Here is a 285,902-nt window from a genome sequence, read left to right as displayed (position 1 = left end):
AAGAAAAGCCCATTTCTTGTGACTCAAACATTTGCAGATCTTGTGGTTGGAGCATTCTCCCTACCACAATATACTTTTTGAATAGAATCTCTTCTAACCAATGTCCAAATTTGTTCTTTGACAGTAGTAAACATTTTCATTGTTCCGTCTGTGTTCGAATATGTACATCCTCTTTTTTTTGTGACACAGGCTATAATATATACTCAAGAGATGAAAGTACTTCCTGGATGGGCTAAGTGGCTCATGCCTGTAATCCTGGCATTTTGGCAGGCTGAGGCGGGAGGATCACTTGAGACCAGGAGTTTGAGACTGGCCTGGGCAACATGGCAAAATCCTGTCTTTACAAAAAATACAAAAATTAGCCAGGCATGATGGTACATGCCTGTAGTCCCAGCTACCAGGAGGCTGAGGTGGGAGGATCACCTGAGCATGGGGAGGTTGAGGCTGCAATGAGCCATGATCATGCTACTGCACTCCAGTCTGGGTGACAGAATGAGATTCTGACACACACACACACACACACACACACACACACAGAGAGAGAGAGAGAAAGTAGTTCCTACTTTAAGTTATTTGAAAAAAATCCATATTAATTTGCATTTCTCTGATAATGATATTACAAGGAGGTGTAATAGGGAAATAAATCTCGGACCCCAAAATCACTTGGCCAAGGGAAAAGTCAAGCTGGGAACTCTGTCAGGCAAATATGCCTCCCATTTTATTCCTTATTCCTAAATAAGATAGCTACAAAGATTTTTAAAAGCTACATACCTTCCTCAAAATTTACCTACAAGGTAATTCCTTGTGGACAAAGGACAGACAGAACTCAGTGTCATCCCTCTACTCACATGAGACAAATGTGTATCTGATTTTTTCCTTTGTCCTATTGTTTCACTAAGCCAGACTAAGGCATAAGTGACTATTCCTGTAAATCATGAATTCAGTGAAAGCCTAATCCGAAACTCCAAAAGAATGCAACAGTTTGTCTATTATCTACCTATGACCTAGAAGCTTCCTCCCTGATTGAGTTGTGTGACTTCCCAGACCAAGTCGATGGACATCTTTCATATATTTCTATTTTATTTTATTTTTTAAATTTGAGACAGAGTCTCACTCTGTCGCCCAGGCTGGAGTGCAGTGGCCCTATCTCAGCTCACTGCAACCTCCACCTCTCAGGTTCAAGCAATTCTCCTGCCTCAGCCTCCCAAGTAGCTGAGATTATAGACACGTGCTACCACGCCCGGCTAATTTTTGTATTTTTGGTAGAGACAGTCTTTCATCATGTTGGCCAGTCTGGTCTCCAACTCCTGACGTTGTGATCCACCCACCTTGGCCTCCAAATTGTTGGGATCACAGGCATGAGCCACTGCGCCCAGCCCACATCTTTCATATATTGATTAATGTCTCATGTCTCCCTAAAATGTGTAAAACCAAACTGTACTTAGACCACCTTGGGCACATGTCATCAGGATTTCCTGAGGCTGTGTCACAGGCATGTTGTTAACCTTGGCCATATAAACTTTCTAAATTGATTGAGACCTGTCTCAGGTACTCTTGGTTGACAAATTGGTGACCCAAGGAAGTAACTCTGAGTGGAGTGGGCCCTGACCTTTGACAATCTCCTATTGGTGCTTGGTACCAGATTGAGCTATCCTTATGGCTCAAACCAGTAGGACAATTGGCTGAGGCCTGGGAGCTCCCTCTCTAGAGAATCCCTGATCTACCAAAATTTGGCTGAGATCTTAACTTTATTTTGCTGTACATCTTTTTCTGGAGTTTTACTTGCTTCCAATAAGGAAGGCACGTTTTCCTGCTTCCATGACAATAGAAGGCAGGTAACTCCTTTCTAAAGTTTAAGCTCGCTTCCAATTGGGAAGGTGAATTTGAGATTTTTTCCTGCTCCTAGGATGGTATACCCATTCCTAGGTATGTAGGCGAATTTGGGGTTCTGTCTTGGCTAAAGTTAAGATTAATAACCAGCTGATTTAAATTTCTCCTTACCATTAGAACACTCAGTAATCATATTGTTTGGGGGTTTTGTGTTATTGTTTGTGCGGTCTTTCTCCCATCAGATGTTTTAGGTTTTTGTTTTGTTTTGTTTTTCTTTGAGGAAGTTTCAATCTTGTCACCAAGGCTGGAGTACAATGTCACAACCTTGGCTCACTGCAACCTCTGCCTCCCAGGTTCAAGTGATTCTTCTGCCTCAGCCTCCCAAGTAGCTGAGATTACAGGCATGCACCACCACACCCAGCTACTTTTTATATTTTTAGTAGAGACAGGGTTTCGCCATGTTGGCCAGGCTGGTCTTGAACTCCTGACCTCAGGTGACCCACCCGCCTCAGCCTCCCAAAGTGCTGGGATTACAGGCATGAGCCACTGCACCCGGCCATTGCTTATTATTTAAAGCAAAAATTGGTGATCTAATTTATCACTGAACCTGAAACCGCCTTTGCAAAAATCATGATAGTGAGAGAAATCTAACCTAATTGTTGCTTCTAACCATACAAGCTGTGTTTGCTCATTACTGGGCATTGGCCCAGCTAATTATGGGTGGAATTCAGTTTATAGTTATGACTTTGAAGAAAGGATGATACTAGTCCCTCCCAAAGTGACCCTCTCAGGTGCCTGAAACCAACTTTCTAAGACTAATGAAAGGCTACAATGTTAGGATTATGGGAGGTAACTGAATTCTGCTAAAATGTAGACAGAAACAATAACCAGTGATTTGTAATTTCTCAGTTGCTCCTGTAGATAACACTACTATTGTGAAAACCTAAGATTGGTCTTTGAGGTATTTTTCAGACTTTTACAATTGGGCAGAGTCACTCAGGCCACCTGGACATCTTCTTCACTGGTACCAGAGAACTGGCACCACCCGGTCCTGTGACCTTCACCCAGAAACTGACTCAGCTCCAGGAGGCCTGTATTGAATGCTCCTATGATTTTCTCCACAACTAACGAGCCACACCAATTCCCTAGCCCCTTGCTCTCCGAACTATCCTCAAAACCCTAGTCTCCCAACTTTTTGGGCGACAGATTTGAGAACTAACTTCCCCCTCTCCCAACTTGTTCCACTTGGCTAGCCTTGTGATAATTAAACTCTTTGCTGCAAAACTCTCCTGTTTTCAGTGCACTGTCTCTTCTGGGCAGAGACAAGATGAATCCAGGGTGATGACAGACCTAACTTTCCATGCTTAACACCCCAGGTGTTGCGTCTATGAAAGTCTCTGGAGGCCAGGCCCAGTGGCTGATGCCTGTAATCCCAGCACTTTGGGAAGCTGAGGCTGACAGATTTGAAACTACGTTTCAAAAAAAAAAAAACAAAGAAAGTCTTTGGAAACGAGTACAAGGTTGACTCTCTGGAGTAAATGGAGATTAGAAAATAAAAGGATTTCTACTCTGGGAAGTGAGGAGCGCCTCTGCCCGGCCGCCCACTCTGGGAAGTGAGGAGCGCCTCTGCCCGGCCGCCCACTCTGGGAAGTGAGGAGCGCCTCTGCCCGGCCGCCCCGTCTGGGAGGTGAGGAGCGCCTCTGCCTGGCCGCCACCCCGTCTGGGAGGAAGTGAGGAGCGCCTCTGCCTGGCCGCCACCCCGTCTGGGAGGAAGTGAGGAGCACCTCTGCCCAGCTGCCCCATCTGGGAAGTGAGGAGCGCCTCTGCCCGGCTGCCACCCCCTATGGGAAGTGAGGAGCGCCTCTGCCCGGCCGCCCACTCTGGGAAGTGAGGAGCGCCTCTGCCCGGCCGCCCACTCTGGGAAGTGAGGAGCGCCTCTGCCCGGCCGCCCACTCTGGGAGGTGAGGAGTGCCTCTGCCCGGCCGCCCCGTCTGGGAGGTGAGGAGCGCCTCTGCCTGGCCACTCCGTCTGGGAAGGGAGGAGCGCCTCTGCCCGGCCACCCCGTCTGGGAGGTGAGGAGCGCCTCTGCCCGGCTGCCACCCCGTCTGGGAGGAAGTGAGGAGCGCCTCTGCCCGGCCGCCCCGTCTGGGAGGTGAGGAGTGCCTCTGCCCGGCCGTCACCCCGTCTGGGAGGAAGTGAGGAGCACCTCTGCCCGGCTGCCCCGTCTGGGAGATGAGGAGCACCTCTGCCCGGCTGCCCCGTCTGGGAGATGAGGAGCACCTCTGCCCGGCCGCCCCGTCTGGGAGGTGAGGAGTGCCTCTGCCCGGCTGCCACCCCGTCTGGGAGGAAGTGAGGAGCACCTCTGCCTGGCCGCCCCCTCTGGGAAGTGAGGAGCGCCTCTGCCTGGCCGCCACCCCGTCTGGGAGGAAGTGAGGAGCGCCTCTGCCTGGCTGCCCCATCTGGGAAGGGAGGAGCACCTCTGCCCGGCCGCCACACCGTCTGGGAAGTGAGGAGCGCCTCTGCCTGGCTGCCCCATCTGGGAAGGGAGGAGCACCTCTGCCCGGCCGCCACACCGTCTGGGAAGTGAGGAGCGCCTCTGCCTGGCTGCCCCATCTGGGAAGGGAGGAGCACCTCTGCCCAGCCGCCACACCGTCTGGGAAGTGAGGAGCGCCTCTGCCTGGTCGCCCCGTCTAGGAGGTGAGGAGCGCCTCTGCCCGGCCGCCCTGTCTGGGAGGTGAGGAGCGCCTCTGCCTGGCCGCCACCCCATCTGGGAGGAAGTGAGGAGCGTCTCTGCCAGGCCGCCACGTCTGGGAAGTGAGGAGCGCCTCTGCCCGGCCGCCCCCTCTGGGAAGTGAGGAGCGCCTCTGCTCGGCCGCCCCCTCTGGGAAGTGAGGAGCGCCTCTGCTCGGCCGCCCCGTCGGGGAAGGGAGGAGCGCCTCTGCCCGGCCGCCCTGTCTGGGAGGTGAGGAGCGCCTCTGCCCGGCTGCCACCCAGTCTGGGAGGAACTGAGGAGCGCCTCTGCCCGGGCGGCCCCGTCTGGGAAGCGAGGAGCGCCTCTGCCCGGGCGGCCCCGTCGGGGAAGTGAGGAGCGCCTCTGCCCGGGCGGCCCCGTCGGGGAAGTGAGGAGCGCCTCTGCCCGGGCGGCCCTGTCTGGGAAGTGAGGAGCGCCTCTGCCCGGCTGCCCTGTCTGGGAGGTGTACCCAACAGCTCCGAAGAGACAGCGACCATGGGGAGCCGGCCATGAGGACGATGGCGGTTTTGTTGAAGAGAAGGGGAGGAAGTGTGGGGAAAGGAAGGAGAGATCAGATTGTTGCTGTGTCTGTGTAGAAAGGGGTGGGCATAGGAGACTCCATTTTGTTCTGACTAGGAGAAATTCTTCTGCCTTGGGATGCTGTTGATCTATGTATGGCCTTTCCCCCAGCCCCCTGCTCTCTGAAACATGTGCTGTGTCAACTCAGGGTTAAATGGATTAAGGGTGGTGCAAGATGTGCTTTGTTAAACAGATGCTTGAAGGCAGCATGCTCTTTAAGAGTCATCACCACTCCCTAATCTCAAGTACTCAGGGGCACAAACACTGCAGAAGGCCGCAGGGTCCTCTGCCTAGGAAAACCAGAGACCTTTGTTCATGTGTTTATCTCCTGACCTTCTCTCCACTATTATCCTATGACCCTGCCATATCCCCCTCTCCGAGAAACACCCAAGAATGATCAATAAATACTTCAGAAATTAAAAAAAAAAAAAAAAAAAAAAAAAAAAGATATGCTCAAAAAAATAAAAAATAAAAAATAAAAAAAAAAATAAATAAAAGGATTTCTAGGGCCAGGTGCGGTGGCTCACGCCTGTAATCCCAGCACTTTGGGAGGCCGAGGCAGGCAGATCACGAGGTCAGGAGATTGAGACCATCCTGGCTAACACGGTGAAACCCCGTCTGTACTAAAAATACAAAAAATTAGCCGGGCGTGGTGGTGGGCGCCTGTAGTTCCAACTACTTGGGAGGCTGAGGCAGAATGGCGTGAACCCGGGAGGCAGAGCTTGCAGTGAGCCGAGATCGCACCACTGCACTCCAGCCTGGGTGACAGAGCAAGACTCAGTCTCAAAAAAAAAAATAAATAAATAAAGGATTTCTATTTTGTTTTGTGGGACATCAGCACAGGATTGATCCATCCCCCCATGCAGAGTTTGCCTTTCACATTCCAGTTTGCATCCCCTTCACAGACAATTCTGGGGCTTTTAAATTAAGTTGCTAAACTTTTTCAATAGCAGGAATTTTCCTGGATCCAATCACCAACAGTTTGCCCTGCCCCAGGGAGATCCTGCTGAGTTGCTTCAGCCTCACTGGTAAATGTTGCCTCCTAAACCCGAAAAATAGAGATGCCATGGGAGCCAGAAGAGGAAAGCATAGGCCCCGCCCCTCCGCGGAGTCCCCGCCCCCTTCCTTCTTCCCTCCGGACGCTGTCGCTGGCGGGACCAGCCCAGGATTCCGCTCTGCGCTTAGTTTCCTGCAGACCCGGAAACACATCGCGCGGAGTGAACCTTGTATGGCGGCCCGTGGATTTCCCTCTGTCTATTATTAAGATTACACTTGGGCTTCGCAGTCCTCTCACCTCCATACCCCGGATTTGGAGGTTCGTACACCCCTGAAAATTCTCATACCGCTCCCCTCACTGCTAGTAAGTCACAACATCGCTATGAGACTCTTGGGGTCGTTTCAATGATTTGGGGTAAAATCATTCTGAGGCTGGTTCCGTCGCCGGTGTTTCTGCCTTCAGGTCATGTAGACATGTTCTTTCCTTAAATTTTTCCGTTCAAAACCCTTTACTGACCCCTCCTCCTGCCCCGCACTTTTTCAAGTCCTCACCCGCGAGGTGGAGTCGCGTCCTGGGCGCTTTCCAGCCTCGCCCTCGTGGGCCCCGCAGCCCCAGTCCCAGGGAGGCTGCGTCCTCTGCCTGGCGGGATCCTGCAGACCCCACCCCTGTCCTAAGGCGCCTTCGCCCCCCACCTCCCTCCTCCTCGTGTCGGGCCCTGCTGTTCCCCAGGCCTCTCGTTTGCAGTCCCCGCTTCCCCTGAGCCCGCGTTAGGGAGGTGCCTGGGGCCTGTCCTGTGACACCCGGTGTTATTGCCTTCCCAGCTCCACCCCCTGGAAAATGTGCCCCTGCGGGATGCAGGCGTCTTACTCCAAACCCTCCTGTGAATGTGTGGGCCAAGGGGATCTGGAAACAGGGACTGTGAGAGAAGTAGACAAACTGAGACAGAGAATGAGCGAAACCCATAAACAGATGGCAAAATGGAGGATGCGTGGGGGATTCGCAAAGAGACAGGAAGAGTGAAAGAAGGAGCCGAGAAAGTAACAGGATGGGGAAACAACTGGAGAAATGCAGAGAAAAGCTCCATGTCCAGAAAGATGAAGGACAGCAAGGTAGGGAGAGGGGCAGCTGAGGGGAGGCTCCTCAGACAGAAAGTGAGAGAGAGGAGGGATTTGGAGCCACGGCAGGCAGCAGCGTGGTGCTGGGACAGCAAGAAGGGGCAGCTGGTGACAAGGAGAGCAGAGGAAGAACCACAGCAGGGTTCTCAGGGATTATTGGTTCAAATTCATTAAAAGCTATAGGCCTGTTCAGATTGTCTGTTTCTCTTTGAGTTTTGGTGCTGGAACAACTGGACATCCAAATGCAAAAAAGAAAAAAATCCAGACAAAAACCTCACATTTTGTGCATAAATTAACTCAGAATGGATCACAGACCTCAGTGTAAGCCTAGGGATCTGAGGGTGCTAGAGACTGAGGACAAGGGGGTGTAAACAGGGAAGAGAGAATTTTACAGGGGAAGCAGAGATGGGGGAAGACAGAGGCAGAAATGTATGGACACTGGGGACAATCCAGTGATTGGGGAGAAAGAGGGACGGGAGGTGAAACAAGTTGCAAGACTGGAGAAGAACAGGTGGAAAAGATGGAATAGCAGGAAGAAGTAGAGAAGCAGCAAGAGAGGAGAGAGGCTCAAAATGAGGAGCAAAAACCCAGGGGGAAACAGAAAAGAACGCAAGAGTTAGAGAAGATGAGAATGAGAGATATGTACGGAATAAGGGAGGGAAACACAGAATAATGAACAAGGTGGGGGTGTTGATTGGATGAGTTGATTAAATTGTGACATATTGATTTTTCTGTTTATAATATAACACATATTAAATTTTTTTCTGGGCGCGGTGGCTCATGCCTGTAATCTCAGCACTTTCAGAGGCCGACGCAGGCGAATCACCTGAGGTCAGGAGCTCAATACCAGCCTGTCTAAGATGGTGAAACCCCGTCTCTACTAAAAATACAAAAATTAGCCAAGCCTACTGGTGCACGCCTGTAGTCCCAGCTACTCAGGAGGCTGAGGCAGGAGAATCGCTTGAACCCTGGAGGTGGAGGTTGTGGTGAGCCGAGATCACACCACTGCACTCCAGCCTGGGCGACAAAGTGAGACTTTGACTCAAAAAAAAAAAAAAAAAAGGAAAAGAAAAAGCTTTAGAGCAGAAATGAAAGGAAGGAAAGTACACTTGGAAGAGGGCCAAGTGGACGATTTGAAAGGCAAATGTGCAGTTTGACCTTTTGACTTAGAGTTTTATATGTTGGCATACGTTCTTGCTTCCTTGGGGTGAGCTGTTTTTCCTTGGGGTGGGCTGTCCTTTCCTTGGGGTGGGCTGTCCACATGCACATGCTTTAGTCCACTTGCCCAACTCCTGAGATCTCATGGGAAGAGGCTGATCACCAGTTTCAGGTGTTTTCTATCTATGCCTTTCCCTGGCGCCGGCTGTGACTAATTATTATTTTAGAGAGACAGTTAACAACCACCTGACCATCACCTGATGGTTGCCTGCCTCATTCCTGATGTGTGTGAATGGGGAGGGGGAGCCCTCTCCCTCTCATACCAGGTAAGCTACCTACTGTAACAAAATGTCATTCTTTGGAGTTGCAAATCTTTCAAACATCCTGCCTGACATGTTTGCTCACTCACGCATGCCTTCCCTCAGTCCCTCTCATCTCACTTAGATTCCATCCTGCATGACCTAGTGACATGAATTTCTGAAGAGGCTCTGCTGGGCATGGTCTTGGAAGGGCTGACACCCAGACATGGATTGGAGATGGGGTATGGGCCTTGTGGTTTCAGTGCTTCTGGGGAGCAGGGATTGTTTAGGGGCCACATTTGGATGTATTCCACCTCTTTGTAGACCAGGATTCAAGAAGTTGCCCATGAAGTCAGGTATTAATATGCACAAGTTCCTGTTGAATGCTTTAAAATGAGTACACTATGGGGAAATCTTTCCTCCTTATTTTTATTATATTTGGAACTCAACAAGTGAGTCACTGTGTTTCTGAGTTCAAACTCTTAATGACGGAATGGAATGGAAAGTTTAGATGGAGACATCAGTGATAGGATTTTTTCATTCCACACATTTTAATATATGAAGTCAACATAAATGTCAAACAGCAGGAGATACATTAAACTATTTTCAGACAGACCAGAACAGAGATGTTGTATTCCTGGAGGAATCCCTGTGAACCGTGTTTTAGGTGAGAATGGTTATCACTGTTGCTCATACAGTGAATCAGAGCTTCTTTGCCATTGGAGAGAATTGAACCATTTTTTTAACCCAATAATTATTAAATATTCTATTTTATTTTGAACATCACATGGTGAATGTTTTATAGTAAAACTCCAAACTTATAGCTTAGGCACTAAGATGTAACACATCCTCTTTTCTGTTCAGCTTCCTTCCTCCTGCTCATCTCAGTGGAGAACCACCGTTCTCAGTTCATGGCAAGAGTCAGCACAAGATTTATAGTAACGTATTTATACATCGATATGAGATTTAAAACATGTTTTTCAGTGAATGTTTTATTGTGATATTTTAACCTGCAAGTTTTGAGATTTTACTTTTGTGTTGGGAAACAGGAGCTCGCTCTTCTACATCCTTGCTGGAGCATTCTCTTTTGATGCACAGAAGTTTTTCACTTAGATGTAGTTCCATTCATCTATTTTTGCTTTTCTGCCAGTGCTTTCCATATTGTATCCAAGAAATCACAGCTAAATCTCAAGTTCTGATATTTTCTTCTCTTTCTAGTTTAAATGGTTTTTTAAAATCATGAACAGTATTGGATTTTCTCAAATACTTTTTACGCATCAATTGAGATGATCACGTGATTTTTGTCCTTCACTTTGTCAGTGCAGTGTATTACATTGACTTTTTTTCTGTTTTTTTTTTTCTTTTTGTCTAATTTTTAGTCACCTATATGTTCTTCTAGGCTTCAGCTTTTAAAAAAAAAACTTTTTTTCTTGGGGCTGGGCTTGGTGGCTTATTATTCCCAGCACTTTGGGAGGCCAAAGTGAGCAGATCACCTGAGGTCGGGAGTTCGAGACCAGCCTGACCAACATGGAGAAACCCCGTCTCTACTAAAAATACAAAATTAGCCAGGCATGGTGGTGCATGCCTGTAATCCCAGCTACTTGGGAGGCTGAGGCAGGAGAATCACTTGAACCTGGGAGGCAGAGGTTGTGGTGAGCTGAGATCGTGCCACTGCACTCCAACCTGGGCAACAAAGGTGAAACTCCATCTCAAAAAAAAAAAAGTTCAGCAGTCAGCCGGGCGCTGTGGCTCACACCTGTAATCCCAGCACTTTGGGAGGCCGAGGCGGGCGGATCACCTGGGGTCAGGAGTTCAAGATCAGCCTTGCCAACATGGTGAAACCCCGTCTCTACTGAAAATACAAAAATTCAGCACTTTGGGAGGCCGAGGCGGGCAGATCACGAGATCAGGAGATCGAGACCATCTGGCTAACATGGTGAAACCCCATCTCTACTAAAAATACAAAATATTAGCCAGGTGTGGTGGCGGGCAGCTGTAGTCCCAGCTACTCAGGAGGCTGAGGCAGGAGAATGGCGTCAACCCAGGAGGCAGAGCTTGCAGTGAGCTGAGATCACGCCACTGCACTCCAGCCTGGGTGACAGAGCGAGACTCCGTCTCAAAAAAAAAAAAAAAGAAAAAACAAAAATTAGCTGGGCATGGTAATGCACGCCTATAATCTCAGCTACTACTCGGGAGACCAAGGTGGGAGAATCACAGGAAAGGCAAATCCATATCTGGCCTAAGTGTCTATTCCAGTAAGGACAAACTGCTGCCCTTTCCATGATGGAAGACCTGCCACCAAGTACCTGGCTGATCACTCCCAAGGAATGGTGCCATACTGAGGGCTCAATGTTGGTCTCTGCTCCTGGCAAATTGGGCACTCAGCGGTGGCCATAGCCAGGTCAGTCTTGGTGAGTGGAAGTCCATATTGCTGAGCCCATGTGTAACCTCCATCCCTGCTACCATGGCCACTTTGTTCATGAGCCCATTGGGTGATGACAGGAGTGGCTGGGGAAGGAGGCTGAGTGGTATCCACAGAATGAGTTATCCTATCCATTTCATTATTAAAATCCTCCTCTGCTGAGGTCATCCTTTGGTGAACATTCATGTGGGACACAAATATCTTCACTGTTTTTGACCACTCGGGTCCATCAACATTTGGATGGAAATTCTCCAGATTTTTCTGTCACCAATTTTCCAATCATGCTCCTTCCAAGTCCCTGACCATCCAGCCAAACCATTAGCTACAACTCATGAATCAGTATATAATCACACATCTGGCCATTTCTCCTTCAAACCGAAGTGCACAACCAGGTGTGCTGCTCAAAAGTTCTGCCCACTGGGAAGATTTCCCTTCACCACTATTCTTCAGGGATGTCCTAGAAGGTGCTGCAGCTGTCTACTTTCAGGTGGTACCTGCATATCATGCAGAACCCTCTGTAAACTGGGCCCTAGTCTTCTTTTGCTCTGTTAACTGATCATAGGGAACCCCCCGTGAGGATGTTGATGCTGAGGGAGAGAAGGCGGGTGGCAGGAGTAGAAACCATAGGCATTTGAGCCACTTTCTCTCTTTTTTTTTTTAGATGGAGTCTCACTCTGTCACCCAGGCTGGAGTGCAGTGGCACAATCTCAGTTCACTGCAACCTCCACCTCCCGGGTTCAAGTGATTCTCCTGCCTCAGCCTCCTGAGTAGCTGGGATTACAGGCATGCACCACCACACCCGGCTAATTTTTGTATTTTTAGTAGAGATGGGGTTTTGCCATGTTGACCAAGCTGGTCTGGAACTCCTGACCTCAAGCGATCCAGCCACCTTGGCCTCCCAAAGTGCTGGGATTATAGGTGTGAGCCACCATGCCTGGCCATTTGAGCCACTTTCTCATGTAACTTCCTTGGGCCTTCAGCAACTGCTTGAGCCCAGTCACGTATATACCATTTCCATTTGATGATGGAATGCTGCTACGCATGCACAGCTTTATGGCTCCATGAATCGGAAAATACCCAGTTCATGATAGGCAAATCAGGTGTCATTGTAACTTGGTGACCCATAGTCAAATATTCAGTTTCTACCAAGGCCCAGCAACAGGCTGGGAGCTGTCTTTCAAAAGGTGAGTAGTTATCTGCAGAGGATGGTAGGGCCTTGCTCCAAAATCCCAGAGGCCCCACTATGATTCACCTTTAGGGGCCTGCCAAAGGCTCCAAACAGCATGCCTATCTGCCACTGACACTTCAAGTACCATTGGATCTGCTGGGTCATATGGCCCAGTGGCAGAGCAGCTTGCACAACAGCTGGGACCTGTTGTGGAGTCTTCTGTTCTGGACCACACTCAAAATTGGCAGCCTTTTGGGTCACTTGATAAATGGGCCGGAGTAACACACCCAAATGAGGAATGTCTTGTCTCCAAATCCAAACAGGCCCACTAGGCGTTATGCCTCTTTCTTTGTTGTAGGAAGGGCCAAATGCAGCAACTTATCATTCACCTTAGAAGGAAGATCTTGGCCGGAAGCAGTGGCTCACACCTGTAATCCCAGCACTTTGGGAGGCTGAGGCGGGCGGATCACCTGAGGTCAGGAGTTCAAGGCCAGCCTGACCAACATGGTGAAACCCCGTCTTAACTAAAAATACAAAAAGTTAGCCGGGCATGGTGGCGAATACCTGTAATCCCAGCTACTCAGGAGGCTGAGGCACGAGAATTGCTTGAACCTGGGAGGCAGAGGTTGCAGTGAGCCGAGATTGAGTCATTGCACTCCAGCCTGGGCAACAAGAACAAAACTCCATTTAAGAAAAAAAAAAAAAGAAGAAGAAGAAGAAATATCTTGACCAGCCCCACACCACCGGACCCCTAGAAATTTCACTGAGGCAAAAGGATCCTGAATTTTACCCAGATTTATTTCTCATCCCCTGGCATACAAATGTCTCACCAATAAATTCAGTGTGGTTGCTACTTGTTGCTCACTGGGTCCACTCAGCATAACGTCATCAATGTAAAGGAGCGGTGTGATATCTTATGAAAACGAACTGATCAAGATCTCTGTGAACAAGATTATGACATAAAGCTGGAGAGCCCATATTCCTCCAAGGCAGGACAGGGAAGGTATATTGCTGGTCTTGCCAGCTGAAGGCAGATTCCTTCTGGTGGGCCTTATGGACAGGAATGGAAGGAAAAAAAAGCATTTAGCCAAATCAGTGGCTGCATACCAATTACCAGGAGGTGTGGTAATTTGCTCAAGCAATTAAACCACATCTGGTACAGCAGCTGCCATTGGAGGCACCACTTGGTTGAGCTTATGATAATCCACTGTCATTCTCCAAGATCCACCTGTCTTCTGCACAGGCCAAATAAGAGAGCTGAATGGAGATGTGGTGGGAATCACCACCCCTGGATCTTTCAAGTCCAGAGATGTGATGTTGTTGTTTTTGTTTGTTTGTTTTTGAGATGGAGTCTTGCTTTATTGCCCAGGCTGGAGTGCAGTGGCGCGATCTCGGCTCACTGCAACCTCCAGCTCCCAGGTTCAAGCGATTCTCCTGCTTCAGCCTCCCAAGTAGTTGGGACTACAGGTGCGCGCCACCACGCCCAGCTAATTTTTGTGGGTTTTTTTGTCTTTTTTTTTTTTTTTTTGAGACAGAGTCTTGCTCTGTCACCCAGGCTGGAATGCAGTGGCGCTGTCTCAGCTCACTCCAACCTTCACCTCCCAGATTCAAGCGATTCTGCCTCTACCTCTTGAGTAGCTGGGATTACAGGCACATGACACCGTGCCCAGCTAATTTTTGTATTTTTAGTAGAGATGGGGTTTTACTGTTGGAGCTGGTCTCCAACTCCTGATCTCGTGATCCGACCACCTCGGCCTCCCAAAGTGCTGGGATTACATGCGTGAGCCACCGTGCCCAGGCTGTATTTTTATATTTTTAGTAGATACAGAGTTTCACCACATTGGTCAGGCTGGTCTTGAACTCCTGACCTCGTGATCCACCTCCCTCAGCCTCCCAAATGCTGGGATGACAGGTGTGAGCCACTGTACCTGGCCTGTGATTTTTTTTATTTGCTATTTTTCTAGATGGAGGCTGCTCTAGTGGCTTCCGTTTGGCCTTTCCCACCATAATAGCCCTCACTCTACTAGTCAGCAAGCTAATGCGGGGATTCTGCCTGCTGCTAAGTATGTCTATTCCATTTCTGCATTTTGGCACCGGGGAAATGACCACAGGATGAGTCTGGGGACACACTGGATTCACTGTAAATCAGACCTGAGCTAAAACTCCATTAATTATCTGATCTCCCATAAACCTGTACCCTAACTGAGGACCAAAATGATGTTTTGGGTCCCCTGGAATCAACGTTAGCTCAGAGCCATGTCCACTAGTCCCCAAAAGGTCTGATCATTCCAATTTCCCCAATGCACATTTACCCTGGTAAAAGGCCAGAGGTCTCCTTGGAAAAGGGTGGGAGAAAGATTGACAGTATAAATGGTCATGCAGTGAGATCCTTTCTTAAGGAAATCCAGCTTCCCTTTCATTCAAGGGGTCCTGGATCTGTAAACTGGCTCAGGTCTGGAAATTGATTGAGGGGCCATAAGTCTCGCTAGTTGGCCCCTACCTCTTTAAGATCCAGTTATCCTCACTGCATTTAAGTTTTTCAATTGAGTGACTGGTTCCCACTGTAAGATCTGGCATACAGAGAAGATCAGTCACAGAGCTCTCCAAGGATGCAGGTGCTCCCTTCACAAATCTATTTCACAAGTGAGGACTAAGCTCTGATTTTTTTTTTTTTTTGAGATGGAGTCTTGCTCAGTTGCCCAGGCTGGAGTGCAGTGGCATGATCTCAGCTCACTGCAACCTCCACCTCCCGGGTTCAAGCGATTCTCCTGCCCCAGCCTCCTGAGTAGCTGGGATTACAGGCATGTGCCACCAAGCCTGGCTAATTTTTGTATTTTTAGTGGAGATGGGGTTTCACCATGTTGGTCAGGCTGCTCTTGAAGTCCTGCCATTTTGATCCGCCCACCTCAGCCTCTCAAAGTGCTGGGATTATAGGCGTGAGCCACCGCACCTGGCCCACAAACCTTTATCTTTAACCTGAACATTCCTTTCTATCGATCCCAGGTCTACAGATAACCTCAACCAACTGTCAACCAGAAAGTGTTTAAATTTACCTTTAGCCTGGAAACCCCCTGCTTTGTGTTGTCCTGCCTTTCTAAACCAAACCAATGCATTTCTTAGATGTATTTGATTGATGTCTTATGCCTTCCTAAAATAAAACCAAGTTGTGCCCCAAGCACCCTGGGCACATGTTCTCAGGACCTCTTGAGGGCTGTGTCATGGGCCATGGTCACTCATATTTGGCTCAGAATAAATCTTTTCAAATATTTTACAGAGTTTGACTCTCTTCGTCAACACAAGGTATTGGTAAAGAGTATGTCTTCTGGACCCTCCTAATTGGGATGAGTAGGTCTAAATTGACTAATCCACTCTAGCATTCCAATCTCCCTAAGGCTTAGGATCCCGTCCTCTTCATTAAACCAAGGGAGATCAGGCATTTCCAGCTCACTCAGTAAGCCAGCTTTCAATCCATGTTTCAGTTAACCAAGCAAATAAAATATTAGAACCTTTTTTTTTTTTTAACTCCCTGAGCTGCAACTTTTAATACAGAATCTCTGCTTAGTAGGCCCATATCAATAAATTCAGCCTGAGCCAACTTTGTGTTCCTTCTAACATTACCCCACATCCTTAATATCCATTCCCATACTTGTTCTTCAGCTTACATAAATTAGAAAACTCAAGCACTTCTTCTGGAGTATAGCACGCTTCCACATGGGTCACACTCTGAACCTCCCCTCTAGGAACCTGCCAGGAGTTGAGTCTAGTGACAGGTCTGGAAGCAAAAATTGTGGGTCCTGAGGAGAATCAGTATAGTGTTGCCTAGCAACTGTCCCAGGGTAGACCCTTGCCATTGCCTCAGCCAGTGCAGGGTTAATCTCCTCAGACAAAGGTGGAGAGACTGATGGCAGCCTGGGTGAGGAAGGGGAAGTTGCCACCACTGAGGGTAGGGAGGCTGTCTCCTCTGGAAAAAAAATTAATAAATAAATCAGAATTTAGAGGCTCAGTACCCCCAGCTTCATCAGGGTCCTTCCTCACAGCCTCATTCCAAGTTACAGGTTATCATTATTTTCCAATGAATGGCCTCACTTTAACAGTAGACACCTGACAAGGCTGACAGTCACATTTCATTGCAGGTCATCCACTTGCATGGTATGAGCTTGTGTCTGGTTTTCCTCAATTTCAGCCCTTTGTCTAAAGGAGATTAGACTCCCACCCGGGGCAATCTTAGATTTGAGGCTAAATATGCGCTTCTGGTGCTGGGAGATGGAATCCCTGAGCTCGTTTTTTTTCTTTCATCTATTTGTGCAGCAAACTTATGAGCAATCAACCAACTTCATTATATTCCTTGATTCTCAACATATGGTCAAAGGTATCATGTATAGAGTCACTAAACTCCTTACCTCTCAGGAGTGGTGAATCAGATGTATCAAATGCATTTATTTTGCATAACTATTAAACAGCTTATGCCAATAACTACCAGTGTTCTCCATACTATTCGAAGTAGAGTCCTTAGCATTTTGGGGTCTAATCAGATTAAACAGCCAACTCTAGAGACCCCAAATCAACTAAAGATATACATCCTTAAAATTCTGTTCCTCTTGAACCACTCCCGATACCAAAATCTGTATTGGGGTTCTTCAGAGGGACAGAACTAATAGGATATATGTATATAAGAAAGGGAGTTTATTAAGGAGAATTGGCCCACACGATCACAAGGCCAAGTTCCACAATAGTCTATCTGCACGCTGAGGAAGAAAGAAGCCAGTAGTGGCCCAGTCCAAGTTCAAATGCCTCAAAAGTAAGGATGCCAACAATGCAGCCTTCAGTCTGTGGCCAAAGGCTCAAGAGCACCTGGCAAACCACTATAAGTCCAAGAGTCCAAAGGCTGAAGAACCTGAAGTCTAACGTCCAAAGGCAGGACACATGGAAGGAAGCATCCAGTGTGGGAGACAGATGAAAGCCAGAAGACTCAGCAGTCCAGCTTATCTCACCTTCTGGGTGCTTTGTTCTAGCCTTACTGGCAGCCAACTGGATGGTGCTGACCCACATTGAGGGTGGGTCTTCCTAGCCCAGTCCATTGAGTCAAATGTCAGTATCCTCTGACAACACCCTCAGACATACCCAGAAACAATACTTTACCAGTCATCTAGGCATCCTTCAATCAAGTTGAAACCTAATATTAACCATCACATAGACCTTTATCAAATGCACAGTTTGCAAAAATCTTCTCCCGTTCAGTAGGTTGTCTGTTTACCCTGTTGTTAGTTTCTTTTGCTTTTCCCCAAATTTTGGGGGCTTAGCTCTGTTACCTTGGTAGTAAGTTCTTGAGTGAGTTTACCCAAGATCCAGTTGTTTTTAATGTGTACAAAAGGTCCTAAGTTTAACTAGATCCCATTTGTCAATTTTTGATTTTGTTTCTGATGCTTTTGGTGTCTTTGTCATAAAATCTTTGTTCCTATGTCCAGGATGGTATTGCCCAAGTTGTCCTCTGGAGCGCTTATAATTTTGGGTTTTACATTTAAATCTTTAATACATCTTGAGTTGATTTTTGTATATGGTGTAAGGAAGTGGTCCAGCTTCAATTTTCTGCATATGGCATCATTTCTTGAATAGGGACTCTTTTCTCCATTGCTTGTTTTCATCAGCTTTTTCCATGGTCAGATGGTCGTAGGTGTGTGGCCTTATACGTGGGCTGTCTATTCTGTTCCATTAGTCTATGTGTCTGTTTTTGTATCAGTGCCATGATGTTTTGGTTACTGTAGCCCTGCAGTATAGTTCAAAGTGGGGTAACATGATGCCTTCAGCTTTGTTCTTTTTGCTTAGGATTACCTTAGCTATTCAGGATCTCTTTCTAGGTCCATATGTTTTTTTTGTTGTTGTTGTTGAGATGGAGTCTCACACTGTCGCCCAGGGTGGAGTGCAGTGATGTGATCTTGACTTACTGCAACCTCCACCTCCCAGGTTCAAGTGATTCTTCTGCCTCAGCCTCCCAAGTAGCTGGGATTACAGGCACTCATCACCAGGCCTGGCTACTTTTTTTTGTATTTTTAGTAGAGGCGGGGTTTCACCATGTTGGCCAGGCTGGTCTTGAACTCCTGACCTCAGGATCTACCCACCTCGGCCTCCCGAAGTGCTGGGATTACAGGCATGAGCCACTGCACCTGGCTAGATAAACTTTTCGATGTGCTGCTGGATTTGGTTTGCTGGTATTTTGTGGAGGATTTTTGCATCAATGTTCATCAAGGATATTAGCTTGAAGTGGTTTTTTGTTTGTTTGTTTGTTTTTTTAATCTCTGCCAGGTTTTGGCATCAGGATAATGCTAGCTGGCCTCCTAGAAATAATTAGGGAGGAGTCCCTCCTCCTCAATTTTTTTCGGATAGTTTCAGCAGGAATGATACCAGCTCTTTATAGCTCTGGTAGAATTCAGTTGTAAATCTTTCTGGTCCTGGGCTTTTTTTAGTCGGTAGGCTATTTATTACTGATTCAATTTCAGAGCTCATTATTGGTCTGTTCAGAGATTCAGCCTCTTCCTGGCTCAGTCTTGGGAGGGTGTATGTGTCCAATAATTTTTCATTACTTCTAGATTTTCTAGTTTATGTGTAAAGACATGTTTGTAATATTCTCAGATAATTTTTTGTATTACTGTGGGGCCAGTGGTAACATCCCCCTTGTTGTTTCTGATTGTGTTTATCTGAATCTTTTTTTTCTTCTTTATTAGTCTAGCTAATGGTTTATCTGTTTTATTAATTTTTTCAAAAACAACCTTCTGGATTTGTTGACCTTTTGAAGTTTTTTGTGTGTGTCTTAATCTCCTACAGTTCACCTCTGATTTTGGTTATTTCTTGTCTTCTGCTAACATTGGGATTTGTTTACTTTTGTTTCTCTAGTTCTGTTAGTTGTGATATTAGCTTGTTAATTGGAGATCTTTTTAACTTTTTGATGTGGGCATTTAGTGCTGTGAATTTTCCTCTTAACGCTTTTTAGCTGTGTCCCAGAGATTCTGGTATTGTGTATCATTGTTCTCATTAGTTTCAAAGAACTTCTTGATTTCCGCCTTAATTTTATTATTTACCCAAAAGTCATTCAAGAGCAGGTTATTCAATTTCCATATAATTGTGTGGTTTTGAGTAAATTTCTTAGTCTAAATTTCTAATTTGAATGGAATATGTTCAAGAGATTGTTATAACATCAGTTATTTTGCCTTTGCTGAGGAGGGTTTTACTTCCAATTATGTGATTGATTTAAGAGTATGTGCCATATGGCAAGGAGAACAATGTATATTCTGTTGTTTTGGAGTAAAGAGTTCTATAGATATCTCTCAGGTCCATTTGATTCAGTACTGAGTTCAGGTCCTCAATATCTTTGTTAATTTTCTATCTCAGTGATCTAATATTGTCAATGGGGTGTTAAAGTTTCCCACTATTATTGTATGGGAGTTGAAGTCAGTTTGAAGGTCTCTAAGAACTTGCTTTATGCATTTCAGTGCTCCTCTGTTGGGTGCATATATATTTAGGATAGCTAGGTCTTCTTGTTGAATTGAACCCTTTATCCTTATGTAATGCCTTTGTTTGTCTTCTTTGATTCTTGTTAGTTTAAAGTTTTGTCAGAGGCCGGACATGGTGGCTCACTCCTGTAATCCCAGCAGTTTGGGAGGCCAAGGCAGGTGGATCACTTGAGGTCAGGAGTTCAAGACCAGCCTGGCTAACATTGTGAAACCCCATATGTACTAAAAATATAAAAAATTAGCCAGGTTTGGTGGCAGGCACCTGTAATCCCAGCTGCTCAGGAGGCTGAAATGGGAATCGCTTGAACCCAGGAGGTGGAGGTTGCAGTGAGCTGGGAATGTGCCACTGCATTCCAGAGCAAAACTCTATCTCAGAAAATAAATAAATAAATAAATAAATAAATAAATAAATAAATAAATCCATGTAATCAGAAACTAGGATTGCAATCCCTGCCGTTTTCCATTTGCTTGGTAGATTTTTCTTCATGCCTCTATTTTGAGCCTATATGTGTCATTGCATGTGAGATGGGTCTCTTGAAAACAGCATACCAGTAGGTCTTGGTTCTTTATCCAGTTTCCCACACCATGTCTCTTAGTTGTGCATGTGGCACATTTACATTTAAGGTTAGTATAGATATGTGTGGATTTGGTCCTGTCATCACAATGATAGCTGGTAGAGTGTCAGTGATTTGCGTCTTTTGGTGTATTTTTGTAGTAGCTGGTAATAGTCTTTTTTTTCCCCCATAGTTAGTGGTTCCTTTAGGAACTCCTGTAAGTCAGGTGTGGTAGTAATGAATTCCCACAGCATTTATTGTTTGAAAGGACCTTTTTTCTCCCTCACTTGTGAAGCTTAGTTTGGTTGATATGAAGTTGTGGGTTAAAATTTCTTTGTTTTGGCCAGGCACAGTGGCCCATGCCTGTAATCCCAGCACTTTGGTAGGCCAAGGTGTGTGGGTCACCTAAGGTTGGGAGTTCGAGACCAGCCTGACCAACATGGAGAAACCACGTCTCTACTAAAAATGCAAAATTAGCTGGGCATGGTGGTGCATGCCTGTAATCGCAGCTACTCCAGAGGCTGAGGCAGGAGAATGTCTTGAACCTGGAAGACACAGGTTTCAGTGAGCCGAGATCCCACCATTGCACTCTAGCCTGGGCAACAAGAGCAAAACTCTGTCTCAAAAAAAAAAAAAAATTCTTTGTTTTAAGAATATTGAATAATGGCCTTTAGCCTTTTCTGGCTCCTAGGGTTTTTGCGAGATATCCACTGTTAACCTGATAAGCTTCCCTTTGTAACTGGCCCAACCTTTTTCTCTAACTTCCTTTTTTTTCTTTCATTTCAGCCTTGCAGAATCTGATGGTTATACATCTTGATGATAATATTCTTGCGAAGTATTTCACTCGGGTTCTCTGCATTTTCTGAATTTGGATGTTGTCCTCTATAGCTAGGTTGGGGAATTTCTCATGAATGATATACTAAAATATGTTTTCCAAGTTGGTTTCACTCTCCCCATCACTATCAGGGATACCAGTGAATCATAGATTTGGTTTCTTTACATAATATCATAGTTCTTGGAGGTTTTGTTCATTCCTTTTCATCCTTTATTCTTTTTCTTTTTATTTATTTATTTTTTGAGATGGAGTCTCACCCTATCGCCAAGGCTGGAGTGCAGTGGCATGATCTCACTTCACTGCAAACTCTGTCTTCTGGTTTCAAGTTATTCTTTTGCCTCAGCCTCCTGAGTAGCTGGGATTACAGGCACCTACCACCATGCCTGGCTAATTTTTGTCTTTTTAGTAGAGAAGGGGTTTCACTATGTTGGCCAGGCTGGTCTCGAACTCCTGACCTTGTGATCCATCCACCTTGGCCTCCCAAAATGCTGGGATTACAGGAGCCACCGTGCCTGGCCTGGTTATATTCTTCTTCTTTTATTTTATTTTTATTTTTTGATATGGAGTTTTGCTCTCATTGCCCAGGCTGGGGTGCAATGGCACGATCTTGGCTCACTGCAGTCTCCACCTCCGGGATTCAAGCAATTCTCCTGCCTCAGCCTCCCCAGTAGCTGGAATTACAGGCATGCGCCACCATGCCTGGCTAATTTTTTGTATTTTTAGTAGAGACGGGGTTTCTCTGTGTTGGTCAGGTTGATCTAGAACTCCTGACCTCAGGTGAGCCGCCCATCTTAGCCTCCCAAAGTGCTGGGATTACAGGCATGAGCCACCATGCCCAGTCTATTCTTCTTCATTTTTATTTATTTATTTATTTTGAGACAGAGTCTCCATCTATCACCCACACTGTAGTGCAGTGGCGCAATTTTTAGTAGAGATGGGGTTTTGCCATGTTGCCTAGGCTGGTTTTGAACTCCTGACCTCAGGTGATCCCGTTGCCTCAGCCTCCCAAAGTGCTGGGATTACAGGTGTGAGCCACTGCACCTGGCCTATTCTATCTGTATGGTTATATTCAAATGGAGTTTTATTATTATTATTATTTTTTTTTGAGATGGGGTCTCGCTCTGTCGCCCAGGCTGGAGTGCAGTGGGGCGATCTCAGCTCATTGCAACCTCTGCCTCCCAGGTTCAAGTGATTCTCCTGCCTCAGCAGAATTAGCTGAGATACAGAATTAGCTGAGATACAGAATAGCTGAGATTACAGGTGCACACCACCACACCCGGCTAATTTTTGTATTTTTTAGTAGAGACAGGGTTTCATTATATTGGCCAGGCTGGTCTCGAACTCCTGACCTTGTGATCCGCCCTCCTCAGCCTCCCAAAGTGCTGAGATCACAGGCGTGAGCCACCATGCCAGGCCTGGACTTTAATTTTTTTAAGCAATAGAGTATTTATTTATTTTAATTTAATGTAAGTTCCAGAACACATCTGCAGGACATGCAATTTGTTGCATATGTGAACGTGTGCCATGGTGGTTTGCTGCACCTATCAACCCATCCCCTGGGTATTAAGCCCCACATGCATTAACTATTTATCCTGGGGCTCTCCCTCTTTCCACCCCTCCATTGTGCCCTAGTGTGTGTTGTTTGTGTCTCTGGGCCTATGTGTTCTCATTGTTTAGCTCCCACTTATAAGTGAGAACATGCAATGTTTTGTTTTCTGTTCCTGTGTTAGTTTGCTGAAGGTAATGGCTTCCAGCTTCATCCATATACCTGAAAAGGACATGATCTCATTCCTTTTTATGGCTGTGTAGTATTCCATGGTGTACATGTACTACATTTTCTTTATCTAATCTATTATTGATGGGCATTTGGGTTGATTCCATATCTTTGCTATTGTGAATAGTGCTGCTCGATTGCACTTTTAATAGCTGTATCTCTAATCCATGATGATTAAAGTAAATGAATGAAAAATCCATTCTCTGTAATTTTACTTATTTCAAAGCTGAAAATAATAATGAATTATTAATTCTACACCTACTTACATAAAATTACTTAATATTTTAATTAGTATTGCTATTAATATTTATGGTTCTGGAGAAGAAGCTCAATCTGTGTAAGTTATAATACAAGAGAGTGGTTTCCTCTATTTCTTTTCTTTTTCTTTTTCTTTTTTTTTTTTTTTGAGATGGAGTCTTGCTCTGTCACCCAGGCTGGAGTGCAGTGGTGCAATCTCGGCTCACTGCAAGATCTGCCTCCCGGGTTCATGCCATTCTCCTGCCTCAGCTTCCCAAGTAGCTGGGACTACAGGTGCCCGCCACCACGCCTGGCTAATTTTTTTGTATTTTTAGTAGAGACGTGGTTTCACCGTGTTAGTCAGGATGGTCTCAATCTCCTGACCTCGTGATCTGCCCAACTCGGCCTCCCAAAGTGCTGGGATAACAGACGTGAGCCACTGCTTTTTCTGTTTTTTTTTTTTGTTTTTGAAATGGAGTCTTGCCCTGTCACCCAGGTTGGAGTTCAGTGGTGTGATCTTGGCTCACTGCAACCTCCGCCTTCTGGGTGTAAGCAACTCCCTGCTCAGCCTCCCAAGTAGCTGGGATTACAGTCACCCGCCACCATGCCCAGCTGATTTTAGTATTTTTTAGTAAAAATGGGGTTTCACCATCTTGGCCAGGCTGGTCTTGAACTCCTGACCTCGTGATTCACCCGCCTCCGCCTCCCAAAGTGCTGGGATTACAGGCATGAGCCACTGCGCCCAGCCCAAGAGTGGTCTCTATTTCATATTGTGGTAGGTGTCCACAGTAGATGAGTAAAGAAATTTAGTAAATATCATGCAAAAACAGTCAATTTACATGTTTCTGATAAGATTAAGGAATTCTGTATTCCTCATCTACCAGGCAGAGCAAAGAGTAGATTCTGTGGCATCATCTTTCATGAGAAAATAGAAGCTGATGGCTTCAAAACATGTATTGATTAAGGTAGAGGCATTCACCACCCAACAACTGGGATTATTGTGGGGTGTGTGTGTGTGTGCATGCATGTGTGTGTGTGGAGAGAGGATTTTTGGGTCAACAGAAAATTATTTTGCTTTTAATTATATTTTCCCACTTTTTAAAATGAAGTAAAGGGCATTTCTTGTATGATTTTTTTGGATAATTGAGTGCAGTTTGTATTTACTAGTTTTGATACACTAAATCCTTTACACACCTTTTGTTACTGGGAGGGGTGTGAAAGTTCTTCAGTTCTTGGGCTTACTGATGTAAAGAATTCAGTCAGGAGACACACGGAGTTAAAGGGCTAAGCAACCTTCATTTAAAGAGACAGGAGATCAATGAGAACACATGGACACAGGAAGGGGAACATCACACTCTGGGGACTGTTGTGGGGTGGGGGGAGGGGGGAGGGATAGCATTGGAAGATATACCTAATGCTAGATGACGAGTTGGTGGGTGCAGCGCACCAGCATGGCACATGTATACATATGTAACTTACCTGCACATTGCGCACATGTACCATAAAACCTAAAGTATAATAATAATAATAATAATAAAAAAATAATTAAAAAAAAAAAAAAAAAAAAAGAGACAGGAGATCAAGAAGAGACAGAACTGGCTGCTTGGGAGAGTAAGCCGGCACTAGTGCCTTAGAAGGAGTTTTTATGAGAGCTTTAACCTATACAAACAGTACACCCTGAAAGATGAAACAGGGTAAGCTGCTCAAAAGAGTGAATGTGCCATTACTAATACTGGGCAGACCCTTTTTATGAGAATCTTACATAATTGTTCATGAAAGTACTATGCAGGTCTGTTATTAGTTAGCATGTTTTGGAAAGCCCTCTGGGCACATAAGCACTGAGTGTACATGCTAGTATACATGTGACCTGACTCATTAGCATCTAAAATCTGCATACGGGGTGTTTTTTAGTATTATAATGAACAAAAGACTGTATTAGCGTGAATTATTAGAGAAATATACATGCTCCTTAGTGGGGAATAGCTCCTACCTTGGTAATCTCTGGCTGGGCTGATAAGTTTTCTTCAGGGCCAAACAAGCCCAGCTGCAAGGCCAGATGTAGCCAATGTAGCCGCTGTCCTCTTTTTGCTGACTCAGAGTGCAGCATCTCCAAGGAGGCCATCAGTGGGCTGTGTTTCTAAAGATTTCTTTCCCAAGGGCTCTCTTCCTGCTCATGTCTGGCTACCTGCCTGCACTAACATTTCCCCCCCTAAGAGATGGAGACCCTGAAAAGCTTTGGGTGTAAGGATGTCGTGGGTCTTTTGTAACTACTTCCTGCTGACATGTGATGAAGAAATCATCAGGGTCTCCTTCTCTTGCTCTCTGTCAGGGAAGGAGCCCCTCTGTAGTTTCCTGGAATCATTACCCACTGACATCCAAGAGAGAGACATGCTTGTAGGTGCTGGGGACCCAGGGATGATTCACTGATGTTTTTCCATTTTTACGAGCTGTATGTGAAATTGCTGTATCCTAGAAGAGACACATTTAATCAGTAAATTAAAGTGATAAGGGCCAAAAAGGAGAAGGAGGAGTATAAATGTAGTTCATCAGAGTAAAGAAATGAACCATTTGAGAGAGGGGAGAGCAGACTTCACAGCCTTTCAAATGGCCCCTGCTGAAACACCTCCTGTTCTAAAGTCAAGGAGCCATGTAGCGTGGTCATAGATCTTTTTTATACCCTCCTCTGTTTGCCCACTGTAATTGACATAAGTGCAGCAGGACTTATTGATCACCACACTGACCCACCCTGTTCTGCTAAAAGGTAATCTAAGACCAATCTTGTTGTCCATGACCATGTTTACTAGAGGGTGTAGGGAGACCTTGAGTTATTTCTGATATCCTTAGCCAAGTTTCCTATTTGTGTGGAGAGATTTCCAAGGGTGACTTCAAGATCAGTGAACCCTCCCCATGGAATGATAATTCCTATAGCCACTTCTATTTCTGACAATATTAGACTCAGAGCTCCTTTCTGTCTTGGTTTGGTGGTGTTATAAATGGTTACACCTATTCCTCATGGTTTCAAAAGTCCCACAGCACATTTCTTCATATGTTGGATACAAGTAAAAAGGCTTGCAAGAGGAGGGGTTAAATAAGTTATCTTAGGACTTCCCTCAAAGTGCAGTTTGTTTTGTATTGGCCTACATAAAAATATATAGCCAAAAGGGGTACAGGCCTACTGGGGGATGCTGGTGTTGAACCACCTATTTAAGAGAAATTTCCACTGAGTTGGAATTGCATGTAGGGGATAGAGGTCTTTTCTCAATGACAGGATTTCTTGGCCCAGCTGGGGGCCCTGTGTGCCTTGGGAGGCAAATATAGAACCCTCCAAGTTATTAGGTCTTTTCTTCCTCAAGCTGTCCGTCAATTTTGGGGTGACTTGTCTTGATTACCATTCATTTGCTTATGGACAGCTGGACACCAGTGAGTCAAGATAGGGTGGAAACCTGTTGAGGAAAAAACTCATGGGATGAATAGTGGGAGTGGAGAATCCCTCCTCAAAGATGGCATTCCAGTCACAGTGTCCTTGAGGGCATGGACAACGCATTTGGTTTAGAGAAGAGCATACGAACATATACACAAAAGTTTTATAGTTTTGATTCAAAGGTGGAGTGAGATCCAGACAAGGGGCTTGGTACACTAAGTTAGCAAGTGAATAGAGCACAACAGATTTATGTTGGCCATCAGGAATTTCTGAACCTAAGGTTAGGTTTAAAGCAAGACTTCTCAACAAAATACATTGGTAAGATGAGGACCTGGTCATGAAGCCATGACAAATCCAACAGTTGCTTAGGTGGTTTCCCAAAGCATTTATTTTGGAAAAATTGACAAGGGAATTATCACCCCATTGTGCTTGTGAGAGTAGGGGTACGTAAAGGAGGTAAAGATAAAGGAAAAGGTATTTCCATGTTATAGCCAATTCTCCCTTAAGTTTCTGAAAGCAGAATGAAAGTGATGAAAATAGGAGGTAAAATAATTAAATGGTTAGATGATGGAGTGTTTAGTGATAAAACAGGCTGTTATCAGAACTTTGGGTAGCATGCAAGCGAGGGCCAAAATAAGGAGAATAACCAATGCCACTGCAACCAAGATTCCCAGTACTGAGATGACCTTCCTTTTGGGTGAAAGGAGAGAAGGCTTTACTTATCTTTTCACTTGAAGAGAATTTTAAGTTCTCCAGTGGCTCACAAGAATGCTCAGGTGCTGATTCTGTTGTTGGTTCTTCAGGACCTTCCTACAGTTTTACTCGGGACCGATGTATCCTACTGGAGATGCCAGAAATGTTGATAGCTGTTGGGATGGAAAGTAAGACAGTAAAGGAGCCTTTCCATAAAGGAGTTAGTTGAGACCCGGGTGACCCATCTCTCCAAGTTTTGATGAGGAATTATGACTCTACCTGGCTTTTTACCTCATAACAGGAGTGAAGGGGCTTCGTGTCCTTGGGAAGGGGTAGTATAATGGCAGGATTGAGAGTGTGACATCCCTGAATGGTGATTTTGGATTCGCTAGCAGAAGATCTTGGTATTTTAAAAGTCAGCTGCCCATCAGCCAGTGTGAGCCTTTTCATTCCAGCACAGTGGCTATCTGATGTGAGGTAAAGATCTCAGTGATTTGGCCCATTGTGATTTTGGAAGCCCCTTCTACTGAGAGTGGTGGTAGCTTTTGCCTTAAGGCAGCTAGGCCATCTTTGGGCCACCATCAAGCCTTTGAGAGACATAGCCCACCAGGCACCTTGTGGGACCCAGAGTCTGTATTAAAACTCCCATTGCTATCCTTCTATTTTCATTTTGTAAAGTTGGAGCACAGTAGCTCATGCCTGTAATCCCAGCACTTTGGGAGGCCAAGGCCAGTAGATCACGAGGTCAGGAGATAGAGACCATCCTGGCCAACATGGTGAAATCCTGTCTCTACTAAAAATTCAAGAAATTAGCTGGGCGTGGTGGTGGGTCCCTGTCATCCCAGCTACTCGGGAGGCTGTGGCAGAAATTTTTTTTTTTTTTTTTTTTTTTTTTTGAGATGGAGTCTTGCTTTGTCACCAGGTTGGAGTGCAGTGGTGCAATCTTGGCTCACTGCAACCTCCATCTCCTGGGTTCTTGCAATTCTCCTGCCTCAGCCTCCCAAGAAGCTGGGATTACAGGCATGTGCCACCACGCCTGGCTAATTTTTGTATTTTTAGTAGAGACAGGGTTTCACCATATTGGTCAGGCTGGTCTTGAACTCCTGACCTCAAGTGATCCACCCACCTCAGCCTCCCAAAGTGCTGGGATTACAGGCATGAGCCACCATGCCTGGCTTCAGAATTTTTTGAACCAGGGAGTCAGAGGTTGCAGTGAGCTGAGATCACACCACTGCACTCCAGCCTGGTGACAGAGTGAGACTCTGTCTAAAAAAAAAAAAAAGTATATATATGTATAAAGCTGGAAGGGGCTGTCTACTTGGGGCAGCCCCAGTGCTGGGGCTTGCAGTAGACTAATTTTAAGTTGGATAAGTGCCTGGTCTTGTGAGGGTGCCCATGATGAGGGTTCTTTATCATTCCCTCCTTTGTGAGATTCATAAATGGGCTTAGCCATTTCTTCATATTCCAAAACCCGAAGTCTACAATCTCTGTTAGCCCCAGGAAAGTTCTAAGTTGCATTTGAATGCTAGGGTGAGGTATTTGTTGAATGACTTGTATTTTCTCAGGTGAGAGCCTGAGTTTTCCTGGAGTAAGAATGAGATTAATTGTTGTTGGATTAATTGGGCCTTCTGTTTGGAAGCTCTGTATCCTCTTTTAGCCAAGAAGTTGAAAGTCTGGGCATGGTGGCTCACACCTGTAGTTCTAGCACTTTGGGAGGCTGAGGCTGGCAGATCACTTGAGGTCAGAAGTTTGATACTAGCTTGGCAAACATGGCAAAACACCATCTCTACTAAAAATACAAAAATTAGCCGAGCATTGTGGCACATGTCTGTAATCCCAGCTACTCAGCAAGCTGAGGCAGGAGAATTGCTTGAACCCAGGAGGCAGAGGTTGAAGTAAGCCAAGGTCATGTCACTGCACTCCAGCCTGGATGACAGAGCAAGAGTTCATCCAAAAAAAAAAAAAAATTTAGGCCAGGCACAGTGGCTAGCGCCTATAATCCCAGCACTTTGGGAGGCCGAGACAGGCAGATCACGTGGTCATGAGATCGAGACCATCCTGGCTAAAACGGTGAAACCCCATCTCTACTAAAAATACAAAAAATTAGCCGGGTGTAGTGGCAGGCACCTGTAGTCCCAGCTACTGGGAAGGCTGAGGCAGGAGAATGGTGTGAACCCAGGAGGCAGAGGTTGCAGTGAGCCGAGATCGCGCCACTGCACTCCAGTCTGGGCGAAAGTGTGAGACTCCATCTCAAAAAAAAAAAAAAAAAAAAGGAAAAAAAAATTAGAGCTGGGTGCAGTGGCTCATGCCTGTAATCCCAGCACTTTGGGAGGCCAAGGCAGGTGGATCACCTGAGGTCAGGAGTTTGAGACCTGCCTGGCCAACATGGTGAAACCCCATCTCTACTAAAAATACAAAAATTAGCTGGATGTGGTGACCTGCACCTGTAATCCCAGCTACTTGTGAGGCTGAGGCACGAGAATCGCTTGAGCTCAGAGGTGGAGGTTGCAGTGAGCCAAGATCATGTCACTACACTCTAGCCTGGGCAACAGAGCAAGACTCTGTCTGAAAAAAAATACAAACAAACAAAAATTAGCCAGGCATGCGGGCACATGCCTGTAATCTCAGCTACTGGGGAGGCTGAGGTAGGAGAATTGCTTGAACCCAGGAGGCGGACGTTGCAGTGAGCCAAGTTTGCACCATTACACTCCAGCCTGAGCAACAAGAGTGGGACTCATTCTCAAAGAAAAAAAGTATAAAGTTCAGCACAAGTCCCCAAAGCCTTCTGGCGTCTGGCAGTGAAGCAAATGCAGCAGGTCCCGGACAAGCAGGCCCTACAAGGTACTTGCACACAGGAGGAATTCGAGGAAGCCCGGCGGCAAGGACAGGGACAGCAAAGAATAAGCAGAGTGACCTGGGGGATTATTCACCAGGGGCTGCATATTGTGTCCAGGAGAATGAACTGCCGTGAACAGCAAGTAGAGGAGCCGACTCAACACGGGATAGTAGTTTTAGCTGAAAGATATGAAGCTCCCCAGTCACTGCACAGCCAGGGTGGATTGTCTGCCACCTTCACAAGCCTCCTGCAGGGAGGGTCCCCATGTCTCAGATCTACTCACTGTGGAGTTTAAAGTCCTCCCTCCTCTGCTTGTCACCCCTCAGGGCAAGTTGAGAAATCAGCCAGAGGAAGCAGAGTGACAGTGGCTGAAGGGAAATGGTACTGGGCAGTTGTTAGTGAACAGAGCCCGAGAGGAAAAACCCCTCCCCTTAAAGCTGGAAGAACTGCATTAGGGCAGGAGGTTCTTCAGTGCAGAAAGAAGCAGAGGTCGTCAGCTAGAGAATCTGGCACCATCTTTTTGGCACTTACCCAGAAGAACAGTTCACAGGCCACCAGGGGAAAACAGCAGACGTTACCAGGAGGGGCGTGGAAGTCCTCTGGGTCTCGGTCTTCTTGAATTCAGTCAAGAGACATGCAGAGAGTTAAAGGGTAAGTGCCCTTTATTTAAAGAGACAGGAGCTTAAAAAGAAGAGATGCCCTGAATGAAGAAACAGGGTGAGCTCCTGAAAAGAAGTCTGTCCCCACTCATCCTGGGCAGAGCCTTTTTATGAGAATCTGACGTGATTATTCATGAAGGGGCTGTGCAGGGATGTTTCTAATAAGCATGTTTCCAGAAGTCCTCTGGGCAGGAATGTGCTGTGACTCTCTATGCTGGCACACATGTCACATGTCTCATTAGCACCTCAAGTCTCCATTCAGGGGTGTGTGGTTTTTTGTTTCCTAGGATAATATTTGAGGAAAAGGAGATAAGTTTTTTATTTTTATTTATTTATTTATTTTGAGACTGTGTCTCACTCTGTCACCCAGGGTACAGTGACATGATCTCAGCTCACTGCAACCTCTGCCTCTTGGGTTCAAAGGATTCTCCTGCCTCAGCCTCCAGAGTAGCTGGTGGCAGAGTAGCTGCCACCCCGCCCAGCAAATTTTTGTTAGCCAGGCTGATCTTGAACTCCAGACCTCAAGTGATCCGCCCGCCTCGGCCTTTCAAAGTGCTGGGATTACAGGCGTGAGCCACCACATCCAGTCTTATTTTTATGTATGTATTTATTTATTTATTTTTTATTATTTTTTGAGACAGAGTTTCGCAGTTCCTACCAGGCTGGAGTGAAGTGGCATGATCTCTGCTCACTGCAACCTCCACCCACTGAGTTCAAGTGATTCTCCTGCCTCAGCCTCCAGAGTAGCTAGGATTATGGGTGCCTGCCACCACGCCTGGCTTAGTTTTTGTATTTTTAGTAGAGATGAGGTTTCACCATGTTGGCCAGGCTAGTCTCAAACTCCTGACCTCAGGTGAGTGCTAGGATTACAGGCATGAGCGACCACGCCCGGCCTATTTTTTGGTATTATAATCATCAAAAGACTATTCTAGGGAAAATTATTAGAGCAGTACACATGTACATTACTGGGGAAAATTCCCTACCTCCATTATATCTGGCTATGGCCTGATAAGTCCGCTCCTGGGCCACAAGGCCAGGTGCAGGGGATACACACATGGTCCACTGCCTTTTTTTTTTGCTTAGTCTCAGTGGGCAGCGTCTTCAAGGAGACTGTCAGTGGGCTGCATTTCTAAACATGCCTTTCCCAGGGGCTCCCTTGCCTGCTCATGCCTGGCTACCTGTGTACTCCAACACTTTCAGCTGGTTTGTGGACACATTGACTTTTGAAATAATATCTAGGCTGGGTGCAGTGGCTCACACCTGTAATCCCAGCACTTTGCGAGGCCGAGGTGGGTGGATTACTTGAGGTCAGGAGTTCGAGACCTGCCTGACCAACATGGTGTAAGGCAGTTAGGGTGAGGATAGTTATGGTAGTAAACATGGTTATTACTTTTATTTGGAGTTGCACCAAAATTTTTGGGTCCTAAGACCAATGGATAGCTGTTATCCTTTAAAAGTTGAGAAAGCCATGTTGTTAGACATGGGGATTAGAGTTAGCAGTTCTTGTGAGCTTTCTCAGTAAATAAGGGGTTGCGAGACCCCGTCTCTACTAAAAATAAAAAATTAGCCAGGTGTGGTGCTGCACACCTGTAATCCCAGCTACTTAGGAGGCTGAGGCAGGTGAATTGCCTGAACCCAGGAGGCAGAAGTTGCAGTGAGCTGAAATCGTGCCATTGTACTCCACCCTGGTCAACAAGAGTGAAACTCCATCTCAAAAAAAAAGAAAGAGAGAGAAAGAAAGAGTATCTAATTCATCCACCTATGTATGTTTTCTCCATAACCAATCTAAATGCAAATTTACATACAGCTTTTTCCCCCAGGTCACAGAAAACAAGAGAACTTTCTTCACCCCAGGTCACAGAAAGAAACAGAACTTTCTTCACCTTATTATTTATTCTCTGCTGGGGATGGTGTTTCACATGGGTAATCCTCACACTTTGAGAGGTTGAGGTGGGTGGATCACTTGAGCTCAGGAGTTTGAGACCAGCCTGGGCAACATGGTGAAACCCTGTCTCTACAAACAATACAACAATTAGCTGGGTGTGGTGGCATGTGCCTGTAGTCCCAGCAACTGGGGAGGCTGAGGTGGATCACTACAACTTACAACTTACGAGGGGGAGGTTGCAGTGAGCTGTGATTATACAACTGTACTCCCTGGATGAGAGAGTGAGACCATGTATCAAAAACAAATAATACCCAAACAAACAAACAAAGTTTATTCTCCTAAGCTTATTTTTCTCATCAAGAGAAAGAAAACATCAGGCCAGGCATTGTGGCTCACATCTGTAATCCCAGCACTTTGGGAGGCTGAGGTGGGCAGACCACTTGAGGTCAGAAGTTTCAGACCAGCCTGGCCAAGATGGCTGTCTTTACTAAAAACTACAAAAATTAGCTGGGCGTAGTGGCAAGCACCTGTAATCCCAGCTACTCAGGAGGCTGAGGTAGGTAGAATTGCTTGAACCTGGGAGGCAGAGGTTGCAGTGAGCCGAGATCATGCCGCTGCACTCCACCCTGGGTAACAGAGTGAGAGTCCATCTCGAAAAAAAAGAAAACATCTTCATCAGGGCTCAGCTGGTAGCTAAAAGGATGTCAAGAAAATTTAGATCAACAAGGTCAGGAGATCAAGACCAACCTGGCCAAGATGGTGAAACCCCGTCTCTACTAAAAGTACAAAAATTAGCTGGGCATGGTGGCAGGTGCCTGTAGTCCCAACTACTTGGGAGGCTGAGGCAGGGAATTGCTTGAACCTGGGAGGCGGAGGTTGCAGTGAGCCGAGATAGCACCACTGCACTCCAGCCTGGGTGACAGAGTGAGACTCCATCTCAAAAAAAAAAAAAAAGAAAAGAAAGAAAAAGAAAATTTAGATCAATGTGAGAATGTGACAGGGATCTGATATGTAAATTAGTGCTTGAATTATCTAATTGTGACCCAAGAATTCATGAAGCTGTGAGAATATGTTTTTCCATGATCAGCGGAAAAATGGAAAAGGGAACACTTTATTTCCTACTATAACTCTAGCTTTTTATTCAATTTAACAGTTACACAGACTTCTGAAGTTGGAAATTTAGAGCCATATCTCCCAACAATTACTGATGTCTTTTGTATGTGATAGGGGGCAAGTCTGCTACTGTTTCTATTATCTCTAGTTTTGTTTTTATTTTTCGTTTCTTTTTTTTTTTTTTTTTTTTTGAGATGGCGTTTAGCTCCTGTTGCTGAGGCTGGTGTGCAATGGCGCAATCTCGGCTCACTGCAACCTCTGCCTCCCGGGTTCAAGCAATTCTCCTGCCTCAGCCTCCCAAGTTTTATTTTTCAAAGACAACACATGTATTTATCACTTTTAGAATTCTGTTTGATGATATAATATGTGGTGACAATGTGGACGTTTACTACAACCCTGTAAACCTAGTAAATAGCAGGCTGGGGGAGGTGGCTCACACCTGTAATCCCAGCACTGGGAAGCCAAGGCAGGCAGATCACGAGGTCAGGAGATTGAGACCATCCTGGCCAACATGGTGAAACCCTGTCTCTACTAAGAACACAAAAACTAGCTGGGCATGGTGGTGCATGCCTGTAATCCCAGCTACTCGGGAGGCTGAGGCAGGAGAATTGCTTGAACCAGGGAGTCGGAGGTTGCAGTGAGCTGAGATCACGCCACTGCACTCCAGCCTGGTGACAGAGCGAGACTCTGTCTCAAAAAAAAAAAAAAACCAAACCTAGTAAATAGCAAAGTTTGAAGGACCCACCAGAGGGGCACGTGTTCTCAGGACCTCTTCAGACTGTGCCTTGGGGAAAAAAAAACGAAAACAAAAAAAAAACTACCAGAAACCACTCCCCTGCCCAACCAAAGGGCTTACTTTAAATAATCACACTTTCCCCAAACTACTTCAAGTCTAACGATAGCCTCTTTGTTTACATAGGAAAAAGCTCCAATTTCCCACCCTTTGTCTCATCAAAGATTACTCAATTGTTTGTTCTCACTCAATGAAAGCAGTGTTTGTTGACTTAATCAAACCTTACTTAGGCTTCCCTTTTTCTCCAAGGCCCTTCAAGGAAAATGTAATAAAATAAATACTTATAGGCAAACCTGTCATAATTTAGAATTTAAAGTCATATTAAATAAAATAATAGATATTTATTAATTATGTTCCAATTAAATACAAGAAAAACATTCTTTCTAAAAGAAACTGTGTTCTTCCTAAAAGGTAAATAATTTTTGTCTAATTCAAAGCTTATTTAAAGGCAATGTGTAAAACAAGGTAAAAGAAGGCCAGGGGGCCAGGCGCAGTGGCTCATGCCTGTAATCCCAACACTTTGGGAGGCTGAGGCGGGCGGATCATTTGAGACTGAGAGTTCAAGACCAGCCTAACCAACATGGAGAAACTCCATCTCTACTAAAAATACAAAATTAGCCGGGTGTGGTGGTGCATGCCTGTAATCCCAATTACTTAGAAGGCTGAGGCAGGAGAATCGCTTGAACCTGGGGGGCAGAGGTTGGAGTGAACTGAGATTACGCCTTTGCACTCCAGCCTGGGCAACAAAAGCAAAACTCTGTCTCAAAAAAAATAAAATAAATAAATTAAAATAAATTAGTTATTAGGCTGGGGCGCAGTGGCTCACACCTGTAATCCCAGCACTTTGGGAGGCTGAGCCGGGTGGATCACTTGAGGTCAGGACTTCAAGATTAGCCTGGCCAACATAGTGAAATCCTGTATCTACTAAAAATACACACACACAGACACACAGACCCACAGACACACACACACACACACACACACACACACACACACAAATTAGCCTAGCGTGGTGGCAGGTGCCTGTAATCCCAGCTACTTGGGAGGCTGAGGCATGGGAATTGATTGAGCCCAGGAGGCGGAGGTTGCAGTGAGCTGAGATTATACCACGGTACTCCAGCCTGGGCGACAGAGTGAGGATAAGTCTCAAAAAAAAAAAAAAAGTGATTTCATAATCAACATAGGACTATGACGAGTTCTCTTGAATGCAAGTTTTACAGGTTGTGACACTAGAATACAGAAAAAACTTCCAAGACTTCCATAGAGAGCTGAAATATTCATCAATTTCAGTCAAACAGGAGTTAACTCCTGAGCTGAACTAATAGAAGACTGAAATCATCCTTTTATGACTTTTTGCTTAAAACGTTGTTTATCATTTTTCAGAGCCAAGAAAACTTCTTTTGAGTACTTTACAGCTTTTAACAATTGAGTAAAGTATACTCCTATGAACAATATTGGGGGCAAATTTCTCTCCACCTGATTTCTCCCAAATTTAGAAACTAGTGTTGAGTATTCTTTTTTTCTTTTTCTTTTGAGACAGAGTCTCTTGCTCTGTTTCCCAGGCTGGAGTGCAGTGGCATGATCTTGGCTCACTGCAAGCTCCACCTCCCGGGTTCACACCATTCTCCTGCCTCAGCCTCCCAAGTAGCTGGGACTACAGGCACCCACCACCATGCCCAGCTAATTTTTTGTATTTTCAGTTGAGACGGGGTTTCATTGTGTTAGCCAGGATGGTCTCGATCTCCTGACCTCGTGATCTGCCCACCTTGGCCTCCCATAGTGCTGGGATTACAGGCGTGAGCCACCACGCCCAGCCTGTTGTTTTTTGTTGTTGTTGTTTTTGATATGGAGTTTTGCTCTTGTTGCCCAGGCTGGAGTGAAATGGCATGATCTCAGCTCACTGCAACCTCCGCCTCCCGGGTTCAGGCAATTCTCCTGCCTCAGCCTCCTGAGTAGCTGGGATTACAGGCATGTGCCACCACGCTGGCCTTATTTTTGTGTTTTTAGCAGAGATGGGGTTTCTCCATGTTGGTCAGGCTGGTCTCAAACTCCCGACCTCAGGTGATCCACCTGCCTCAGCCTCCCAAAGTGCTAGGATTACAGGTGTGAGTCACTGGGCTTGGCTTAGTGTTGAGTATTCTTAACTTAATGCAGTATAGATATTTGTGTAAGAGTAATAAGAATCTGTTTTTGGTTTTTTTTTAAACAGGACACAGTTGGAGACATTGGTTATTCTACCAAGGTTTTGACTGGAATGGCATATCACATACAGACTCGTTTAAGGAATCAAAGTTGATTTATAGAGCCAAAAAAAGCCCCTTGCAAATGCTAGCTTCATACCTTGTCTACTCAGTTCCAATACAGGTTCTGGACCTGTGGAAAGTAAAGAGTGTCACTTGGCCTTGGCCGGGCGTGGTGACTCATGCCTGTAATCCCAGCACTTTGGGAGGCTGAGGTCGGAGGATCACCAGGTCAGGAGTTCGAGACTAGCCTGACAAACATGGTGGATCCTCGTCTCTACTAAAAGTAAAAAAATTAGCTGGGTGTGGTGGCGAGCACCTGTAATCCCAGCTACTTAGGAGGCTGAGGCAGGAGAATCACTTGAACCCAGGAGGCAGAGGTTGCAGTGAGCCAAGATTGTGCCATTGCACTCCAGCCTTGGTGACAGAGTGGGACACTGTCTCAAAAAAAAAAGAGTGTCACCTTCTGACAGGCCTAGAAGACCCAGATTTTCTTGGGATCTCAAGGTTAGGAATTCACCAAGTTAATACAGGTACTTGCAGGCACAGGATGGCTTAAGGCATTGAAGCCAAATTTGAGATTCCTTATGGAATAAAGTTCCAGCAAAGTTCATATAAAAAAAAAGAAAAAGAGGAGCCTATATGGCAAATAATTATTTTTTGCTGACTTTATGCAAATATTCTGGCTAAGTATAATAAGACTAAAACTTATTTTTCAAATGAATTTATCCTATTATTTGGCTTTAATGAAAACAGGAACTGGAGAGAGAGAAGTTTGTTTCAAAATAAAGTACAGTTCACATGTTATTAGATTCTAGTCTTGCCTATGTTTTTCAATTTTTATTATTTTCTACAGTTTGGACTAAATTCTTTTTTTTTTTTTTTTTTTTTTTGAGATGGATTTTCACTCTTGCTGCCCAGGCTGGAGTACGATGGCATGATTTTGGCTCATCGCACCCTCCATCTCCTGGGTTCAAGCAATTCTCCTGCCTCAGCCTCCCGAGTAGTTGGGATTACAGGCATGCGCCACCACGCCCACTAATTTTTTTTGTATTTTTAGTAGAGAAGGGGTTTCTCCATGTTGGTCAGGCTGGTCTCAAACTCCCAACCTCAGGTGATCTGCCCACCTCAGCCTCCCAAAGTGCTGGGATTACAGGCGTGAGCCACTGTGCCTCGCCTGGACTAAATTCTATTAGTAATATTTTTCCAGCTACAAATCTGCAAAATATATTTTCAATTTTCTTTCTTCTTTCTTTTTTTCTCCCACTTTTCTTGATTAGAAATCACTGAAAACTAAACTGTGCTTTCTTAAGGCCCTGCAGACTGAAGCTAGACAACTGAAACTTTAGAAGAAAATAACAACAACCAGTTTACATATATAGCAACTTTCATACCTGCCTATTGATGTATGGACTTCAGAGTAATATCATGTGTATAAATTTTCCAGAATTGTTTTTTGTTTGTTGTTTTTTTACCCTCCTACCCCTGTTTTCTCCTTGTAGAATGTGAGACTTTACAACCTGCTAAAAATGAGCTTTCCTAATAACTTGGGACCTACCCGTCTAGGAATGAATCACCCTAGCCACAAGAGATTAAAAAACAAAAACAAACAAACAAAAAAAACCTGAGACCAGAGACTAATTTTCTTCTAAAATGCTTTCTCCAAAAGATTTTAAAATGAAAAAGAGGCCGGGCACGATGGCTCACACCTGTATTCCCAGCACTTTGGGAGGCCGAGGCGGGCAGATCACCTGAGGCCAGGAGTTTGAGACCAGCCTGAACAACATGATGAAACCCATTTCTACTAAAGATATAAAAAATCAGCTGGGCATGGTGGTGTATGCCTGTAATCCCAGCTACTCGGGAGGCTGAGGCAGAATTGCTTGAACCTGCGAGGCGGAGGCTGCAGTGAGCAGAGATTGCGCCATTGCAGTCCAGCCTGGGTGACAGAGCGAAACTCCATCTCAAAACAATAAAATAAAAATAAATAAAATAAAATAAAATAAATAACATAAAATAAATAAAATAAAATAATGCTACAAAGATAAGAAACTACATACCTCCCTTGCTATCTGTCCACTAGGAAATTCCTTGTGGACAAAGGACAGAGAGAACACAGTCAACCATCTGCTCACATGAGACAAATACATATCTGATTGCTTTCTTTGTCCTGTTGTTTCACTAAGTCAGACTAAAGCATAAGTGACTATTCCTGTAAATCACATGTCCATTGAAAGGCTAATCGGAATCTCAGTGCAACCATTTGTCTTTTATCTATGACCTGGAAGTCCCCTCCGTGTTTCAAGTTGTCCCGCCTTTCTGGGTGAACCAATGTACATCTTACATATATTGATTGATGTCTCATGTCTTCCTAAAATGTACAAAACCAAACTGTACCCAAACCACCTTGGGCATATGTCATCAGAAGGCTGTGTCATGGTGTGTCCTAGGCCTTGGCAACATAAACTTTCGACGTTGGTTGAGACCCGTCTCTGATACTCTTGATTTTCCGAAGTATATGTCAAAATCTTTCTGTGATTGAGAAAATATCCTTACATTTCTTGTGAAGGCCAAGCACAGTATCTCACAGCTGTAATCTCAGTGCAATGGGAGGCTGAGGGTGGCGGTTTGCCAAAACTCAGGAGTTTAAGACCAGTCTGGGTAACATGGTGAAACCACATCTCTACCAAGAATACAGAAACGTAGCTGGATGTCATGGCATGTGTCTGTAGTCCCAGCTCTCAGGAGGCTCTGTTGGGAGGATCAGTGGAACCTGTGAGGTTGAGGGTACAGTGAGCTGAGAGCTTGCCACTGCCTTGGAGCCTGAAAGAGAGAGTGAGACCCTGTCTCAAGAAAACAAAATGAAACGAAACAAACAAAAAAGTAGTTTCTACTTAAACTGTTTTGAAAAAATTCTAGGTCGGGCATGGTGGTTCATGCCTGTAATCCCAGCACTTAGGGAGGCTGAGGCAGGTGGATCACCTGAGGTCAGGAGTTTGAGACAAGCCTGGCCAACATGGCAAAAACCCATCTTTACTAAAAATAAAAAATAAAATAAAATAAATTAGTCGGGCATGGTGACAGGCATCTGTAATCTCAGCTACTTGGGAGGCTGAGGCAGGGAGAATTGCTTGAACCGGGGAGGTGGAGGTTGCAGTGAGCCAAGATCATGCCACTGCACTGAAGCCTGGACAACAGAAGGAGACTCTGTCTCAAAAAAAATCCTTATTAATTTGCATTTCTTGTACAATGATGTTACAGAAGATACGTCAAAATCTTTCTGTGATTCAGGAAATATTCTTTTAAATTTTTTGTGAATCAGCATGACCATGTTGCTTCCTGGATATTTTTGGAAGCAAGAAAATTTCCGATATACTAAATGAAATTGTGATTTTCAGTTATAATCAGCTTCTCATCTACTGTTCTGAGGTTCACAAGAAGCTTCACAATTAACTCATTGTTTTGCATGGGATCATAGAGGTCCAGGCTCAAAGTTCATTTTTGGGAATGTAGCTACTTAGCAATATTTCACAATACCAAATTATAATGATGTGAGAGAAAAGCATACTTCCTATTAAATGCTAAGTTAGGGATTGCCATAGAATTATTGCCAATAGAAATGAGCCTATTTAAACTTTGATAATTGAGTTGTACTTTCTTTAGCGTTCATATGAAAGAAAATAACCTGTCTGCCATATATTTTTAGAAATATTGCAAAATTAATTTTCTTTTCTCTCTCTCTCTTTTTTTTTTTCTTTGTACACTTAGTAGAGACGAGGTTTCACCATGTTAACTAGGATGGTCTTGATCTCCTGACCACGTGATCCACCTGCCTCGGCCTCCCAAAGTGCTAGGATTACAGGTGTGAGCCACTGCTCCTGACAATTAATTTTCTTTAGTGAAAAATAAATCCAAATGACTTCTGAATAGTCATAGGCCTGTCTATTTTATAGGCCTTGTTATCCACACATGACAGAACACTGAGAAAGAGAAAATGAAGGAATGATCTAAGGCCGGGAGCGGTGGCTCATGCCTGTAATCTCAGCACTTTGGTAGGCCGAGGTGGGCAGATCATGAGGTCAGGATATTGAGACCATCATGGCTAACACAGTGAAACCCCATCTCTATTAAAAAAAATAAATACAAAAAATTAGCCAGGCCTTGTGGTGGGCGCCTGTAGTCCCAGCTACCTGGGAGGCTGAGGCAGGAAAATGGTGTGACCACAGGAGGCGGAACTTGCAGTGAGCCAAGATCGCGCCACTGGACTCCAGCCTGGGCGACAGAGCGAGACTCCGTCTCAAAACAAACAAACGAATAAAAAACACAAAAATTAGCAAGGAGTGCTGGCACGAGCCTATAATCCCAGCTACTCAGGAGGCTGAGGCAGGAGAATTGCTTGAACCCAGGAGGCGCAGGTTGCAGTGAGCCGAGATCGTGCCACTGCACTCCAGCCTAGGCAATAGACAGAGCAAGACTCCATCTCAAAAAAAAAAAAAAAAAAAAAAAAAAGAAAAAGAAACATTGAGAAAGAGAAAACAAAAGCTATAAGGCCAGGCGCAGTGGTTCACACCTGTAATCCCAACACTTTGGGAGGCCGAGGCAGGCGGATCACCTGAGGTTGGGAGTTTGAGACCAACCTGACCAACATGGAGAAATCCCGTCTCTAATAAAAATACAAAATTAGCGGCCGGGAACTGTGGCTCAAGCCTGCAATCTCAGCACTTTGGGAGGCCAAGGTGGGCAGATCACAAGGTCAGGAGTCTGAGACCAGCCTGGCCAACATGGTGAAACCCCATCTCTACTAAAAATAGAAAAAAATTAGCTGGGCATGTTGGCACGTGCCTGTAATCCCAGCTACTTAGCAGGCTGAGGCAGGAGAATAATTTGAACCCGGGAGGCGGAGGTTGCAGTGAGCTGAGATCGCACCACTGCACTCCAACCTGGGTGACAGAACGAGACTCCATCTCAAAATAAATAAATAAATAAATAAATAAATAAATAAATAAATACAAAATTAGCTGGGCGTGGTGGCACATGCCTGTAATCCCAGCTGCTTGGGAGGCTGAGGCAGGAGAACTGCTTGAACCCAGGAGGCAGAGGTTGTGGCAAGCTGAGATCACAGCATTGCACTCCACCCTCGGCGACAAGAGTGAACCTCCATCTCAAAAAAAAAAAAAAGAAAAAGATCTTAAATATATATATATTAAAATTTTAACATTAAAATTATGTTTCCTGGCTGGGCACGGTGGCTTATGCCTGTAATCCCAGGACTTTGGGAGGCCGAGGCAGGTGGATCTCCTGAGGTCAGGAGTTCAAGAACATCCTGGGCAACATGGTGAAACCCCGTCTCTACTAAAAAGGCAAAAAATTAGCTGGGCATGGTGGTGAGCACCTATAATTCCAGCTACTCGGGAGGCTGAGGCAGAAGAATCACTTGAATCCAGGAGGCAGAATTTGCAGTGAGTCGAGATTGTGCCATTGCACTCTAGCCTGGGCAACAAGAGCAAGACTCCATGTCAAAAACGTTAAAATTAAAATTAAAAAAAAAATCTGGCACAGTGGCTTACGCCTATGATCCAAGCACTTTGGGGGGCTGAGGTGAGGGCACTGCTTGAGGCCAGGAATGGGAGATGAGCCTGGGCAACACAGTGAGACCCCATCCTTCTTTTAAAAAAATTGGCCAGGTGCAGTGGCTCACGCCTGTAATCCCAGCACTTTGGGAGGCCGAGGTGGGCAGATCATGAGGTCAGGAGATCGAGACCATCCTGGCTAACACGGTGAAACCTCGTCTCTACCAAAAATACAAAAAATTAGCCGGGCGTGGTGGCAGGCGCCTGTAGTCCCAGGTACTCGGGAGGCTGAGGCAGGAGAATGGCATGAACCCGGGAGGCGGAGCTTGCAGTGAGCCAAAATTGCACCACTGCACTCCAGCCTGGGTGACAGAGCAAGACTCCATCTCAAATAAATAAATAAATAAATAAATTGGCAGGGTGCGATGACTTATGCCTGTAGTCCCAGCTACTCAGGAGGTTGAGTTGGTAGCATCACTTGGGCCTGGAAGTTCCAGCAGTGAGCCATAATTGCACCAGTGCACTACAGCCTGAACAACAGAGCCAGACTCTTTATTTTATTTTATTTTATTTTATTTTTGAGATGAAGTCTCGCTCTGTTGCCCAGGCTGGAGTGCTGTGGAGCAATCTCAGCTCACTGCAACCTCTGCCTCCCAGATTCAAGCGATTCTCCTGCCTTAGCCTCCTGAGTAGCTGGGATTACAGGCATGTGCCACCACACCTGACTAATTTTTTGTATTTGTAGTAGAGATGGGGGTTCCACCATGTTGGTCAGGCTGGTCTCGAACTTCTGACCTCGTGTTCCACCCGCCTCAGCCTCCCAAAGTGCTGGGATTACAGGCATGATACACCGTTTCCGGCCTTTTTTTTTTTTTTTTTTTTTTTTCTGAGATGGAGTTTTGCTCTTGTTTCCCAGGCTAGAGTTCATAGGTACCATCTGGGCTCACTGCAGCCTCTACCTCCCAGGTTCAAGGGATTCTCCTGCCTCAGCCTCCTGAGTAGCCGGGATTACAGGCACCCACCACCACGCCCAGCTAATTTTTGTATTTTTAGTAGAGATGGGGTTTCACCAAGTTGGCCAGCCTGGTCTCAAACTCCTGACCTCAGGTGACCCACCCACCTTGGCCTCCCAAAGTGCTGGCATTATAGGTGTGAGCCACCTTGCCCATCCCAGACTCTGTTTCAAATAAATAGGCTGGGCACAGTGGCTCACGCCTGTAATCCCAGCACTTTGGGAGGCCAAGGTGGGTGGATCATGAGGTCAGCAGTTTGAGACCAGCCTGACCAACGTGGAGAAACCCCATCTCTACTAAAAATACAAAAATTAGCTGGGTGTGGTGGTGCGCACCTGTAGTCCCAGCTACTCGGGAGGCTGAGGCAGGAGAATCGATTGAGCAAGTTGTGGTGAGCCGAGATTGTACCATTGCACTCCAGCCTGGGTAACAGAGTGAGACTCCATCTCAAAAAAGATAATAATAAATAAATAACATGTGTAAGGAAAAGCTATGTAATATCTACTTTTCAAAAGTTATTGCTTGTTATTTAGAGCATAAATTGGTGATCTAACTTATCACTGAACCTGAAACCGCCTTTGCAAAATCATTAGAGAAATCTAACATAATTGTTGCGTCTAACCACACAAGCTGTGTTTCTTCATTCCTGGACGTTGGTCCAGCTAAGTGTGAGAGGAATTCAGTTTATAGTTACGACTTTCAAGCAAGGATGATAGTTGACCCTCCCCAAAGTGACCTTCTTGGGTGACTAAAACCAACTTTGTAAGACTAATGAAAGGCACTAGGGTCAGGCATGGTGGCTCACGCCTGTAATTCTAGTGCTTTGGGAGGCTGAGGTGGGCAGATCATTTGAGGTCAGGAGTTTGAGACCAGCCTGGCTAACATGGTGAAACCTCGTCTCTACTAAAAATACAAAAAATTAGCTGGGCATGGTGGTGGGCACCTGTAATCCCAGCTACTCACGAGGCTGAGGCAGGAGAACCACTTGAACCTGGGAGGCAGAGGTCGCAGTGATCCGAGATCACAACACTGCACTCCAGGCCTGGGCAAATGAAGGAGACTCCATCTCAAAAAAAAAAAAAAAAAAAAAAAAAGAGAGCTGGGCACTGTGACTCACGCCTGTAATCCCAGCACTTTGGGAAGCCGAGGCAGGACAATCACCTGAGGTTGGGAGTTTGAGACGAGCCTGGCCAACATGGAGAAACTCTGTCTCTACTAAAAATACAAAATTAGCCGGGCGCGGTGGCACATGCCTGTAATCCCAGCTACCTGGGAGGCTAAGGCAGGAGAATCGTTTGAACCCAGGAGGCAGAGGTTGCGGTGAGGCAGAGGCTGCGGCAAGCCAAGATCGCGCCACTGCACTCCAGCCTGAACAACAAGAGGGAAACTCCCCCTCAAAAAAAAAAAAAAAAAGGCAACAAGGTTAGGATTATGAAAGCTACCTGAATTCTGCTAAAATGTAGGCATAAACAATAACCAGTCATTATCATAGAGATCAAAAGATTTGTAATTTCCCCAATTGCTCCTATAGACATCATTACTGTCAAAATTTAAGACTGATCTTTGAAGTATTTTTCAGACATTTCCAATTGGGCAGAGCAGCTCAGGCCACCTGGGCCTCTTCTTCACTGGTCCCAGAGAATTGGCACCAACAAATCCTGTGATCCCCATGCAGAAACTGACTCAGCTCAGGAAGGCTGTTTTGGACACTCCTAAGATTTCCTCTTCCATCAATCAGCCGCACCAATTACCTAGCCCCTTGCTCCCCATATTATCCTCAAAATCCCTAGTCTCCAGGTTTTGGGGAGACGGATTTGAGAATTAACTTCCCTCTCTCCCACTTGTTTGACCTGGTTAACCCTGCGATTATTAAACTCGTTCTTTGCTGCAAAACCCCGCTGTTTTCAATGCACTGGCTCTTGGGCAGAGGCAAGATGAATCCGGATGATGACAGACCTATCTTCCCACGCCTTGCACCCCAGGTGTTGTCCCTATGAAAGTCTCTGGAAACGAGTACAGGGTTGACTCTTTCTGGAGTGAATGGAGACTAGAAAATGTAACGATTTCTATTTTGTTCTGTGGGGTAACAGCACAGAATTCCACCATCACCCCATGGAGGGTTTGCCTTTCACATTCCAGCTTACATTCCTGTCAGACAATTCTAGGGCTTTTAAATTAAATTGCTAAGCTTAATTTCGATAGCAAGAATTTTCCTGGATCCAATCACCAACAGTTTGCTCTGTCCCAGGGAGATCCTGCCGAGTTGCTTCAGCCTCACTGGTAAATGTCGCCCCCTAAACCCGTAAAATAGAGATGCCCAGACAGCCAGAAGAGGAAAGCACAGGTCCCGCCTCTCCGCTCTGCCCCCGCCACCTCCCTTCCTCTCTCCCCACTCTGCATCTCGCTGGCTGGACCTGTCCAATCCTGGTTTCCGCCCTGTGCGCGCAGTTTCCTGCAGACCCGGAAGCAGTTCACCGGAATGGAAGTTCCTCCTCCACGAGTGAGTTTTCCTCTGACTATATTAAAATTAAATTTGGGGGTCGGGCGCGGTGGCTCACACCTATAATCCCAGCATTTTGGGAGGCCAAGGTGGGCAGATCGCTTGAGGTCAGGAGTTCAAGACCAGCCTGGTCAACAGGGCGAAACCCGTCGCTATTAAAAATACAAAAATTGCTGGGTGCGGTGGCTCACGCCTGTAATCCCAACACGCTGGGAGGCTGAGGTGGGCCGATCACGAGGTCAGGAGTTCGAGACCAGCCTGGACAACATGGTCAGACAGAAACCCTGTCTCTACTAAAAATAGTCTACTAAAAATACAAAATTAGCTGGGCATGGTGGCAAGCTCCTGTAGTCCCAGCTACTCAGGAGGCTCAGGCAGGAGAATCGCTTGAACCTGGGAGGCCGAGGTTGCAGTGAGCCGAGATCACACCACTGCACTCCAGCCTGGCGACAGAACGAGACTCCGTCTCAAAAAACAAAAAACAAAAACTAGCTGGGCCTGGTGGCGTGGGTCTGTAATCCCAGCTACTCAGGAGGCTGAGGCAGGAGAATCACCTGAACTCGGGAGGCAGAGGTTGCAGTGAGCCGAGATTGCACCACTACACTGCAGCCTGGGCGACAGAACGGGACTTTGTCTAAACCAAAAAACCAAACCAAAACAAAAAAGCCAGGCGCGGTGGCTCCTTTGGGAGGCCGAGGCTCCTTTGGGAGGCCAAGGCAGGCCGATCATCTGAGGTCAGGAGTTCAAGACCAGCCTGACCAACACGGAGAAACCCCGTCTGTACTAAAAATACAAAAATTAGCCGGGGTGGTGGCGCATTCCTGTAATCCCAGCTACTCAGGAGGCTGAGGCAGGAGAATTGCTTGAACCCGGGAGGAGGAGGTTGCAATGAGCCGAGATCCACCATTGCGCTCCAGCCTGGGCAACAAGTGCAAAACTCTGTCTCAAAAAAAAAGAAGAAGAAAATAAAAGAAGAAATGTAGAGAAAAGGTTGATATCAAAGAGACGAAGGACAGCAAGATAGGGAGAGATAGAGTCGGGAAGAGGGGGAGAGATTTCGAGCCAGGGCAGACAGCAGCAAGGTGCTGGGACAGCAAGAAGTGGCAGCAGTGGCACAGAGGGCAGCAGAGAGAGAACCCCACAAGGTTCTTGGGGATTATTGATTCAAATTCATTAAAAGGTATAGGCCTGTTCAGATTGTCTCTTTGAGTGAGTTTTGGTGCTGGAACAACTTGAAATCCAAATGCAGAAGAAAAAAAAATCCAGACAAAGACCTCACATTTTGTACATAAATTAACTCAGAATGGATCATAGACCTCAGTGTAAGCCTAGGGATCTGAGGGTGCTAGAGACTGAGGACAAAGGGGTGTAAACAGGGAAGAGAATTTAACAGGGGAAGCAGAGATGGGGGAAGACAGAGGCAGAAAGGTATGGAGATGGAGGACAATCATGTGATTGGGGAGAAAGAGGTGAAACAAGTTCCAGAAGGTGGAAGAGATGGAATAGAGGGAAGAAGCGTAGAAACAGCAGAAGAGGAGAGGGGCACAAAATGAGGAGCAGAAACCCGGGGAAACAGAAAAGCTCCCAAGAGTTACAGAAAGAAGGTGAGAATGAGAGATGTGTCAGGAATAAGGGAGGGAGGGAAACAGAATAATGAGCAATAGGGGGAGTTGATTGGATGTGTTGATTAAATTGTGACATATTGATTTCTGTGTTTATAATGTAACAAATTTTAAATTTTTTAAAAAATATGTGGATATTGGTGAGAATTGCAAAAACTCCTATCTATAAGATGTGCATTTTTCCTATCTTGGTATCAGGCTATAGCTTCTTTTGAAATCCCTATTCATTCTAAAGGCAGTGACTTCATGCATTTAGTTTTTGGTCACCCTCTTTTCCTGGGATAGGGTAGGGTATGGGTGAGTCTATGAACTAAGGGGAAAAACAGCATTTTTCCTGTCTTTTTCTCCTGTCACACTCAATGTGACAGTGAAGACTCAACACAGATTACTTCACTGCCGATCATCAAAATGTGTGGGGATTTCTCCAACCAACAACCCATTCTCCGTCATACATTAGGTGGGTGTCCTGTAATGTAACTCAGCTGTGTCACTGTGTACCTGGAGGTGGCATCAGATCCCACTGTTTGAGGGCTCAGTTCCACAAGGCTGGCACACTATGGGTGTCACTTGCAAGTCTCAGTTTGCAACATGAACTTCTGACTAACCAACTATAAATTAGGCAACCCTTGACCCCCTCCTGGGTTCTATTAATTTGCCAGAGCTGCTCACAGAACTGAGGAAAACTCCATACTTATCTTTACTCATTTGTTATAAAAGATATTACAGGCTGGGTGTGGTAGCTCACGCCTGTAATCCCAGCACTTTGGGAGGCTGAGGCGGGCAGATGACCTGAGGTCAGGAGTTTGAGACCAGCCTGACCAACATGGAGAAACCCCATCTCTACTAAAAGTACAAAAATTAGCTGGGCATGGTGGCGGGTTCCTGTAATCCCAGCTACTCAGGAGGCTGAGGCAGTAGAATCACTTAAACCGGGGAGGCGGAGGTTGCAGTGAGCAGAGATTGCGCTACTGCACTCCAGCCTGGGCGACAAGAGCAAGACTCCGTCTGAAAAAAAAAAAGATATTACAAAGGATACAGATAAACAGCCATATGGAGGAGCTATGCTACCAACTTAATTAAACTGGAGCAGTGGTTATGAGAACCACAGTATTTATTAAGTCACTCAGAAATGTAAGTGACAACTGCTATTTGCATACAGCACCGGAAGTGAGGGACCTGCTTATGGGACTGAGATCTTAACCTGTGGCATCTAATGCTATGGCCTTGTAGACACTGTCAGAATTGAGTTAAAGTGTAGAACACCCAGCTGAGAGCCACTGGAGCAAGTCATTGTGCAGAAAAATCACATATACATTTTGGTGATTAGAGGTGAAGTATTCTGTGTTGTGAGAGCAGGAAAAACAGTTTGTTATTTTTTTGTCTAAAGACTAATGGCGCCAGACATGGTGGCTCATGCCTGTAATCCCAGCATTTTGGGAGGCCGAGGCAGGCAGATCACCTGAGGTCAGGAGTTCGAGACCAGCCTGACCAACATGGTGAAACCCCCATCCCTAGTAAAAATACAAAATTAGCCAGGTGTGTTGGCGCATGTCTGTAATCCCAGCTACTCTGGAGGCTGGGGCAGGAGAATCTCTTGAACCCGGGAGGCGGAGGTTGCAGTGAACCGAGATCCTGCCACTGCACTCCAGCCTGGGCAACAAGAGTGAAACTCCATCTCAAAAAAAAAAAAAAAAAAAAAAAAAAAACGAAATAAAGTGATCTCCAATGGGCCCACCCACCGGCCTCAGGGCCTGTGATCTCTACTCGGTAGTGACTGGGAATAGTCTATCCCTGCCCATGGCTGTGGCTGTCCCTGGGATTGTGCACCACGGGTCAGCCCCACTTGCAGTCTCAGGACAGTGTGGCATCCTTCCTCCGTGATGTCATCAGTTTTTACTTCAAGGGCGTTATTTTCTTTTTCTCGTTTGTTTGGTTTTTGTTTCGTTTTTTGTTTTGTTTTTTTTTTTTAGACAGAGTCTCACTCTGTCTCCCAGGCTGGAGTGCAATGGCACAATCTCAGCTCACTGCACCTCTGCCTCCTGGGTTCAAGCAATTCTTCTGTCTCAGCCTCCTGAGTAGCTGGGATTACAGGTGCCCACCACCACACCCAGGTAATTTTTGTGTTTTTAGTAGAGACGGAGTTTAACCATGTTGGTCAGGCTGGTCTCGAACTCCTGACCTCATGATCCACCCGCCTCAGCCTCCCAAAGTGCTGGGATTACAGGCATGAGCCACCGTGCCCAGCTCAAAGGACTTATATTCATCAGTGTACCCAGATGGTGGTCTTCTCCCTTAAAAAACACATAAACACACGTACACACACAAAATAAAGCCATTTTTTTCCCTTCTACTCTCCTATCTTGTGGGGGAAAGAAAGATAGGTCAGACTGTTACTGTGTCTATGTAGAAAGAAGAAGACATAAGAAACTCCATTTTGATCTGTACTAAGAAAAATTCTTCTGCCTTGAGATGCTGTTAATCTGTAACCTTAGCCCCAACCCTGTGGTCGCAGAAACGTGCTGTATTGACTCAAGGTTTAATGGATTTAGGGGTGTGCACGATGTGCTTTGTTAAAAATGTGTTTGCAGGCAGTATGCTTGGTAAAAGTCATCACCATTCTCCAGTCTGGAGTACCCAGGGACAAAATGCACTGCGGAAGGCCGCAGGGACCTCTGCCCAAGAAAGCCTGGGTATTGTCGAAGGTTTCTCCCCACTGAGACAGCCTGAGATATGGCCTTGTGGGAAGGGAAAGATCTGACTGTCCCCCAGCCCGGCACCCATAAAGGGTCTGTGCTGAGGAGGATTAGTGAAAGAGGAAGGCCTCTTTGCAATTGAGATAAGAGGAAGGCGTCTGTCTCCTGCTCGTCCCTGGGAATGGAATGTCTCAGTGTAAAACCCAATCATACATTCTATTTACTGAACCTCCACCTCCTAGATTCAAGCAATTCTCCAGCGTCAGCCTCCATAGTAGCTGGGATTGCAGGCATGCACCACGACACCCAGCTAATTTTTCTATTTTTAGTAGAGGCGGGGTTTCACCACGTTGGCCAGGTTGGTCTCAAACTCCTGATCTAAGGTGATTTGCCCGCCTTGGCCTCTCAAAGTGCCGAGATTACAGGTGTGAGCCACCGAGCCCAGCCAACCTCCCCATTTTTACACTTTTTTTTTTCTTTTTTTTTTTTTTTCCCTTTTTGTGGAGAACGGGGTCTCCCTATATTGCCCAGGCAGGTCTCGAACTCCTGGGCTCCAGCTATCCTCTCACTTCTGCCTCCCTGAGAGCTGGGATTACAGGTGTGAGCCACCACACCCAGCAAACCTCCCCATTTTTAAATGCAATATTTAACTTTCTGTCCTCATCTTTCTCTTCCTATTTGTAGTATGTGGTACAGTTGATCAGTTTCTCTTCTATTTTCTTGGCTTTGAAGACATCCTATCAACCTTAAAAAATCTGCTTCTTTTACTTTTCTTCTTGCCTCCCTGATCACTTCACATTTTCCTCTTCTACTGTGTTTTGAACTTATTTCTTTGAATGTAGAGTGACCCAAAGTTAAGTCCTTGGATGACTTCTGATCTCTGTCCACACCCACTGCCTTTCCTTATCATCTCATCTCATGGCTTTAAACCCCACTTGCATGGCTCCATGTTTCCTGCAAACCTCTCTCCTGAGTTCAACAATCCTGTGTCTAGTTATCTCCTCAACTCTCCTCTGGGGGTCCAGCAGGCATCTCCACCATCATATGTCCAAAAATGACTTCCTGAACTCCCCAAATGCATTCCCCTGCAGTACTGCACATCTCAGATGAGGGCAACCCTGGATTTCCTCGGGCTTAGCTAACATATCAACATTTATGAGGATTATAGAAAATATGACAGATTTATGTGTCAATTTATACAAGAAAGAAAAAAATTAAATGTTTACTTAAAACAGGTGAGGAAATAAATCATTTCCAGGTTCTTTTGTGGTGTGGGAGAGAGTGGTTGGAAGACCTTGTGCCTACCTGATCTGCTCCCCCAGAACATCTCTGACCTTATCTCCTGCTAGTGAATGCCTCACTCCCTCTGTTCCAGCCACACAGGCCTCTTTCCCTTTTCCTGTGCTCTGGGTTCTTTTCTTCTTTCTTTTTTTTTTTTTTTTTTTGAGACATAGTCTCACTCTGTCACCCAGGCTGGAGTGCAGTGGCCCGATCTCAGCTCACTGCAACCACTGCCTCTTGGGTTCAAGTGATTCTCCTGCCTCAGCCTCCCAAGTGGCTGGGATCACAGGCGTGAGCCACCACGCCTGGCTAATTTTTGTATGTTTAGTAGGGACGGGGTCTCACCATGTTGGCCAAGCTGGTCTTGAACTTCTGACCTCAGATGATCCACCTGGCTTGGCCTCCCAAAGTGCTGGGATTACAGGTGTGAGCCATTGGGATGGGCCATATGTCTTCTTTTGAAAAGTGTCTGTTCATGTCCTTTGCCCATTTTTTAATGGGATTGTTTTATTCTTGTAAATTTGTGTAAGTTCCTTATAGATGCTGGATATTAGACTCTTGTCAGGTGCATAGTTTGCGCAAAAATTTCTCACATTCTGTACGGTTTTCTATTCACTGCAATTGTTTCTTTTGCTATGTGGAAGTCCTTTGGTGTAATTAGATCCCATTTGTCAATTTTCGCTTTTGTTGCAATTGCTTCTGGTGTCTTCGTCATGAAATCTTTGTCCGTTTGTATGTCCAGAATGGTATTGCCTAGGAAGATAATCTAGGTAATACCTAGATTGTCTTCCACATGTTTTATAGTTTGAGATTTCTCATTTAAGTCTTTAATGCATCCTGACTTAATTTTTTATGTGGTATAAGGAAGAGGTCCAGCTTCAGTCTTCTACGTGTGGCTAGCCAGTTATCCCAGCATCATTTATTAAATAGAGAGTGTTATCTCCATTGCTTGTTTCTGTTTTTGTCAGCTTCATCAAAGATCAGATAGTTGCAGGCTTGTGGCCTTATTTCTGGGTTCTCTGTTCTGTTCCATTGGTATCACAGACCAGAAGTTTTAACTTGACAAAGTTTCATTTCTCATTTTTATCCATGCTTTTGATGTCATATCTATGAACTCTTTGGTGTGCTTGTTCCCAATTAATTTACAGTATGTTTTTCTAATTCTTGATAGATTAACATTTTATGGTTTCTTTATTTTGCATTTAACAATATGATCCTTTTTGAATGAGTGTAAAATTTAGATGCAGATTCATCTTTTTTCCTTTGTGGATATTCATTTGGTCCAGCACCATTATTTGAAAGTCCTGTTTTCAATTGCTTTGGTATCTTTTTTTTTTTTTTGAGACAGAGTCTCACTCTACTGCCTGGCTGGAGTGCAGTGGCATGATCTCGGCTCACTGAAACCTCCATCTCCCAGGTTCAAGTGATTCTCCTGCCTCAGTCTCCCAAGTAACTGGGACTACAGGCACAGGCCACCACACTCAGCTAGTTTTGTATTTTTAGTAGAGACGGGGTTTCACCACATTGGCCAGGATGGTCTCAGTTTATTGACCTCGTGATCCGCCTGCCTCAGCCTCCCAAAGTGCTGGGATTATAGGCGTGAGCCACCACACCCGGCCTGCCTTGGTATCTTTATCAAATATCAGTCAAAAGGGAAATATTTCTGCATTCTCTGTTCTGTTCCATGGATATATATATTGCTCTCCACCAATGCCATGCACTCTTTTTTTTTTTTTTTTTTTTTAATGCAAGGTCTCATTCTGTCACCCGGGCTGGAGAGCAGTGTTCATGATCTTGACTCACTGCAACCTCCCCCTCCCAGGTTCACATGATCCTCTCATCTCAGTCTCCTGAGTAGCTGGGACCAAAGGCATGTGCCACCATGCCTGGCTGAGTTTTGTATTTTTTTGTAGAGATGGGGTCTCTCTATGTTGCCTAGGCTGCTCTCAAAATCCTGGGCTCAGGTTGCTCTGCCTGCCTCAGCCTCTCAAAAGTGCTGGGATTACAGGCATGAGCCAGCACACCCGGCCACAATCTTGATTATGTTTACTATTATTCTTTTTCTTTTCTTTTTCTTTTTTGAGACCAAGTCTCGCTCTGTTGCCCAGGCTGGAGTACAGTGGCGTGATCTTGGCTCACTGCAAGCTCTGCCTTCTGGGTTCACACCATTCTCCTGCCTCAGCCTCCCGAGTAGCTGGGACTACAGGTGCCTGCCACCACACCTGGCTAATTTTTTGTATTTTTAGTAGAGATGGGGTTTCACCATGTTAGCCAGGATGATCTCGATCTCCTGACCTCGTGATCCACCCACCTTGGCCTCCCAAAGTGCTGGGATTACAGGCGTGAGCTACTGCACCTGGCCTCTATGTTTACTATTTTTCAAATCTTGATACCATGTTCAATTATTTCACCCACTTTATTCTTTTTCTTATGTTTCAGCTATTCTAGTTTCTCTCCCTTTGCAGATAAGTTTTAGAATTATCTAATGAAATGGCAACTTTCTAGGAAATATACCCTCCCCATATTGACATTAGTTGACACAGAAAATCCAAACAGAACCATATCCATTGAAGAAATTGACATGTTTTGTGAGGTGGGCAGACCACTTGAGCCCAGGAGTTCAAGCCCAGCCTGAGCAAAATGGCAAAACCCCATCTCTAGAAAAAATTTTTAAAAATTAGCTGGGCATGGTGGCACACGCCTGTGGGCCCAGCTACTTGGGGGGCTGAACTGGGAGGCTTGCTTCAGCCCAGGAGGTGGAGGTTGCACTGAGCCAAGATCGTGCCACTGTGCTCCAGCATGGATAACTCAGTGAGACCCTGTCTCAAAAAAATAAAAATAATAAAATTACTGTAATAAATAGTACATAAACTACTAGAGTCTGAATATACATAAAAGAATCCTATGTAAAATATTATCAAAAAATTTGTAATTATTAATTTAAAATAATATATAATGAACAAATATAATTTATGCCCCGAATGCAGGTGACATTTAATATTAAGAATTCCACTGCCAGAGTTTATACCAGCTATAGGAATGAAGAGAAAAATAAGGTGCCCACATTCATAAATGCAAAAAAAATTGGCAGTATTTAACAGGAAATAATGTTACCTAAAAATAGTGAAGGAGGAAGTGATATATCTTCATCAAATTGACAAACATCTGGAAAATGTTACAGAAAGTCACACTAAAGTCAGAAATGACACTAAAGAACTTCTAGTCTCCTCTTCTCCAACATTATCTTGGAGGGAATAGCCAAGGAAATTTAAGAAGAAAGAGCAAGAAGGGAGACAAGAGTTGTCAATTAAAGAGATAAAAGTCATTCTGGAGCAAGTGATTCAATTTCTACGTAAATATATGATTTTGAATGAATTTCTTAGTCTTGATTTCTAACTTGATTGTGCTATGGTCAAAGAGATTGTTATGATTTCAGTTCTTTTGCATTTGCTGAGGAGTGTTTTACTTTCAATTACGTGATCTATTTAAGAGCGTGTGCCGACCAGGCACAGTGGCTCACGCCTGTAATCCCAGCACTTTGGGAGGCTGAGGTGGGTGAATCATGAGTTCAGAAGTTCAAGAGCAGCTTGGCCAAGATGGTGAAACCCCATCTCTACTAAAAATACAAAAATTAGCCGGGCGTGATGGCAGGTGCCTGTAATCCCAGCTACTTTGGAGGCTGAGGCAGAGAATTGCTTGTACCTGGGAGGCGGAGGTTGCAGTGAGCTGAGATTGTGCCACTGCACTCCAGCCTGGGGGACAGAGTGAGACTCCATCTCAAAAAAAAAAAAAAAAAAGGAGTGTGTGCCATGTGACAATGGGGAGAATGTATATACTGTTGTTTTTGAGTAGACAGTTCCATAGATGTCTGGCAGGTCCATTTGATCCAGTGCTGAATTGAAGTCCTGAATATTTTTGTTAATTTTCTGTGTCAATGATCTGTCTGATATTGCCAGTGGGGTGTTAAAGTCTCCCACTGTTATTATGTGGGAGTGTAAGTCTCTTTGAAAGTCTCTAAGAACCTGCATTTTGAGCAAGCTCTTGCGTTAGGAATACAGGGTGCTCCTGTGTTGCGTACATATATATTTAGGATAGTTAGCTCTTCTTGTCAAATTGAACCCTTTACCATTATGTAATGCCCTTCCTTCTCCTTTTAGAATCTTTGTTGGTTTAAAGTCTGTTTTGTTAGAAACTAGAATTGCAACCCCTGCTTTTTTTTTCTTTTTCTTTCCTTTTTTTCTTTTTGAGATGGAGTCTTGCTCTGTTGCCCAGGCTGGAGAGCAGTGGTGCAATCTCAGTTCAGTGCAACCTCTGCCTCCGGTGTGCAAGTAATTCTCTTGCATCAGCTTCCTTAGTAGTTGGGATTATAGGCACAAGCCACCATGCCCAGCTAATTTTTTGTATTTTTAGTAGAGACAGCATTTCACCATGTTGGCCAGGCTGGTCTCGAACTCCTGGCCTCAAGTGATCCTCCTGCCTCTGTCTCCCAAAGTCCTGGGATTACAGCCATGAGCCACCGCACCTGGCCCTCTGCTTTTTTTCTGTTTTCCATTTTCTTGGTAGATTTTTGTCCATTTCTTTGTTTTAAGCCTGTGTGTGTCACTGCTTGTGAGATGGGTCTTTTGGAGACAGCATACCAGTGGGTTTTGGTTCTTTATCCAGCTTGCCAGTCTGTCTCTTAATTGGGGCATTTAGCCCATTTACTTTTTTTTTTTTTTCCTGAGACAGAGTCTTGCTCTGTTGCCCAGGCTGGAGTGCAATGGCATAATCTCAGCTGACTGCAGCCTCCGCCTCTGGGGCTCAAGCGATTCTCTTGCCTCAGCCTCCTGAGTAGCTAGGATTATAGGCATGCACCACCACACCCAGCTAATTTTTGTGTTTTTAGTAGAGATGGGGTTTCACCGTGTTGGCCAGGCTGGTCTGCAACTCCTGACCTCGTGATCCACCCAAAGTGCTGGGATTACAGGCGTGAGCCACTGCACCTGGCTGGCTGTCCATTTACATTTAAGGTTAATATTGATATGTGTGGATTTGATCTGTTATCATGATGTTAGGTGGTATAGTGTAACTGATCTATGTCCTTTAGTGTGTTTTTGCAGTGGCTGGTAATGGTCTTTCCATATTTAGTGCTTTCTTCAGGAGCTCTTGTACAGCAGGTCTGGTGGTAATGAATTCCCTTAGCATTTGCTTCTCTGAAAAGGATCTTATTTCTCTTTCGCTTATGAAGCTTACTTACTTTGGCCAACTATGAAATTGTGGGTTGGAATTTCTTTTCTTTAAGAATGCTGAATATTGGCCCTCAATCTCTTCCAGCTTGTAGGCTTTCTGCTGAGATGTCTGCTGTTATGGGCTTTCCTTTGTAGGTGACCTGACCTTTCTCTCTAGCTTCCTTTAACATTTTTTCTTTCATTTTGACCTTGGAGAATCTGATGATTATGTGACTTGGGTATGATCTTCTTGTGAAGTATCTTACTGGGGTTCTCTGCATTTCCTGAATTTGAATGTTGGCCTCTCTAGCTAGGTTGGGGAAGTTCTCATGGATAATATGCAAAAATATATTTTCCAAATTGGTTTCACTCTCCTTCAGGGACACCAGTGAAACATAGATTTGGCCTCTTTACATAATCCCATTGTTTTATCATGTTTGTTATCTTTCTTGGATTGGGTTTCAACGTACTCCCATAGCTCAATGAACGTTGTCCTTATCCACATTCTGAGTTCTATTTCTGTTATTTCTGCCATCTCTGCATGGTGCAGAAACCTTGCTGGAAAGGTGATGCACTTGTTTGGAGGAAAAAAGGCACTCTAGCTTTTTGAGTTTCCAGGGTTCTTGCACTGATTCTTTCTCATCTTTTTGGGCTTATCTACCTTCAGTCTTTGAGGTTGCTGACTTTTGGGTGAGGATTGTTTTTTGTTTTTGTTTTTTACTTTTATCATAACTATTTGATGACCTTGAGGGTTTGATTGTGGATTGTGGTATAAGGTGGATTCAGCTGACTGGCTTCATTTCTGGAAGATTTTTGGGGGGCCAGCACTTAGCTCCCAACATCTGGACTGCGTGCTCTAACTCTAGGGGACTTGTATTGGGCCCCAGCATTTTCCTCTGACTCCTCAAGGGCCAGAGTGCTAGAGGGTGCCAGAGTACCTGCCTCCATGCAAGTGTTCACCACAGTGGCAGAGACAATGCAGCTGGGTCAGGGGCTGGGGTCCCCTTCTGGAGATTGTGTGCATGGTTACACTGGAGGTGGTATTGGCTTGGGAGTGGGGTACTGGTGGCCACCATTCTGGGTGCCTTCTCTCTGCCCTGTAAGCAAGAGTGGCACCAATCTTTTTTAAAAGACTGGTAGCAAACCTACCCTTACTTTAAGCTTACAAAGGAGAAGGAGGAATTACAGTTATGTTGAAGGTCTCCAAACAAACCCAGGGCCATAGGAGACAATCATGTCAGGGAAGGCTGGGGCAGCTCAGTGGCCTTGTTTTCTCCTTGGGTGCTTGATACAAGCATAATGCTGCCTGCTGCTCCATGTACCTCCCAGCATCTGGAGGATCCTGAGGCTCAGTGGCTTCTTCCTATGGGCCCCATATGTGCTTGGTCCAACAGGTCTTGGTGGTTTGAGACACTCCTGCAAAGCATTTCTCCTTGGAAGGTGATTGGGGCAACTCTTACTAAGAGAGCTACAAAAGTTTGAATCTCTTTTTTCTCCCAAATTTTTCAGGATACTCAACTCTTCCTTAAGGTGATTGAGATTGGGATAGAGAGGGAAGGAAGAGTTGGGGGTAGAGAAGGAGAAGGTTTCTGAATGCCAGGAAGCAAGACATCATTGGCAGTAATTTTGAGCAGCTTGGTGGCTGCTCTGGTTTCAAGCAAGTGAAGTTTTAATGTTTCATATCCACCCTAAGTGCCCTAGCAGCTTTGGGTACTCTGTCCTTATCTCCTGCCAACTGGGGGAGAATAAACAATAACCAAACACCATTAAGGTGGCTTTTTTCAATCCAAATTCTCAAAGCACAATTAGTAGGTAGGACAGTAGAGACTCTCACTCCCCTTCTCACTCATCACTTCTGCCAAAGCATTTGTTACTGGTAGTCTTCCACACCCTGCTCATAAAAAGCCCTTGCACTTTTCTGTTCCAGAAGCCATGTGTCTATCACAAGCTGATTAATACATAAGAAATTAAGATAGAAAAAATTGCTGGGCATGATGGCTCATGCCTGTAATCCCAGCACTTTGGGAGGCCGAGATGGGCGGATCACCTGAGGTCGGGCGTTTGAGACCAGCCTGACTAACATTACATTTTTAAAAGCTATATCCCTAACCCATGATGATTAAAGTAAATGAATTAAAACTCCATTGGGTGTGGTGGCTCATGCCTGTAAACCCAACATCTTGGGAGACCAAGGCGGGTTGATCATCTAGGTCGGGAGTTCGAGCCCACTCTGGCCAACATAGTGAGATTTCATCTCTATGAAAAATACAAAAATTAGCCAAGCAAGGTGGTGTACACCTGTAATCCCAGCTACTCAGGAGGCTGAGGCACAAGAGTCATTTGAACCCAGGAAGCAGAGGTTGCAGTAAGCTGAGGTCACCCCATAGCACTTTGGCCATGCAACAGAGCGGGACTGTCAGAAATAGAAAGAGAGAGAGAGAAAGATTTATTCTATGTAATTCACACTTATTGTAAAACTGAAAATAACAATGAATTATCAATTTTATACCTACTTATGTAAAATTACTTCATCTTTCAGTTAGTATTGCTATTACTGTTTATGGTTATGGAGCAGAAGCTCAGTCTGTTTTAGTTTCAATATGGGAGAGTGGTGTCTTATTTTTGTACTAAGACTCCACAGTGGATGAGTGGAGAAAATTAGTAAATATTGTGCAAAACCAAACAATTTATTTGTTTCTGATAAAAATTCTGTATTCCTTGTCTAGAGGGCAAAGAAAAGACTAGATTCTGTGGAGTCACTTATCATGAGAAAAAAGAAGCTGACAGCTTCAAAACATGTATTGATTAAGGTAGAAGCATTCACCAGCCACCAACTGGGATTGTTTATTTATTTTTTTCCTTTTTGGTGAGGATTTCTGGGTTTGGAAAATATTATTTTGTCTTTAATTATATTTTTCTCAAGATATAAAAAATGGAGTAAAGAGTGTTTCTTCAGTGATTTCTTGGATAATTGAGTACAGTTTGTATTTACTAGTTTAGATACACGAAATCCTCCATTGCTTCTTCAGGAGGGATTGCACAAAGACCTTTGTTACCAGGAGGGGTGTGGAGGTCCTTCAGTTTATCTTCCTGAAGGAAAGAATTCATCTAGGAGGCACACAGAAAGAGTTAAATCATTAAGTAATGTTTATTTAAAGACAGGTCAAGAAGAGACAGAACTGGCTGCTGCAGAGAGTGAGTCAGCTGCTAGTGACTTAGGAGGAATTCCCCGCCGCCCTCCCCAGATGGAGTCTCCTCTAGCCCAGGCTGGAGTGCGTGGCACAATCTTGGCTCACTGCAACCTCCGCCTCCTGGTTTCAAATGATTCTCCTGCCTCAGCCTCCTGAGTAGCTGGGATTACAGGTGCGTGCCACCACGCCCGGCTAATTTTTTTGTATTTTTAGTAGAGATGGGGTTTCACCATGTTGGTCAGGCTGGTCTCAAACTCCTGACCCGTGATCTGTCTGAGGATCTGCCCAAGGAAGTGCAGGGATTACAGGCCTGAGCCACCATGCCTGGCCTGGGAGGAGTTTTTATGGGGGCTTTTAAATAAACAGTACACCCTGAAAGACAGAACAGGCTGGGCTGCTCATATGAATGAGTCTGTCTCACCAATGCTGGGGAGATGCTTCTTTTTGTTTGTTTGTTTTTTGAGATGGAGTTCCCCTCTTGTTGCCCAGGCTGGAGTGCAATGGCACGATCTTGGCTCAACACAACCTTTGCCTCCCGGGTTCAAGCGATTCTCCTGCTTCAGCCTCCCAAGTAGCTGGGATTACAGGCATGCACCTCCACGTCTAGCTAATTTTGTATTTTTAGTAGAGACAGGGTTTCTCCATGTTGGTCAGGCTGGTCGTGAGCTCCTGACCTCAGGTGATCTGCCTGCCTTGGCCTCCCAAAGTGTTGGGATTACAGGCGTGAACCACCACACCTGGCTGGGGAGATGCTTCTTATGAGAATCTTACATGATTATTCATGAAGGGGCCATGCAGGGGTGTTACTAGTAAGCATGTTTTGGGAAGTAGTCTGGGCACACATGTGCCGTGTCATTTGCATCTAAAGTCTAACAAGGAATATCTGGTTAAAAAATAAAATCTCCACACAGATGTGTGTTTTTTTATTATTTTAATGAGCAAAATGGTATATTAGGGTGAATTATTAGAGAAGTATACATGCTCCTTAGTGGGGAATAGCTCCTACCTTGGTAACCTCCGGCTAGGCCTTGATAAGTTCCCTTCTGGAACAGAGGAGTACAGCCACAAGGCCACATGTAGCCAGTGTAGCCATGCCCCTCTTTTTGCTGACTCAGCATGCAGTGTTTCCAAGGAGGCCATCAGTGGGCTGCATTTCTAAAGACTCCTTTCCCAGGGGCTTCCTTGCCTGCTCATGTCTGGCTACCTGCCTACCCTAACAGTATTCCCCCTCAAGAGATGGAGACCCTGAAAAGCTTTGGGCATAAGGACGTCGTAGGTCTTCTGTAACTACTTCCTGCTGACATGGGATGAAGAAGTCATCAGGGTCTCCCTCTCTTGCTCTCTGTCAGGGAAGGAGCCCCTCCGTAGTTGCAGAATCTTTGCCCACTGGCATCCAAGGGAGAGATGTACTTGTAGGTACTGGGGCCTCCAAGGAAGATTGGATGATCTCTTTCCATTTTTAGGGGCTCTGTGTGAAATTGCTGTATCCTGGAAGAGACATATTTAATCAGTGAATTATAGAGACAGGGGTCAAAGAGGAGAAAGAAGGCTATAAGGGCAGCTGGTCCCAGTAAAGGGACAAACCAGTTGAGGGAGGGGAGGGCAAACTTCACAGCCTCCCAAATGAACCCTGCTGAATCATCTTTTCCAAAGTCATGGAGCCACGTAGCCTTGTCATAGATCTTTTTTATATCCTCCTCTATCGCCCCACTGTTATTGACATAAACGCAACAGGATTTATTGATCACTGCACAGACTCCACCCTGCTCTGCTAAGAGGTAATCTAAGGCCAATCTGTTGTCCATGACTACATTTGCTAGAGAATCTATGGAGGCCTTGAGTTTAGAGATGCTATCTCTGGTACTCTTAGCTATGTTGTCTATTTGTCTGGAGAGATTTCTGAGGGTGACTTCATGATAAGCGAACCCTCCCCATGGGGCGATCATTCCTATGGCCGCTTCCATCCCTGCCAGTATTAGACCCATGGGAGGGGTTGAATAGGTTATCTTAGGACTTCCGTCAAAGGGCAGTTTATTTTCTTGCGGTCCACATAAAAATACATAGCCAGGAGGGGTACAGGCCCACCAGGGGATGTGGCTGTCGAACCACTTGTGTAACTGCGATTTCCACACTGCTGGAATAGTTCAATTGCATGTAGGGGATAGAGGCCCTCCCAGGGGAACAGTAGTTTTTGGCCATGTGGGGACAGTGTGTGCCTTGGGAAGCGAATATAGAACCCTCCATGTGATTAGCTCTTTTCCTTCCCAAGCTGCACAGCGGTTTTGGGGTGACTTGTCTCGATAATCGTTCATTTGTTTAGCTGGACACCAGTGAGTCAAGTTAGGGTGGCAGCCTGCTGAGGAGAAGCTCATGGGATGGATGGTGGGACCGGGGAATCCCTCCTCAGAGGTGTTCTTCCTGTCACAGTGTCCTTCAGGGCATGGACAACAGGTTTGGTTTAGAGAAGAGCAGTTGTAGAAATAGAGAGACGTTTTAGAGCTTTGATTGAGAGGTGGAGTGAGATCCAGGCAGGGGACTTGGTGCGCTGAGTTAGCAAGCGAAACCTGGAGCGGAACAGATTTATGTTGGCCTTCAGGAATTCCTGAACCAAATGTTAGGATTAAAGAAAAATTTCTTACCAAAATATATTGGTAAGATGAGGACCTGGTGATGAAGTTGTGGCAGATCCAACAGTTGCTTAGATGGTTTCCCGAAGCAATTATTTTGGGAAAACTGACAAGGGAATTTTCACTCCACTGTGCCTGTGAGAGTAGGGGCATGGGAAGGAGGGAAAGATACAGGAAAAGGAATTTCTCTGTCATAGCTGATTCTCCCTTAAGCTTTGTGAAAGCAAAAGGAAAGTGGTGAAAATAGGAGAGACAAATAATGAAATGGTTAGATGGAGTGTTTAGTGAGAAAACAGGCTGTTATCGGGACTTCAGGTGGCATGCCAGTGTGGGTCAAAGTAAGGAGAAGAACCAATGCCACCGCAACCAAGATTCCCGGTACTGAGAGACCTTTTTTTGCGGTGAAAGGAGAGAAGGCTTTACTTATCTTTTCACTTGAAGAGGTATTGGAAGCCCTCCAGTGGCTGGCTCATGAGACTACTCAGATGCTGATTCTGTTGTTGGTTCTTCGGGACCTTCTCACAGTTTTACTCAGGAGTGATGTATCCAACTAGAGATTCCAGAAACTTTGATAGCTGTCGGGGTAGAAAGTAATAAAGGGGCCTTTCCATAAAGGAGAGACCCAGGCTAGTTGAGACACAGGTGACCCATCTCTTCAGGTTTTGATGAGGACTTGTGACCCTGGCTAGTATAAGGGTTGATTACTGGAAGGGTCAGTGTCAGGCAGTACCTTTTGCCTGAACTCCTGGATGGCTTGTTGAAATTGGGCCAGCGATGTTATGTATTTGATTAATTGAGTAACGTCTGGATCTAACATTAGGTCTGCATGTAGGAAGGCATAAGTAATATTAGGGGTGATGCTCATTCAGAGAAGTGCTATGGACAGGAGTTCTAACGATGGTGAGGAGGTTCCCTGGCATACTTTGTTCAGGGTCCTTTTAATAGTTTGATTAGTGCTTTCTACCTTGCCAGAGGAATGTGTTCTCCAGAGTGCTAGGAGTACTTTATTTCTAGGGCACTTGTCACTAATTAAAGGGTGTGTGAAATAAAAACTGGCCATTGTCACTTTGTAAACACAAACTAAACCCACACTGAGGGATGATTTGTTTTTCTTTTCATTTCTGAGACAGTCTCGCTCTGTTGCCCAGGCTGGAGTGCAGTGACACAATCTCAGCTCACCACAAGCTCCGCCTCCTGGGTTCACAGCATTCTTCTGCCTCAGCCTCCTGAGTAGCTGGGACTACAGGCGCCCACCACCACACCCACCAAATTTTTTCTATTTTTTAGTAGAGACAGGATTTCACCTTGTTAGCCAGGATGGTCTCAATTCCCTGACCTCGTGATCCACCCACCTTGGCTTCCCAAAGTGCTGAGATTACAGGCGTGAGCCACCATGCCCGGCCGGGATGTTTTTTTTTTTTTTTTTTTTTTTAAGAAGTACCTTGGCTACTTCCTGGGCCTTTTCTGTTCTTGTAGGAAAGGCTTTAACCCACCCAATAAAGGTGTCCACAAACACCAGAAGGTATTTATAGCCTCTACAGGGTGGCAGTTGAGTGAAATATATCTGTCAGTCTTTCCCTGGGTAAGCTCCTCGATGCTGAACTGGCTCACCTAAGCAGGACAGGGAGCTGCATTGGCTCTGGCCGGTTGTCCTGGGGCACAAGGAGGCAAGGCTATGTGTTTGAGGCCAACCTGGGCAACATTGAACAAAAAAAAAATTTGGCTGGGCATGGTGACTCACGCCTATAATCCCAGCACTTTGGGAGGCTGAGGCAGGCGGATCACCTGAGGTTGGATGTTCAAGACCAGCCTGACCAGCACGGAGAAACCCCATCTCTACTAAAAATACAAAAAAAAAAAAAAAAAAATTTTTTTTTTTGGTCTTTTTTTGGTGGCACCTGCCTGTAATCCCAGCTACTCAGGAGGCTGAGGCAGGAAAATCGCTTGAACTTGGGAGGGAGAGATTGCGATGAGCTGAGATCACGCCGTTGCACTCCAGCCTGGGTACCAAGAGTGAAACTTTGTCTCAAAAAAAAAAAAAAAAAGCAGGGCAGCGTAGGGCCCCGGGGGCTATTACAGACACAGAATGCACAGGCGTTAAAGACCTGACAAATAGTCTAGTAGAGCCCTTTCCTGGAAAAGAGGTTTTTGCACATGTGTTGGAGATGATGTCTCCCAAAGTAACATGACTCATGGAGTGCTCTCACAGGTTTTTACTGGAGGGCCTAGGAAAGTGGAGAATTCCTCCCACTGTATACCACACCTCAGGTTCTCAGGTAGATCCATATTTGATAGCCCATTCCTTTTCCTCTTGGGTTTTTGTGGGTGGATAAGGTGTTGGGTAAAGTTGGGTTAAGGGCCATGAGGAGTTCCTTACAGGGTAGTGGTCCTGGCTACTTGATCCGCCCTCCTGTTTTGCTAGGCATTTTCTCCCTGGTCCTTTGGTGTCCCTGGCCGTGGACTACAGCTATTTCCTGTGAGAGGTGTACAGCTTAGAGCAGGGCCAGGATCTGTGGTCCACATTCCGTAGGGGTATCTTTTTTTGGTAAAAATCCCTGTTCCTTCCAGATGGCCACATGAGCATGGAGTCCTGAGAAGGCATATTTTGAATCTGTATAAATTGTAGCTGTTGGGTTTTTCCCTAGTTCTACGGCTCTAGTTAAGGATATGAGCTCTGCCAGCTGTGCCAAGGTTCTTGGAGGAAGGGATTTGGCTTCTATAATGTCAAATAGAGACACTATTGCATAACTGCATGTGTCACTCCATGTTGGATGAAACTGCCACCATCAGAAAACCAGAGTCAATCAGGGTTCAGTAGTGGAGAACCCTTTAAATGTTTTCTACCAGCAGAATAGATTTCCTGTGTTGCAGGGAGAGTTACAGACTTTAACAGGCCATGTCTAAGGAATGGGTTAATGATAGGCTCAAGTCCTTCCGTTGCCTCTGGCCATAGCAAGTATTGTTTCTCATGAAAGAAGTGGAAGGTTTTCTTAGCTGGATTTTGACTGGGACTGCAGTTGTTGCCCTTCCTAGTGTATCAGAGGCCCATATCTCAGGGTTATTTGTGATTCCAGATCAAGATAATTCACCAATGTCATGAGTGAGTCTTCCAAAAAAAAAAAAAAAAAGCCTTTCAGGGAAGTTCAGGTAAATGTGAAGCGTGCCCCTAGTTTGGAGAGTATATCCCTGACCTAAAGACGTATGGGACATTCAGACATTATCAGGAACTCATGGGAAAAGATATAATTGGTCTTTTAACAATAAAGAAGGTATAAATCTTTGGAAGAGATGCCATTTACCCTGATTACCTGACAGAGGAAAGTTGCCTAGAGAAGGGGGTCAGCACCGAGCAGTCTGCTCCCAAATCAAATAGAAAATGTATTGTCCTACCTGCTATGTCCAGAGTTGCCCTTGGCTCCATCCCTTTGATGATGATGTCACATCTGGGAGCTGGCCAAGGCAGAGGGCACCCTCAGCTCAAAGCCATCATTGGCTCAGGGGCCCTTTTGGCTCTCGGAACAGTTCTCTTTCCAGTACCTGAGCTTACGGCAGAGGGGACAGGCCGTGCAAGGCTTTTCCTCCTTTGGCCCATAGGGGCAGTTTGCCTTCCAATGGCCTGGCTTTCCGCATTGATAGCAGTTCCCCGGGAGGGTATCCTTAGGGCAACCTGGAGGGGGCTGGTGGACTTGCAAAGCAGCTAGTAATTGAGCCTGCCTCTCTTCTTTCTGTTTTTCCTTCCTCTCGGCCCTGTCCCTCTCATCCTGGTCTCGGTTATAAAATACTGAGGAAGCGAATTTGAGGATTTCTGACATGGGGGCTCTGGTTCCCAAAGCCAGCATTCGCAGTTTTCTCCTAATGTCTGGGGCAGCTTGTGTGAGGAAGTGATCCTTTAGGACTAGTTGTCCTTCTGGGGATCCCGGGTCTAGGTTGGTATGTTTGATAAGAGTTTCCTGGAGCCTCTCGAGAAAGGCCGTGGGATTCTCATGTGGCCCTTGGTCGATGGTTGCTAACTTATTATAATTGACAGGCTTGACTTGACTCCTTTTCATTCCCTCTATCAGGCATAGGAGCATATGATTTCTGGCGCAGATTCCTGCTGGGGTATCGTAGTCCCAGTTGGGGTCCTGCAGGGGCACAGCTGTAGCTCCCACGGGGTAGTTGGCATCTGCCAAGTGTAGCTCATCCCCGCATTGACGTGCTGCCTCCCAAATGGTCTGTCTTTCTTCCAGAGACAGGGTTTGTCCTAGGAGGATGGCGACATCCTTCCAGGTTAGTTCAAAAGTGAGGGTTAATTTACGGAAGCCCTCCAGGAATTTTCCCGGATTCTCTGAGAATTTTCCCAGGCCTTCCTTAACTTGGGACAAGTCCTGCATGGAAAAGGGGACCTGGACTTGGACTGGTCCTGTTGGTCGGCTCACCACTGGTAGCAGGCAGATTCCATAGCGGGGGCCTGAGGGCCTAGTGTAGGTTGAGGCTGACCCATCAAGGCTAAGAGTGTGATACAAGGAGGAAGGAGCTGGGGGTGCTCGTTCTTTCTCTTTGGTCTCAGGAAGAGGAGGTTGAGGTGGGTTGACCAGGAAATCATTGAAGCCTCCTGGTTGAGGGCTGTGGAGTGGACGACTGAGGATAGCTAAAAGGGCGGGATCTATCTTGCAGCCTTTACAAAAATCGGGGTTTTCCCTCAAGATCATGAAGGTTTGCACATAAGGGACCTCTGACCATTTGCGCTGTTGTCGGCAGTAGAGGTCAAGCTGGAGTATGGTATTAACATTTAAGCTTCCCCCCACTGGCCAGGCTTCCTGCCTTTCTAGTTCATATTTTGGCCAAACTGTATTGCAAAGAAAAACCAATCTTTTTCGTTTCAATGCCTGGGGATCAAACTTATCCCAGTTTCTAAGGATGCATCCGAGAGGGGAATCCCGGGGTACGGAGCTCTGGTTACCCATCTGAAAGAGAAGACAGGAAAGAACATAGGATAGAGAAGGCATCTCTCCACCTATTTGGTGCCTCAGGAAGGTGAGGCATTCCACACCTTGGCCTAGGTGAAGTGTCCATGCCTCTATTTACAAGGATGACAGGTTCTTCACCCTGGGGCTCCAGAATTAGCTAGCCTTAGCTTTTGCACCATCCATTGTTTCCCTGGATCTCATTTTGCTCAGAAGGGTTTCTTAGATTTCCTAGGATTGATGCCTAGGAGGGACGCCTTTCTCACCTCTGTGTTGGGCCAGGAAGCATGTAAGAACGTCGAGCATGGGAGTAGTTCTCTTGTCTCTCGTATTCCCAGTGACCTTGGTTCTGCAAGAAGTCCAGTAGTCCTGCCCCTGCTAAAGTCTGCAGAGAAGGGACTCCATGGTAAGGTCCCCTTAATGCATGATAATATTGGATTAATGCATACAGATGGTTAGAGGAATGAAGGTAAATTTGATATCTTCCCCTAGTCATAGTAGGTTCCTTGGGGATCATACAGAAAAAATGCTTAAACAGGCACGGAAGGCCCCTGGGGCTCAGAGTTAGTGGACTGGGCTGTTGATTCTGGTTTTTTATGTCCCTGATATGATCACATAAGCAGCAAGGGGAGCGCCGGGGGCATTTTCTATCAGCTTTTTCAACATAATACAAAAAGCACCTGACTGCTGTACAGGTCTGTAACAATGGCTTTAGGAGGCGGATGAAGAACTTCCCATTGACCCACAGGAAACCCCGGTTGTAAAGAGAAACTGGGGTCTGAGAAAGAGGCCCATAAATGAGCATCCGGAGGAACCGGACAGCTCGCTTGAGGAGCCACAGGATGAGGCATTCTTGAAGAGTAGTTGGGCGGAGAAGGACCCGATAGTAAACGAGGGATGCCCGTAAGCGAGCATCCTGCCAGTGCCGGTCCCTGCAGTGAGAAAGGAGGCAACTGAAAGGACGAAGCTGGGTCTCATCTCTAGGGAAAAAATAAGTGTAAACTTCCTCACAGGCCCGGGCAGGCCTCCGGCGATTGGCAGTGAAGCAAACGCAGCAGGTCCCGGACAAGCAGGACATACAAGGTGCTTGCACATGAAGGAAGAATTCAAGGAAGCCTGGCGATGAGGACAGGGACAGCAAAGAGTAAGCAGAGTGACCTGGGGGATTATACACCGGTGGCGGCATATTGTGTCCAGGGGAATGAACTGCCATGAACAGCAAGTAGAGGAGCCGACTCAACACAGGATAGTAGTTTTAGTTGAAAGATATGAAGCTCCCCAGTCACTGCACAGCCAGGTGTATTCCCTGCCACCTTCACAAGCCTCCTGCAGGAAGGTTCACCATGTGTCTCAGATCTACTCAGTGTGGAGTTTAAAGTCCTCCCTCCTCTGCTTGTCACCCCTCAGGGTGAGCTGAGAAATCAGCCAGAGGGAGCAGAGTGACAGTGGCTGAAGGGAAATGGTACTGGGCAGTTGTTAGTGAACAGAGCCTGAGAGGAAAAACCCCTCCCCTTAAAGCTGCCAGAACTGCATTAGGGCAGGAGGTTCTTCAGTGCAGAAAGAAGCAGAGGTCGTCAGCCAGAGAATCTGGCACCAGCTTTTTGGCACTTACCCAGAAGAACCGTTCACAGGCCACCAGGGGAAAACACCAGATGTTACTAGGAGGGACATGGAAGTCCTCTGGGTTTTGGTCTTACCAGGAGGGGCGTGGAAGTCCTCTGGTTCTTGGTCTCCTTGAATTCAGTCAAGAGACATGCAGAAAGAGTTAAGCAGGTAAGTGCCCTTTATCTAAAGGTGTAGGAGCTCAGAAAGAAGAGACACCCTGAACAGTGGAACAGGGTGGGCTCCTCAAAAGAATGAGCCTGTCCGTACTAGTGTTGGGCAGAGGCTTTTTGTGAGAATCTGACATGATTATTCATGAAGGGGCTGTGCAGGGATGTTCCTAGTAAGCACGTTCCAGGAAGTCCTCTGATGAGGAAAGCCCTGTGACGGTCCATGCTGGTACACACGTCACATGTCTCATTAGCATCTCAAATCTCCACCCAGGGATGTGTGTTTTAGTATCATTTTGAGCAGAAGGCTCTTCTAGGATGGGTTATTGCAGAAGTACACATGGTTGTTAATGGGGAAAATCCCCCATCTCAATTATGTCCAGCTAGCCCCTGATAAGTCCCCTTCTGGGCCAGAGAAGTGCAGCCACAAGGCCAGGTGGAGGCAATGTAGCCACTGATCTTTTTTTGCTGTCAGTGGGCAGCATCTTTAGCTTAGCGTATCTGTGACACAGTTGTTTCTTTTTTTTTTGAGACGGAGTCTCACTCTGTCGCCCAGGCTGGAGTGCAGTGGCCCGATCTCAGCTCATTGCAAGCTCCGCCTCCCGGGTTCACGCCCTTCTCCTGCCTCAGCCTCCTGAGTAGCTGGGACTACATGCGCCTGCCACCAGGCCAGCTAAGTTTTTGTATTTTTAATAGAGACGGAGTTTCACTGTGTTAGCCAGCATGGTCTCGATCTCCTGACATTGTGATCTGTCTGTTTTGGCCTCCCAAAGTGCTGGGATTACAGGCATAAGCCACTGCACCTGGCCAGTGAGTTTCATTTCTAAAGATTCCTTTCCAAAGTGTCAGAGACATTTGAACCAGAGCAATTCCATCTGGAATAGGGGCTGGAGAAAATAAGCCTGAGACCCGCTGGGTTACATTCCCAGTAAGTGAAGGCATTCTTAGTCATAGGACGAAACAGGAGGCTGCTCTGCCTATGGAGTAGCCATACTTTATTCCTTTACTCTCTTAATAAACTTGCCTTCACTTTACTGTATGGATTCACCCTGAATTCTTCCTTGCGTGAGATCCAAGAACCCTCTCTTAGGTTCTGGATCAGGACCCCTTGCGGGTGACACAGGGTCTCCTTACCTGCTCATGCCTCGCTATCTGCCTCCTGCAATACTTTCACCTGGTTTGTGGATAGAAAAACTTAATTATACCTAGTTCATCCACTTCTGTATGTCCTCTCTCTATAACCAATCTGAATGTAAATTCACCTTAAGCTTTTTCCCCCAGGTCACAGAAAACAACAGAATTTTCACCTTCGTTGAGTTTATTCTCATCAACTTATTTCTCTGATAGAGAGAAAACTTCTATTAAGTGTCTTCATCAGGGCCTGATAGAGAGAAAACTTCTATTAAGTGTCTTCATCAGGGCTCCACTGGTATAAAAAGGGATGTCAAGAAAATTTAGATGAATTTGAGATGTGACATGAATCTGACATATAAATTAGTGCTAGTATTTTCTTTTCTTTTTTCTTTTTTTTTTTGGGAGGGAGTCTTGCTCTGTCACCCAGGCTGGAGTGTAGTGGTGCAATCTCGGCTCACTGTAACCTCTGCCCCCCAGGTTCAAGGGATTCTCCTGCCTTAGCCTCCCAAGTAGTTGAGATTATGGGCGCCCGCCACCATGCCCAGCTACTTTTTTTTTTATTTTTAGTAGAGATGGGTTTCACCATGTTGGCCAGGCTGGCCTCGAACTCCTGACCTCAGGTGATTTACCCACCTCAGCCTCCCAAAGTGTTCCCAAAGGTGTGAGCCACCATGCCCGGCCTCTTTTTTCCACTTTTGTTGCACAGGCTGGAGTGCAGTGATGCGATCTCGGCTCAATGCAACCTCCACCTCCTGTATTCAAGTGATTCTTCTGCCTGAACCTCCCAAGTAGCTGGGATTACAGGCATGCACCGCCATGCCCAGCTAATTTTGTATTTTTAGAAGAGATGGGGTTTCTCCATGTTGGTCAGGCTGGTCTCAAACTCCCCACCTCAGGTGATCTACCCGCCTTGGCCTCCCAAAGTGCTGGGATTACAGGCGTGAGCCACTGCACCCAACCTAAGTGCTTGTATTTTCTTTCTTTCTTTTTTTCCCCACATTTAGTTCTTTTATTTAATTTTCTAGTGGACAATTTACATATCTCCCTCACCCTGTCTTTTAAGTTAGTGTGACAATTTTCCATTTTCCATAATAAACTACTTAAAGGGAAGCTTTGGTCAAGAATGGAATGAAATCACAAAAAAAAAAAAAAAAAAATTACTGCTTTTAAAAAACCAACACTTTCACCAATTTTATATTCAAACAAAACCACACAGGATTGGCGTGATATGTGTTTTCAGTGTTTCCTTGGGTCTAGCTTCCTCGCCATCATGCCACAGCACAGCTGTGGTTGGCCACAGTTTGTCATGCTGGATGGCGAAGGCTCACTCAGCTTCACATTATCCGGAGGACCTGGATGGAAGACTCGAGGGTCTTGAAATCCCAAATTGTCATGGCTCCATCAATGCCAGTAGTGCAAAATTTGCGACAACCTTGCTTGTCTACCTCATCACTTGAGTGATGCTATTCTGGTGCAGCGTCTCCAAGGCCTTGTTGCGGTCCTCAGTCGTGGCCCTCTTGTCCATGTTGCGGAAGCGTTCTATGGCAGACATGTTGCGTTGGATGCTCTGTTTTGGAACGTCTAACTTGGAGATGAAGGTCAGGCAGCTGTGGTCATCATAGTTAAAGAGCACTGGGCAGCAGTCATGGCCAGCAGCCACGATGCTGTTCTCTGAGACAAATGACACACTCAAGAGTGGTAGGAACTCTGTCTTCAGAATTGAGACCTGAACACTTTTTGAGGCATCAGCAACAGATACGGTGCTGTTGTGGCTGACCCAGGCCAGACGGCTCCCACTGGCAGAGAAGCTTACCCCATGGACCCAGCCACCAGTGCCACTGCCACCAAACTCTGACATCAGCTGCCCAAAAGGCATCTTGCTGCCCCAGGGCATGCTGGCTGGCTTTTCATCCACTTCTTTAATGTAAGCAGAAAACACTCTGCTTTTGAAGTCACATGATCCTGCTGCCAGCAAAACTTTGTTGGGATGCCAATCCAAGCTGAGGACTGTGGAGTGAATCGGCTTTTTAATATGCTTGCTTACCCACCAGTCATTTTCAGACTTAAAGTAACAAACAGAAATGAGTCATGCTCCACTTCCCACAGCAAATTTGTTCTCTAGGGGGGACCACTTCACAAAAGTAGCTGCACGATTAATTCTCAGCATCACCAGGGTTGGCTTCCAGACACCATCTTTCTGACTCCAGATATAGGCATTGCGGTCTACCCCACAAGTGACAATGCGGTCGCTCTTGGGAGCCCACTCAATACCTGTGATGTGTCCATTGTGCTCATTGAGTTCATGAGATTTCACCCACTGGCTCCCGTACTTCTTATAGACGTGCACTTCGTGATTATTGGGACTGAGGGCAATCTGGGTACGATCCCTGTTCCAGGCACGACAGGTGATTCGCTCTAGTAAAAACTGATGCAGTGATGTCATTCTTAGTGTTTTCAAGGGAGAGAAAGCTGGGATCGGGAAAGTCCAGACGGGCTCAGAGCAGAGGATTCGCAGACTCTGGGCTGTCGACGTGAACCAGTGCTTGCATTTTCTAATTGTTACCAAAGAATTGATAAAACTGTGAGAGTATGTTTTTCCATGGTCAGCAGGAAAATGGAAAAGGGAACATCATTTTTCTTTTCATTATTTTTTTGGAGACAGAGTCTTGCTCTGTCACCCGGGTTGGAGTGCAGTGGTGCAATCTTGGCTCACTGCAACCTCTGCCTCCCAGGTTCAAGCAATTCTCCTGCCTCAGCCTCCCGATTAGCCGGGATTACAGGCTCACACCAGCATGCCCGGCTAATTTTTTTGTATTTTTACTTGAGATAGGGTTTCACCATGTTGCTCAGGCTGATCTCAAACTCCTGAGCTCAGGCAGTTTGCCCACCTCAGTCTCCCAAAGTACTAGGATTACAGGCATGAGCCATCGCATCCAGCCTACTATTTTTCTTAATATATCTGTAGGTTTCTGTTCAATTTAGCAGTTACACAGACTCCTGAATTTGGAGATTTAGAGCCATATCTTCCAATAATTACTAATGTTTCTTGTATGTGATAGGAATGAATAACACACAGCCAAAATGAACACTCAAGGCCCTTTCGTTCCGTTCAAAAACTGAGGTATGGGGCAACATCACTATGGTTCCTATTTTTAGTTCTATTTTTCAAATAGTACACATGTATTATTATTTTTTTTTTCTTGTGGAGACAGTTTCGCTCTTGTTGCCTAGGCTGGAGTACAATGGTGTGATCTTGGCTCACAGTAACCTCCGCCTCCTGGGTTCAAGTGATTCTCCTGCCTCAGCCTCCTGAGTAGCTGGGATTACAGGCATGCGCCACCATGCCTGGCTATTTTGTATTTTTAGTAGAGACGGAGTCTCTTCATATTGCTGAGGCTGGTCTCAAACTCCTGACCTCGGGTGATCTGCCTGCCTCAGCCTCCCAAAGTGCTGGGATTACAGGTGTGAGCCACTGCGCCTGGCCTATATTTATTATTTTTTAAATTTTGTTTTATGTTACATGTGGTGACAGTGTTGAAGTTTATTACAACCCTGTAAACCTAGTAAAGGGTTGAAGAAATAGCAAAGATTGAAGAAACCACCAGAGGAACACATGTTCTTCAGGCCTCTTGAGGCCTCTAGGGCAAAGGCAAAACAAACAAACAAACAAACAAAAAAACAAATGAAACCCACCGGAAACCACTCCCCTGCCCAATCCCTTGTTTTTGTTTTCCCTAGAAACAGCTTACTTCAAAGCTTACCCTCTTTGTTTACATAAGAAAAGACTCCAAATTCCCACAGTTTGTCTCATCAAGGATTTCTCACTGATGGTGGAAACAATGCTTGTTGACTTACTCAAACCTTAGGCTTCCCTGTTTCTCCAAGCCCCTGACTGTTGGACTATTCTTGGCCATTGAAATTCAGAACAACCTCTATTTCTCTCTCTTTTGTTTTTTTTTTTTTTTTTTTTTTGAGGCAGAGTTTCACTCTTGTTGCCCAGGCTGGAGTGCAATGGCATGATCTCGGCTCACCACAACCTCTGCCTCCCAGGTTCAGGTGATTCTCCTGCCTCAGCCTCCCGAGTAGCTGGGATTACAGGCATGCACCACTGTGCCTGGCTAATTTTGTATTTTTAGTAGAGACAGGGTTTCTCCATGTTGGTCAGGCTGGTCTCGAACTCCTGACCTCAGGTGATCCACCTGCCTTGGCCTCTCAAAGTGCTGGGATTACAGGCATGAGCCGCTGTGCCCAGCTAACAACCTCTATTTCTTAACCACATATGGGCACTGTGATTGAGAACAACTTCTCTTTGTTTGTTTGTTTGTTTTTGAGATGGAGTCTTGGCTTACTGCAAGCTCTGCCTCCCGGGTTCAAGTGATTCTCCTGCCTCAAACTCCCCAGTAGCTGGGATTACAGACGTGTGCCACCATACCCAGCTAATTTTTTTATTTTTAGTAGAGACAGGGTTTCACCATGTTGGCCAGGCTGGTCTTGAACTCCTGTCCTCAAGCGATCCACCTGCCTTGGTGTCCCAAAGTGCTAGGATTACAGGCATGAGCCATGGCGTCCAGCCCAACTTTGCCTTTTTAATGTCCCATCCCAAGAGTAAGCTGACCTTAGGATAAAATATTCGCTGAATAGGTCACAGCAGATGCTCATCCACTGCCCTGTACCTGGTGCTTTCTAACCTTGCTTCCTTCTCCTTATAAAAGAGAAGCCCTTTTCTGTGCAACTCATACATTTGCAGATCTTGTGGTTGGAGCATTTTCCCTATTGCAATATACCTTTTGAATAAAATCTAACCAATATTTAAATTTGTTTTTTGACAGTAGTAAACATTTTCATTGTTCCATCTGTGTTAGAATATGCACATACTCTTTCCTGTGACACTGGCTATAATATAAGCTCAACAGATGAAAGTAGTTTCAGGCGTGGTGGCTCCCAGCACTTTGGAAAGCAAAGGCAGCCAGATGGCTTGAGCCCAGGAGTCGGAAAACAACCTGGGCAACTTGGCGAAACCCATCTCTACTAAAAAATACAAAAATTAGCTGGGTGTGGTGGCACGCCCTGTAGTTCCAGCTAGTAGGGAGGCTGAGGTGGGGGGATCACCTGAACCAGAAAGGTTGAGGCTGCGGTGAGCTGAGATGGCACCACTGCACTCTAGCCTGAGTGACAGAGTGAGACCCTATTTCAAAAAACAAGTAGTTTCTACTTTAACTTTTTGGAAACATCTAATTACTTTGCATTTCTCTTATAATGATATTACAAGGATGTATATGTCAAAATCTTTCTGTGATTAAGAAAATACTTTTTTTTTTTTTAAGACGGAGTTTCTCTTGATACCCAGGCTGGAGTGCAGTGGTGCCATCTCAGCTCACTGTAACCTCCACCTCCCAGGTTCAAGAGATTCTCCTGCCTCAGCCTCCTGAGTAGCTGGGATTACAGCCATGTGCCACCACACCCAGCTAATTCTGTATTTTTAGTAGAGATGGAGTTTCTCCATGTTGGTTAGGCTGGTCTTGAACTACCGACCTCAGGTGATCTGCCCGACTTGGCCTCCCAAAGTGCTGGGATTACAGGTGTGGGCCACCACGCCCGGCAGGAAATATTCTTTTAAATTTCTTGTGAATCAGTATGTCCATGTTGCTTCCTTGACATTTCTAGAAGCAACAAAACTTTACATATTCAAAATGGAATCATGACTTTCAGCTATAATCAGCTTCTTGTCTACCATTCTGAGGTTAACAAGAACCGTCACAATCAATTCATTTTTTTTTTTTTGCATGGAAGTCCAGGCTCAGTGTTCTTTTTTGGCTACTTAGCAATATTGCATAATACAGAATTATAATGATGAGACAGAAAAACATACTTCCATATTACATGTTAAGTTGGAGATTGCCATGGAATTATTGCCTGAAGAAATGAGGCTACTTATAAAAATTTAATAATTGAGTTGTCCTTTCTTTTTTTTTTGCTCTGTCTCCAGGCCAGAATGCAGTGATGCAATCTTGGCTCACTGCAACCTCCGCCTCCTGGGTTCAAGTGATTCTCCTGCCTCAGCCTCCTGAGTTGTTGGGACTAGAGTGCGCACCACCACATCCAGCTAATTTTTAGTGGAAACGGGGTTTCGCCATGTTGGCCAGGATGGCCTTGACCTCTTGACCTCGTGATGCCCCTGCCTCTGCCTCCCAAAGTGCTGGGATTACAGGTGTGAGCCACTGCGCCTGGCCGAGTCGTCCTTTCTTGAGAGCTCATATGAAAGAAAATAACTTGCCTGCCATTTATCTTTAGAAATATTGCAAAATTATTTTTTCTCTAAGGGAAAATCAATCTAAATGACTTCTGAAGAGTATTTTATTGGCTTTGCTACCCACACATGACAGAACATTGAGAAACAGAAAACAAAATATCTAAAATATGTTACAATTTTAAAATGAAATTTAATCATCTTATTTCAGAATGCACGTGGTGAATTTGAAATTACAATATATTTAGAAATTAATGACATAGCGATATTAGTGTTGATGAAAAGAGTCAAACTCTGTAAAATACTGGAAAAGATTTATTCTGAGCCAAATATGAGTGAGCTGGCCCATGACACAGTCCTCAGGAGGTCTTGAGAACATGGGCCAGAGGTGGTTGGGGCACAGCTTGGTTTTGTACATTCTAGAGAGGCATGAAACATCAATGAGATACATTTAACAAATACATTGGTTTGGTCCAGAAAGGTGGGGCAACTCAAAGCGGGATGGGTTGGTTTCAGGCTGTAGGTGAATTTAAACATTTTGCCAGGCATGGTGGCATGTGCCTGTAATCCCAGCTACTTAGGAGGCTGAGGCAGGAGAATCGCTTGAACCCAGGAGGCAGAGGCTGCAGTGAGCTGAGATTGCACCACTGCACTCCAGCCTGAGTGACAGAGCAAGACTCTAAAAATAAATAAATAAATAAATAAATAAATAAATAAAAATTTTAAAAATGCTATCATTTATCTGTTGTCTACCTATAACCTGGAAGTCTCTGATTTTCATTACTCTGCCTTTCAAGACCAAACCAATGTACATCTTACATTTATTGATTTATGTCTCCTGTCTTCCTAAAATGTATAAAACCCAGCTGCATCTGGACCACATCGGCTGCAAAAAACACGTCGTTAACCTTGGCAAAGTAAACTTTCTAAATTAATTGAGACCTATTAGATACTTTTGGTTCACAAGTTCATGAACACAGAAGAAATCAAGATAGAAAACAAACTAGATCTAATGAAGAGCATAAAATAAGTTCATAAATCTGAACTCTTTCATATATATTGAACATAGAGGAAATGGTCTCAAACTGTGTGTTTATATTAGATCTCATTTTTGAAAGATATTTCTAATATTTGGTTAAAATAACCCATCCTATGTAGTTTTAGCCAATATAAAACTGAAAATAATAAATGATCAATTGTATACATACATTAAACTTCCTAATATTTCCCATAGCATTGCTATTACTATTTATGTTATTGGAGTAGATGCTCAGTCTGTCTTTGATATATTACTAGAGTGGTGTCCTCCATAATGGTGCTGAGACTCTGTGGTGCATGAGTGGATACGCCGTTAAGCAGGAACCTAGGAGAACCAGGATGTCAAAGCTCAAGTCCATTAAAACTAGGAAAACGTACTCCTTACTGCACCAGTCAAGGTCATAAGATGTTAATGGTTAAGGAAAGCAGCTTAATGATATTTGCAAGGACAAACTCCTACAGAAACACAATGTCCACATGACCCAATATCTCATGACAATGTATGCTTCTAAGATAATTACAGTCATGCTTTCAAGTACTTGCACACTAAAATACCAAGGATCGCTTTAAATCAACAAAGTAGTAAGTTTTGTCACACTATCAGCCCACTGGCAGTTAGCTTTTACGTAGGCCCCTATACAGGAAAAACTTGAAACAGGTGTTCCCCCTGCTTTCTGAGGAGCCCTACTGTGTAACTGGTAGCTTTTCTTTTCTTCTTTTTTTAAGACAGAGTTTCGCTCTTGTTGCCCAGTCTAGAGTGCAATGGTGTGATCTGGGTTCACCACAACCTTCATCTCCCGAGTTCAAGTGATTCTCCTGCCTCCGCCTCCTGAGTAGCTGGGATTACAGGTGCCCACCACCACGCCCGGCTAATTTTTGTATTTTTAGTAGAAACGGAGTTTCGCCACGTTGGCCAGGCTGGTCTCTGTTTACCTCAGGTGATCCGCCCTCCTCGGAATTACCTGTTTTTCTTCTTAATTTGAAAATGGTTTAAATGCAAAGTGCCTTTTGTGAGCAGGTAAAGACTCCCGTCTTGCAGGCGGGGCGAGCTCCCCGCAGCCTGGGGTAGCTGGGGTAGGGGGAGGGCGAGGGGCAAGGACCTCGGTAAAGGGGTGGAGTGTGGAGCTGTTGCAGCCGGGACTGAGAATTAGAAGGGCTTGTTAAGGGGCCGGGCGTGGTGGCTCACGCCTGTAATCCCAGCACTTTAGGAGGCCAAGGCGGGCAGATCACGAGTTCAGGATATCGAGACCATCCCGGCTAACACGGTGAAACCCCGTCTCTACTAAAAATACAAAAAAAAAAAAAAAAAAATTAGCCAGATGTGGTGGTGGGTGCCTGTAGTTCCAGCTACTCGGGAGGCTGAGGCAGGAGAATGGCGTGAACCCGGGAGGCAGAGCTTGCAGCGAGCTGAGATCGCGCCACTGCACTCCAGCCTGGGCGACAGAGCACGACTCCGTCTCAAACAAACAAACAAAAAAACCCTCGCTTGTTTAAGCGAGGACCTGTGTTGTTTGAGCGGATAATGGAACATGGAGGGTGACCTGCATGTGGGACTGCCTATTGCACACTGGAGGTGAAGGACAACTCTCCCTTCCTTTCTTTTCTCAGGACATTTATTTAGAAAATTTGTAACTGTATTTTCTCTGTCTTCTTTTTGTTGTTGTTGTTGTTTTGTTTGTTCGTTTGTTTTTAAACTGAGTTTGTTTGTTTTTAGACGGAGTCTCGCTCTATGGCTCTATCGCGTAGGCTGGAGTGTAGTGGGGCGATCTCTGCACACTGCAACCTCCTCCTCCTGGGTTCAAGCGATTCTCCTGCCTCAGCCTCCCGAGTAGTTGGGATTACAGGTGCGCGCCACCACGGCCAGCTGATTTTTGTATTTTTAGTAGAGACGGGGTTTCACCATGATGGCCAGGCTGGTGTTGATCTCCTGACCTCCTGATCCGCCCGCCTCGGCCTCCCAAAGTGCTAGGATTACAGGGTTGAGCCACCACGGCCCCTATAATTCTTAAACTGGAAATTACCCAGATTGCTAATGTCAAATAATAACCTTAGATCCTAAATTATGACGTTTGTTTACAAGCATGTATTCCATTACATTTACCTGGCTAATTTTGTAGTTTACCTAGATTATTTACACACACACACACACACACACACCCCCTGTGATAGCTGATGTTTAAAGTTATTAAAGTTTTCCTTTTTTGGCTGGGCTCGGCGGCTCACGCCTGTAATCCCAGCACTTTGGGAGGCCGAGGCAGGCGGATCACGAGGTCAGGAGATCGAAACACGGTGAAACCCCGTCTCTACTAAAAACACAAAAAATTAGCCGGGCGTGGTGGCACGCCAGCCTATAGTCCCACCTACTGGGGAGGCTGAGGCAGGAGAATCACTTGAATCCAGGAGGTGGAGGTTGCAGTGAGCCGAGATCTCGCCACTGCACTGCAGCCTGGGTGACAGAGCAAGACTCTGTCTCAAAAAAAAAAAAAAGTTGTTTTTTTTTTTTTTGCAGGAACTCTGATGAAGCAGGCATTTTAGGTAAAAATGATTATAATTTTGTTCTGACATCAGAGCAGAACTTATCATTAGAGAAGATGGAGCCATATTCTTCTTCTACCCATTATTAATTTTTTTTAATTTTAAACACCAGCCAATGTATATATGTGTTGTGTAGTAAAAATTCAAAGAAAAGTTCACTTACGCATCCCCTTTCCTGTCCAGCCTTCCACCCGTTCCCATAGCTCAATGGGGAATCACTGCTGAGAGTTCTGTGGCAAGTCAGCGTAAGTCCCACAGAAATGTATTCAGACACCATTTTGAGATTTTAGAAAAAATTCTTTGATGAATGCGCCTGTCACCCAGATTGGAGCGCAGCGGCGCAATCTCAGCTCATTGCAGACTCCGCCCCCCGGGTTCAAGGGATTCTCATGCCTCAGCGTCCAGAGTAGTTGGGACTACAGTTGTGCGCCACCAAGCCTGGCTATTCTTTTATTTTTAGTAGAGATGGGGTTTCACCATGTTGGCCAGGGTGGTCTGAAACTTCTGGCCTCAAGTGATCCTCCCTCCTCAGCCTCCCAAAGTGCTGAGATTACAGGCGTGAGCCACTGAGCTCGGCATGATAAATGTTTTGTTGTGGTATTTTATCCTGCAAGTTTTGAAAATTTCCATGGTTTGAAGGCAGGAAACACGATAGCTTGCCGTTTTCTTTTTCTTTCTTTTTTTTTTTTTTTGAGATGGTGTCTCGCTCTGTCGCCCAGGCTGGAGTGCAGTGGCGCAATCTCGGCTCGCTGCAAGCTCCACCTCCCGGGTTCACACCATTCTGCTTCAGCCTCCCGAGTAGCTGGGATTACAGGCACCCGCTGCCACGCTCGGCTAACTTTTTTGTATTTTTAGTAGAAACTGGGTTTCACCGTGTTAGCCAGAATGGTCTCGATCTCCTGACCTAGTGATCCGCACGCCTCGGCCTCCCAAAGTGCTGGGATTACAGGCGTGAGCCACCGCACCCGGCCGAAAAATCTTTCCAATGTAGTGAGAGTGGCAAAGCCTTTAATTGTGGCTCACTCTTAAGGAAACATCAGATAATCCATTTGGGAGAGAAACAATATGAAAGTGATGTATGTGGCCAAGTCTTATTATCCTGGTGGAGATGATATCTCATTTAGGGGAAGATTTTTTTTTGTTTTCAATTATCTTTTCTCAACATTTAAAAAGTGAAGTAAAGAGTATTTCTTGGCCAGGCATGGTGACTCACGCCTGTAATCCCAGCACTTTGGGAGGCCGAGTGGGGCAGATTACGAGGTCAGGAGTTCAAGAACAGCCTGGCCAACATAGTGAAACCTGGTCGCTACTAAAAATACAAAAAATTAGCCGGGCATGGTGGCAGGCGCCTGTAATCCTAGCTACTCGGGAGGCTGAGGCAGGAGAATCGCTTGAACCCGGGAGGCGGAAGTTGCAGCAAGCCAAGAATGCGCCACTGCACAGCAGCTGGGGTGACAGTACGAGACTCTGTCTCAAAAAAGAAAGAAAAAAAAGGGTATTTCTTGGGACAGGCACGGTAACTCACGCCTGTAATCTCAGCACTTTGGGAGGCTGAGGCAGGCAGACAACTTAAAGTCAGGAGTTCAAGACCAGCCTGGCCAACACTGTTAAACCTCATCTCTACTAAAAATACAAAACTTAGCCGGGCATGGTGGTGTGCGCCTGTAATGCCAGCTACTCTGGAGGTTGAGGCAGGAAAATCGCTTCAACCCAGGAGGCAGAGTGTGCAGTGAGCCGAGATCTCCCCACTGCACTGCAGGCTGGGCGACAGACAAATACTCTGTCTCAAAAAAAAAAGAAAAAAAAGAAAAGAAAAAAGTAAGTGAAAAAAGAAAGTAATAGATCTCTTACACAAATGTGCTGGGACAAGTAACTGGATATCCACATGGAAAAAAATAATGTTGGATCCCTATCTCACACCACAAAAAATTTTATTTAAAAAAGTTTAAAAACAAAACAAAACAAAAAACAGAGAGAGAGAGTGACGAGGAAGGGAGCCCTGCAAGAGGGGGTGTTACTTTGTCGCCCAGGCTGGCCTGGACCCCCAGGCTCAGCGATCCTCCCGCCACTGCTTCCTGAGTAGCTGGGAACTCAGGATCCCGCCCTGCGCCGTCCCACGCCCCCTTGCGGGCCCTCATCTCTGCTGTGTTTAAGCAGCAGGTGGTGACCTCACTCCTCCCTGGCCTGAGCACTCCGTCGCGCATCCCAGGCGGTGGCTCTAGGGAAGTCTCCGAAGCTGATCACAGGGTGGGCTCTCCCTCTTGAGTGAATGGAGAATAGAAAGGGAGAGGATTTCTATTCTGTTCTGTGGTCGTCAGCATGAAATCGTACATTCCGTCCAGGCAGGGCTTTGCATTTCACATTCTAGTTTGCATTCCCCTTCCAGACAGTTCCAGGGCTTTTGAATCATGCCTCAGCTTTCCTGGCCGGTCTCGCCTCCAAAACCCAAAAACACGCGGAGGCTGAGAGACGCACAGATCACACCCCGCCCTCTGCCGGTTCTATAGGGGAAGGTCTCTCCGCCTCGTGCCCCGCCCCCACCTCACCCAGGCCCCGCCCACCCCCTCCCGTGTCCCGCCCAGACCTGGCGTCTGTCCTGCGCGCCACGTTTAGCGTAAACTGGGAAGCGGATTCCGTGGAGTGAAAGTCACACCGCAGTGGTGAGTTTTGCTCTGTGTTGTGTTATGTCTGCGCTCCGCAGGTCCCTGGGACTTCTGTCCCAGGGGACGTGGGGTCCCCACATACCTGGAAATTTCTACCATTCTTCCTTCGCCCAGAGCAAATTTTTTTTTTTTTTTTTTTTTGAGACGGAGTCTCGCTCTGTCGCCAGGCTGGAGTGCAGTGGCTCGGTCTTGGCTCACTGCAACCTCCGCCTCCTGGGTTCAAGCGATTCTCCTGCTTCAGCCTCCTGAGTAGCTGGGATTACAGGCATGCGCCACAGAGCAAAATTTGACGTCCCCGTGAGAGTCCAGAAGTCGCTTCCTTTTGGGTTTAAAGTCGCCCTGAGGCTGGACCCGTCCCCGGTCTTTCTGCTATAGGGCAACGTATACACTTCGTACCTCGTAGTTTTGCTGTTCCTAACCCTTTTCTGACTCCCTCCACCCCGCGCTTTTTAAAGTCCTCACCCGAGAGGCGGATTCCCACCCTGCACGCCTCCTACCCTCACCCTCGTCGGTCCCTGGAGCGCAGCGCCGCCTCCCCCATCCCGAGGAGGCTGCATCCTCTGTCTGGTCCTGGGATGCCGCAGACCCCGCCGTTGTCTTAAGGCGTAGTTGCCCCCTAACTCCCTCCTCGTGCCGGGCCCTGCTGCTCGCCAGGTCTCCCCTCAGCAGTCGTCGCTTCCTCTGAGTCTGTGTTGGGGAGGTGCCCAGGGCTTGTCCTGTGACAAGGGGTGTTCTTGCCTGCCCAGCCCCAGCCCCTGGAAAATGCACTCCTCTGGGATGCAGACGTCATACTGAAAACTCTCCTGTGATTGTATGGGCCAAAGGAATCAGGAGCCCGAGAAAGGGCAGTAGAAAACTCGAGAGAGAGAATAGAACAATGAGAAAGGCCCATAACAGATGGCAAAGTGGAGGATGGGTGAGGGATTTGCCAAGAGACAGCAATAGTGAAAAGAAAAAGTTAAGATAGCAGGAGGAGGAAACTGGAGAAATGTGGAGAGAAGCTAGATGTACAGAGATGAAGGACAGCAAGGTAGGGAGAGGGGTGGCAAAGAAGGAGGCTCATCAGAGTGAGGGAGAGGAGGAGGGATTTGGAGCCAGGGCAGACAGAGCAGAGTGGTGCTGGTGGCAAGAGGAAGAATCATAGCAGGGAGGACACCTGGAGATCTGGGGTGCCAGAGAGTGGGGACGGGGGGTTTAACAGGGAAGAGAGAGTTTAACAGGGAGAGCAGAGGAGGCACAGAGGTGGGAGAAGAGGTGGTAATATATGGAGATTGAGGACGATCGAAAGACTGGAAAGAAGGAGCAACAAGAGGTTAAATAAGTTGTGAGGATAGAGCAGAAAAGGTGGAAGAGAAGAAATAGACGGAAGAAGGGGATGGTGCTCACTTGTAATCCCAACTACTCTGGAGGCTGAGGCAGGAGGATCACTTGAGCCCAGGAGATCCAGGCCGCAGTGAGCCGAGATATGCCACTGCACTCCAACCTGGTCACCAGAGTGAGACCCTGTCTCAAAAGAATAAAAGGGGCGGGGACTTTGGGTACAGATGAGTGGGTGAGTTCGTTGGATATGATTAGTGTGACATGTTGAGTTCTGTGTATATAATCTAATAACTAAAAACTTGTTTAAATTATACAGATGAGATTGAGAATTTTAAAATTCCTATCTATGAGTCATGTATATTCTATAAATCTTGGCATCAGAGGTCAGCTTCCACTTGGAATCCCTATGCAGCCAGAGGGCAGCGACTTATTCAGTTTTGAGTCACTCTCTTCCCTTTTCCCAGGGTGGCATAGTAAGTGGGGCAGTGAAGTGGGGAAACAAGCACTTTCTGTTATTACATATTACTTTTAATTTAATTAATTAATTAAATAATATTTTGAGACAGGGTCTGGCTCTATCAACCAGGCTGGAGTGCAGTGGCGTGATCTTCTCTAACTGCAGCCTCAACCTCCTGGGCTCAAGCTATCCTCCTACCTCAGCCTACCAAGTAGCTGGGACCACAGGCATGAGCCACCAAGCCCGGCTAGTTTTGTATTTTTTCTTTTTGTAGAAATGGGGTTTTACTGTGTTTCCCAGGCTGGTCTCAAAATCCCGGGCTTAAATGATCCTCCTGTTTTGGACTCCCAAAGTACTGGGATTACAGGGATGAGCCACCACGCTTCTCCTACATAGTACTTTTTTTTTTTTTTTTCAGACGGAGTTTCACTTTTGTTTCCTACCCTGGAGTGCAATGGCGCAATCTCGGCTCACCACAACATCTGCTTCCCGGGTTCAAGCAATTCTTTTGCCTTAGTCTCCCGAGTAGCTGGGATTAAAGGCATGCACCACCACGCCCAGCTAATTTTGTATTTTTAGCAGAGACAGGGTTTCTCCATGTTAGGCTGGTCTCGAACTTCCGACCTCAATTGACCCGCCCGCCTTGGCCTTCCAAAGTGCTGGCATTACAGGTGTGAGCTACCACACCCGGCCCATAGTACTTTTTAAAAGGGACATCAAAGCCGGACGTGGTGGCTCATGACTGTAATCCCAGCACTTTGGGAGACCGAAGTGAGCGAATCACCTAAAGTCAGGAGTTCAAGAGCACCCTGGCCAACATGGTGAAACCCTGTCTCTACTAAAAATACAAAAGTTAGCCAGGCGTGGTGGCGTGCATCTGTAGTTCCAGTTACTTGGGAGGCTGAGGCATGAGAATCACTTGATCCTAGGAGGTAGAAGTTGCAGTGAGCCAAAATTGTGCCACTGCACTGCAGCCTGGGTGGCAGAGCAAGTCTCCATCTGAATGGTTTCCAACAATTATTAGGGGATATTAATTGGCTGTGCACGATGCTAGGTATTGCTACTTATCAACTCACACACCTTTATCAAACCCTCCAAGGAGATTCTTCATTAGATTCCCCTCAGCAACTTTCTAAAGAGGCAGAAACTGAGTTACAGCTTGTAGAGCAGATGCTTCAACATGACATGCCTTTCGGCTACAATCACGAAAGCCTTTGCTCTTTTTATTCTTCCTACCCCTCATTCTCCAACAGGATTTTTAGGCCAATTCATAGAGAAATCCATAACGGTAATAGAACGGCTCTTATTATCCAATCAGACAGTGAAAACTTTGTAAGTTTATATTTCTTTAATTACACAACTTATGACAATAGGCAGGCATAGATCAAGAATGCTTACAGGATATGACCCTGATAAAATTATTGTTCCTTTGGATTCCCAACAGCAGGCCGCAGTTTGGGAGATGTTGACTCGTTGGCAAGTCACTCTCGCAGATTTTGTGGGAATAATAGATAACCATTATCCATCAGACAAAATCTTGCAATTTTAGGCCAGGCTCAGTGGCTCACACCTGTAATCCCAGCACTTTGGGAGGCTGAGGCAGGCAGATCGCCTGAGGTCAGGAGTTTGAGACCAGCCTGGTAAACATGGTGAAACCCCATCTCTACTAAAAATAAAATTAGCCTGGTGTGGTGGAGAGCACCTTTAATCCCAGCTACTTGGGACGCTGAGGCAGGAGAATTGCTTGAACCTGGGAGACAGAGGTGGCCATGAGCCAAGATCGTGCCATTGCACTCCAGCCTGGGTGACAAGAGCGATCAAAAAAAAAAAATCTTGCAATTTTCTAAAGTTCACCCTTTCATCTTCCCTGTGATTACTCATCACAGGCCTATTTCAGGTGGACAGACGTATGTTACTGATGGTTCTTCCAAATGTCATGCAGCTGTTACTGGACCTAAACATACTCAAACAATAAAGACCTCTGGAGTTTCAGCTCAATGTTCAGAATTAATCGCAGTTATTCTGGTTTTAGAGCTTCCAGCTTTATCTCCTATTAATATTGTCTGTGATTCAGCCTATGTTGTGAATGCAGCCAGTCACATTGAGACTGCCGCTATTAAGAGTACCCTAGAACAAGAACTGCTTAACTTGTTTCTAAGACTCCAATAAGCTATTTGCTCTCATGCTTCCCCTTTTCATATTTCTCATATTCACTCTCACACACAACTCCCTGGACTACTATCTCTAGGTAATGACAGAGCAGATAAACTGATGGGTTCTATATTTCAACAAGCCCAAGCTTCTCATGCATTACTGCACCAAAACAACTCTGCCCTTACTTGTATGTTTCATCTGCCTTGCAACCAAGCTCGAGTTACTGTGCAAGCCTGCCCCACTTGCCAGTATGTCCCTGGTGTTGCACCTGTAGAAGGATGCACCCCATGAGGTTTGGCTCCAGATGAAATCTGACAGATGGATGTTACCCATATAGCCACCTTTGGCAAACTCAGCTATGTCCATGTGATTATAGACTCCTACTCCCATATGCTACATGCCACATGCCAAACAGGGGAAATAGCTGGTCATGCCTGGTGACATTGTTGTCATTTGCCCATATGGGGGGTCCTTAAACAATTGAAAAATGACAATGAACCTGCTTATGCTAGTCATGCCTTTCAAAATTTTTTACAGTTATGGGCAGTCACCCATAAAACAGGAATTCCTTACAATCCTTGAGGGCAAGGCCTTATTGAATGGGCACATCAAACGGTACAACGTATGTTGAAAAAACAAAAAGGGGGAATAGGAGACCAACTACCACCTCAGATAAAATTACATTTAGCCTTGTTTACTTTAAATTTTTTGACTCCTAGTATAGGTGGTAAGACTAGCGGAACGACATTGGCAAGTGTTAGAGGAAAAGAGGCAAGTTTATCCAAAGGTGTTATGGAAATCTCCAGATGAGGGACAATGGAAAGGCCCGGTGGAATTGCTGATGTGGGGACAAGGGTATGCTTGTGTGTTTACAGGAGATGGACAAGCCGTGTGGGTGCCCTCCAGGTGTGTGTGACCGTGGAATGGGAGACTGGCAGGACCCACGTTGGCCAACCATGGGCCTGGTCCCTCCAGTAGGAGTCATGAGCCAGCTGAATTTGAATGCAAAGATGGAGCAAGGGCCGACTGGAGTCACTGACATCCACCCCCATAACATGGGGACAGATCAAGAAAACAAAGCAGGAAGCTGAGAAAATGCTGGAGCGTCAGGGTCAGGCAAAAACCCTTGACTCCGTGTGCTTGGCTATGTTAGCAGTAGTGTCCTGTGAGGTATGTTTCCCCTGTGTAGAGGCCGAAACATACTGGGCATATGTTCCTAATCCCCCGGTAGTGTGACCTGTAGTCTGGAGTGACATTCCTCCTGAGGTATATCATGATCAGGGAGCGTGGGCTCTAGGGCCCCTAACTCCCCCTGATCTAGAACAATTAAACTCTCACAGCAATAGCATCAATTATGCCGCCCCATTGGAGGGACTCCCTTTATGCATCACCAAAGATACATCGCTCAACCACAGTTGTCTTGCGGTCCAACCCTAGGCATAGTTGAGTCATCATGGAAAAGTTATGTATTTATTAGGCCTTAGCTCTGTTAATATAACTGGTGTGCTCATCAACCACTCCTGGCCCCATCACCCAAATTGTATTGATTATACAGAATGGGCTCCCTTTGCACGCCCCTTCCTTGGACCCAATGTCTTGGTCCTTTAGCTAGATAACAGTCTATGTTAATGGGAGACATTGGCGACTGGGGACCCTGTGGTCAGTTAGATGGAAGAGATGAGAATCAGACCTCATGGCACAAACTTCGCTGGCACTGGTGGCAGACCTTCAACATCTCTTCGCTACATCACACTGGGATTCAATCCCAGTCTGCCGTGCAGCTTGCTTGGCACAGAGCAAGCTTTAGCCCGCCTTTGCCTCAGTGGCAGCATCAAGGAAAGAAGGGCCCAATTCAGGAGTCGATATGGAAAGCAGCACTCCTATTTATGAATGGCAGCATCTGGGTTGGGACACTCTCCAATACTAATAATGTTACTCAACACAGTTTTAATGTTACCTTTGTAAGGAGTATTACCACTCAATTTATGGTTTGTGTTTTTCTAAGAAGGTAAATGTCATTCCTGGATTATGGGTCCCTGTCAATCTGTCCGAACCTTGGGTTGCCACCCTCACTTTACACTTGGTAAAACTCCTTCTCACTCATCGTGTTCGTAGAGTCTTGGGCACACTAATAACCTCTGTTGTGGTGTCCTCAGTAGCACTGCACAGCTCTGTTTAAACAGCCCAATATATGGAAAATTGGATGTGCACAGCCGACCAGGCATGGATGCTTCAAAATCAAATTAATACTGAATTACAAACTGAGGTGACAATGTTAAAGACTACTGTTTTGTGGTTAGGGGAGCAAATACAGAGTTTACAATGGCAACAGCAATTGCGCTGTCATTTTAACCATACTCACATTTGTGTAGCCAATTTGGAATATAACCAAATTGAATATCCATGGGACCTTGTAAAGGCCCATATTCGGAGGCTTTTATATCCAATGTCACTTTTGATATCAGTGAAATACAACGTAAAATTCTTGACTTGAATAAGCAGACTCAAGAGTTTCAGCCCTCTTTAGAAGCTTTGACAGAATTCCAGCAGGGTTTAGAAAGTCTCAATCCTTAGACCTATGTTAAACATCACCTTAATGTCTCTCTTAGAATTATAGGAACAATGTTATTATGTCTCTGTTTTCTGTTTATAGTCTGTAAGATTGGGTGGACCACCAACCGGCAATTGAAAGCTGCACAGCCTGGAATTACCTTTATTCAATTAATGCAAAAACATAAAGGGGGAGATGTTGGACACCGAAGGAATGAGGGTCGTGACCAACTCAGTATACCACTGGAGGCTGTATGAGCAAACAGCAAACTGTTCTCATGAAAGCAGTTGGCAAGCTGACAACTGAATCTGCCACCAGAAGAAATGCCGAAGGCAGTCACATCCCAGCTGCCATGTTCCTTGAAGTTATCTACAGAAACATCTGGAGCCTGTTGAACAAAAAAAGCAATCACATATGCCTGTGTTAAATTAAATAGTTGACTGACAGTTACCCCTTCCTCTCTGTTTACCCAATAAATATGAAGGGCTGTAGAAGCTCAGGCTGTTGTTCTCTAGAAGCAAGGAGCCCCCAGTCCCTTCCTGCAAATAGTTACCTTTGTCTTTGTCTTCATTCCTGTGTTCATCCTCCTCCGTTCAGTCCCGATGTAACAGCAACAGTTTGAGACCAGCCTAGCCAACATGGTGAAACCTCATCTGAACTAAAATACAGGTTAGCTGGGTGTGGTGGTTGGCACCTGTAATCCCAGCTACTCAGGAGGGTGAGGCAGGAGAATCACTTGAACCCAGAAGGCAGAGGTTGCAGTGAGCTGAGATTGCACCACTGCACTGCAGCCTGGGCAACAGAGTAAGACTCCATCTAAAAAAATAAAATAAAATAAATAACTGCTTCTCAATAAAGCTTTGGTAGAATTTTATGAGCTCATATCTTTTTTTTTTTTTTTGAGATGGAGTCTCACTCTGTTGCCTAGGCTGGAGTGCAATGGCACGATCTCAGCTCACTGCAACCTCCGCCTCTCAGGTTCAAGTGATTCTCCTGTGTTAGCCTCCCAAGTAGCTGGGACTACAGGCACCTGCCACCACGCCCAGCTAATTTTTATATTTTTAGTAGAGACAGGGTTTCACTATATTGGCCAGGATGGTCTCGAACTCCTGACCTTGTGATTCGCTGACCTTGGCCTCCCAAAGTGCTGGGATTACAGGTGTGAGCCACCACGCCCAGCCTCACATCATTGTTTTTTAACTATGTGTTCAAAATTTTCTCCTTTGACCCCACATTTCATTAGATGTATATATTTTTAACTATTTTAATATAGTTTCTCTATGAAATTTATTGTGTTCAGTTTACATTGAAGACTGCATGCTTTCTAGTCTGTATCATATACTGGAAACATTTTCTAGTACCTGATAAATGATTTTAGGTTGTTTCAATGTGTATTTGATAAAGATGTCAAGGACCTATTTTCTTTCTTTCTTTTTTTTTTTTTGAGATGGAGTTTCACTCTTGTTGCCCAGGCTGGAGTGCAAATGGCAAGTTGGCTCACTGCAACTTCTGCCTCTGGTTTTCAAGCGGTTCTCCTGCCTCAGCCTCCCGAGTAGTTGGGATTACAGGCATGCACCACCACGCCCAGCTAATTTTGTAATTTTAGTAGAGACAGGGTTTCTCCATATTGGTCGGGCTGGTCTCGAATTCCCGACCTTAGGTGATCCACCCGCCCTGGCCTCCCAAAGTGCTGGGATTTCAGGTGTTAGCCACCGCGCCTGGCCCCAGGACCTATTTTCTTACGCTAACATAAAAATTTAGTTCAAGTAGCCTGTTACTCCACTTTCTTTCCTTATGTCATCTGATAAAATGGTGAACTGTGAGCTTCTAAGTAAATATTCCCCTCAAGTTCCTCTGGTCCATAATATTCTTTGCAGATGTTGAAGGATGGGCTTCATTGACTTGGAACCTTGTTTCAGCAGAGCCCATGTGTTCATGAAGAAAACATTTGCTCAGATCTCATTTCTACAGCTGCCTCTCTTTCAGTGTTTTAAACACCTAGAGCTGTGTGTTCACAATTGTGTTTATTTTGAACGTATTACTGTCATTTTTCTGGGAAAATAATTACGTGTTTAGGATTTGTGCCATCAAAATCTTGGATGTTGAAAGAGACATTTCTTTTGCTCAGGTATATAAAAGATGGTCCTGGATTTTTTTTTCCTTTTTTTGAGATGGAGTGTCACTCTGTCACCCATGCTTGAGTGCAGTGACATGATCTTGGCTCACTGCAACCTCTGCCTCTAAGGCCCAAGTGATCCCCCCCGGTCAGCCTTCCAAATAGCTGGGACCACAGAGGCACACCACCATGCCTGGCTAATTTTCTGTACTTTTGTTAGAGATGGGGTTTCACCATGTTGCCAAGTTTGTCTCAAACTCCTGGGCTCAATTGATCCACTTGCTTCAGCCTTCCAAAGTGCTGGGATTACAGGAGTGAGCCACCACACGTGGCCAGTCCTGGAATTTTCTAGAGGAAGATGACAAACACAGCCTGTTGACCCTTCCTGGCCATCACATGAAAATCAGCGACTCCTCCTTACAAAACTCAGAGCTTCTCAGGATAACTTGGTGAAACGTCCCCCGCTGTGAACCTCAGTGAGCCCACCTGTAATATACAGGTGAAGGAGAAGACCAGAAAAGCCCAGTCAGAGTGACACTGACCCCTGAAATGATGGGCACAATGGAGTGTGTGGCTTTTCCTGTAGGACAGGGAGGTGCTTAGTTGTAATTTGAATTTTAAATGGATTCCAGTCCTCCAAAAATGTAAAAAACAAAAGCACAAGAATGGAAAAAACGGGATTAGAATTAAATCACCTTGAACCTTATCATCTCACCACTTTAGCCCACCTGTACGACTCCATGTCCCCTGCAGGCCTCACCCCAAGCTCTACAATTCTGTGTCCAGTTGTCTCCTCAGCTCTCTGCTGGGACATCAAACAGGCATCTCCACCTTCATGTGTCCATAAGTGACTTCCTAAACCCCCAAACACGTTCCCTTGTGGTCCTTCACGTCTCAGCTGATGGTGACAGTGTACTTCTGGGAGCTTAGCTGAAATTGACAGCATGTATTTTAAATATGGGAAATAAATTCCATTATTTGTGAGTGTTGTAACTTATAATGTAAAGAGAAAGTTGCATGTATACATGAAAGGAGTGAGAAAATACATCATTTCCAAAATTCTTTTGAGGTGTGGGAGAAAAATGTTTCAAGACCTCATCCCTAGGGATCTGCACCCCGAGGACCTCTCTGATGTTGTCTCCTGCCTGTGTCCTCCTCACTCCCTCTGCTCCAGCCACGCACACCTCTTTCCTTTTTCTGTGACTGAGGTTGCTTTTGTCTCAGTGCCTTCACTCTGCCTAGGACTCTCTGGCCCCTCAGCTACAAGTGACAAGCAGCGTTTCATCCCTAAGTCTTTGTTCTGACATTACTTTCTCTATGGAAATGTTTGTGATCTCCCACAGCCCCGATTTGACATGACAGCCCCACCTTCACCCCCACCTCTAGTCCATGTTGCCTGTTCTGTGTGATTCTTCTTGCTCCCTCGCTGTTCACTGGATCCTGGTGGGAACAAGTCCCCAAGAGGAGAGTAGAGCCAGAAGGTGGGGCTGTGCTGGGCTGGTGCCGTCTGAGTGGAGCTCAGCCCTGGCTTCACATTAGGGTTCTCAGGCATTTTGCAAATACATCTTTTATGCTATTTTATCAGAGATTGCTATTATCATAGGATTAAACCCACCCTCAATAATTCTTACAATGGTGCAGGTGATTCTCATCTGTTTCCAGCATTGAACATCAAGGCAGTTTCCTCTATGTTGAGAGCTGAGATCAGCCTGTGATCCACAGGGAGGTGAGGGGGCTGTGCTCTGCATGGAGTTTGGTTAGGGCCAGATCTGTGCCCTGAAGATCTGTGTCCTGCTGCAGTGTGTGTGTGGACTTTTCCAGGAGGGGAGCAAGATCTGAAAACGGGTCAAAATTACCCTTGTAGGTCTTCCTGTGGGACTTGGTTATCTTGGCATGATCTCTGGTGTGGTGGGTAGCAGAGGACCATCTTTCTACCGGGTGAGGTCTCCCCTGTGTGTGTGTTTTGTCACGGGAAAGGAGTGAGTGGTTTCTAAACATTAAATCTCTAATTTTTTTTTTTCACATACAGGATTGATTTCCAAAGACTCATGTTATGTGAGGAAGACACCAAGAAGAGCAAAGAAAAGGAGCCAGGGCTGGCTCTTCCTCAGGTGAAGTGATATTCCTCGGTGGATTAATCTGTCTCTTTCCTTTCTGAAATGCCAGGTATTGTAGCAGCCAGTCTTCTGTGAATCTGAAGCATCCTGCCTCACACGTTTGCTCGCATTCACTTATGCCTTTTCTCAGTCCCTGTCACCTTCACTTAAATTCCATCTCCTATAACCTAGTGACATGAGTTTGGGAAGAGGCTCCACTGGGCATGGTCCTGGGAAGGGCTCACACCAGACATGGATGGAGATGGGGTGTGGACCCCATGGTGTCAGTGCTGTTGGGCAGCAGGGATTGTTCAGGGGCCACATCTGGATGCATGTTTAGCACTTTGTGGACCAGATCAGAGAATCTATATATGAAAGTCATACATTAAGGTATGCACTGGTATCAGGTAAATTCTGGAAATGGAGACAAATTAGGGGAAATATTTTGTGTCTCATTTTGTAATGCATTTGAAGCTATACTAGTGATTCAATATGTCTCTGACTTGGAACTCTTCTTTTAAGAGACAGGGTGTCACTCCTGAGCCCAGTCTGGAGTGCAGTGGAACAATTCTGGCTTACAGCAGCCTCAAGTTTGTGGGCTCAACTGATACCTACATTAGCCTCCTAAGGAGCTAGGATGACAGGCAGGTGCCACCACACCTGGCTAATTCTAATTCCAGAGAAGGTGAGAATGAGAGCTAGGTACAGAATGAGGGAGGGAAACAGTAATGAAGACAAAGAGGGACCCTGGGTGCAGATGAGCAGTGAGTTGATTGGATGTGATGATGAAGTGATGACATGTTGCTTCCTCTGTTTATAAGGTAACAAATTTAAAATTTGTTTAAATTATACGGATGAGAATGAGAGTTGCAAAACTCCTGTGTCTAAGGGTGGTGCATTTTATAATTATGGCATCAGAGGCTAGCTTCCCTCTGCACCCCCTCTTCAGCCAGAGGACAGTGACTTGACTCATTAGTTGTGGCCCCAGTGAACCTTCCTGCAACTTGGAGATGAGGGGTTACACCAGAAAAGCTCAACCCGAGTGACCCTGGCCCCTGAAATGATTGGCAAAATAGAGTGCGTGTCTAGGTATGGCTTTTCTTCTGTGAGAAAGGAGTGTCCAGTTGTAATTAGAATTTTAAATAGGATGCAGTACCCCAGAAATAAAAAAAAATGCAGAAGAATTTAAGAAACAGAGGTGTAGACTCAGTTAGACACAAAGACCATCTTCGAGGCCTTTCTCTGTATGAGGATATCACAGCTAAATCTAAAGCAGGTCATGTCAGTCCCTGGCATATTTTTGAGTCTCACTCTGTCATCCAGGCTGCAGTGCAGTGGCACGATCTCGGTTCACTGCAACCTCCACCTCCTGGGTTCAAGCGATTCTCCTGCATCAGCCTCCCAAGTAGCTGGGATTACAGACAGCCACCAAGCCTGGCTACTTTTTGTATTTTTAGTAGAGATGGGGTTTAACCATTTTGGCCAGGGTGGTCTGGAACTCCTGACCTCGAGTCATCTGCTCGTCTTGGCCTTCCAGACTGCTAGAGTGCTAGAGTGCTAGGATTACAGGCATGAGCCACCGCACCCAACCCAATTTCTGTATTTTTAGTACAGACCGGGTTTCACCATGTTGGCCAGGCTGGTCTCAAACTTGTGACCTCAGGTCATCTGCCTGCCTTGGCCTCCCAATGTGCTAAGATTACAGGTGTAAGCCACCATGCCTGGGCAGAAACGCCCTTCAGCATGGATTATTTTGAGTGTTTTGTGTCTCCCTTCTTTGGAGGATGCACAGTTCCCATCTTGGCCACAGGACAACTGCAGCACCTATTCTAGAGTTGTGGTTCAGATGCTGAGGTGTCCTCAGGGAAGACTGAGGGTCTGGGGCAAATGTGAGGATGGTCCCATATTTCTTCTGGAAATTTCAACTCTAATTGATCTGAACTTTCTGTAACTATTTATTTCAGTCAAATTAAAAGGGGAAGGCCTCACTAAGGCCAGAAAAGCCCTACAGACCAGACCCTGTGTCCTCAGGCAGTGCCAAGGCATCTGCATTTTTGCCATCTGTGTCACCTGCCTTACTCTACCTCCCGGGTCTCCGTGCTCTGCACATCACCAGGGCCCAGTTTGGCCATGATGGGCAGGGGCTTTGCCACCAGCAGGTGATGTGCTCAGAGTCAGGGTTCGGATTCCCTTCAGGAAGGGTGGGGAGAAGGTCAGGGACCTGAGGAGCATGAAGGACACACTCCTACACAACTAGTTCTGTTCCGGAGGAGCTGGAGGCTCCATGACTTCAGGGAAGATTCTTCCAAGGATCAGAGTGCAAACAGCACAGTGAACTGCAACCCGAGGGCCACCTCCTCCTGCCACACCAGTGGCGATGACACTCTACTGGCTTTTCCTTGCCTGTCACAGCACCTGAACATGCACACACACATACACACAGAGTCACAAGGCAGCTGGGGAGCCGAGGATCAAGATGTTATAATGTAAATGTGGGGCTGGGCGTGGTGGCTCACGCCTGTAATCCCAGCACTTTGAGAGGCTAAGGCAGGTGGATCATGAAGTCAGGACTTTGACACCAGCCTGGTCAACATAGTGAAACCATGTCTCTACTAAAAATATATATTAAAAAAAATTAGCTGGGTGTGGTGGTGTGCACCTGTAATCCCAGCTACTCAGGAGGCTGAGGCAGGAGAATCACATGAACCCAGAAGACGGAGGTTTCAGTGAGCCAAGATAGCATCACTGCACTCCAGCCCGGGTGACAGTGCAAGACTCTGTCTCAAATAAAAATAAAAATAAAAGATGAAAAATGATGGCTGGGAGTGGTAGCTTATGCCTGTAATCCCAGCACTTTGGGAGGCCGAGGCGGGCAGATCACGAGGTCAAGAGATCAAGACCAGTCTGGCCAATATGGTTAAACCCCGTCTGTATTGAAAAAATGCAAAAATTAGCTGGGCTTGGTAGCACACGCCTGTAGTCGCAGCTACTCAAGAGGCTGAGGCAGGAGAATCGCTTGAACTCAGGAGGTGGAGGTTGCAGTGAGCTGAGATGGTGCCACTGTATTTCAGCCTGGCAACTTAGTGAGACTCCATCTCAACATAAATAAATAAGTTAATAAATAAATAAGCTATAATCTAAATGTGGAGCACAGATATTTTTCCCACAAAGAGGGAACGCTGGGTCCTGGGAAGGGATTTTGAGGGTTACAGCCCTAGTCATGGCCTGGAGACTCAGGAACTGGAGGAAGGAAAAGCCGTATTTATCCTCACAGGATGCCCTTGTGTTCAGCAGTTAGTAGAATAGATGGGCTGAGCTATTGGAGTGACATTTAGAAAAAGGGGTTTTTCTCTCCACCCAGCACACACCATCACCCACCTTATGCACACTCCCCCCTTTCCCGTTGTCTTCTCTAGAATGACAAAGTTGGTGCTTCCCCAGGTGGGCGTCTGAGGGAGGGGAGTGGTTTCTCTGCCTGTCCTTGATCCCCTCCCTCAAGTCGTCCACCTTCCTGTCCGCTGTTCTATTCTGACTCTCATTGCCTGCAATTCTATCAGTTTGCACCATCCCAAGACCCAACTAAGACCCAAGGATTTGAGTCTGGGAATATTTAAGCCAATGTCATTGCCAAGTGAGAAGTCTTAGACCCCAGGAATTTTTCTTCATTGAGAGTCTGGGCAGCAAGGAAGCCTCTCCTCTTTCTTCAGAGTTTAGGGTCTTTAATTGCCAATGTAAGTTTGCTCAAGGTCAGGCAGTGACCCGTTGGATCAGCCAGATGTGTTTCTGACTGATCATACACTTGTCCTTCTTACTGGTTGGGCAAGCAGAGTGGTCTGCGTGAGGGACTCTGGGCTGTCCTGCTCAGCTGCTCCTGCTCAGCTCCCTCATCACTATGAAGACCATTCCAAGGTCAAATAGGACCCTGGCACACATGAGACCCCAGAGAGGACATACTAGTATCACTCAGTCATTCTCATTCATTCACTGACTCAGTAGCTATGGAGCCTATACTATATGCCAGGGGGCACAAATAGAGGAGCTACTGTACCAGGGATAAAAATGGTAAACCAGCAGACTATCCTTCCCTGCTTTCTCCAGGTTATTTTTCAGTTTTATGCTGTGTTGTTGAATTTGGTCTTGATCTCCTGGGCTCAAGAGGTCCTCTTTGGCCTCCCAAGCAGCTGGGATTACAGGCCCCAACCCCCATACCTAATTATTGGTTTTTATTTTTTACATTTTAGCGTATGTGTGTCCTTAGGGCTAATATGAGTCTTCTGTGGACAACATGTAGTTGGTTCCTGTTGATTCAGCCAGTCTTTGCCTCCTGAGTGCAGAGTTAAATATTTACATTTTAATAATTACTGATGGAGAAGACCTTACTGTTGTGTTTTTGTTACATATTATTTGTATTTCTTGTAGGTGTTTTTTTTTGTTCTTCATTTCTCATTTCTACTGTTTGTGTTTATTACTTTTTTTTCTGTAGACATGCTTTGACTCCCTTCTTATTTACTTTTTTTTTTTTTTTATGACAGAGTCTCACTCTGTCGCTCAGGCTACAGTGCAGTGGTGCGATCTTTCTAACCATAGCCTCCGCCTCCTGGGCTCAAACGATTCTCGTGTCCCAGCTTCTGAGTAGCTGTGACTACAGGTGCTCACCACCACCCCCAGCTAATTTTTATATTTCTAGTAGAGATGGGGTTTCACCGTGTTAGCCAGGATGGTCTCGATTTCCTGACCCCATCTCTACTAAAAATACAAAAAAAATTAGCCGGGCATGGTGGTGGGTGCCTGTAGTCCCAGCTACTCAGGAGGCTGAGGCAGGAGAATGGCGTGAACCTGGGAGGCTGAGCTTGCAGTGAGCCGAGGTTGCGCCACTGCACTCCAGCCTGGACGACACAGCGAGTCTCAAAAAAAAAAAAAAAGTCACAACATGCCTTTTCTGCATGGATATGAGTAATTTTATGATAGTTATTCAGAAAAATATTTTATTAACTTTTTTTTTTGAGATGGAGTCTCACTTTGTCACCCAGGCTGAAGTGCAGTGGTGCGATCTCGGCTCACTGCAACCTCTGCCTCTCAGGCACAAGTGATTCTTGTGCCTCAGCCTCCTGAGTAGCTGAGACTACAGGCGCCTGCCACCACACCTGGCTAAGTTTTGTAATCTTTTCTTATCTTCTCAGTGCCATGATTGTTTGACAATAAAGAATTTCCATTGATTTTGGTTATCCTTACAAGAGCTTGTTGTGCATTATTTACCAATATAGTATATTGTGTGGGTTTTTAGCATTTATTTGTATACAGTAAATATGAAGAATATGTATTTTTCTCTTCATTGATGTTATAATGATATGTTTTTTGCAAACTATGATACACTTTAGGGTCATAATGGAAAAATACTCCTTACTTTAGGATTACACATGTTTGTGCCCTGTCAGTGTTTTGTCATGATATTGGAAATAGGCTTCTGTAGAAATGATTTGAAGTGCATGTAACCACCTTGTATTTATTAAAGATTCTTACTCCTTTTGTGTTCCTAAACTTTGATGATCATGTTTGGGAAGATTAAAGTAAGTATTGTTTTTTGTGTCATATACACATTTTAGTATGATTTAGCATCTGTACTTAATTGGAAACTTATTGGTGTTTATATTTTGTAGATATCTCTTCCAAATGTATGATGAAGAAGTTCTCATCCACAGAGCAAGGCAATACAGAAATGTTCCACACAGAGACATTGGAAAGACATGAAAGTCCTCACAGTGGAGATTTTTGCTTCCAGGAAATTGAGAAATATATTCATGACTTTGAGTTTCAGTGAAAAGAAGATGAAAGAAATGGCCATGAAGCACCCATGACAAAAATCAAAGAGTTGACTGGTAGTACAGACCAATATGATCAAAGGCACACTGGAAACAAACCTATTAAAGATCAGCTTGGGGCCAGGCACAGTGGCTCAGGCCTGTAATCCCAGCACTTTGGGAGACTGAGGTGGGCAGATCACGAGGTCAGAAGATCAAGATTATCCTGGCTAACATGGTGAAACCCCGTGTCTACTAAAAAAAAATACAAAAAAATTAGCTGGTCGTGGTGGCAGGTGCCTGTAGTCCCAGCTACTTGGGAAGCTGAGGCAGGATAATGGCATGAACCTGGGAGGCAGAGCTTGCAGTGAGCCAAGATGGAGCCACTGCACTCCAGCCTGGGCAACAGAGCAAGATTCCGTCTAAAAAAAAAAAAAAAAAAGATCAGCTTGGAATAAGCTTTCATTCGCATCTGCCTGAACTGCACATATTTCAGACTGAAGAGAAAATTGCTAATCAAATTGAGAAGTCTGTCAATGATGCTTCCTTGATTTCACACATCCCAAAGAATTTCTTGCAGACCCCAAACCCATATTTCTAATAAGTATGGGAATAATTTCCTCCATTCTTAATTGTTCACACAGAAACAGGAAGTACACATGAGAGAAAAATCTTTCTAATATAATGAGAGTGGCAAACCCTCTAATTATAGCTCTTTTTTTTTTTTTTTTTGAGATGGAGTTTTGCTCTTGTTGCCCAGGCTGCAGTGCAATGGTGTGATCTCAGCTCACTGCACCTTCCGCCTCCCAGGTTCAAGCAATTCTCCTGCCTCAGCCTTCCCAAGTAGCTGGATTATAGGCATGCACCACCAAGCCTGGCTAATTTTGTATTTTTAGTAGAGATGGGGGTTTTTCCATGTGGGTCAGGCTGGTGACAAGGTTTTCAGTCCCAAATAACACCTTGAAAGACATAGGAGAATTCATACTGGAGAGAAACCATACAAATGTAAGGTTTGTGATGAGGCTTTTGGGCATGATTCACACCTGGCACAACATACTAGAATTCACATTGGAGAGAAACCTTGCAAGTGTAATCTGTGTGGCAAAGCCTTTAGTGGGCTATGAACACTTATTCACCATCAAGCAATCCATGGTGTAGGGAAACTTTATTAATGTAATGATTGTCATACAGTCTTCAGTAATGCTACAACCATTGCAAATCACTGGAGAATCCATAATGAAGAGAGAGCTTACAAGCGTAATAAATGTGGCAAATTTTTCAGACATCGTTCATACATTGCAGTTCATTGACACACTCATACTGGAGAGAAACCTTACAAATGTCATGATTGAGGCAAGGTCTTCGGTCAAGCTTCATCCTATGCAAAACATAGGGGAATTCATACAGGAGAGTAACCTCACAATTGTGATGACTGTGGCAAAGCCTTTACTTCATGTTCACACCTCATTAGACATCAAAGAATCGGTACTGAACAGAAATGTTACAAATGTCATAAGTATGACAAGGTCTTCAGTTTGAGGTCATTCCTTGCAGAACATCGGAAAATTCATTTTTGAGATAATTGTTCCAAATGTAATGAGTATAGCAAACCATCAAGCATTAATTGAGATTAGGGTCAGTTCAGTGTTGACTTGAGTTTAAATTGACTTAACATTGAGATCAAGCATTAATTGACATTAAAGTGTTTATGTTAAGAGGACTGGGCTGTGTGGGGTTGCTCATGCCTGTAATCGCAGCACTTTGCGGGGCTAAGACGGGTAGATCACTTGAGGTCAGGAGTTTGAGAGCACCCTGGCCAACAGAGGTGAGCCACTTTTCCCAGCCTGTTTTTTGTTTCTTTAAAAAAACTGGTAGGGATTTTCATGGGTGTTTTGTTGAATCTAAATCACATTGGGTTATATAATCATTTAACAATAATAAGTTTTCCAATCTATCAATATGTGTTGTATCTCTATTTATATGTTTTTAATCATTTTGATCAATGTTTGTAGATTTTAAGGTGAAACTTCTCGTCTTTTTACTTTTATTCCTAAGTATTTCTTTAAGTTCTTTAGAAAATGGAAGTGTTTTCTTATAAAATTGTTTACTGTTAATGTATGAAAATTCAACAAATTTTTGGTGCTCATATTGTATTCTACAAATACACTGAATGTCTCTATTAGTTTCTGTAGTATTTTGGTTGACTCTTTGTGATTTCCTTTTTTCTTTTTTTTTTTTTTTGAGACCCATCTCTGTTGCCTAGGCTGGAGTACAATGGTGTAATGTCGGCTCACCACAACCCTGCCTCTTGGGTTCTAGCAATTCTTCTGCCTCAGCCTCCTGAGTAGCTGCGATTACAGGCAGGTGCCAGTATGCGTGGCTAATTTTGTATTTGTAGGAGAGACGGGATTTTTTTGTTGGTCAGGCTGGTCTCGAACTCCCGACCTCAGGTGATCTACCCGACTTGGTCTTTCGTAGTGCTGGGATTGCAGGCATAAGCCACCATGCCCAGCGACTCTTTATGATATTCTACACAGAAGATCATGTCATCTACATACATCTCAGAAATAAGTGGCACTTGAATATCTACAATCCTTTTTATATCCTTTTTAATATAGTTTTCTGGTACAAGGGGTCTTCAAGGAGTTCATGGAAAAATATGTATTATGAGAAAATTGTGCATGATTTTCAAAGTTTTTGCACCCAAATAAATTGGTACAAATCTGTTATAACATGTCTGAACAGGCTGTTATTCAGAGTTTGAGCAAAACTCTGTCTTAAAAAAAAAAAATTTTAAGCCCCTTTCTCTTTCCTTCTCCACCATCATGGTGTGTGCTTTACTCAGCTTCCTGCCATGTCTTCTCACAAGACTTTCAGGGTTAAGAGATTCCTGGCCAAGAAACAAAAGTAAAATCGTCTCATTCCCCAGTTTATTTGGATGAAAACTGGTAACAAAATCAGGTACAACTCCAAAAGGAGACATTGGAGAAGAACCAAACTGGGTCTATTAGGAATTGCACGTGAGATGGCACACACATTTATGCTGTCTGAAGGTCACAATCACGTTACCATATTACACTGAACATGTCACCACTGTCTGGAGAGTTGGACATGTTTTCTTGGGAATATATTTTTTCTCTCTGAATCCTTTATGAACGCTTTGGTTGGCTGGGTTCAGTAGTAAACATGTGAGACTTTTCATTTAAAAAAAAAGTCAAATGATGTAATTACGTAGAGTACCTTAATGTCTGTTTTGCCTTCTTTTGTTTTTTTTGAGATGGAGACTCCACTGGGTTCAGTGGATCACACCTGTGGTCCTGGCACTTTGGGAGGCTAAGGTGGGAGGATTGCTTGAGACCAGGAGTCTCCTGGGAATCTTCTCGTCTCCCCTAACCCAGCTCATGACAGACCCTTGGACTTTAGCTGTTAAGAAATCTATATAAAGCAATATCAGTGTGTCAAAACATTACGTCTGCCACAGGCTTGAGAAAGGAAAATAAAAATTACTAAGCCAAAGGAAAATTCAAGCTGGGAACTTGAATTTTCCTCACGGCACTCGGACACTCGCCTTGAATTCTTTACTGCACAAGATCCAAGAACTCTAACATGAGGTGTGGACTGTGACCCCATTTTAGGCAACAAAACGAGTGAACGTTATACAAAAAAAAATTGATCTAATTCTCACAAAAGTAGGAATTTCGTAGTCCTCATCCAGCACGCCAAGCAAAGATGGACACTGTGGAGTCAGCGATCACGAGAACAAAGGTGCTGACAGCTGGGAAACATGGGTGGATGAAGGGTGAGGCGCACAGACGCTGCCAACCGGGATTACTGAAAAGGGCAATAGGGTCTTGAAAGGCGGAGGACAGGGTCTAAAACGATACAAAAGCTGCAGGGCCATCCGGTCTGTGAGCTTCCCATGGCGAAGCTGGGACTCCCTGACAACTGCACAAACTCGCGTGGGGATTTCAACATCCCGAAGCACCCAGATTCCTGGTGTGGCTGGACTCGGGGCTGGGGTCCTGCGAAAGACAGGTTTGAAGCAGAAAGACAAAAAACACTCACCTGAGTCAGCCCCGGGCGCTGCAGAACAACCGTAGGCGGGTCCTCCACCCTGTCTGGGCGGGTTCTGGACAGCGGACGGGGACAGAACGGGAGGGGGGAAAGGTCGCCGAGGGGACGGGGCCAGAACAGGTGCTTGGGCGGGGCGAGAGGGTGGAAGCCGCTTTGGGGACTGGGCCTGGAACGGGACTGGGGCGGGGCAAGAGGGAGGAGGCTGCCTGGGGGCCGGGCGGGACAGCGGGAAGGGGCGGGGCCAGAGGGGTATCTTTATCTTGAGAGCGGAGTCTGGAAGGGGTGTTGTTCTGAAAAGTGGGGCCTGGAGGAGGGGGGTCCGGACTCTCTATTCAACTTGGCCACAGATGTCGCCTGCTGTCATCCTCTTGCCCTCCAGGACTGGATCCTCCGGGTTCTGATTGGTGGATTGTTTCTGGTGTGCGGTGATATTACCCCTAATAGCACAGGGATGCTTCCTGCCCGTTTTAAGTTAATATTTCAAATGAAGTTAATATTTCAATCTAAGGTAAAAACAACATATTGTAGTGGGCCACCGGTACCGAACGCTGAATCGTTTTTCCTCTTAAGTTGAAAATGGTTTTAATGCAAAGCACCTTTTTGGAGCTGGTAGAGTCCTGCAGGCGGGGCGAGATCCCCTCAGTCTGGGGCAGGGTTGGGGAGAGTGCAGGGGCCTCGGTAAAGGGGTGCAGTGGGACGCTGGTTGCAGCGGGGACTGACAATTAGGGCGGCTCATTAAACTAAGCAAGGTCCTGGGTTGTTTAAGTGGATAATGGAAACTGAAGGGTGACATGCAAAACTGCCTATTACACACAGGAGGTGAAAAAGAATTTCCTATTTCATGGAAATAAAGTCAGGTCCCGGAGCGGTGGCTCACACCTGTAATCCCAGCACTTTGAGAGGCCGATGCGGGAGGATCGCTTGAGCCCAGGAGTTCGAGATCAGCCTGGGCAGTATAGTGAGACCTCGTCTCTCCTAAAAATCGAAAAAATCAACAAGATGTGGTGATGCGCGCCTGTGGTCCCAGCTGCTAGGGGCGCTGAGGTGGGAGGGTCACTTGAGCCAGGGATTTGGAGGCTGCAGTAAGCACTGATCTCACCACCACACTCCACCCTGAATGACAGAGCTAGATCCGGTCTCAAACAAACAAATAAATGAGATGTATAATTCCTCCTTTGAAAATAAAGGAAGAGATTTTTTTTTTCATTTTCTCTCTTTTCTTTGGACATTTATTTAGAGAATTTGTAAGTGCATTTTCTCTGTCTTCTGCAGTGTTTTTTTTTTCTTTTTTGAGACGCAGTTTTGCTCTTGTGGCCCAGGCTGGAGTGCAATGGCGCGATCTCAGCTCACCGCAACCTCCGTCTCCGGTGTTCAAGCCGTTCTCCTGCCTCAGTCTCCCGAGTAGCTGGAATTACAGGCGTGCACCAGCACGCCCGACTGATTTTGTATTTATAGTAGAGAAGGCGTTTCTCCATGTTGGTCAGGCTGGTCTCAAACTCCCGACCTCTGGCAATCCACCCGTCTCGGCCTCCCAAAGTGCTGGGATTACAGGCGTAAGCCACCGTGCCCACCCTGAAGTGGTATTTTTTATAAACTAATTTTGTTTTTCAGCTTAATGATCCATTTTTTTTTTTTTTTTTTTTTTTTTTGGTTTGAGGATGGAGTTTCTCACTGTCGCTCAGGCTGGAGTGCGGTTGGGCGATCTCAGTTTACTGCAATCATCACCTCCCGGGTTCAAGCAATTCTCCTGCCTCAACCTCCCAAGTTGCTGGGACTACAGGCACAAGCCGCCACGCCCGGCTAATTTTTTTGTATTTGAGTAGAGATGGGGTTTCATCGTGTTGCCCAGACTGGTCTTTAACTCCTGAGCTCAGTCTATCACCTGCCTCATTCTCCCAAAGTACTATGGTTACAGGCGTGAGCCGTAGCGACCGGCCCAGGTGTGTATTTCTGAAGGACTTGGGAGCTCTCTTTGAAAGGCAAACAACAAGGCAAACAACTATCTGTACCTGTATCTCAGTAGGAAATTAAATAATTCAAACCTCAAATAATTCCAATTTATTTATTTATTTACTTTTTTGAGACGGAGTCTTGCTGTCGCCCAGGCTGGAGTGCAGTGGCGCGATATCCGCTCACTGCAAGCTCCGCCTCCCGGGTTCACGCCGTTCTCCTGCCTCAGCCTCCCGAGTAGCTGGGACTACAGGCGCCCGCCACCACGCCCGGCTAATTTTTTGTGTTTTTTTGTTTGTTTGTTTTTTCAAATGTTTATTTTACATACAAAGAACTATCATGGTTTTTCATTGAGTAGATGCCTTGGATAATCCTATGAAGGAAGATCATTTAGTCCATTAATGAAACCGATACCCTTCGTGTACTGACGGAAACACTGGCAGCACATATTGAGGCCATATTTCCGGATCAGACCGTGCCGGTTTGTACAGACGCGACAAGATCGAGAACCCTGGCCGAATTTTCGCCGGTGGCTCCAGCACAGCTGCTGGTGACCCACCTTGTTCTCAGGAATGCAACGAGGTAAAAGGAAGGAGCTGTATTTTTAGTAGAGATGGGGTCTCACCGTGTGAGCCAGGATGGTCTCGATCTCCTGACCTCGTGATCCGCCCGCCTCGGCCTCCCAAAGTGCTGCGATTACAGACGTGAGCCACCGCGCCCGGCCCAAATAATTCCAATTGAAAGCTATGGACCTTTAAATAATTCTGAGCCTTGAGAGGGATGTGGTCATGCAACCTCAGTCCAGTGGAATGCAGGCGCAACTTCTAAGAGTTTTCCTGTAAGTAATTAGAAAGACTAGGCAGCTCCAAAGAAAAGACCTCCTCAGATCATTGTCCCTTCTTCTGGAGAGATAAAGTAACCTTCCTTGAAGTGTATCAATCTGTAACAAATCAAGTTGCTGCAACCTATGCACTGGTCTTGAATAGAAAATGTGGTGATTCTGCTAAAGCTTCTCTGTCTTTCCCTATGTGTGTAAAACCGTAACGTCTCTACTTGGGAACGCCGATCCCATTCATTTGGCGTTGATGTTTCCAGGTGGCTTTCTTCAAGCGTTGTGTTCACATTAACTCTCTACTTAATCATATATTCTAAATTTTATTACTTACTGCTGACATCAGTTTCTGTCGGATTGTAAAAGCCTCACCAGAGAGGGCACCTGTCGCCATGTTGTAAAACTCACACTTGTCAAAAAGACATGGGTTAGGGTTTCTTCCCCTCCCTCGGGATGAAGCTAATTAGCTGACACAGATGGTCACCTCCATTACCAAGTAGAGCCAGGATGAACTATGTGTGACCAAGGGTGTTGTCAAGTCCTCTTTCCTGAGGACTGATTAGTGTTTATCTTGAAAACATGCACTTAATGGGTTGTACAAAACAGTGAAGTTTCTTTCTCTCTTTTCAGTCTCTTCGCAGTTTGCCTCTATTTCCCATCACATTCTGGTCTAAGGCTTATTTATTAATAAAATCATTTTTATTTCTTTCTCTATTATCTTCATGAAAAAGATTTCTCATTTGGGGGAAGATCTTTGTTTTCAATTTTTTTTTTTTTTTTTTTGTAGCTTTTAAAAAGTAAAATAAAGATAATTTCTTGGGCCAGGCACGGTGGCTCATGCCTGTAATCCCAGCACTTTGAAAGGCCAAGACAGGCGGATAACTTGAAGTCAGGAGTTCAAGACTAGCTTGGCCAACATGGTGAAACCCCATCTCTACCAAAAATACAAAAATTAGCCGTGCATGGTGGCGCGCGCCTGTAATGCCAGCTACTCTGGAAGCTGAGGCAGGTGAAAGTATATTTTAAAAAAGACCCAACTGGTTAAAGCCAATGTGACCTTTGAAACTCCTAAGAAATAGGTGGTTTTGCTGGAAACTTGGTAGACCCTTAATTATAGTGGTGCTAATGAGCGCTATTGTAATATAAAGCCACCATTATTTTTTATCAAACATCTGAATACATTTTACAAAGACTATTGTGAGGGCATTATTTTGAGCATCTAGTTTGAGGTGATGTTTTAAAAAACTTTAACATCAAATCAAATTGTAAATTAAATATATTGCCTTAAGGACCTCCTAAAGAATGTGCCACCAGACTTTAAGTGATAGTTGCAATATCCTTGTCTAAAAAAAAAAAAAAATTGACTTAAACAAAAAAAAGGAAGTAATAGATCTCTTCCACAAACGTGCTGGGACAAGTAACTGGATATCCACATGTAAAAGAATAATGTTGGATCCCTATGTCATACCATCAAATATTTTATTTAAAAAAGTTTTTTTTGTTGTTTTTTTTTTAAAAAAAAAAAAGGGAGAGAAAGACAGATGAGGAAGGGAGCCCTGTGCAAGGGAGTGTTACTTTGTCGCCCAGGCTGGCCTGGACCCCCATGATCAGCGATCCTCCCGCCTCTGCCTCCTGAGTAGCTGGGACCTCAGGCTCCCAATTCTGCACCCACAACCCTGCTGTGTTTAAGCAGCAGGTGGTGATCTCTTCAAAAAATATAATCAAAGACAACTGGGAAGACATGTGGTGAAAAGTCCCTTACTCAGATATCAGAACATTCTCTACAATTAAATCCATGCTTTCCCCTCTCCTCTTCTCATTTTCTGTAAAGATAGGAACTCCTCCCATAACCATTTGGTTAAAATGTGTTTTCATTTCAGGGTCTATTGACATTCAGGGATGTGGCCATAGAATTCTCTCAGGAGGAGTGGAAATGCCTGGACCCTGCTCAGAGGACTCTATACAGAGACCTGATGCTGGAGAATTATAGGAACCTGGTCTCCCTGGGTGAGGATAACTTCCCTCCTGGGGATGTGCCCTTGTGTATCTTTGCATTTTCTCTTGTTTCTCTTGGGAGCCCCATTGTTCCTTGACTAAAATGGAAGCCGTATTGATTTTGAAATGAAAAGCTTCATGATGTAGCATCTGGACTTTCACTGTCCCCTTTGCTTAGATGTTCTGCATTCTTCATGATACCTCATTTGGGGTTCCAGAACTAAAGTAGGCATAAAACATTATGGCAGGCTGGGCGTGGTGGCTCACACTTGTCATCCCAGCACCTTGGGAGGCCTAGGTGTGTGGATCACTTCAGGTCAGGAGTTTGAGACCAGCTTGGCCAGCATGTAGAAACCCCATTTCTACTAAAAATATAAAAATTAGCCTGACATGGTGGCACGTGCCTGGTGTGGTGGTGCATGCCTCTAATCCCAGCTCCTAGAAAGGCTGAGGAAAGAGAATCACTTGATCCCAGGAGTCCAAGGTTCCAGTGAGCTGAAAACACAACACTGCACTCCAGCCCAGGCGGCAGACTCTGAAGAAACAAAAACAAAACCTTCTGATAGAGTTTAAAGATACCCAATTCCCTGTTTGCTTCTCCTGTGCTTTCAATTCAGTAGTTCTTGGAAGACAGCTCGATGTCCACATATTACATATTACAGTGCTCCCTAAGCATTCAGAAGGAGGCAGTCAGTGGAGGAATTAGTGAAATATTTTCCTAGATCCATCTGTAATGTCTTCTTTCCTATGGAAACATAGGGCTGGGACTCTAGAAAAGCTCCAGCACATTATGGTTCTTTCTTTTTATAAGCAGGAGCCTCTTTCTGACCTGTTATCTCTATGTTGGAGCAAGGGAAAGAGCCCTGGACTGTGGAGTGTGAAGTGAAAATAGCAAAAAAAAAAAAAATCCAGGGCCGGGCACAGTGGCTCATGCCTGTAATCCCAGCAGTTTTTGAGGCTGAGGCGGGTGGATCACCGGAGGTTGGGAGTTCGAGAACAGCCTGACCAACATGGAGAAACTCCGTCTCTACTAAGAATACAAACTTAGCCAGGTGTGGTGGCACATGCCTGTAATCCCAGCTACTCGGGAGGCTGAGGCAGGAGAATTGCTTAAACCCAGGAGGCCGAGGTTGCAGTGAACTGAGATTGCGCCATTGCACTCCAGCCTAGGCAACAAGAGCAAAACTCTGTCTCAAAAAAAAAAAAAAAAATCCAGATGGGTGGGAATGTATTACAGGTGTAAATGCAGGTAAGAGCTCAGACGGGCAGAGTGGAAGCTCCACCTTCAAATAATGTGTAGGGAAACTCTCTGCAATTGGAGAATTCTGTGGGAAAAAAAGGTTAAATCCTGAGATCTCTGAACAGACATCTTTTCCCCCCCGCTTATTTCTCTGTTCTTTTTTCTTCTCTTCTCTTTCTTTTCCTTGTCTCACAGTGTCACTCAGGCTACAGTGCAGTGGTGCAATCTTGGCTAACCATAGCCTCTGCCTCCTGGGCTCAAAGGATTCTTTTGCCCCAGCTTTCCATGTAGCTGGGACTGCAAGCGCTCACCACAATGCCCAGCTAATTTTTGTGTTTTTAGTAGAGACGAGGTTTCACCATGTTGGCCAGGCTGATCTCAAACTCCTGATCTCAAGTGATCCACCTTCTTTGGCTTCCCAAAACACTGGGATTACAGGCGCGAGCCACCATGGCCCAACCATTGTTATTGTTTTAAATAGTTTTGTCTCATAGTTCTTAGTAAATATATAAGTGGTTTAAACATGATTCCAGTGTGAATATAACAACCACATTAGTGTCCATTCCTTTTAGTACGCAGAAGTGAAGTGTGTTGTATAGATATTTGGGCAGAGTTTATTGTTGCAGGTATGTTAAACACCTTAAATTATAGCATAATAATGAAACTTGAAATTTTCATAACCTGGCTGGGTGCAGTGGCTCATGCCTGTAATCCCAGCACTTTGGGAGGCCAAGGTGGGTGTATCACCTGAGGTCAGGAGTTCAAAACCAACCTGGCTGACATGTCAAAACTTCGTCTCTACTAAAATTACAAAAATTAATGAGGCACGGTGGTGGGTGGCTGTGATCCCAGTGGAGGCAGGCAGATCGCCTGAAATCAGGAGTTCGAGACCAAACTGGTGAATGTTGTGAGCTCCGTTTCTACTAAAAATACAAAACTTAGCCGGGCATGGTGTCAGGTGCCTGTTATCCCAGCTACTCGGAAGGCTGACGCAGGATAATTGCTTGAACCTGTGAGGTGGAGATTGCAGTGAGCCAAGATTGCACCATTCCACTCTAGGCTGGGAGACAGGGCAAGACTCCATCTTAAAAACAAACAAACAAACAAACAAAAAACAGAAGTATTTGATAACCTGCAAAAACTACTCCCTCTCCACTAGAACTTTTTTTATTTATGTCAGAATTATTTCTGTATATGTTGCATTTCAGTTAACATATATGTACAGTGTTTTTTCATGCCTTTTTATTTTAAATAATATGAAAAAAGTTTAGTTATGAAGAAAAGGTATATGTATGCCGGTTTCTGTATTTGTCCTTTTATTAATTAATTAATATATATTTATGAGACAGTTTTGCTCTTGTCACTCAGGTTGAAGTGCAATGCTGCAACCTCAGCTTACCCCAACCTCTGCTTTTTGGGCTGAAGTGATTCTCCTGCCTCAGTCTCCCAAGTAGCTGGGATTACAGGCATGGGCCACCACACCCAGCTAATTTTGTATTTTTAGTAGAGACAGGGTTTCTCTTTTTTGGTCAGGCTGGTCTTGAACTTCCGACCTCAGGTGATCTGTCTGCCTCGGCCTCCCAAAGTGCTGGGATTACAGGCATGAACCACCATGCCCGGCCTACCTGTTTTTTTATTTACCTTTACTGGAGAACTTTATATATGTTTGTGTGTTGGAGTTACTCTGTAGCCTTGTTTCATTTCCTTTTTTTTTTCTTTGAGATGGAGTCTCGCTTTGATGCCCAGGCTAACGTACAGTGGTGTGATCTCAGCTCACCACAACTTCCACCTCCCAGGTTCAAGCAATTCTTCTGCCTCAGCCTCCCAAGTAGCTGGGAGTACAGGTGGGTGCCAACATGCTGGGCTAATTTTTTGTATCTTTTTTTAGTAAAGACAGAGTTTCACCTTGTTAGCCAGGGTGGTCTCAGTCTCCTGACCTTGTGATCCTCCCACCTCAGCCTCCCAAAATGCTGGGATTACTGGCATGAGCCACTGCACCCGGCCTGTCTCAAGGTTTTTAACACATTAGTGCTATTAGATGGCTTCAAGGATTGCAAGTTTTACAGTACAGACTGTTAACTTCGTTTGTTTAATAAGATTTGTCAGCCTTCGGTGATGATGATGAGAGTCTCCTGTTCCTGTCTCAGTCATTTCACTGTCCTGTCAGAAATAGCTTAGACTGGCTGGTCATGGTGCCTCACCCCTCGAATCCCAGCACTTTTGGAGGCCAAGGTGGGTAGATTGCTTGAGGTCAGGAGTTTGAGACCAAACTGGCCAACATAGTGAAACCTCTAATGTACTAAATGCCAAAAATGGGCCAGGCCCAGTGGCTCACACCTGTAATCCCAGCAATTTGGAAGGATGAGACAGGCCAATCACTTGAGGTAAAGAGTTCAAGACAAGCCTGGTCAACATGGTGAAACCCCATCTCTACTAAAAATAGAAAAATTAGTTGTGTATGGTGGCGTGCACCTGTAATCCCAGCTGCTTGGGAGGCCGAGGCAGGAGAATCACTTGAACCCAGGAGGTGTAGGTTGCAGTGAGCCAAGATCACGCCACTGCACTCCAGCCCATGTGACAGAGTGACTCTGTGCTGAGGCAGGAGAATGACTTGAGGTAGGAGAATCATGCCACTACACTCCAGCCTGCGTGATAGAGCATGACTCCATCTCAAAAACAAACAAAAAAGGAAATAGCTTAAATGGGGAGGCTTAAGTTGCAGAAATTTATTTCTCATGAATTTGGAAAGTGGGAAATCCAAGAGCAAGGTGCCAGCCAAATTGGTTCCTGGTGAGAGACTTCTTCATGATTTAGACCAGCCATCTTCCTGCCATGTCCTGACACGGAAAGAAGAGTCAGTGAACCCTTTAATATCTCTTTTTATAAATGCAGTGGTCCCATTCATGAGTAGTCAACACCCATGACTAAATTCTCTCAAAGTCTGCATCTGCAGGAATATCCTATTAGAGAATATCAATCATACCAAAGCTTATTTGAGAAGTAGTTGAGTAGTTTGAGTCTCATCCTGTTGCCCAGGCTGGAGTGTAGTGGCACGATCTCAGCTCACTGACACCTCCACCTCCCGGGTTCAAACGATTCCTGCCTCAGCCTCCCAAGTAGCTGGGATTACAGGCATCTTCTGCCATGCCCAGCTAATTTTTTTGTATTTTTAGTAGAGATGGGGTTTCAGCATTTTGCCCAGGCTGGTCTTGAACTCCTGACCTCGTGATCCGCATGCCTCAGCCTCCCAAAGTGCTGGGATTACAGGCATGCACCACTGCACCTGGCAGTTAGTCAATGCTTATTCATTGTAATGCTGTGTATTTTCTTTTCTTTTTTTTCTTTTGAGAGAGAGTCTCACTCTGTCGCCCAGGCTGGAGTGCAGTGGTGTGATCTCTGCTCACTACAAGCTCCACCTCCCAGGTCCACGCCATTCTCTTGCCTCAGCCTCCCGAGTAGCTGGGATTACAGGCATGTGCCACCACACCCGGCTAATGTTTTGTATTTTTAGTAGAGACGGGGTTTCACCGTGTTAGCCAAGATGGTCTCGATCTCCTGACCTCATGATCCACCCCCCTTGGCCTCCCAAAGTGCTGGGATTACAGGCGTGAGCCACCGCTCCTGGCAATGCTGCATATTTTCTTGACCTCATAAATCAGAAGGTAGTGATCTTAACATGTAATTCAGTTCTTATATTGTGTGCTGGTGGTAAGTAGAAATTGTGGCTTTTTTCTTAAGTGGAAATTGTTTACAATTCTGCAGGCTTTATATATGTACATATTATTTTCCTGTTTTATCATTAGTTACAATATTTTATTAATTGAATTTTATGACTTTACATGTGAGTATTCAGTATGTGGCATGCAATATAACTGACATGCTGCACTCATTAATGTCACAAAGTGCCACTGGGTGCAGTGGCTTATGCCCATAATCCCAAATGGCCAACATGGTGAAACCCCATCTCTACTAAAAATACAAAAATTAGCTGGGCATGCTGGCTCTTGCCTGTAATCCAAGGTACTCAGGAGGCTGAGGCAAGACACTCACTGGAAACCAGGAGGTAAAGATTGCAGTGAGCCAAGATTGTGCCATTGCACTCCAGCCTGGGTGACAGAGCAAGACTCCATCTCAAAAATACAAAAATAACAAACATTTTTTAAAAAAGTCACAAAGTGCCTGTTCCACATGGATATAGGAAATTTTTCACAGTTATTCAGAAAAATATGGTATTCACACTTTCTTTTTTTGGGGACAGAGTCTCACTCTGTTGCCCAGGGTGGAGTGCAGTGGCAAGATCTCAGCTTACCACAATCTTTGCCTCTCGGATTCAAGCAATTCTTCCGCCTCAGCCTCCCAGGTATCTGGGATTACAGGTGCCCATCACCATGCCCGACTACTTTTTGTATTGAGGTGATCCACCTGCCTCTGCCTCCCAAAGTACTGGAATTACAGGTGTGAGCCACCATGCCCTGCCTTTTTTTTTTTTTTTTTTTGAGACGGAGTCTCACTTTGTCATCCAGGCTGGAGTGCAATGGTGCGATATTGACTCACTGCAGCCTTTGCCTCTTGGTGATTCTTGTGCCTCAGACTCTTATGTAGCTGGGATTACAGGCATGGGCCACCACCCCTGGCTAATTTTTATATTCTTTTCTTATCTTCTCAGTGCTGTGATTGTTTGACAATATAGAATTTCCATTGATTTTGATTATCCTTACAAGAGCTTGTTGTGGATTATTTACCAATATAGTATGTTATCTGGTCTTTAGCATTTATTTGTATACTCTAAATATGCTGTAAATATGAAGAACATATTTTTTTCCTTCTTCAATGTGACAGTAATATGCTTTTTGCAAACTGTGATACACTTTAGAGTCACAGTGGAAAAACGCTCCTTACTTTAGGCTTGCACATGTTTGTGCTCTGTCAGTGTTTCGTCATGATATTGGGAATGGGCTTCCATAGAAATGACTTGAAGAACATGTAATCACCCTTTATTTATTAAAGAATCTTACTCCTTTTGTGTTCTTAAACTTTGAAGATCATGTTTGGGAATTTCAAAATAAATATTGTTTTTTGTGTCCTATTTACACATTTCAGTATTATTTATCATCTGCACTTAATTGGAAACCTATTGGTGTTTATATTTTGTAGCTGTCTCTTCCAAATGCATGACAAGGAAGTTCTCATCAAGAGGGCAAGGCAATACAGAAGTGTTCCACACAGAGACATTGCAAAGACAAGCAAGTCATCACATTCGAGATTTTTCCTTCCAGGAAATTGAGAAAGATTTTCAGGACTTTGAGTTTCAGTGGCAAGAAGATGAAAGAAATGGCCACGAAGCACTCATGACAGAAATAAAAAAGTTGACTGGTAGTACAGACCGAGATGATCAAAGGCATGCTGGAAACAAGCCTATTAAAGATCAGCTTGGATTAAGCTTTCATTCACATCTGCCTGAACTGCATATATTTCAGAGCAAAGGGAAAATTGATAGTCAAGTTGAGAAGTCTGTCAATGATGCTTCCTCAGTTTCAGCATCCCAAAGAATTTCTTGTATTCCTAAAACCCATATTTCTAATAAGTATGGGAATAATTTCCTCCATTCTTCATTACTCACACAAAAACAGGAAGCACACATGAGAGAAAAATCTTTCCAATGTAATGAGAGTGGCAAAGCCTTTAACTGTAGCTCACTGTTAAAAAAAAGTCAGATAATCCATTTAGGAGGGAAACAATATAAATGTGATATATGTGGCAAGGTCTTTAATCAGAAGCGATACCTTGCATGCCATCGTAGATGTCACACTGGTGAGAAACCTTACAAGTGTAATGAGTGTGGCAAGACCTTCAGTTACAAGTCATCCCTTGTAATTCACAAGGCAATTCATACTGGAGAGAAACCTCACAAATGTAATGAATGTGGCAAGGTTTTTAATCAAAAAGCACATCTTGCACGTCATCATAGACTTCATACTGGAGAGAAACCTTACAAATGTGAAGAATGTGACAAAGTTTTCAGGTGCAAATCACACCTTGAAAGACATAGGAGAATTCATACTGGAGAGAAACCATACAAATGTAAGGTTTGTGACAAGGCTTTTGGATGTGATTCACACGTGGCACAACATATTATAATTCACACTGGGGAGAAACCTTACAAGTGTAATGAGTGTGGCAAGACCTTTGTTCAAATTTCATCTCTTGTAATGCATAAGGTCATTCATACCGGAGAGAAATGTTACAAGTGTAACAAGTGTGGCAAGGTTTTTAATCACAGATCAAACCTTGCATGTCATCATAGACTTCATACTGGAGAGAAACCTTACAAGTGTAATGATTGTGGCAGATTTTTTTTTTTTTTTTTTTTGAGACGGAGTCTCGCTCTGTCACCCAGGCTGGAGTGCAGTGGCACGATCTTGGCTCACTGCAAGCTCTGCCTCCTGGGTTCATGCCATTCTCCTGCCTCAGCCTCTGGAGTAGCTGGGACTACAGGCACCTGCCACCACACCCAGCTAATTTTTTCATATTTTTGGTAGAGACGGAGTTTCACTGTGTTAGCCAGGATGGTCTCGATCTCCTGACCTCGTGATCTGCCCGCCTCGGCCTCCCAAAGTGTTGGGATTACAGGCGTGAGCCACCGTGCCTGGCCTGTGGCAAGGTTTTTAATTGAAAATCAAACTTTGAACGTCATCATAGACTTCATACTGGAGAAAAACCTTACAAATGTGAAGAATGTGACAAAGTTTTCAATTTCAATTCACACCTTGAATTACACAGGAGAGTTCATACTGGAGAGAAACCATAGAAATGTAAGGTTTGTGACAAGGCATTCAGGTGTGATTCACACCTGGCACAACACAATAGAATTCACACTGGAGAGAAACCGTACAAGTGTAATGAGTGTGACAGAGCCTTCAGTGGTCAGTCAACACTTATTCACTATCAAGCAATCCATGTCATAGGGAAACTTTACTAATGTAATGATTGTCATGAAGTCTTCAGTAACGCTATAACCATTGCAAATCATTGGAGAACCCATAATGAAGTGAGAACTTACAAATGTTATATTGTGGCAAATTTTTCAGACATCGTTCATACCTTGCAGTTTATCAGTGAACTCCTACTGGAGAGAAATCTTACAAATGTCATGATTGTGGCAAGGTCTTCAGTCAAGCTTCATCTTATGCAAAACATAGGCAAATTCATACAGGAAAGAAACCTCACAAATGTGACGATTGTGTCAAAGCCTTTATTTCAGGTTCATGCCTCATTACACATCAGAGAATCCATACTAGACACAGATCTTACAAAAGTCATATGTGTGGCAAGGTCTTTAGTCTGAGGTCATTCCTTGCAGGACATCAGGAAATTCATTTTTGAGGTAATAATTCCAAATGCAATGAGTATAGCAAACCATCAAGCACTAATTGATGTTAGATTGAAATCAGCATTGACTTGAGTTTGAGTTGACTTAACATTGAGTTCAAGCATTAATTGAGATCAAAGTGTTTATGTTAAGAGGATTAGGCCAGGTGCGGTGGCTCACACCTTGTAATCCCAGCACTTTGGGAGGCCAAGACAGGTAGATCACTTAAGATCAGGAGTTTGAGAGCAGCCTGGCCAACAGAGGTGAGCACTTTTCCCAGTCTGTTTTTTGTTTCTTCAACAAAAACTGATAGGGACTTTTATGTGTATTGTGTTGAATCTAAATCACATTGGGTTATATAATCATTTCACAGTATCAATTTTCCAAAACATCAATATGGGTTATATTTTTATATATGTTTTTAATCATTTTGATCAATGTTTGTAGATTTCAGTGTATGAATTTCTCACTTCTTTCCATTTATTCCTATTTCTTACTTTAAATTCTCTAGCAAATGGAAGTGTTTTTAATATTTCATTTAAAATTGTTTATTGTTAATGTATGAAAATTCAACTAATTTTTGGTGCTGATATTGTACTGTGCAAATCTACCGATGTGTTTATTAGTCACAGTAGTGTTTTGGTTGACTCTGTGATTTTCTATGCAGAAGACCATGTCATCTACAAACAAATATAATTTTACTTTTTCTGATTTTGAGGCATTTCATTTCTTTTGCTATTTCATTGCTCTGGCTGGGACATCCAGTATTTATTGAATAGGAAAAGTGAGAACGTTCTTGCATCATGTGAGATCCTACAGGAAAAGCATTCCATTTTCCCTGCTTGGTTATTTCCACATTGGTCATTTCATCAATGGTCTTTCTATTGGTGAGGTAAATTTCCTTCTCTATCTATTTTGTTTAAGATTTCTATGATGATCAGATGCTGAATTTTGTGAAATGATTTTTCTCCATCTGTTGAGATGATGTGATGATGTGGTTTTCATCTTTTATTCTGTTCAAGTGGTATATCACATTGATTTGCTTGAATATGTTGAACCATCCTTGCATGCCAGAAGTAAATGGCACTTGCATATCTACAATCCTTTTATATATCCTCTTGAATACAGTTTTCTAGTACAAGGGGTCTTCAAGAAGCTTATGGAAAAATACATATTATGGGAAAATTGTGCATGAATTTCACAGTTTTTGCACCAAAATAAACTGATACAAATCTGTTATAACATGTCTGAACAGGCTCTAGTTTGAGGCACTGAGAAAGATAAGACACGAATTTGAAAAGAGACTCTATAAAAGCAATATAAATTCTGCTAAAATTGAAACAAGAGGAAACATAAAATTTATGATGAGACCAGTTGCAGTGTCTCAGGTCTGTAATCCCAGCACTTTCAGAGGCCGAGACAGGTGGGTCATGTGAGCCCAGGCATTCAGGACCAGCCTGGGCAACATGGTGAAAACCCCTTCTACACAAAAAATACAGAAATTCACTGGGCATGGTGGCATATGTCTGCAGAGCCAGCTACTGTGGAGTCTGCAGCGTGAGGATGGCATGAGCCTGGGAGATTGAGGCTGCAGTGAGCTGTGATCTTGCCACTGCACTCCAGCATGTCTCAAAAATAGAATACTTATGGTAAAATTTGGGTAGACAAATGATGATAACATTGATGCTTTATTAAAAGGTTATGGGGACGATGCCCGAAAGAAACCAACCGTTTGTAAATGGATAACTAATTTTGAGTTGGGAGAAGACAATGTTGAAGGTTACACATGGAGCAGCAGAAAGACAATCCACATCAGTTTCAAAAAAAAACAATAATCTTGTTTGTGCCGCAATGAAGAGGACTGACAGCGAATAGCAGAAACAATAGTGAGGAGGTTGAGAACAGGCTGGTTAATGTGGTGAAATGCCATCTCTATTAAAAATACAAAAATTAGCTAGATATGGTGGCAGGCACCTGTAATCCCAGCTCCTCAGGAGGCTGAGGTGGGAGAATCACTTGAACCCAGGAGGTGGAAGTTGCAGTGAACTGAGATGGTGCCATTGCACTCCAGCCTGGGTAACAAGAGTGAAACTTTCTCTCAAAAAAAAAAAAAAATAGATGTCAAGCCCCTTCTCTTCCTTTCTCCACCATCGTGGTGTGTACTTGACTCTGCTTCTCACCAGATCTTCTCATAAGACTATCAGGATTAAGCAATTCCTGGCCAAGTAGAAAAGCAAAATCGTTCCATTCCCCAGTGGATTCAGATGAAAACTGGTAATAAAATCAGGTACGACTTTAAAAGGAGACATTGGAGAAGAACCAATCTGTGTCTATAAGGAATTGCACATGAGACGGCACACATTTTTATGCTGTCTGAGTGTTACAATCACATTACCATATCAAGCAGAAAATGTCACCATTATCTGGAGAGTTGCACATGTTTTTTTGGGAATACATTTTTTCTCTCTGAATCTGTTATGAACACGTTGGTTGGCTGGGTTCAGTAATAAATATGTGAGACTTTTCATTTAAAAAAAGGTCAAATGATGTAATTCCATAGAGTACCTTAATTCCTGTATTGCTTTTTGGGTTTTTTTTGAGATGGAGACTCCACTGGGTTCAGTGGATCACACCTGTGGTCCTCACACACTGGGAGGCTGAGGTGGGAGGATTGGTTGAGATCAGGAGTCTTCTGGGAATCTTCTCGCCTCTGCTAACCCAGTTCATGATAGACCCTTGGACTTTATTGTTTTGGAAAATCTATATAAAGCAATATCAGTGTGTCAAAGCATTGTGTCTGTCAGAAGGCTGTGAAAGAAACTTAAAAATTACTAAGCCAAAGAGAAAAGTCAAGCTGGGAACTGTGTCAGACAAACCTGTCTCCCATTTTATTCCTAAACAAGATAGCTACAAGGATTTTTTACAAAGCTACATAGAGGCTGGGTACGGTGGCTCAGGCCTCTAATCCCAGCACTTTGGGAGCCCGCGGTGGGCGATCACCTGAGCTCGGGAGTTCGAGACCAGCCTGACTAACGTGGAGGTACCCCATCTCTAGTAAAAATAGAAAATTAGTCAGGCATGATGGCATATGCCTGTAATACCTGCTACTCGGGAGGCTGAAGCAGGAGAGTCACATGAACCCAGGAGGCAGAGGTTGTGGTGAGCCAAGACCACACCATTGCACTCCAGCCTAAGCAATAAGAATGAAACTCCATCTCAAAGATGAATAAATGAATACATAAATACATAAATATTTAAAATATAAAGATGAGGTTTCACCATGTTGCCTGGGCTGGTCTCCAACTTTTGGCCACTAGCTATCTTTCTGCTTCGGCCTCCCATCATGCTGGAATTACATGCATGAACAACCATGCCTGGCCACATTATGCTTTTTTAAACTTGCTAATATTTTAGATATGCTAATTTCTTCCTAAATGTAATTATGTTTTAGCTAATTACTAGTGTTTGATAAATGAAACCTTCGATAACTAGGGATGTGAGTGAAAAATATAGTTCATAGTACATGTTAACTTACAGATATTGCCATAAGATTATTGCATGCAGAAATACGGTGATTTAAAAGTTTATAATTTTTTTTTCTTTTTTTGAGATGCAGTCTCACTCTGTTGCCCAGGCTGGAGTGCAGTGGTGAGATCTCAGCTCACTGCAACCTCTGCTGCCTGGGCTCAAGCGATTCTCCTGCCTCAACCTCTTGAGTAGCTGGGATTACAGGCGCGTGCCACCATGCCCAGGTAATTTTTGTATTTTTAGTACAGATGGGGTTTCGCTGTGTTGGCCAGGCTGATCTCAAACTCCTGACCTCAGGGTGATCCATTCGCCTAAGCTTGCCAAAGTTCTGGGATTACAGGTGTGAGCCATTTTGTCCAGCCAATTTTGTAATTTAGTTATATTTTTTTCAGGGCCCATGTAAAACAGAACAACCTGACTGCAATGTATCCTTAGTAATATAATTATTCTCTATATGAAAACAAATCCCAATGTTTGAAGACTGCCTATTTTACAGCCTTTGTTATTCACACCTGATAGAACACTTAGGAAAGAACAACAAAGAAAACACCCAAAATAGATTACAATTGGATGGGTATGGTGGCTTGCCTTTAATCCCAACACTTTGGGAAGCTAAGGTGGGAGGATTGTTTGAGTACAGGAGTTCAAGGCCAGCCTAAGCATCATAGTGGACCCCCGACTCTACAAAATATTAAAAAATTAGCCAGGCCTGGTGGTGAGGGCCTGTGGCCCCAGCTAGTTGGGAGGTGAGGCGGGAGGATTGCTTGAGCCCCAGAGGTTGAGGTTGCAGTGAGCAGTGTTCCCGCCACTGCATTCCATCCTGGGTGACAGAACTAGGTCCTGTTTCTAGGAAAAAAAAAATTACAATCTGAAGATAAAAAGTACATTTTCTACTTATTTTCAGAAGGCACATAAAGTGAATTTGATATTACAATACATTTAGGAATTATGTAAAAAAAAAAAAAGAATTTGAGAATGAGGACTAAGGTCTGATTTTTTTATCTTGCCCAAATTCCTATCTAAAGGGTCTAGGGAGTCATGCCCTACAAACCATAAATACTCATCAGATGGGTTTTATTTAGTCCTATATATCCTGTCTTACTTTCCAGTCTGACTCTGGAATAACATGTGACAAAGAAGAAAGTCAAAATATTTTACCCCAAAACATGTTTCTGTGCCATATTTTGAAATGGTACTACAAAGCTGTTCTTTGTGAGGGGTACATGTGCATCTGTAAAGAATCTCTGTTAACATAGCTAGATCTTTTTCTTCTAGGTCCTACCAATACTGAAGAGATTTAAGTAAGAATCTCGCACTGTTTAAAGGTCTGAATAGAAAACATTTGTCATCTATTATCTCTAAGGACAGCCGATAGAAGACTTGAAAACAACCTAGGTCTCCACAATCTTTTACCTTGACGTGAACATTTCCTCTCCATGGATCTCAGGTATTTAGACAAACTCAACCAATTGTCAATCAGAAAATGTTTCAATTTACCTGTAGCCCAGAAGTCCTCGATTTGAGTTGCCCCGCCTTTCTGAACCAAAGCAATGTATTTCTTAAATGTATTTGATTGATGTCTAATGCCTCCCTAAAATGTCTAAGAACAAGCTGTTCCCCATCACCTTGGACACATGTTCTCAGGACCTCCTGAGGGTCATTCATATTTAGCTTAGAAGAAATCTCTTAAGATATTTTACACTTTGACTCTTTTCCACGACAAAAATAACTCATTTTAAGTGCAGCATGAAATAAATGTAAGAAACAACTGGGCAACTTATATGCATTGTTACATATAAGATATTATATATGTTATTTATTATATATGTTATTATATATATTATATATGTTACATATATACATTGTTACAATGTCAGTACTTTTTTTTAAATCACTTTTTTGTTTATTGAGACGGAGGAGGGAGCTCTAGGGTAGAGGGTCTTACTTTGTCGCCCAGGCTGGCCTGGAACTCCAGGCTCAGCGATCCTCTCGCCCCTGCTTCCTGAGTAGCTGGGACCCCAGATTCCTGCCACCCCGCCCGCATCCCTGCTGTATTTAAGCAGCAGGTGGTGACCTCACTCCTCCCTGGCCTGAACCCTCCGCTCCGCACCCCATGCGGGTGGCCCTAGGGAAGTCTCAGGAGCTGAGCACAGGGTGGACTCTCCCACTCCAGTGAATGGAGAATTGAAAGGGAGAGGATTTCTATTCTGTTCTGTGGACCGTCAGCATGAAATTGTACCTTTCGCTCAGGCGAGGCTTTGCATTTCGCATTCTAGTTTGCATTCCTGCCCTAGACAACTTCCAGGCTTTGGAATTAAATTGCTGAAATTAATTTCAATAGCAAGGAACTTTCCTGGGTCCAATTACCGCCACACGGCGACTTCTCAGGGAGGTACTATTTCCCTGACTGCTGAGCTGCTCCAGCCTCATTGGCGGGTTTCACCTCCAAAACCAGGAAAACAGACGCGCGCAGAGGAAGATGGAGAAAAGCTCAGGCCCCGCCCCTTTCCCGCCCCCGCGGACTCCTCACAGCCCAAGACTCTTCTCTCCCACTCCAGGCCCCTTGTCCTTTGCACCCCGCCCCGGCCTCGCCCAGGCCCCGCCCACTTCTTCGGGGATCTGGCCCAGGTCCGGCTTCTGTCCTGCGCTGATTGGCACAGACCCGGAAGCGGATGGCGTGGACTGACAGTTGTACCGCGGCATGTGCGTTTCCCAGTTCTCTGGTGCTGCTATATGGGGGACGTGGGGTCCCCACAGACCTGCAAATTCCGGCCCCTCTTTTCTCAACCCAGAGCAAATTGAAACGTCTGGGTGAGAGTCCGTGAGTCGCTTCCTTTTGAGTTTAAAGTCGCCCTGAGGCTGGTCCCGTCCCCTGTCTTTCTGCAGTGGGGCCGTGCAGACACCTCCTGTTGCGAAACTTTCCTTTGCAAAACCCTTCCTGACGCGTCCTCCCGCCTCGCGCTGTTTCAAGTCCTCACCCGCGAGCTGGATTCTCGCCCTGGGCAAGAGCGCTTTCCAGCCTCGCTCTAGTCGGCCCGTGGAGCACAGCACTGCAGCCCCGCAGCCCCAGGGTGGCCGGTGCTTTGCGGCCACTCCTGGCCTCTTTCCCTTTCCATCTAAGACGTGGTGGAAGTGGGAGGGCTACAGGGAAAGTACCCTTTGATCCTTTGTTACTCCGGGTAGGGAGATGGGGTTTTTCCTTTTGGTCTAGTTTTGCAAAGTTCACGTTAATTGGCCTTAGATTCCCAGAGCCAGGACCCAGATTTTTCCTTTTCTTCTTTGTTGTTGGAGATGGGTCTCTGTGCCTACAGATCTAGTATAGTCCAGCGGGAGCCGTCCAGTCTCAATGAAATTCTGGATGGGCCTAGGCAGTCTGTAATTTAGAAAATTTACTTAATGAGTTCTTTTCAGTATGGTTTAGGCCTCACCAAGTGACTGTCCTTGTTGTGCTGTTGTACAACCTCTGTCCTAGACAATTGAGCTTTCTTACGGGGATGGTGAAGTTTTTTTCTTTCCTTAGCTACATAGTATTGTCTAATAACTGAGGTTTTTAGGACCTAGAAGTTGCTAGTTTGGGCCTTCTGAACTGGAATTGTGTGAGGAACTGGATCAGTGAGCACCAACTCTCGGGCTTCCTAGAGCCATCGGTCTCCGATAGTGGTTCCTCCACATACATAACAATAAGTAACATTGAGAGAATGAGCTACATTATCTGTTAACTGGAGAAACAAGTTCCTTGTCTTTTTTGGAAGCTCTGGTGCTGGCAGATTTAGCTCATTATAAAAGGCTTGAAACACTGGTTTGGGAAAGGGCCTGTGGACCTCTCGTCAGACTAAAATGGCAACTTGGGGGGTTACCCTTGTCCTATTGATCCTCAGGGCTACACCTTCTCTTTTTTTCTAACGGGGGTCTATGGAATTAGTGATTATTAGTTCTAGTGGGTTACAGTGACTGCTAGCACAGGAGGGGTTGGCTTCTTTTTTTTGAAAGTGAACCGGGTCTTTTTTGTCCTTTTTCTAAGTAGCCTAAATAACATGGCCAATAGGCACAATTTTCACAGACCTCTGCCTCATGACAAACATATTTATTTTCTACTGTGTGGCTCCTTTCTTAGTTAAGAGATCCACATCTTAATCTGAGCTTGTTACTATTAATGGCTGCACAAGCATCAAATTTAAAGTTTCTTGTTTGGGGATTCTTCTTTCTTTTGTTCTAGCTATTATTTTACTTGTATCACCTAGGAAAGGACCAGTTCTTAATCTTATTTGAAAAACGGTGGTTGCAGGGGGTTTAGATGCGTTATAATACATATTAGGTTTGTCATTTCCTGGGCTACATACCTTGTACTGAGTGGAATTATACAAATAAGATGCTTTTAAGGTTCTGGTACATTCATAATAACTATAGAACAGAAAGAGTGTTTTAATTTGCTGTCTTATCTCGGTGACCTGATGAATACACTGGGAACACTCCTTAGTTTGAGGAAGGTCAGTTGAAGCCTTTACTGTACAAGTCTAAAATTTAAGAAAAATGAGTCCCACGATGAGCTTCCTCATGCTTCGACCATGCGTAGGACCAGTCAGCTTCTGGGTGTGACTGGAGCAGGGCTTGTTGTCTTCTTCAGGGTCACTTTTCAGGGATTATCTGGGCTTGGTCTTGCCTCCCAGGTTTCAGGCGCTGCAGGTTTTATATGGCTGTGGTGGATCCAGGACTGGATTCTTTCTACCTTCACAGCAGTGGAAGTGGTCAGGATGACGGTCTGGGGTACTTTCCACTGGAGGTACACAGGGGCTATGTTCCAGTCCTTGATCCACACTCGATCACCTGGGGAGAAAGAGCGAACTGAGGAGAATAAGCTAATGGGGCATCTCTCATTTACCTGGGCTGAAATCATTTGTGTAATTTTTCGTAAGGCCTTAAGCTATTTTTGATAGTCCGATTTATCTGCTCCATGTTTCCAGAACTCTGAGGTCGGAAGGCAGCATGCAGTTTCCATGTGATCTTTAATACCTTTGCTGTCTTCTGTACTAAGTCAGCCACAAACTCTGGCCTGTTATCTGAACCGATTCGTAAGGGCAGTCCAAATCTAGGAATAAGATCTCGAAGAAGCACATGGGTTACTTCACGAGCTTTCTCAGTTCGTGTGGGATAAGCCTCCACCTACCTAGAGTAGGTACACATGAAAACTAGTAAATACTTGTTACTTCTACACTTTGGCATTTCTGTGAACTCCATCCACCTGGAGATCTTCAAAGGGGGCTGCTTCATAAGCTTATATGCTGGGCAGAACGGCTGAACCCTGCCTTGCATTGTGCTGTCGGCAGGTAACACACCGCTGCACCACAGTTTTGGCAAGGGCTGACAATTGTGAGATGTAGAAGTACCAGCCTAACAACTTTTCAAGTGACTCCTGACCTAGATGGGTGGTTTCATGCACCCCCAGTACAACTGTTGTCCAGTACAACTGTGACCTTGTAGATACAAGGTCAGGTGCTTGAGGGAGCAGGGGGGCTGTGACTGATGCCCAGTAGAGTGTGGATGTTGCTTTTTGAGCTTCTGAGTCAGCTCTGGAATTCCCTAAGGCAACCGAGGTGGAAGCTCGCTGGTGTCCTCTGCAGTGCATGACTTCCAACTTGTGGGGTTTCTATGCTGCTTCTAATAATTGCAAGATTTCTTGCTGATATTTTATGTCTTTTTCTCCAGAGTTCAACAGGCCCTTTTCTTTATGTAATGCTTTATGCACTTGGAGGGTTAAAAAGGCATACTGAGAGTCAGTGTAAATGTTTTCAGTCTTACCTTCACTGAGTTCTAAGGCCTGAATTAAAGCAATGAGCTCGGCTTTCTGGGCTGAAGTGCCCTGGGACAACGATCTGGCATCAATGGCAGTGTCCAGGGTTACTACCACATATCCTGCACATCTCTCTCCTTGTGGGCTGATGAAGCTGCTCCTGTCCATGTATAGCTCCCAGTCTACTGATGCGCAAGGCTGGTCTCAAAGTTCAGGCCTGCTAAAGTAAACTGAGTCCAACACCTCTACACAGTTATGCTCAACAGGGCTGTCTGATACTGGGAGTAAGGTGGTGGGGTTCAGGGTGTTACAAAGTTCAATGGTTATGTGGGGATTTTCACCGAGCAAGCTTTGGTACTTGGTTAGTCTAGCATTCGTTAGCCAATGATGTCTTTTGGTATTCATTAAAGTCACCACAGCATGGGGGGCCTTTATGTTCAGGTTTTGCCTAAGAGTTAGTTTATCTGCTTCTTCCGCCAGCAGGGCAGTTGCTGCCAAGGCCCTCAAACATGAGGGCTAACCTTTAGAAACCCTGTCTAGTTGCTTAGAGAGGCAGGCCACTGGCCTCAGCCAGGGCCCCACAGTTTGGATCAAAACTCTAACTGCCATATTTTCTCTCTCAGAAACATACAGTTTAAAAGGCTTTGTCAGGTCAGATAACCCCAGGGCTGGGGCTGACATAAGGTTTTCTTTTAACTCATGAAAGGCTTGCTGTTGTTGGGATCCCTGTTCAAAAGTTTCCTGGTCTTCCCCCTTTGTGACTCCATACAGAGGCTTGGCCAGTACTGCAAAGTTTGGGATCCATGGTCTGCAGAACCTCACAGCACCTAAGAATTCTTTCACCTGCTTTCTTGTCTTAGGCTTCAGTAGGTTGTAAAAAGCCTGCTTTCCTTTTGATCCCAGCCTGTGCTCCCCCTGTTGGATAGTAAATCCTAGGTAATGTACCTGCTGTCAGCAGATCTGGGTCTTCTTCTTGGACAACTTATACCTACAGTCCTCTAAGGGCCAGAGTAGGGCATCCTTTCCCTTGGCACACCCAGCTGCCATGGGGTGTCCTAATAGAAGGTCATCAATGTACTGGAGCAATGCACAGCCTAGGTCTCTGGCAGCAACTTCTGGAGGTCCCAAGCCAGTGCTTCCCCGAAGATGGTGGGGGAGTTCTTGAACACTTGCAGAAGCCAGGTCCAAGTGTACTGAGTGGTGACACCTGACCCCAGATCTTCCTACTGAAAGGCAAACAGCTTCTGGCTCTCAGGGGCTAATCTGATACTAAAGAAAGTGTCTTTCAGGTCTAAGCCAGAGAACCAGCTGTCCTCAGCTGGCAGCAACCTTAATGTGTACGGGTTAGGCACTGTTGGATGTAAAGTCACTGTAGCTTGATTGACTAAGCACGAGTCCTGTACCGGCATGTAGTCATTGGTCCCTGGCTTGGGAACAGGAAGGAGGGGAGTGTTCCAGGGAGACTGACAAGGGACTATAATTCTAAAGGCTCTCAGGCTCTTGAGATGGACCTGGATACTTTCAAGAGCTTCTCTGGGGACTGGGGACTGTTTTTGCCTGACTGGCTGGACCCTATGCTTAACTTCTATAAGTACCAGGGCTTGGTTAACTGCCAACCCTGGAGGGTTGTCTTCTGTCTACACCCTTGGCCACCGCTTAGCCAGAGTTGGTCTTATCTCTTGGCCTGGCTCAGTTAAGAGAAGTCTCCATTCCTCTTCCCGGGGGACTGTAAGGGCCATAATGACTCCCCTTCTGGGTAGCCTTAGCTGTAAAGAGCCATGCTCTGTAGAAGAGATGGTGGCTTTCAGCTTGCTAAGCAAGTCCTTTCTTAGCAAGGGCAAGGGACAGTCAGGAATGTACCAGAACTGTTGAATCACTTTGTCTTCCTACAGTACAAGTCCAGGCAACAGAAAGCTTGCTTTGACAAAACTCCCATGGCTTCAATTATAATAATAGTCTTTTTGGAAAAGGGGGCAACCGGGGTGGTTACTACTGAATGTTCAGCACTGGTATCAATATGAAAATCAATGTCTTTGCCCCTAACTGTCATCTTGACCATGGGCTCTTTGGGGGCAGTTGAGCCCGGTCCACCTCAGTTCAGTAACTCTTCTGCTATATTGAACAGGGCTCCTTCTGGGGCCTCCTGCTCTGAACCACCTTGTTTTCCTTTTAGCTGAGGGCACTTGTCCTTCTAATATCCTTCTAATATCTTATTTCTTTACAATAAGCACACTGGTTACGCTGCAAGTTCAGATGGCCAGGCTAAATATCTTTCTGGGGCACGTGCCTACCTGGGAGCGCTCTCAGAATCAATGTCACTCCAACTGGCTGGAGTACCCTGCAGGGATGCTCCACAGGGCAGGCCTAAGTCACCTAAGGGGCTGCCTCAACCATCTGTTAATCACCTCGCTTCCAAGTCAGGGAACCAAGAAATGTAGCATGATGAGCCGCAGACAGTAGCTCTCAGACAACGGGTTAAAAAAGGAAATGGCTTTATTCGGCCTGGAGCATCAGAAGACTCGTGTCTCAAGAACCGAGCTCCCTGAAAAAGAAATTCCTGGCCCTTTTAAGAGCTTACAACTCTAAGGGGTCCACGTGAAAGGGTCACGATAGATTGAGCAAGCATGGGGAACGTGACTTGGCATTACGTGCATCAGCTAACAGAGCAGAAAATTTTGCAATGCTTCTTCATACAATGTCTAGAATTTACAGATAACATAAGTAGTTTAGGTCAGGGGTTGATATTATTATTTTTAACCACTGGGGCTGGGTGGTGGCACCAAGGTCATTTGGCTATTTATCTTACTTCTGTTTCCTTCTAACATTTGCTTTCTTCCTTTCCTCCTGTCTTATAAACTAGGCAGGGGGTAGGGAGGAAGGCAGCAGGAGAAGTAGTGGTCTCCTTCCTACCTCAGCCTCCAGAGTAGCTGGAACCACAGCCACGTGCCACCACACCACGCTAATTTTTGTGTTCTTTGTAGAAACAGCCTTTCACCATGTTGCTCAGGCTGGTCTCCAACCCCAGAGCTCAAGGGATCCAGCTGCATTGGCCTCCCAAAATGCTGGGATTACAGGCATACTGTTTTATCAGATTGCTATTATAATAGGATGGGACCCACAATCAATAATACTTACAATGGCACTGGTGATTCTTATCTGTGTCCAGCATTAAACATCAAGGAAGTTTCCTCCATGTTGACAGCTGAGATCAGCCTGTGATCCACAGGGAGGTGAGGGGGCTTTGCATGGAGTTTGGTTAGGGCCGGATCTGTGCCCTGAAGGTCTGTGTCCTGTTGCAGCTTGTGTGTGGACTTCTCCAGGAGGGGAGCAAGATCTGAAAATGGGTCAAAATTACACTTGTAGGTCTTCCTGTGGAACTTTCTTATCTCTGCATGATCTCTGGTGCAGTGGGAAGCAGAGGACCATCTTTCTCTCAGGTGAGGTCTCCCCTGTGTGTGTGTTTTGTCACAGGAAAGGAGTCAATGGTTTCTAAATATTAAATCTCTTGTTTTTTTAACATACAGGATTTCCAAAGACTCATGTTACGTGAGGAAGCCACCAAGAAGAACAAAGAAAAGGAGCCAGGGATGGCTCTTCCTCAAGTAAGTGATATTCCTCGGTGGATTCTTCTGTCTCTTTCCTTTCTGAAGTGCCAGGTATTGTAGTAGCCAATCTTCTCTGAGTGTGAAGCGTTCTGCATCACACATTTGCTGGCACTCACCCATGCCTTTTCTCAGTCCCTCTCATCTTCACTTAAATTCCATCTTCTATAACCTAGTGACATGAGCTTGGGAAGAGACTCCACTGGGCATGGTCCTGGGAAGGGTTCACAGCAGACATGGATGGAGATGGGGTGTGGGCCTCGTGGTGTCAGTGATGTTGGGCAGCAGGGATTGTTCAGGGGCCACATCTGGATGCACATTTAGCTCTTTCTGGACCATATCAGAGAAACTGTATATGAAAGTCATACATTAATGTTTACTGGTAAATCTAGTAAATTCTGGAAAAGGAGACAAACTAGGGGAGATATTTTGTGTCTGATTTTGTAATACATTTGAAGCTACACTAGTAAGTCAGCATGTCTCTGACACCAAACTTTTGTTTTAAGAGACAGGGTGTCACTCTGGGGCCCAGTCTGGAGTGCAATGGCACAATTCTAGTTTACGGCATCCTCGAACCCCTGGGCTCAAGTGGTCCTCCCATCTGAGCCTCCCAAATTGCTGGGATTACAGGTGTGAGACAGCCCAGAAGGACTCTGCACTTTCAATGTCTTGGAATAGAATGGAAAGTAGATATAGATATCAGTAATAGAGTTAGCTTTATTCCATCATTGACTTCAAATTATGAAATCAATATAAATATCTAACTGCAGGGGATTCTTTAAATCATTCTCAGCACTTTGACCCCACAGAGACTTTTTTTTGTTTGTTTTTTTTTTTTTTACAGGGACTCTGATGAAGCAAACATTTTAGGTAAAAATGATTATAAGTTTGCTCTGACATAAGAGCACAACTTATGCCATTAGCAAGGATGGAGCCATTCTTTTTCTACCCATTATTATTAAATAATTCTTTTATTTTAAACATCACATGATGTATATATGTGTTGTGTAGTAAAAGTCCAAAGAAAAGTGCGCTTATGCATCCCCTTTCCTGTCCAGCCTTCCACCCATTCCCATGTCTCAGTGGGGAATCACTGTTGAGAGTTCTGTGGCAAGTCAGCACAATCCTTTAGAAATGTATTCATATACCATTATGAGATTTTACAAAAAATTATTTGATGAATGGGGTTTTTTTTTTTTTGCATGTTTTTTGAGACAGGGCCTCACTCTGTCACCAGTCTGGAGTGTGGTGGCACATTGCAAACTCTGGCTCTCAGGTTCAAATGAGTCTTATGCTTCAGCCAACTGAGTAGCTGCAGTTACAGATGCATGCTACACTCCTGGCTAATTGTTGTGTTATTAGTACAGATGGGGTTTCACCATGTTGGCCAGGCTGGTCTCGAACTTTTGGCCTTAAGTGATCCTTCCGCCTTGGCCTCCCTAAATGTAGGGACCAGCCCCACAGGGTCAGTGGTTCTCTCCCTGTGTGCGGTGATGAGAGAGTGTAGAAATAAAGACACAAGACAAAGAGATAAGAGAAAAGGCAGCTGGGCCCAGGGGACCACTACCACCAATGCATGGAGACTGGTAGTGGCCCCGAATGTCTGGCTGCACTGTTGTTTATTGGATACAAAGCAAAAGGGGTGGGGTAAAGAATCTGAGTCATCTCCAATGATAGGTAAGGTCACGTGGGTCACGTGTCCACTCGACAGGGGGCCCTTCCCTGCCTGGCAGGCGAGGCAGAGAGGGAGAGGAGACAGAGAGAAAGACAGCTGATGCCATTATTTCTGCATATCAGGGACTATTAGTACCTTCACTAATTTACTACTGCTATCTAGAAGGCAGAGCCAGGCGTACAGGATGGAACATGAAGGCAGACTAGGAGTGTGACCACTGAAGCAGAGCATCACAGGGAGACGGTTAGGCCTCCAGATAACTGCAGGTGAGCCTGACTGAAGTCAGGCCCTCCACAAGAGGTGGAGGAGCAGAGTCTTCTCTAAACTCCCCCTGGGAAAGGGAGACTACCCCCCTTTCCAGGTCTGCTAAGTAGCGGGTGTTTTCCCTTGACAGTTACGACACCGCTGGACCACAGTCCGCCTGGCAACAGGCGACTTCCCAGACGCTGGCATCACCGCTAGACCAAGGAGCCCTCTGGTGGCCCTGTCCAGACATAACAGAAGGCTCACACTCTTTTCTTCTGGTCACACCTCACTATGTCCCCTCAGCTCCTATCTCTGTATGGCCTGGTTTTTCCTAGGCTATGATTATAGAGCGAGGATTATTATAATATTGGAATAAAAAGTAATTGCTACAAACTAATGATTAATGATATTCATATATAATCATATCTAAGATCTATATCTGGTATAACTATTCTTGTTTTATATTTTATTATACTGGAACAGCTCGTGTCCTCTGTCTCTTGCCTCAGTGCCTGGGTGGCTTGCCGCCCACACCTAAGTGCTGGGATTTCAGGTGTGAGCCTTGCTCCCGGTCTGATGAATGTTTTGTTATGGTATTTTATCCTGCAAGTTCTGAAAATTTTCATGTTTCCAAGGTAGAAAACAAGATAGCTCACTCTTTCAAATCCTCCTTGGAGCTTTCTCTGAATGAAGACATGTGAGTCCTTAGACAGTTTTGTTTCATTTCTTTTTTGTTGTTGTTGTTTGTTTGTTTGTTTTGAGATGGAGTTTCATTCTTGTGGCCCAAGCTGGAGTGCAGTGACATGATATCGGCTCACTGCAACTTCCACCTCCCAGGTTCAAATGATTCTCCTGCCACAGCCTCCCAAGTAGCTGGGAATATAGGCATGCGCCACCATTGCCAGCTAACTTTGTATTTTTAGTAGAGACAGAATTTGTCCATGTTCTTCAGGCTGGTATCGAACTCCTGACTTTAGGTTATCCACCTGCCTCAGCCTCCCAAAGTGCTGGGATTACAGGTGTGACCTACTGCGTGCAGCCAATCCCACGGTTTATGTAGAAAATACATTATTTGCTATATATAGATATACCTGTTTTTTTTTTGTTTTTGTTTTTGTTTTTGTTTTTGTTTTTTGAGAAAGAGTCTCAGTCTGTTGCCCAGGCAGGATTGCAGTGGTGTTGTGATGATCTTGGCTTACTGCAACCCCTGCCTCCAGAGTTCAGGCGATTCTCCTGCTTCAGCTTCCTGAATAGTTGGGATTACAGGCACCTCCCTACCATGCCCAGCCAATTTTTTTATTTTTAGTAGATACGGAGTTTTGCCATGTTGGAGAGGTTGGTCTCTAACTCCTGACCTTAAGTGATCCACCCACCTCGGTCTCCCAAAGTGATGGCATTACAGGTGTGAGCCACCATGCCTGGGCTTATTTTATATATATATAAAAATATATATATTTAATTATATCTTTAATTATTTAATAATATATTATACAATATTATATATAATATATGATACAATATTGCAATATATATTATATATAATGTATTATATATAATATATTTTATAAATACATATATATTGTATTATATATTATATATTTTATAAATATATATTATATACATATATTATATATTTTATAAATATGTATTATATGCATATATTATATATTTTATAAATATGTATTATATACATATATTTTATAAATATATATTATATACATATATTATATATTTTATAAATATATATTATATACATATATAATTGTATATAATATATAATTATATAATTAAATATTAAATAAAATATATATAATATATAAGTATATATTATATATATAAAACATATATGTGTGTGTGTGTGTATATATATATATATTTTTTTGAGATGGAGTCTTACTCTGCAGCCCAAGCTGGAGTGCAATGGCACGATCTTGGTTCACTGCAACATTCGTCTCTTGTTCTCAAGTTATTCTTGTGCATCAGCCTCCCAGGTAGCTGGGACTAGAGGCGTGTGCCACCACACCTGGTTTTTTTTTTGTTTTTTTTTGTATTTTTAGTAGAGACGAGGTTTCACCATGTTGTCCTGGGCTCAAACTCCTGAGCTCAGGTGATCCACCTGCCTTGGTCTCCCAAAGTGCTGGGATTTTAGGCATGAGCCACCATTCCTGGCCTTATATTGTCCATAAAACTGAGACTTCCACAGTGACTTAGGGGATTTTAAAAGCTATCATGAAAAAGTACAACAAAATGCAACTATACTGAAAAATTGTTCAAAAATACCTTAACGTGGATTTGTCAGAACACAGTCTTGGATCAAATCAATACTTATTTTCTGTTTTGTCATTTCACGTGAGGGCAATAACTCACTCCTCCATAATGTTTTGTTGAAATGTGTTTTTTATTTTAGGGACGCTTGACTTTCAGGGATGTGGCTATAGAGTTCTCTTTGGAGGAGTGGAAATGCCTGAACCCTGCACAGAGGGCTTTATACAGGGCCGTGATGTTGGAGAACTACAGGAACCTGGAGTTTGTGGGTGAGGAAAATGTCCCTCCAGACATTAGGAATCTGCCCTTGTCTATCTTGGCTCTTCCTGGTTTTATATTCTCTTTTGTGATGTTGCCCCATACATGCTTTTGATGTACATGTCATTGTTTTCTGCAGTGATGACCCTCCTATCTGTCATGGACAGCTTCTTAGAGACTCTCCTGTGGAGTGGTTTTACATAAAAACAGAAAATTCATGAACACTTTGACTAATACAATTGAACATCATCCTGCTCTAGGAGGATATGTCCCTGGAAGCCCTGAGCAGAATTGTCAGCATGGCCCAGGATAGGAGAAAGAAAGCATGACACTGAAAGACAAGTGTTTCCAGCTGTGCTTCTGGTTTTGTTTTCTTTTTGTTTGTTTGTTTTCAGACAGAGTCTCCCTCTGTTGAACAGGCTGGAGTGCAGAGTCTTGATCTCAGCTTATTGCAACCTCTGCATCCTGAGTTCAAGCAATGCTTGTACTTCAGCCTCTCAACCTAACTGGAATTACAGGCACATGTCTCCATACCTGGCTGATTTTTGTATTTTTATTAGACATAGGGTATCACCATGTTGGCCAAGTTGGTCTTGAACTCCTGGCCTCAAGCAATTTGCCCACCTCAGCCTCCAAGTGTTGGGATTAGAGGCATGAGCCACCATGCTTGGCCTTTCATTCTGGTTTTTGAGAACCATCACAGAAGCATCTCTCACTAGCACTGTGACAGTGCTCATCACATAAACTAATGGTCATCTTCTCTAAGCAGCAGTCACTGCTGTAGAAATTCCTCCTAGGGAGGACATCATTCAGGCTCACTGCCTCATGTATATGAGGCTCTTGACTGAACTCTTTTTTTTTCCTACACAGAATTTTGCTCTTGTTGCCCAGGCTGGAGTGCAATGTGGTGATCTCCGCATGCTGCAACCTCTGCCTCCTGGGTTCAAGCAATTCTGCTGCCTCACCCTCCTGAGTAGCTGGGATTACAGGCACCCACCACCACACCTGGCTAATTTTTGTATATTTAGTAGAGACAGTGTGTTCTTAAACTTTGAAGATCACATTTGGGAAGTTTAAAATAAGTATTGCTTTTTGTGTAATTTTTACACATTTCAATGTCAACTATTATTTACCATCTGTACTTAATTGGAAACCTATTGGTCTTTATATTTTTTAGATAGCTCTTTAAAATCCATGATGGAGTTCTTATCAACTGGGCACGGTAATACAGGAGGAGAGTTCCACACAGGGACATTGGAAAGACATAAAAGTCATCACATTGGAGATTTTTGCTTCCCAGAAATCAAGAAAGATATTCATCACTTTGAGTTTCAGTGGCAAGAAGTTGAAAGAAATGGCCATGAAGCACCCATGACAGCAACCAAAGAGTTGACTGGTAGTACAGACCGACATGATCAAAGACATGCTGGAAACAAGCCTATTAAAGATCAGCTTGGATTAAGTTTTCATTTGCATCTGCCTGAACTGCACATATTTCAGACTAAAGGGAAAATTAGTAAGCAATTGGACAAGTCTATCAGTGGTGTTTCCTCAGCTTCAAAATCCCAAAGTATTTCTCATAGGCTCAAAACTCATATTTCTAATAAGTATGGGAAGAATTTCCTCCATCCTTCATTATTCACACAAATACAGGAAATACACATGAGAGAAAAATCTTGCCAAAGTAATGAGTGTGGCAAAGCCTTTAATTATAGCTCACTCTTAAGGAGATACCACATAACCCATTCAAGAGAGAAACGATATAAATGTGATGTATGTGGCAAGATCTTTAATCAGAAGCAATACATTGTATATCATCATAGATGTCACACTGGTGAGAAAACTTACAAGTGTAATGAGTGTGGGAAGACCTTCACTCAGATGTCATCCCTTGTATGCCATCGTAGACTTCATACTGGAGAGAAACCTTACAAGTGTAATGAGTGTGGCAAGACCTTCAGTGAGAAGTCATCCCTTAGATGCCATTGTAGACTTCATACTGGAGAGAAACCTTACAAGTGTAATGAGTGTGGCAAGACCTTTGGTCGAAATTCAGCCCTTGTAATTCATAAGGCAATTCATACTGGAGAGAAACCTTACAAGTGTAATGAGTGTGGCAAGACCTTCAGTCAGAAGTCATCCCTTCAATGCCATCATATACTTCACACTGGAGAGAAACCTTACAAATGTGAAGAATGTGACAATGTTTACATTCGCAGATCACACCTTGAAAGACATAGGAAAGTTCATAGTGGAGAGGGATCATACAAATGTAAGGTTTGTGACAAGGTTTTCCGGAGTGATTCATACCTTGCAGAACATCAAAGAGTTCATACTGGAGAGAAACCGTACAAGTGTAATAAATGTGGCAGGAGTTTCAGTCGGAAGTCATCCCTTCAATACCATCATACACTTCATACTGGAGAGAAACCTTACACATGTAATGAATGTGGCAAGGTTTTTAGTAGAAGAGAAAACCTTGCACGTCATCATAGACTTCATACTGGAGAAAAACCTTACAAATGTGAAGAATGTGACAAAGTTTTCAGTCGCAGATCACACCTTGAAAGACATAGGAGAATTCATACTGGAGAAAAACCATACAAATGTAAAGATTGTGACAAGGCCTTCCGGAGTGATTCATGCCTTGCAAACCATACGAGAGTTCATACTGGAGAGAAACCTTACAAGTGTAATAAATGTGGGAAGGTTTTTAATCAAAAAGGAATCCTTGCACAACATCAGAGAGTTCATACTGGAGAGAAACCTTACAAGTGTAATGAATGTGGCAAGGTTTTTAATCAAAAAGCAAGCCTTGCAAAACATCAGAGAGTTCATACTGCAGAGAAACCTTAAAAGTGTAATGAGTGTGGCAAAGCCTTTACTGGACAGTCAACACTTACCCACCATCAAGCAATCCATGAGTGTAGGGAAACTTTACAAATGTAATGATTCTCACAAAGTAGTCAGTAATGCTACAGCCATCACAAATCATTAGAGAATCCATAATGAAGAGAGATCTACAAGTGTAATAAATGTGGCAAATTTTTCAGACATCATTCATACATTGCAGTTCATTGACGCACTCATACTGGAGAAAAACCTTACAAATATGACTGTGACAAGGTCTTCAGTCAAGCTTCATCCTATGCAAAACAGGAGAATTCATGCAGGAGAGAAACCTCACAAGTGTGATGATTGTGGCAAAGCCTTTACTTCATGTTCACACCTCATTAGACATCAGAGAATACATACTGGACAGAAATCTTACAAATGTAAGGGTGGCAAGGTCTTCAGTCTGTGGCCATTCCATGCAGAACATCAGAAAATTCATTTCTGAAATAATTGTTCCAAATAAAATGAATATAAAAAAATTCATAAAGCTTTAATTGACATTAGAGTCAATTCAACATTGACTTGAGTTTGAGTTGACTTAACATTGAGTTCACGCATTAATTGACATAAAAAGTGTTAATGTTAAGGAGAATGGGCCAGGTGCGGTGGCTCATGCCTGTTATCCCCGCACTTTGGGAGGCCAAGGCAGGTAGATCACTTGAGGTCAGCAGTTTGAGACCAGCCTGGACAACAGACTTGAGCCACTTTACCCAGCCTGTTTTTTATTTTTATTTTTTGAGATGGAGTCTTGCTCTTGTCACCCAGGCTATAGTGCAATGACATGATCTTGGCTTACTGGAATCTCCACCTCCCGCATTCAAGCAATTCTCCTGCCTCAGCCTCCTGAGTAGCTGGGATTAGTGATACATGCCACCACTCCACGCTAATTTTTGTATTTTTATTTATTTTTTATTTAATTTTTTTGTTTTGAGATGGAGTCTCGCTCTTGTCACCCAGGCTGTAGTGCAGTGGTGTGATCTGGGCTCATTGCAACTTTTGCTTCCTGGGTTCAAGCAATTCTCCTGCCGCAGCCTCCTGAGTAGCTGGGATTACAGGTGCCCGCCACCATGCCTGGCTAATTTTTGTATTTTTAGTACAGAGGGGGTTTCTCCATGTTGGTCAGGCTGGTCTTGAACTCCTAACCTCAGCTGATCCACCCGCCTCAGCCTCCCAAAGTGGTGGGATTACAGGCATGAGCCACTGCAACTGGCCCTTATTTTATTTATTTATTTTTGAGCCTGTTTTGCAGCCTTTACAAAAATCAGGGTTTTCTCACAAGGTCATGAAGATTTTCACATAAGGGACCTCTGACCATTTGTGTTGGCATTGGCAGTAAAGGTCAAGCAGGAATAAGGTAATAACATTCAAGCTCCCCAACTTTGGCCAGGTTCCTGCCTTTCTAGTTCATATTTGGACCAAACTCAGCTACTTGTGAGGCTGAGGCAAGAGAATCACTTGAACCCAGGAGGTAGAGGTTGCAGCGAGCCAAGATCGCACCATTGCACTCCAGCCTGGGCAAAAAGAAAGAAACTTAGTCTAAAAAAAAGAAAAAGTCAAGCCCCTTCTCCTCTCTCTGTCATCATAGTGTGTGCTTGACTTTGCTTCTTGCCATGTCTTCTCACAAGACTTTCAGGATTAAGTGAGTCCTGGCCAAGAAACAAAAGCAAACTCGTTCCATTCCCCAGTGGATTTGCATGAAAATTGATAATAAGGTCACAGTCATGCTACGATATCAAGTTGAAAATGTCACCCCTATCTGGAGAGTTGGACATGTTTTATTGGGAATATATTTTTTATCTCTGAATCTGTTATGAACGCATTGGTTGGCTGGGTTCAGTAATAAATATGTGAAACATTTTATTAGAAAAAAAGTCGGTTGGGCACGGTGGCTCACGCCTGTAATCCTAGCACTTTGGGAGGCCAAGGCGGGTGGATCACAAGGTGAGGAGATTGAGACCATCCTGGCTAACATGGTGAAACCCCGTCTCTACTAAAAATACAAAAAATTAGACAGTCGTGGTGGCGGGCACCTGTAGTCCCAGCTACTTGGGAGGCTGAGGCAGGAGAATGGTGTGAACCTGGGAGGCGGAAGTTGCAGTGAGCCGAGATCATGCCACTGCACTCCAGCCTGGGTGACAGAGTGAGACTCCATCTCAGAAAATAAAAAAATATAAAAAAAAATAATAAAAGTCAAATGATGTAATTCGATAGAGTACCTTAACCTTTTGTTTTTTCGAGCTGGAGACTCCACTATGTTCAGTGGATCACACCTGTGGTCCACGCACCTTGGGAGGCTGAGGTGGGAGGATTGCTTGAGAGCTAGTCTCCTGGGAATCGTCTCATCTCTTCTAACTCAGTTCATGACAGACCCTTGGACTTTATTGTTATGGAAAATCTATATAAAGCAATATCAGTGTGTCAAAGCATTATGTCTGTCCAAGCTTGTGAAAGGATAATAAAAATTACTAGCCAAAGAGAAAGGTCAAGCTGGGAACTGGGACAGACAAACCTGCCTCCCATTTTATTCCTAAACAAGATAGCCACAAAGACTAAAAAAAAAAGCTACATAGAGGCCGGGCACGGTGGCTCACGCCTGTAATCCGAGCATTTTGGGAGGCCGAGGTGGGCAGATCACCTGAGATTGGGTTTTCGAGACCAGCGTAACCAACATGGCATAACCAACATTTTCAGTCTCTACTAAAAATACAAAATTAGCTGGGTGTGGTGGCGGGCGCCTATAATTCCAGTTATTCAGGAGCCTGAGGCAGGAGAATCGCTTGAACCTAGTAGTCAGAGGTTGTGGTGAGCCGAGATTTTGCCACCTGAAAGGGGGGGGACATGGTCTAAAACGATACAAACGCTGCAGAGCCACTGGGCCTATGAGCTTCCCATGGCAAAGCTGGGACTCCCTGACAACTGCACAAACTCGCGTGGGGATTGCAACATCCCGACGCACCCAAATTCATGGTGTGGCTGGACTGGGGGCTAGGGCGCTGCAAAAGGCAGGTTTGAAGCAGAAAGACAAAAAAAAAAAAAACACTGACCTGAGTCGGCCCCAGGCTCTCCATGCAGAACAACCGTGGGCTGGTCCTGGACCCTGTCTGGGAGGGTTCTGGAACTAAGCAGGGACAAGGCAGGAGGGCAAAAGGTCGCTGAGGGGGCGGGTCCTGAACAGGTGCTAGGTTGGGGTGAGAGAGTGGAGGCCGCTGTGGGGGCGGGGCCTGGGGCAGGGCAAAAGGGAGGAGGCTGCCTGGGGGCCGGCCGGACTGAGGGCAGGAGCCAGGCCAGAGGGTTATCGCTCTCTAGGGGGCGAGCTCTGGAAGGTGGGTTGTTCTAAAGGGCCAGGCCTGGAGGGGGGCGGGTTCGGGCTTTCTCCTCAGCTGGGCCATGGATGTCGCCTGCTGTCATCCTCTCCCTCTAGGACTGGATCCTCCGGGTTCTGATTGGTGGATTCATTCTCTTGTGCCATGATGTTTTCCCTAATATCACATGGATGCTTCCTGCCTGTTTTAAGTTAACATTTCAAACAATCAAAGGTAAAACAACTTATTGTAGTAGACCACGTGTACTAAACGCTGAATAGTTTCTCCTCTTAAATTGAAAATGGTTTTAATGCAAAGCGCCTTTTTGGAGCAGGTAGAGTCGCACGTCCTGCAGGCGGGGTGAGCTCCCCTCAGTCTGGGGCAGGGCGGGGGAGAGGGGCAGGGACTTCGGTAAAGGGCTGGAGTGGGGCGCTGGTTGCAGCGGGAACTGACCGAACGGCTTATTAAACTAAGCAAGGTCCTGAGTTGTTTGAGTGGATAATGGAAACTGAAAAGTGACAACAAAACTGCCTATTACACACAGGAGGTGGAGGATAGGGGTTTCATATTTCATGGAAATAAAGTCAGGGCCCAGAGCGGTGGCTCACACCTGTAATCCCACCACTTTGAGAGGCTGAGGCGGGAGATTGCTTGAGCCCAGGAGTTCGAGATAAGCCTGGGCAACATAGTGAGACGTTGTCTGTACTAAAAATCAAAAAACGAGTCAGGTGTGGTGGTGTGCACCTGTGGTCCCAGCTGCTCAAGGCGCTGAGGTGAGAGGCTCATTTGAGCCAGGGATTTCACGGCTGCAGTGAACTCTAATCTCTCCACCACACTCCAGCCTGGGTGACAGAGCTAGACCCTGTCTCAAACAAACAAGGAAATAAATGAGAGGTATAATTCCTCCTTTGGAAAAAAAAAAAGATTTTTTTTGTCTCTTTTCTTAGGACATTTATTTAGAAAATTTGTAAATGCATTTTCTCTGTCTTCTGTGTGGGGAAAAGAGAGATCAGACTGTTACTATGTCTATGTAGAAAAAGGAAGACATAAGAAACACCATTTTGATCTGTATTAAGAAAAATTCTTCTGCCTTGAGATGCTGTTAATCTGTAACCTTAGCCCCAACCCTGTGCTCACAGAAACATGTGCTGTATTGACTCAAGGTTTAATGGATTTAGGGCTGTGCAAGGTGTGCTTTGTTAAAAATGTGTTTGCAGGCAGTATGCTTGGTAAAAGTCATGCCATTCTCCATTCTTGGTTACCCAGGGACACAATGCACTGTGGAAGGCCGCAGGGACCTCTGCTTGAGAAAGCCTGGGTATTGTCCAGGTTTCCCCCCCACTGAGACAGCCTGAGATATGGCCTTGTGGGAAGGGAAAGACCTTACAGTCCTCCAGCCCAACACCTGTAAATGGTCTGTACTGAGGAGGATTAGTGAAAGATAAAGGGCTCTTTGCAGTTAACATAGGAGGAAAGCATCTGTCTCCTGCTCATCCCTGGGAATGGAATGTCTCAGAGTAAAACCGGATCATACATTCTATTTACTGAGATAGGAGAAAACCGCCTTATGGCTGGAAGCTAGACATCACGGTGGCAATACTGCTCTTTACAGCACTGACATGTTTGTGTAAAGTCAAATATAAATCTGGCCTACGTGCACATTGAGGCACAGCACCTTTCCTTAAACTTATTTATGACAGAGTCCTTTGCTCACATGTTTTCCTGCTGACCCTCTCCCCACCATTACTGTATTGTCCTCCCACATCCCCCTCTCTGAGATGGTAGAGATAGTGATCAATAAATACTGAGGGAACTCAGAGGCCAGTGCTGGCGCGGGTCCTCTGTATGCTGAGTGCTGGTCCACTGGGTCCACTTTTCTTCCTCTATACTTTGTCTCTGTGTCTTATTTCTTTTCTCAGTCTCTCATCTCCACCTTGCGAGAAATACCCACAAGTGTGGTGGGGCAGGCCCCCTTCACTTCTGAGGTTTTTTTTTTTTTTTTTGAGACAGAGTTTTGCTTTTATTGCCGGTGCTGGAGTGCAATGGTGCGATCTCAGCTCACCGCAACTTCTATCTCCCAGGTTCAAACGATTCTTCTGCCTCGGCCACCAGAGTAGCTGGGATTACAGGCATGCACCAGCATGGCAGGCTAATCCTGTATTTTTACAAGAGACGGGGTTTCTCCATGTTGGTCAGGCTTGTCTCGAACTCCCGATCTCAGGCGTTCTGTCTGCCTCAGTGGTTTGACACTGAGATTACAGGCATGAGCGACCGTGCCTGGCCTGAAGTGGTATTTTTTAGAAACAGCTTAATAACCCATGGATGTATTTCTGAAGGACTTGGGGTCTCTCTTTGAAAGGCAAACAACAAGAGACATGGTACCTGTAACTCAGTAGGAAATTAATTATTTCAAATATCAAATAATTCCAATTTAAACAACTTAAAGGTATGGACCTTTAAATAATTCTGAGCCTTGAAAGAAATGTGGTCATGCAACCTGAGTCCTAGGGTATGCAGACGCAACTTTTTTTTTTTTTTTTTTGAGACGTAGTCTCACTATGTATGTAACCCAGGCTGGAGTGCAGTGGCTTGATCTCAGCTTACGGCAACCTCTGCCTCCTGGGTTCAAGCGATTCTCTTGCCTCAGCCTCCCAAGTAGCTGGGACTACATTCACGCACCACCACGCCTGGCTAATTTTTGTATTTTTTAGTAGAGACAGGATTTCACCATATTGGCCAGGCTGGCATCAAACTCCTGACCTCGTGATCCACCCAGCCTCCTAAAGTGCTGGGATTACAGGCATGAGCCACTGGCGCCCGGCTGCAGACGCAACTTCTAAGCTTTCCTGGCCAGACGCGGTGGCTAACGCCTGCAGTCCCAACACTTTGGGAGGCCAAGGCAGGTGGATCACTTGAGGTCAGGAGTTCGAATCCAGCCTGGCCAACGTGATGAAACCCCAGTCTCTACTAAAAATACAAAACAATTAGCCAGGCTTTGTGGCGCGCATCTGTAATCCCAGCTAGTTGGCAGGCTGAAGCAAGAGAACTACTTTAACCCGGGAGATGAATTTTGCAGTGAGCGGAGATCTCGCCACTGCACTCCAGCCTGTTCAACAGAGAAATACTCTGTCTCAAAAAAAGAAAAGAAAGGAAAAGAAAAAATGTAAATATAAAGATGAAAGTAACAGACCTCTTCCAAAAATGTGCTGGGACAACTAACTGGATATCCACATGAAAAATAACAATGTTGGATCCCTATCTCACAAAATCAAAAATTTTATTAAAAAAAAGTTTAAAAAAAAAAAGAAGAGAGAGACAAGGAAGGGAGCGCTGCGGGAGGAGGTGTTACTTTGTCGCCCAGGCTGGCTTGGACCCCCAGGCTCAGCTTCCTCCCGCGGCTGCTTCCTGAGCAACTGGGACCTCAGACTTCCGCCCCCGCGCCCGCATTCCTGCTGTGTTGAAGCAGCAGGTGGTGACCTCACTCTTTCCTGGCCTGAGCACTCCGTCCCGCATCCCAGGCGGTGGCCCTGGGGAAGTCTGTGAAGCTGAGCATACGGTGGACTCTCTTTCCCGAATAAATGGAAAATAGAAAGGGAGAGAACTTCTATTCTGTTCTGTGGCCATCAGCGTGAAATCATACGTTCCTCCCAGGCAGGGCTTTGCATTTCACATTCTAGTTTGCGTCCCCCTTCCAGACAATTCCAGGGCTTTTGAATCATGCCTCAGCCTTCCTGGTGGGTCTCGCCTCCAAAACCCGAAAAACAGAGTCTCTGGGAGCGAGGCTCAGAGACGCACAGGTCATGCTCCAGCCCCGCCCTCTGTCGGTTCTGAAGGGCAAGTTCTCTCCGCCTCGCGCCCCACCCCTACCTCGCCCAGGCCCCGCCCACCTCCTCGCGGGTCCCTCCCAGGCCTGGCTTCTGTCCCGGGAGCACAGATTCGCGCAAACCCGGAAGCAGATCGCATGGAGTGATGGTCCCACCTCGGGGGTGAGTTTTGCTCTGTGTTGTGTTAAGTCTGCGCTTCCCGGGTTCCCGGCGCTTCTGTACCTGGGACGTGGGGTCCTCATAGACCTGGAAGTTCTCGTCCGTCTTTCTTTACCCAGAGCAAATTGAGAAGTCCCCGTGAGAGTCTGGGGGTCGCTTCCTTTTGGGTTTAAAGTCACCATAGACTGGTCCCTTCCCGAATCTTTCTGCTGTAGGGCAATGTATACACTTCCCATCGCATAGTTTCCCTGCTCAAAACCTTTTTCTGACTCCTCCCAACCCGCACTTTTTGAACTCCTTACCGCGAGGTGGATTCCCGCCCTGGGTGCCTCCCAGTCTTGTCTTAAGGCACCGTCGCCCCACATCTCCCTCCTCTTGCCGGGCCCTTATGCTCCCCAGGTCTTCCCTCCGTAATCACCGTTTCTCCTGAGCCCGCGTTGGGGAGGTGCCCGGGGCCTGTCCTGTGACACCGGGTGTTCTTGCCTGGCCACGCCCAGCCCCTGGAAAATGCGGTCTTCCGGGATGCAGGTGTCTTACTTCAAAGGCCCCCTGTGATTGTGTGGGCCAAAGGGATCAGGAGACTGAGAGAGAGCAGTAGAAAACCTGAGACAGAGAAAAGAAGAATGAGAAAGACAGTAACAGATGGAAACGTAGAGGATGGGTGAGGGATTTGCCAAGAGACAGCAAAAATTAAAAAAAAAAAAGATAAAAACAGGAGGAGAAAAGCAACTGGAGAAATGTAGAGAAAAGCTGGATGTACAGAGAGATGAAGGACAGCAAGGTAGAGAGAGGGGCAGCAAAGAGGGAGGCTCCTCAGAGTGAGGGAGAGGAGGAGGGATTTGGAGCCAGGGCAGACAGAGCACAGTGGGGCTGGTGGCAACGAGAACAGAGAGAGAACCACAGCAGGGAGGACACCTGGGGATCTGGGGTGCTAGAGAGTGGGGACGGGGTGGGGGTTAACAGGGAAGAGAGAATTTAACAGGGAGAGCAGAGGACGCGCAGAGATGGGAGAAGAGGCAGAAATATATGGAGATTGAGGATGATCGAAAGATTGGGGAGAAGGAGCAACAAGAGGTTAAAGAAGTTGCAAGGATGGAGCAGAAGAGGTGGAAGAGAAGGAATAGAGAGAAGAAGGGGATAAACAGCAGGAGAGGAGAGGGGTACAAAATGAAGAGCAGAATCCCAGGGAAAAAGAAAAGGAAACGAGCTAGAGAGAGAAGGGGAGAATGAGAGATATGTACAGAATTAGGGAGGGAAGCACAGTAATGAAGACAGAAGGGCTGAGCGCAGTGGCTAACACCTGTAATCCCAACAATTTAGGAGACTGAGGCAAGGGGATTGTTTGAGTCCAGGAGTTCGAGCCCAGCCTGGGCAACATAATGAGACCCCCCCATCTCTGCCAAAAGAAAAAAAAAATTAACTGGGTGTGATGGTACACACCTGTAATCCCAGCTACTCTGGAGGCCGAGGCAGGAGGATCACTTGAGCCCAGGAGCTCCAGGTTGCAGTGAGCCGAGATCATGCCACTGCACTCCAGCCTGGTCAACAGAGCAAGACCCTGTCTCAAAAGAAAAAAAGGGGCGGGGGACTTTGGGTTCAGATGAGTGGGTGAGTTCATTAGATATGATTCGTTGTGACATGTTGACTTCTATGTATATAGTTTAATAACTTAAAACTTGTTTAAATTACACAGATGAGATTGAGAATTTTAAAATTCCTATCTATGAGACATGTACATTCTATAAATCTTGGCATCAGAGGTTAGCTTCCAGTTGGAATCCCTATTCAGCCAGAGGGTTGTGTCTTAATTCACTTGTTAGACACTCTCTTCCCTTTTCCCAGGGTGGAATAGGAAGTGAGGCAGTGAAGTGGGAGAAAAAAAATCACTTTCTGTTATCATGTAATTGTTTAAATTTAATTAATTAATTTATATTTTGAGATAGGGTCTGGCTGTATCAGCCAGGCTGAAGTGCAGTGGCATGATCTCCTCTAACTGCAGCCTTGACCTCCTAGGCTTAAGCGATCCTCCTACCTTAGCCACCCAAGTAGCTGGGACAACAGGCATGAGCCATCAAGCCTGGCTAGGTTTTGTATTTTTTTTTTTTTTTTTTGTAGAAATGGGGTTTCACTATGTTTCCCAGGCTGGTCTTAAAATTCTGGGCTCAAAGGATCCTTCTGCCTTGACCTCCCAAATTACTGGGATTACAGTCAGGATTACAGAGAGGGGCCACCGCACCTGGCCTACATAGTCTTTTTTTTTTTTTTTTTCTTTTTTTGAGATGGAATCTTGCTCTCATCCAGGATGGAGTGCAATGGCACAGTCTCGACTCACCGCAATTTCCACTTCCTGAGTTCAAACGATTCTACTGTCTCAGTCTCCCAAGTAGCTGGGATTACAGGCACGAGACACCACGTTCAGCTAAACTTGTTTTTAGTAGAGATGGGGTTTCTCCACGTTGGTCAGGCTGGTCTCGAACTCCTGACCTCAGGTGATTGCTCACCTTGGTCTCCCAAATGCTGGGATTACAAGTGTGAGCCACCATGCCCAGACCATAGTACTTTTTAAAAGGGACTTCAGGGTGCAGTGGCTCACACCTGTAATCCCAGCACTTTGGGAGGCTGAGGCGGGTGGATCACAAAGATCACAAGGTCAGGAGTTTGAGACCAGCCTGACCAACATGGTGAAATCCTGTCTCCTAAAAATTCAAAAATTACCTGGGTGTGTTGGCACGTGCCTGTAATTCCAGCTACTCAGGAGGCTGAGGCAGGAGAATCACTTGAAGGTGGGAGGTGGAGATTGCAGTGAGCCAAGATTGCACCACTGTACTCCATCCTGGGAAAGAGTGAGACTCCATCTCAAAAAAGAAAAATGGAAAAAAAAAAAAAAGGCACATCAAACCCGGGCATGGTGGCTCATGACTGTAATCCCAGCACTTTGGGAGCCAATCACCTAAGGTCAGGAGTTCAAGACCATTCTGGCCAACATGGTGAAACCCCATCTCTAGTAAAAATACTAAAAAATAAAGTGGGTGTGGTGGCATGCACCTGTAGTTCCAGCTGCTCGGGAAGCTGAGGCATGAGAATCACATGAACTTGGGAGGTAGAGGTTGCAGTGAACTGAAATGGTACCACTGCACTGCAGCCTGGGGGGCAGAGTGAGGCTTCATCTCAAAAAAACAACCAAAAAATTAAAAAACAAAAGGGACATCAAAAGTGCTTTTGTTCTCGTCGTGTAATAGATTTCCTTTTTTTCTTTCTGGTTCCTCTTCATTTCTTTCTTTTTTCTTTCTTTGTTTCTTTTTTTTTTTTTTTTTTGGAGTTTGACTTTGAGATAAATGTTAATTTTAAAAATTCCTTTTTTAATGCATAATCACTTCTGAAAGATGCCTTTGTGGCATCCTGTAATAAGCTCACATCATTCCTTTCTGTACATGTATATGTTCTAGTTATTTTCCCGTTGACATCTGAATTTGTTCGATTTTTAAAAAACAATTTCAAGTAGTTTCTGTTTGAAATTAATTGCATCAGGTTCAGATCGAGGTCTGCATGCTTTCTAGTCTTTATTATTTATCGGCAACTTTTAACATCATGATGCAGTTTAACCAGTTAGCCTGTTTTTCAGTTTTCTTTCCTTATGTTATTTGTTAAAATCTTGAGCTCTGAGCAATTAAGTGCATGTTTCCCTCAAGGCCCTCTGGTCCATGTGGACAGATGTTGAAAGCCCAACTCCACAGCCCTGTGTCCAGGGCCCCTGCCAGTGTGCCACCTCCTCCTGGGAGCTTGCCCTCATTGCATGACTCCCTCTGCCCCAGTCACATTTGCTTTTCTCTTTTACCAAAATTCAAAATCCTACCTGTCTCTGGTCATTGTCCCTGCTCTTACCCTATGTCCCTAAATTGTCATGGTCCTTTCCCTATCTCCTCCTTCAGGTCTAGGTTCAGAGCTGTCTCCCATGCCCTTCCACCCCCAGCTGAAGTTCCCTCTGCCTGTCAGTCTCTATCATGTTACTCAGGTTTTATTATCTCTGCATCAGTCACATCAGAAACGCTCTTTTTTTTTTTTTTTTTATTTTTTGAGACAGAGTCTCACTCTATCATCCAGGCTGTGAGTGCAGTCTTGTGACTTCACTACCTGCAACCTCTGTCTCCGGAGTTCAAGTGATTCTTGTGTCTCACCTTGCAAGTAGCTGAGGTTACAGGTGTGTGCCACCACACCTGGCTAATTTTTGTACTTTAATTTTAATTTTATTTTATTTTACTTTTGACTCTCAATCTATCACCTAGGCTGGAGTGCAGTGGCACAATCTTGGCTCATTGCAACCTCCGCCTCCCTGGTTAAAGCGATTCTCCTGCCTCAGCCTCCCAAGTAGCTGGGATTACAGATGCCCACCAAGCCCAGCTACTTTTTGTATTTTTAGTAGAGATGGGGTTTCACCATGTTGGCCAGGCTGGTCTCAAACTCCTAACCCCAAGTAATCCACCTGTCTCAGCCTCCCAGAGTGCTAGGATTACAGGCATGAGCCAACTCACCTGCTCCTATTTTTGTATTTTTAGTAGAGATAGGGTTTCACTATGTTGGCCAGGCTGGTCTCAAACTCGTGACCTCAGGTGATCTTTCTGCCTCAGCCTAGCAGTGTGCTGGGATTACAAGTGGGAGCCACCATGCCCACTCAGAAACACCTTTCTGCATGGGTTATTTTGAATGTTTTGTATCTCCCTTTGTTGAAGGACACACAGTTTTCATCTTGGCCACAGGACAACTGCAGCACCTACTCTGGGGTTATGGTTCAGATGCTGAGGCATCCTCAGGGAAGACTCAGGGCCTGGGGTAAGATCCTGAGGCATCCTCAGGGAAAACTCAGGGCCTGGGGCATGGTCCCACATTTCTTCTGGAAATTTCAACTCTGATTGATCTGAACTTCCTGTGGCTATTTATTTCAGTCAAAATAAGAGGAGAAGGCCTCACTAGGGTCAGAAAAGCCCTACAGACCAGACCCTGTGTCCTCAGGCAGTGCTGAGGCATCCCCATTTTTGTCATCCATGCCAATCCCTTACTCCAGCTCCCGGGTCTCCGTGCTCTGCACATCAGCAGGGCCCAGTTTTGCCATGATGGGCAGGGGCTTTGACACCACCAGGTGATGTGCTCAGAGTCAGAGTTCTGGATTCCCTTCAGGAAGGGTGGGGAGAAGGTCAGAGACCTGAGGAGCATGAAGGACACACTCCTACACAACTAGTTCTGTTCCAGAGGAGCTGGAGGCTCCATGACTTCAGGGAAGATTCTTCCAAGGATCAGATTGCAAACAGCACAGTGAACTGCAGCCTGAGGGCCACCTCCTCCTGCCAGGCCAGTGGCAATGATGCTCTACTGGCTTTTCCTTGCCTGTCACAGCATGTGAAGATACACACACACACACACGCACACACACACACACACACAGAGTCACAAGGCAGCTGGGGAGCTGAAGGTCAAGATGCTATAATGTAAATGTGTAGCTGGGTGCAGTGGCTCACTCCCATAGTTCTACCACTTTGTGAAGGGGTCCTGTCCCTTCGGCACCCATGGATATTTCTCACAAGGTGGAGATGAGAGACTGAAAAAAGAGACAAAGTACAGAGGGAGAAAAGTGGGCCCAGGGGACTGGCGGTCAGCAAGTGAGGACCTGCACTGGCATCGGCCTCTGAGTTACCTCAGTATTTGTTGATCACTATCTTTACCATCTTGGAGAGGGGAATGTGGCAGGACTGTAGGGTGATGGTGGGGAGAGAGTCAGCAGGAAAATATGTGAGCAAAATACTCTGTGTCATAAATAAGTTTAAGGAAAGGTGCTGTGCCTGGATGTGCATGTAGGCCAGATTTATGTTTCACTTTACACAAACATCTCAGTGCAGTAAAGAGCAGTATTGCTGCCATGATGTCTCACCTCCAGCCATAAGGTGGTTTTCTCCTATCTCAGAATAGAATGTCTGGTTGGTTTTACACTGAGTCATTCCATTCCCAGAGACGTGCAGGAGACAGATGCTTTCCCCTTATCTCAACGGCACAGAGGCCTTCCTCTTTTACTAATCCTCCTCAGCACAGACTGTTTACAGGTGTCAGGCTGGGGGACAGTCAGGTCTTTCCCTTCACATGAGGCCATATCTCAGGCTGTCTCAGTGGGGGAAACCTGGACAATACCCAGGCTTTCTTGGGCAGGGTTCCCTGCAGCTTTCTGCAGTGTATTGTGTCTCTGGTTAATAGAGAATGGAGAATGGCGATGACTTTCACCAAGCATACTGCCTGCAAAAACATTTTTACCAAGGCACATCTTGTACAGCCCTAGATCCATTAAACCTTGAGTCAATACAGCACATGTTTCTGTGAGCACAGTGTTGGGACAAAAGTTAAAGATTAACAGCATCTTAAAGTAGAACAATTTTTCTTAGTACAGATCAAAGTGGAGTTTCTTTTGTCTTCCTTTTTCTACATAGACACTGTAACAATCTGATCTCTCTTGCTTTTCCTCACAGTGCACCACAAAACTCAGCTATTTTTTTGTATTTTTAGTAGAGATGGGGTTTCACCATATTGGTCAGGCTAGTCTCAAATTCCTGACCTCATGATTCACCCGCCTCGGCCTTTCAAAGTGTTAGGATTACAGGCGTGAGCCACTGTTCCCGGCAGTGCCTGGCTAATTTTTGTATCTTTAGTAGAGATGAACTTTCTACATATTGGTCAGGCTAGTCTCGAACTCCCAACCTCAAGTGATTCACCCACCTGGTTTTTAAAACAAGTTAGTGCTTTTAGATTGCTTCACGTATTGGAAGTTTTATAGTACAGACTCTAAACTTTTTTTGTTTAATAAGATTTGTCAATCTTTGATGATGTTGATGATGAGATGCCTCTTTTCCTGTCTCGCTCATTTCACTGTTCTGTCAGAAATAGCTTACACTAGCCAGCCGCGGTGGCTCATGCCTATAATTCCAGCACTTTGAAAGGCCGAGGTGGGTAGATCGCTTGAGGTCAGGAGTTTGAGACCAGTTGCACAAACATAAAGAAACCTCAAATCTACTAAATGAAAATAAAATTGGCCAAGCACGATAGCTCACCCTTGTAATCCCAGCATTTTGGGAGGCTGAGAAAGACAGATCACCTCAGGTCAGAAGTTCATGACCAGCCTGGCCAACACGGTGAATCCTTGTCTCAACTAAAAATACAGAAATTAGCTGGCCGTGGTGGCATGCACCTGTAATCCCAGCTGCTTGGGAGGCTGAGACAGGAGAATCACTTGAGCCTGGGAGGCTATGCTGCAGTGAGCCATGATTGTGCCACTGCCCTCCAACCTGGGTGACAGTGGGAGACTCTGTCTCTCCCCCACGAAAAAAATTAACCAGGCATGGTGGCATGTGCCTTAGTCCTAGCTACTCCAGAGGCTGAGGCACGAGAATCTCCTCAGGCAGGAGAATTGTGCCACTACACCCCAGTCTGGGTGATGAAGCATGACTCGGTCTCAAAAACAGATGAAAAAAGAAATAGCATAAACTAGAAAGCTTCAGACACAGAAATTTATTTCTCATGAATCTGGAAAGTGGAAAATCTAAGAGCAAGATTTCAACCAGATTGGTTCCTGGTGAGATCCTTCTTCATGGTTTAGTCCAGCCATCTTCCTCCTGTGTCCTGACATGGTGTAAAGAGGAACAGGCAATGAACACTTTACTGTCTCTTTTTTATAAAACACTAGTCCTGGCCAGGCGCCGTGGCTCATGCCTGTAATCCCAGCACTTTGGGAGGCCGATGCAGCCAGATCACCTGAGGTCAGGAGTTCGAGACCAGACTGACCAACATGGAGAAACCACATCTCTACTAAAACTAAAAAATTAACCACACGCGGTGGCACATGCCTGTAATCCCAGTTACTTGGGAGGCTGAGGCAGGAGAATTGCTTGAACTGAAGAGACCGAGGTTGTGGTGATCCAAGATCATGCCATTGCACTTCAGCCTGGGCAACAAGAGCAAAACTCTGTCTCAAAAATCAATAAATAAAGAAAAAATAAAAATAAAAGCATTAGTCCTATTCATGAATAGTCAACACAGATGACCAAATTCTCTAAAAGGCCTCATCTGCAGGAACATCCTATTGGAGAATAAGAAATCTGATAATGGCTTTTAGCCATTACAAACATTTAGGCCAGATAGCCTGCATCATATTTTTTTGTTTTTGTTGTGCAATTTGTTTTCTACAAAGTTTTCTCTGACTCAGTTTATAAATTTTCCCAGTACACCTGACTCAGTTTATAAATTTTCCCAGTACACATTCTATGTTTTGCATTTTATGCATAGCAAACTATATAAGGGCAATGCATTGTGGGGAAAAGAAAGAGAAATCAGATTGTTACTGTGTCTTTGTGGAAAAGGAAGACAAGAAATTCCATTTTGATCCATATTAAGAAAAATTGTTCTGCTTTGAGATGCTGTTAATCTGTAACTTTAGCCCCCACCCTGTGCTCACAGAAACATGTGTCGTATTGAATCAAAGTTTAATGGATTTAGGGCTGTGCAGGATGTGCCTTTTTTAAAAAATTATTTATTTATTTTTATTTTTGAGACAGAGTCTTGTTCTGTCTCCCAGGCTGGATTGCAGTAGCACAATCTAGGCTCACTGCAAGCTCCGCCTCCTGGGTTCACGTCTTTCTCCTGCCTCAGCCTCCTGAGTAGCTGGGACTGCAGGCGCCTGCCACCACGCCTGGCTAATTTTTTTTGTATTTTTAGTAGAGACGGGTTTCACCCTGTTAGCCAGGATGGTCTGGATCTCCTGACCTCGTGATCCATCCATCTCAGCCACCCAAAGTGCTGGGATTACAGGCGTGAGCCACAGCGCCCTGCAGGATGTGCCTTGTTAACAATATGTTTGCAGGCAGTATGCCTGGTAAAAGTCATCGCCATTCTCCATTCTCTATTAACAAGGGGCAAAATGTACTGCGGAAAGCTGCAGGGACCTCTGCCCAAGAAAGCCTGGGTATTGTCCAAGGTTTCCCCCCAACTGAGACAACCTGAGATATGGCCTCGTAGGAAAGGAAAGACCTTACCATCCCTCAGCCCAACACCCATAAAGGGTCTGTGCTAAGGAGGAGTAGTGAGAGAGGGAGGCCTCTTTGCAGTTGAGAAAAGAGGAAGGCTTCTGTAGGCCGGGCACGGTGGCTCACGCCTGTAATCCCAGCACTTTGGGAGGCCAAGGTGGGTAGATCACGGGAAAAGGAGATCGAGACCATCCTGGCTAACACGGTGAAACTCTGTCTCTACTAAAAATCTAAAAAATTAGCCAAGTGTGGTAGCGGGTGCCTATAGTCCCAGCTACTTGGGAGGCTGAGACAGGAGAATGGTGTGAACCCAGGATGCGGAGCTTGCAGTGAGCCAAGATCCACTGCACTCCAGCCTGGGTGACAGAGCGAGACTCCGTCTCAAAAAAAAAAAAAAAAAAGAAAGGCTTCTGTCTCCTGCTCATCCCTGGCAATGGAATGTCACGGTGTAAAGCCGACCATTCCCATTTGTTCTATTCTGAGATAGGAGAAAAGTGCCCCATGGCTGGAGGTGAGATATGCTGGCAGCAATACTGCTCTGTTACTCTTTACTACACTGAGATGTTTGGGTAAAGAGAAACAAAAATCTAGCCTACTTGCACATCCAGGCACAGTATTTTTCCTTGAACTTATTCATGATACAAATTCCTGTGCTCACATGTTTCCCTGCTGACCTTCTCCCCACCTGTTCTGCTACTACACTCCCCTCACTAAGATAGTAAAAATAATGATCAATAAATACTGAGGGAACTCAGAGGCCGGTGCAGGTCCTCGCATGCTGAGTGTGCCGGTCCCCTGGGCCCACTGCTCTTTCTCTATACTTTGTCTCTGTGTCTTATTTCTTTTCTGAGTCTCTCGTCCTACCTGACAAGAAATACCCAAGGTGTGGAGGGTCAGGCCCCCTTCAATGCATATATATAGAACTTATAGGGTCCAGCCCTATGGGGCTTAGCAGGTGTTCTCCCCGTGTGCAGAGACAAAGAGATTGTAATAAGTAAAGACACAAGACAAAGAGATAAAGAGAAAACAGGTGGGCTTGGGGGACCACTACCGTCAAGTTAAGGTGACCGATAGTGGCCCGGAACGGTTGGGCTCGCTGACATTTATTGCATACAAGACAAGGGGGCAGGGTAAGGAGGGTGAATCTTCTAAGCGATTGATAAGGTGAAGAAAGTCACGTGATCATGGGACAGGGGGCCCTTCCCTCTTAGGTAGGGGAAGCAGAGAGAGAGAAGGCAGCATACATCAGCGTTTTCTTCTATGCACTTACAAGAAAGATCAAAGACTTTAAGACTTTCACTATTTCCTCTACCGCTTACTACTATGAACTTCAAAGAGGAGCCAGGAGTACTGGAGGAGCATGAAAGTGGACAAGGAGTGTGAGCATTGAAGCACAGCACCACAGGGAGGGGTTTAGGCCTCCGGATGACTGCGGGCAGGCCTGGATAATATCCAGCCTTCCACAAGAAGCTCCTTTCCTCCAAGGAAAGGAGACTCCCTTTCGTGGTCTGCTAAGTAACAGGTGCCTTCCTGAACACTGGCATTACCGCTTGACGAAGGAGCCCTCAAGCGACCCTTATGCGGGTGTGACAGAGGGCTCACCTCTTGCCTTCTAGGTCACTTCTCACCATGTCCCTTCAGCACCTGACCCTATACCCACCGGTTATTCCTAGGTTATATTAGTAAGGCAACAAAGAGTAATATTAAAAGCTAATGATTAATAATGTTTATAATAATGATTGATAATTGTCCATGATCATCTCTATATCTAATTTGTATTATGACTATTCTTATTCTATTTTCTTTATTATACTGAAATGGCTTGTGCCTTCAGTCTCTTGCCTCGGCACCTGGGTAATCCTCCACCCACAAGAACTGCCTCAGCCTCCCAAGTAGCTGGGATTACAGGTGCCCACCACCGTGCCCAGCTGATTTTTTTGTGTTTTTAGTAGATACAGTGTTTCCCCGTGTTGGCCAGGCTGGTCTCAAACTCCTGACCTCATAATCCTCCAGCCTCACCCTCCCAAAGTGCTGGGATTACAGGTGTGAGCCACCGTGCCCAGCTGTTAGTCAATTCTTATTCCTTTCTTATTCCTTTTAATGCTTTGCATTTTCTTTTCTTTTCTTTTCTTTCTTTCTTTTTTCTTTTTTTTTTTTTTTGGTGAGATAGAGTCTGGCTCTGTCCCCCGGGCTGGAGTACAGTGGTGCGATCTCGGCTCACTGCAACCTCCCGAGTTCATGCCATTCTCCTGTCTCAGCTTTTGGAGTAGCTGGGCCTACAGGTGCCTGCTACCACACCCAGCTAATGTTTTGTATTTTTAGTAGAGATGGGATTTCACCATGTTAGCCAAGATGGTCTCAATCTCCTGACCTCGTGATCCTCCCAACTCAGCCTCTCAAAGTGCTGAGATTACAGGTGTGAGCCACCGCATCGTGCATTGTTGTATATTTTCTTGACCTCCTACATCAGATCTCGGCCTCTCAAAGTGCTGGGATTACAGGCGTGAGCCACCGCACCCAGCATTGTTGTGTATTTTCTTGACCTCCTTTTTTTTTTTTTTTTTGAGATGGAGTCTTGCTCTTCACCAGGCTGGAGTGCAGTGGCACGATCTCGGCTCACTTCAACCTCTACCTCCCGGGTTTAAGCGATTCTCCTGCCTTAGCCTTCCGAGTAGCTGGGATTACAGGCACACACCACCACGCCCAGCTAATTTTTGTATTTTTAGTAGAGACGGCATTTCATCATGTTGGCCAGGATGGTCTCAATCTCTTGACATTGTGATCCGCCTGCCTTGGCCTCCTAAAGTGCTGGGACTTGTAGTCCCAGGTGTGAGCCACCACACTTGGCCTAGAAGGTAGTGATATTAATATGTATTTCAAGCCTTATATGGTGTGCTGGTGGTTAAGTAGACATTGTGGCTTTTTTCTTAAGAGAGGGTTGTTTACAATTCTGCAGGCTGTATAAATGTACTTATTTTCTTGCTGGTTTTATCATGGGTTACAATATATTATTAATTTTTCTGATTTTACATATGGCTTTTCAGTATCTGGTATGCAATATAACTGACACACTCCACTCGTTAATGTCATGAAGTGCCACCAGGCACAGAGGCTCACACCTGTAATCCCAGAACTTTGGGGAGCCAAGGCATGTGGATCACTTGTGGTCAGGAGATTGAGACCAGCCTGGCCAAAATGGTGAAACCCCATCTCTACTAAAAATACAAAAATTAGCTGTGCATAGTGTTGCATGCCTGTAATCCCAGCTACTCAGGAGGCTGAGGCAGGAGAATCACTTCAACCGTGGAGGCGAAAGTTGTAGTGAGCCGAGATTGTGCCATTGCACTCCAGCCTGGAGTGCAAGACTCTGTCTCAAAAAAATGAAACTACCAAATTTTTTTTTTTAAGTCACAAAGTGCCTGTTCTGCATGTATAAAGGTAATTTTATGATATTTATCCAGAAAAATATTGTATTAACATTTTCTTTTGTTGTTTTCTTTTCTTTTTTTTTTTTGAAACAAAGTCTGACTTTGTCACCCAGGCTTAATTGCAGTGGTGTGATCTCGGCTCACTGAAACTTCTCCTTCCCAGGTTCAAGAAATTCTTCTGCCTCAGCCTCCTGAGTAGCTGGGAATACAGGTGCAGGCCATGACACCCGGCTAAGTTTTGTAATCTTTTCTTGTCTTCTCAGTGCTATGATTGTTTGACAATACAGAATTTCCATTGATTTTGGTTATCCTTACATGAGCTTGCTGTGGATTATTTACCAATATAGTATGTAGTGTGGTCCTATAGCATTTATTTGTATACAGTAAATATGCTGTAAGTATGAAGAATACATTTTTTTCTTCTTTCATAGACAGTGATATGCTTTTTGCAAACTCTCATACACTTTAGGGTCACAGTGGAAAAACATTCCTTACTTTAGGCTTACACATGTTTGTGCCTGTCAGTGTTTTGTCATGATTTTGGAAATAGGCTTCCATAGAAATGATTTGAAGGACATGCAATCGCCCTTTATTTATTATAGAATCTTACTCCTTTTGTGTTCCTAAACTTTGAAGCTCATGTTTGGAAAGTTTAAAATAAGAATTGCTTTTTTGGCTCATATTTACACATTTCAGTATTATTTATCATCTGTACTTAATTAGAAACCTATTGGTGTTTATATTTTGTAGATATCTCTTCCAAATGCATGATGAAGAAGTTCTTATCCACAGGACAAGGCAATACAGAAGTGTTCCACACAGGGACATTGCAAAGACATGAAAGTCATCACAGTAGAGATTTTTGCTTCCCAGAAATCAAGAAAGATATTTATGACTTTGAGTTTCAGTGGTGAGAAATTGAAAGAAATGACCATGAAGCACCCATGACAGAAACCAAAGAGTTGACTGGTAGTACAGACCGACGTGATCAAAGGCATGCTGGAAACAAGCCTATTAAAAATCAGCTTGGATTAAGCTTTCATTTGCATCTGTCTGAACTGCATGTACTTCAGCCTGAATGGAAAATTGGTAATCAAGTTGAGAAGTCTATCAACAATGCCTCCTTAATTTCAACATCCCAAAGAATTTCTTGTAGGCCCAAAACCCATATTTCTAATAACTATGGGAATAATTCCCTCTATTCTTCATTACTCACACAAAAAACGGGAAGTACCCATGAGAGAATAATCTTTCCAATGTAATGAGAGTGGCAAATCCTTTAATTATAGCTCACTCTTAAGGAAACATCAGATAATCCATTTAGGATAGAAACAATATAAATGTGATGTATGTGACAAGGTCTTTAATCAGAAGTGATGCCTTGTATGCCATAGTAGATGTTACACTGGTAAGAAACCTTACAGTTGTTATGAGTGTGGCAAGACCTTCAGTCAGACGTCATCTTTACATGCTATCGTAGACTTCATACTGGAGGGAAACCTTACAAATGTAGTGAGCGTAACAAGACCTTCGGTTGAAATTCAGCCCTTGTAATTTATAAGGCAATTCATACTGGAGAGAATCCTTACAAGTGTAATGAATGTGGCAAGGTTTTTAATCAGAAAGCACACCTTGCATGTTATCATAGACTTCCTACTGGAGAGAAACCTTACAAATGTGAAGAATGTGAAAAAGTTTTCAGTCGCAAATCACACCTTGAAAGACAAAAGACAAACTTAAAAGAGGTGGCATTGCCCTTGTTTTTGAGAATGCCCTACTGTGTAAGTGGTAGCGTTCTTTCTTTTTTTTAAGATGGAATCTCACCTGAGTGAGCCTCTGCACCTGGCTGTATTTATTATTGTTATTAATTTTTTGTTTTTGAGACGGAGTTTCACTCTTGTTGCCCAGGCTGGAGTGCAATGGCGCAATCTTGGCTCACCCCAACATCTGTTGGGCTCAAGCAATTCTCCTGCCTCAGCCTCCCAAGTAGCTGGGACTACAGGTGCGTGCCACCATGCCTGGTTAATTTTTGTATTTATAGTGGAGATGGGGTTTCTCCATATTGGTCAGGCTGGTCTTGAACTCTTGACCTCAGGTCATCCGCCCACCTGAGCCTTCCAAAACGCTGGGTTTACAGGTTTGAGCCACGGTGTCTGGCCTGAAGTGGTATTTTTTAGAAAGTAACTAAACCTTTTTTCAGTTTAATGACCCAGGGGTGTATTTCTGAAGGACTTGGGAGCGATCCTTGTAAGGCAAACAACAAGGGAGATAGTACCTGTATCTTAGTAGGAAATTAAATAATTCAAACATCAAATGTTTCAAATTAAAAGCTACTGACTTTAAATAATTCTGAGCCTTGGGAGGAACATGTCATGCAACCAGAGTCCAGTGGCATGCAGGCGCAACGTTTTGTTTTTTTTTTTGAGACAGAGTCTGGGATTACAGGGATGAGCCACCGCGCCTGGCCGCAGGCACAACTTTTATGAGATTTCCTGGCCAGGCGCAATGGCTCAAGCCTGTAATCTCAGCATTTTGGGAGGCCGAGGCGGGCGGATCACTTCAGGTCAGGAGTTAGAAACCAGTGTGACCAACGTGGTGAAACCCCATCTCTAGTAAACATACAAAGCCATTACAGGGTGTGGTGGGGTGCGTCTGTATTGCCAGCTACTTGGGAGCCTGAGGCAGGAGAACTGCTTGAACGGGGGAGTTGGAGGTTGCAGTGAGCCGAGATCATGCCACTGCACCCCAGCCTGGGTGACACAGCAAGACTCCGTACCAAAAAAAAAAAAAAAAAAAAAAAAGAGCTATATAAATCAATTTCCTAATATCAATTTAAGAAAGAAAAATTGTGGCCAGGCAAGGAGGCTCATGTCTGTAATCCCAGCACTTTGGGAGGCCAGGACAGGAGCATCACGAGATCAGATTGAGACCATCCTGGCTAACACGGTGACTCCCGTCTCTACTAAAAATACCAAAAATTAGCCAGGCATAGTGGTGCACAACTGTAGTCCCAGTTACTCAGGAGGCTGAGGCAGAAGAGTTGCTTGAACCTGGGAGGTGGAGGTTGCAGTGAGCCAAGATCGCACCACTGCACTCCAGCCTGGGTGACAGAGCGAGACTATGTCTCAAAAAAAATAAAAAAAGAGCGCCAGGCACGGTGGCTCACGCCTGTAATCCCAGCACTTTGGGAGGCTGAGGAGGGTGGGTCACCTGAGGTCAGGAGTTTGAGACCAGTCTCAACATGGAGAAACCCTGTCTCTACTAAAAATACAAAATTAGCTGGGCATAGTGATGCATGCCTGTAATCTCAGCTACTCGGGAGGCTGAGACAGGAGAATTGCTTAAACCTGGGAGGCAGAGGCTGCGGTGAGCTGAGATTGTGCCATAGCACTCCAGCCTGGGCAACAAGAGTGAAACTCTCAAAAAAAAAAAAGAAAAGAAAAAATAAAAACACAAAAGTTTTCCTGTAAATAATTAAGAAGACTGAGCAGCCCCAGAGGAAGACCTCTTGGCATCATTGTCCCCTTTTTTTTTTTTTGAGACAGTCTCGCTCTGTCACCCAGGCTGGAGTTCAGGGGTGCAATCTCAGCTCACTGCAAGGTCTGCCTCCTGAGTTCTCGCCATTCTCCTGCCTCAGCCTCCCAAGTAGCTGGGACTACAGGCATCCAGGACCACACACGGCTAATTTTTTTGTATTTTTAGTAGAGACGGGTTTCACTGTGTTAGCCAGGATGGTCTCAATCTCCTGACCTTGTGATTTGCCCGCCTCACCTCTGAAAGCTGGGATTACAGGTGTGAGCCACCGTACCTGGCTGATTGTTCCTTCTTATGTAGTGATAAAGTAACCTTTCTTGAAGTGTATCAATCCATCACCAGTCAAGTTGCTGTAACTTATCCACTGGTCTTGAATGGAAAATGTAGTGATTCTGCTAAAGCTTCTCTGTCTTTCCCTGTGTGTGAAATCGTAACATCTCTACTTGGGAACACAGACCCCCTTCGTTTTGAGTTGAGGTTTCCAGGTGTCTATCCTCAAGCTTTGTGTTCACATAAACTCTATACTTAACCATGTATTCTAAATTTTATTATTTACTGCTGTCTTCAGTTTCTGTTGGATTGTAGGAGCCTCACTAGAGAGGGCACCTGTCACCATGTTGTAAAACTCACACTTGCCAAAAAGACATGGGTTAGCATTTTCCCCCCTTCCTCGTGATGAAGCTAATTAGCTAACACAGATGGTCACCTCCATTACCAAGTAGAGCCAGGATGAACTATGTGTGACCAAGGGTGTTGGCAAGTCCTCTTCCCTGAGGATTGATTAGTGTTTATCTTGAAAACACGTACTTAGGCCAGGTGCAGTGGCTCACACCTGTAATCCCAGCACTTTGGGAGGCTGAGGTAGGTGGATCACCTGAGGTCAGGAGTTTGAGACCAGCCTGACCAAAAAGGTCAAACTCTGTCTCTACTAAAAATACAAAAATTAGCCCAGCATGGTAGCAGGCTCCTGTAGTTCCAGCTATTCAGGAGGCTGAGACAGGAGAATTGCTTGAACCCAGGAGGTGGAGGTTGCAGTAAGCTGAGATCGTGCCACTGCACTCTAGCCTGGGCAACAGAGTGAGACACTTGTCTCCAAAAAAAAAAAGAAAAAAGACAAAAGAAAACATGTACTTAATGGGTTGTATAGAACAGTGAAGTTTCTCTGTTTTCAAACTCTCAACTGTTTTCCTCTATTTCCCATTACATTCAGGTCTAAGGCTCTTTATTAATAAAATGGTTGTTATTTCTTTGTTATATAGTGAAGAAGATTTTTCATCTGGGGAAGATTTTTTTTTAGTTTTCAACTGTATTTTCTCAACATTTAAAAAGTGAAGTAAAGAGTATTTCTTGGGCCTGGCATGGTGACTCACACCTGTAATCCCAGCACTTCGAGAGGCTGAGGCAGGCGGATCACTTGAAGTCAGGAGTTCAAGACCAGCCTGGCCAACATGGTGAAGCCCTGTCTCTACCAAAATACAAAAATTAGCCAGGCATGGTGGCGCGTGCCTGTAATACCAGCTACTATGCAGGCTGAGTCAGAAGAATCGCTTCAACCCAGAAGGCAGAGGCTGCAGTGAACCAAGATCTCGCCAATGCACTCCAGCCTGGGTGACAGAGAAATACTCTGTCTCAAAAAAAAAAAAAAAAAAGAAAAAAGAAAAAAAGAAAGTAAATTAAAAAAAAAGAAACTAATAGATGTCATCCACAATTGTGCTGGAACAACTAACTGGATATCCACATAGAAAAGAATAATGTTGGGTCCCTATCTCACACAATGAAAATTTTATTTTAAAAATTAAAAAAAAAAAGAGACAAGGACGGGATCCCTGCGGGAGGGGGTGTTACTTCATCCTCCAGGCTGGCTTGGACCTCCAGGCTCAATGATCCTCCCACCACTGTTTCCTGAGTAGCTGGACCTCAGGCTCCCACCGCTGCTTCCACATTTCTGCTGTGTTTAAGCAGCAGGTGGTGACCTCACTCGTCCCTGGCCTGAGCACTCCTCCGGCATCCCAGGCCATGGCCCTAGGGAAGTCTCTGAAGCTGAGCACAGGGTGGAATTTTCCTCCCAAGCAAATGGAGAATAGAAAGGGAGAGATTTCTATTCTGTTCTGTGTACCACCAGCATGAGATCGTACATTCTGCCCAGGCAGGGCTTTGCATTTCACATTCTAGTTTGCATCCCTGTTCTAGACAATTCCAGAGCTTTTGAATCATGCCTCAGCCTTCCTGGCCATTCTCACCTCCAACATAGAAGGACGAGTTGCAGACAAAACCTCTCAGACACCAAGTTGTAGAAGGAAGGGCTTTATTCAGCTGGGAGCATCAGCAAGCTACTGCCTTAAAATCTGAGTTCCCCGAGTGCACAATTTCTGTCCCTTTTAAGGGCTCACAACACTAAAGGTTTCATGTGAAAGGTCGTGATTGATTGAACAATCTAGGGGATACTTAACGAGTTTCATGCACTGGTGGTCAGAGAGAAACAGAACAGGGCAGGGAGTTTCACGATGTTCTTCTATACAATGTCTGGAATCTATGAAAAACATTGGTTTCTAAGTTTTGAGTTGATTTTTAACTACTGGGTTTAGGCCAGGCAGGCCCAGGCCTGGTTTTGGGCCTGGTGCAGGGCTGCCTGTCTTTGGTTTTACTTCCTTTTTGTTTTTTTTCTTCAAACAGGTACTGAGTATAAAACAATATAAAACAATATGAGAGGGTCTCTCTCTTCCCTCACCAAAACCTGAAAAACGGGCTGGGAGCGAGGCTGAGAGACTCACAAGTCCGGCCGGCCCCGCAGTCTGCCGGTTCTAAAGGGCAGGTCTCTCCGCCTGGCGCCCCGCCCCTACCTCGCCCAGGCCCCGCCCACCTCCTCGTTGGCTCCACGGAGGCCTGGCTTCTGTCCTGTGCTTGTAGATTCGCCCGGACCAGGAAGCGGATCGCGTGGACTGAAAGTCACACTGCGGCGGTGAGTTTTGCTCTGTGTTGCATTAAGGCTGTGCCTCCAGGTCCCCGGCAATTCTGTACCTGGGACGTGGGGTCTCCACAGACCTGGAAATTCTCGCCCTTCTTCCTTCAACAAGAGCAAATGGAGACATTCCCCTGGGAGTCCGGAAGTCACTTCCTTTTGGGTTTAAAGTCGCCCTGAGGCTGCCGTGTCCCCGGTCTTTTTGCTATAGGGCAATGTATACAGTTTCTATCGCGTAGTTTTCCTGTTCACAACCGTCTGTTGACTCCTCCCATCCCGCGCTTTTTAAAGTCCTCACCCCAGAGGTGGATTCCTGCTCTAGCGCCTCCCAGCCTCACCCTCGTCGGCCCCTGGAGCCCAGCGCTGACACCACAGTCCCAGGGAGGCCGAGTTCTCTGTCTGGTGGTGGGATCCTGTAGACCCCACCCTTGTCCGAAGGCGTCATCGCCCCCCACCTCCCTCCTCATGCTGGGCCCTGCTGCTCACCAAGTCTCCCCTCCACAGTCACCGCTTTCCCTGAGCCTGCGTCGGGGAGGTACCCAGGGCCTGTCCTGTGACACGGGGTGTTCTTGTCTGCCCAGCTCCAGCCCCTGGAAAATGCGCTTCTCCAGGATGCAGGCATCTTACGCCAAATCATCCTGTGATTGTGTGGGCCAAAGGGATCAGGAGACAGAGAGAGGGAATCAGAGAGCAGTAGAAAACCCGAGACAGATAAAAGCAGAATGAGAAAGACCCATAACAAATGGCAAAGTAGGGGATGGTCAGGGATTTGCCAAGAGACAGCAAAAGTGAAGAAACAAAAGAGAACAAAGCAGGAGGAGAAAAGCAACTGGAGAAATGTAGAGAAAAGCTGGATGTACAGAGATGAAGGACAGACAGCAAGGTAGGGAGAAGGGGCAGCAAACAAGAAGGCTCATCAGAATGAGGGAGAGGAGGAGGGATTTGGAGTCAGGGCAGACAGAGCAGAGTGGTGCTGGTGGCAAGGAGAACAGAGGTAGAACCATAGCAGGGAGGACACCTGGGAAATCTGGGGTGCCAGAGAGTGGGGCCGGGGGGTATAACGGCGAAGAGAGAATTTAACAGGGAGAGCTCAGGAGGTGCAGAGATGGGAGAAGAGGTGGAAATATATAGAGATTGAGAACAAGCTAAAGATTGGGGAGAAGGAGCAACAAGAGGTTAAATAAGTTGTGGATGGAGTCCAGCTAATTTTTGTATTTTTAGTAGAGACAGGATTTCACCATGTTGGCCAGGCTGGTCTCAAACTCCTGACTTCAGGTGATCCACCTGCCTCGACCTCCCAAAGTGCTGGGAATACATGCGTGAGCCATCACACCTGGCCACCCATGTATTCTTGAATGAAAAAAGTTGCTTCTGTCTTAGTTCAACAGCTGACCCTCTTTCCCTGTTTTCTTTTCTTTCTTTCTTTCTCTTTTTTTTTCTGAGATGTAGTTTTGCTCTTGTTGCCCAGGCTGAAGTGCAATGGCATGATCTTGGCTCACTGCAACCTCCGCCTCCCGGGTTCAAGTGATTCTCCTGCTTCAGCCTTGCTGAGTAGCTGGGATTACAGCCGTTTCCCACCACGCCTGGATAGTTTTTGTGTTTTTAGTAGAGACAGGGTTCCTCCATGTAGGTCAGGCTGGTCTACAATTCCCGACCTCAGGTGATCCACCTACCTCAGCCTCCCTATTTTCAAGGTCAATAGCTGTGTGTTTACACTTCTGCATTTTGTAAATGTTACTGTAATTTTCTTGTAAGGAAAAATTAAATGTTAGGAATTAATGGCATCAGAACCTTGCAAAAGAAGTTTCTTTAGCCCAGGTATGTGAAAGATGCTTCTCTAATTTTCAAGGATGGGGTGATAAAGACCAACCGTTCCCATTAGCCCTTCCAGGCCCCCATGTAAGAATTCAGACACATCTTCTTACTCATCTCAGACCTTCTTAGGGTAACTCAGTGAAAATGTTTTCACTGTGAGGACATCACAGCTAAATCTAAAGCAGGTCATGTCAGTCCCTGGCAGGGAACCCTCCACCAGCTTCCTGTGTTCCCCAGGACAAAAGCCCCACTCCTCACTGTGGCTCCACAGCCCTGTGTCCAGGGCCCCTGCCAGTGTCCAGCCTCCTCCTGGGAGCTTGCCATCATCTCATGAATCCCTCTGCCCCAGTCATATTTGCTTTTCTCTTCCCAGATATCAAAATACTTCCTGTCTCAGGTCATTGTCCTGCTCTTATCCTATGTCCCTAAATGATGACAGCCCTGTCCCTTTCTCCTCCTTCAGATATAGGCTCAGAGATATCTCCCATGTCCTCCCACTGCCATCTGAAGTTCCCTCTGCCCGTCAGTCTCTATCACGTTGCTCAGGTTTATTATCTCTGCATCAGTCACATCAGAAACGAAGAATTTTTTTTTTTTTCGAACAGAGTCTCACTCTGTCCTCCAGGCTGTGAGTGCACTCTCATGATCTTGGCCCACTGCAACCTCTGTCTCCTGGGTTCAAGCGATCCTTGTGCCTCAACCTCCCAAGTAGCTGAGATTACAGGTGTGTGCCATGACACATGGCTAATTTTTGTATTCGTATTTGTATTTTATTTTATTTTAGAGTCTCATTCTGTCACTCATGCTGGAGTGCAGTGGTGTGATCTTGGCTCACTGCAACCTTCACATCCCAGGTTCAAGTGATCCTCCAACCTCAGCCTCCTGGGTAGTTGGGATTACAGATGCCCACAAAGCCCAGCTACTTTTTGTATTTTTAGTAGAGATGAGGTTTCACCAAGTTGGCCAGGATGGTCTTGAACTGCTGACCTCAAGTAATCCACCCACCTAGGCCTTCCAGAGTGCTAGTATTACAGGCTTGAGCCATTGATCCCGACCCAATTTTTATATTTTTGGTATGGACAGGGTTTCACCATGTTTGCCAGGCTGGTCTCAAACTCCTGAGCTCAAGTGATCCTTCCACCTCAGCTTCCTAAGTAGCTGGGATGACAGAAACACAGACATGCATCACCATACCTGGCTAAGTATTTGTATTTTTGATAGAGAAGGAGTTTCACCATGTTGCCTAGGCTGGTCTCAAACTTCTGAGCTCAAGCAATGTACCTACCTTGGTCCCCCAGAGTGCTGGGATGACAGGCATGAGCCACCACACCCAGCCTCTGCATGTGGTTTGGTCAGGTCTGTGTCTGTGCCCTGAAGGGGAGCTCATTCCAGCCCAGATCCCTACTGCTGCAGCGTGTGTGTGGGCTTCTCCAGAAGGGGAGTGGGAGTTTTCCTATAGGAGTTTATCCTCCCTGGTATGGTGGGCAGCAGAGGGGACCATATTTCCCAGGGTGAGGTCTCCTTTTTATGTGTTGTTGTTTTACAGGGAGGGGATATGTTGACTCTGAGCAGTAAACAACATATTTCTAACATTCAGGATTGACTTCTAAAGACTCTGGGTACGTGAGGAAGAAACTTGGAAGAGGAAGAGGAAAGCAAAGGAGTCAGGGATGGCTCTTCCTCAGGTGAGATGATATTCTTGGTGGATTGTTCTGTTTCCTTCCTTTCAGAAATGCTGGGCCTTGGAGTTGGGAATCTTCTCTGAATCTGAAGCATCCTGCCTGACAGGTTTGCTCACATTCACCCATGCCTTCCTTAATCCTTCTCATCTCACTTAGATTCCATCTCTCATGACCCAGTGACATGAACATAAGAAGAGGTTGCAGTAGGCACGATCCTGGGAAGGGCTCACACCCAGACATGGATGGAGACAGGGTGAGGGTCCCATGATGTCAGTGCTGCTGGGCAGCAGGGATTGTTCAGTGGCCACATCTGGATGCACTGTCAGTTCTCTGTGGACCAAGATTAGAGTAGCTGCCAATGGAAGTCACATATTAATGTGCACAAAGAACATGGTAAATTCTAGAAAAGACCGATAAGAGGAAATGTTTTCTGCCTGATATTAAACTACATGTTTAGGTAATTGAGTGAGTCTGACCAACATGGAGAAACCCTGTCTCTAGTAAAAATACAAAATTAGCTGGGCATGGTGGTGTGTGCCTGCAATCTCAGCTACTCAGGAGACCGAGGCAGAAGAATGACTTGAAATCGGGAGGCGGAGGTTGCAGTGACCTGAGATTGCACCATTGCACTCCAGCCCAGGTAACAAGAGCAAAATTCTGTCTTAAATAAATAAATAAATACATATAATGGAAATGAATAATACATGAATGATTCCATCATTATGTTAAGAATATGGAATCAACATAAATAATTGCAGGAGATTCATTCAACCATTCTTAGCACATTACACTCATGGAGACAGTGGTGTAACTATGGAGAGGCTTGTGAAACAGGCTTTTGGTAAAAATGATTACAGTTTTTCTCAAATATGGGAGCAGTACTTTTTTTTTTATTCTAGAGGATAAAGCCATATTCTCATTCCACCTATTATTATTATTATTATTATTATTGTTTGTTTCTGAAACGGAATCTTGCTCTGTCACCCAGGCTGGAGTGCAGTGGTATGATCTTAGCTTACTTCAAACTTTGCCTCCCGGGTTCAAGTGATTCTCCATCCTCCAGGCCAGGCAGTTGAAAAGGTGATTGCTTCCTCTAGGATGGGGCATTTCCTGTTTTCTTAGATCTGACAAGATTCCCCCCAGCCCCCAGTTATCAATGTGTTATTTTCCACCAAGGTGAGATTCCTCTTCAGTTAAACAAAACTTGCTACTTTTTATATATTTAAAACCTTTATATATATATGTATATATGTATACAATATATATATATACACACATCCCCACACATATACACACACATATATATGTACACGCACATATATACATACACATACATATGTACTCACACGTATATATTTTGAAAATCTTTTATATTTTGAAAATCTGGGACAAATGACAACCCTCTGTATTAGCATCTAGTTTTTTGTGAGTCTGTGCAGGTTTTATTATTTTGTGAACATTTACAAAATGGATTTTGTACTTTGAGTAAGTTTGTTTTCATGTATTTTATTTTATTTTGAGACAGGGTTTCACTTTGTTGCCCAGGCTGGAGTGCCCTGGCGTGATCGTAGCTCACTGAAACCTCTACCCTCAGAGTCAAGCCATCCTCCCACCTCAGCCTTCAAAGTAATTGGAACCACAGGTGCCTGCCACCATGCCTGACTAATTTTTTATTTTTAATTTTGAGACCTAGTTTCTGTTGCCCAGGCTGGAGTGCAGTGACGTGATCTGGGATCACCACAACCTCTGCCTCCTGGGATCAAGCCATTCTCCTGCCTCAGCCTCCAATGTAGCTGGGATTACAGGCATGTGTCACTGCACCTGGCTGATCTTTTACTGTGGACATTGTCATCTGTGAAGACATCACTCATGCTCTGTCTCATCGAGATACTGACTGTCACTTGGTGTGTCCATAAAAGTTTCAAACATTTCTATAGCAGGAACCCTGCATTGATTTTTTATTTATTTCCTGTATTTTTTACAAACATAAGAAATTCATACTGACAGGGTGTCTTGACCTCTTCAAAAAGTATAATAAAGACATCATGTGAGGCCAGGCACGGTGGCTCACACCTGTAATCCCAGAACTTTGGGGGGCTGAGATGGGCAGATCATGAGGTCAGGAGATAGGGACCATCCTGGCTAACATGGTGAAAGCCCATCTCTACTAAAAATACAAAACAATTAGCCAGGCATGGTGGCAGATGCCTGTAGTACTATCTACTTGGGAGGCTGAGGGAGGAGAATGGTATGAACCTGTGAGGTAGAGCTTGCAGTGAGCCGGGATCATGCCACTGCACTCCAGCCTGGGTGACAGAGCAACACTCCATCTCAAACAAAAAAAGAAGAAAAGAAATGCATCATGTGGTGAAAAATCCCTTACTCGGATTTGTCAGAACATTCAATACAATTAAATGCTTGCTTTCCCCTCTCTTCTTCTCATTTTCTGTAAAGATAAGAACTCCTCTCATAACCATTTGGTTAAAATGTGTTTTCATTTCAGGGTCTATTGACATTCAGGGATGTGGCCATAGAATTCTCTCAGGAGGAGTGGAAATGCCTGGACCCTGCTCAGAGGACTCTATACAGGGACGTGATGCTGGAGAATTTTAGGAACCTGGTCTCCCTGGGTGAGGATAACTTCCCTCCTGGGGATGTGCTCTTGTGTATCTTTGCATTTTCTCTTGTTTCTCTTGGGAGCCACAATTTTCTTGACTAAAATGGAAGCTGTATTGATTTTGAAATGAAAAGCTTCATGATGTAGCATCTGGACTTTCACTGTCCCCTTTGTTTAGATGTTCTGCATTCTTCATGATACCTCAATGTGGGTTCCAGGACTAAAGTAGGCATAAAACTTTATGGCAAGCTGGGCATGGTGGCTCACACCTGTCATCCCAGCACCTTGGGAGGTATGTGGATCACTTTAGATCAGGAGTTGGAGACCAGCCTGGCCAACATGGAGAAACTCAGTCCCTACTAAGAACGCAAAAATTAGCCAGGCATGGTGGCACACACCTGTAATCTCAGCTCCTAGAAAGGCTGAGGAAAGAGAATCACTCAAACCCAGGAGGCAAAGGTTCTAGTGAGCCAAGAACACACCACTGCACTCCAGCCCAGATGGCAGAGCAAGACTCTGTCTCAAAAAAAAAAAACAAAACCTTACAGCAGAGTTTAAAAATATCCAGTTCCCTGTTTGCTTCTCCTGTGCTTTCGATTCAGTAGTTCTTGGAAGAGAGCTCGATGTCCACATATTACATATTACAGTGCTCCGTAAGCATTCAGAAGGAGGCAGCCAGAGGAGGAATTAGTGAAATATTTTCCTAGATCTATCTGCAATGTCTTCTTTCCTACTGAAACATAGGGCTGGGACACTAGGAAAGCTCCAGCACTTTGTGGTCCTTTCTTTTTATAAGTAGGAGTCTCTGACCTGTTATCTACATGTTGGAGCAAGAGAAAGAGCCCTGGACTGTGGACAGTGAAGTGAAAATAGCAAAAAACTCCAGATGGGTGGGAATGTATTACAGGTGTAAATGCAGGTAAGAGCTCAGATGGGCAGAGTGGAAGCTCCACCTTCAAATAGTGTGTGGGGAAACTCTCTGCAAGTCGGAGAATTCTGTGGGTAAAGGAAAGTTTAAATCCTGAGATCTTTGAAAGGACATCTTTCTTTGCCCCTGCTTATCTCTCTGCTCTTTCTTTTCTTATGACAGAGTCTCACTCTGTCACCAAGGCTACAGTGCAGTGGTGCAATTTTTGCTAATTGCAGCCTCCGCCTTTTGGGTTCAAAGGATTCTTGTGCCCCAGTTTTCTGGGTAGCTGGGACTGCAGGCTCTCACCACCATGCCCAGCTAACTTTGTGTTTTTAGTAGAGACTGGGTTTCACCATGTTGGCTGGGCTGGTCTCAAACTCCTTATCTCAAGTGATTCACCTGCCTCAGCTTCCCAAAGCGCTGGGATTACAGGCATGAGCTGCCATGCCCAACCGTTATTATTTTAAATAGTTTTGTCTTTTAGTTCTTAGTAAACATATAAGTGGTTTAAGCATGATTCCAGTGTGAATATAACAACCACATTAGTGTCCATTCCTTTCAGTATGCAGAAGTGAAGTGTGTTGTATAGATATTTGGGCAGAGGTTATTGTTGAAGGTATGTTAAACATCTTAAACTTATAGTATAATAATGAAACTTAAAATTTCTGTAACCTGGCTGGGTACAGTGGCTCATGCCTATAATCCCAGGACTTTGGGAGGATGAGGTGGGGGCGGATCACCTGAGGTCAGTTCAGAACCAGCCTAGCTAACATGTTGAAACTTTGTCTGTAGTATAATTACAAAACTTAGCCAGGCACGGTGGTGGGCAGCTGTAAACCCAGCTACTCAGGAGGCTGATCCAGGAGAGTCACTTGAACCCGGGAGGTGGAGGTTGCAGTGAGCCAGGATGGTACATTGCACTCCAGGCTGGGTGACAGAGCAAGACTCCATCTCAAAAAAAAAAAAAAAAAAAAAAATTCCGTAACCTGCAAAAACTACTTCTTCTCCAGTAGAATTTTAAATTTATGTTAGAATTATTTCTGCGTATGTTGCATTTTCATTAACATGTATCTACAGTGTTTTTTCATGACTTTTAATTTTAAATAATATGAAAAAGGTTTAGTTATGAAGAAAAGGTACACATATGCCAGTTTCTGTATCTGTCCTTTTATTAATTAATTTATGTGTTTATGAGACATAGTTTTGCTCTCTTCACTTAGGCTGAAATGTAATGCTGCGATCTCGGCTCACTGCAACCTCTGTCTCCCGGGTTCAAGCAATTCTTCTGCATCAGCCTCTGGAGTAGCTGGGATTACAGGCATGCATCACCACACCCAGCTAATTTTGTATTTTTAGTAAAGACAGGCTTTCTCCTTGTAGATCAGGGTGGTCTTGAACTCCCGACCTCAGGTGATCCGCCTGGCTTATCCTCCCAAAGTGCTGGAATTATAAGCATGAATCACCATTCCCGACCTATCTGTTTTTTAATTTACCTTTACTGGAGAACTTTGTATATGCTTCTGGGTTGGAGTTACTCTTTAGCCTTCTTTCATTATTTTTCTTTGAGACAGAGTCTCAGTCTGTCACCCAGGCTAAAGTGCAGTGGTATGATCTCGGCTCACTGCAACTTCCACCTCCCAGGTTCAAGCGATTGTCCTGCCTCAGCCTCTCAAGTAGCTGGGACTGCAGGTGACTGCCAACATGCTGGGCTAAATTTTTGTATTTTTTTTTTAGTAGAGACAGGGTTTCAGCTTGTTAGCCAGGATTGTCTCAATCTCCTGACCACGTGATCCTCCCGCCTCAGCCTCCCAAAATGCTGGGATTACTGGCATGAGCCACCGTGCCCGGCCTGTCTCAATGTTTTTAAAATATGTTATTGCTGGCCAGGCATGGTGGCTCACACCTGTAAGCCCAGCACTTTGGGAGGCCGAGGGGGGCGGATCACGAGGTCAGGAGATAGAGACCATCCTGGCTAACATGGTGAAACCCCGACTCTACTGAAAATACAAAAAATTAGCCGGGCGTGGTGGCGGGCGCCTGTAGTCCCAGCTACTCGGGAGGCTGAGGCAGGAGAATGGCATGAACCTGGGAGGCAGAGCTTGCAGTGAGCCGAGATTGCACCACCGCACTCCAGCCTGGGCGACAGAGCAAGATTCCATCTCAAAAAAAATAAAAATAAAGGTCGGGCACAGTAGCTCACTCCTGTAAGTCCAGCACTTTGGGAGGCTGAGGTGGGTGGATCACGAGTTCAGGAGATCGAGACCATCCTGACTAACACGGTGAAACCCCGTCTCTACTAAAAATACAAAAAAATTAGGGCGTGGTGGCGGGTGCCTGTAGTCCCAACTACCTGGGAGGCTGAGGCAGGAGAACGGCCTGAACGCAAAAGGCAGAGCTTGCAGTGAGCTGAGATTGTGCCACTGCACTCCAGCCTGGGCGACCGAGTGAGACTCCATCTTAAAAAAATAAAATAGTAATAAAATAAAATAAAAATAAAATATGTTATTGCTATTAGATGACTTCATGTATTGCAAGTCTTACAGTACAGGCTTTTAACTTCCTTTGTTTAATAAGATTTGTCAGCCTTTGGTGATGTTGATGATAAGATGCTCTTTTTCCTGTTTCTGTCATTTCACTGTCCTGTTAGAAATAGCTTAGACTGATGCTGGGCACGGTGGCTCACGCCTGTAATCCCAGCACTTTGGGAGGCCAAGGTGGAAGGATCACGAAGTCAAGAGATCAAGACCATCTTGGCTGACATGTTGAAACCCCGTCTCTACTAAAAATACAAAAAAAATTATATGGGCATAGTGGCGGGTGCCTGTGGTCCCAGCTACTCAGGAGGTGAGGCAGGAGAAGGGCATGAACCTGGGAGATGGAGGTTGCAGTGAGCTGAGATCATGCCACTGCACTCCAGCCTGGGTGACAGAGCAAGACTCCGTCTCAAAAAAAGAAAAAGAAAAAGAAATAGCTTAGACTGCTGGCTGCGGTGGCTCACTCCTCTAATCCCAGCACTTTCAGAGACCAAGGTGGGCAGATTGCTTGAGGTCAGGAGTTTGAGATCAGTCTGTGCAACATGGTGAAATCTCAAATATACTAAATGCCAAAAATGGGCCAGGTGCAGTTGCTCACACCTGTAATTCCAGCACTTTGGGAGGCTGAGATGGGCCAATCATTTGAGGTCAGGAGTTCAAGACAAGCCTGGCCAACATGGTGAAATCCCATGTCTACTAAAAATATAAAAATTAGCAGTTCATGGTGGTGTGCACCTGTAATCCCAGACTTGGGAGGTTGAAGCAGGAGAATCACTTGAACCCAAGAGGTGGAGGTTGCAGTGAGCCAAGATCATGCCACCACACTCCAGCCCGGGTGACAGAGTGAGACTCTGGACTGAGGAGGGAGAATCACTTGAGGCAGGAGAATCATGCCACTACACTTGAGCCTGGGTGATAGAGCATGACTCAATCTCAAAGACAAAAAAGGAAATAGCTTAAACTGGGAGGCTTAAGAGACAGAAATTTATTTTTCATGAATTTGGGAAGTGGGAAATCCAAGAGCAAAGTGCCAGCCAAATTGGTTCCTGGTGAGAACCTTCTTCCTGGTTTAGCCCAGCCATCTTCCTGCCATGTCCTAATATGGTGGAAAGAGGAACAGGCAATAAGCTCTTTAATGTCTCTTTATAAATGCACTTTTAGTATTCATGGGTAGTCAACACCCATGGCTAAATTCTCTGCAAGTCTGCATCTGCAGGAACATCCTATTAGAGAATACCACATCTACCAAAGCTTATTTGAGAAGTAGTTATTTATTTTATTTTATTTTTTTGAGATGTAGTCTCATTCTCTCACCCAGGCTGGAGTGCAGTAGCATGATCTCAGCTCAATGCATCCTCCGCCTCCCAGGTTCAAATGATTCCTGCTTCAGCCTCCCAAGTAGCTGGGATTAAAGGCACCCGCCACCATGCATAGCTATTTTTTTTGTATTTTTAGTAGAGATGGGGTTTCACCATGTTGTCCAGGCTGGTCTTGAACTTATGACCTCATGATCCACCCACCTCAGCCTCCAAAAGTGCTGGGATTACAGGCTTGCACCACAGCGCCCAGCTGTTATTCAATTCTTTTTTTTTTTTTTTGAGACGAAGTCTCGCTCTAGTCCCCAAGGTTGGAGTGCAATGGTGCAGTCTATGCTCACTGCAACCTCCGCCTTCCAGGGTCACGTGATTCTCCTGCCTCGGGTCCCCCAAGTAGCAGGGATTACACGCCCGGCTAATTTTTGTATTTTTAGTTGAGACGGGGTTTCACCATGTTGGCCAGGCTGTTCTAGAACTCCTGACCTTGGGTGATCTACCCACCTTGGCCTCCCAAAGTCCTGGGATTACAGGCATGAGCCACCATGCCTGGCCATAGTCAATTCTTATTCCTTTATAATGCTGTGTATTTTCTTGACCTCATATATTAGAAGGTAGTGATCTTAACATGTATTTCATTTGTTATGTTGTGTACTGGTGGTGGTAAGAACAAGTTGTGACTTTTTTCTTAAGAGGGAATTCTTTAGAATTCTGCAGGCTGTATAAATCTACTTATTTTCTTGTTTGTTTTATCATGGGTTACAATATTTTATTATTTGATTAATGAATTAATAATATATTTTATTAATTGATTTTTATGATTTTATGTGTGAGTTTTTGGTATGTGGTATGCAATATAACTGAGAAATTCCACTCATTAATGTCAAAAGTGCCCCCGGGTGCAGTGGCTCATGCCTGTAATCCCAGGATTTAGGAGGCTGAGACGTGTGGGTCACCTGAGGTCAGGAGTTCGAGACCAGCCTTGCCAACGTGGTGAAACCCCATCTCTACTAAAAATATAAAAATTAGCTGGGCATGGTGGCATGTGCCTGTAATCCCAGGTACTCAGGAGGCTGAGGCAAGAGACTTGCTTGAACCCAGGAGGTTGAGGTTACAGTGAGCCCAGATTGTGCCATTGCACTCCAGCCTGGGTGACAGAGTGAGACTCCATCTCAAAAAAAAAACAAAAAGCAAAAATTTTTTTAAAAAGTTACAAAGTGCCTGTTCCACATGGATATAGGTAATTTTGTAACAGTTATTCAGAAAAATAGAGTATTAACATTTTCTTTTATTTTTTTGAGATGGAGTCTCACTTTTTTGCTCAGGCTGGAGTGCAGTGGTGCGATCTCAGCTTACCACTATCCTCTCCTCCCGGGTTCAAGCAATTCTCTTGCCTCAGCCTCCCAAGTAGCTGGGATTACAGGCGCCTGAGACCACACTCGGCTACTTTTTGTATTTTTAGTAGAGACAGGGTTTTGCTACGACGGCCATGCTGGTTGTACTCCTGATCTAAGGAGATCCACCTGCCTCGGCCTCCCAAAGTAGTGGGATTACTGGTGTGAGCCACCACGCCCTGCCTACTTTTTTTTTTTTGACTCGAGTCTCACTTTGTCACCCAGGCTGGGGTGCTGTGGTACGATGTTGGCTCACTGCAACCTTTGCCTCTTGGCTTAAAGTGATTCTTGTGCCTCAGCCTCCCGAGTAGCTGGGATTACTGGCACGGGCCACAACATCTGGCTAATTTTTGTAATCTTTTATTATCTTCTCCGAGCTATGATTGTTTGACAGTACAGAATTTCCGTTGATTTTGGTTATCCTTACAAGAGTTTGTTGTTGATTATTTACCAATATAGTACATTGTCCAGTCCTTTAGCATTTATTTCTATACAGTAAATATGCTGTAAATATGAAGAATATATATTTTCTTCTTTTTGTTGTGACAGTGATAAATTTTTTGCAAACTGTGACACACTTTAGGGTCACAACGGAAAAATACTCCTTACTTTAGGCTTACACATGTTTGTGCCCTGTCAGTGTTTTGTCATGACATTAGAAATAGGCTTCCATAGAAATGATTTGAAGTACATGTAATCGCCCTTCATTTATTAAAGAATCTTCCTCCTTTTGTGTTCCTGAACTTTGAAGCTCATGTTTGAGATGTTTAAAATAGGAATTGTTTTTGTGTCATATTTACACATTTCAGTATTATATATTATCTGTACTGATTTGGAAACCTGTTGGTGTTTATATTTTGTAGATATCTCTTTCAAATGCATGGTGAAGGAGTTCTCATCAATAGGGAAAGGCAATACAGAAGTGTTCCACACACGGACATTGCAAAGACTTGCAAGTCATCACATTGGAGAATGTTGCTTCCAGGAAATTGAGAAAGACATTCATGACTTTGTGTTTCAGTGGCAAGAAGATGAAACAAATGACCGTGAAGCACCCATGACAGAAATCAAACAGTTGACTGGTAGTACAGAGCGATATGATCAAAGTCATGCTGGAAACAAGCCTATTAAAGATCAGCTTGGATTAAGCTTTCATTCGCATCTGCCTGAACTGCACATATCTCAGCCTGAAGGGAAAATTGGTAATCAAGTTGAGAAGTCTATCAACGATGCTTCCTCAGTTTCAACAGCCCGAATAATTTCTTGTAGGCCCAAAACCCATATTTCTAATAACTATGGGAATAATTTCTTCCATTCTTCATTACTTACACAGAAACAGGATGTACACAGGAAAGAAAAATCTTTCCAATGTAATGAGAGTGGCAAATCCTTTAATTGTAGCTCACTCTTTAAAAAACATCAGATAATTCATTTAGGAGAGAAACAATATAAATGTGATGTATGTGGCAAGGACTTTAATCAGAAGCAATACCTTGCACGTCATCATAGATGTCACACTGGTGAGAAACCTCACATGTGTAATAAATGTGGCAAGGTTTTTAATAAAAAAGCATACCTTGCACGTCATTATAGACGTCATACTGGAGAAAAACCTTACAAGTGTAATGAGTGTGGCAAGACGTTCGGTGACAAGTCAGCCCTCTTAGTTCACAAGACAATTCATACTGGAGAGAAACCTTACAAGTGTAATGAATGTGGCAAGGTTTTTAATCAACAGTCAAACCTTGCACGTCATCATAGAGTTCATACTGGAGAGAAACCTTACAAATGTAAAGAATGTGACAAAGTTTTCAGTCGCAAATCATACCTTGAAAGACATAGGAGAATTCACACTGGTGAGAAACCGTACAAATGTAAGATTTGTGACAAGGCTTTCAGACATGATTCACACCTGGCACAACATACTGTAATTCACACTAGAGAGAAACCTTACAAGTGTAATGAGTGTGGCAAGACGTTTGGTGACAATTCAGCCCTCTTAGTTCACAAGACAATTCATACTGGAGAGAAACCTTACAAGTGTAATGAATGTGACAAGGTTTTCAATCAACAATCAAACCTTGCACGTCATCTTAGACTTCATACTGGAGAGAAACCTTACAAATGTAAAGAATGTGACAAAGTTTTCAGTCGCAAATCACACCTTGAAAGACATAGGAGAATTCACACTGGTGAGAAACCATACAAATGTAAGGTTTGTGACAAGGCTTTCAGACGTGATTCACACCTGGCACAACATACTGTCATTCACACTGGGGAGAAACCTTACAAGTGTAATGAGTGTGGCAAGACCTTCGTTCAAAATTCATCTCTTGTAATGCATAAGGTCATTCATACTGGAGAGAAACGTTACAAGTGTAACGAATGTGGCAAAAGTTTTAATCACAAATCAAGCCTTGCATATCATCATAGACTTCACACTGGAGAGAAACCTTACAAGTGTAATGAATGTGGCAAGGTTTTTAGGACACAGTCACAACTTGCATGTCATCATAGACTTCATACTGGAGAGAAACCTTACAAATGTGAAGAATGTGACAAAGTTTTCAATATCAAATCACACCTTGAAATACATAGGAGAGTTCATACTGGAGAGAAACCATACAAATGTAGGGTTTGTGACAAGGCTTTTGGGCGTGATTCATACCTTGCACAACATCAGAGAGTTCATACTGGAGAGAAACCTTACAAATGTAAGGTTTGTGACAAGGCTTTCAAGTGTTACTCACACCTGGCACAACATACTAGAATTCATACCGGAGAGAAACCTTACAAGTGTAGTGAGTGTGGCAAAGCCTTTCGTGTGCAGTCAACACTTATTCACCATCAGGCAATCCATGGTGTAGGGAAACTTGACTAACGTAATGATTGTCACCAAGTCTTCAGTAACGCCACAACCGTTGCAAATCATTGAAGAATCCATAATGAATAGAGATCTTACAAGTGTAGTAAATGTGACAAATTTTTCAGACATCGTTCATACACTGTAGTTCATGGGTGAACTCATACTGGAGAGAAACCTTACAAATGTCATGATTGAGGCAATGTCTTCAGTCAAGCTTCATCCTATGCAAAACATGAGAATTCATACAGGAGAGAAACCTCACAAGTGTGATGATTGTGGCAAAGCCTTCCTTCACATTCACACCTCATTAGACATCAGAGAATCCATACTGGACCGAAATCTTACAAATGTCATCAGTATGGCAAGGTCTTCAGTCCAAGGTCACTCCTTGCAGAATATCAGAAAATTCATTTTTGAGATAATAGTTCCAAATGCAATGAGTATAGCAAACCATCAAGCATTAATTGACACTAGAGTCAGTTCAGCATTGACTTGAGTTTGAGTTGACTTAACATTGAGTTCAAGCATTAATCGACATTAAAGTGTTTATGTTAAGAAGATTAGGCTGAGTGAGGTGGCTCACACCTGTAATGCCAGCACTTTGGGAGGCCAAGGTGGGTAGATCTCTTGAGGTCAAGAGTTTGAGACTAGTGTGGCCAACAGGCATGAGCCACTTTTCCCAGCCTGTTTTTTGTTTCTTTAACAAAAACAGGGATTATTTTTGTTGTTGTTGTTCTTGTGAGCAATAAAGTGTTTTAATCACCTGGGTGCAGGTGGGCTGAGTCCGAAAAGAGTCAGGGAAGGGAGATAGGGGTGGGGCCATTTTATAAGATTTGGGTAGGTAGTGGAAAATTACAAAGGGGGTTGTTCTCTGGCTGGCAGGGGTGGGAGTCACAAGGTGCTCAGTGGGGGAGTTTTTGAGCCAGGATGAGCCAGGAGAAGGAATTTCACAAGGTAATGTCATCAGTTAAGGCAGGGACCGGCCATTTTCACTTCTTTTGTGGTGGAATATCAACTGATAGGCATTTTTATGGGATTGTGTTGAATCTAAATCACACTGGGTTATATAATTATTTAACAATATTAATTTTTCCAAACTATCAATATGGGTTGTATCTCTATGTTTTTAATCATTTTGATCAACGTTTGTAGATTTCAAGGTACATACTTCTCAGCTTTGTACGTTTATTCCTATTTCTTAGTTTAAGTTCTCTAGCAAATGGAAGTGTTTTTTAATTTTCTTTTAAAATTGTTTATTGTTAATGTATGGAAATTCAAGAAATTTTTGGTGCTGATATTATATTGTGCAAATCCACTGAATTTATTTAGCAGTTCTGAGGGAAGAGAGAGACCCTCTCATATTGCTTTATACTCAGTACCTGTATTAAGAAAAAAATAAGGAAGTGGAATCAAAGACAGGCAGCCTGGCGCCAGGCCCAAAACCAGGCCTGAGCCTGCCTGGCCTAAACCCAGTAGTTAAAAATCAACTCATAACTTAGAAACCGATGTTATTCATAGATTCCAGACATTGTATAGAAGAACACTGTGAAACTCCCTGCTCTGTTCTGTTCCACTCTGACCACTGGTGCATGCAGACCCTGTCATGTACCCCTTGCTTGCTCAAATCAATCATGACCCTTTCATGTGAAATCTTTAGTGTTGTGAGCCCATAAAAAGGACAGAAATTGTGCATTTAGGGAGCTCAGATTTTAAGGCAGTCGCTTGCTGATGCTCCCAGCTGAATAAAGCCCTTCCTTCTACAACTTGGTGTCTGAGAGGTTTTGTCTGTAGCTCATCCTGCTACATTTCTTGGTTCCCTGACCAGGAAATGAGGTAACTGATGGATGCCCAAGGCAGCCCCTTAGGTGGCTTATGCCTATGCTGTGGAGCATCCCTGCAGGGGACTCCAGCCAGCCTGAGTGACATGATCCAAAGAGCATTCCCAGGTAGGATATTGCACCAGTGGATCACCTCACCAGAGCAGCATGTAGCAGGCCCCCATGGAGGATTAACACAGTGGCTAAACACCGGGAAGGAACTGGCACTTGGACTCCGGACATCTGAAACTTGGTAAGACTAGTCTTTGGAACTTGCCCCACTCCATCTGAGTGGAAGCATGGCTGGATCACCCACAGCGTGCCTGCATTGGCACTTTTGTTCTGGTTTTGACTTGACTTGAATTGTTAGATACTTTAGTTTTGGTTTTGACTTGGCTTGAATTTTTTAGTACTCGGATTTTGAATTTCATGAATTTGGTTTGGTATAAATGGTAAAAGTGTGTTTGTGCCCTCTTTATCCCTTCTTTGTCTTGTGGTGAGTGTAAGTGGTATGAGTGTGGTATTTTGTCTAGGAAAAAAAAAAAAACATAGGTCAGGTGCAAAGTAAGCCCATCCCACTAGGAACTATGTTAAAGAATTTCAAGAAAGAATTTAAAAGAGATTACGGTGTTACTCTGACACCAGGAAAACTTAGAACGTTGTGTGAAATAGACTGGCCAGCATTAGAGGTAGGCTAGCCATCAGAAGGAAGCCTGGTCAGGTCCCTTGTTTCAAAGGTATGGCACAAGGTAACCTGTAAGCCAAGGCACCCAGACCAGTTTCTGTACATAGAGAGTTACAGCTGGTTTTAGACCCCCTTCCCCTCACCAACAGTACTTAAAAGAACAGCAGCATAAGTGGCTGGCAGAGGCAAGGAAAGACCAGCAGAGAGAAAAAGAGGCCATCTATACCAATTAAAGTTAATTTAGACTAAACAAGGTCTTATTAATAGCAAAGGATAATTGAAATCCCAAACTTACAAGGTTTTCAACAAAAGTGAAGTTTGCTAAAAGTTAACAGTGTAACATGTATTATAGTAACTTCTAATCTTTTAACCTTAGACAGTCCAGTCCAAAGACATAAAGTTCGCTTTAAAAAAAATGTTTATGTAAAAAATGTTGCATAATTTAAAAGTAATAAGGCCTCCTGAGTACTATTGAAGAAACAGTTTACGTACAAGGTGTATAAGAAAAGTAAAATATATCTTTGGTAAAAAGATTATAAGGAGGCATAAGAATGTGGATTTTTACCTATATTAAAAAGTTAAAAAAATTATTGTTTTGAAAGTTTAAGCAAGTTTTAAAATGTTAATTATAAAGAAAATTCTATGTGTAAACATATTAGCTAAAGTTAAAATGGTATTATCCAGTTTTTCTGTGAACTGGACGTTAAAGTAAAAATGCAACAGGTTTTTTCTTAAAGCATCAACCTGCTCTTTCACAAAAACTATAAAAAGTTAAAAAGAGTCTATAAAATCTAACCTTATGGTCAAACATGGAAAATTAGATAAATATGTCTACAAAGTTTTATTAAAATTAAGTTTAACATTAATAACACACTAATATAAAAGTAAAATTTAGCTTATCTGGTATAAAAATCATACAAGAAGCATTATTAAATATAAAATGGTGTTTAGCTTTCTTTTGTCTAAAAACTAATAAAAATCAGCGCTAAAGGAAGCATTCATTTTACTAGAGGATCATAGAAGTTAAAGACTTAAAACAAACTTTGGCAATTAAGACAGCATACCAATATGCAAATGCCTAGTTGAAATAGATCAAATATTCCATCTGCACATTAAACAAAAGCAATTGTTATGCTTGTGCACATGGCAGGCCAGAGGCTCTGATTGTCCCCCTTGCACTAAGGTGGTCCTCTAGTTGACAAGGTGTCGGCTGCATGGTAGCTCTTTTCCAGGATTCTACAGCCCGGAGTAACAAGTCATGTCAAGCTCTCTCTGCTATATCCCAAAGTCCCTGTGGGTCAGCCCCCGAGGGCCTTCCAGCTTCTGAGTTCTCTTCATGTCTCTCATGGCAGGGAGGAGACTTAGCCTTCCTTGGAGACCTGAAAGGATGCAGTGAGCTTAAGAATTTTCAAGAGCTTATCAATCAGTCAGCCCTTGTTCATCCTTGAGCAGATGTGTGGTGGTATTGTAGTAGACCTTTACTAGGCACTCTGCCGAATAACTAGAGTGACACTTATGCTTTAGTCCATTTGGCTATCCCTTTCACCCTGGCATTTCACCAACCAGAAAAAAAAAAAAAGAAAAACTCATGTCAGCCCCAGCCCTGAGGCCACCTGACCTGAAAAACTCTTTACATTCTATGTGTCAGAAAGAAAAAAAAAATGGCAGTTGAAGTTTTAACCCAGACTGTAAGGCCCTGGCCAAGGCCAGTAGCCTATCTCTCAAAACAACTAGACGAGGTTTCCCAAGTCTGGCCCCCATGTCCAAGGGCCCTGGCAGCAATGGCCCTGTTAGCACAAGAAGCAGATAAGCTAACTCTTAGGCAAAACCTAAACATAAAGCCCCCCCATGCTGTAGTGACCTTAATAAATACCCAAAGACATCATTAGCTAATAAATGCTAAACTAACAAGATACCAAAGCTTGCTCTGTGAAAATCCCTGCATAACCATTGAAGTTGACAACACCCTAACCCCACCACCTTACTCCTAGTATCAAAGAGCCCAGATAAATGTAACTGTTTAGAGGTGCTGGACTCAGTTTATTCTAGTAGGCCCAACCTCTGAAACCACCCTTAAACATCAGTAGACTAGGAGCTGTACATAGATAACAGCAGCTTTGCCAACCCCTGCAAAGTGACTATGAAGATGACAAGCCCTGCTCCAGTCACACCCAGAAGTTGACTAGTCCATGCACGGCCGAAGCATTAGGAAATTCATCGCAGGACTCATTTTCCTTAAAATTTAGACTTGTACAGTAAGGACTTCAACTGACCTTCCTCAGACTAGGAACTGTTTCCAGTATATACATCAAGTCACTGAAGTAAGACAAAAGATTGCTACAGTCCTATTATTTTAGTTATTGTAAGTGTACCAGAACTCTAAAAGAAATTTGTTTGTATAACACTATTCTATCCAAAGTATGTAGCCCAAGGAATAACCAACCTGATGCATGTTATAACCCATTTTAGGCCTCCCATGATTACAGTTTTTAAAATAAAATTAAAGACTAGTCCTTTTCTAAGAGACACAAGTAAAATAATAGCTAGAACAGAAGAAAGAGGGGTCCCCAAAAATATAAACTTAAAATTTGATGCTTGTGCCACTATTGATAGTAAGCAGCATAGAATAAGATGCAGTTCTCTAAATTAGAAAAAAAAGTTACACAGTAAAAAAAAAAAATAAGTGTATCTGTCAATAATCATATTTATGTGAGATGTGTCAATACTAGTCTTATGTCACTTAGGCTACTTAAAAAGAAGATAAAAAAGATCTGTTTAGCTCCAAAAAAGAAAAGTCAGCCCCTCTTGCATGAGTGGGAGCTGCAACCTTTTAAAATTGATAATCACAAACCCCTCAGACCCAAAGTAGAATAAAAAAAAAAGTAATATTAAGCATTGAGGAAAAAAGACTAGATCCTAGTGTAAACATCCTAATAAAAAAAGAAGTTGAAAAACGCTCTCCAGAACCAGTATTTCAGACTTTCTATGATGAACTAAATGTGCTAGTACCTAAGATTCCAGGAAAAACTAAAAATTTGTTTTTGCAATTAGCCGAACATGTAGCCCAGTCTCTACAAGTCACCTCATGTTATGTTTGTAGAAGAACTGTAACAAAAGATCAATGGCCATAGGAAGCCCAAGAATTAGTTCCTACAAACCCACTTCCTGATGAATTCCCAGCCCAAAAGAACCATCCTGACAATTTTTAAGTTCTAAAAGTCTCAATTATTAGACAATATTGCATAGCTAGAGAAAGAAAAAAATTCACTCATCCTGTAAGGCGGCTTAGTTGTCTTAGGCAAAAGCTGTATAATAGTACCACAAAAACAGTTACATAGTGAAGTTCCAATTACACAAAAAGAAATCCATTCAGTAAATTTCCAAAGTTGCAGACTGTTTAGGCCCACCCAGAATTCTGCCAGGACTAGACGGCCCCCACCAGGTTATACTAGATATGTAGACACAGAGCTTATGCTAAGCTGCCTGATCAGTGGACAGTTAGCTGTGTAATTGGCACCAGTAAGCCATCTTTCTTCTTACTGCCCATAAATACAGGTGAACTTCTAGGCTTCCCAGTCTATGCTTCCCGTGAAAAATGAAGCATAGCCATAGGTAATTAGAAAGATGATAAAGGACCTCCTAAAAAAATTATATAATACTATAAGCCTGCCACTTAGACACAAGATGGCTCATGAGGATATCGAACCCCCATCTACATGCTCAACTGAATCATACAGTTGCAAGCTGTTTTAAAAATTATTACTAATAAAAGCAGTCAAGCCTTGACTGTTCTTGCCCAGCAAGAGACTCTGATAAGAAATGCTATCTATCGCTGGGCGCGGTGGCTCACGCCTGTAATCCCAGCACTTTGGGAGGCTGAGGCAGGTGGATCACAAAGTCAGGAGATCGAGACCATCCTGGCTAACACGGTGAAACCCCATCTCTACTAAAAATACAAAAAATTAGCCGGGTGTGGTGGCAGTGCCTGTAGTCGCAGCTACTCGGGAGGCTGAGGCAGGAGAATGGCGTGAACCTGGGAGGCGGAGCTTGCAGTGAGCCGAGATCGCGCTACTGCACTGTAGCCTGGGTGACAGAGCGAGACTCTGTCACCAAAAAAAAAAAAAGAAATGCTATCTATCAAAATAGACTAGCTCTTCACTACTTGCTAGCAGCTGAAGGAAACGTTTGTAGAAAATTTAACCTTACTAATTGTTGTCTACACATAGATGATCAGAGGCAAGTAGTTGAAGACATAGTTAAAAATATAACAAAACTGACACATGTACCCATACAAGTGTGGCACGGACTCAATCCAGGAGCCATGTTTAAAAATTTGTTCCCAGCAATAGGAGGATTTAAAACCCTTAATAATAAGAGTTATAATAGTAATAAAAACCTGCTTACTGCTCTCTTGTTTGCTACCTGTACTTCAAATGATAAAAAGCTTCATTGCTACCTTAGTTCACCAAAATGCTTCAGCACAAGTGTACTATATGAATCACTATCAATCTATTGCACAAAAAGACATAAGTGGCAAAAATAAGAGTAAGAACTCCCACCAATAAAAAGTGAGAATCTCAAAAAGAAGAAATAAAGGAAGAGAGAGACCCTCTTATATTGTTTTATACTCAGTACCTGTTTTAAGAAAAAACAACAAGAAAGTAAAACCAAAGACAGGCCGCCCGGCGCCAGGCCCAAAACCAGGCCTGGGCCTGCCTGGCCTAAACCCAGTAGTTAAAAATCAACTCATGACTTAGAACCCGACATTATTCACAGATTCCAGACATTGTATAGAAGAACATTGTAAAACTCCCTGCTCCGTTCTGTTTCTCTCTGACCGCCGGTGCATGCACCCCCTGTCACGTACCGCCTTCTTGCTCAAATCAATCACAACCCTTTCATGTGAAATCTTCAGTGTTGTGAGCCCTTAAAAAGGACAGAAATTGTGCATTTGGGGAGCTCAGATTTTAAGTCAGTAGCTTGCCGATGGTCCCAGCTGAATAAAGACCTTCCTTCTACAACCTGGTGTCTGAGAAGTTTTGCCTGCCGCTCGTCCTGCTACACACTGTCACAATGTCAGTGCTTTTTTAAAAAATCACTTTTTTTCTTATTGAGGCAGAGGAAGGAGCTCTGGGGTAGAGGGTCTTACTTTGTCGCCCAGGCTGGCCTGGACCTCCGGGCTCAGCGGTCTTGCCGCCCCTGCTTCCTGAGTAGCTGGGACCCCAGACTCGCCACCCTGCCCGCATCCCTGCTCTGTTTAAGCAGGAGGTGGTGACCTCACTCCTCCCTGGCGTGAGGCCTCCGCTCCGCACCCCAGGCGGTGGCCCTAGGGAAGTCTGGAGCTGAGCACAGGGTGGAGTCTCCCACCCCAGTGAATGGAGAATAGAAAGGGAAAGGATTTCTATTCTGTTCTGTAGGTCGTCAGCCTGAAATTGGAGGTTTCGCTGAGAAAGGGCTTTGTATTTCGCATTCTTGTTTGCATTCCTTCCCTTGACAACTTCCAGACTTTGGACATAAATTGCTAAAATTAATTTCAATAGCAAGGAACTTTCCTGGATCCACCTCACGTTGACTTCTCAGGGAGGTCTATTTCAGTGACTGCTGAGCTGCTCCAGCCTCACTGGAGGGTTTCGCCTCCAAAACCCGGAAAAAAGGCGCAGAGAGCGAGATGGAGGAAAGCTCAGGACCCGCCCCCTTCTCGCCCCCGCCGACCCCTCACAGCCCAGGACTCCTCTGGGAGCCAGGCTCCTCGTTTCTCAACCCCACCCCGGCCTCGTTCAGGCCCCGCCCACCTCTCGCGTCTCTTCCCAGCCTCGTCCAGGCCCCACCCACCTCCTGGGGGTCCCTCCCAGGCCTGGCCTCTGTCCTGCGCTGATTGGCATAGACCCGGAAGCGGATGGCATGGACTGAAGGTCACATCGCAGCGCGTGAGTTTCGCTCTGTTTTATGTGTGCTTCCCAGTCCTGTGGTTCTGCTATACCGGGGACGCTGAGTCCCCACAGACCTGGAAAATTGCGGCCCCTCTTTCTCAACCCAGAGCAAATTGAGACGTCCGGGTGAGAGTCCGTGAGTCCCTTCGAGTTTAAAGTGGCCCTGAGGCAGGTCCCGTCCTCAGTCTTTCTGCAGTGGGGTCGTGTAGACACCTCCTATCGCGGAATTTTCCTTCTCAAAACCCTTCCTGACCCGTCCTTCCGCCTCGCGCTGTTTGAAGTCCTCACCCGCGAGCTGGATTCCCGCCCTGGGCGCCTCCCACCGTCGCTCTCGTCGGCTTCAGAAGCGCCGCGCCTCAACCCCAGTTCCCGGGAGGCCGCGTCCTCTGCCTGGTCCTAAGATCCTGCAGATGCCACCCCCGTCCGAAGGCGCCGTCGCCCCCCACCTCACTCCTCGTGCGGGGCCCTTTTGCTTCCTAGTTCCAACTCCTGGAAAACGAATTTATGCAATCACGAAAGCACTCCACAGAGGGAAGTGGGCCCGAGCCAGCGTCTCCAGGGCCCCGTTTACAAAGTTTTGGGGGATTAAAGTATTTATTTTGAGGTCCCTATGGGCACCCCTTATCTGGATGAAGAATTTGGCCCTTGGCCAACGAAATGCTGATGTGAATTGGCCCGAGGCCAGAGCAGATGAGTGCCCTATGCAGATGAAGGTGTGGCCGGTGCTTGGCCGTGGCCACTCCTGGGCTCTTTCCCTTTCTGAGACGTGGTGGAAGGGGGAGGGCGGTAGGGAGAGCGGCCTTTGATCCCTTGTTACTCCGGATGCGGAGACGGGGTTTTTCCTTTTTGTCTAGTTTTGGGAAGTTCACGTTAATTGGCCTTAGATTCGCTGCCCCCAGACCCAGGACGTAGGTGTTTCCTTTTTCTTCTTTTTTATTGGAGATGGGTCTCACTCTGTTGCCCAGGCGGGAGAGCGGTGACAGGATCACAGCTCACTGCATCGTCAACATCCTATGCTCAAGAGATCCTGTCACCTCAGCCTCCAGAGTAGCTGGGACCACAGCCGCACGCCACCACACCGCGGTAATTTTTGTGTACTTGGTAGAGACGGATTTTGCCTTGTTGCTCAGGCTGGTCTCCAACTCCAGGGCTCAAGTGATCCAGCTGTATCGCCCTCCCAAAGTGCTGGGATTACAGGCATGAGCCACCATGCCCGCCTTGTTTCTTAATTAAAAAACAAATAAATAAAAAAGGCCGTGTGCAATGGCTCATGCCTGTAATCCCAGCACTTTGGGAGGCCAAGGCGGGCAGATCACCTGAGGTCAGGAGTTCGAGACCAGCCTAGCCAGCATGGTGAAATCTCGTGTCAAATAAAATGCAGAAATTAGCCAGGTGTGATGTCGGGCGCCTGTAATCCCAGCTACTCAGGAGGCTGAGGCAGGAGAATCCCTTGAACAGGAAGGGTGAGGTTGCAGTGAGCTGAGATCATGCCACTGCACTCCAGCCTGGGTGACAGAGCGAGACTCCGTCTGAAAAAAATAAAATTACTACTTTTCAAATAAGCTTTGGTAGAATATTATGAGCTCACATCGTTGTTTTCCAACTATGATATATGTTCAAAATTTTCTTCTTTGACCCTACATTTTATTAGATGTATACATTTTTAGATGTATATATTTTTAACCATTTTAAAATAGTTTCTCTATGAAATTTGTTATGTTCAGTTTACATAGAGGACTGCATGCTTTCTAGTCTGTATCATATATTGGAAACATTTACTAGTACCTGATAAATGATTTTAGGTTGTTTCTTTTTTTCTTTCTTACTTTTTTTAGAGACGAAGTCTCCCTTCTGCCCCCAGGCTGGAGTGTGATGGTGCCATCTCGGCTCACTGCAACCTCCGTCTTTTGGGTTCAAGCTCTTCTCCTGCCTCAGCCCCCAAGTAGCTGGGATTACAAGAGCCTGCCACCAAGCCTGGCTAATTTTTGTATTTCTAGTGGAGACGGGGTTTCACCATGTTGGTCAGGATGGTCTTGAACTCCTGACCTCAGGTGATCCACCCACCTCAGCCTCAGAAAGTGCTGGGATTACAGGCGTGAGCCACTGCACCTGGACAATTTTAGGTTGTTTCAATGTGTACTTTATAAAGATATCAAGGACCTATTTTGTTTGTTTGTTTTGAGATGGAGTTTTGTTCTTATTGCCCAGGCTGGAGTGCAATGGCACGATCTTGGCTCACCACACCCTCTACCTCCCGGATTCAAGTGATTCTCCTACCTCAGCCTCCTGAATAGCTGGGATTACAGGCATGTGCCACTACGCCAAGCTAATTTTGTATTTCTAATGGAGATGGGGTTTCTCCATGTTTGTCAGGCTGGTCTCAAACTCCCAACCTCAGGTGATCCACCCACCTCGGCCTCCCAAAGTGCTGGGATTTAAGGTGTGAGCCACTGCACCCGGCCCCAGGACCTTTTTTCTTTACGTTAACATCAAAATTTAGTTCAAGTAGCGTATTATTCTATTTTCTTTCCTTATGTCATCTGATAAAATGGTGAACTGTGAGCTTTAAGTAAACATCTCCCTCAAGTTCCTCTGGTCCATAATATTCCTTGCAGATGTTGAACGATGGGCTGGATTGTTTTGGAACCTTGTTCCAGCAGAGCCCATGTGTTCATGAAGAAAACATTTGCTTACAGCTTATTTCTACCATTGCCTCTATTTCAGTGTTTTGTTGTTGTTGTTGTTGATTTGTTTTTTTTTTGTTTTTTTTGAGAAGGAGTCTCACTCTGTCAACCAGGCTGGAGTGCAGTGGCATGATCTTGGCTCACTTGCAACCTCTGCCTCCCGGGTTCCAATGATTCTCCTGTCTCAGCCTCCTGAGTAGCTGGGATTACAGGCACACACCACCATGCCAGGCTAATTTTTGTAGTTTTAGCAGAAACCGGGTTTCACCATGTGGACCAGGATGGTTTCAATCTCCTGACCTCATGATCCACCTGCCTCGGCCTCCCATGGTGCTGGGATTACAGGCGTGAGTCACCGCACCTGGCCTCTTTCAGTGTTTTAAACACCTATAGCTATGTGTTCACACTTGTGTTTATTTTGAATGTATTACTGTCATATTTCTGGGAAAATAATTACGTGTTTAGGATTCATGCCATCAGAACCTTAGACATGGAGAGAGACATTTCTTTTGCTCAGCTATATAAAAGATAGTCCTGGAATTTTCTTTTTTTATTTTTATTTTTTTGAGACAGTCTTGCTCTGTCACCCAGGCTGGAGTACAGTGGGGCAATCCGGCTCACTGCAACTTCTGCCTTCCATGTTCAAATGTTTCTCTTGCCTTAGCCTCCAGAGTACCTGGGACTACAGGAGCCAGCCACCACACCCCAGCCAATCTTCGTATTTTTAGTAGAGACAAGGTTTCACCATATTGGCCAGATTGTTCTCTGAACTCTTGACCTCAAGTGATCCACCCATCTCGGCCTCCCAAAGTGCTGGGATTACAGGTGTGAGCCACCTTGCCTGACCCCTCTTCACTAGTTTTTAATTTACATAATGAATTCTGATTTTGAACCCATGTATTGAGTTTTTCCATTTAGTTACTGTATTTTTAGCCCGAGAGTTTCTGTGTAGTTCGTCATAATTTCTGTATGTTGGTTGACCTTCTTATTTTCTTCATGCATTGCTTTTACGATTTCTTGAAGTTATGTCTTAATTCAATGAGCTTCCAACTTTTTGGGGGGTGGAGGTGATGGGGTTTCACTGTGTCCCCCAGGCTTGAGGGCAGTTGTGCGATTTTGGGTCACTTCAACCTCTGCTCTCCAGGCTCAAGCCATCCTCCCACCTCAGCCTGGTGAGTAGCTTTGGTTGTGTCCTCTCCAGGTTTTTGCTTATGCCTCCTGAATGCAAGTTAATTTAAGTGTGTGTGGATGTAATTTGAAGTATGTGCTGAAGTGCATTAATGGATAAGCCCATGCTTTTTTTTTGAGACAGAGTCTCACTTTGTCGACAGGCTGGAGTGCAGTGGTGCCATCTCAGCTCACTGCAACTTCTGACTCCCGAGTTCAAGTGATTCTTTTGCCTCAGCCTCCCAAGTAGCTGGGACAACAGGGGCATGCCAAGAAGCCCAGCTAACTTTTGTACTTGTAGTAGAGAGGGGGTTTCACCATGTTGGCCAAAATTGTCTCAATCTCTTGATCTCATGATCCACCTGCCTCACCCTCCCAGAGTGCTGGGATTACAGGCATGAGGTAACGCATGTGGCCAAGCCCATGGTTTATGTAGAAAACACAGCATTTGCAGCATATATATATATATATATATATATATATATATATATATATATATATAAATAATTATTTTTTTTTTTATTTTTTGAGAAAGTCTTGCTCTGTTGCCCAGGCCCGCGTTGGGAAGGTGCCTGGGGCCTGTCCGGTGACACAAGGTGTTCTTCCCTGCCCAGCACCAGCCCCTGGAAAATGGGCTCCTCTGACATGCAGGTGTCCAAATCCTCCTGTGATTGTGTGGGCCAAAGGGATCAGGAGACAGAGAGAGCAGTAAAAAACCTGAGACAGAGAAAAGAATGAGAAAGGCCCATAACAGATGGCAAAGTAGAAGATGGGTGAGGGATTTGCCAAGAGACAACAAAAGTGGAAAAAAAAAAAGATGAGAAAGCAGGAGGAGAAAAGCAACTGGAGAAATGTAGAGAAAAGCTAGATGTACAGAGAGATGAAGGACAGCAAGGTAGGTAGAGGGGCAGCAAAGAGGGAGGCTCACCAGAGTGAGGAAGAGGAGGTGGGATTTGGAGCCAGGGCAGATAGAGCAGAGTGATGATGGTGGCAAAGAGAACAGAGGGAGAACCACAGCAGGGAGGACACCTGGGGATCTGGGGTGCCAGAGCATGGGGCCAGGGGAGTGTAACAAGGAAGAGAGAATTTAACAGGGAGAGCTGAGGCGGCGCAGAGATGGGAGAAGAGGCAGAAATCTATAGAGATTGACGACGATCTAAAGACTGGGGAGAAGGAGCAACAAGAGGTTAAATGAGTCGTGGAGGTGGAGCCTGGCTAATTTTTGTATTTTTAGTAGAGACAGGGTTTCACCATGTTGGCCAGGTTGGTCTTGAACTCCTGACCTCAGGCGATCCACCTGCCCTACCTCCCAAAGAGCTGGGATTACAGACATGAGCCACTGCATCTGGCCATCCATGTTTTCTTGATTGAAAAAATTTGCTTATATCGTAGTTCTACAGCTGACCCTCTTTCCCTATTTTCTTTTTTTGTTTGTTTGTTTTTTTGAGAGACAGTTTCACTCTTGTTGCCCAGGCTGGAGTGCAATGGCATGATCTCAGCTGACCACAACCTCTGCCTCCCGGGTTCAAGCAATTCTTCTGCCTCAGCCTTCCTGAGTAGCTGGGATTACAGCCGTGCCCCAACATGCCTAGATAATTTTTGTATTTTTAGTAGAGACGGGGGTTTCTCCATGTTGCTCAGGCTGGTCTGGAACTCCTGACCTCAGCTGATCCACCCACCTTGGCCTCCCAAAGTGCTGTGATTACAGGCCTGAGCCACTCCACCTGGCCTCCGTGTTTTCAAGGTCAGTAGTTGTGTGTTTACAGTTCTGCATTTTATAAACGTTACTGTAATTTTCTTGTAAGGAAGAATTAAATGTTGAGAGTCAATGGCATCAGAACCTTGCAAAAGAAGTTTCTTTAGCCCAGGTATGTGAAAGATGCTTCTCTAATTTTCAAAGAGAGAGCTGATAAGACCAACCCTTTCCATTAGCCCTTCCATGCCACCATGTAAGAATTCAGACACACCTTCTCACTCATCTCAGACCTTCTCACGGTAACTCGGTGAATATGTCCCCACTCTGAGGATGTCACAGCTAAATCTAAAGCAGGTCATGTCAGTGCCTGGCAGGGAACCCTCCGCCGACTTCCCGTGTTCCCCAGGACAAAAGCCCCACTCCTCACTGTGGTTCCACAGCCCTGTGTCCAGGGCCCCTGCCAGTGTCCAGCCGCCTCCTGGGAGCTTGCCCTCATCTCCTGACTCCCTCTGCCCCAGTCACATTTGCTTTTCTCTTTCCCCAAATATCAAAACCCTTCCTGTCTCAGGTTGCTGTCCCTGCTCTTACCCTATGTCCCTAAGTGATCACAGCCCTCTCCGTTTCTGCTTCTTCAGGTCTAGGCTCAGAGCTGTCTCCCATGCCCTCCCACCCCCATCTGAAGTTCCCTCTGCCCGTCAGTCTCTATCACGTTACTCAGGTTTTATTATCTCTGTCACATCAGAAACGCTTTTTTTTTCCTTCCTCAAACAGAGTCTCACTCTGTCCTTCAGGCTGTGAGTACAGTCTCATGATCTTGGCTCACTGCAACCTCTGTCTCCTGGGTTCAAGTGATTCTTGTGCCTCAGCCTCCCAAGTAGCTGAGTTACAGGTGCGTGCCACCCACCACCACACCTGGCTAATTTTTGTATTTGTAGTTTTATTTTATTTTATTTTATTTTTAAATCTTACTCTGTCACCCAGGCTGGAGTGTAGTGGCATGATCTCGGCCCATTGCAACCTCCACCTCCCAGGTTCAAGTGATCCTCCAACCTCAGCATCCTGAGTAGCTGGGATTACAGATGCCCACCAAGCCCAGCTACTTTTTGTATTTTTAGTAGGAGACAAGGTTTCACCATGTTGGCCAGGCTGGTCTAGAACTCCTGACCTCAAGTAATCCACCCACCTCGGCCTTCCAGAGTGCTGGTATTACAGGCATGAGCCACCGTGCCTGGCCCAAATTTTGTATTTTTAGTAGAGACAGGGTTTCACCATGTTGGCCAGGCTGGTCTCGAACTCCTGAGCACAAGTGATCCTCTCACCTCAGCTTCCTAAGTAGCTGGGACCACAGACACACAGAGGTGCACCACCATACCTTCCTAACTTTTTGTATTTTTGTAGAGATGGAGTTTCACCATGTTGCCTAGGCTAGTCACAAACTCCTGAGCTCAAGCAATCTACCCATCTTGGCCTCCTAGAGTGCTGGGGTGACAGGTGTGAGCCACCGCACCCAGCCTTTGTGTGGGGTTTGGTTAGGTCTGAGTCTGTGCCCTGAAGGGGAGCTCATCCCAGCCCAGCTCCCCACTGCTGCAGCGTGTGTGTGGACTCCTCCAGTAGGGGAGTGGGAGTTTTCCTGTAGGAGTTTATCATTCCTGGGGCAGTGGGCAGCAGAGGGGACCATATTTCCCAGGGTGAGGTCTCCTTTGTATGTGTCGTCGTGTTATGGGGAGGGGGTGTGTTGATTCTGAGCAATAAACAACATATTTCTAACATTCAGGATTGACTTCTAAAGACTCTTGCTATGTGAGGAGGAAACCCAGAAGAGGAAGAGGAAAGCAAAGGAGTCAGGGATGGCTCTTCCTCAGGTGAGATGATATTCTTGGTGGATTGTTCTGTCTCCTTCCTTTCAGAAATGCTGGGGCTTGGAGTTGGGAATCTTCTCTGAGTCTGAAGCATCCTGCCTGACAGGTTTGCTCACACTCACCCATGCCTTCCCTCAGTCCCTCTTATCTCACTTAGATTTTATCTCTTGTGACCAAGTGACATGAACTTGGGAAGAGGCTGCACTGGGCATGGTCCTGGGAAGGGCTCACACCCAGACATGGATGGACACGGGGTGAGGGTCCCCATGGTGTCAGTGCTGTTGGGCAGCAGGGATTGTTAAAATGTGTTTTCATTTCAGGGTCTATTGACATTCAGGGATGTGGCCATAGAATTCTCTCAGGAGGAGTGGAAATGCCTGGACCCTGCTCAGAGGACTTTATACAGGGACGTGATGTTGGAGAATTATAGGAACCTGGTCTCCCTGGGTGAGGATAACTTCCCCTCTGGGGATGTGCCCTTGTGGATCTTTGTATTTTCTCTTGGGAGTTGCATCCTTGCTTAACTAAAATGGAAGCTGTACTGATTTTGAAATGAAAAGCTTCATGATGTAGCATCTGGACTTTCACTGTCCCCTTTGTTTAGATGTTCTGCATTCTTCATGATACCTCAATGTGGGTTCCAGAACTAAAGTAGGCATAAAACCTTATGGCAAGCTGGGCATGGTGGCTCACGCCTGTCATCCCAGCACCTTGGGAGGCTGAGGTGTGTGGATCACTTCAGGTCAGGAGTTTGAGACCAGCCTGGCCAACATGGTGAAACCCTGTCTCTACTAAAAATACAAAAATTAGCTGGACGTCGTGGTGCATGCCTATAATCCCAGCTCCTAGAAAGGCTGAGGAAAGAGAATTGCTTGAACCCAGGAGGCCAAGTTTGCAGTGAGCCGAGAACACACCGCTGCACTCCAGCCCAGATGACAGAGCAAGACTCTGTCTCAAAAAACAAAAACAAAACCTTATGGCAGACTTTAAACATATCCAGTTCCCTGTTTTCTTCTCCTGTGCTTTCAACTCATTTGTTCTTGGAAGAGAGCTCGATGTCCACATACTACATATTACAGTGCTCCGTCAGCATTCAGAAGGAGGCAGTCAGTGGAGGAATTTGTGAAATATTTTCTTAGATTCACCTGTAATGTCTTCTTTCCTACAGAAATATAGGGCTGGGACTCTAGAAAAGCTCCAGCACATCATGGTCCTTTCTTTTTATAAGCAGGAGTCTCTTTCTGACCTGTTATCTCCATGTTGGAGCAAGGGAAAGAGCCCTGGACTGTGGAGAGTGAAGTGAAAATAACAAAAAAGTCCAGATGGGTGGGAATGTATTACAGGTGTAAACGCAGGTAAGAGCTCAGATGGGCAGAGTGGAAGCTCCACCTTCAAATAGTGTGTGGGGAAACTCTGCTAGTGGGAGAATTCTGTGGCAAAAGAAAAGTTTCAATCCTGAGATCTCTGAAGGGACATCTTTCTTTGCCCTCACTTATCCCTCTGCTATTTCCTTATTTATTTCTTTCTTTTCTCTTCTCTTCTCTTCTCTTCTCTTCTCTTCCTTCCTTCCTTTCTTCTTTCCTTTTCTTTTCTTTCCTTTTCTTTCTTTTTCTTTTGACAGTCTCACTCTTTCATCCAGGCTACAGTGCAGTGGAACAATCTTGGCTAACTGCAGCCTCTGTCTTTCGGGCTCAAAGAATTCTTGTGCCCCACCTTTCTTGGAAGCTGGGACTGCAGGCGCTCACCACCATGCCCAGCTCACTTTGTGCTTTTAGTAGAGATGGGGTTTCACCATGTTGGTCAGGCTGGTCTCAAACTCCTTATCTCAAGTGGTTCACCTGCTTCGGCTTCCCAAAATGCTGGGATTACAGGCGCGAGCTGCCATGCCCAACCATTGTTATTATTTTAAATAGTTTTGTCTTTTAGTTCTTAGTTTAAGTGGTTTAAACATGATTCCATTGTGACTGTAACAACCACATTAGTGTCTATTCCTTTCAGTATGCAGAAGTGAAGTGTGTTGTATTGATATATGGGGAGAGGTTATTGTTGCAGGTATGTTAAACATCTGAAACTTATAGCACAATAATGAAGCTTAAAATTTCCATAACCTGGCCAAGTACAGTGGCTGACACCTGTTATTCAAGCACTGGGATGCCGAGGTGGGCAGATTGCCTGAGGTCAAGAGTTCAGAACCAGCCTGGGTAGCATGGTGAAACTTCGTCTCTGCTAAATTTACAAAAGTTAGCCAGGCCCAGTGGTGGGCAGCTGTAATCCCAGCTACTCAGTAGGCTCAGGCAGGAGAGTCACTTGAACCTGGGAGGTGGAGGTTGCAGTGAGCCAAGATTGCACCATTGCACTCCAGCCTGGGAGACAGAGCGAGACTCCATGTCAAAAAATAAAAATAAAAATAAAAAAATTCCATAACCTCCAAATTTCTTCTTCTCCAGTAGAACTTTTTTTATATTTATTTATTTATTTATGAAGTATTTATTGATCATTCTTGGGTGTTTCTCGGAGAGGGGGATGTGGCAGGGTCATAGGATAATAGTGGAGAGAAGGTCAGCAGATAAACACATGAACAAAGGTCTCTGGTTTTCCCAGGCAGAGGTCCCTGCGGCCTTCTGCAGTGTTTGTGCCCCTGGGTACTTGAGATTAGGGAGTGGTGATGACTCTTAAAGAGCATGCTGCCTTCAAGCATCTGTTTAACAAAGCACATCTTGCACCGCCCTTAATCCATTTAACCCTGAGTTGACACAGCACATGTTTCAGAGAGCACGGGGCTGGGGGCAAGGCCATAGATCAACAGCATCCCAAGGCAGAAGAATTTCTCCTAGTCAGAACAAAATGGAGTCTCCTATGCCCACCTCTTTCTACACAGACACAGCAACAATCTGATCTCTCCTTCCTTTTCCCACACTTCCCCCCCTTCTCTTCAACAAAACCGCCATCGTCCTCATGGCCCGCTCCCGATGGTCGCTGTCTCTTCGGAGATGTTGGGTACACCTCCCAGACAGGGCGGCCGGGCAGAGGCGCTCCTCACATCCCAGAAGATGGGCGGCCGGGCAGAGTCGCTCCTCATCTCCCAGACGGGGCGGCCGGGCAGAGGCGTTCCTCACTTCCTCCCAGACGGGGTGGCAGCCAGGCAGAGGCGCTCCTCACCTCCCAGACGGGGCGGCCGGGCAGAGGCGTTCCTCACTTCCTCCCAGACGGGGTGGCAGCCAGGCAGAGGCGCTCCTCACCTCCCAGACGGGGCGGCCGGGCAGAGGCGCTCCTCACATCCCAGATGGGGCGTCCGGGCAGAGGTCCTCCTCACTTCACAGATGGGGTGGCTGGGCAGAGGCGCTCCTCACTTCCCAGAGGGGGCGGCCATCAGAGACGCTCCTCACTTCCCAGACGGGGTGGCCGGGCAGAGGTGCTCCTCACTTCCCAGACGGGGCGGCCGGGCAGAGGTGCTCCTCACTTCCCAGATGGGGCGGCCGGGCAGAGAGGCTCCTCACTTCCCAGATGGGGCGGCCGGGCAGAGAGGCTCCTCACCTCCCAGATGGGGCAGCCGGGCAGAGGTGCTCCTCACTTCCTTCCAGACGGGGTGGCAGCTGGGCAGAGGCACTCCTCACCTCCCAGATGGGGTGGCCAGGCAGAGGCACTCCTCACTTCCCAGACGGGGTGGCAGCCGGGCAGAGGCGCTCCTCTCCTCCCAGATGGGGTGGCCGGGCAGAGGCGCTCCTCACTTCCCAGATGGGGCAGCTGGGCTGAGGCGCTCCTCACTTCCTCCCAGATGGGGTGGCAGCCAGGCAGAGGCGCTCCTCACTTCCCAGATGAGGTGGCCGGGCAGATGCGCTCCTCACTTCCCAGATGGGGCGGCCGGGTAGAGGTGCTCCTCACCTCCCAGATGGGGCGGCCGGGCAGAGGCGCTCCTCACTTCCCAGACGATGGGTGGCTGGGCAGAGGCGCTCCTCACCTCCCAGATGGGATGGCCGGGCAGAGGCGCTCCTCACTTCCTACACAGGGTGGCGGCTGGGCAGAGGCACTCCTCTCCTCCCAGATGGGGCAGCCGGGCAGAGGCACTCCTCACTTCCCAAATGGGGTGGCCCGGCAGAGGCGCTCCTCACTTCCTCCCAGACGGGGTGGCAGCCTGGCAGAGGCGCTCCTCTCCTCCCAGATGGGGCAGCCGGGCAGAGGCGCTCCTCACTTCCCAAACGGGGTGGCCCGGCAGAGGCGCTCCTCACTTCCTCCCAGACGGGGTGGCAGCCAGGCAGAGGCGCTCCTCATCTCCCAGATGGGGCGGCCGGGCAGAGGTGCTCCTCACTTCCTCCCAGACGGGGTGGCAGCCAGGCAGAGGTGCTCCTCATCTCCCAGATGGGGCGGCCGGGCAGAGGCGCTCCTCACTTCCCAGATGGGGTGGCCGGGCAGAGGCGCTCCTCACTTCCCAGATGATGGGCGGCCAGGCAGAGGCGCTCCTCACTTCCCAGATGATGGGCGGCCGGGCAGAGATGCTCCTCACTTCCTATATGGGATGGCGGCAGGGCAGAGGTGCTCCTCACTTCCGAGACGGGGCAGCCGGGCAGAGGGGCTCCTCACATCCCAGACGATGGGCGGCCAGGCAGAGACACTCCTCACTTCCTAGACGGGGTGGCGGCGGGGCAGAGGCTGTAATCTTAGCACTTTAGAAGGCCAAGGCAGGCGGCTGGGAGGTGGAGGTTGTAGCGAGCCAAGATCACGCCACTGCACTCCAGCCTGAGCAACATCGAGCATTGAGTGAGCGAGACCCCATCTGCAATCCCAGCACCTCGGGGGGCCGAGGCGGGCAGATCACTTGAGGCCAGGAGCTGGAGACCAGCCAGGTCAACAGGGCGAAACCCTGTCTCCACCAAAAATACAAAAACCATTCAGGCGTGGCGGCGCGCGCCTGCAATCCCAGGCACTTGGCAGGCCGAGGCAGGAGAATCACAGGAGCCCGAGGCAGGGAGGTTGCAGCGAGCCAAGATCATGGCAGTACAGTCCAGCTTTGGCAACAGAAGGAGACGGAAAAAAGAAGGAGAGGGAGACTGAAGGAGGGAGAGGGAGAGGGGGAGGGGGAGGGGGAGAGGGAGAGCCTTTTTTTATTTTTGTCACAGTTATTTTTGTGTATGTTGCATTTCTGTTAACATATATGTACAGTGTTTTTTTATACCTTTTCATTTTTAATAATATGGAAAAAAGTTTAGTTATGAAGAAAAGTTATATGTATGTGAGTTTCTGTATCTGTCCTTTTATTAATTAATTAATTTATGTACTTATGAGACAGAGTTTTGCTCTTGTCACCCGGGCTGAAGTGCAATGCTGCAATCTTGGCACCACAACTTCCGCCTCCCCGGTTCAACCAATTCTCCTGCCTCAGCCCCTGAGTAGCTGGGATTACAGGCATGCACCACCACACCCAGCTAATTTTGTATTTTTATTGTTTTATTTATTTATTTATTTTTTTGAGACAGAGTTTCATTCTTGTTTCCCAGGCTGGAGTGCAATGGCGCAATCTCAGCTCACTGCCTCCCAGATTCAAGCAGTTCTCCTGCCTCAGCCTCCTGAGTACCTGGGACTACAGGTGCCGACCACCACGCCTGGCTATTTTTTTGTATTTTTAATAGAGATGGGGTTTCACTGTGTTAGCCAGGATGGTCTCGATCTCCTGACCTTGTGATCCACCCACCTCAGCCTCCCAAACTGCTGGGATTACAGGCGTGAGCCACCATGCCTGGCCTAATTTTGTATTTTTGGTAGAGACAGGGTTTTCTCCTTGTTGTCCAGGCTGGTCTCGAACTCTTGACCCCAGGTGATCCGCCTGGCTCACCCTCCCAAAGTGCTGGGATTATAGGCATGAACCACCATGCCCGGCCTACCTGTTTTTTAATTTAACTTTACTGGAGAACTTTATATATGTTTGTGGGTTGGAGTTACTCTTTAGCCTTCTGTCATTTATTTTTTCTTTGAGACACTGTCTCAGTTTGTCACCCAGGCTAAAGTGCGGTGGTGTGATCTTGGGTCACTGCAACGTCCACTTCCCAAGTTCAAGTGATTCTCCTGCCTCAGCCTCCCAAGTAGCTGGGACTATGGGTGAGTGCCAACATGCCAGGCTAAGTTTTTGTATTTTTTTTTTAGCAGAGATGGGGTTTTACCTTGTTAGCTGGGATGGTCTTGATCTCCTGACCTCATGAATCTCCCACCTCATCCTCCCAAAATGCTGGGATTACCATGCCCTACATGTCTCAAGGTTTTTAAAACATGTTAGTGCTATTAGATGGCTTCAAGTATTGCAAGATTTATAGTAGAGACCCTAAATATACTTTGTTTAATAAGATTTGTCAGCCTGCGGTGATGTTGATGATGAGATGCTCCTGTTCCTGTCTCTGTCATTTCACTGTTAGAAATAGCTTAGACTGACCGGCCATGGTGGCTCACGCCTCTAAGCCTAGCACTTTCGAAGACCAAGGTGGGTAGATTGCTTGAGGTCAGGAGTTTGAAAACAGTCTGGCCAACATGGTGAAACCTGGAATGTACTAAATGCCAAAAATGGGCCAGGCGCAGTGGCTCACACCTAAATCCCAGCACTTTGGGAGGCTGAGACAGGTTGATCACTTGAGGTCAGGACTTCAAGACAAGCCTGGCCAATATGGTGAAACCCCATCTCTACTAAAACTACAAAAACCAGCTGTGCATGGTGACATGCGCCTATAATCCCAGCTACTTGGCGGCTGAGGTAGGAGAATCACTTGAACCCATGAGGTGGAGGTTGCAGGGAGCCGAGATCATGCCACTGCACTCCAGCCCGGGCAACAGAGTGAGACTCTGGGCTGAGGAGAGAGAATCACTTGAGGTAGGAGAATCCTGCCAGTACACTCCAGCCTGGGTGATAGAGTGTGATTCAATCTGAAAAACAAATGAAAAAGGAAGTAGCTTAAACTGGGAAGCTTAAGACACAGACATTTATTTCTCATGAATTTGGAAAGTGGGAAATCCAAGAGCAAGGTGCCAGCCAAATTGGTTCCTGGTGAGAGCCTTCTTCATGGTTTAGCCCAGCCACCTTCCTGCTGTGTCCTAATACAGTGGAAAGAGGAACAGGCAATGAGCTCTTTACTGTCTCTATAAATGCACTAGTCCTATTCACAAGAAGTCAACACCCATGACTAAATTCTCTCAAGGTCTGCATCTGCAGGAACATCCTATTAGAGAATACCACATCTACCAAAGCTTATTTGAGAGGTAGTTATTTATCTTATCTTATTTTTTTGAGATGGAATCTCATCTTGTTGCCCAGGCTAGAGTGCAGTGGCACTATCTTGGATCACTGCAACCTCAGCCTCCCAGGTTCAAATGATTCCTGCCTCAGACTCCCAAGTAGCTGGGATTACATGCACCTGCCACCATGCCCAGCTAATTTTTTTTGTATTTTTAGTAGAGATGGGGTTTCACCATTTGTTTCTGGCTGGTCTTGGACTCCTGGCCTCATGATCCACCCAACTCAGCCTACCAAAGTGCTGGGATTACAGGTATGTGCCACCGTGGCCAGCCATTAGTCAATTCTTACTCCGTATAATTCTGTGTATTTTCTTCACCTCATACTTCAGAAGGTAGTGATGTTAACATGTATTTCAGTTATTATGTTGTGTACTGGTGGTAACTACAAGTTATGGCTTTTTTCTTAAGAGGGAATTGTTTAGAATTCTGCAGGCAGTATAAATTGACTTATTATTTTCTTTCTTTTATGAGTTTTCAGTATGTGGTATTCAATATAACTGACACACTCCGTTCGTTAATGTCACAAACTGCCACTGGGCACAGTGGCTCATGCCTGTAATCCCAGGACTTTGGGAGGCCGAGACATGTGGCTCACCTGAGTTCGAGATCACAGGAGTTCACAGGAGTTTGAGACTAGCCTGGCCAACATGGTGAAACCCCATCTCTATTAAAAGTATAAAAATTAGCTGGGCATAGTGGCATGTGCCTGTAATCCCAGGTGCTTGGGAAGTTGAGGCAAGAGACTCACTTGAACCCAGGAAGCAGAGGTTGCAGTGAACCAAGATTATGCCATTTCACTCCAGCCTGGGTGACAGAGTGAGACTCCATCTTAAAAAAATAAAAATATAAAAATATTTTTTAAAAAAGTCACAACGTGCCTGTTCCACATGGATATAGGTAATTTTGTAACAGTTATTCAGAAAAATATGGTATTAACATTTTCTTTTTTTTTTTTTTTTTTTTTTGAGACGCAGTCTCACTCTGTCACCCAAGGTGGAGTGCAATGGTGTGATCTCAGCTCACCACAATCTTTGCCTTCCGAGTTCAAGCGATTTTCCTGCCTCATCCTTTCAACTAGCTGGGATTACAGCCACCTATGACCATGCCCGGCTACATTTTGTATTTTTAGTAGAGATGGGGCTTTGCCATGTTGGCCAGGTTGGGTGAACTCCTAACCTGAGGTGATGCACCTGCCTCAGCCTCCCAAAGTACTGGGATTACAGGCGTGAGCCACCACCCCCTGCCTTTTTTTGTTTTCTGAGATGGAGTCTCACTTTGTCACCCAGGCTGGAGTGCAGTGGTGCGATGTGGGCTCACTGCAAACGTTGCCTCTTGGCTTAAATCAATTCTTGTGCCTAAGCCTCCCGAGTAGCTGGGACGACAGGGTGGGCTACCACACCCGGCTAATTTTTGTAATCTTATCTTCTCAGTGCTATGATTGTTTGATAATACAGAATTTCCATTGATTTTGATTATCCTTACAAGAGCTTGTTGTGGATTATTTACCAATATAGTACATTGTCTGTTTTTTTGTATTTGTTTGTACATACTAAATATACTGTATATATGAAGAATACATATTTTTCTCTTCTTTGATGTGACAGTGATACATTTTTTGCACTGTGTGATACCCCTTAGGATTAAAGTGGAAAAATACTCCTTACTTTAGGCTTATGCCTGTTTGTGCCCTGTCAGTATTTTGTCATGATATTGGAAATAGGCTTCTGTAAAAATGATTTGAAGTACATGAAATCAGCCTTTATTTATTAAAGAATCTTACTCACTTTGTGTTCCTAAACTTTGAAGCTCATGTTTGGGAAGTTTAAAATAAGTATTTTTGTGTGTGTGTGATATTTATACATTTCAGTATTTTATACCATCTGTACTTAATTGGAAACCTATTGGTGTTTATATTTTGTAGATACCTCTTCCAAATGCATGATGAATACCTTGTCATCAACAGGGCAAGGCAATACAGAAGTGTTCCACAAAGGAACATTGCAAAGACAAGCAAGTTATCACATTGGAGCATTTTGCTCCCAGGAAATTGAGAAAGACATTCATGACTTTGTGTTTCAGTGGCAAGAAGATGAAACAAATGACCATGAAGCACCCATGACAGAAATAAAAAAGTTGGCTGGTAGTACAGAGCGATATGATCAAAGGCGTCCTGGAAACAAGCCTATTAAACATCAGCTTGGATCAAGATTCCATTTGCATTTGCGAAGACATAGGAGAATTCATACTGGAGAGAAACCTTACAAATGTGAAGAATGTGAGAAAGTTTTCAGTTGCAATTCACATCTTGAGATACATAGGATAATTCATACTGGAGAGAAACCATACAAATGTAAAGTTTGTGACAAGGCTTTTAAGCATGATTCACACCTGGCACAACATACTAGAATTCACAGGGGAGACAAACATTACACATGTAATGAATGTGGCAAGGTTTTTGATCAAAAAGCAAACCTTGCATGTCATCATAGAAGTCATACTGGAGAGAAACCTTATAAGTGTAATGAGTGTGGCAAGACCTTTAGTCAGACATCACACCTTTTATACCATCATAGACTGCATACTGGAGAGAAACCTTACAAATGTAATGAGTGTGGCAAGACCTTCGCTCGAAATTCGGTCCTCATAATTCATAAGGCAGTTCATACTGCAGAAAAACCTTATAAGTGTAATGAATGTGGCAAGGTTTTTAAGCAACGAGCAACTCTTGCAGGACATCGTAGAGTTCACACTGGAGAGAAACCTTACAGATGTGAAGAATGCAACAAAGTTTTTAGTCGCAAATCACACCTTGAAAGACATAGGAGGATTCATACTGGAGAGAAACCGTACAAATGTAAGGTTTGTGACAAGGCTTTCCGGAGTGATTCACGCCTTGCAGAACATCAGAGAGTTCATACTGGAGAGAGACCTTACACATGTAATGAATGTGGCAAGGTTTTTAGTACAAAAGCATACCTTGCATGTCATCATAAACTTCATACTGGAGAGAAACTTTATGGATGTGAAGAATGTGACAAAGTTTACATTCGCAAATCACACCTTGAAAGACATAGGAGGATTCATACAGGAGAGAAACCTCACAAGTGTGATGATTGTGGCAAAGCCTTTAATTCACCTTCACACCTTATTAGGCATCAGAGAATCCATACTGGACAGAAATCTTACAAATGTCATCAGTGTGGCAAGGTCTTCAGTCTGAGGTCACTCCTTGCAGAACATCAGAAAATTCCTTTTGGAGACAGTTGTTTCAAACGCAATGAGTATAGCAAACCATCAAGCATTACTTGATATTAGAGTCAAATCAGCATTGACCTGAGTTTGAGTTGATTTAACATTGATTTCAAGCATTAATTGACATTAAACTGTTTATGTTAAGAGGATTGGGCCAGGCGTGGTGTCTCACACCTGTAATCCCAGCACTTTGAGAGGCCAAGACAGGTAGGTCACTTGAGGTCATGAATTTGAGACCAGCCTGGCCAACAGATGGCAGCCACTTTTCCCAGCCTGTATGTTCTTTTATTTATATATATTTTTTAAGATGGAATCTTGCTCTGTCACCCACGTTGGAGTGCAGTGATGTGATCTTGGTTCACTGCAACCTTCACCTCCCAGGTTCATGGGATTCTCCTGCCTCAGTCTCCCGAGTAGCTGGGACTACAGGTGAATGCCACCATGCCTGGGTAATTTTTTGTATTTTTACTGGGTTTCACCATGTTAACTAGGATGGTCTCGATCTTCTGACCTTATGATCCACCTGCCTCCACCTGCCAAAGTGCTGAGATTACAGGCATGAGCCATCATGCCTGGCCTGTTTTTGGTTTCTTTAACAAAAAGTTATAGAAATTTCTCTGGGTATTGTTTTGAATCTACATCATATTCAGTTATATAATCATTTAGCAATATTATTCCATCAATATGGCTTGTATCTCTTATTTGTACATGTTTTTAATCATTTTGATCAATGTTTGTAGATTTGAAGGTAGAAACTTCTCACCTTTTTATGTTTATTCCTAAGTATTTCTTACTTTAAGTTCTTTAGCAAATGAAAGTGTTTTTTAATTTTCTTTTTAAATTGTTTATTGTTAATGTATGGAAATTCAACTAATTTTTGGTGCTGTTATTCTATTCTGCAAATCCACTGCATATGTTTATTAGTTCCAGTTGCATTTTGGTTGACTCTTTGTGATTTTCTACACAGAATATCATGTCGTCTACAAACAAGCAGAATTTTACTTCTTTCTTTCTGATTTGGATGAGTTTGATTTCTTTTGCTATTTCATTGCTCTGGCTAGGACAGCCAGTATTGATTGAATAGAAAGGGTGAGAGCATTCTTGCATCATGTGAGATCCTACAGGAAAAGCATTCCATTTTCCCTGATTGGTTATTTCTGCTGTGGTCATCTCATGGATGGTCTTTGTATTGTTGAGGTAAACTTTCTTCTCTTTCTATTTTGTGTAGGATTTCCATGATGACTGGATGTTGAATTCTGTGAAATGCTTTTTCACCATGTATTCAGATGATGTGGTTTTCATCTTTAATTCTGTCAAGTGGTATATCACATTGATTTGCTTGACTAAGTTGAATCATTTTGCATCCCAGGAATAAGTGGCACTTACATATCAACAATCCTTTTTATAACCTCTTGAATACAGTTCACTAGTACAAGGGGTCTTCAGGAAGTTCATGGAAAAATACATATTATGAGACAATTGCACATGATGTCACATTTTTTGCACCAAGATAAACTGGTACAAATCTGTTATAATGTGTCTGAACAGGGTCTGGTTTGAGGCACTCAGATGGGTAAGACATGAGTTTGAAAAGCAACTCAATCAAAGCAATGTAAATTCTGCTAAAATTGAAACAAGAAGAAACATCAAATTTGTGATGAGACCAGATGCAGTGGCTCAGGCCTGTAATCCCAGCACTTTCAGAGGCTGAGACAGTTCGGTCATGTGAACCCGGGTACTCAAGACAAGCCTGGGCAGAATGGTGAAACCACCTTCTCTACAAAAAATACATAAATTAGCTGGACATCGTGGCACATGCCTGCTGGTTCAGCTTCTGTGGAGACTGCAGTGGGAGGACGGCTTGAGCCTGGGAGTTCAAGGCTGCAGGGAGCCATGATCATGCCACTGCACTCCAGCATGGGTGACAGAGACAGATAGTGTATCAAAAAATGAATTTGGTAAAGACTGGGTAAAGGAATAATGAAATCATTGATGCTTTATGAAAAGGTTATGGGGATGATGCCTGAAATAAATACACAGTTTGTAAATGGAAAACTTATTTTATGTTGGGACAAGACAATGTTGAAAGTGATGCACAGGACAGGTGCGGTGGCTCACACCTGTAATCCCAGCACTTTGGGAGGCCGAGGCGGGTGGATCACGAGGTCAAGAGATTGAGACTATCCTGGCTAACATGGTGAAACCCTGTCTCTACTAAAAATACAAAAAATTAGCCAGGCGTGGTTGTGGGCACCTGTAGTCCCAGCTACTCGGGAGGCTGAGGCAGGAGAATGGTGTGAACCCGGGAGGTGGAGCTTGCAGTGAGCCGAGATCATGCTACTGCACTCCAGCCTGGGCGACAGAGTGGGACTTCATCTCAAAAAAAAAAAAAAAAGTGATGCACAGAGTGGCAGGCAGACCATCCACATCAGTTTTACAGGTACAAACTGTCAAAGAAGACATTGGAGAAGAGCCAAGCTGGGTCTATAAGGAATTGCACATGAGATGGCGCATATATTCATGCCGTCTGAGGATTTGGCCATGTTACCATGTGAAGCTGAAAATGGCACCACTATCTGGACAGTTGGACATGTTTTATTTAGAATATATTTTTTCTCTCTGGATCTGTTATGAATACCTTTGTTGGCTTGGTTCAGTAATAAATATGTGAGACTTTTCATTTAAAAAAAGTCAAATGACTTAATTCTGTAGAGTATTTTAAATTCTGTTTTGTTTTGTTTTTTTGAGATGGAGTCTTCTGAAAATTTTCTCATCTTCTCTAACCCGGTTCATGACAGACCCTTGGACTTTACTGTTGTGGAAAAATCTATACAAAACAATATCAGTTTGTCAAAGCATTATGGCTCTCACAAGCTTGTGAAAGGAAAATAAAAATTACTAAGGCAAAGAGAAAAGTCAATCTGGGAACTGCGTCAGACAAACCTGCCTTCCATTTTATTCCTAAACAAGATAGCTACAAAGATTTTTTTAAAAGCTACATATGCCCCTCCCAAACCGGGAGCCTCAAGATCTCCACCCTAAAATAGTTCCATTGAATTTCACCCTGGTGATGTCAACTGAGCGCTTATCTTCACAAGTGTGGGAAAGAACCCATCCCTCTGCACACCTGAGTCAAATGTCTATCTGACTGCTTCCCCTGCCCTATTGTTTATGTAAAAATGTAGGGTCACTGAGCCAGACTAAGGCATAAGTGACTTATTCCTCCTCCCCCCTCACATATAAATTGTGCATTTAGTGAAAGGCTGATCAAAGACTCAAAGAATGTTATTATTTGTTATCTACCTGTGACCCAGAAGGTCCCCAATTCCAGTTATTCCGTCTTTCCAGACTGGACCAGTGTATATATGTACTGATTGCTGTCTCATGTGTCTATAAAATGTGTGAAACCAAACTGCAGCCTCAACACCATGGAGACACGTTGTCAGGACCTGAGGTTTGTGTTAATTGGCCTTAGACGCCCCCTGTCCCCAGACCCAGGATGCATGTATTTCCTTTTCATTTCTATTAAAGATGGGTCTCATTCTGTTGCCCAGGTGTGAGAGCGGTGACAGGATCAGTGCTCACTGAAGCTTCAATCTCTTGGGTTCAATGGATCCTCCCACCTCAGCCTCCAAAGTCGCTAGGACCACAGCCAGATGCCACCGCACCCGGCAAATTTTTGTGTTCCTAGTAGAGATGGGCTTTCACCATGTTCCCCAAGCTGGTCTGGAATTCCAGCGCTCAAGCGATCCAGCCGTATCAGCCTCCCAAGGTGCTGGGATTACAGCCATAAGCCACCATGACCAACATGTTTCTTAATTAAAAAAAAAACAAAATAGACCAGGTGCTGTGGCTCATGCCTGTAATCCCAGCACTTTGGGAGGCCAAGGTAGGCAGATCACCTGAGATCAAGTATTTGAGAACAGCCTGGCTAACATGGTGAATCCTCATTTTGACTAAAATATAGAAATTACCTTGGTGTGGTGACGAGTGCCTGTAATCCCAGCTAGTCGGGAGGCTGAGGCAGAAGAATGGCTTGAATTTGGGAGGCGGAGGTTGCAGTGAGCTGAGATCCTGCAACTGCACTCCCGCTGGGCAAGAGTGAGACTCCATCTCTAAAATAAAATAATATAAAAAACTGCTTCTCATAAAAGCTTTGGTATAGTCTTACGAGGTCACATCATTGTTTTGCAACTATGATATGTGTTCAAAATGTTCTTCTATGACCCCACATTTCATTAGATATATTTTTTAACCATTTTAAAATTGTTTTTCTCTGAAATTTATTGTGTTCAGTTTACATTGAAGACTGCATGCTCTCTAGTCTGCATCATACATTGGAAACATTTTCTGGTACCTGATAAATGATTTTAGGTTGTTTCAATGTGTACTTGATAAAGATATCAAGTAACTTTTTCTTTATGCTAACATCAAAATTTATTTGAAGTAGCCTATTATTCCATCTTCTTTCTTTTATGTCATCTGATTAAATGGTGAGCTGTGAGCTGCTAAATAAACATCCCCTCAAGTTCCTCTGATCCATAATATTCTTTGCAGATGTTGAAGGATGGACAGGATTGACTTGGAACCTTGTTCCAGCAGAGCCCATATGCTCATGAAGAAAACATTTGCTCAGCTCTCATTTGTACCACTGCCTCTCTTTCAGTGTTTTAAACACCTATAGCTAGGGGTTCACAATTGTGTTTATTTTGAAGATATTACTATGATTTTTCTGGGAAAATAATTACATGTTTAGGATTCATGCCATCAGAACCTTCGACGTTGAAAGAGACATTTCATTTGCTCAGGTATATAAAATTGTCCTGGAATTTTTCTTTCTTTTTTTGAGAAGGAGTGTCACTCAGTCACCCATGCTTGAGTGCAGTGACACGATCTTGACTCACTGCAACCTCTGCCTCCCAGGCCCAAAGACCCACCACAGTCAGCCCCTCAGATGACTGAGACCACAGATGCACACCACCACGCCTGGCTAATTTTTTGTACTTTTGGTAGAGACAGAGTTTCACTGAGCCCTGAAATACTTCACCAAATAATGTGTGGCTTTTCCTGTAGGAGAGGGTAATGCTCAGGTGTGATTTGAATTTTAAATGGATTCCTGTCCTCCAAAAATATAAAAATCACAAATACCAGAATGGAAAAACAGGGGATTAGACTCAAATCATCTTGAACTTATTCTTGTCTCTGTCCACACCCACTGCTTTTCCTTATCTCATCTCACAGATTTAACCCACCTACCCATGTCCCCTGCAGGCCTCTCCACTGAGTTCTACAATCCTGTGTCCAGTTGTCTCCTCAGCTCTCTGTTGGGACATCAAACAGGCATCTCCACATTCACGTGTCCATAAGTGACTTCCTAAACCCCCAAACACATTTCCTTACAGTCCTACATGTCTCAGATGAGGGTGAGAGTGTATATCTGGAAGCTTAGCCAAACTTTACAGCATGTATTTTAAGTATGGGAGATAAATTACATTATTTGTAAGTGTAGTCATTTATAATGTAAAGAGAAATTTGCATGTATACATAAAAGGACTGAGAAAATACATCATTTCCAAAATTCCTTTGAGATGTGAGAGAAAAATGTTTCAAGGCCTCATCCCTGCAGATCTGGGCTCCCGGGACCCCTCTGACTTCATCTCCTGCCTGTGTCCTCCTCGCTCCCTCTGCTCCAGCCATGCAGGTTTCTTTCCTTTTTCTAGGACTGAGGTTGTTTCTATCTCATGGCCTTCACCTGGGCTGTCCCTCTACCTAGGACTCTCTGGCACCTCAGCTGCAAGTGATAAGCAGCGTTTCTTCCCTAAGTCTTTGTTCTGACATCACTTTTTTCTATGGAAACTTTTGTGATCACCCACAGTCCCCCATTTGACATGACAGCCCCAACTTCACCCCCACCTCTGGTCCATGTTGCCCGTTCTGTGTGATTCTTTTTGCTCCTTCACTCTTCACTGGATCCTGGTGAGAACAAGTCCCCAAGCGGAGAGCAGAGTCAGAAGGTGGGGCTGTGCTGGGCTGGCACCCTTTGAGTGGAGCTCAACCCTGGCTTCACATTAGGGATCTCGGGCGTTTTGCAAATACATCCTTTATGCTGTTTTATCAGAGATTGCTATTATCATAGATTTAAACCCACCCTCAGTAATATTTACTATGGCGTTGGTGATCCTCATCTGTCTCCAGCATTGAAAATCAAGGCAGTTTCCTCTATGTTGAGAGCTGAGATCAGTCTGTGATCCACAGGGAGATGAGGGGGCTGTGCTCTGCATGGAGTTTGGTTAGGGCCAGATCTGTGCCCTGAAGATCTGTGTCCTGCTGCAGCATGTGTGTGGACTTTTCCAAGAGGGGAGAAAGATCTGAAAACGGGTCAAAATTACCCTTGTAGGTCTTCCTGTGGCACCTTCTTATCTCTGCATAATCTCTGGTGCAGTGGGCAGCAGAGGACTCTCTTTCTCCCGGGTGAGATCTCCCGTGTGTGTGTTTTGCCACAGAAAAGGAGGGAGTGATTTCTAAACATTAAATCTCTGATTTTTTTCACATACAGGATTGATTTCCAGAGACTTATGTTACGTGAGGAAGACATCAAGAAGAGCAAAGAAAAGGAGCCAGGGATGGCTCTTCCTCAGGTGAAGCAGTATTTCTCATTGGATTCTTCTGTCTCTTTCCTCTCTGAAGTGCCAGGTATTGTAGTAGCCAGTCTTCTGTGAGTCTGAAGCATCCTACTTCACATGTTTGCTGGTACTCACCCATGCCTTTTCTCTGTCCTTGTCATCTTCACTTAAATTCCATCTCCTATAACCTAGTGACATGAGCTTGGGAAGAGGCTCCACTGGGCATGGTCCTGGGAAGGGCTCACACCAGACATGGATGGAGATGGGGTGTGGGCCCCGTGGTGTCAGTGATGTTGGGCAGCAGGGTTTGTTCAAGGGCCACATCTGGATGGACGTTTAGCTTTTTGTGAACCAGATCAGAGAAACTGTATATGAAAGTCATACGTTATGGGGGAATAAAAGAGAGATCAGATTGTTACTGTGTCTATGTAGAAAAAGGAAGACATAAGAGTCTCCATTTTGATCTGTACTAAGAAAAATTCTTCTGCTTTGAGATGCTCTTAATCTGTAACCTTAGCCCCAACCCTGTGCTCACAGCAACATGTGCTGTATTGAATCAAGATTTAATGGATCTCAGGCTATGCAAGACATGCTTTGTTTAAAAAGTTCTTGCAGACAGTTTGCTTTGTGAAAGGCATTGCCATTCTCCATTCTCGATTAACCAGGGACACAAATGCACCACGGAAAGCTGCAGGAACCTCTGCCCAAGAAAGCCAGGGTATTGTCCAGTTTCCCCCCCGCTAAGACTACCTGAGATATGGCCTCATGGGAAGGGAAAGACTTTACAGTCCCTCAGCACAACACCTGTAAACAGTCTGTGCTGAGGAGGATTAGCGAAAGAGGAAGGTCTCTTTGCAGTTGAGATAAGAGGAAGCCATCTGTCTCCTGCTCATCCTGGGAATGGAATGTCTTGGTGTAAAACCCGATTGTACATTCTATTTACTGATATAGGAGAAAACTGCCCTAAGGCTGGAGGTGGGACATGCTGGCGGCAATACTGCTCTTTACTGCACTGAGATGTTTGTGTAAAGTCAAAGATAAATCTGGCCTACGTGCACATCCAGGCACAGCACCTTTCCTTAAACTTATTTATGACACAGAGTCCTTTGCTCACGTGTTTTCCTGCTGACTCTCTCCCTAGCATTACCCTATAGTCCTGCCACATTCCCCTCACCAAGATAGTAGAGATAGTGATCAATAAATACTGAGGGAGGCTGGGCGCGGTGGCTCACGACTGTAATCCCAGCAATTTGGGAGGCCGAGGTGGGCAGATCACAAGGTCAGGAGATTGAGACCATCCTGGTTAACATGGTGAAACCCTGTCTCTACTAAAAATAGAAAAAATTAGCCAGGCCTGGTGGTGGGTGCCTGTAGTTCCAGCTACTTGGGAGGCTGAGGCAGGAGAATGGCATGAACCTGGAAGGCGGAGGTTTCAGTGAGCCAAAACCATGCCACTGCACTCCAGCCTGGGTGACAGAGCAAAACTCTGTCTCAAAAATAAATAAATAAATAAATAAATACATAAATAATAAATACTGAGGGAACTCAGAGGTCAATGCCGGTGCAGGTCCTCACTTGCTGAGTGTTGCTCCCCTGGACCCACTTTTCTCCCTCTATAGTTTGTCCCTGTGTCTTATTTCTTTTCTCAGTCTCTTATCTCCACCTTCTGAGGAATATCCACAGATGTGGAGGGGCAGGCCCCCTTCAGTACATTAATATACACTGGTATCTGGTAAATTCTGGAAAAGGAAACAAACTATGGGAGATATTTTGTGTCTGATTTTGTAACAGATTTGAAGCTACACTAGTGAGTCAATATGTCTCTGACTCCAAACTTTCTTTTTTAAGAAAGAGGGTGTCACTCTGGGGCCCATTCTGGAGTGCAATGGAACAATTCTAGTTTACAGCAGCCTCAAATTCGTGGGCTCAAGTGATACCCACATTAGCCTCTCAAGGAGCCAGGATGACAGGCCTGTGCTACCACACCTGGCTAATTCTAATTTCAGAGAAGGTAAGAATGACAGCTATATACAGAATGAGGGAGGGAAACAGTAATGAAGACAAAGGGGGACTCTGGATGCAGATGAGCGGTGAGTTGATTGGATGTGATGATGAAGTGATGACATGTTGCTTCCTCTCTTTGTAACATAATTAATTTAAATCCCTCTGGTCCATAATATTCTCCGCAGATGTTGAAGGATGGGCTGGATTGACTTTGAACCTTGGTTTAGCAGAGCCCATGTGTTCATGAAGAAAACATTTGCTCAGATCTCATTGCTACAGCTGCCTCTTTTTCAGGTGTTTTAAGCATCTAGAACTATGTGTTCACAATTTTTCAGTGTTTTAAACACCTGCAGCTATGTGTTCACAATGTTTACATTTTGAACATATTTCTGTGATTTTCTGGAAGTGAGTACATGTCTGGGATTGATGCCATCAGAACTGTAGACCTCGAAAGAAGTTTCTTTTCCTCAGGAATATACAAGATGGTTGTGGAATTTTTTTTTTTCAAAGTGGAGTGTCACTCTGTCACTTAGGGTGGAATTCAGTGGTACAGTCTTGGATCACTGTAACCTCTGCATCCGAGGCTCAAGTGATCTTATTGCATCAGCCTCCCAAGTAGCTGGGACCACAGATGTGTGCCATGATGCCTGGCTAATTTTTTGTATTTTTGGTAGAGATGGGGTTTCACCATGTTGGAGAGGGAGAGGGAGAAAATGTCACTCTGTGGCTTAGTTTTGGAGTACAATGGCACAATTTAGAGTTTACAGCAGCCTGAAACTACTGGGCTCAAATAATCCCCACTTTAGCCTCCCAAAGAGCTTGAATGATAGGCATGTGTCACCACAAGTGGCTAATTGTTTCATTTATATATTTATTTTGAGATGGAGTCTCACTCTGTTGCCCAAGCTGGAGTTCAGTGACAGGCTGTCAGCTGACTGCAACATCTGCCTCCTGGGTTCAAGCAATTCTTCTGCCTCAGTCTCCCGAGTAGCTGGGATTACAGGTATGTGCCACCATGCCTGGCTAATTTTTTTGTATTCTTAGTAGAGATGGGATTTCACCATATTGGTCAGGCTGGTCGGGAACTCCTGACCTTGTGTTTTTTCACCTCAGCCTCCCAAAGTGCTGGGATTACAGGCCTGAGCCACTGTGCCTGGCTAGACTCTGCATTTTTAATGACTTGGAATGGAATGGAAAGTGAAGATACACATCAGTGGTATAGAATGCTTTATCACATCATTGATTGTATTTTTTTTTTTAGTTGAGTCTCCCTCTGTTGCCCAGGCTGGAGTATAGCAGTGAGATTTTGGCTCACTGTAGCCTCTGCCTCCTGGATTACAGTGATTCTTTTGCCCGAGCACCTCGAGTAGCTGAGATTAGAGGTGTGCACCACCACACATGTAACGGCATGATGTGATGGGTGTGCATGAATACGTGGATGGATAAGCCTATGGTTTATGTAGAAAACACAACATTTGGCATAAGTTTTATTTTTTATAATAATTGTAATGATCTTAAGTGTTTTTCTTTTTTTATTTTGAGACAGAGTCTGGCTCTGTTGGCCAGGCTGGATTGTAGTGGCCCGATCTTGGCTCACTGCAAGCTCCGCCTCCAGGTTCACACCATTCTCCTGCCTCAGCCTCCTGAGTAGCTGGGACTACAGGTGCCTGCCACCATTCCCGGCTAATTTTTTGTATTTTTAGTAGATACGAGGTTTCACCGTGTTAGCTAGGATGGTCTTGATCTCCTGACCTCGTGATCCATCCACCTCGGCCTCCCAAAGTGCTGGGATTACAGGCTTGAGCCACTGCACCCGCACCCGGCTATTTTAAGTATTTTTCATTGTCATCAACTATCACAATAATGAGTTAATAGTAAGAAGGGGCCGGGCATGGTGGCTGATGCCTGTAATCCCAGCACTTTGGGAGGCTGAGGCAGGTTCTCAGGAGTTCAAAACCAGCCTGATCAAAATGGTGAAACCCTGTCTCTACTAAAAATACAAAATTTAGGATTGGCGCTGTGGCCCACGCCTGTAATCCCAGCACTTTGGGAGGCTGAGGCCGGTGGATCAAGAGGTCAGGAGATCGAGACCATCCTGGCTAACATGTTGAAACCCCATCTCTAATGAAATACAAAAAAAATTAACCACACATGGTGATGGGTGCCTGTAGTCCCAGCTACTTGGGAGGCTGAGGCAGGAGAATGGTGTGAAACCATTAGGCAGAGGTTGCAGTGAGCCGAGATCGCACCATTGCACTCCAGCCTGGGCAAGAGAGGAAGACTCTGTCTCAATAAATACATAAATAAATAAACAGAAAATTTAGCCAGGCCCGGTGGCAGGCGCCTGTTATCCCAGCTACTCAGGAGGCTGAGGCAAGAGAATTTCTTGAACCTGGGTGGCAGGGGTTGCAGTGAGCTGAGATCACACCACTGTACTCCAGCCTGGGCAAAAGAGTGACATTCCATCTCAAAAAAAAGAAAAAAACCCTGTCATTATTATTATTATTGTTATTACAGGCATGGACCACTGTGCTCGGCCTGTCTGTTTTCACAGACACATCTCTACCTACTCAGCCAGGGGATCCTTCTTCACATCCATGGTCTCCTTCGTTGCTGTACTCCTCATAGACTTTATTCATTTTTGTGTGTGTGGATGAAATTCTGGAGTCTATACAAGGTATATTGTTGCATATACACTTGAAACTAGAAATCAGAGGCCATTTAATTTAAGAGATGTAAAACTGCTTTCACCTCAGGCCACCATACTGCTGCTTTTTTGGATCTCATTCATTCTTGTCCCTTGCCTGTATTGTAATTTTCATATTTAAGCTTGGGTCAATATTTTACCATTTGCTAAATTAGTTCCACTTTCCTCCAAGCTAAAGATTTGGTGTATCCTAGTGGAATTATATTCCCACAGACGTGCATGCACAAAGATCTCTCCACATGCCCATTACTTCCTGCCTCCACCCTTGCCCTCCTTTCCCGGCCTTGCCTCACAGGGTACATTGATCTGGATGCAAATACTGTTGCTTTCCAGCCTATTGATTTGTAATAGTGAACACCCCAATTTCCCCGTGAGCCCTCCCCTCCAACACCACTCTCCCTGAGTAAGGCAAGACCTTATTCATCCACTGGACAAAATTATAGGAGGCTGCCTAAATCAACATGTGCAGGGCATGATGACTCAGCTCATGATCCATGAGGGATGGCTTTAGCACCACTGTCAGCAGCACAGCTCAGCCCTTGTGTCCCAGCTCAGCCCTTGTATCCCCCATGTAATATTTCATTCTGTTCTCCTTGCATTTTTGTGACTGGTTGTTTTCTGTACTTTCTTGGTGGACTTTTGTGCTTAGAAACATGTTGTGGGATCCTTCAGGCCCAGGATCAAGTTTGTCCCTTCCTTACTGTATGTGCAAATTGGGGTCATGTACATGAACACTGTGGGCCTGCTGTACTTATTTGAGAACTTTTTTGAGAAATAATGTTAATTTGCCTCCAGAATTTTTTTTTTTTTTTTTTTTTTGGAGACAGAGTTTTGCTCTTGCTGCCCAGGCTGGACTGCAATGGTGCAATCTGAGCTCACCACAACCTCCGACCCCTGAGTTCAAACGATTCTCCTGCCTGAGGCTCCCAAGTAGCTGGGATTACAGGCATGCACCAACATGCCCAGCTAATTTTGTATTTGAAGTAGAGATGGGGTTTTTCCATGTCAGTCAGACTGCTCTCGAACTCCCAACATCAGGTGATCCACCCCCCGCAGTCTTCCAAAGTGTTGGGATTACAAGCGTGAGCCACCATGCCTGGATGCCTCCAGGTTTTTAAACAAGTTAGTGCTATTAGATGACTTCACACATTGCAACTTTTATACTAAAGGCTGTAAACTGCCTTTGTGTAATAAGAGTTTTCAGCCTTCACTGATGTCGATGACATGCTCCTTTTCCTGTCTCCGTCATTTCACTGTCCTGTCAGAAACAACTTAGAATGGCTGGCCACAGTGGCTCACACCTCTAATCCCAGCACTTTGTGAGGTTCAGGTGGGTAGATCACTTGAGGTCAGGAGTTTGGGACCAGTCAGTCCAACGTGCTGAATCCTTGAATCTACTGAACACAAGAAAATGGCCAGGTGCGGTGGCTCAAGCCTGTAATCCCGGTACTTTGGCAGGCCAAGACGGGCAGATCACCTGAGGTCAGGAGTTCAAGACCAGCCTGGCCAACATAGTAAAACCCCATCTCTACTACAAATACAAAAATTAGCTGGGTGTGGTGGCACATCCTGAAATCCCAGCTACATGGGAGGCTGAGACAGGAGAATCACTTGAACCCAGGAGGCAGATGTTTCAGTGAGCCAAGATCAGGCCATTGCACTCTAGGCTGGGCAACAAGAGTGAAACTCTTTCTCAAAAATTAATAAAGAAAAAATAAAAATAAAAGCACTGGTCCTATTCATGAGTAGTCAACACCCATGACCAAATTCTCTCAAAGGCCCCATCTGCAGGAACATCCTATTGGAGAATAAGAAATCCGAACAAGGGCTGGGTGCAGTGGCTCATGCCTGTAATCCCAGCACTTTGGGAGGCTGAGGCGGGTGGATCATGAGGTCAGGAGTTCAAGACCAGCCTGGCCAACATGGTGAAACCCCATCTCTACTAAAAATACAAAAATTAGCCAGGTGTGGTGTCATGTGCCGGTAATCCCAGCTACTTGGGAGGCTGAGGCAGGAGAATCGCTTGAACCCAGGAGGTGGAGGTTGCAGTGAGACGAGACCGTGCCACTGCGCTCCAGCCTGGCAACAGAGTGAGACTCCGTCTCAAAAAAAAAAAAAAAAAAATCCGAACATGGCTTTTGGCGAATATGAACATTCAGACCAGGGAGCCTGCATTATTTTTATGTTTTTATTGTACATTTATTTATTTATTTATTTATTTATTTATTTTTTATGAGACGGAGTCTCGCTCTGTCGCCCAGGCTGGGGTGCAGTGGCACAGTCTCGGCTCACTGCAAGCTCCGCCTCCCAGGTTCACGCCATTCTCCTGCCTCAGCCTCCTGAGTAGCTGGGACTACAGGTGCCCACCACCACGCCGGGCTAATTCTTTTTGTATTTTTAGTAGAGACGGGGTTTCACCGTGTTAGCCAGGATGGTCTCAATCTCTTGACCTTGTGATCCGCCCATCTGGGCCTCCCAAAGTGCTGGGATTACAGGCATGAGCCACCGCGCCCGGCCTACAATTTGCTTTATACTATGTTTTCTCTGATCCCAGTTTATCAATTTTCCCAGTACACATTCTATGTTTTATACCTTATGCATAGTGAACTAGATAACTAAGGACAATGCGTGTATATAGAATTGCAGTATTGCCTGGCTGTTATTTAACTGTAGTCGTGACATCATAATTCAGCCCTCTGACACTGTTAGTCAGTTCTTTTTTTCTTTTGTCTTTTGTATGTTTTGTGAGACAGGTGTCTCACCCTGTCAACAGGCTGGAGCTTACTAGCACACTGCAACCTCTGCTTCATTGGTTCAAATGATTCTCTAGCCTCAGCCAACTGAGTAGCTGCATTACAGGTAGGTGCCATCATACTTGGCTAATGGTTATATTTTTAGTAGAGATGGAGTTTCTCCATATTGGCCAGGCTGGTCTCAAACTCCTGACCTCAAGTGATCCTCCCTCCTCAGCCTCCCAAGTACTGGGATTACATGCATGAGCCACTGAGCTCAACATGATAAATGTTTTGTTGTGGTATTTTATCCTGCAAGTCTTAAAATATTCCACATTTTTGAGGTAGGAAACAAGATAGCTTGCTGTTTTTCATCCTCCTTGGAGCATTTTCTGAATGAAGACATGTGAGTCCTTCCCAGTTTTTCACTGTTACCAAGAATGCCATGCTGGCTGCCTCTGAGTGTGTTGACTTTGCTACCTGTATATGGAGGGTTCCTGCAGGAAGGGTTTCACAGTCCTGACCTTTTTTTTTTTTATAGTGCAGTTTCACTCTTGTTATCCAGGCTGGAGTGCAATGGCACAATCTCAGCTCACTGCAACCCCTGCCTCCCAAGTTCAAGCGATTCTACTTCCTCAGCATCCTGAGTAGCTAGGATTACAGGCATGTGCCACCACACCTAGCTAATTGTTGCATTTTCAGTAGAGACAGGCTTTCACCATGTTGTCCAGGCTGGTCTGGAACTCCTGACCTCAGGTGATCCCCGTGGTTCAGCCTTTCAAATTGCTGGGATTACAGGCATGAGCCACCGGGACCAACTAAGGATATCTTTAAATCAACAAAATAGTAAATTCTGTTAGACTGTCAGTAGACCGGCAAGTAGACATATCTTAGTTTTTACCTAGGCGCCTACATAAGAAAAACAGGCTGAACGCAGTGGCTCACACCTGTAATCCCAGCACTTTTGGAGGCCGAGGCAGGAGCATCACGAGGTCAGGAGATCGAGACCATCCTGGCTACCACGGTGAGACCCCCTCTCTACTAAAAATACAAAAAATTAGCCGGGCATGGTGGTGGGCACCTGTAGTCCCAGCTACTCAGGAGGCTGAGGCAGGAGAATGGCATGAACCCAGAAGGTGGAGCTTGCAGTGAGCGGATATTGGGCCACTGCACTCCAGCCTGGGCCACAGAACGAGACTCCATCTCAAAAAAAAAAAAAAAGAAAAACTTAAGGAAAAGGCATTTCCTTTGTTTTTGAGGATGCCCTACTTTGTAACTGGTAGCGTGTAGTGCAATAAAATTTAGTTTCCTAATATCAATTAAAAAAAAAAGTTTACCTGTAAATAGGAAGACTAACCAGCCCCAGAGATAAGACCTTTTGGCATCATTGTCCCTTCTTACAGAGGGATAAAGTAACCTTCCTTGAAGTGTATCAATCCGTCACCAATCAACTTGCCGCACCCTATGCACTGGTCTTGAATGGAAAATGTGGTGATTCTGCTAAAGCTTCTCTGTCTTTCCCTGTGTGTGAAACCTTAATGTCTCTACTTGGGAACACAGGCCCCCTTCATTTGGAGTTGATGTTTCCAGGTGGCTATCCTCAAGCTTTGTGTTCAAATAAACTCTATAATTAATCATGTATTCTAAATTTTATTATTTACTGCTGACATCAGTTTCTGTCGGATTGTAGGAGCCTCACTAGAGAGGGCACCTGTTGCCATGTTGTAAAACTCACACTTGTGAAAAAGATGTGGGTTAAAGTATTTCCCCTCCTTCTGCATGAAGCTAACTAGCTGACAGAGATGGTCACCTCCATTACCAAGTAGAGCCAGGATGAACTCTGTGTGACCAAGGGTGTTGTCAAGTCCTCTTCCCTGAGGACTGATTAGTGTTTATCTGGAAAACATGTACTTAATGGGTTGCACTGAAGTTTTTTCTCTTTTCAACCTCTCAGCTGTTTGCCTCTATTTCCCAACACATACTGGTCTAAGGCTTATTTATCAATAAAATGGTTTTCATTTCTTCCTGTTTTGTCTTGAAGATGATTTCTCATTTTGGGGAAGATTTTTTAGTTTTCAACTGTATTTTCTCAACATTTAAAAAGCGAAGTAAAGAGTATTTCTTGGGCCAGGTACAGCAGCTCATGCCTGTAATCCCAGCACTTTGGGAGGCTGAGGCAGGTGGATCACTTGAAGTCAGGAGTTCAAGACCAGCCTCTCCAACATGATGAAACTCCGACACTACCCAAAATAGAAAAATTAGCCGGGCATGGTGGTGTGTGCCTGTAATGCCAGCTACTCTGGAGGCTGAGGCAGAAGAATCGCTTCAACCCAGGAGGCAGAGGCTGCAGTGAGTCGAGATGTCACCACTGTACCCCAGCCTGGGTGACAGAGAAATACTCCGTCTCAAAAAAAAAAAAAGAAAAAATGTAAATAAAAAGGAGAAAGTAACAGATCTCTTTTACACGTGTGCTGGGACAACTAACTGGATATCCATATGGAGAAGAGTAATGTTGTATCCCTATCTCACACAAGCAAATTTATTTATTTATTTATTTATTTATTTATTTTTAGAGACAGAGTCTGGCTCTGTCGCCCAGGCTGGAGTGCAGTGGCTCCGTCTCGGCCCACTGCAAGCTCCACCTCCCGTGTTCACCTCATTCTCCTGCCTCAGCCTCCTGAGTAGCTGGAACTACAGGCGCCCGCCAGGAAGCACGGCTAATTTTTGTATTTTTAGAGGAGACGGGGTTTCATCGTGTTAGCCAGCGTGGCGCGATCTCCTGACCTCGTGATCCACCTGCCTCAGCCTCCCAAAGTGCTGGGATTACAGGTGTGAGCCACCGTGCCCGGCCTAATGAAAATTTTATTTTAAAAATTAAAAAAAAAAGAGAAAGAAAGACTGCGGGAGGGAATGTTACATTGTCGCCCAGGCTGGCCTGGACCCCCAGGCTGAGCGATCCTCCCGCCACTACTTCCTGAGTAGCTGGGACCTCAGGCTCCCACGGCCGTGCCCGCATCACTGCTGTGTTTAAGCAGCAGGTGGTGACCTCACTCCTCCCTGGCCTGAGCACTCCGTCCTGCGTCCCAGGCTCTGGCCCTAGGGAAGTCTCTGAAGCTGAGCACAGGGTGGACTCTCCCTCCCGAGTGAATGGAGAATAGAAAGGGAGAGGATTTCTATTCTGTTCTGTGGGCCGTCAGCATGAAATCGTACGTTCCGCCCAGGCAGGGCTTTGCATTTCACATTCTAGTTTGCATCCTCCTCCCAGACTATTCCAGGGCTTTTGAGTTATCTTTCTGCCTTCCTGGCTGCTCTCGCCGCCAAAACCCGGAAAACAGGGGTTGGGAGGAGGCTGAGACTCACAGGTCCCGCTCCGGCCCCGCCCTCTGCCAGTTCTAAAGGGCAAGGTCTCTCGCTTCGCGCCCCGCCCACACCTCACCCAGGCCCCGCTCACCTCCTCCTTGGCTCCACCCAGGCCTGGTTTCTGTCCTGCGCGCGCAGATTCGCGCAGACCAGGAAGCGGATCCAGTGGAGTGACGGTCACACCGCGGCGGTGAGTTTTGCTCTGTGTTGTATGAAGTCTGAGCTCCCCAGGTCCCGGGCACTTCTGTACATGGGACGTGGGGTCTCCATAGAGCTGGAAGTTCTCGCCTTTCTTCCTTCACTCAGAGCAAATGGAGATGTTCTACTGGGAGTCCGGAAGTCCCTTCTTTTTAGGTTTAAAGTCGCCCTGAGGCTAGTCCCGTCCCCGGTCTTTCTGCTATAGGGCAATGTATACACTTCCTATCGCGTAGTTTTCCTGCTCAAAGCCGTTTTTTGACTCCTTCCGCACTGCACTTTTTAAAGTCCTCACCCTAGAGGTGTATCCCCACCCTGCGCGCCTCCCAGCCTCACCCTCTTCGGTTCCTGGAGCACAGCGCCGCGACTCCAGTCCCGGGGAGGCCCCGGTCTCTGTCTGGTCCTGGGATCCTGCGGATCCCACCCTTGTCCGAAGGCGTCCTCGCCCACCACCTGCCTCCTCCTCTTGCTGGGCCCTGGCGCTCCCCAGGTCTCCCCTCCGCAGTCACCGGTTCCACTTAGCCCGCGTTGGAGAGGTGCCCGGGTCTTGTCCTGTGACACAGGGTGTTCTTGCCTGCCCATCTCCAGCTCTCGGAAAATGCGCTCCTCCGAGATGCAGGCGTCTTACTCCAAACCCTCATGTGATTGTGTGGGCCAAAGGGATCAGGAGACAGACAGAGGGACTGAGAGAGCAGTAGAAAACCTGAGACAGAGAAAAGAAGAATGAGAAAGACCCATAACAGATGGCAAAGTAGAGGATGGTGAGGGATTTGCTAAGAGACAGCAAAAGTGATAAAAGATAAGAAAGCAGGAGGAGAAAAGCAACTGGAGAAATGTAGAGAAAAGCAAGATGTACGGAGAGATGAAGGACAGACAGCAAGATACAGGGAGGGGCAGAAATGTGGAGGCTCATCAGAGTGAGGAAGAGGAGGAGTGATGTGGAGCCAGGGCACACAGCAGAGTGATGCTGGTGGCAAGGAGAACAGAGGGAGAACCACAGCAGGGAGGACAGAGGGGATCTGGGGTGCGGAGGGGATCTGGGGTGCCAGATTGGGTCCGGGGGATTATAACAGGGAAGAGAGAATTTAACAGGGAGAGGAGAGGAGGCGCTGAGATGGGATAAGAGGCAGAAATTCATGGAGATTGAGGACGATCTAAAGATTGGGGAGAAGGACCAACAAGAGGCTAAATAAGTTGCAATGATGGAGCCCGGCTAATTTTTGTATTTTTAGTAGAGATAGGGTTTCACCATGTTGGCCAGGTTGGTCTCAAACTCCTGACCTCAGGTGATCCACCCACCTCCACCTCCCAAAGTGCTGGAATTACAGGTGTGACCCACGGCAGCTGTCCACCCACGTATTCTTGATTGAAAAAATTTGCTTATGTCAGTTCTACAGCTGACTCTGTTTCCCTGTTTTCAAGGTCAAGAGCTGTGTGTTTACACTTCTGCATTTTATAAATGTTACTGTGATTTTCTTGTAAGGAAGAATTCCATGTTGGGAGTCAATTTCATCAGAACCTTTCAAAAGAATTTTCTTTAACCCAGGTATGTGAAAAATGCTTCTCTAATTTTAAGGATGGGATGATAAGACCAACCCATCCCATTAGCCCTTCCAGGCCCCCATGTAAGAATTCAGGCACAGCTTCTCACTCATCTCAGACCTTCTCAGGGTAACCTCGTGAAAATGTTTCCAGCTCTGAGCCCCAGTGAGCCTCCCTGCATCTTTGCGATGAAGGCCTAGACCAGAAAAGCTCAACCTGAGTGATCCTGACCCCTGAAATGATTGGCAAAATAGAGGCTGTGTCTGGGTGTGGCTTTTTTCTGGGAGAGGGGAGTGCCCAGTTGTAATTAGAATTTTCAATGAGATGCAGTACCCCAAAAATGAAAAAAAAAAAAAGGCAATAGAATGGAAGAAACAGAGTGTTAGACTCAGAAACAGAGAGGATCTTCAGAGGCCTTTCTCTGTATTAGAATATCACAGCTACATCTAAAGAAGGTCATGTCAGTCCCTGGCAGGGAACCCTCCACCTGCTTCCCATGTTCCCCAGGACAAAAGTCCAACTCTTCACTTTGGCTCCACAGCCCTGTGTTTAGGGTCCCTGCCAGTGTCCAGCCTCCTCCTGGGAGCTTGCCCTCCTCTCACGACTCCCTCTGCCCCAGTCACATTTGCTTTTCTCTTTTCAAACATCAAAATCCTTCCTGTCTCAGGTCGTTGTCCCTGCTCTTATTCAATGTTTCTAAATGAAGATGGCACTGTCCCTTTCTCCTTCAGGTCTAGGTTCAGAGCTGTCTCCCATGTCCTCCCACCCCCATCTGAAGTTCCCTCTGCCCACCAGTGTCTATCACATTACTCAAGTTTCCTTATCTCTGTGTCAATCCCAACAGAAATGCACTTTTTTTTTTTTTTTTTCCAAACAGACTCTCACTCTGTCCTCCGGGCTGTGAGTGCAGTCTTGTGATCTTGGCTCACTGCAACCTGTATCTCCTGGGTTCAAGTGATTCTTGTGCCTCAGCCTCCCAAGTAGCTGAGATTACAGGTGTGTGCCACCATACTCTGCTAAATTTTGTATTTGTATTTGTATTTTATTTTATTTTTGAGTCTTACTCTGTCACCCAGGCAGGAGTGCAGTGGCATGATCTCAGGTCACTGCAACCTCCACCTTCCACGTTCAAGCAGTTCTCCTGCCTCAGCCTCCCGAGTAGCTGGGATTACAGATGCCCACCCAGCTTGGCTACTTTTTGTATTTTTGGTAGAGACAGGGTTTCACCATGTTGGCCAGGCTGCTCTCGAACTGCTGACCTCAAGTAATCCACCCACCTCGGCCTTTCACAGTGCTAGCATTACAGGCATGAGCCACTGCGCCTGGCCCAATTTTTGTACTTTTATTAGAGACAGGGTTTCACCATGTTGGCCAGGCCAGTCTCAAACTTCTGAGCTCAAGTGATGCTTCCACATCAGCTTCCTAAGTAGCTGGGACCAATGACACACAGACATGCACCACCATACCTGGCTAAGTTTTTGTATTTTTGGTAGAGATTTCATGAAGGGGAGCTCATCCTAGCCCAGCTCCCCACTGCTGCAGCATGTGTGTGGGCTTCTCCAGGAGGAGAGTGGGAGTTTTCCTGTAGGAATTTTTTGTTCATGGTGCAGTGGGCAGCAGAGGGGACTGTATTTCCTCAGGGTGAGATCTCTTTTGTTTGTGTCATTGTGTTACAGGAAGGGGATGTGTTGATTCTGAGCAATAAACAACATAATTTTTACATTCAGGATTGACTTCTAAAGATTCTTGGTACGTGAGGAAGAAACCCAGAAGAGGAAGAGGAAAGCAAAGGAGTCAGGGATGGCTCTTCCTCAGGTGAGATGATATTCTCCATGGATTGTTCTGTCTCCTTCCTTTCAGATACCCTGGGCCTTGGAGTTGGGAATCTTCTCTGAGTCTGAAGCATCCTGCCTGACAGGTTTGCTCACACTCACCCATGCCTTCCCTCAGTCCCTCTTATCTCACTTAGATTCCATCTCTCATGACCCAGTGACAAGAGGTTGGGAAGAGGCTGCACTGGGCATGGTCCTGGGAAGGGCTCACACCCAGACATGGATGGAGACGGGGTGAGGGTCCCATGGTGTCCGTGCTGTTGGGCAGCAGGGATTGTTCAGGGGCCACATATGGATGCACTGTCAGCTCTCTGTGGACCAGGATTAGAGCAGCTGCCAATGGGAGATATGTATTAATGTGCACAAAGTACGTGGTAAATTCTAGAAAAGGAGACCAATAAGGGAAAATCTTTTCTCCCTGATTTTATACCACATTTTTAGGTAATTGAGTGAGTTACTGTGTTTCTGACTCCAAAAATCTTACTACTTAGAATGGAAAGTTCATACATAAACATGAAAATTCATGAATGATTCCTTTATTATTATTATTATTATTTTTTGAGACAGAGTTTCACTCTTGTTACCCAGGCTGGAGGGCAATGGCGTGATCTCAACTCACCGCAACCTCCTTCTCCTGGGTTCAGGCTATTCTCTTGCCTCAGCCTCCCGAGTAGCTGGGATTACAGGCATGCACCACCATGCCCAGCTAATTGTGTATTTTTATTAGAGACAGGGTTTCTCCATGTTAGTCAGACTGGTCTCAAACTCCCGACCTCAGGTGATCTGCCCACTTTGGCCTCCTAAAGTGCTGGGATTACAAGCGTTAGCTACTGTGCCTTGCCTATTCCTTCATTATTTTAAGAATATGAAATCAATGTAAATAACAGCAGGAGATTCATTCAACCGTTCTTAGCACATTAAGCTCATGAAGACAGTGGTGTTACTATGGAGAGGCTTGTGAAACAAGTGCTTTTGGTAAAAATGGTTACAATTTTTCTCAAATATGTGAGCAGTACTTCTTTTTTATCCTAGAGGAGAAAGCTGTATTCTCATTCCACCTATTAATATTATTATTATTATTATTTTGAAATGGAGTCCTGCTTTGTTGCCCAGGCTTCAGTGCAGTGGCATGATCTCAACTTACTGCAACCTCTGCCTCCCAGGTTGAAGCGATTCTCCTGCCTCAGCCCACCTAGTAGCTGGGATTATAGGTGTGTGCCACCACGCCTGGCTAATTTTTTTGTATTTAGTAGAAACAGCATTTTACCATGCTGGCCAGGCTGGCCTCGAACTCCTAACCTGGTCTGACCACCTCAGCCCCCCAGAGTGTTGGGATTACAGGCACAAGCCACCGTGCCCAACCCCACCAGTTATTATTAAATACAAATGGTTATATTTCACCATCACGTGATGTATATATTTGTTTTGTGGTAAAACTCCAAGCAAAGCTGCAGCTTAGACCCTTTCCCATAAGGCTTCTCATTTCCCTGTCACATCCTCCACCCTCCTTCCAACCTCACTGGGGAGCCGCTACTGTCAGTTCTGTGTTAGGTGTCAGAGCAAGTCTCGTACACGTGTATTTCTGCATCTTTATGAGACTTTAAAAAAAATTCTGGGTCGGGTGCGGTGGCTCATGCCTGTAATCCCAACACTTCGGGAGGCTGAGGCAGGTAGATCAAAAGGTCAGGAGATGGAGACCATCCTGGCTAACATGGTGAAACCGTGTCTCTACTAAAAAATACAAAAAATTAGCCTGGTGTGGTGGCGGGCGCCTGTATTCCCAGCTACTTGGGAGGCTGAGGCAGGAGAATGACTTGAACCTGGGAGATGGAGCTTGCAGTGAGCCGAGATTGCACCACTGCACTCCAGCCTGGGCAACAGAGGAAGACTCCATCTAAAAAAAAAAATTCCATTGTAAATTAAAAAAAATTTTTATATATTTTTTACTTTACATTTGGGGCTACATGTGAAGGCTTGTTACAGAGGTAAACTCGTGTCATCAGGGTTTGTTGTACCAATTATTTCATCACTCCGGTATCAAGCCCAGTACCTAATAGTTATTTTTATTTTATTTTTTTATTTATATATGTGTATACTTTATATATGTACATAACACATCCCCACACACATGCACACACATATACATACAAATACATATATACACATATGTATATATTTTGAAAATCTGGGACAAATGACAACCCTTTGTATTAACATCTAGTGTTTTGTGAGTCTCTGTAGGTTTTATTATTTTGTGAACATATATATACACGATTGATTTTTGTATTTTGAGTAATTTTGTTTTCATGTATTTTATTTTATTTTGAGATGGGGTCTTGCTCTCGCTTTGTTGCCCAGGCTTGAGTGCCCTGGTGGGATCACAGCTCACTGCAACCTCCACCTTCAGGGTCAAGCCATCCTCCCTACTTAGCCTTCAAGTAGCTGGGACCACAGGTGCCTGCCACCACACCCGGCTAATTTTTTTTTTTTTTGAGGCGGAGTTTCTGTTGCCCAGGCTGGAGTGCAGTGATGCGATCTGAGATCACTGCAACCTCTGCCACCCAGGATCAAGTGATTATCCTGCCTCAGCCTCCTTTGGTGTGTCAATAAAGTTTCAAACATTTTTATAACAGGAACCCTACATTGATTTTTTATTTGTTTATTTCTTATATTTTTCACAAACATAAGAAATTTATACTGAAAGTATGTCTTGATTATACTCAAAAAGTGTAATAAAACACATCTGGTGAGACATCATGTGGTGAGAAATCCGTTTCTTGGATTTGTCAAAACATTCACTACAATTAAATCCATGCTTTCCCCTCTCTCCTCCTCTCATTTTCTGTAAAGATAAGATCTCCTCTCATAACCATTTGGTTAAAATGTGTTTTCATTTCAGGGTCTATTGACATTCAGGGACGTGGCCATAGAATTCTCTCAGGAGGAGTGGAAATGCCTGGACCCTGCTCAGAGGACTCTATACAGGGACGTGATGCTGGAGAATTATAGGAACCTGGTCTCCCTGGGTGAGGATAACTTCCCTCCTGGGGATGTGCTCTTGTGTATCTTTGCATTTTCTCCTGTTGCCTCTTGGGAGCCCCATCATTCCTTGACTAAAATGGAAGCCGTATTGATTTTGAAATGAAAACTTCATGATGTAGCATCTGGACTTTTACTGTCCCCTTTGTTTAGAGGTTCTGCATTCTTCATGATAGCTCAGTGGAGCTTCCAGAACTAAAGTAGGCATAAAACCTTATGGCAGCCTGGTCATGGTGGCTCACGCCTGTCATCCCAGCACCTTGGGAGGCCAAGGCATGTGGATCACTATGGGTGAGGAGTTTGAGACCAGCATGGCCAACATGGAGAAACCCCGTCTCTACAAAAATACAAAAATTAGCTGGGTGTGGTGGTGCATACATGTAATCCCAGCTCCTAGAGAGGCTGAGGAAAGAGAATCACTTGAACCCAGGAAGCCAAGGTTGCAGTGAGCAGAGAACATACCACTGCACTCCAGCCTGGGTGACAGAGCATGACTCTGTCTCAAAAAACAAAAAAAAACCTTATGGCAGACTTTAAAGATATCCAGTTTCCTGTTTGCTTCTCCTGTGCTTTTGACTCAGTATTCTTGGAAGAGAGCTCGATGTCCACATATTACATATTACAATGCTCCCCAAGCATTCAGAAGGAGGCAGTAGGTGGAACAGATTACAGATCATTCTGTAATGTGTTCTTTCCTACTGAAACCTAGGGCTGGGACTCTAGACTCTTTTTATAAGCAGGAGTCTCTGACCTGTTATCTCCATGTTGGAGCAAAGGAAATAGCCCTGGACTGTGTAGAGTGAAGTGAAAATAGCAAAAAAAAATCCAGATGGGTGGGAATATATTACAGGTGTAAACACAGGTAAGAGCTCAGATGGGCAGAGTGGAAGCTCCACCTTCAAATAGTGTGTGGGGAAACTCTGCAAGTGGGAGAATTCTGTTGGAAAAGGAAAGTTTAAGTCCTGACATCTCTGAATGGACATCTTTCTGAAGGGGACCTGCCCCTCCACACCTGTGGGTATTTCTCATCAAGTGGGATGAGAGACTCAGAAAAGAACTAAGACACACAGACAAAGTATAGAGAAAGAACAGTGCACCCAGGGAACTGGCACACTCAGCATGCGAGGACCTGCATCGGCGCCAGTCTCTGAGTTCCCTCAGTGTTTATTGATCATTATTTTTACTATCTTAGTGAGGGGTGTGTAGCAGGGCAACAGCTAGGGAGAAGTTCAGCAGGGAAACATGTGAGCAAAGGAATCTGTATCATGAATAAGTTCAAGGAAAGGTACTGTGCCTGGATGTACACCTAGGCTAGATTTATGTTTCACTTTACACAAACATCTCAGTGTAGTAAAGAGTAACAGAGCAGTATTGCTGCCAGCATATCTCGCCTCCAGCCATGGGGTGATTTTCTCCTATCTCAGAATAGAACAAATGGGAATGGTCAGTTTTACACTGAGACATTCCATTCCCAGGGATGGGCAGGAGACAGAAGCCTTCCTCTTATCTCAACGGCAAAGAGGCCTCCCTCTTTCACAGCTCCTCCTCAGCACAGACCGTTTATGGGTGTTGGGCTGGGAGATGTAAGGTCTTTCCATTCCCCCGAGGCCATAGCTCAGGCTGTCTCAGTTGGGGGAAACCTTGGACAATACCCAGGCTTTTTTGGGCAGAGGTCCCTGCGGCTTTCTGCAGTGCATTGTGTCCCTGGTTAACCGAGAATGGAGAATGGTGATAACTCTTACCAAGCATACTCCCTGCAAACATATTGTTAACAAGGCACATCCTGCACAGCCCTAAATCCCTTAAAACTTGATTCAATACAGCACATGTTTCTGTGAGCACAGGGTTGGGGCTAAAGTTACAGGTTAACAGCATCTCAAAGCAAAACAATTTTTCTTAATATAGATCAAAATGGAGTTTCTTTTGTCTTCCTTTTCTACATAGACCCAGTAACAATCTGATCTCTCTTTTCCTCACACTTTGTTTGCACTTGCTTATCTCTCTGCTCTTACTTTCTTTCTTTTCTTTCTTTCTTTTTTTTATGACAGAGTCTCATTGTGTTGCCCAGGCTACAGTGCAGTGATACGATCTTGGCTAACTACAGCCTCCACCTCCCAGGCTCAAAGGATTCTTGTTCCCCATATTCCTGAGTAGCTGGAACTGCAGGTGCTCACCACCATGTCCAGCTAATTTTTGTGTTTTTAGTAGAGAGGGGGTTTCACCATGTTGGTCAGGCTGGTCTTAAACTCCTCATCTCAAGTGATCCACCTGCCTCGGATTCCCAAAGTGCTAAGATTACAGATGTGAGCCGCCATGCCTAACCATTGTTACTATTTTAAATAGTTTTGTCTGTTTTATCTTTTAGTTCTTAGTAAACATATAAGTGGTTTAAGCATGATTCCAGTGTGACTATAACAACAACGTTAGTGTCCATTCCTTTCAGTATGCAGAAGTGAAGTGTGTTGTATAGATATTTGGGCAGAGGTTATTGTTGCAGGTATGTTAAACATCTTAAAGTTATAGCATAATTATGAAATGTAAAATTTCCATAACCTGAACATGTGCAGTGGCTCAAACCTGTAATCCCAGCACTTTCAGAGGCTGAGGTGGGCAGATCACCTGAGGTCAGGAGTTCAAAACCAGCCTGGCTAACATGTCAAAACTTCATCTCTACTAAAATTACAAAAATTAGCCAGGTGCGGTGGTGGGTGGCTGTAATCCCAGCTAATCAGGAGACTGAGGCAGGAGAGTTACTTGAATCTGGGAGGCAGAGGTTGCGGTGAGCTGATAACACACCATCGCACTCCAGCCAGGGAGACAAAAAAAAAAAAGAAAAAATCCATAACATACAAAAACTACTTCTTCTCCACTACAATTTTTTTATTTATGTCAGAATTATTTCTGTGTATTTTGCATTTCCGTTAACATATATGTACAGTGTTTTTCGTGCCTTTTATTTTAAATAATATGAAAAAAGTTTAGTTATGAAGAAAAGGTGTACATATGCCAGTTTCTGTATCTGTCCTCTTATTAATTAATTACTTTATGTATTTATGAGACAGAGTTTTGTTTTTGTCACCCAGGCTTAAGTACAAAGCTGCAATCTCAGCTCACTCCAAACTCTGCCTCTTGGGTACAACCGATTCTCCTGCTTCAGCCTCCCGAGTAGCTGGGATTACAGGCATGCGCCACCACACCCATCTAATTTTGTATTTTAGTAGAGACAGGGTTTCTCCTTGTTGGCCAGGCTGATCTCAAACTCCTGACCTCAGGTGATCTGTCTGACTCATCCTCCCAAAGTGCTGGGATTACAGGAATGAACGACCGCACCTGGACTATCTGTTTTTTTATTTACCTTTACTGGAGAACTTTATTTATTTATTTATTTATTTATTTGAGACAGAGTCTCACTCTCTCACCCGGGCTGGAGTGCAGTGGTGTGATCTCGGCTCACTGTAACCTCTGCCTTCTGGGTTCAAGCAATTCTCCTTCCTTAGCCTCTCGAGTAGCTGTGACTACAGGCATGCACCACTACACCCAGCTAATTTTTGTATTTTTAGTAGAGATGGGGTTTCACCATGTTGGTTTGCCAGGATGGTCTCAATCTCCCAACCTGGTGATCCACCCGCCTCAGCCTGCCAAAGTGCTGGGTTTACAGGCATGAGCCACCACACCCGATCTGGAGAACTTTATATAGGCTTGTGGGTTGGAGTTACTCTTTAGCCTTCTTTCATTTGTTTTTTTTTTTTTTTTTCTCTGAGACAGAGTTTTGGTCTGTCACCCCGGCTAAAGTACAGTGGTGTCATCTCGGCTCACTGCAACCTCCACTTCCCAGGTTCAAGCAATTCTCCTGCCTCAGCCTTCCAAGTAGCTGGGACTACAGGTGAGTGCCAACACACTGGGCTAATTGTTTGTATTTTTTTAGTACAGACGGAGTTTCAGCTTGTTAGCCAGGATGGTCTCAATCTCCTGACATGGTGATCCTCCCACCTCAGCCTCCCAAAATGCTGGGATTACTGGCATGAGCCACCACACCTGGCCTGTCGCAAGGTTTCTAAAACATGTTAGTGCTAGTAGATGGCTTCAAGTATTGCAAGTTTTACACTACGGACTCTTAACTTCCTTTGTTTAATAAGATTTGTCAGCCTTTGGTGATGTTGATGATGAGATGCTCCTGTTCCTGTCTCTGTCATTTCACTGTCCTGTTAGAAATAGCTTAGAGTGATTGGCCGGGCGTGGTGGCTCACACCTGTAATCCCAGCACTTTGGCAGGCCAAGGTGGGTGGATCACGAGGTCAGGAGATCGAGACCATCTTGGCTAAAATGGCGAAACCCCGTCTCTACTAAAAATACAAAAAATTAGCCGAGCGTGGTGGCAGGCACCTGTAGTCCCAGCTATTCCGGAGGCTGAGGCAGGAGAATGTCATGAACCCAGGAGGCAGAGCTTGCGGTGAGCCAAGATTGAGCCACTGCACTCCAGCCTGGGCAACAGAGCGAGACTCCATCTCAAAAAAAAAAAAAAAAAAAAAAGGTTGGGGGGAGGGGGGAGGGATAGCATTAGGAGATACACCTAATGCTAAATGGCCAGTTAATGGGTGCAGCACACCAGCATGGCACATGTATACATACGTAACTAACCTGCACATTGTGCACATGTACCCTAAAACTTAAAGTATAATAATAAATAATAAAAAAAAAAAAGCTTAGACTGGCTGGCCACTGAGGCTCACCCCTGTAATCCCAGCACTTTGGGAGGCTGCAACCTCAAACTTGAGGTCAGGAGTTTGAGACAAGCCTGGCCAACATGGTGAAACCCCATCTCTACTAAAAATGCAAAAATTAGCTGTGTATGGTGGCGTGCACCTGTAATCCCAGCTACTTGGGAGGTTGAGGCAGGAGAATCACTTGAACCCTGGAGGTTGAGGTTGCAGTGAGCCAAGATCATGCCACTGCACTCCAGACTTGGTGACAGAGTGAGACCCTGGGCTGAGGTGGGAGAATCACTTGAGGTAGGAGAATCATGCCACTACACTCCAGCCTGGGTGTAGAGTGTGACTGCATCTCAAAAACTAACAAAAAAGGAAATAGCTTAAACTGGGAGGCTTAAGACACAGAAAGTTATTTCTCATGAATTTGGAAAGTGGGAAATCTAAGAGTAAGGTGCCAGCCAAATTGGTTCCTGGTGAGAGCCTTCTTCATGGTTTAGCCCAGCCACCTTCCTGCTGTGTCCTGATACGGTGGAAAGAGGAACAGGCAATGAGCTCTTTAATGTCTCTATAAATGCACTAGTCCTATGCACGAGAAGTCAACACCCATGACTAAATTCCCTCAAGGTCTGCATCTGCAGGAACATCCTATTAGAGAATACCACATCTACCAAAGCTTATTTGAGAAGTAGTTATTTATTTTATTTTTTTGAGACAAAGTCTCATCCTGTCGCTGAGGCTGGAGTGCAGTGGCATGATCTCATCTCACTGCAACCTCCACCTCCTGGGTTCAAATGTTTCCTGCCTCAGATTCCCAAGCAGCTGGAATTACAGGCGTCTTCCTCCGTGCCTGGCTGATTTTTTTGTAGTTTTAATAGAGATGGTGTGTCGCCATGTTGTCCAGGCTGGTCTTCAACTCCTGACTTCATAATTCACCCACCTCAGCCTACCAAAATGCTGGGATTACAGGCATGAGCCACTGCACCCGGCTGCTAGTCAATTCTTGTTCCTGATAAAGCTGTGTGTTTTCTTGACCCCATCTATCAGAAGGTAGTGATCTTAACATGTATTTCAGTTCTTACATTGTGTACTGGTGGTAAGTACAAGTTTTGGCTTTTTTCTTAAGAGGGAATTGTTTAGAATTCTTCAGTCTGTATAAATCTACTTATTATTTTCTTGCTTGTTTTATCATGGGTTACAATATTTGATTAATTGATTTTTATGAATTTATATGTGAGTTTTTGGTATGTGGTATACAATATAACGGACACACTCCCCCCATTAATGTCAGAAAGTGCCACAGGGTGCAGTGGTTCATGCCTGTAATCCCAGGACTTTCGGAGGCTGAGACGTGTGGATCACCTGAGGTCAGGAGTTCAAGACCAGCCTGGCCAACATGGTGAAACCTGATTTCTACTAAAAATACAAAAATTAGCTGGGCATGGTGGCACGTGCCTGTAATCCCAGGTGCTCAGGACCTAAGGCAAGAGACTAGCATGAACCCAGGAGGTGGAGGTTGCAGTGAGCCAAGACCATGCTGTCACACTGCAGCCTGGGTGACAGAGTGAGACTCTACTCAAAAAAACAAAAATACAAAAAAATTTTAAAAAAGTCACAACATAACTGTTCCACATGGATATAGGTAATTTTGTAACAGTTATTCAGAAAAATATGTTATTAACATTTTCTTTCTTTTTTTTTTTTTTGAGACAGAGTCTCACTCTGTTGTCCAGGGTGGAGTAAAGTGGCACAATCTCAACTCACCACAATCTTTGCCTCCCAAGTTCAAGCGATTATCATACCTCAGCCTCCCAAGTAGCTGGGATTGCAGGCGCCTGCGACCACGCCAGCTACTTTTGTTTCTTTAGTAGAGACGGGATTTCAACACATTGGCCAGGCTGGTTGAACTCCTGACCTGAGGTGATCCACCTTCCTCAGCCTCCGGAGTTACTGGGATTACAGTCACAAGCCACCATGCTATGCCTTTTTTTTTTTTTTTTTTTTTTTTTTTTGAGATGGAGTCTCATTTTGCACCGAGGCTGCAATGGAGTGGTGCAATCTTAGCTAACTGCAACCTTTGCCTTTTAGCTTAATGCAATACTTGTGACTCAGCCTCTGGAGTAGCTGGGAGTACAGGTGCTGTGTAGCCACCACACCTGGCTAATTTTTGTAATCTTCTGTTATCTTGTCAGTGCTATGATTGTTTGACAATAGAGAATTTCCACTAATTTTGGTTATTCTTACAACAGCTTGTTGTGGATTATTTACCAATATAGTATATTGTGTGCTTCTTTAGCATTTAATTGTATACCCTAAATACGCTGTGAATATGGAGAATATATATTTTTCTCTGATGTGACAGTGATATATATTTTGCACAGTGTGACACACTTTAGGGTCACAGTGGAAAAACACTCCTTTCTTTAGACCCAGATGTGTTTGTGCCCTGTCAGTGTTTCATCATGATATTGGGAATAGGCTTCCATAGAAATGATTTGAAGTACATGTAATCACCCTTTATTTACTAAAGAATCTTACTCCTTTTGTGTTCCTAAACTTTGAAGCTCATGTTTGGGAAGTTGAAAATAAGTATTGTTTTTTCTGTGATATTTACCCATTTCAGTATTATATACCATCTGTACTTAATTGGAAACCTATTGGTGTTTAAATTTTGTAGATATCTCTTCCAAATGCATGTTGAAGACATTGTCATCAACAGGGCAAGGCAATACAGAAGTGTTCCATGCACCGACACTGCACAGACAAGCAAGTCACAGTGGAGCACTTTGTTGCCATGAAATTAAGAAAGACATTCATGACTTCGAGTTTCAGTGGAAAGAAGATGAAACAAATGGCCATGCAGCACCCATGACAGAAATCAAACAGTTGACTGGTAATACAGACCAACATGATCAAAGTCATGCTGGAAACAAGCCTGTTAAAGATCAGCTTGGATCAAACTTTCATTCGCATCTGCCTGAACTGCACATATCTCAGCCTGAGGGGAAAATTGGTAATCAAATTGAAAAGTCTATCAACAATGCTTCCTCAGTTTCAACATCCCAAAGAATTTCTTGTAGACGCAAAACCCATATTTCTAATAAGTATGGAAATAATTCCCTCCATTCTTCATTACTCACACAAAAATGGGAAGTACACATGAGAGAAAAATCTTTCGAATGTATACAGAGTTTCGAATCCTTTAATTGTAGTTCACTCTTAAAAAGACATCATATAACCCACTTAGAAGAGAAACAATATAAATGTGATGTGTGTGGCAAGGTCTTTAATCAGAAGCGATACCTTGCATGCCATCGTAGATGTCACACTGGTGAGAAACCTTACAAGTGTAATGAGTGTGGCAAGACCTTTGGTCACAATTCATCCCTCTTCATTCACAAAGCACTTCATACTGGAGAGAAACCTTATGAATGTGAAGAATGTGACAAAGTTTTCAGTCGCAAATCACACCTTGAAAGACATAAGAGGATTCATACTGGAGAGAAACCATACAAATGTAAGGTTTGTGATGAGGCTTTCGCATATAATTCATATCTGGCAAAACATACTATACTTCACACTGGAGAGAAACCTTACACATGTAATGAATGTGGCAAGGTTTTTAATCGACTCTCAACCCTTGCACGCCATTGTAGACTTCATACTGGAGAGAAACCTTACAAATGTGAAGAGTGTGACAAAGTTTTCAGTCGCAAATCACACCTTGAAAGACATAGGAGGATTCATAGTGGAGAGAAACCTTACAAATGTGAAGAATGTTGCAAAGTTTTCAGTCGCAAATCAAACCTGGAAAGACATAGGAGGATTCATACTGGAGAGAAACCATACAAATGTAAGGTTTGTGACAAGGCTTTCCAGAGGGATTCACACCTGGCACAACATCAGAGAGTTCATACTGGGGAGAAACCTTACAAGTGTAATGAGTGTGGCAAGACCTTCCGTCAAACATCATCACTTATAATCCATCGTAGGCTTCATACTGGAGAGAAACCTTACAAGTGTAATGAGTGTGGCAAGACCTTCAGTCAGATGTCATCCCTTGTATACCATCATAGGCTTCATAGTGGAGAGAAACCTTAATAGTGTAATGAGTGTGGCAAGACCTTCCATCACAATTCAACCCTGTAAGTCATAAGGCAGTTCACACTAGAGAGAAACTTTACAAGTGTAATGAATGTGGCAAGGTTTTTAATAAAAAAGCAACCCTTGCACATCACCATAGACTTCATACTGGAGAGAAACCTTACAAATGGGAGGAATGTGACAAAGTTTTCAGTCATAAATCAAACCTTAAAACACATAAGAAAATTCACACTGAAGAGAAACCATACTGATGTAAGGTTCGTGACAAGCTTTTTGCATATAATGCATACCTGGCAAAACATACTAGAATTCACCCTGGAAAGAAACCTTAGAAGTGTAATGAGTGTGGCAAGACCTTTGGTCAAAATTCACACCTTGTAATTAAAAGGTCAAAATTCACACCTTGTAATTCTTAGTGGAGAGAAACCTTACAAGTGTAATGAATGTGTGGCATGGTTTTTAATCAACAATCATGCCTTGCAAGTCATCATAGACTTCATACTGCATAGAAATCTTACAAAGGTGAACAACGTGACAGTTTTCATTCACAAATCCAGCTTCAAATATATAGGAGAATTCATACTGGAGAAAAGCCGTACAAATGTAAGGTTTGTGACAAGGCTTTCGGGAATGATTCACACCTGGCAAACCATGCTAGAATTCACACTGGAGAGAAAGCTTACAAGTGCAATGAGTGTGGCAAAGCCTTTAGTGGGCAGTCAACACTTATTCACCATCAAGCAATCCATGGTATAGGGAAACTTGACTAATGTAATGATTGTCACAAAGTTTTCAGTAATGCTACAACCATTGCACATCATTGGAGAATCCACAGTGAAGAGAGATCTTACAAGTGTAATAAATGTGGCAAATTTTTCAGACATCGTCCATGCCTTGCATTTCACTGGTGAACTCATGCTGGAGAGAAACCTTATAAATGTCATGATTGAGGCAAGGTCTTCAGTCAAGTTTTATTCTAGGAGAATTCATAAGGAGAGAAACCTCACAAGTGTTCACAAGAATTCATAAGGAGAGAAACCTCACAAGTGTGATGATTGTGGCAAAGCCATTACTTCACATTCACACCTCATTAGGCATCAGAGAATCCATGCTGGACAGAAATGTTATAAATGTTGTCAGTGTGGAAGGGTCTTCAGTCTGGGTCTTTACTCCTTGCAGACCATCAGACAATTCCTTTTGGAGACAATTGTTTCAAATGCAGTGAGTATAGCAAACCATCAAGCGTTAATTGACATTAGAGTCAAATCAGCCTTGACCTGAGTTTGAGTTGACTTAACATTGAGTTCAAGCATTAATTGCCATTAAACTGTTTATGTTAAGAGGATTGCACTGGGGGCCATGGCTCATGCCTGTAAGTCCAGCACTTTGAGAGGCAAAGACAGGTAGGTCACTGGAGCTCATGAGTTCGAAAACAGCCTAGCCAACAGATGGGAGCCACTTTTCCCAGCCTTTATTTTCTTTTTCTTTTTCTTTTCTTTTTTTTGTTGAGATGGAGTCTTGCTCTGTCACCCAGGTTGAAGTGCAGTGGTGTGATCTCGGCTCACTGCAACCTCCTCCTCCCAGGTTCAAGCGATTCTCCTGCCTCAGTCTCCCAATTAGCTGGCACTACAGTTGTGTGCTACCACACCTGGGTAATTTTTTGTGTTTTTAGTAGAAACTGGGTTTCACGGTGTTAGCCAGAATGGTCTCTATCTTCTGACTTCATGATCCACCCGACTCCACCTCTCAAAGTGCTGAGATTACGGCGTGAGCCACCGTGCATGGCCTGTTTTTTGTTTCTTTAACAAAAAGTTATACAGATTTCTATGAGTATTGTACTGAATCTAAATCACATTTGGTTATATAATCATTGAGCAATATTCATTTTTCCAATCAGTATGGGGTTTATATCTATTTATACATGTTTTTAATCATTTTGATCAATGTTTATAGATTTCAAGGTACAAACCTCACTTTTTATGTTTATTCCTAAATATTTCTTACTTTAAGTTCTTTAGCAAATGGAATTGGTTTTTAATTTTCTTTTAAAATTATTTATTGTTAATGTATGGAAATTCAACTAATTTTTGGTGCTGTTATTCTATTCTGCAAATAAACTGAATGTGTTTATTAGTTCCAGTGGCATTTTGGTTGACTTTTTGTGATTTTCTTCACAGAAGGTCATATCATCTACAAAGAAATAAAATTTGACTTCTTTCTTTCTGATTTGGATGAGTTTGATTTCTTTTGCTATTTCATTGCTCTGGCTAGGACAGCCAGTATTGATTGAATAGAAAGGGTGAGAGCATTCTTGCATCATGTGAGACCCTACAGGAAAAGCATTCCATTTTCCCTGATTGGTTATTTCCAATGTGGTCATTTCATACATGGTCTTTGTATTGCTGAGGTAAATTTTCTTCTGTATATATTTTGTTTGGGATTTCTATGAAGACTGGATGTTGAATTTTGTGAAATGCTTTTTCTCCATGTATTGAGATGATGTGGTTTTCATCTTTGATTGTGTTCAAGTGGAATATCACATTGATTTGCTTGACTATGTTAAACCATCCTTGTATCTCAGAAATAAGTGGCACTTGCATATCAACAATCCTTTTAATATCCTCTTGAATACAGTTCGCTAGTATAAGGGGTCTTCAAGAAGTTCATGAAAAAAATACATATTATGTGAAAATTGCGCATGATGTCACATTTTCAGCACCAAAATAAACTGGTACAAATCTGTTATAACATGTCTGAACAGGGTCTGGTTTGAGGCACTCAGAAGGGGAAGACATGAGTTTGAAAAAAGAATCAAAGCAATGTAAGTTTTGCTAAAATTGAAACAAGAAGAAACATCAAATTTCTGATGAGACCAGATGCAGTGGCTCAGGCCTGTAATCCCAGCACTTTCAGAGGCCGAGACAGGTGGGTCACGTGAGCCCCGGTACTCAAGACCAGCCTGGGCAGAATAGTGAAACCCCCTTCTCTACAAAAAATACAAAAATTAGCTGGGCATGGTGGCACATGTCTGCTGGTTCAGCTTCTGTGGAGTCTGCAGTAGGGAGGATGGATTGAGCCTGGAAGGTCGAGGTTGCAGGGAGACGTGATCATGCCACTGTACTCCAGCGTAGGTGACAGAGAGACTATGTCTCAAGAAATGAATATGGTGAAATTTGACTGGAGGAACAATGAAATCATTGATGCTTTATGAAAAGGTTATGGGGACGATGCCCAAAAGAAATCACTAGTTTGTAAATGGATAAGTCATTTTAAGTTGGGACAAGACAATGTTGACTAAAATATAGAAATTAGCTTGGTGTAGTGAGTGCCTGTAACACAGCTACTCGGAGGGTGAGGTAGAAGAATGGCTTTCATTTGGGAAGCAGAGGTTGCAGTGAGCCGAGATCGCGCAACTGCAGTCCAGCTGGGCAACAGCAAGACTCCGTCTAAAATAAAATAAAATAGGGCTAGGCGCGGTGGCTCATGCCTGTAATCCCAGCACTTTGGGAGGCTGAGGTGGGCGGATCACGAGGTCAGGAGATCGAGACCATCCTGGCTAACATGATGAAACCCCGTCTGTACTAAAAATACAAAAAATCAGCCGGGCACGGTGGCGGGCGCCTGTAGTCCCAGCTACTCGGGAGGCTGAGGCAGGAGAATGGCGTAAACCCGGGAGGCGGAGCTTGCAGTGAGCCGAGATCGCGCCACTGCACACCAGCCTGGGCGACACAGTGAGATTCCGTCTCAAAAAAAAATAAAATCAAAAAATAAAACCGCTTCTCAAAAAAGCTTTGGTATAATCTTATGAGGCCACATCATTGTTTTGCAACCATAATATGTGTTCCAAATATTCTTCTATGACCCCACATTTCATTAGATATATTTTTAAACCATTTTAAAACTGTTTTTCTCTGAAATTTATTGTGTTCAGTTTACATTGAGGACTGCATGCTTTCTAGTCTGTATCATATATTGGAAACATTTTCTGGTACCTGATAAATGATTTTAGGTTGTTTCAATGTGTACTTGATAAAGGCATCAAGTAACTTTTTCTTTATGCTAACATCAAAATTTAGTTGAAGTAGCCTGTTATTCCATTTTCTTTCTTTATGTCACCTCATAAAATGGTGAGCTGTGAGCTGCTAAGTAAACGTTCCCCTCAAGTTCCTCTGATCCATAATATTCTTTGCAGATGTTGAAGGATGGGCTGGATTGACTTGGAACGTTGTTCCAGCAGAGCCCCTGTGTTCATGAAGAAAACATTTGCTCAGATCTCATTTGTACCACTGCCTCTCTTTCAGTGTTTTCTTTTCTTTTTTTTTTTTTTTTTTGAGACGGAGTCTGGCTCTGTCGCCCAGGCTGGAGTGCAGTGGCGCGATCTCGGTTCACTGCAAGCTCCGCCTCTCGGGTTCATGCCATTCTCCTGCCTCAGCCTCCCGAATAGCTGGGGCTACAGGCACCCGCCACCCCTCCCGGCTACTTTTTTTGTATTTTTAGTAGAGACGGGGTTTCACTGTGTTAGCCAGGATGGTCTCGATCTCCTGACCTCGTGATCCGCCCGCCTCGGCCTCCCAAAGTGCTGGGATTACAGGCGTGAGCCACGGTGCCCGGCCTCTTTCAGTGTTTTAAATACCTATAGCTAGGGGTTCACAATTGTGTTTATTTTGAAGGTATTAACTATCATTTTTCTGAGACAATAATTACATGTTTAGGATTCATGCCATCGGAACCTTAGAGGTTGAAAGAGACATTTCATTTGCTCAGGTGTATAAAATTGTCCTGGAATTTTTTTTTCTTTTTTTGAGAAGGAGTGTCACTAGGTCACCCATACTTGAGTGCAGTGACACTATCTTGGCTCACTGCAACCTCTGCCTCCCAGGGCCAAAGATCCACCACAGTCAGTTCTCAAATGGCTGAGATCACAGATGCACAACACCACGCCTGGCTAATTTTTTGTACTCTTGGTGAAGTATCTCCTGCTTGAAACAACAGTGTCTCAACTTGTAATGTACAGTTGAGGAATAAGACCAGAAAAGCTCAGTCAGAATGACACTGAGCCCTGAAATACTTTGCCAAATAGCGTGTGGCTTTTCCTGTAGGAGAGGGTAATGCTCAGGTGCAATTTGAATTTCAAATGGATTCCTGTCCTCCAAAAATGTAAAAATCACAAATACCAAAATGGAAAAAAAGGGGATTAGACTCAAATCGTCTTGAACATTTTCTTGTCTCTGTCCACACCCACTGCTTTTCCTTATCTCATCTCACAGCTTTAACCCACCTACCCGTGTCCCCTGCAGGCCTCTCCACTGAGTTCTACAATCCTGTGTCCAGGTGTCTCCTCAGCTCTCTGTTGGGACATCAAACAGGCATCTCCACCTTTTATGTGTCCATAAGTGACTTCCTAAACCCCCAAACACATTCCCTTCCAGTCCTACATGTCTCAGATGAGGGTGAGAGTGTACTTTTGGAAGCTTAGCCAAACTTTACAGCATGTATTTTAAGTATGGGAGATAAATTACATTATTTGTAAGTGTTGTCATTTGTAATGTAAAGAGAAATATGCATGTATACATAAAAGGACTGAGAAAATATATCATTTCCAAAATTATTTTGAGGTGTGAGAGAAAAATGTTTCAAGACCTCATCCCCTATGGATCTGCGCTCCCGGGACCCCTCTGACTTCATCTCCTGCCTGTGTCCTCCTCAATCCCTCTGCTCCAGCCATGCAGGTTTCTTTCCTTTTTCTGGGACTGAGGTTGCTCCTTTCTCAGGGCCTTCACTTGGGCTGTCCCTCTACCTAGGACTCTCTGGCCACTCAGCTGCAAGTGACAAGTAGCATTTCTTCCCTAAGTCTTTGTTCTGACATCATTTTTTCTATGGAAACTTTTGTGATCACCCACAGTCCCCCATTTGACATGACAGCACCACCTTCACCCCCACCTCTGGTCCATGTTGCCTGTTCTGTGTGATTCTTTTTGCTCCTTCACTGTTCATTGGATCCTGGTGGGAACAAGTCCCCAAGTGGAGAGCAGAGCCAGAAGGTGGGTCTATGCTGGGCTGGTGCCCTCTGAGTGGAGCTCAACCCTGGCTTCACATTAGGGTTCTCAGGCATTTTGCAAATACATCTTTTATGCTGTTTTATCAGAGATTGCTATTATCACAGTATGGGACACACCCTCAATAATACCTTCAATGGCACGGGTGATTCTCATCTGTCTCCAGCATTGAATGTCAAGGCGCTTTCCTCTATGTTGAGAGCTGAGATCAGCCTGTGATCCACAGGGAGGTGAGGGGGCTGTGCTCTGCATGGGGTTTGGTTAGGGCCAGATCTGTGCCCTGGTGCAGCATGTGTGTGGTGCAGTCAGATCTGCAGCAAGATCTGAAAACAGGTCAAAATTACCCTTGTAAGTTTTCCTGTGGCATGTTCTTATCTCTGCAAAATCATTGGTGCGGTGGGCAGCAGAGGACCCTCTTTCTCAGGGTGAAGCCTTCCCTGTGTGTGTGTGTTTTGTCACAGGAAAGGAGGGAGTTGTTTCTAAACATTAAATCTGATTTTTTTCACATACAGGATTGATTTCCGAAGACTTATGTGAGAAAGACATCAAGAAGAGCAAAGAAAAGGAGCCAGGGATGGCTCTTCCTCAGGTGGAGTAATATTCTTCGGTGGATTTTTCTGTCTCTTTCCTTTCTGAAATGCAAGGTATTGTAGTAGTCAGTCTTCTGTGAGTCTGAAGCATCCTGCCTCACACGTTTGCTGGCACTCACCCATGCCTTTTCTCTGTCCTTGTCATCTTCACTTAAATTCCATCTCCTATAACTAGTGACATGAGCTTGGGAAGAGGCTCCACTAGGCATGGTCCTGGGAAGGGCTCACACCAGACATGGATGGAGATGGGGTGTGGGCCCCATGGTGTCAGTGCTGTTGGGCAGCAGGGATTGTTCAGGGGCCACATCTGGATGCACGTTTAGCTCTTTGTGAACCAGATCAGAGAAACTATATGAAATTCATATATTGTGGGGGAAAGGAAGAGAGATTAGACTGCTACTGTGTCTATGTAGAAAAAGGAAGACTTAAGAAACTCCATTTTGATCTGTGCTAAGAAAAATTCTTTTACTTTGAGATGTTCTTAATCTTTAACCTTAGCCCCAACCCTGTGCTCACAGAAACATGTGCTGTATTGAAGCAAGATTTAATGGATCTCAGGCTGTGCAAGATGTGCTTTGTTTAAAAAGTTCTTGCAGGCAGTATGCTTTGTGAAAGGCATCACCATTCTCCATTCTCAATTAACCAGGGACACAAAGCACTGCGGAAAGCCACAGGGACCTCTGCCCAAGAAAGCCTGGGTATTGTAAAGTTTCCCCCCATGGAGACAGCCTGAGATATGGCCTCATGGGAAGGGAAAGACCTTACAGTCCCCCAGCCCAACACCTGTAAAGGGTCTGTGCTGAGGAGGATTAGTGAAAGAGGAAGGTCTCTTTGCAGTTGAGATAAGAGGAAGCCGTCTCTCTCCTGCTCATCCCTGGGAATGGAATGTCTTTGTGTAAAACCCAATTGTACATTGTATTTACTGAGATAGGAGAAAACCACCCTAGGGACACGCTGACAGCAATACTGCTCTTTACTGCACTGAGATGTTTGTGTAAACTGAAACATAAATCTGGCCTACGTGCACAACCAGGCACAGCACCTTTCCTTAAACTTATTTATGACACAGAGTCCTTTGCTCACGTGTTTTCCTGCTGACTCTCTCCCCACCATTACCCTATAGTCCTGCCACATTCCTCTTACTGAGATAGTAGAGATAGTGATCAATAAATACTGAGGGAACTCAGAGAGGCCAACGCTGGTGCAGGTCCTCACTTGCTGAGCGCCGCTCCCCTGGACCCACTTTTCTCCCTCTATACTTTGTCCCTGTGTCTTATTTATTTTCTCAGTCTCTTATCTCCACCTTGTGAGGAATACCCACAGGTGTGGAGGGGGAGGCCTCCTTCAATACATAAATGTGCATTGGTATCTGGCTAATTCTGGAAAAGGAGACAAATTAGGGGAGATATTTTGTGTCTGACTTTGTAATGCATTTGAAGCTACACTAGTAAGTCAATATGTCTCTGACTCCAAACTTTTTTTTTGAGAAACAGGGTGTCACTCCGGGGCACAGTCTGGAGTGCAATGGAACAATTCTAGTTTACACAGCCTCAAATTTGTGGGCTCAAATGATACCCACATTAGCCTCTCAAGGAGCCAGGATGATAGGCCTGTGCTACCACACCTGGCTAATTCTAATTTCAGAGAAGGTGAGAATGAGAGCTATATGCAGAATGAGGGAGGAAAACAGTAATGAAGACAAAGGGGGACTCTGGGTGTAGATAAGAAGTGAGTTGATTGAAAGTGATGATGAAGTGATGACATGTTGCTTCCTCTCTTTGTAACATAACTAATTTAAGTCCCTCTGGTCCTTAATATTCTCTGCAGATGTTGAAGGATGGGCTGGATTGACTTGGAACCTTGGTTTAGCAGAGCCCATGTGTTCATGAAGAAAACATTTGCTCAGATCTCATTTCTATAGCTGCTTCTTTTTCAGTGTTTTAAACACCTAGAGCTATGTGTTCACAATTTTTCAGTGTTTTAAATACCTGCAGCTATGCGTTCGCAATGTGTATATTTTGAACATATTTCTGTGATTTTCTGGGAGTGAGTAATTACATGTTTGGGATTGATGCCATCAGAACCATAGACCTCAAAAGAAGTTTCTTTTGCTCAGGAATATACAAGATTGTTTTGGAATTTTTTGGTTTTTTTGAAGTGGCATGTCACTCTGTCAGGCTGGAATGCAGTGGTACAGTTTTGGATCACTGTAACCTTTGTGTCCCAGGCTCAAGGGATCTTATTGCATCAGCCTCCCAAGCAGCTGGGACTACAGACATGTGCCATGATGCCTGGCTAATTTTTTGTATTTTTGGTAGAGATGGGTTTCACCATGTTGCCCAGATTGGTCTCAAACTTCTGGGCTGAAGTGATCTGCCTTCCTCAACTTCCCAATATGCTGAGATTACAGGGGTGACCCACACTCCCGTCTTGTTTGGGAATTTTCTAGAAGAGGAAAACCAAGGCAGCCTATTGGGCCTTCCAGGCCATTGCATGGGAATCAGCCACACCTCCTTCCTCCTCACCTCAGAGCATCTCAGGATAACTTGGTGAAGTGTCTCCTGCTGTGACCTTCAGTGACACCTGTAACATAGAGGTGAGGAATAAGACCAGAAAAGCTCAGTCAGAGTGACACTGACCCCTGAAATGACTGACAACATACAGTGTGTGGCTTTTCTTCTGGGAGAGGGTAGTGCTCAGTTTTAACTGGAATTTTTTTTTTATTTTCACATTTTAAATTTAGGTTTGTTTCACTTAAGTTTAATGTTAACTCCATGCTGTGTTTTAGTAAGAACAATATAGATTCGGTACTGTGGCTCCAGTCAGATATCCAGTAGTACAAATTATCTTCAAGTTAGACATACTGAACAAAAGAGGTTGAGTGAGTGAAGGAGGGGAGGAGTGAGGGGAAGGAGGTAGGGGGAGGGGAAAGGAGAAGAAACGAAGCATTGAACAGCCATGTGGGCTTCTCCATAGCACCCTCAATGCTAACCTGCTTCAGTGGGAGAGTAAAGTAGGCAAGAAGGAGCAGCCATGGGTTGTTGAACTGTTACCAGCACCATGCTTTTCAGCAACACTTCAGCAGAGTTTGAAACATTTTTTACAGCAAAACCATTACAACAAACTCCCTCCCCAAACAACCTTTAACCATCTCAAGCTAACACCCAATGACTTTCAAACATTGGTATAAAATACAGTTTAAGCCATTAGAAAAATGAATACTGATAGCACTTATGCCTCTATCATGTGATGAACCTCTCTCTTAGGTGCTTGCCTCACCTAGAGGTCTAATGGCTTTCAGGTGTCATTTCCATTTCTAATGGTGATCTTGCCACATCTGACATGGAGACAATACAGTAATGCTGAAGAAGCCTCTATGTAGTCCGGTTAGTGTCTTAAAGAACCTAAAAGCTGGGACCAGTAAAATCCACAGAAATTCACTCTTGCTTTTAAAACTTTTGAAAACTGTTAAAAACAAACAAACAAACAAACAAAAAAACAAAACAGGGCAGGGAGCAAATTCTGAGGCAAATGTAAAAGTCAGATTTGGTGGTTCTTGGTGACAGTGAGGAGCTTCCAAGGGGTGGAATGGGGACTGAGGTGGTCACAGATTGTTTCTCTTGTTGGCTTTTATGGCTCACTAATTTGAGTCTTCCACATCCTGCAGAGCTTCTTTATTCTACTCTTCACCATCACCCTGCGTGTCCAAAGTCCATAGTGTCAGATTATCATGAAACAACTGCATGATAAGTGTGGAGTCCTTAGAGCTTTCTTCAGTCAGCGTATCCAGTTCTGCAACTGCATCATCCAAAGCTGCCTTTGCCAACCTGCAGGCATGATCAGGGGAATTAAGAATTTCCTAGTAGAATATGGAACAATCAAGAGCAAGACCTAAGTGGATAGGATGCGATGGTGGAAGTTCTGTCAATGCAGTATCATTAGCAGCTATGTCAGCCACTAGACTGTTTTCTGCAGCCTCCTTCCTGTCATTTCCTGTGGCAAATTCTGCCAGATACCTGTGGTAGTCCACTTTTATTGTTATGATAGAAAACCTTGGACTCACAAGTGTTAGCTGCTGAAATGAGGGTTTTGTCTAGTACATCCAGAATGTCACAACAGATTGTTAGCTCAGTCTCAACCATTTGCCGATATCCCCAAATCATTCCTAGCCTGTCTTCTCCTCCCTTGTTTTCTTCTTCCTGTTCAATGCAGCTGATTATTATCCAGAAGGCCCTTGCAGCTCCAATCACATTCTTACATGCAACTGATAGAAGGTTTCTTTCTCCAACAGTCAGTTCCACATCCGTCCCTGTCACTGTCTTCACGGACTCTTCCTGACAGTGGCTCTGGCAGGGTCTGCACTATGGAGGGAAGTGGATAGTATCTCCAGACTTCCTTTTTATTTATTTACTTATTTTTTTTGAAGACAAGAGTCTTGCTCTGTTGTCCAGGCTGGAGTGCAGTGGCATGATCTTGGCTCACTGCAGCCTCCCCATCCCAGGTTCAAGCAATTCTCCTTCCTCAGCCTCCTGAGTAGCTGGGACTACAGGCACATGCTGCCACATGCAGCTAATTTTTGTATTTTTGATAGAGGTGGGGTTTCACCATATTGGCCAGGATGGTCTTGATCTCCTGATCTTGTGATTCACCCCTCTTGGCCTCCCAAAGTGCTGGGATTACAAGCATGAGCCACTGCGCCCAGCCTGAACTCGAATTTTAAATGGATTCCAGTCCCACAGAAGTAAAAAAAAAAAAAAAAAAAAAAAGAGCAAAAGAAGAGCAAAAACAGTGGATTAGACTCAAATCACCTTGAACTTTATCATCTCACAGCTTGAACCCACCTACACGGCTCCATGTCCCCTGCAGCCCTTGCCCCTGAGCTCTACAATCCTGTGTCCAGGTGTCTCCTCAGCTCTCTGCTGGGACATCAAACAGGCATCTCCACCTTCACGTGTCCAAAAGTGACTTCCCAAACTCCCATACACATTCCCTTGCAGTCTGCACATCTCAGATGAGGGTGACTGTGTACGTCTGGAAACTTAGCCGAACTTGACAGCATATATTTTAAATATGGGAAATAAATTACATTATTTGTAAGTGTTGTACTTTGTAATGTAAAGAGAAATTTGCATGTATACATGAAAGGACTGAGAAGATACATCACTTCTAAAATTCTTTTTTTGTGTGTGTGTCAGAGTTTGGCTCTTCTCGTCCAGCCTGTAGTGCAGGGCTTTATCTCTGTGGGTGGAGGATCACCCAGGTGTGGAGGCAAGAGACTGAAGGCACAAACTGTTTCAGTATAATAGAGAAAATAGTTACAATAAGAATAGTCATAATACAAATTAGATATCGAGATAATCATGGACAATTATCAATCACTATTATAAACATTAATCATTAGCTTTTAATATTACTCTTTGTTGCATTACTAATATAACGTAGGAATAACCGGCAGGTATAGGGTCAGGTGCTGAAGGGACATTGTGAGAAGTGACCTAGAAGGCAAGAGGTGAGCCCTCTGTCACGCCTGCATAAGGGCCGCTTGAGGGCTCCTTGGTCAAGCGGTAACGCCAGTGTCTGGGAAGGCACCCGTTAATTAGCAGACCATGAAAGAGACTCTCCTTTCCTTGGAGGAGTCAGGCAACATTCTGCTCCACCAGCTTCTTGTGGAAGGCTGGATATTATCCAGGCCTGCCTGCAGTCATCCGGAGGCCTAAACCCCTCCCTGTGGTGCTGTGCTTCAATGCTCACGCTCCTCGTCCGCTTTCATGCTCCTCCCATACTCCTGCCTCCTCTTTGAAGTTCGTAGTAGATAGTGGTAGAAGAAATAGTGAAAGTCTTGAAGTCTTTCATCTTTCTTATAAGTGCATAGAAGAAAACGCTGACGTATGCTGCCTTGTCTCTCTCTGCTTCGGCTACCTAAGAGGGAAGGGCCCCCTGTCGTGTGATCACATGACTTGCTTCACCTTGTCAATCACTTAGAGGATTCATCCTTCTTAGCCTGCCCTCTTGTCTTGTATGCAATAAATATCAGTGTGCCCAGCCGTTCGGGGCCACTACCGGTCTCTGCGTCTTGATGGTAGTGGTCCCCCAGGCCCAGCTGTTTTCTCTTTATCTCTTTGTCTTGTGTCTTTGTTTATTACAGTCTCTTGTCTCTGCACACGGGGAGAACACCCGCTAAGCCCTGTAGGGCTGGACCCTATAGATCTCAATTCACTGCAACCTCCTTCTCCCAGGTTCAAGCAGGGAGGTGGCTTCCAGGTCACAGATAAATGAGGCACAGATGGTTGCAATCTTTTGAGTTTCTTTTTTGTTTTTGTTTTTTTTTTTAAATGAAGTCTCATTTTGTCGCCCAGGCTGGAGTGCAGTGGCACGATCTCAGCTCACTGCATCAGCCTCCCACAGTGCTGGAATTACAGGCATGAGCCACTGTGCTGGGCCTTTCTTTTGAGTTTCTGATTAGCCTTTCGGAGGAGGCACTCAGACATGCATCTATGTCAGGGAGCAGAGGGGTGACTTTGAATAGAAGGGGAGTCTGGCTCCCTAAGCAGTTCCCAGCTTGACTTTTGCCTTTTGCTTAGTGATTTGGGGGCTCACAGATTTATTTCCTTTCACACAGCCCGTCATTCACCCCACCCCTGGTCCATGTTGCCTGTTCTGTGTGATTATTTTTGCGCCTTTGACTTCCACTGTCAGGATCCTGGTGAGAACAAGGCCCCAAGGGGAGGGCAGAGCCAGAATGTGGGGCTGTGCTGGGCTCACCCCCTCTGAGTGGAGCTCAACCCTAGCTTCACATTTAAGTCCAGAGCATTTTGCTAATAGAGCTCTTGTGCTGCTTTAGCAGAGATTCTTATTCTGATGGGATGGAACCCATCCTCAGTAATACCTGCAGTGGCCCAGGTGCTTGTCATCTGTGTATAGCATCAAAGCTCTGTGTCCTCCATTTCTGAGGGCTGAGCTCAGCCTGTGATCCACAGAGAGGTGAGGGGCTGTCCTCTGGATCGGGATTGATCAGGGATGGGTCTGTGCCCTGAAGGGGAGATCAGTCCAGCCCAGCTCCCCACTGCTGCCTCATGTGTGGTGGCTTCTCCAGGAGGGGGGCGAGATCTGAAGACTGGGGTCAAACATACACTTGTAGGTCTTCCTGTGGTACTTTCTTATCTCTGCCTGATGTCTGGTGCAGTGGGCATTGGAGGACTTCTTTCTACAGGGTGAGGTCTCCCCTGTCTGTGTGTTTTTGTCACAGGAAGGGAGTGAGTCATTTCTAAATGAAGTTTCATACTTTTTTCACATACAGGATTGATTTCTAAAGACTCATGTTACATGGGGAAGCCACTCAGAAGAGGAAAGGAAAGGAGCCAGGTGTTGGCTCTTCCTCAGGTGAAGTGATATTCCTCTTTGGATTAATCTATCTCTTTCCTTTCTGAAATGCCAGGTATTTAGTAGCCAGTCATTTCTGAGTCTGAAGCATTTTGCCTGACAGGTTCACTCACACTCACCCATGCCTGCCCTCAGTTCCTCTCAGCTGCTCTGAGATTCCATCTCCTGTGACTCAGTGACATGAACTTGAGAAGAGGTTCCACTGGGCATGGTCCTGGGAAGGCCTCATACCTAGACATGGATAAACATGGGGTGTGGGCCCCATAGTGTCAGTGCTGCTGGGGAGCCTGGATTGTTCAGGGGCCATGTCTGGATGTCAGCTCTTCGTAGACCAGATCAGAGAAACTACATATGAAATACATATATTAATGTGCACAGATATCTGGTAAATTCTGGAAAAGGAGACCAATAAGGGGAGACATTTTGTATCTGATTTCTTAATACATTTGAAGGCACACTAGTAGACAGGATGTTGGTCTGGGTGTGGTGGCTCACACCTGTAATCCCAGCACTTTGGGAGCCAAGGCAGGTGGATCACTTGAGGTCAGGAGTTTGAGACCAGCCTAGCCCATGTGGTAAAACCTCATCTCTAATAAAAATACAAAAATTAGCTGGAAGTCGTGGCTCATGCCTGTAATCTCAGCTACTCAGGAGGCTGAGGCAGGAGAATCACTTGAATCCAGGAGGTGGAGGTTACAGTAAGCTAAGATCGTGCCACTGCACTGCAGCCTAGGCAACAGGTCAAGACTCTATCTCAAAAGAAAAAAAAGGAGAGAGAGAGAGAAAATGTCACTCTGTGGCTTAGTTGTGGAGTACAATGGCACAATTCATGATTTACAGCAGCCTCAAACTCCTTGGCTCAAGTAATCCCCACTTCAGCCTCCCAAAGAGCTTGAATGATAGGCATGTGTCACCACTTGTGGGTAATTGTTTTATTTATTTATTTATTTATTTATTCATTTATTTAGAGATGGAGTCTCGCTCTGTTGCCCAAGCTGGAGAGTGCAGTGACGGGATCTCAGCTGACTGCAACATCTGCCTCCTGGGTTCAAGCAATTCTTCCGCCTTAGCCTCCTGAGTAGCTGGGATTACAGGCATGTGCCACCATGCCTGACTACTTTTTTTGTATTCTTAGTAGAGATGGGATTTCACCATATTGGTCAGGCTGGTCAGGAACTCCTGACCTTGTGTTTCTTCACCTTAGCCTCCCAAAGTGCTGGGATTACAAGCCTGAGCCACCGTGTCAGGCCAGTCTCTGCAGTTTTAATGACTTGGAATGGAATGGAAAGTGAAGATACACATCAGTGGTACAGGATGCTTTATCACATCGTTGATTTTACTTATTTTTTTTTAGTTCAGTTTCAATCTGTCACTCAGGCTGGAGTGCAGTAGTGAGATATTTTCTCACTGTAGCCTCCACCTCCTGGATTACAGCAATTCTTTTGCCTGAGCCTCTCAAGTAGCTGGGATTTGAGGTGTGCACCACCACGTGTGTAACGCCGTGATGTGATGTGTGTGCATGAATACATGGATGGATAAGCCTATGGTTTATGTAGAAAACACAACATTTGCAATAAGTTTTATTTTTTATAATAATTGTAATGATTTTAAGATTTTTCATTGTTGTCAACTAACACAATAATGAGTTAATAGTAAGAAGGGGCTGGGCATGGTGGCTTATGCCTGTAATCCCAGCACTTTGGGAGGCCGAGTCCGGTGCTCAGGAGTTCAAGACCAGCCTGACCAAAATGGTGAAACCCTGTATCTACTAAAAATACAAAATTTAGGATGGGTATGGTGGCACATGCCTGTAATCCAAGCACTTTGGGAGGCCGAGGCAGGCAGATCATGAGGTCAGGAGATCGAGACCATCCTGGCTAACACGGTGAAACCCCATCTCTAATAAAAATACAAAAAAAATTAGCTGAGCGTGGTGGCAGGCACCTGTAGTCCCAGCTACTTGGGAGGCTGAGGCAGGAGAGTGGCATGAATCTGGGAGGTGGAGCTTGCAGTGAGCCGAGATCGCACCACTGCACTCCAGCCTGGGAGACAGACCAAGACTCCGTCTCAAAAAAAAAAACAAAAAAACAAAAATAAATACAAACTTGTAGCCAGGCCTGGTGGCAGGCACCTGTTATCCCAGCTACTCGGGAGGCTGAGGCAAGATAATTGCTTGAACCTGGGTGGCATGAGTTGCAGTGAGCTGAGATCACACCACTGCTCTCCAGCCTGAGCAATAGAGTGACACTCCATCTCAAAAAAAGAGAAAAGAGAAAAAACCTGTCATTATTATTATTATTGTTATTACAGGAATGAGCCACTGCGCTCAGTCTGTCTCTGTTTTCACAGACACATCTCTACCTACTCAGCCAAGGGATCCTTCTTCACATCCATGGTCTCCTATATTGCTGTACTCCTCATAGACTTTACTCATTTTTTTGTGTGTGTATGAAATTCTGGAATCTATAAAAGGCATATTATTGAGTATATGCTTGAAATGGTATCAGAGGCTATTTAATTTAAGAGACATAAAACTGCTTTCACCTCAGGTCACCATATTGCTGCTTTTTTGGATCTCATTCATTCTTGTCCCTTGCCTGTATTGTAATTTGCATATTTAAGCTTGGGTCAATATTTTACCATTTGCTAAATTAGTTCCACTTTCGTCCAAGCTCAAGATTTGGTGTATCCTAGTGGAATTATATTCCCACAGACGTGCATGCACAAAGATCCCTCCACATGCCCATTACTTCCTGCCTCCACCCTTGCCCTCCTTTCCCGGCCTTGCCTCACATGGTACATTGATCTTGATGCAAATACTGTTGCTTTCCAGCCTATTGATTTGTAATAGTGAACACCCCAATTTCCCCATGAGCCCTCCCCTCCAACACCACTCTCCCTGAGTAAGGCAAGACCTTATTCATCCACTGGACAAAATTATAGGAGGCTGCCTAAATCAACGTGTGCAGGGCATGATGGCTCAGCACATGATCCATGAGGGATGGCTTTAGCACCACTGTCAGCAGCACAGCTCAGCCCTTGTGTCCCAGCTCAGCCCTTGTATCCCCCTTGTAGTATTTCATTCTGTTCTCCTTGTATTTTTTGTGACTGGTTGTTTTCTGTACTTTCTTGGTGGACTATTGTGCTTAGAAACATGTCATGGGATCCTTCAGGCCCAGGATCAAGTTTGTCCCTCACTTACTGTATGTGCAAATTGGGGTCATGTACATGAACGCTGTGGGCCTGCTGTACTTATTTGAGAACTTATTTGAGAAATAATGTTAATTTTTCTCCAGATTTTTTGTTTGTTTGTTTTTTGAGATGGAGTTTTGCTCTTGTTGCCCAGGCTGGACTGCAGTGGTGCAATCTCAGCTCACTGCAACCTCCGCCCGCAGGTTCAAGCGATTCTCCTGCCTGAGGCTCCAAAGTAGCTGGGATTACAGGCATGCACCAACATGCCCAGCTAATTTTGTATTTGAAGTAGAGATGGGGTTTTTCCACGTCAGTCAGACTGTTCTCGAACTCCCGATTTCAGGTGATCCGCCTGCCTGGGCCTTCCAAAGTGTTGGGATTACAAGCATGAGCCACCGTTCCCAGCTGCCTCCAGGTTTTTAAACAAGTTAGTGCTATTAGATGGCTTCACACATTGCAGCTTTTATACAACAGGCTGTAAACTGCCTTTGTGTAGTAAGAGTTGTCAGCCTTCAGCGATGTTGATGATGACATGCTCCTTTTCCTGTCTCCGTCATTTCACTGTCCTGTCAGAAACAGCTTAGACTGGCCGGCCACGGTGGCTCACACCTCTAATCCCAGCATTTTGGGAGGCTGAGGTGGGTAGATCACTTGAGGTCAGGAGCTTGAGACCAGTCAGTCCAACATGGTGAATCCTCGAATCTACTGAACATAAAAAAGTGGATGGCTGGGTGCGATGGCTCAAGCCTGTAATCCCAGTACTTTGGGAGGCCAAGACAGACAGATCACCTGAGGTCAGGAGTTCGAGACCAGCCTGGCCAATATGGTAAAACCCCATCTCTACTACAAATACAAAAATTAGCTGCGTGTGGTGGCACATGCCTGAAATCCCAGCTACACAGGAGGCTGAGACAGGAGAATCACTTGAACCCAGGAGGCGGAGGTTTCAGTGAGCCAAGATCAGGCCATTGCACTCTAGCCTGGGCAACAAGAGTGAAACTCTTTCTCAAAAATAAATAAAGAAAAAAAATAAAAATAAGGCCGAGCGAGGTGGCTCATGCCTGTGATCCCAGCACTTTGGGAGGCTGAGGTGGGTGGATCACAAGGTCAGGAGATGAAGACCATCCTGGCTGGCACGGTGAAACCCCATCTCTACTAAAAATCCAGAAACAAAATTAGCCAGGTGTGGTGGCAGGCGCCTGTGGTCCCAGCTACTCGGGAGGCTGAGGCAGGGGAATGGCGTGAACCCGGGAGGCAGAGCTTGCAGTCAGCTGAGATCCTGCCACAGCACTCCAGCCTGGGTGACAGGGGGAGACTCTGTCTCAAAAAAATAAATAAATAAATAAAAATAAAAATAGAGGCACTGGTCTTATTCATGAGTAGTCAACACCCATGATCAAATTATCTGAAAGGCCCCATCTGCAGGAACATCCTATTGGAGAATAAGAAATCTGAACATGGCTTTTGGCCAATAAGAACATTCAGACCAGGGAGCCTGCATCAGGTTTTTGATGTTTTCATTGTGTAATTTGTTTTATACGATGTTTTCTGTGATACCAGTTTATCAATTTTCCCAGTACACATTCTATGTTTTATATCTTATGCATAGTGAACTAGATAACTAAGGGAAATGCTTATATATAGAATTGCTGTATTGCCTGGCTGTTATTTAACTGTAGTTGTGACATCATAATTGAGCCAGCTGACACTGTTAGTCAATTCTTTTTTTCTTTTTTAAGAGAAAGTCTCTCCCTGTTACCCAGGCTGGAGTGCAATTGCATGATCTCGGCTCAGTACATCTTCTGCCTCCCGAGTTCAAATGGCACTCCACTCGTTAATGTCACAAAGTGCTGCCGGGTGCAGTGCCTCACACCTGTAATCCTAGGACTTTGGGAGGTTGAGGTGGGTGGATCACTTGAGGTCAGAAGTTCAAGACCAGCCTGGCCTACATGGTGAAGCCTTATCTCTACTAAAAATGGAATAATTAGCCATGCATGGTAGAGCGTGCCTGTAATCCCAGCTACTCAGGAGGCTGAGGCAAGAGAATCACTTGAACTCAGGAGGCGGAGGTTGCATTTAGGTGAGATCGTGCCATTGCACTCCAGCCTGGGTGACAGAGCAAGACTCTGTCTCAAAGAAATAAAAATACATAAAATTAAAAAAAATCAAAAAGTGCCTGTTTTGCATGGATATACGTGATATTCCTTGGTGGATTATCCTGTCTCCTTTCTTTCTGAAAAGCCAGGTATTACAGTAGCCAGTCTTTTCTGAGTCTGAAGCATCCTGCCTGACACGATTGCTCGCACTCACCCATGCCTTCTGTCAGTCCCTCTCATCTTCGCTTAAATTCCATCTTCTAGGCCGGGTGCGGTGGCTCATGCCTGTTATCCCAGCACTTTGGGAGGCTGAGGTGGGTGGATCATGAGGTCAGGAGATCGAGACCATCCTGGCTAACATGGTGAAACCCCATCTCTACTAAAAATACAAAAAAATTAGGCAGGCGTGGTGTCAGGTGCCTGTAGTCCCAGCTGCTTGGGAGGCTGAGGCAGAAGAATGGCATGAACCCGGGAGGCAGACCTTACCGTGAGCAGACACTGCAAGACTCCATCTCAAAAAAAAAAAAAAAAAAAAAAAAAATTCCGTCTTCTATAACTCAGTGACATGAATTTCCATAGAGGCTGCACTGGGCATGGTCCTGGGAAGGGCTCACACCAGCCATCGATGGAGACGGGGTGTGGGCCCCATGGTGTCAGTGCTGCTGGGCAGCTGGGATTGTTCAGGCACCACATTTGGATGCACGTTTAGCTCTTTGTGGACTGGATCCCAGAAACTACATATGAAAGTCATACATTAATGTGCACTGATATCTCGTACATTCTGGAAAGGAGACCAATAAAGGGAGATATTTTGTTTCTGATTTTGTAATGCATTCGAAACCAAATTTTTTTTTTTTTTTTTTTTTTTTTCAGAGACAGGATTTTGCTCTGTGGCCCAGTCTGGAGTGCAAAGGTACAATTTTAGTTTATAGCAGCCTCGAACTCCTGGTCTCAAGTGATCCACACGTTACCCTCCCAAGGAGCTAGGATGACAGGCATGTGTCACCATATCTGGCTAAGTCTTTCATTTTTTATTATGTGGCTATGGGGTCTTGCTATTTTGTCCAGGCAGGAGTATGGTGGTGTAGTCAAAGCTCACTATAGCTTTGAGCTCCTGGCCTCAAGTGATCCTCCCATTTCAGCCTCCCAAATTGCTGAGATAACAGATATGAGACAGCCAGCCTGGCTGGACTCTGCACTTTTTTTCTTTTTAAGGTGGATGAGAATGGAGTCTTGCTCTGTGGCCAGGCTGGATTGCAGTGGCACAATGTCTGTCGGCTCACTGCACCCTCCACCTCCTGGGTTCAAGCAATTCTCCTGGCTCAGCCTCCCAAGTAGCTGGGACTACAGGTGCACACCACCAGGCCCAGCTGAGTTTTTGTTTGTTTGTTTGCTTGGTTTTTGAGACAGAGTCTCATTCTGTCACCCAGGCTGGAGTGCAATGGTGCATTCTCGGCTCATTGCAACCTCTGCCTCCCGGGTTCAAGCAATTCTCCTACCTCATCCTTCTGAGTAGCTGGGACTACAGGCATGCACCATCACACTCAGCTAATATTTGTATTTTTAGTAGAGATGGGGTTTTGCCTTGTTGGCCAGGCTGCTTTCAAAATCCTGACCTCATGGTCTGCCCACCTCATCCTCCCAAAGTTCTGGGATTACAGGCATGAGCCAGCCCATGCAGCACTAAGTTTTGTACTTTTAGTAGAAAAGGGGTTTCATCACATTGGTCAGGCTGGTCTCGGACCTCTGAACTCAGGTGATCCACCCACCTTGGACTCCCAAAATGCTGGGATTACAAGCATTTGCCACAATTCCCAGTTTTGACTCTGCACTTTTAATGACTTAGAATGGAATGAAAAGTGGAGGTAACATCAGTGGTAGAGGATAATTTGTTCTATTATTGCTTTTATTTATTTATTTATTTATTTATTTTGAGACGGAGTCTCGCTCTTTTGCCCAGGCCGGACTGCAGTGGTGCTATCTCGGCTCACTGTAAGCTCTGCCTTCTGGGTTCATGCCATCCTCCTGCCTCAGCCTCCTGAGTAGCTGGGATTACAGGTGCCCACCACCGCGCCCGGCTAATTTTTTGTATTTTTAGTAGAGACAGGGTTTCACCGTGTTAGCCAAGATGGTCTCGATCTCCTGACCTCGTGATCCGCCTGCCTTGGCCTCCCAAAGTGCTGGGATTACAGGCGTGAGCCACCGCACCCGGCCCTATTATCGCTTTTAAAACAGGAAATCGGCCTCCCAAAGTGCTAGGATTACAGGCGTTGAGCAACCACTCCCGGACAAAGAAAGTTCACTTACGCATCCCCTTTCCTGTCCAGCCTTCCACCCATTCCCGTGGCTCAATGGGGAATCACTGCTGAGAGTTCTGTGGCAAGTCAGCGTAAGTCCTACAGAAATGTATTCAGACACCATTTTGAGATTTTAGAAAAAATTCTTTGATGAATGCGCCTGCCGCCCAGACTAGAGTGCAGTGGTGCAATCTTGGCTCACTGCAGGCTCTTTCCTCCAGGTTCAAGTGATTCTTGTGCCTCAGCCTCATGAATACCTGGGACTAAAGGTGTGTGCCACTACACCTGGATAAGCTTTTTGTATTTTTAGTAGAGATGGAGTTTCACCATTTTGGCCAGGGTAGTCTGGCATTCCTGGCCTCTAGTGATCCATCCTCCTCAACTTCCCAAAGTGCTGGGATTACAGGCATGAGCCACTGTGCCCAGCCAAATGATTTTTTTGTTGTTGTTTTGTTTTTTGTTTTGTATGTTTTGTGAGACAGGTGTCTGACCCTGTCAACAGGCTGGAACTTACTAGCACATTGCAACTTCTGCTTCATGGGTTCAAATGATTCTCTAGCCTCAGCCAACTGAGTAGCTGCATTACAGGTAGGTGCCATCATGCTTGGCTAATTGTTATATTTTTAGTAGAGATGGAGTTTCTCCATATTGGCCAGGCTGGTCTCAAACTCCTGGCCTCAAGTGATCCTCCGTCCTCGGCCTCCCAAGTACTGGGATTACATGTGTGAGCCACTGAGCTCAACATGATAAATGTTTTGTTGTGGTATTTTATCCTGCAAGTCTTAAAATATTCCACGTTTTCAAGGTAGGAAACAAGATAGCTTGCTGTTTTTCATCCTCCTTGGAGCATTTTCTGAATGAAGACATGTGAGTCCTTCCCAGTTTTTCACTGTTACCAAGAATGCCACACTGGCTGCCTGTGAGTGTGCTGACTTCGCTACATGTATCTGGAGGGTTCCTGCAGGAGGGGCTATTGAGAAACTGATTGCTTCTTCTAGGATGTGGCATTTCCTCATTTCTTAGATCTGGGAAGATTCCATCCCTACACCCAGGTGTAAAAGCACCCTCTCTGAGAACATGAGAGAGCTCCATGTGCCCTGCAGCCTCTGCATTTCAAGCTCAAGCAATCCTCCCATCTCAGCCTCCCAAGTAGCTGGGACTACAGGTGTGCACCACCTTGTCCAGCTAATTTTTGTATTTTTGGTAGAAACATAGTTTCAACATGTTGCCCAGGCTTATTTTGAATTTTTAGTCTCATTATTTCTAAGTCTCTGTTTTATAAATTTGTGTTTAATTTCTTGGGATCATCCATGTTATCTCTTTGTATATCTGGTTATGTTCTGTTGGAACTTCAGCAGTTCAGAAATCAGCCAGCTTTCATGGTTTTTGGTGTCTGACTTCAGTGAGGAAGAACACTCTCCAATCAGACTAGCCAGAGATTCCTGAGACCTCTCCAGATTTTTCTTTATTTTCATCTTTAAAGTTAGTTATTTATTTTTTTGAGATCGAGTCTCTCTATATCACCCAGGCTGGAGTGCAGTGGCACGATCTCAGCTCACCACAACCTCTGCCTCCCAGGTTCAATTGATTCTTCTGTCTCAGCCTCTTGAGTATCTGGGACTACAGGTGAGCACCACCACACCTCGCTAATTTTTGTATCTTTAGTAAAGATGGGGTTTTACCATGTTGGTCAGGCTGGTTTCACAGTCCTGAACTCAGGTGATCTGCCCACCTCAGCCACCCAAAGTGCTGGGATTGCAGTCATGAGCCACCACGACCAGTCATGGATAGCTTTAAATCAACAGAGTAATAAGTTTTTTAGACTGTCGGCAGGTAGACATATCTTTGTTTTTACCTGGATGCCTATGTAAGAAAAACTTAAAAAGGAGGCATTTCCTTTGTTTTTGAGGACACCCTACTGTGGAACTGGTAGTGTGTTTTTTTTTGTTTTTTGTTTTGTTTTGTGTTATTTTGTTTTGTTTTGAGATGGAGTCTCGCTCAGGTGTGAGCCACTACGCCGGCCATATTTATTATTATTATTATTATTATTATTATTATTGTTATTTATTTTTTGTTTTTGAGACGGAGTTTCACCCTTGTTGCCTGGGCTGGAGTGCAATGACGTGATCTTGGCTCACCGCAACCTCCGTGTCTCCTGGGCTCAAGCGATTCTCCTCCCTCAGCCTCCCGAGTAGCTGGGAATAGAGGCACATGCCAACAGGCCAGGCTAATTTTTGTATTTACAGGAGAGATGTGGTTTCTCCATATTGGTCAGGCTGGTCTCCAACTTCTGACCTAAGGCCATCTGTCCTCCTCGGCCTCCCAAAAGGCTGGGATTACAGGCTTGAGCCACCGCACCTGGCCTGAAGTGGTATTTTTTAGAAAGTAACTAAACCTTTTTTCAGTTTAATGACCCAGGGATGTATTTCTGAAGGTCTTGGGAGCGATCCTTGTAAGGCAAACTACAAGGGAGATAGTACCTATATCTCAGTAGGAAGTTAAATAATTCAAACATCAAATATTTCAAATTTAAAGCTACGGACATTTAAATAATTCTGAGCCTTGAGAGGAACGTGGTCATGCAACCTGAGTCCAGTGGTGTGCAGGCGCAACTTCTAAGAGTTTTACTGCCAAGGTGCAGTGGCTCACGCCTGTAGTCCCAGCACTTTGGGAGGCTACGGTGGGTGGATCACTTGAGGTCAGGAATTAGAAACCAGCCTGGCCAACATGGTGAAACCCACTCTCTACTGAAAATACAAAAGCATTAGCCAAGCATGGTGGCATGTGCCTGTAATCCCAGCTACTCAGGAGGCTGAGGCAGGAGAACTGCTTGAACCCGGGAGATGGAGGTCACAGTGAGCCAAGATTGCGCCACTGCACTCCAGCATGGGCAACAGAGCAAGACTCCATACCAAAAACAAAAAAAACACAAAACAAAAAAAAGTGCAATAAAATTAATTTCCTAATATCAATAAAAAAAAAAGTTTACCTGTAAATAATTAGGAAGACTAACCTTTTGGCATCATTGTCCATTCTTACAGAGGGATAAAGTAATCTTCCTTGAAGTGTATCAATCCATCACCAATCAACTTGCTGCACCCTATGTACTGGTCTTGAATGGAAAATGTGGTGATTCTTCTGCTAAAGCTTCTCTGTCTTTCCCTGCGTGTGAAACCTTAACGTCTCTACTTGGGAACACGGGCCCCCTTCATTTGGAGTTGATGTTTCCAAGTGTCTATCCTCAAGCTTTGTGTTCCAATAAACTCTATAATTAATCATGTATTCTAAATTTTATTATTTACTGCTGACATCAGTTTCTGTCGGATTGTAGAAGCCTCACTAGAGAGGGCACCTGTTGCCATGTTGTAAAAGTCACACTTGTCAAAAAGATGTGGGTTAAAGTAATTCCTCTCTCTCTGCATGAAGCTAATTAGCTGACAGAGATGGTCACCTCCATTACCAAGTAGAGCCAGGATGAACTATGTGTGACCAAGGGTGTTGTCAAGTCCTCTTCCCTGAGGACTGATTAGTGTTTATCTTGAAAACATGTACTTAATGGGTTGTATAGAACAGTGAAGTGTCTTTCTTTTCAACCTCTCAGCTGTTTGCCTCTATTTTCCAACACATTCTGGTCTAAGGCTTATTTATTTATAAAATGGTTTTTATTTCTTCTTGTTTTGTCATGAAGATGATTTCTCATTTCGGGGAAGATTTTTTAGTTTTCAGTTGTATTTTCTCAACATTTAAAAAGCAAAGTAAAGAGTATTTCCTGGGCCAGGCACAGCGGCTCACGCCTGTAATCCCAGCACTTTGGGAGGCCAAGGCAGGCGGATCTCTTGAAGTCAGGAGTTCAAGACCAGCCTGTCCAACATGGCGAAATCCTGTCTCTACCCAAAATACAAAAATTAACCGGACATGGTGGCGTGTGCCTGTAATACCAGCTACTCCGGAGGCTGAGGCAGAAGAATCGCTTTAACCCAGGAAGCAGAGGCTGCGGTGAGCCAAGATCTCGCCACTGCACTCCGGCCTGGGCGACAGAGAAATAGCCTGAAAAAAAAAAAAAAAATAGGGAAAAAAGAAAAGAAAAAATGTAAATAAAAAGGAGAAAGTAATAGATCTCTTTTACAAATGTTCTGGGACAACTAACAGGATATCCACATGGAAAAGAGAAATGTTGTATCCCTATCTCGCACAAGCATTTTTTTTTTTTTTTTTTTTTTTTTTTAGAGACGGAGTCTGGCTCTGTCGCCCAGGCTGGAGTGCAGTGGCTCGATCTCGACCCACTGCAAGCTCTATCTCCCGGGTTCAAAAGCCTGAGAACGTGGCCTGGGAGGAGGCTGAGACTCACAGGTCCCGCTCTGGCCCCGCCCTCTGCCAGTTCTAAAGGGCAAGGTCTCTCGCTTCGCGCCCCGCCCACACCACACCCAGGCCCCGCTCACCTCCTCCTTGGCTCCACCCAGGCCTGGTTTCTGTCCTGCGCGCGCAGATTCGCGCAGACCAGGAAGTGGATCCAGTGGAATGACGGTCACGCCGCGGCGGTGAGTTTTGCTCTGTGTGGTATTAAGTCTGCGCTTCCCAGGTCCCCGGCACTTCTGTACGTGGGATGTGGGGTCCCCATAGACCTGGAAATTCTTACCTTTCTTCCTTCACTCAGAGCAAATGGAGATGTTCTCCTGGGAGTCTGGAAGCCCCTTCTTTTTAGGTTTAAAGTCGCACTGAGGCTGGTCCCGTCCTCGGTCTTTCTGCTACAGGGCAATGTATACACTTCGTATCGCGTAGTTTTCCTGCTCAAAACCTTTTTGACCCCTTCCGCATTGCGCTTTTTAAAGTCCTCACCCTAGAGGTGTATCCCCACCCTGCGCGCCACCCAGCCTCATCCTCCTGGGTTCCTGGAGCACAGCGCCGCGACCGCAGTCACAGGGAGGCCGCGTTCTCTGGTCCTGGGATCCTGCGGATCCCACCCTTGTCCGAAGGCGTCGTCGCCCCCCACCTCCCTCCTCCTCTTGCTGGGCCCTGGCGCTCCCCAGGCCTCCCCTCCGCAGTCATCGCTTCCCTGAGCCTGCATTGCAGAGGTGCCCGGGGCCTGTCCTGTGACACGGGGTGTTCTTCATGCCCATCTCCAGCTCTCGGAAAATGCGCTCCTCCGAGATGCAGGCGGGCGTCTTACTCCAAACCCTCGTGTGATTGTGTGGGCCAAAGGGATCAGGAGACAGAGAGAGGGACTGAGAGAGCAGTAGAAAACCTGAGACAGAGAAAAGAATGAGAAAGACCCATAACAGATGGCAAAGTAGAGGATGGGTGAGGGATTTGCCAAGAGACAGCAAAAGTGATAAAAGATAAGAAAGTAGGAGGAGAAATGCAACTGGAGAAATGTAGAGAAAAGCAAGATGTACAGAGAGATGAAGGACAGACAGCAAGATAAGGAGAGGGGGGCAAAAATGTGGAGGCTCATCAGAGTGAGGAAGAGGAGGAGAGATGTGGAGCCAGGGCAAACAGAGCAGAGTGGTGCTGGTGGCAAGGAGAACAGAGGGAGAACCACAGCAGGGAGGACACCTGGGGATCTGGGGTGCCAGATTGGGTCCGGGGGTTATAACAGAGAAGAGAGAATTTAACAGGGAGAGCAGAGATGGGAGAAGAGGTGGAAATCTATGGAGATTGAGGACGATCTAAAGATTGGGGAGAAGGACCAACAAGAGGTTAAATAAGTCGCAACGATGGAGCCCGGCTAATTTTTGTATTTCTAGTAGAAGTAGGGTTTCACCATGTTGGCCAGGTTGGTCTCAAACTCCTGACCTCAGGTGATCCACCCACCTCCACCTCCCAAAGTGCTGGAATTACAGGTGTGATCCACAGCAGCTGTCCACCCATGTATTCTTGATTGAAAAAATTTGCTTATGTCTTAATTCTACAGCTGACTCTGTTTCCCTGTTTTCAAGGTCAAGAGCTGTGTGTTTACGCTTCTGCATTTTATAAATGTTACTGTGATTTTCTTGTAAGGAAGAATTCGATGTTGGGAGTCAATTTCATCAGAACCTTTCAAAAGAATTTTCTTTAACCCAGGTATGTGAAAAATGCTTCTCTAATTTTAAGGATGGGATGATAAGACCAATCCATCCCATTAGCCCTTCCAGGCCCCCATGTAAGAATTCAGGCACAGCTTCTCACTCATCTCAGACCTTCTCAGGGTAACTTGGTGAAAATGTTTCCAGCTCTGAGCCCCAGTGAGCCTCCCCTGCAACTTGGAGATGAGGGGTTTGACCAGAAAAGCTCAACCCGAGTGACCCGGGCCACTGAAATGATTGGCAAAATAGAGGGGGTGTCTGGTGTGGCTTTTTTCTGGGAGAGGGGAGTGCCCAGTTGTAATTAGAATTTTCAATGAGATGCAGTACCCCAAAAATGAAAAAAAAAAAAAAAGCAGAAGAATGGAAGAAACAGAGTGGTAGTCTCAGAAACAGAGACCATCTTTGGAGGTCTTTGTCTATATTAGAATATCACAGCTATGTCTAAAGCAGGTCATGTCAGTCCCTGGCAGGGAACCCTCCACCTGCTTCCCATGTTCCCCAGGACAAAAGCCCAACTCTTCACTTTGGCTCTACAGTCCTGTGTTCAGGGTCCCTGCCAGTGTCCAGCCTCCTCCTGGGAGCTTGCCCTCATCTGACTTCCTCTGCCCCAGTCACATTTGCTTTTCTCTTTTTTCAAACATCAAAATCCTTCCTGTCTCAGGTCGTTGTCCCTGCTCTTATTCAATGTTTCTAAATGAAGATGGCACTGTCCCTTTCTCCTTCAGGTCTAGGTTCAGAGCTGTCTCCCATGTCCTCCCACCCCCATCTGAAGTTCCCTCTGCCCACCAGTGTCTATCACATTACTCAAGTTTCCTTATCTCTGTGTCAATCCTATCAGAAATGCACTTTTTTTTTTTTTATCCCAGACTCTCACTCTGTCCTCTGGGCTGTGAGTGCAGTCTTGTGATCTTGGCCTGGGTTCAAGTGATTCTTGTGCCTCAGCCTCCCAAGTAGCTGAGATTACAGGTGTGTGCCACCACACCCTGCTAATTTTTGTATTTTTATTTGTATTTTATTTTATTTTTGAGTCTTACTCTGTCACCCAGGCAGGAGTGCAGTGGCATGATCTCAGGTCACTGCAACCTCCACCTTCCATGTTCAAGCAGTTCTCCTACCTCAGCCTCCCGAGTAGCTGGGATTACAGATGCCCACCCAGCTTGGCTACTTTTTGTATTTTTGGTAGAGACAGGGTTTCACCATGTTGGCCAGGCTGCTCTCGAACTGCTGACCTCAAGTAATCCACCCACCTCGGCCTTTCACAGTGCTAGCATTACAGGCATGAGCCACTGCGCCTGGCCCAATTTTTGTACTTTTAGTAGAGACAGGGTTTCAGCATGTTGGCCAGGCCAGTCTCAAACTTCTGAGCTCAAGTGATGCTTCCACATCAGCTTCCTAAGTAGCGGGGACCAATGACAGACAGACGTGCACCACCATACCTGGCTAAGTTTTTGTAATTTTGGTAGAGATTTCCTGAAGGGGAGCTCATCCTAGCCCAGCTCCCCACTGCTGCAGCGTGTGTGTGGGCTTCTCCAGGAGGAGAGTGGGAGTTTTCCTGTAGGAATTTTTTGTTCATGGTGCAGTGGGCAGCAGAGGGGACTGTATTTCCTCAAGGTGAAGTCTCCTTTGTATGTGTTGTTGTGTTACAGGGAGGGGATGTGTTGATTCTGAGCAATAAACAACATATTTTTAACATTCAGGATTGACTTCTAAAGACTCTTGGTCCGTGAGGAAGAAACCTGGAAGAGGAAGAGGAAAGCAAAGGAGTCAGGGATGGCTCTTCCTCAGGTGAGATTATATTCTCGGTGGATTGTTCTGTCTCCTTCCTTTCAGAAACGCTGGGCCTTGGAGTTGGGAATCTTCTCTGAGTCTGAAGTGTCCTGCCTGATATGTTTGCTCAGACTCACCCATGCCTTCTTTCAGTTTGTCTCATCTCGCTTAGATTCCGTCTCTTGTGACAGAGTGACATGAACTTGGGAAGAGGCTGCACTGGGCATGGGCCTGGGAAGGGCTCACACCCAGACATGGATGGAGATGGGGTGAGGGTCCCATGGTGTCAGTGCTGTTGGGCAGCAGGGATTGTTCAGGGGCCACATATGGATGCACTGTCAGCTCTCTGTGGACCAGGATTACAGCAGCTGCCAATGGGAGTCATGTATTAACGTGCACAAAGTACGTGGTAAATTCTAGAAAAGGAGCCGAATAAGGGAAAATCTTTTCTCCCTGATTTTATACTACATTTTTACGTAATTGAGTGAGTTACTGTGTTTCTGACTCCAAAAATCTTACTAATTAGAATGGAAAGTTCATACATAGACATGAATAATACATTAATGATTCCTTCGTTATTATTATTGTTATTTTTGAAGCAGAGTTTCACTCTTGTTGTCCCGGCTGGAGTGCAATGGCATGATCTCAGCTCACCACAACCTCCACCTTCTGGGTTCAAGCAATTCTCCTGCCTCAGCCTCCCGAGTAGCTGGCATTACAAGCATGCGCCACCATGCCCAGCTAGTTTTGTATTTTTAGTAGAGATGGGGTTTCTCCATGTTGATCAGGCTGGTCTCAAACTCCCGACCTCAGGTGATCCGCCTACTTTGGCTTCCTAAAGTGCTGGGATTACAAGCATGAGCCACCGTGCCTGGCCTATTCCTTCATTATTTTAAGAACATGAAATCAATGTAAATAACAGCAGGAGATTCATTCAACCATTGTTAGCACATTGAGCTCAGGGAGACTATGGTGTTACTGTGGAGAGGCTTGTGAAATAGATGTTTTTGGTAAAAATGGTTGCAATTTTTCTCAAATATTGGAGAGTACTGCTTTTTTATCCAAGAGGATAAAGCCGTATTCTCATTCCATGTATTATTATTATTTATTTATTTATTTTTTTCTGAAACGGAGTCTTGCTTTGTTGCCCAGGCTGCAGTGCAGTGGCATGATCTCAGCTTACTACAACCTCTGCCTCCCAGGTTGAAGCGATTCTCCTGTCTCAGCCCACCTAGTAGCTGGGATTATAGGTGCGCGCCACCATCCCCGACTAATTTTTTTTTTTTTGAGACGATGTTTTCGCTCTGTCACCCAGGCTGGAGTGCTGTGGTGTGATCTTGGCTCACTGCAAGGTCTGCCTCCCGGGTTCATGCCATTCTCCTGCCTCAGCCTCCCAAGTAGCTGGGACTACAAGTGCCTGCCACCACCCCTTGCTAATTTTTTGTGTTTTTAGTAGAGACGGGGTTTCACTGGGTTAGCCAGGATGGTCTCGATCTCCTGACCTCATGATCCTCCTGCCTCGGCCTCCTGAAGTGCTGGGATTACAGGCCTGAGCCACCGCGCCTGGCTCACCTGGCTAATTTTTTTGTATTTTTAGTAGAAACAGGGTTTCACCATGTTGGCCAGGCTGGCCTCGAACTAACGTCAGGTTGTCTGCCTGCCTCAGCCCCCGAGAATGTTGGGATTACAGGCACAAGCCACCATGCCCAGCCCCACCAATTATTATTAAATATAAATGGTTATATTTAAACATCACATGATGTATATATTTTGTGGTAAAACTCCAAGCAAAGCTGCAGCTTAGACCCTTTGCCATAAGGCATCTCCTTTCCCTGTCACATCCTCCACCCTCCTTCCAGCCTCACTGGGGAGCCGCTACTGTCAGCTCTGTGTTAGCTGTCAGAGCAAGTCTCATACACGTGTATTTCTGCATCGTTATGAGACTTTAAACAAAATTCTGTTGTAAATTAAACAAAAATGTTTATTTTTTTTTTACTTTATGTTTGGGGCTACATGTGAAGGTTTTTTACAGCGGTAAACTCACATCATTAGAGTTTCTTGTACCAATTATTTCATCACACCGGTATCAAGGCCAGTACACAATAGTTATTTTTATTTTTATTTTTTTTTGAGACAGAGTCTCGCTCCATCGCCCAGGCTGGAGTGCAGTGGTGGGATCTCGGCTCACTGCAAGCTCCACCTCCCAGGTTCACGCCATTCTCCTGCCTCAGCCTCCCGAGTAGCTGGGACTACAGGTGCCCGCCACCACGCCCAGCTAATTTTTTTGTATTTTTAGTAGAGATGGGGTTTCACTGTGTTAGCCAGGATGGTCTCAATCTCCTGATCTCGTGATTCACCCACCTCGGCCTCCCAAAGTGCTGGGATTACAGGTGTGAGCCACTGTGCCCTGACAGTTATTTTTTTAATTTATTTTTTGAGACTGAGTTATGATCTTGTTGCCCAGGCTGGAGTATTATGGCATGATCTCGGCTCACTGCAAACTCCACCTCCCGGGTTCAAGTGTGTCTCCTGCTTCAGACTCTCGAGTAGCTGGGACTACACGTGCTTGCCACTACACCTTGCTAATTTTTGTATTTTTAATAGAGACAAGAGTTTCACCATGTTGGCCAGGCTGATGTTGAACTCCTGTCCTCAGGTGATCCACCAGCCTCAGCTTCCCAAAGTGCTGAGATTACAGGTGTGAGCCACTGTGCCCGGACCCAATAGTTATTTTTTCTGCTTCTCTCCTTCCTCCCACTGCCAAAGTATCCTTTCCACCAAGGCGAGATTCCTCTTCAGTTAAACAAATCTTGCTATTTTTTATATTTTAAAAACATTTATATATATAAATATATGTATACACATACATACACACATATCTATACATATACATACATATATGTGTATGTCAGAGCAAGTCTTGTACATGTGTATTTCTGCATCATTATGAGGCTTTAGAAGAAATTCTGTAGTGACTTAAAAAATTTTTTTTCTTTTTTTAAAGTCCAAACAATTTTTATTTTCAAAAACAACTTTATTCATGACACATATTAAAAAAAAAAAATTCCCACCCCTGGAAATGAGCTAAAAAAATAAAATCCATCTCCCACCACCGTGTTCCCACTTCCTCCCATTCCCTCCAAATAAAAGGGAAAAAAGGCAAAGGTAAACAAAACAAAAAACTGAAAAACAGAAACACCCCTAAACCACCCAAAACAAAGTAGTGCATTTCCCCAGGGGGAAGGGGAATTTACAGTGGAGCTGCTGGGAGCGGAACAGAGATCTTTTGGCTACAGAAACCTGTAAAGAAAGATACTCAACACAGAAAAAGAAACACAAAAGGAAACAAAATAGATCACCAGGCAATCTGGAGGGGCAGGTAGCTGGAGACGAGGGGTGGGGTGGGTGGTAGACCTGGAGGGACAGGAGCAGGCAGGAGGGGACTGTGAAAGGCGGGGAGAAGATGGAGGGAAGGTAACAAGCAGAACAGTTTGGTGTCCTTCCAGAGCCCTGAGTAAAAAAAAAAAAACCTCCTCCTACCCATGCCCACCTACCCTTGAGCAGTCCCTAAGGGGGCGAAGTGGGGCAGGGAAACATGGGGAGCAGCTTGCACTGTGGAGACGTGTCCATGGTGAGTCCCCAGAGTGAATAAGCCGCCCCCTGCCCCACTCCCTGGGCCTTCCCTTGCTCCCCAAAACAGGTCCCTCCTCGGCAGTTTGTTATGGGATTCTCTGTCCTTCCACAGTATATCTTTTTTTAAAAATATATGTTTTTTTTCCATCAAGGTCATCTTCTGTTTTTTTTTAATTCTTTTTTTTTTCCCTTCTTTCCTCTTTTTTTCCTCTCTCTCCTCCTAATACACATTTTTTTTAGTAAGGAGAATTCCATGATGTCGCTCTAGCCCGGCCCCTGTAGACGCGACCCCAGGGCCTGCTGTTAAAACCACTGTAGAATGGAGAGCGGGAACTGCTGTAGCTGGTGTTCTGGGCGCGGTAGCGGGCTCGTGGAAAACCCCGGTCTGTTGTGCTGGTGCCTGGTCTGTTGGTTCGTTTTGGGATCACCTTGATTTGCCTTCCTCTAAATAGGGACTCATCCAAGGCAAAGGAAGTCCTCATTGAATCTTTGAGGACTCTATATATGCAAACCTTTTGGAATGGCCACTAAATTTGTCACAGAGTATGGTAACATGGTTGACTGAACCACAGCCATGAAAGTGAGCTTCCAGCTCTTCTGCTGTTGCACCGTAGTCCACATTGCCAGCACCGATGGAACGGGCATCAGCCTCCATCTTCTCCTCAATGGACGTGATCATTGGGCCAGCATCGCCTGGAGGTGGACTCATATTCATCTGCTTCTCTACGTCGTTCTGTAGCTCCTTTAGCTTCTCAGCTTCTTCCTCCATCTCCCTGACTCCAGCTTTGATAGCTTCCAGCACCGGGTCCTCAATGGCACCGTCCCCCGGGTCACCCTCGACCAGTCCCGGCTCCTCCCCCTCCTCTTGGCTGCCGGTGGCTCCTGAAGGAGGCCTAGGGCCTGGAGCTCCCGGGCATGCGGCGCGGGGCTGGAGCGGCTCCTCTTCCGGCTCGGGCTCCAACAGCAGCTCCTCAGGCTCCAGTTCCTCAGATTCCAGGCCATTCCCATCGTCCCCTGCGCCCCCCGGGGCAACCTCCCCGGCCTCCCCACCGGCCCCGGGCACAAGATGGCGCCGCCGCCCCGGCCCGGAGCCCTGACCACCCGTAGGCCCAGTGCTACTGCCACCACCGCCGCCGCTGCCGCCGTCGACGTCGCCGCTCGACTGGGCTCCTTTTTTTCGCTCTGTCACCCAGGCTGCAGTGAAATGGCATGATCTCAGCTCACTGCAACCTCCGCCTCCCGGGTTAAAGCATTTTGCTGCCTCAGCCTCTCGAGTTGCTGAGATTACAGGCAGCCAACACCACGTCTGGCTATTTTTTGTATTTTTAGTAGAGAAGGGCTTTCATTATCTTGGCCACGCTGGTCTTGAACTCTTGACCTGGTTATTCCTGCCTCGACCTCTTAAAGTGCCGGGATTACAGGCGTGAGCCATCGTGCCGGGCCCATAATGGTTATTTTTTCTGCTCCTCTCCTTCCTCCCACTCTCCACCCTCAAGTAGACCCTGGTGTCTATTGTTTTCTTTGTGTTCTAGTAAATATTTTAGTTTGATATTTGATTTTGCCAGTTGTGAATTTACATGTTGTCATGTTAGTAAACATGGCTATCTTGCTCTTTGACATCTGCATTGGAAATTGGCTGAATGACAACATGTGGGTCCTTTGCGATTTTTCCCTGTATAAAGAGTGCCATAGTAGCCGCCTCTGTGCACACCCGCATTACTACAGATATCTGGAGATTCCTCCAGGTCACACAGTTGAAAAGGTGATTACTGCTTCTAGGAGTGGGCATTTTCTGTTTTCTTAGATCTGATAAGATCCCCCCTGCCCCCAACTGCCAAAGTGTCCTTTTCCAGCAAGATGAGATTCGTCTTCAGTTAAATAAAACTTGCTACTTTTTATATTTTTAAAAACTTCATATATGTACATACATATCCCCACACACATGCACACACATATACATACAAATACATATATACACACACGTATATATCTTGAAAATCTTTTATATTTTGAAAATCTGGGACAAATGACAACCCTTTGTATTAACATCTAGTGTTTTGTGAGTCTCTAGGTTTTATTATTTTGTGAGTCTCTAGGTTTTATTATTTTGTGAAAATATAGAAACACAATTGATTTTTGTACTTTGAGTAATTTTGTTTTCATGTATTTTATTTTATTTTGGGACGGGGTCTCGGTTTGTTTCCCAGGCTTGAGTGCCCTGGTGGGATCGCAGCTCACTGCAACCTCCACCCTCAGGGTCAAGCCACCCTCCCTCCTTAGCCTTCCAAGTAGCTGGGACCACAGGTGCCTGCCACCACATCCAGCTAATGCTTTTTTTTTTTTTTTTAATTTTTTTTTGAGACGGAGTTTCTGTTGCCGAGGCTGGAGTGCAGTGATGCAATCTGGGATCACTGCAACCTCTGCCTCCCAGGATCAAGCAATCCTCCTGCCTCAGCCTCCTGCATAGCTGGGATTACAGACATGTGTCACTGTGCCCAGCCTGTCTTTTACTGTGGATGTTGTCATCTTTTAAGACATCAGTCGTGCTCTCTCTCATCTAGATAATGAATGTCACTTGGTGTGTCTATAAAAGTTTCAAACATTTTTATAACAGGAATCCAACATTGATTTTTTATTTGTTTATTTCTTGAAGTTTTCACAAACTTAAGAATTTCATACTGAAAGTGTGTCTTGACCTCTTCAAAAAGTATAGTAAAGACATCATGTAGTGAAAAATCCCTCCCTCGGATTTGTGAGAACATTCACTACAACTATATCCATGCTTTCCCCCTCTCTTGTCATTTTCTGTAAAGATAGGAACTCCTCCCATAACCATTTGGTTAAAATGTGTTTTCATTTCAGGGTCTGTTGACATTCAGGGACGTGGCCATAGAATTCTCTCAGGAGGAGTGGAAATGCCTGGACCCTGCTCAGAGGACTCTATACAGGGACGTGATGCTGGAGAATTATAGGAACCTTGTCTCCCTGGGTGAGGATAACTTCCCTCCTGGGGATGTGCCCTTGCATATCTTTGTATTTTCTCTTGTTGCCTCTTGGGAGCCCCATCCTTACTTGACTAAAATAGAAGCCGTATTGATTTTGAAATGAAAGCTTCATGATATAGCATCTGGACTTTCACTGACCCTTTGTTTAGAGGTTCTGCATTCTTCATGATAGCTCAGTGGAGCTTCCAGAACTAAAGTAGGCAGAAAACCTTATGGCAGCCTGGGCATGGTGGCTCACACCTGTCATCCCAGCAACTTGGGAGGCCAAGGCATGTGGATCACTATGGGTGAGGAGTTTGAGACCAGCATGGCCAACATGGAGAAACCCCGTCTCTACAAAAATACAAAAATTAGCTGGGTGTGGTGGTGCATACATGTAATCCCAGCTCCTAGAGAGGCTGAGGAAAGAGAATCACTTGAACCCAGGAGGCCAAGGTTTGCAGTGAGCTGAGAACACACTGCACTCCAGCCTGGGCAACAGAGCAAGACTCTGTCTCAAAAAACAAAGACAAAAACAAACCTTATGGCAGACTTTAAAGATATCCAGTTCCCTGTTTGCTTCTCCCATGCTTTCGATTCTTTAGTTTTTGGAAGAGAGCTCAATGTCCACATACTACATATTACAGTGCTCCCTAAGCATTCAGAATGAGGCAGTCAGTGGAGGAATTTGAGAAATATTTTCCTAGATTCATCTGTAATGTCTTCTTTCCTACAGAAACATAGGGCTGGGACTCTAGAAAAGCTCCAGCATATTATGGTCCTTTCTTTTTATAAGCAGGAGTCTCTTTCTGACCTGCTGTCTCCATGTTGGAGCAAGGGAAAGAGCCCTGGACTGTGGAGAGTGAAGTGAAAATAGCAAAAAAATCCAGATGGGTGGGAATGTATTACAGGTGTAAACACAGGTAAGAGCTCAGATGGGCAGAGTGGAAGCTCCACCTTCAAATAGTGTGTGGGGAAACTCTCTGCAAGTGGGAGAATTCTGTGGCAAAAGAAAAGTTTAAATCCTCACATCTCTGAAAGGACATCTTTCTTTGCCCCCGCTTATCTCTCTGCTCTTTCTTGCTATTCTTTCTTTCTCTCTTTTTTTATGGCAGAGTCTCACTCTGTTGCCCAGGCTACAGTGCACTGCTATGATCTTGGCTAACTGCAGCCTCTGCCTCCTGGGCTCAAAGGATTCTTGTGCCCGATTCCTGAGTAGCTGGAACTGCAGGCGCTCACCACCATGCCCAGCTAATTTTTGTGTTTTTAGTAGAGACGGTGTTTCACCATGTTGGCCAGGCTGGTTTCAAACTTCTGATCTCAAGTGATCCACCTGCCTCAGATTCCCAAAACACTGGGATTGCAGGTGTGAGCTGCCATGCCTAACCATTGTTATTATTTTAAATAGTTTTATCTTGTAGTTCTTTAGATATTTGGGCAGAGGTTATTGTTGCAGGTATGTTAAATGTATGAAAGTTATAGCATAATAAAGAAACTTAAAATTTCCATAACCTGGACATGTGAACACCTGTAATCCCAGCACTTTGGGAGGCTGAGGTGGGCAGATCATCTGAAGTCAGGAGTTCAAAACCAGCCTGGCTAACATGTCAAAACTTCATCTCTACTAAAATTACAAAAATTAGCCAGGTGCCATTGTGTGTGGCTGTAATCCAAGCTACTCAGGAGGCTGAGGCAGGAGAGCCACTTGAATCTGGAAGGCAGAGGTTGCGGTGAGCCGAGATCGCACCATTGCACTCCAGCATGGGAGACAGAGTGAAACTCCATTTCAAAAAAAGAAAAAAAAAAATTCCATAACCTGCAAAAGTGACTTCTTCTTCTCCACTAGAACTTTTTTTAATTTATGTCAGAATTAATTCTGTGTTTGTTCCATTTTTGTTAATGTATATGTACAGTGTTTTTAATGTCTTTTATTTTAAATAATATGAAAAAAGTTCAGTTATGAAGAAAAGGTATACATATGCCAGTTTCTGTATCTGTCCATTTATTAATTAATTACTTTATGTATTTATGAGACAGAGTTTTGCTCTTGTCACCCAGGCTGAAGTACAATGCTGCGATCTCAGCTCACTGCAACCTCTGCCTCTCCAGTACACCTGATTCTCCTGCCTCAGGCCCGAATAGCTGGGATTACAGATATGCGCCACCATGCCCGTCTAATTTTGTATTTTTAGTAGAGATGGTTTCTTTTTGTTGGCCAGGCTGGACTCGAACTCCCGACCTCAGGTGATCTGCCTGGCTCATCCTCCCAAAGTGTTGGGATTACAGGCATGAACCACCATGCCTGGCCTATCTGTTTTTTTATGTACCTTTACTGGAGAACTTTATTTATTTATTTATCATTATTATTATTATTTTTGAGACGGAGTCTCACTCTGTTGCCCAGGCTGGAGTGCAGTGGTGTGATCTCAGCTCACTGCAACCTCCGCCTTCTAGGTTCAAGCAATTCTCCTTCCTCAGCCTCCGAAATAGCTGCAACTACAAGTGTGCACCACTACACCCAGCTAAGTTTTGTATTTTTAGTAGATATAGGGTTCTACCATGTTGGTTGGCCAGGATGGTCTCGATCTCCTGACCTGGTGATCTGCCAGCCTCAGCCTCCCTAAGTGCTGGGATTACTGGTGTGAACCACCACACCTGGCCTGGAGAACTTTATATATGCTTGTGGGTTGGAGTTACTCTTTAGCCTTCTTTCATTTCTTTCTTTTTTTTTTTCTCTCTGAGACAGAGTTTCGGTCTGTCACCCAGGCTAAAGTGCAGTGGTGTCACCTCAGCTCACTGCAACCTCCACTTCCCAGGTTCAAGCAATTCTCCTGCCTCAGCCTTCCAAGTAGCTGGGACTACAGGTGAGTGCCAACACCGTGGGCTGATTTTTTGTATTTTTTTAGTAGAGACAGAATTTCAACTTGTTAGCCAGGATGGTCTCAATCTCCTGACCTTGTGATCCTCCCACCTCAGCCTCCCAAAATGCTGGGATTATTGGCATGAACCACCACACCTGGCCTGTCTCAAGTTTTTAAAAACATGTTAGTGCTAGTAGATGGCTTCAAGTATTGCAAGTTTTACAGTACAGACTCTTAACTTTCTTTGTTTAATAAGATTTGTCAGCCTTTGGTGATGTTGATGATGAGATGCTCTTTTTCCTGTCTCTGACATTTCACTGTCCTGTTAGAAATAGCTTAGACTGGCCAGCTGTGGTGTGTCACTTTTCTAATCCTAGCACTTTCAGAGACCAAGGTGGGTAGATCACTTGAGGTTGGGAGTTTGAGACCAGTCTGGCCAACATGGTGAAACCTCGAATGTACTAAATGCCAAAAATGGACCAGGCGCGGTGGCTCACACCTGTAATCCTGGCACTTTGGGAGGCTGCGATTGTTTGATCACTTGAGGTCAGGAGTTTGAGAAAAGCCTGGCCAATATGATGAAACCCCGTCTCTACTAAAAATGCAAAACTTAGCTGTGTATGGTGGCATGCACCTGTAATCCTAGCTACTTGGGAGGTTGAGGCAGGAGAATCACTGGAACCCAGGAGGTGGAGGTTTCAGTGAGCCAAGATCATGCCAATGCACTCCAGACCAGGCAACAGAGTAAGACTGGGCTGAGGAGGGAGAAGCACTTGAGGTAGGAGAATCGTGCCACTACACTCCAGCCTGGGTGATAGAGCGTAACTCCATCTCAAAAACAAACAAAAAAGGAAATTGCTTAAACTGGGAGGCTTAAGACAAAGACATTTATTTCTCATGAATTTGGAAAGTGGGAAATCCAAGAGCAAGGTGCCAGCCAGATTGGTTCCTGGTGAGAGCCTTCTTCATGGTTTAGCCCAGCCACCTTCCTGCCATGTCCTGATACAGTGGAAAGAGGAACAGGCAACGAGCTCTTTAATGTCTCTATAAATGCGCTAGTCCTATTCATGAGTAGTCAACACCCATGACTAAATTCTCTCAAAGTCTGCATCTGCAAGAACATCCTATTAGAGAATACCACATCTACCAAAGCTTATTTGAGAGGTAGTTATTTATCTTATTTTATTTTTTTGAGATGGAGTCTCATCCTGTTGCCCAGGCTGGAATGCAGTGGCACGATCTCAGCTCACTGCAACCTTCACCTCCTGAGTTCAAATGTTTTCTGCCTCACACTACCAAGTACCTGGGATTACAGGCACCCTCCACCACACCCAGCTAATTTTTTTGTATTTTTAGTAGAGATGGGGTTTCACCATGTTGTCCAGGCTGGTCTTGAACTCCTGATTTACCTGCCTCAGCCTACCAAAGTGCTGGGATTACAGGCATGTGCCACCACACACAGCTGTTAGTCAGTTCTCATTCCTTATAATGCTGTATATTTTCTTGACCTCATATATCAGAAGGTAGTGATCTTAACATCTATTTCAGTTCTTATGTTGTGTGCTGGTGGTAAGTACAAGTTGTGGTTTTTTTCTTAAGAGGGAATTGTTTAGAATTCTCCAGTCTGTATAAATCTACTTGTTATTTTCTTGCTTGTTTTATCATGGGTTGCAATATTTGATTAATTGATTTTTATGACTTTATATGTGAGTTTTCAGTATGTGGTACGCAATATAACTGACACTCCCCTTGATAATGTCACAAAGTGCCACAGGGTGCAGTGGCTCATGCCTGTAATCCCAGGTCTTGGGAGGCCGAGGCGTGTGGATCACCTGAGGTCAGGAGTTCGAGACCAGCCTGGCCAACAGGTGTCACCAAACCCCATCTCTACTAAAAATACAAAAATTAGCCAGGCACAATGGCGCATGCCTGCAGTCCCAGGTGCTCAGAACCTAAGGAAGAGACTCACATGAACCCCAAGGCAGAGGTTGCATTGAGCCAAGATCATACCATTGCACTCCAGCCTTGGTGACAGAGTGAGACTCTATCGCAAAAAAATAAAAATACATAAAATTTTTTTTAAAAAGTCGGCCAGGTGCGGTGGCTCACGCCTGTAATCCCAGCACTTTGGGAGGCTGAGGTGAGGGGATCACAAGGTTAGGAGATCAAGACCATCCTGGCTAACACAGTGAAACCCTGTCTCTACTAAAAATACAAAAAAATTAGCCAGGTGTGGCGGTGTGTGTCTGTAGTCCAAGCTGCTGGGGAGGCTGAGGCAGGAGAATGGCATGAACCCAGGAGGTGGAGCTTGCAGTGAGCCAAGATCATGCCACTGCACTCCAGCCTGGGTGACAGAGGGAGATTTTGTCGCAAAAAAAAAAAAATCACAACGTGCCTGTTCCACATGGATATAGATAATTTTGTAACAGTTATTCAGAAAAATATGGTATTAACATTTTATTTTTTTTGAGATGGAGTCTCAGTCTGTCATCCAGGGTGGAGTGCAGTGGTGTAATCTCAACTCGCCACAATCTTCCCCTCCCAAGTTCAAGCGATTCTCCTGCCTCAGCCTCCCAAGTAGCTGGGGTTACAGGCACCTGTGACCACACTGGTTACTTTTCGTATTTTCAGTACAAGCGGGGTTTTGCCACATTGGCCAGGCTGGTCAAACTCCTGACCTGAGCTGATCTGCCTGCCTTGGCCTCTACAAGTACTGGGATTACAGGCATGAGCCACCATGCCCTGCCTTTTTTTTTTGAGATGGAGGCTCATTTTGTCACCTGGGCTGGAGTGCAGTGGTGTAATATTGGCTCACTGCAACCTTTGCCTTTTGGCTTAATGCAATTCTTGTGACACAGCCTTTGGAGTAGCTGTGAGTACAGGCACGGGCCACCATACCTGGCTAATTTTTTGTAATCTTTTGTTGTCTTGTCAGTGCTGTGATTGTTTCACAATACAGAATTTCCATTGATTTTGGTTATCCTTACAACAGCTTGTTGTGGATTATTTACCAATATAGTATATCGTGTGGTTCTTTAGCATTTATTTGTATACACTAAATATGCTGTAAATATGAAGAATATATATTTTTCTCTTTTTTTGATGTGATAGTGATGTGGTTTTGCAAACTGTGATACACTTTAGGGTCACAGTGGAAAAACACTCCTTACTTTAGGCTCACACATGTTTGTGCCCTGTCATTGTTTTGTCATGATATAGGAAATAGACTTTCATAGAATTGATTTGAAAGGCATGTAATTGCCCTTTATTTATTAAAGAATCTTACTCTTTTTGTGTTCCTAAACTTTGAAGATCATGTTTGGGAAGCTTAAAATAAGTATTGTTTTTTGTGTCATATTTACACATTTCAGTATTATATACCATCTGTACTTAATTGGAAACCTATTGGTGTTTATATTTTGTAGATATCTCTTCCAAATGCATGATGAAGATATTCTCAACAGGGCAAGGCAATACAGAAGTGTTCCACACAGGGACATTGCAAAGACAAGCAAATCATCATGTTGGAGATTTTTGCTTCCAGAAAATTGAGAACGACATTCATGGCTTCGAGTTTCAGTGGAAAGATGAAAGAAATGGCAATGCAGCAACCATGATGGAAATCAAAGAGTTGACTGGTAATACAGACCGACATGATCAAAGACATCCTGGAAACAAGCCTATTAAAGATCAGCTTGGATCAAGCTTTCATTCACATTTGCCTGAGCTCCACATATTTCAGCCTGAAGGGAAAATTGGTAATCAAGTTGAGAAGTCTATGAACAATGCTTCCTCAGTTTCAGCATCCCAAAGAATTGGTTGTAGACCCAAAACCCGTATTTCTAATAAGTATGGAAATAATTCCCTCCATTCTTCATTACTCACACAAAAACAGAATGTACACATGAGAGAAAAATCTTTCCAATATATTGAGAATGGCAAATCCTTTAATTGTAGTTCACTCTTAAAAAAACATCAGATAATTCACTTAAAAGAGAAACAATGTAAATGTGATGTATGTGGCAAGGTCTTTAATCAGAAGCGATACCTTGCATGCCATCGTAGATGTCACACTGATGAAAAACCTTACAAGTGTAATGAGTGTGGCAAGACCTTTGGTCACAATACATCCCTCTTCATTCACAAGGCACTTCATACTGGAGAAAAACCTTACGAATGTAAAGAATGTGACAAAGTTTTCAGTTGCAAATCACACCTTGAAACACATAAGATAATTTGTACTGGGGAGAAACCATACAAATGTAAGGTTTGTGACAAAGCTTTTGCATGTAATTCATACCTAGCAAAACATACTATAATTCACACTGGAGAGAAACCTTACAAGTGTAATGAATGTGGCAAGGTTTTTAATCGACTGTCAACCCTTGCACGCCATCGTAGACTTCATACTGGAGAGAAACCTTATGAATGTGAAGAATGTGACAAAGTTTTCAGTCGCAAATCACACCTTGAAAGACATAAGAGGATTCATACTGGAGAGAAACCATACAAATGTAAGGTTTGTGACAAGGCTTTTGCATATAATTCATACCTGGCAAAACATAGTATAATTCACACTGGAGAGAAACCTTATAAGTGTAATGAGTGTGGCAAGGTTTTTAATCAACAGTCAACTCTTGCACGCCATCATAGACTTCATACTGCAGAGAAACCATACAAATGTGAAGAATGTGACAAAGTTTTCAGGTGCAAATCACACCTTGAAAGACATAGGAGGATTCATACTGGAGAGAAACCATACAAATGTAAAGTTTGTGACAAGGCTTTCCGGAGTGATTCATGCCTTACAGAACATCAGAGAGTTCATACTGGAGAGAAACCTTACACATGTAATGAATGTGGCAAGGTTTTTAGTACAAAAGCAAACCTTGCATGTCATCAAAAACTTCATACTGCAGAGAAACCATACAAATGTGAAGAATGTGAGAAAGTTTTCAGTCGCAAATCACACATGGAAAGACATAGGAGGATTCATACTGGAGAGAAACCATACAAATGTAAGGTTTGTGACAAGGCTTTCCAGAGGGATTCACACCTGGCACAACACCAGAGAGTTCATACTGGAGAGAAACCTTACAAGTGTAATGAGTGTGGCAAGACCTTCCGTCAGACATCATCACTTATAATCCATCGTAGGCTTCATACTGGAGAGAAACCTTACAAGTGTAATGAGTGTGGCAAGACCTTCAGTCAGATGTCATCCCTTGTATACCATCATAGGCTTCATAGTGGAGAGAAACCTTACAAGTGTAATGAATGTGGCAAGGTTTTTAATCAACAAGCACACCTTGCACAGCATCAGAGAGTTCATACTGGAGAGAAACCTTACAAGTGTAATGAGTGTGGCAAGACCTTCAGTCAGATGTCAAACCTTGTATACCATCATAGACTTCATAGTGGAGAGAAACCTTAAAAGTGTAATGAGTGTGGCAACACCTTCCATCACAATTCAACCCTTGTAAGTCATAAAGCCATTCATACTGGAGAGAAACCTTACAAGTGTAATGAATGTGGCATTGTTTTTAATCAACAATCACACCTTACAAGTCATCATAGTCTTCATACTGCAGAGAAATCTTACAAATGTGAAGACTGACAAAGTTGTCAGTCACAAATCACAGCTTGAAAGACAGGAGAATTCATACTGGAGAAAAACCATGCAAATGTAAGGTTTGTAACCAGGCTTTTGGAAGTGATTCACACCTGGCAAGACATACTAGAATTCACACTGGAGAGAAACCTTACAAGTGTAATGAGTGTGGCAAAGCCTTTAGTGGGCAGTCACCACTTATTCACCATCAAGCAATCCATAGTGTAGGGAAACCTGACTAATGTAATGATTGTCACAAAGTTTTCAGTAATGCTACAAACATTGCAAATCATTGGAGAATCCATAATGAAGAGACATCTTACAAGTGTAAAAAATGTGGCAAATTTTTCAGATATTGTTCATATCTTGCTGTTCATCGTCGAACTCATGCTGGAGAGAAACCTTATAAATGTCATGATTGTGGCAAGGTCTTCAGTCAAGCTTCATCCTTTGCAAAACACAGGAGAATTCATACAGGAGAGAAACCTCACAAGTGTGATGATTGTGGCAAAGCCTTTACTTCACACTCACACCTCAATAGGCATCAGAGAATCCGCCATGCTGGACAGAAATCTTACAAATTTCATCAGTGTGACAAGGTCTTCAGTCTGAGGTCACTCCTTGCAGAACATCAGAAAATTCCTTTTGGAGAAAATTGTTTCAAATGCCATTAGTATAGCAAGCCATCAAGCATTAATTGACATTACAGTCAAATGAGCACTGACCTGAGTTTGAGTTGACTTAACATTGAGTTCAAGCATTAATTGACATTAAACTGTTTATGTTAAGAGGATTGGGCTGGGTGCTGTGGCTCACACCTGTAATGCCAGCACTTTGAGAGGCCAAGACTGGTAGGTCACTGGAGATTAAGAGTTTGAGAACAGCCTGGCCAACAGATGGGAGCCACTTTTCCCAGCCTGTGTTTTCATTTCTATTCTTTCTTTTTTTTTTTTTTTTTTTGGTTTTTGAGATGGAGTCTCTTGCTCTGTCATCCAGGTTGGAGTTCAGTGGCATCATCTCGGCTCACTGCAACCTCTGCCTCCCAGGTTCAAGCAATTCTTCTGCCTCAGTCTCCCAAGTAGCTGGGACTACAGGTGTGTGCCACCACGCCTGGGTAATTTTTTGTATTTTTAGTAGAGACTGGGTTTCACCATGTTAGCCTGGATGGTCTCGATTTTCTGACCTTATGATTCACCCGCCTCCACCTCCTGAAGTGCTAAGATTATGGGCATGAGCCACCGCGACTGGCCTGTTTTTTGTTTCTTTAACAAAAAGTTATGGGGATTCCTATGAGTATTGTGTTGAATCTAAATCACATTGGGTTATATAATCATTGAGCAATGCTAATTTTTCCAATCAATGTGGATTGTATATGTATTTATACATGTTTTTAATCATTTTGATCAATGTTTATAGATTTCAAGGTACAAACTTCTCACCTTTATATGTTTCTTCCTAAATATTTCTTACTTTAAGCTCTTTAGCAAATGGAAGTGGTTTTTAATTTTCTTTTAAAATTATTTATTGTTAATATATGGAAATTCAACTAATTTTTGGTGCTGTTATTCTTTTCTGCAAATACACTGAATATGTTTATTCCAGTTGTATTTTGGTTGACTCTGATTTTCTTCACAGAAGATCATGTCATCTACAAACAAATAAAATTTGACTTCTTTCTTTCTGATTTGGATGAGTTTGATTTCTTTTGCTATTTCATTGTTCTGGCTAGGACAGCCAATATTGATTGAATAGAAAGGGTGAGAGCAGTCTTACATCATTTCAGATCCTATAGGAAAAGCGTTCCATTTTCCCTGATTGTTTATTTCCCCTGTGGTCATTTCATGTATTGTTTTTGTATTGTTGAGGTAAATTTCCTTCTCTATCTATTTTGTGTAGGATTTCCATGATGACTGGATGTTGAATTTTGTGAAATGCTTTTTCTCCGTGTATTGAGATGATGTGGTTTTCATCTTTCATTATGTTCAAGTGGTACATCACATTGATTTGCTTGAATATGTTGAACCATCCTTGCATCCCAGAAATAATTGGCACTTGCATATCTACAATCCTTTTTATATCCTCTTGAATACAGTTTGCTAGTATAAGGGGTCTTCACGAAGTTCATGAAAAAATACATATTATATGAAAATTGGGCATGATGTCACATTTTTTGCACCAAAATAAAATGGTACAAATCTGTTATAACATGTCTGAACAGGATGTAGTTTGAGGCACTCAGAAGGGTAAAATCAGTTTGAAAAGAGACTCAATCAAAGCAATGTAAATTCTGCTAAAATTGAAACAAGAAAAGTCAAATTTACGATGAGACCAGATGCAGTGGCTCGGGCCTGTAATACCAGCACTTTCAGAGGTTGAGACAGGTGGGTCACGTGAACGCCGGTATTCAAGACCAGCCTGGACAGAATGGTGAAACTCCTGTCTCTACAAAAAATACAAAAATTAGCTGGGCATGGTGGCACATGTCTGGTGGTTCAGCTTCTGTGGAGTCTGCAGTGGGAGGATGGCTTGAGCCTGGGAGGTAGAGGCTGCAGGGAGCCGTGCTCATGCCACTGTACTCCACTCTAAGACGTAAGTGGCTATTCCTCCTCCAGCTCTCACATATAAATTGTGTATTTAGTGAAAGGCTGATCAAAGACTCAAAGAATGTGATCATTTCTTATCTACCTATGACCTGGAAGCCCCCCCAATTCCAGTTATTCCACCTTTCCAGACTGGACCAATGTATATGTTTTATGTATTGATTGCTGTCTCATGTGTCCATAAAATGTGTGAAAGTAAACTGCAACCTCAACACCTTGGGCACACGTCATCAGGACCTCCTGAGGTTCGTGTTAATTGGCCTTAGATTCTCCCTGTCCCCAGACCCAGGATGCATGTGTTTCCTCTTTCTTCATTTTTACTGGAGATGGGTCTCATTCTGTTGCCCAGGTGTGAAAGCAGTGACAGCATCAAAACTCACTGCAGCTTCAATCTCCTAGGTTCAAGGGATCCTCCCACTTCAGCCTCCAAAGTCACTGGGACCACAGCTGTGCGCCATTGCACCAGGCAAATTCTTGTGTTCCTAGTAGAGATGGGCTTTCACCATGTTGCCCAAGCTGGTCTAGAACTCCAGGGCTGAGGCGATCCAGCCACATCGGTCTCCCAAAGTGCTGGGATTACAGTCATGAGCCACCAAGCCCGGCTTGTTTCTTAATTAAGAAAAAAAGCCAGGTGCTGTGGCTCACACCTGTAATCCCAGCACTTTGGGATGCCACGACAGACAGATCACTTGAGGTCAGGTATTTGAGAACAGCCTGGCTAACATGGTGAATCCTCATCTTGACTAAAATATAGAAAAAATTAGCTTGGTTTGGTGGCAAGTGCCTGTAATCCCAGCTACTCAGGAGGCCGAGGCAGGAGAATAGCTTGAATCCGGGAGGTGGACGCTGCAGTGAGCTGAGATGGCGCACCTACACTCCAGTTGGGCTACAGTGTGAGACTCTGTCTCAATAAATTAAATTAAAATTAAATAAATAACTGCTTCTCAAATAAGCTTTGGTAGACTCTTACGAGGTCACATCATTGTTTTCCAACTATGATACATATTGAAAAATTTATTCTTTGACCCCACATTTTATTATATATATATATTTTTAACCATTGTAAATTGCTTTTCTCTGAAATT

General features: G+C 44.9%; 7 protein-coding genes, 1 long non-coding RNA gene and 8 pseudogenes across 77 annotated transcripts; 12 read left to right on the top strand and 4 right to left on the bottom strand.

The window, feature by feature from the left end:
- Positions 1–71,679: 71,679 nt before the first annotated feature.
- Positions 71,680–89,239, bottom strand: LOC100456861 (actin-related protein 2/3 complex subunit 1A-like; annotated as a pseudogene).
- Positions 82,794–102,107, top strand: LOC112130173 (putative protein ZNF321; annotated as a pseudogene).
- On the top strand, positions 100,341–102,107 carry LOC112130205 (putative zinc finger protein 137; annotated as a pseudogene).
- Positions 102,108–102,188: 81 nt separating this feature from the next.
- On the top strand, positions 102,189–102,642 carry LOC129052031 (large ribosomal subunit protein eL39-like; annotated as a pseudogene).
- A 3,130-nt stretch (positions 102,643–105,772) lies between these two features.
- LOC112130203 (small ribosomal subunit protein uS14-like) lies at positions 105,773–106,625 on the bottom strand. Its single transcript, XM_054539261.2, has 2 exons — positions 106,566–106,625; positions 105,773–105,958 (listed from the first exon to the last, which is right to left on the bottom strand). The coding sequence occupies exons 1-2, from the start codon at positions 106,623–106,625 to the stop codon at positions 105,773–105,775; spliced, it is 246 nt and encodes an 81-aa protein (XP_054395236.2).
- Positions 106,626–108,102: 1,477 nt separating this feature from the next.
- LOC100454705 (zinc finger protein 888-like) lies at positions 108,103–117,797 on the top strand (the record flags this gene model as incomplete). The annotated part of the gene is given in 5 exon segments (XM_054539260.2): positions 108,103–108,238; positions 114,621–115,815; positions 116,127–116,389; positions 116,644–116,727; positions 117,760–117,797. Coding segments are annotated over 5 exon segments (1,716 nt in total), but the record flags the coding sequence as incomplete, so codon positions are not given.
- Positions 117,798–118,545: 748 nt separating this feature from the next.
- LOC112130202 (large ribosomal subunit protein eL39-like) lies at positions 118,546–119,171 on the top strand (annotated as a pseudogene).
- Positions 119,172–122,991: 3,820 nt separating this feature from the next.
- ZNF816 (zinc finger protein 816) lies at positions 122,992–137,579 on the top strand. Of its 3 annotated transcripts, none has more exons than XM_063720268.1 (5): positions 122,992–123,066; positions 129,515–129,588; positions 129,676–129,753; positions 134,082–134,208; positions 135,375–137,579. In XM_063720268.1, the coding sequence occupies exons 1-5, from the start codon at positions 123,036–123,038 to the stop codon at positions 137,051–137,053; spliced, it is 1,989 nt and encodes a 662-aa protein (XP_063576338.1). In that variant the 5' UTR covers positions 122,992–123,035; the 3' UTR covers positions 137,054–137,579. The 3 variants fall into 3 exon arrangements, with proteins under 3 accessions (XP_063576338.1, XP_063576339.1, XP_024093826.3); XM_024238058.3 differs by having other exon boundaries at positions 123,013–123,174; XM_063720269.1 differs by lacking the exon at positions 129,515–129,588 and having other exon boundaries at positions 122,996–123,066.
- A 6,301-nt stretch (positions 137,580–143,880) lies between these two features.
- On the top strand, positions 143,881–180,245 carry ZNF888 (zinc finger protein 888). 4 transcript variants are annotated; one of them, XM_054541143.2, is made up of 7 exons: positions 143,881–144,380; positions 157,609–157,947; positions 163,066–163,351; positions 165,772–165,890; positions 166,764–166,851; positions 169,352–169,478; positions 176,480–180,245. In XM_054541143.2, exons 5-7 carry the CDS (start codon positions 166,837–166,839, stop codon positions 178,495–178,497), a joined length of 2,160 nt encoding a protein of 719 aa, XP_054397118.1. In that variant the 5' UTR covers positions 143,881–144,380; positions 157,609–157,947; positions 163,066–163,351; positions 165,772–165,890; positions 166,764–166,836; the 3' UTR covers positions 178,498–180,245. The 4 variants fall into 4 exon arrangements, with proteins under 4 accessions (XP_054397118.1, XP_054397117.1, XP_063576333.1 ...); XM_054541142.2 differs by having other exon boundaries at positions 166,713–166,851; XM_063720263.1 differs by lacking the exon at positions 165,772–165,890.
- Positions 169,392–207,764, top strand: ZNF320 (zinc finger protein 320). 50 transcript variants are annotated; one of them, XM_063720294.1, is made up of 9 exons: positions 186,863–186,911; positions 187,880–187,997; positions 189,123–189,220; positions 190,693–190,770; positions 192,220–192,509; positions 193,233–193,350; positions 194,236–194,323; positions 194,641–194,767; positions 203,514–207,764. In XM_063720294.1, the coding sequence occupies exons 7-9, from the start codon at positions 194,309–194,311 to the stop codon at positions 204,899–204,901; spliced, it is 1,530 nt and encodes a 509-aa protein (XP_063576364.1). In that variant the 5' UTR covers positions 186,863–186,911; positions 187,880–187,997; positions 189,123–189,220; positions 190,693–190,770; positions 192,220–192,509; positions 193,233–193,350; positions 194,236–194,308; the 3' UTR covers positions 204,902–207,764. The 50 variants fall into 50 exon arrangements, with proteins under 50 accessions (XP_063576401.1, XP_063576398.1, XP_054397150.1 ...); XM_063720293.1 differs by lacking the exon at positions 186,863–186,911 and adding an exon at positions 186,918–187,040; XM_063720304.1 differs by lacking the exons at positions 186,863–186,911; positions 190,693–190,770 and adding exons at positions 186,918–187,040; positions 190,263–190,423 and having other exon boundaries at positions 192,377–192,509.
- A 14,619-nt stretch (positions 207,765–222,383) lies between these two features.
- On the top strand, positions 222,384–239,914 carry LOC129047321 (zinc finger protein 468). Of its 12 annotated transcripts, none has more exons than XM_054541157.2 (6): positions 222,384–222,460; positions 223,888–224,011; positions 224,885–225,003; positions 225,735–225,822; positions 228,739–228,865; positions 236,262–239,914. In XM_054541157.2, the coding sequence occupies exons 4-6, from the start codon at positions 225,808–225,810 to the stop codon at positions 237,683–237,685; spliced, it is 1,566 nt and encodes a 521-aa protein (XP_054397132.2). In that variant the 5' UTR covers positions 222,384–222,460; positions 223,888–224,011; positions 224,885–225,003; positions 225,735–225,807; the 3' UTR covers positions 237,686–239,914. The 12 variants fall into 12 exon arrangements, with proteins under 12 accessions (XP_054397132.2, XP_054397136.2, XP_054397135.2 ...); XM_054541161.2 differs by having other exon boundaries at positions 225,684–225,822; XM_054541168.2 differs by lacking the exon at positions 224,885–225,003 and adding an exon at positions 232,644–232,761 and having other exon boundaries at positions 222,385–222,460.
- A 2,402-nt stretch (positions 239,915–242,316) lies between these two features.
- LOC129052033 (uncharacterized) lies at positions 242,317–262,848 on the top strand. Its single transcript, XR_010138664.1, has 4 exons — positions 242,317–243,729; positions 244,257–244,333; positions 251,632–251,714; positions 262,341–262,848. It is a non-coding gene; the product is annotated as an uncharacterized LOC129052033 (long non-coding RNA).
- LOC100432596 (14-3-3 protein epsilon-like) lies at positions 247,892–248,689 on the bottom strand (annotated as a pseudogene).
- An 893-nt stretch (positions 262,849–263,741) lies between the features above and the next one.
- On the top strand, positions 263,742–283,901 carry LOC100938707 (zinc finger protein 28). 5 transcript variants are annotated; one of them, XM_063720267.1, is made up of 5 exons: positions 263,742–263,837; positions 267,059–267,146; positions 273,624–273,750; positions 276,492–276,609; positions 280,032–283,901. In XM_063720267.1, the coding sequence occupies exons 2-5, from the start codon at positions 267,132–267,134 to the stop codon at positions 280,156–280,158; spliced, it is 387 nt and encodes a 128-aa protein (XP_063576337.1). In that variant the 5' UTR covers positions 263,742–263,837; positions 267,059–267,131; the 3' UTR covers positions 280,159–283,901. The 5 variants fall into 5 exon arrangements, with proteins under 5 accessions (XP_063576337.1, XP_063576334.1, XP_054397119.2 ...); XM_054541144.2 differs by lacking the exon at positions 276,492–276,609 and adding an exon at positions 265,236–265,359 and having other exon boundaries at positions 263,753–263,837; XM_063720265.1 differs by lacking the exon at positions 276,492–276,609 and adding an exon at positions 265,297–265,359 and having other exon boundaries at positions 263,776–263,837.
- On the bottom strand, positions 267,339–273,318 carry LOC134760751 (polyadenylate-binding protein 2-like; annotated as a pseudogene).
- Positions 282,048–283,901, top strand: LOC112130171 (putative zinc finger protein 137; annotated as a pseudogene).
- Positions 283,902–285,902: the final 2,001 nt, after the last annotated feature.

Source organism: Pongo abelii, chromosome 20, assembly GCF_028885655.2.
Source record: "Pongo abelii isolate AG06213 chromosome 20, NHGRI_mPonAbe1-v2.0_pri, whole genome shotgun sequence".
NCBI lineage: Eukaryota > Metazoa > Chordata > Mammalia > Primates > Hominidae > Pongo > Pongo abelii.
Note: the sequence above shows the minus strand (reverse complement) of the source record. Positions and strands in the feature narration are given on the sequence as shown.

What these genes read in the sequence shown, in the direction of transcription:
- ZNF816 (XM_024238058.3), top strand. Translation starts at nt 123,036, where the DNA reads ATGGCGTGGACTGACAGTTGTACCGCGGCATGTGCGTTTCCCAGTTCT. An exon ending in GAGCAAATTGAAACGTCTGG is followed by an intron (nt 123,175 to 129,514) that starts GTGAGAGTCCGT and finishes TTACACTTGTAG; the next exon opens with GTCTTCCTGTGGAACTTTCT. An exon ending in CAGGAACCTGGAGTTTGTGG is followed by an intron (nt 134,209 to 135,374) that starts GTGAGGAAAATG and finishes TATATTTTTTAG; the next exon opens with ATAGCTCTTTAAAATCCATG.
- ZNF888 (XM_063720263.1), top strand. An exon ending in TAGGAACCTGGTCTCCCTGG is followed by an intron (nt 169,479 to 176,479) that starts GTGAGGATAACT and finishes TATATTTTGTAG; the next exon opens with ATATCTCTTTCAAATGCATG.
- LOC129047321 (XM_054541160.2), top strand. An exon ending in TAGGAACCTGGTCTCCCTGG is followed by an intron (nt 228,866 to 236,261) that starts GTGAGGATAACT and finishes TAAATTTTGTAG; the next exon opens with ATATCTCTTCCAAATGCATG.
- LOC112130203 (XM_054539261.2), bottom strand. Translation starts at nt 106,625, where the DNA reads ATGGCGACAGGTGCCCTCTCTGGTGAGGCTTTTACAATCCGACAGAAA. An exon ending in GACAGAAACTGATGTCAGCA is followed by an intron (nt 105,959 to 106,565) that starts GTAAGTAATAAA and finishes CCTGAGAACAAG; the next exon opens with GTGGGTCACCAGCAGCTGTG.
- LOC100938707 (XM_063720264.1), top strand. An exon ending in TAGGAACCTTGTCTCCCTGG is followed by an intron (nt 273,751 to 280,031) that starts GTGAGGATAACT and finishes TATATTTTGTAG; the next exon opens with ATATCTCTTCCAAATGCATG.
- ZNF320 (XM_063720331.1), top strand. An exon ending in TAGGAACCTGGTCTCCCTGG is followed by an intron (nt 194,768 to 203,513) that starts GTGAGGATAACT and finishes TATATTTTGTAG; the next exon opens with ATACCTCTTCCAAATGCATG.